General features: G+C 39.5%; 4 protein-coding genes and 1 pseudogene across 24 annotated transcripts in view; 2 read left to right on the forward strand and 3 right to left on the reverse strand.

Annotated features, from left to right (window-relative positions):
* Positions 1–9439: 9439 nt before the first annotated feature.
* Positions 9440–10703, forward strand: Hnrnpa1-ps6 (heterogeneous nuclear ribonucleoprotein A1, pseudogene 6; annotated as a pseudogene).
* A 6824-nt stretch (positions 10704–17527) lies between these two features.
* On the reverse strand, positions 17528–36388 carry Adcyap1 (adenylate cyclase activating polypeptide 1). 5 transcript variants are annotated; one of them, XM_008767418.4, is made up of 6 exons: positions 36218–36388; positions 23471–23532; positions 22966–23073; positions 20785–20916; positions 20260–20358; positions 17528–19192 (listed from the first exon to the last, which is right to left on the reverse strand). In XM_008767418.4, exons 3-6 carry the CDS (start codon positions 23070–23072, stop codon positions 19003–19005), a joined length of 528 nt encoding a protein of 175 aa, XP_008765640.1. In that variant the 5' UTR covers position 23073; positions 23471–23532; positions 36218–36388; the 3' UTR covers positions 17528–19002. The 5 variants fall into 5 exon arrangements, with proteins under 5 accessions (XP_008765640.1, XP_006245734.1, XP_006245736.1 ...); XM_006245672.5 differs by having other exon boundaries at positions 23471–23579; positions 36218–36387; XM_006245674.5 differs by lacking the exon at positions 36218–36388 and adding an exon at positions 23925–29300.
* A 77560-nt stretch (positions 36389–113948) lies between these two features.
* On the forward strand, positions 113949–221172 carry Yes1 (YES proto-oncogene 1, Src family tyrosine kinase). 14 transcript variants are annotated; one of them, XM_063266659.1, is made up of 15 exons: positions 114232–114366; positions 143328–143600; positions 147998–148097; positions 151293–151391; positions 152283–152386; positions 152478–152627; positions 154601–154756; positions 154919–155098; positions 166871–166947; positions 168384–168537; positions 174793–174924; positions 210997–211037; positions 213015–213108; positions 213386–213412; positions 214238–221172. In XM_063266659.1, exons 2-15 carry the CDS (start codon positions 143336–143338, stop codon positions 214264–214266), a joined length of 1608 nt encoding a protein of 535 aa, XP_063122729.1. In that variant the 5' UTR covers positions 114232–114366; positions 143328–143335; the 3' UTR covers positions 214267–221172. The 14 variants fall into 14 exon arrangements, 12 of the variants coding, with proteins under 12 accessions (XP_063122724.1, XP_063122727.1, XP_063122725.1 ...); XR_010054569.1 differs by having other exon boundaries at positions 213015–213412; XR_010054570.1 differs by lacking the exons at positions 213386–213412; positions 214238–221172 and adding an exon at positions 203845–203917 and having other exon boundaries at positions 213015–213083.
* Positions 221173–227348: 6176 nt separating this feature from the next.
* Positions 227349–243441, reverse strand: Tyms (thymidylate synthetase). Of its 4 annotated transcripts, none has more exons than XM_008767421.3 (7): positions 242116–242219; positions 241664–241737; positions 240089–240263; positions 234101–234202; positions 233316–233491; positions 232329–232400; positions 227349–231487 (listed from the first exon to the last, which is right to left on the reverse strand). In XM_008767421.3, exons 1-7 carry the CDS (start codon positions 242174–242176, stop codon positions 231350–231352), a joined length of 798 nt encoding a protein of 265 aa, XP_008765643.1. In that variant the 5' UTR covers positions 242177–242219; the 3' UTR covers positions 227349–231349. The 4 variants fall into 4 exon arrangements, 3 of the variants coding, with proteins under 3 accessions (XP_008765643.1, XP_063122880.1, NP_062052.1); NM_019179.2 differs by lacking the exon at positions 242116–242219 and adding an exon at positions 243189–243375 and having other exon boundaries at positions 230674–231487; XR_005488858.2 differs by lacking the exon at positions 242116–242219 and adding an exon at positions 243189–243441 and having other exon boundaries at positions 231345–231487; positions 232329–232410.
* Positions 243442–258396: 14955 nt separating this feature from the next.
* Positions 258397–277953, reverse strand: part of Clul1 (clusterin like 1) — a 25576-nt gene continuing 6019 nt past the window's right edge. Inside the window, 5 exon segments of the mRNA NM_001033071.1 lie at positions 258397–258591; positions 263135–263349; positions 272971–273108; positions 273898–274324; positions 276545–276712. Of these exon segments, the coding sequence (NP_001028243.1) occupies positions 258400–258591; positions 263135–263349; positions 272971–273108; positions 273898–274324; positions 276545–276712 (1140 nt within the window). The 3' untranslated portion in view covers positions 258397–258399.

The following is a 277953-nucleotide window of genomic DNA, read 5'->3' on the forward strand; positions in this document are numbered from 1 at the left end:
ATTTGCTATCACCTGAGTTTTTGATCTTAGCCATTCTCACTGGTGTGAGGTGAAATCTCAGGGTTGTTTTGATTTGCATTTCCCTTATGACTAAAGATGTTGAACATTTCTTTAGGTGTTTCTCAGCCATTCGACATTCCTCAGCTGTGAATTCTTTGTTTAGCTCTGAACCCCATTTTTAATAGGGTTATTTGTCTCCCTGCAGTCTAACTTCTTGAGTTCTTTGTAAATTTTGGATATTAGCCCTCTATTGGATATAGGGTTGGTAAAGATCTTTTCCCAATCTGTTGGTTGCCGTTTTGTCCTAAACACAGTGTCCTTTGCCTTACAGAAGCTTTGCAGTTTTATGAGATCCCATTTGTCGATTCTTGATCTTAGAGCATAAGCCATTGGTGTTTTGTTCAGGAAATTTTTTCCAGTGCCTATGTGTTCCAGATGCTTCCCTAGTTTTTCTTCTATTAGTTTGAGTGTGTCTGGTTTGATGTGGAGGTCCTTGATCCACTTGCACTTAAGCTTTGTACAGGGTAATAAGCATGGATCGATCTGCATTCTTCTACATGTTGACCTCCAGTTGAACCAGCACCATTTGCTGAAAATACTATCTTTTTTCCATTGGATGGTTTTGGCTCCTTTGTCGAAAATCAAGTGCCCATAGGTGTGTGGGTTCATTTCTGGGTCTTCAATTCTATTCCATTGGTCTATCTGTCTGTCTCTGTACCAATACCATGCAGTTTTTATCACTATTGCTCTGTAATACTGCTTGAGTTCAGGGATACTGATTCCCCCTGAAGTCCTTTTATTGTTGAGGATAGCTTTAGCTATCCTGGGTTTTTTGTTATTCCAGATGAATTTGCAAATTGTTCTGTCTAACTCTTTGAAGAATTGGATTGGTATTTTGATGGGGATTGCATTGAATCTGTAGATTGCTTTTGGTAAAATGGCCATTTTTACTATATTAATCCTGCCAATCCATGAGCATGGGAGATCTTTCCATCTTCTGAGGTCTTCTTCAATTTCTTTCCTCAGTGTCTTGAAGTTCTTATTGTACAGATCTTTTACTTGCTTGGTTAAAGTCACACCGAGGTACTTTATATTATTTGGGTCTATTATGAAGGGTGTCGTTTCCCTAATTTCTTTCTCGGCTTGTTTCTCTTTTGTATAGAGGAAGGCAACTGATTTATTTGAGTTAATTTTATACCCAGCCACTTTGCTGAAGTTGTTTATCAGCTTTAGTAGTTCTCTGGTGGAACTTTTGGGATCACTTAAATATACTATCATGTCGTCTGCAAATAGTGATATTTTGACCTCTTCTTTTCCGATCTGTATCCCCTTGATCTCCTTTTGTTGTCTGATTGCTCTGGCTAGCACTTCAAGAACTATATTGAATAAGTAGGGAGAGAGTGGGCAGCCTTGTCTAGTCCCTGATTTTAGTGGGATTGCTTCAAGTTTCTCTCCATTTAGTTTAATGTTAGCAACTGGTTTGCTGTATATGGCTTTTACTATGTTTAGGTATGGGCCTTGAATTCCTATTCTTTCCAGGACTTTTATCATGAAGGGGTGTTGAATTTTGTCAAATGCTTTCTCAGCATCTAATGAAATGATCATGTGGTTCTGTTCTTTCAGTTTGTTTATATAATGGATCACGTTGATGGTTTTCCGTATATTAAACCATCCCTGCATGCCTGGGATGAAGCCTACTTGATCATGGTGGATGATTGTTTTGATGTGCTCTTGGATTCGGTTTGCCAGAATTTTATTGAGTATTTTTGCGTCGATATTCATAAGGGAAATTGGTCTGAAGTTCTCTTTCTTTGTTGGGTCTTTGTGTGGTTTAGGTATAAGAGTAATTGTGGCTTCATAGAAGGAATTCGGTAGCGCTCCATCTGTTTCAATTTTGTGGAATAGTTTGGATAATATTGGTATGAGGTCTTCTATGAAGGTCTGATAGAATTCTGCATTAAACCCATCTGGACCTGGGCTCTTTTTGGTTGGGAGACCTTTAATGACTGCTTCTATTTCCTTAGGAGTTATGGGGTTGTTTAACTGGTTTATCTGTTCCTGATTTAACTTCGGTACCTGGTATCTGTCTAGGAAATTGTCCATTCAGGATAGGATTCTTAAAGCTAGAATATATGCAACTTTCCCACCCAATAATCCAGATCTTAGGAATGAATGAGAAAACCAGATAATTCCAAGATTATAGACATTTCTGGATCAGGGCAACTACCTCAAAGAAAAGAGTAGGCTATGAAGAAGATCCTTCTGGACCTTGCACAGGACTAATATCAAGCCAAAGTAAATGCTCTGGGTGTCTTAGGCTGAGGAGGGTCAATGCTAATTTGTGCTTCTTCCTTAATAGTAGTCTTTCTTCTATCATCCTGTCTTCTTTTATGCATAAATTTAGTGAAATTTACTAAACCAACTACTAACTTCAAACACTGAGCTAAATGCAGAGAAAATAGCAATGAAAAGAATGAAAGTAGCCTTCCTGATCAGGACTCATGTGACACAGGCACCAGCAAACTAACAGCTTCAGCTCAAGCACCATTTCAAGACCATCACTTTAAAATATTTTTTAAAAAATAATTTTGTGTTCTTGGGGCTAGAAAGGCGGTCCAGAAATTAAGAGGGCACTAGTTCCTCTTGCAAAGAACTCAAGTTCAGTTTCCAGTACTGACTATATAAGGTGACTCACAATTTATAACTCCTGCTCCAGAGGTCCTGATGGATGCCCTCTCTGGCCTCTGCAGGCATCTTTACACAAATGACACATATTCACACATGTTCACATGCACACAAACAAAAGCATCATTTTAAAAAACTAATCTTGTCTCTGGGAGAAGAATAAAGTGTGGGAGATTTGCCAGTGGGACACAGGGGTGGAAAGAACAGATATTGGAACTGAATGAGAGGTAATAGGCCACATGACAGGATGTGGACTGGAATAATGGGTTAATTAAGTTATATGAGCTAGTTGGGAAAGAGCCTAAGATATAGTGCCTAAGCTTTCATAAATATAAGGCCCTGTGTTATTACTGAAAGCTGGCAAATCAAAGACAGTCCAGCAATATTCACCCACCCTGTTCTTTGTATAATAGATTTATATTGCCTTCTCTTGGTGTTTTATTATACACCTTTCTTTATATCTGCTTTGCCCTGAAACCCTGAGTCTCTTCATATTAGAGATGCCTCTAATTAACTTTGTGTCTCTGACATGGGTATATTTACTGTTAAATAAGTAAAGGATGAATGTCAGTTAACATTTAGCTATTGCTATTCTAAATGGTTGATTTGTTTTTGTACTTTTGAACAAACTGTGTCCTTTTTACTTCTCCTCAGTAAAGGTCCTTTTGAAAATTCCAATTGGATCAGGCACAAAAAGGAAACAACTATTGACTCTTACCTAAACTAAAAAGCCATGAAGAAAATAGCCCTTCTATTGCCACATAAGTCCATAGAATAACCAGAATACAACAGTCTGTGCTGCTCGTCACTACAAATCCAAGAAGCAGAGATAAGAACTGAACCTTTAAACTGTGCTTTATTCTAAGACCAGCAGCCTGAAAAGACAGCAAGTGCATCCTGTCTTCTACTTCATCTTTAGCTAGCATTGCATAGGGAGTAGAAACAAAGATAGTCATTTCAAAATCTAGTCTCACCCCTCTGGCTAACTAGTCACCCCTGTCTGTGATTACTGGGTCCTTCCATGCTCCTCTCCTTACCTCCTCCTACATGTTTCCCTCATTATCATCTCTCAATGGATAGCAAGGGCTTTCACATACCACACCACTGAGTCTTGCATTCCTTCTGAGTCACCTTTGAGATGATATCTAGTTTGGGATAGTTAAAATGTACACTTGCAGATTTCTTTCTACAACATTAAGTACTAATGTATCTTGATAGGTGCCCCTATCTGTCTCTCCTGTCCCTGATTATGAGAACCCGTAGTCCTAGGCAGAAAATCTGTGAAACTCAGTTGCTGAGTCATTAGAGGTGAAGTTTCTGAAATAAATAGTACCCTCAAGCTAACAGCTTCATCATCTAGAAAACTTGTTAAAATTTTATTGGTTTAGCCCAACCTCCAGAATTTTTATAATAAGTAAATATCAGATAGAATCCAGCCTGTATGTCTCAGGCTTTAGAGGAAATCTGGTGCTTGTCTGTAGACCACACTTGTCCCATACCATTAATGTTCAATTTTACCTATTAATTTTCTCTTCCTGCCTCATAATCACCTGTTTGCAATTCCATCTTTCTCCCAGAAAAATATGATCTCCTAGAGGATAATCTTTCTCTTCCTGGTAGCCTTAGTCCCTACCTTACTCAGATATTAGATTTATGTTTTCAAAATGGATGATGAACAAGCTAGTTTTCATCTCACTACTCCTTCCTTATAGGCAAAAGAACTTCTTACTCCTCAAAGTTATTTCTTCATCCCCATACATAATTGCTAAAGGCCTTTACCTTAGTGATAAAGGCAAAACTGAACTTAATAAAATCTCAAGCCATGAACCATATAACAACCAAAATAAGCTTCAATTGAATGGAACCCAAAAATAGAACCTAAAACAAACAGCTATTTAAAGTTAGCTAATTAAATAAGGAAAACAAGAATTTTACAATTGCATTACAAGTTTCTTATTTTACCAAAGTGAATGACTAAAAAAAAAATCATAAAACAAAAACAGTGTGGAAGAGCAAAACGACTTAACAGTAAAAACCTGAGCCCCAGAAGACGATAGCATCCCTTGTATTCTAAACTTAGCTCAGCCACTGGGCACCATGTGAATGAGTCACTGCTGCTCCTTGACTTAAATCATCCCTCTTATAAAACTTGTTAAAGAAAGACGTCACTGCAAATTAGATGTTGCAGCTAAGTTTAGCCATCCTTGAGACATAAATATTGTAACTTATGTGACTTCCGCCATTTTGTTTCATGACTTACATTTGGGCATGTGACTAAGTATTTGTTTATGTCTATACTAAAGCTAAAGATATACCTTCTACATAAAGATATATAGAAAGAGATACAAATGTCCACAGAAGTAGCTTACACAGAAACATCTTTGAGCTATTTAAAGAAGAAGCACTATTTTACTAACAAATGTTCAGATTCTGACTTGTCCCTAGCCTAATCTTATAAACTGACTATCCTTAGAGGGGGTGTGTGTGTGTGTGTGTGTGTGTGTGTGTGTGTGTGTGTGTGTGTGTGTGTATCTGTGTATATCTGTGTCTGTGTGTCTGTGTCTATACCTACCTGTGTCTGTGTCTGTGTCTGTGTCTATGTCTATGTCTATGTGTATCTGCGTCTCTGTAGAAAGACAAGAAGACCTGTTTTTCTTCAGTCCCTGGCTTCTCCCTAAACATTGCCTTTCACAGTCAGAAATGCATCAGACACTGCCCAATGGAACCTGGGGAGTAATAGGGTCTGTCCACCAGAAATACTCCACGGTTTCCATCCAAACCTTAGCCTACAGTCATCATCAGCATTACCTTCTCTTTTAGAGTCTTCTTAATGAGCTCATGTTTTTTAGCTGGATCAAGTCACTTAGCCAACAAAAGATGTTCGTTTAAAATCTAAGTGACTGGAAAGGTTGGTTAATCTGATAGCCCACTACTGTCTACTTCACTTCTTTATGATTACTACTCTGAAGGAAGGAGACAAGGGAGTATTACATACAGAGAAATTTAGCCCAGTGGCTGCACAAAGGTTCTGAGTGCCAGGGAACAAATAACAGGTAAGAAACCAGACAAGCGAGCATAAGGTTACTTGTCCAGTGACCAAAATTGACCACTTACCATATAGAAATGTACAGTTTGAGAATATTGCCATCCTATTAGAACTCCAAGGAATCCCAGTGAATTAAGTATTATCATTTAAATTCTCAATTTATAGAGGAAGAATGTGTTGTTTTTGCAAAATTGAGTGACCATGGGTAAAATCTTCAAAATCCAGTAATGTATACTTCTTAGTACACATTTCTGTCTACATTTATCAAGTCAAAAGTAGTTATATCAAATGGCCTTAAGACCTTTTATGCTCAGTGCCTTGGCTTCTTTAATTTTCCCAACCATTCCTCATTCGATCTCCTTATTACAAATTCCATTCTCCACCTCTGAGTTTCCACTAACTGTCCCAAAGCTGACCAAAGAAATATGAGTAGCTAGGTTGCTTATACCGAGGGAGCTGGAATATCCTAAAACATGGGACAAATAAGGAGAAAATAATGGAGAAATATCGACATAGGTAAGGAAGATATCTGTCCTGGTTTGTTTTCTAATCCAAAAGCAACTGTGGAAGAAAAGTCTTACTTAGGCTTATTCTTGCAATCCATCATGAAGGGAGTCAGGGCAGACTCACAGCAGGCTCACTCCATTTTCTTATAGAAATGGGACCACCTATCCAGGGATGGCACAGTCCATACCGGGCTAAGCTGTTCTCCATCAGTTCAATCAGGAAAATGTCCCCACAAACTTGCCTGCAGGCATTTTCTAAGTTGAGGTTTCCCTTCCCTTTTGATTCTATCTTGTATCAAGTTGACACAAAATTAACAAGGACAATATCTTAGTCCTAGGCCCAAGAACCACTGTGACGAGAATGTATAGCTTACATCCTTCTGTGAATAAGGGAAGATATAGACTACATAACAAAGTTCTGGAAAAGGCACTGAGGATGTACCTAGCCTCTGAGCAAGCCCATACCACAGCTACCCCTCCCCATTGAGTCATGAAGTTTATCCACACATAATGAAAAGGAGACTCTTCATTTCCCCAAAGATGTTCATTCCTATACCCAATAAAGTGCTTCTTCTTTTTTTAAGTGTCCTTTTGTGCTTAATTTGATTTTTTTTCGTTTAGCTTTCACAGGGATGTTCAAAAAGGGATCATCTGCACCACTTAAATAATTATTTAATATTTCAAAGCCAAGTAAAACCCTCTTCAAGTTTTCTCTCACTAAAGCATCCCAAGATTTTTTGACATAGACAAAAGCTTTTGTTTCTGTGATTTTCATCAATTCCACTGCTCATCGGTGGTTCCTTTCTAGTTTTACTACATTCACCTGAAGATATGAAGACCAAGACCACACCTTGCATGCAATACCCTGAGGAGCAGAAAAATAAAACACTGGTTTCCTAGCTCCTGGAAGAAGATCACACAATAAAAGCCATGGCCATGGTCATACCGAAATATCACTAGTAGATAACAGCACTATATAACTGACATCCAACAAGTGCATCCTGCCTAGTATGTCTCTGGTGGTTTATGTTAACTACTCACATAACCCTATCCTGACCTTCTCTGAACAATACCATGCCAGAAGAAAGATCCATGGGACTTCATGAGTTTAAAATATGGTAAGAGCAGCCACTTCTCATTATCACAGATGACTAGAGAGTCACAGAAGCTTAAAACAAAAGAAACATCAACCCATACACAAGAAGCAAGGAATTAACAATATATTTACACATTGATGAGGCAGCTATGGGAACAAAAAGCAAAAGACATTTCCAGGCAATTTATATACTGGGTCTGCCATGGCTCCAGCTGCATATGTAGCAGAGGATGGCCTTGCTGGGCATCAATGAGAGGAGAAGCCCTTGGTCCTGCCAAGGCTTGATGGCTCAGGGTAGGGGAATGTCAGGGCGGAGAGGCAGGAAGGGGTGGGTGGATGGGTGCAGGAACACCCTTATAGAAGCAGACCGAGGGGGGGGATGGGATAAGGAGTTTATGGACAGGAAACCAGGAAAGGGGTTTTTTACATTTGAAATGTAAATAAAAATATCCAATATATACTGGGTCTGTTCTTATAAAGGAAAGTACTGTCCTCATTCATCAGCTCATACATTAAGTAAGCAAAACACCCAAACTATGAAAGCCAAAAATACCTGGATCTTAGTGGAAAACTGACCATGGGGTGGGAGCCAAGGCAGAACTTAATTAGGATAGCAGCACCCAGCTTTTCATGGTTGGGAATGCAAACGGACAGCTGTTCTGGTCAAGCTAACTTCTTGTTGAGAAGCAATGGGGAAATATACTGAAGTGCAATGTTGGACACATAAAGACTTGGAGACAATCAGAGACCCCAGTTATCAGAACAAGGGAGAGAAGGACCCAATAAGACCCAAGGCTGTGGCAGCGGGGAGAAAAAACAGAGAGAGGAGGAAAAAGAGACAGAAAGACACAGAAAGAGACAGAGAGATAAAGACAGAAACACAAAAACAGATGCAGAGCAGAAAAGCAAACTTAAATCAGCTAATCAGGGTAGCTGCAGAGTGTGTGTGTTGCATTGGGGAAGCACTCAGTGTTCTTCAACATGAAAGTCTGATACTATAATGAGGACCCAACTTGGGAAAGCTAAGACCAAGCTTGCTACTTTCCATTTTCCTTGAAACTCATAGAAATTATTACCATGCTCTCCTGTCTAGCATCTACTTTGTTACTCAGTGAGACCTAGAAGGAACACCCCTGATGCAAGCTCATGGAAGAATATATGTAGTGGAATGGGGATAAGAGATTTAGAACAGGGTGCAAGTTGTTTTCTTTTAAGACTGAGAGGTTTTCCTTTAAGGCCAGGCAGGTAGTTAAAGAAGGTCTGGAGTCTGAGAAAGTACATGGCATTACATTTAGGATTAAACCTAAAAAAGTCCTAAATGGTTTAAAACAATATCAGGGAACTCTTGCATCCCCTCTACCTAATACAACTTGTTGCCCTATCCTCCATGAGGGCTTCACAGGAATACCTGAGATCCAAAAACATAGTAGAACTCAGTGTCAGCTCAGCCTTAGAGTTCCATGAGAAATTCTGTCCATGATAAAGTCTAGACAAGGGGAATACTATTTCTGAAAGGTTGTATTATTATTATTATTATTATTATTATTATTATTGGTTACTAAAACATGCTCATTGTAGCATCATCCACATCAACTAAGACACAGACACACTCATTCATTGATAAACCTGTCAGGAAATGGATGAATTAAAAAACACTTAGTCAGCTGGGTGGTGGTGGTATACACCTTTAATCCCAGTGCTTGATAGAGCAGAAGCATGTGTGTCTCTGTGAGTTCTAGGCCAGTCTGGTCTACAGAGTAATTCCAGCACAGAAAAATCCTGACTCCAAAAACAACAACAAAAGCAACAAAATGGTCAATATATATATAAGCATTTTTTAAAAGGACATTATTTGCTGCAATATGGATGAACCTTGTAAACATTATGCTTAGTGAAAGAAGGCAGCAGCAGAAGGACAAACAGTACATGATTTCATTTATATAAGGTGTCCAAAGTAGTCAGACTCACCAAAGCAAGATGTAGAATGATGGTTACTAGGAAAATGTTCAAGGGGTATAAACTTTTAGTTATGAAAATGTTTCTAGCCTTTCTGCTCTTTGACGCCGCCGAGGAAGCATGGCTGAAGGCTCTCATCATCCTGCCTTCATGTCTAAGTCAGAGTCCCCCAAGGAGCCGGAACAGCTGCGGAAGCTCTTCATTGGAGGGCTGAACTTCGAAACAACCGAAACAACCGAGGAGACCCTGAGGAGCCATTTTGAGCAATGGGGAACACTCACCGACTGTGTGGTAATGAGAGATCCAAACACCAAAAGATCCAGCAGCTTATATGCCACTGTGGAGGAAGTGGATGCTGCCATGAATGCAAGACCACACAAGGTGGGTGGAAGAGTTGTGGAATCTAAGAGAGCTGTGTCAAGAGAAGATTCTCAGAGACCAGGTGCCCACTTAACTGTGAAGAAGATCTTTGTTGGTGATATTAAAGAAGACACTGAAGACCATCACCTACGAGATTATTTTGAGCAGTATGGGAAAATTGAAGTGGTTGAAATTATGACTGACAGAGGCAGTGGAAAAAAGAGGGGATTTGCTTTTGTCACCTTTGATGACCATGACTCTGTGGATAAGATTGTTATTCAGAAATACCATACTGTGAATGGCCACAACTGTGAAGTAAGAAAGGCTCTGTCGAAACAAGAGATGGCTACTGCTTAGTCCAGCCAGAGAGGTTAAGTGGTTCCGGAAACTTTGGTGGTGGTTGTGGAGGTGGTTTTGGTGGCAATGACAATTTTGGTCGAGGAGGGAACTTCAGTGGTTGTGGTGGCTTTGGTGGCAGCCGTGGTGGTGGTTGATATGGTGGCAGTGGGGATGGCTATAATGGATTTGGCAGTGATGGAAGCAATTTTGGAGGTGGTGGAAGCTACAATGATTTCGGCAATTACAACAACCAGTCTTCAAATTTGGACCGATGAAAGGAGAAAACTTTGGAGGCAAGAGCTCTGGCCCTGATGGTGGCAGAGGCCAGCACTTTGCTAAACCACGAAACCAAGGTGGCTATGGAGGTTCCAGCAGCAGCAGTATAGCTATGGCAGTGGCAGGAGGTTCTAATTACAGCCAGGAAACAAAGCTTAGCAGGAGAGGAGAGCCAGAGAAGTGACAGGGAAGCTACAGGTTACAACAGATTTGTGAACTCAGCCAAGCACAGTGGTGTGAGGGCCTAGCTGCTACAAAGAAGACATGTTTTAGACAATACTCATGTGTGTGGGCAAAAACTCCAGGACTGTATCTGTGACTAATTGTATAACAGGTTATTTTAGTTTCTGTTCTGTGGAGAGTGTAAAGCGTTCCAACGAAGGGTTTTACTGTAGACCTTTTTCACCCATGCTATTGATTGCTAAATGTAAAAGTCTGATCATGACGCTGAATAAATGTCTTTTTTAAAAAAAGAAAAAGAAAAAGAAAAAAGAAAATGTTTCTAGAAATCTGCTGTAAAACAGTATGCACTATTATTAGATAATCTCTGTTCAATAGACCAAAATAGAAAATGTAAAATGTCAGAAAGTTAAACACAAGTAGATTGCTTTTTTAAAAAATGGGTTTTGTAATCCTATATAATGCAAAGTAATTAGGTGTTTAGGACATTGTAGATTGAAATTAAAAATAATTGGAATGCCTTTGGGCTTAGTCTCTACCTGAAGAACTTACCCCTGAGCAGGCATATTAGCATTGCTACACTGCCTAGATTATTGTCCCCAGGGAACAGCCAGGGATCTGGAAAATGATGCTTATCAAAGTTTTTCTACTCTAATGTCTTCTGAAATATCTTGTTAAAAATTGATCCTACACTAATCACAGTAATAGAACTTTCTAGAACATGCAGGTGACCAATGCTCATTTTATCAAGCTTCCAACTCAAGTCTCTGAAGGATTTCTTTAGGGTGATCTAAAAGAGTTTGGAAGAACTTTCAAAGGCTTTGCTTGCTATACAACAATTGGACAATCAAGTTTAGGTCTTATCTATGAAAAGTAAACCTGAGTTGAGCCAACATGATTATGCTGGGTGTGAGGTTATGAAGGAACAGAGATGAAAAAAATCCCTGAGACCTAATGACCTGCTACATGAAGAAACTCAGAAGTGCATAGACTGGATACTATGGGAGGGAATAGTGACAACATCCATGAGGAAGACTAAATGTGTGAGTAATGATTTCATTAAGGACTACACTGCGTAGGGAGTTTCCAATGCCATTAATGAGGCATTTGAACACTCTAACAATGACTGGGGGTTGGGGGGGGGAGTCCTCTCTAATTCCACTATCCTAAATAAGAAAGTATGACTTGTTAGTAGGGAATACAATTATCATCCCAGAAACCCATGTCCTGCCCTGCATGAAGAAGGTGTTGTTAACCAAGCAAAATTCAGAGTATTTAAGCAAAAAGGAATCATGATGCATAAGGAATAACCCTGAGTTAGAGTTCTGAAACACTCAGCAAGGATATAACTTAAACTAGATGGTGTCACCTGCTAGAATTCTAAACTGTTGGTAGAAAAATATGTAATATAATTTCCATCTTCCTGTCTATCAAATCACGTTTTAAATTACATTCCAGTTGGCAGAGAAGTTTCTCTGGCAGTCATAGATAACTATTATGCTAACTATTAATTTGAGAATAGTCCATTTTCCTGTCTGCATCTCAATATATCTCTTTTCCTTTATTTAGTTTTACATAGGAAAGTATTACTATCTTGTGACATCGGATGAATCTGCTTCAGTGTGAAAATGCAATCTTTTTCTTTATCAGAATGATAAAATAAAAGCCTGTGTGCTTCAGCCTTTTGCCTCTAAGTTAATACAAAGATCATTTTATCCTATGGCAGAAACATACCTAATTGATTTGTCGTCTTCTCTATGTAGCTTTTCCTAAAGGTAGATTGAATCAGAATTCTAATGAAAATAAATTTATAAGTTAATTTCACTTCTTAAATCTATGTTTCAGCTCGACTTTTAGAATTAGAAAAAGTCATGGAGAATTCTGCAAATTTTCTGGTTAATTTATTCTTTCAAGAAAAATATTTCTTATGTATGTCCCCAGAAGTTTACCAGATGACCTCTTAAAAGGCAGCAAAGTACAACATGTCAGCCATATACACTCCAAGAGACTGTCTAGCTAGGAACAGGCCATCAACTTACAAAATACTTTTTAAAAGAGTGGGGCAGGCAGAGTACATTGATGAACAGAAGTGCCAAATTAAAAAGAAAAGGCACAAGAAAATCGTGCAGATGTGAACAGTCTCAAGTGCAGATGAAGATAACTCTGGGAGGCTGGTGGAACTTTCTAGAAAAGAGGAACTTGGGGTCTGATGAGGTGCCACATGCTTACTTGGATGTGTAGGCAGGGGACTTTGTGTCTAAGGCCAACAAGAGAGGTAGAGGCAAATGAAGGATGAACAGAGGAAGGAAGGTGTCTTTGTTATGATTTCCACTGCTGTGAAGATGCACTATGACCAAGGTAACTCCTACAAAGGACAACATTTAATTGGGGCTGACTTACAGGTTCAGAGGTTCAGTCCATTAACAACCTGGTAGGAAGCATGGCAGCATCCAGACAGACATGGTGCTGGAGAAGGAGCTGATAATTCTGTTTAATCTGCTTATCTTAATTTGAAGGCCTCTAAGAGAAGGCTGCTAACCTCAGGAGGCTAGGAGGAAGCTCTCTTTGACCACTCCCACAATGACATACTTCCTCCAACAAGGCCATGCCTACTTCAACAAGGCCACACCTCCTAGGAGTGCCACTCCCTGGACCAAGCATATTTAAACCAGCCTGGGAGGGGACTTGAGTCCTTGGGCCTTACAGATTATTGATATTGAACAGACAGAGGAATTATTCCAGTAAAAGAGAGATTGCTGGGATGGAGAACAACACATTCTCATTTCAAAGACTGTTAAACTATCCTGCTAAGATTGGGTCATGTAACTAAATGTTGTCAGGAAAAGATCTGGAAACAGTGAAAGGTTTCCATAAAATAAAATTTTAAAAAAAGCAAAGATGGTAATTCAAACATATGCATATACACAATATGCATAATGAATCATAAGCATTTCACATGACTTCACAGCAACCTTTGATCTGAACACACATTTATTCTTTGTACTACATGTACTGTCAGACCATACAATGCCAATAAATACTACCTGAAAGACTTTATCTCAGACTCAAGACCATTTTATGTTATGAACTCAGTGTCATTACTATACATAAAAAGGGGTTTTGTTTTTTATGAGCATAATAGTTTAATTGTGGAAACAAATAATTTTATTATTTCCTACTTGTGCCTCAACAGGTACCAAATTAATCTTTAGACTGTATTGAGTTTTATGTTAAAACTTACTGGTGAAGTTGTTGACTTGAGTTTTATTTTTTAAAAACTAGTAAGTGTTCAGTAGAAGGCTCAGTAGTTAAGAGCACTGGCTGCCCTTCCAGAGGACTCAAGCTCAATTCCCAGCACCCACATAGCAGCTACAATTGTCTGTAACTCCAGTTCCAGAGAATCTGACATTTTCACCCCAATACACATAAAATAAAATTAAATAAATTATTTTTAAAAATCAATAAATAAATTTTGGCTCAGTAATTTCCAGAAATAGCTGAAATGATCCTAAACATACTTCAGACATTTTATATGTATTTATGCAAACAACATTTCAGTACTAATGACTATAAATTGTCAACTCTGTTAAAGGTCAGAGATACTCTGCAGTATCAAATATTCAGTCAAGATTCAATTCTTTATGTAAAAATAAGCCCACCCAGCTCATTAGTATGCAAATTTTCCTTTCATCTATTATAAATAGTAAGAAATATATATATAACAAAGAATTGTTCTAAAATATTTGTTATGATAAGTATTTGATGTATATAACTATTTTTATACCTGTATGTTATTATAAAAAGAAAAGTCTCATGTGAAAGGAGCTGACAAAGGAAAATGTAACAGAAAAGTAACTCAAAGAACCTTGAATCCTGTGTCAGTGGTGGCCATTCGGTAACAGCTTATTAGAAGGACAGTATACAAAAAAAGCTAAAACTGATCAAAGGGGCAAGGGCAGCTGCAAGGGGAATGGATATGCTTCTTTCATGGGGATGAGAATAAAAGACTGCTAGCTTGGTCCTAGTTTCTGATGCTGTAGAGCTGTGAAGAATGGACTGATGCCATAGTGAAGCTTTCAGGTGAAGTAACTTTGTGAATAGTTCAGAAGATTAAAATCCTTAAAACCAAACTGAGATGTAACACAATTGAAATTTGACTTCTTGGTCCCCATAATTAGTGCCAGCTAGTTACCCAGGCTCTCTAGTGTAGCACTGATCTTCTAACCATGTAATTGAATGTTCTGGGACTCTATTTAGAAAATCATTTTCCTTCTGGAACTACCTGTAACTGGGGATCGGGGGTAAGGGCAACCAGAATACACATGTAATAAAGCTAACTAGTAGTCGTAATGACTTAAAAGAAATAGTATACTTGTCCAAGAACCTAATGCCGACTCTGGGGCAGGGGAATTTTTAATAATTACTGGCTGCAAGGAGCATAACCCGATGCTTGTTTAATATGAAACTAATTTTAATATATATATGTATCTATTTTGTCATCAAATTCTAAATGCAAGTGGTTTCAAATTTAGTGTACATCAATGTAACATTTTTTAAATGTAGACTCACTGTTTCTGGTGTAAAGCTAGAATTTGCATCACTAACAAGACCTCAAACTGATATTGTCACAGAAAAGCACAATCAGATGTCAGTCAAACTCTTTGACCAGCATGCTGGCCCATATCAGGTGTTTAATGTGTGTTCTATTGAATCTCACTGTTCCCAGTAAGCAATTAGCAATAATGCAGATATTTTAGACCCTTGAAAACTCAACTACCTCAAGTCTTTCTAACAAGGCCTGTAACTTAATCTATCCCATATTTAAAAATACACCAAGTGAAATTACATATCAGAACTTCACTTGATGTCAGCCAAGTCTAGGGTTTTTCCTTATTTCTTTAACAAGTCATTGCATTAGTCCTCGACCAAATAAATTTTCTCTTTCCATTTTTTCATTCACTGCACTGTGACATAGCAGGAGTAAAATTACAATGAAGGGGAAAGAAATCTCCTTACCTGATAAAATCTGATATATTCTTTTCTTATTTTCTACATATATTTACTTTCTAGATCTGGGCTCCTCATGTATAATTCTAAAATGCTAGCTATGCTCTACAAATAATTTGAAATTTTACTAGTCTTTAAATACTATTGTGACATTTGTTGACTTATTAATTGAGCCCACTTGTAACATGCTATTTTCCTCCCAGCCCCAAGCTCCTAGAGTAACGACTCAGACTCAAAATATATTTACAAATACTTAGGCCTGACTAGCTAATAACAACCCATTTATACTAATCTACATTCTGCCATGTGGCTGGTTATGATTGTTAGTGATTCTCAAAGCATTTTTTAACCTAGAAATAGACAAGAATAACAAAAGTATACTGGGAAATATATGGAGTTTTCATACAAAAGCTTTCTTTAAATTTTACTAATTTAAACTAATAATGTATATTATCCACAAATAACCTTATGTGTTTCTCTTAGGCTTCAAAGTACATTTTATTTTAAAACTCTTGTTAACTCTTTGATTAATCATGTCGTTGATCCTTCTACTGAAAGCATTTTAGTGATCGATAACTTTGTATATCTCTGAACACATTCTACAATTCCCAAGCTGATTATTTAAGTCATTTTATACAAAATTTTGTCAAGGCCTAGTTAATACACAGGTACTTTTTAAAAATGTAAATAGTTACTTTGTAAGCATACCTAACCCTGCAATATGATGTGCCACCATTGCCTGGTAACTTTCTAAATACTAAGCCATGTATGTACACACCAGCAGACAGATCCTGATCTCACTGTGTAGGTTACAAATGTTCTAACGTTCTTGTCTATTTATGAGTTTAGTGTCTTCTTACTCTTCTCCATCTGAGCAGCTGTTTTAAGCTTTTAGTTGAGTCCAGTACCCCATCAAGCAGATGTTAAGAGTACAGTTATGATGTGCATGAATAATTAGGTTGATATATATTCCAGACATGAAAAAAATCTTATGGTTGTTAATGAAATATAATACTTTAAAAGATTTTAAAATGATTATTTCCTGAATGTGTTTTTTTCTCCAAACATTAGACCAAGGTGGATTGTTTACAAAAATTTATTCATACAAATTTTACACACTTTATATAACAGTTATCAAAGTCCTAGTTATAGATATTATGTGTGTAATAATGCTTGGTTAATATGTTTGTATAATCAGTTGCACACAAAATAAGAGCTTCAAGACTAACATCTACCTATATCATCACTATATCATAAATCTGCTCCAGTTTAGTAAGGCTCTTGGCATTTCTAAAAAGTATACAAAAGATTAAATTGGGTGATCACTGTAAAATGCTTGCCACTAGCCACGTGAACACTAAGTTAGACTTCATAAATAAAAGATTCACTAGAGCCCTGTTTCACCACTAACAGCTGACACAAACAATTATCCAAGAAACAAATAATTAAGACTAAAACGCAAGCCGATGTGTTGCAGCATTGTAGGGCCACTAAATAGCCATCTGTGATTCGTGGCGATTTAAAAGGCAAAGAAAGGCACTAAAGCTGCAAACTGCATCCCAGGTCACATTGCCTGAGGAGACTGCAGGATTAAAAATTGATCCTGTAGCTGGACACAGGCTGAAATCGAATGCCTGCTTACTTTCTCTGTTTGCAATGTGATCTGGGGCAGCATCCATCCACCCGCCTGGGAATGCAAATACAGTTTTTTTCTCTTAGATGCCTGACTTCATACTAATCAAATCTGTACAGGAAAAAGGAAGAGTTCCTTAAACTTTACAAACTAATGGTTTTTTTTCTTGTTTTTTTTTGTTTTGTTTTTTGTTGTTTTTTTTTTGTTTTTGTTTTTGTTTTTTTTTTTAAAAATTGTGCCTAAAATTTGGGAGGCTGGTTGAATTGTTGCTGCTTGATCTGGTTGGTGGGTGACGGTTCTTTTGTTTATAAAGATTACTCCATATATGTTCAAGAAATTGACAAGAAACAGACATGCTTTTTTTTAGCCAAGACAGGATACAAGGGTGGGGTGTGGGACCTCCTTCCACCACAAATATAAGATAGTACTCATACATGTCAAGATGGGGTTTAAATGATTTATCAGTTAGTCAGACTGAGCAGCATTGGAACACTACACATTCTAATATGACAAAGATTGGTTTTATGAAATAAATTTTACTAAGCAATAAGCCATAATATAGAAAAATACATTTTACCTACAAACTCAATAAACAAGAAACAAAAGGTTCATATTTAGTGCATACTCACTCTGTGGTAGCTAAACAGGGGTTCCTAAACTTCACAGTAACTGCTTGCATCAAACAACAACAAAAAATAACTAGCATTCACAAATTTAAGATAAGTGAGTGGAAAATGGCATACGAGATTCTTAAACAGTGCAGGAGGGCAAGGGTAGGAAGGAGGTTCTCCAGAAAAACCACAAAGAATAGGGGTGGCTTCTGCAGAGCAGTGTTCAAAGGGGAGGATCCTGGTCATTTCACGACATGAAAAGCATGGACAGCACTGGAGAAAAACACATTGTACTTTGCATTCATTCATTCCAACACCAGCACCTGATCTGTCAGGCAGTGGAACCTGCAGAGGGACTAGACTTGCCCCCAGATTCTCAGACCTGAGGCAACTCTCAAATCAGTCCCTCTACAGGGTCCTCCTCCACACCCCATGCTCTGCCCCTTCCAGTCCTCTCTTTATCTTTCACTTTGTTCCAATTGCCCTAGCTTTAGGATAGTCAGTTCCCTGAAGAATCAGGAAGTACAAAAAAGAGCGCTTTCTCTCCAAGCTGGTCTCTTCTGTACAGTTCCTCGACTCTTCTCCAAGGAAATGACATGAATTTTGGGGAGAAGCACAATTTGGATCGAGCTGTTCAGTAATTAGAATTTCCTTATGGGCTGGGACTCTGAGGAGAGACAGATACACATAAAAGTATAGTCAAAGAAAATGAAAGTGTTGGAATTGTCCCGCAACCAGTGGGACAATGCCCACTTGAGTTAGTTAGGCTGGGGTTCAAGCAGCCTGCCCCAGAGACTCACAAGGAAAGAAAGCCCTTCAGCAATTTCCCAAGTCATTACCTCAGAATTCTCCTGGAGCAGGGCATCATTTTTTTTTGTACAAATGGCCATTATTGGTATCTTCAAGCCGGTTGTGGATAAAAATACTATCCTTTAATTCCAGTTTACAAAAATAGGAGTAATATTCAAAACAATGGTTGTCTATTTTCTCTATTCATTTTATATAAAAACATAAACAGCTCAGGCGAATTTTCAATCTTTGTGCACGCTTATGAATTGCTCTCTGCTATACCTATATATATTCTTAATATATACTTATAATATATATCAATAATTGGTCCACAAAGTATATCTGTGCATTCTCTAGTGCTTCGTAAAAAGAAAAACAATATTATTATCAAAATAGTCATTTAATGGCTTTACTTGATACATAAATACATGTTTGGAAAGAACACATGAGTGATGACTGGTCAGTCAATTTGGAAAACGACTTTTCATTTTATACACACGGTAGCTGGCAACTCATCGCTACAAGTACGCTATTCGGCGTCCTTTGTTTTTAACCCTCTGTTTATACCTTTTCCCTAGCACGGCCGCCAAGTATTTCTTGACAGCCATTTGTTTTCGGTAGCGGCTATAGCTGTCTGTGAAGATGCCGTCCGAGTGGCGTTTGGTAAGGGGTGCCCGGTCGTCCACCGCGGCGGCGGCGAGGTTCTCGCTGCAAGGAGAAGGGGCGGAGAGAGGGGGCGGGGCGGGAGACACATTGAATTGGTGAAGGAAAACAAGTGGGCCCCACCCCCACGCGAGAGCCCGCAGGGAGAGGGCAGGATTCCTAGCATCCCCCCCGACAGCCCTCCTTGGCCCCACACCAGCTGGCAGGAATATTATGACGGAGATCCCTGAGTCCCTCTTTCCCACTCAGTTTCCTGGCACTAGATCTTTCAGATTTTTCTAGATCTTTCTGAAGCTCCCCGTGGCGTCCGTAGAATCCGCGCTCTTCAAGTTTTTCTCCAAACATTGCTTCTCAAAATTACACTATCCATGACTCTAGCTAAATTGTCCGGACTTGTGCCTTTGCACCACCCGACATACAAAGGTCCCTAAAAGCCTGTGGGCTCCTACCAGGTCATAGATTCTGCAGATCTAGGCAAACATGGGACCGCCTCTCTCTGCGCGTGTTAAGTTGAAAAACGCGATAGTGATATAAGACGACAGACTGTAGACAATATATTTCAACGCATGAATTATTCATGGTTAAAATGTAATCAGCTTCCCCTTGGGCTTTATTAAAATGTTGCCTTCTGCTGACACAGGCTTCACGCAAGACCTTAGCTCTGGGCTTGTCTGGAGTAAGCAAAAAATAGAATAAAATAAAATAAAAATGTTTCTTTAAGTATACAAATTTGGGGACTTCGTTCCTTCGGTTTGCCTTTTAGGTAAACCTAGTGCTCCTTCCCTCAATTATGGCAAACTCTCCCACGAACCTGGAAAGGAGGTTATCTGATTTGACTTAGTTCTCATTCAACAAGGGTCCAACACCCCAATTTTCCTGCCCTCTTTCTCTTTCACCTCTCTGGCTCTCAGGACAAATTTAAACGCCCAGTTTTTAGAACTCCGCCCAAGGCTCCTGGTATCCACCTCGTTGCCAGGACGCAGACACACCCTCAGGCGCAGGGGCGCGCAAAAAAACGTAAAAGCTGCCCCGCCCTCCCCTTGCGCCTTCGACACCGGCACCCGCTATGGCGTGTGCAGCACTCGAAGGTTAACTCTTTCACAAACTCTTACCCCATGCCCCTGGCCACCATGGACTGCAGGTACTTCCTGGCGGACAGCTGGTCCAAGACTTTGCGGTAGGCTTCGTTAAGGATTTCGTGGGCGACATCTCTAATGGGGAAACAAAGAATGCGACGTGGGTCACTCACTCACTGCCTCGGCCTTTCAAATGACAGTCAAGGCTCCCACTGCTGGGCTTTTCAGGAGAATAACCCAACAAGCGCTTGTGAAACGGGACCTGGGAGTAACTTGGGGAAGTTCCCCAGGGGTGAATCTAAGATGGGATTTAGGTGGCACGAAAGCTCCCCATCTACAGTCACACACTCACTGACACCCCTCTGGCCTCAGAGTTTTCACTCCGAGGTGCGGCCTGGGCTCCACAGGGATCTGTCTGCTAATTTTCTGTGGCTCTCGTGGGAAGGGAGGCTCGCTCGAGGACCCTTCTTTTAGTAGAAAGGGCATTACTTTTAGAGCCCCTACCGGGTCCCATCTGTCAGGTTAGGCCCAAGCCACAGGCGAAAGCCGGGCTGGTTGTACCTCCTGTCGGCTGGGTAGTAAAGGGCGTAGGCGTCACGCAGCGCGGAGGCGGGGCTCCCTGCGCCCGGAGGGTCCCAGTCGTAGAAGTCTTGCAGCGGGTTTCCGTCCTGATCGTAAGCCTCTTCTTCTGGTCTGCGGGATAGCCAAAAGGAGGGTTATTAAAAGTCACTTCCCAGTTCTGCCAAGTCCCAAGAAGGTACCACTGATTTTCCTTCTTCGTTATGGTGTCCCACGGAGAATTGTCCTTTCTTCCAGAACGGTGCCAGGGACAAGGTAAGGGAACTACACCCGCAGCAGTTCCTACTGCAAGGACCACAAGGAAATTCGCTCCCATCTCCTCAGGAGAAACAACAATCTCCTCCAGGGCCTCTGGACAACCGTGTAGACCCCAACAACCCGCTAAGGAAAACACCTGCTCTCTCCCCACCTGACTCCCCAAGCTTCCCTAAGTAACATTTAGCTCGCAGGACAAAGATCCTAAGAAATGATATGAGTTGAGCCTGGGAGACCCAGGGCAGAATGGAAGGGATAGGTGGATAGGTAGGATGCGGGAGGACGATTCCAGCAGCAGCCACCCCCATCCGAGCTGCGGAGCCCAGGGGAGCCCTTCCCCGCGCAGATTTAGGTCACGGAGAACCTCCAGCATCTATTTTGGGCTAGAGAGGATCTGCTAGGAACATGAATAATAGATGCCCCTAAACTTAGCTAGTTTGGCTCATTCTGTGGTGTGGCAGAGCGCTCCAGAGCCTATCACCCAGGAAAAGTGCTAGGCACACGGAACTTTGAGAATAGCTGGAGGTGAAAGAAGAGCTTTTGAGTCCATTAAACAAAGAGTTCCTGCTATCTGTTAGCAATGGCGGGGAGGCTGGATACCGTCTCAACCCCAGAGTGCAAGGAAAGGGGTCGACTTGGACTGGCATTCCGTGGGTGTCCAACGACCTCACAGTTTCCTCACAAATCGCCTCTCTGCGGGACAAAGGACCGGCAGAAGAGGACGAAAATGCAAAGTCGGGTGGCTTTGGGCTCCAGGAGTACTCGGAATGCAACCGGGACAAATAACAGTCTCTAGCCAGGGTTCAGTTGTTCTTGGGCCGGCCCCTTGCTTGTCTTTCCGCCCTCCCAGGAGAGGCCAGATGAGCTCCTCTGCACCAGCAGAACCAGCCGCCGCGGGGATGCCCCCAGCCCAGGTGGCAGACTTTCTTGCCACCCCTGCTCTGACCTGCGCCCACATGCTTGAATCCAGTTACAGAATCTAGGATTTCTGTCTGCCAAAACACCAATGGTCAGATACCCCCTAAGGCAGAGATTCTTGGGCGGGGCTCCAAGAGTCAGCTCAAAGCAGCGCAATCCTGGCTTCCCTGAGTGCCACCCCGCACCCACGCTACGCGGCCCCACGCATTTCCACTGTCCCGCATACGGGTGAGGGGTTCTGGAGCTGCGAAAGAGAACCTAGGCAGCGTCTCACGATTAGAATCAGAAACCAAGACAAAAGCCAGGTTTTCTGCATCCTCGAGTGAGCTAGGCTGTCCTCCCAACCCCTCCTGCCTGCTGGCATTCTCTCCCTCCTTCGCATCCGTTTCTTCCCCTCCTCTGCTGTCTCCTTGTGTTATTCTGTCTCTCAAGTCTGACCAATACCCCCACCCCAAGGTGTTTTAGGGCTCAAATTCCAGTTGAAACAGGGTACATTTAAAAGAGAGCTCTTTGACTGGGAGAGAATTCGAATGAGACAACAGGAAGGGCGGAGGAGCTAGAGACCCCGCCCCAATAGTCCAGACTAGGCAGTAACAAAGCAAAGTGGGGAGAGCTTCACTCTCAGCCCCCCTGGTCTTTGATCTGGGAACTGAAGTTTTCCAACTTATTCAAAGAATAGGTAAAAGAAGCTAAGCGGGGAGGGGGGCGCATCCTGTTACCTTGTTTTCTACAAGTTAGCCGAGGGGATATTTCTACAAGGATAGGAAACTCGCTCCGTTTACCCGAGTCGCTGGGCTCCACTGGTGAGTAACGAGGGAGTCTGGCTTTACTAGAGCTTCTCTGAGCTAGGGACCCAAAGGGGTCCACGTAACCAAAGGCTGTAGAAATGCCTGGGCGCCCAGGAAGCGATGCTTAGCAGATCTGCAAGGAGGCGACCAAAGGGGGTGTCTGGGGAAGGAAAGATCTAACTTATATTAAGGTAGCACCTACCTGATCCCAGGGAAGCTGAGTCCGGCGGCAGGTGAACAGGAGACGCTGTTATGCATTATTATCCCGTAGACCAACAGGGCCAACCTTGCTCCGCTACACATGGTCATTCTGCGCAGGAAAGGAAAGAGGGCACGCAGTGAGTGAGAAGTGAGTGAGATTGCTCCTGGCTTTCCACCTTCTAACCCCAAGAAACTCCTGGGAGCTGGGGAGCCAGTGAAACTGTGGCTCGCTGTGTTAAACACCACTTAGCCACTCCGGGGCGTCCAGCCACTTTTCTCTTGGTATAGTTCAGGGGGAAAAAAATAGCTATGTGTTTGCCCAGCACCCAACAACTAACCAGACCTTGAACTAAAGAAGGCTAACTCATACACTGATGCTGCTGACAGCACAGGGAGGAAGCCTGTAGTAAATCAATTGGTTAGTATACTAAAAATCTCAACACACACACACACACACACACACACACACACACACACACACACTCCCCTTACTATTAGACTCTTACCGCGGCTAGGAAAGAGTTGACTAAATAGGACGGCGGGCAAAGGGCTCCTTCGAGTTTCTGCGCTGGAATCACAACCAGAGAGGCATCAGTCACTGTCTGGAGCTGGTGTCTGGAGAGAAGTCGCGGGAATTAGCTGGAGGAGCTGGGGGGACTTGTTTGCCGAAGCTAAAATTCCGCTCAAAACTTTGTAGACGCACAAAACTAGGAGGGAGCGTGACACCGAAGGAAGTGGGCGAGGAGAGAGATGTAGAAGACAGAGTGGGCGAGCAGCCAAAGGGAGGGGGAGCAGAGTGGACTTTAAGTCCACCGGGAGAAAAAGCTAATGGGTAAGAAAAGAGGGAAAGTCAAGGAAGAAAGGGAGGGTGGGAAGGGAGAAGGCCGGAGCTGCCGGCCTCTGGGGGAGACGATCTGGTAGCTTGCAAGTCGGGAGTCGGGAGTCGGGAGTCGGAGGCACCTTCTCTGCTCCGAGGTCTCAGGCTGAGTCTGAAGATGCTGCTTCTGCTGCTGCTGACAGAGGTGACTGGCCTTCTGCTCGTATTTATATATGCAGTTAACAAAAAAAGCTGTCCGAATGTGGTTTCAGGAGACACCTCTTTGTCAACATCTATCTGCAATTGCCTTCAAGTACAGAATATTTTGGTTGCACTGTTGCACTCCGATTTTTATTCATGATATGACTTCCTTTTTTCCCAGTCACGTAATGATCCGGTATCAGTAAAAGACGTCAGCATCCTAGTCCCTCAAGGAACATATTAACTATTCTGTGCTGTCCTCCAGGATGATAAGATCCGGAGTCATCAGCTTCTGATAAACACCTTTCACTCACACAATCCAATTTTTAAGAAGTCCAATTATTTTGATGGTTTTCGATTTCATTCATTTCACAAAGACAAGTAAAGAACTCCTAGAATTTAGAGGATGGTGAAGTCGTGTTTTTACTGTGTTCCTGCTTCTTTTTACATTTTACTCAACCCCCCACCAATGACAACTCTGGTCTCTAGAATTAAGCACCATCAAGCTCTCCTATTAATAATTTTTATTTAGATCTCGTAATTCCTTGCGTATGTTTTTCCGGATAGGCAACTAAATGTGGAAGTCGTTTCGTGTTTTAAAGTAAAGTCTCAGAGGATTTTCAGTAAATATCTAATGAGTCTGGGCTGTGTTGACAGTCTGTCTTCTGAGTAGATTGATGGATGAGACTAGGAGCAGAACCTGTGGTGCTGTCCAGGCTCTTGGTGCTGAACTGTTTGGGCGCAGATGCTATAAACGTTGAAAATTGCCACTGGTTTAATTTTCACCTCTAAATCTGAAGGTTTGGCAGTGGTGCTCTTACTGTTCATATTCATCTTCCCTTGCGTTCTGTGTCCACGGATGTTCCAGTGCTCAGAACCTTCTTAATCCCTGCCTCAGTGCAGAGCGTTTTCTTCTTAGTCCTGGTATTTAGATCTCTACCTTCCTTATCTGCACATTTTCACACTCTGTGGCTCTTACTGATTTTAAAAATTGAAACCATGGCACTATGTTTTCTGCAGGAATTGAAATTTTAAGATTGCAAGGGTGAGACGTGTGTCTCTTAAATTTCTCTTACATATTGAATTTTGTTTGGGGAAATACAGACTGGGAATGCAGGAGGATTCCCAGCACAAGTTTTCTTGGTGAAGGTTGCTACCAGGAACACTTCCCTGGGGCTAGTTAATATTTTTAACTAAAAATAAAATGAGAAGAAGAAAGCAATAAGGAAAGATCACATCCACTGAGAAACTTCTAAGCACCTGAGTAATTCCAGAAGATTCACAAATTTCTGGTTCATTAAGAGATCTTGAGAGCCCTTCTTTTCAAGGAGAAATAGAAGCATCAATAGCTGTTAGTATACATTTTCACTATTTGAATCTTATACACACAAAAAATACAGGAAATTACAATTAAGTGGAAGTGCTTCCTATACTGTGATTTGGGTTTAAATAAATGTTTAAATAAGCTGTTATTTTGGAGTACTTTTTCCAGGGCACAGTATTTCTCACTTTTAATGCTATTTCCACCTTTATCTGAGGTTTAATACTTTCTCCAAGAATCGAAATTCTTCCTTATTTCCTGACTTTGAATGATCCAAAGCTACCTTTCTTCTCTTAATTTCCTCCTAGCTTTAGATTGAGTACTATCAACAAACTACTTCTACACAGGAGGTGTTTCTCTTTGTGTTATAGCTGTCTGATATTTTAGGCTGGGGTGTCTATGTTCCTGAACTACATGCTCAGTGGCCACCTTCCCTGGTCCTCCCAAAGAGCCTGTAGTGAACAGGAAAGATAATCCAGCAGAACTGCTTTTCATAACAAACTTGCCCAGAACTATTGCCTACAGTGGCTTTCCTGACTTCTGCCTCCCTTCCAGTCAAAGGTGAACTCCATTAAAATTCTCACTTTTGCCTCCCACTTGAATTCTGAAATGAGTTCAATCTGGAAAAATATTTTTAAATCTCCAGGACTACTCATTTAAAATTCACCATTCAATGCCCAACTTTAGTCAAGAGAGCCACCGTGTGGGGAGTTTTGTTGACTTCAAGATCCATTAAAAGCAGAACCCACAGGCAAGAAAAATAAACAAGTCTTCAAGAGCACTAGCCTGCTTCCAGCTCAACAGCGGGGGGTGGAGGGTGGGGGATTTGCCTGGGCCTGGGTACCCTCAGAGGTTACTCAGGTCCAACATCCCAAAATCATACAACTTGAAGTCAATCCCATTCAGTAGACTGAAAAACTCAGTAGAGAATTTGAGGTTCTTGGTGACTAAAATCCAGAGACCTTGTCTTTCTGGGCACCTTCTGAAGCCAACTTAGCCCTACCCAGAGGGCTAAAATTCTCAATCCCATAGACTCATTTCACAGATATTTTCATGGCCAATGACCATCTTTAATTAGGCAAGTTTTGCCTCTGGAGATCAGGGAAGCATTCCTATTGAGAGTTTTGGCCTGAGCCTCTAATCAAAAATATTGGGAAGGAATGGAAAGAAGCCTGAACCCTTGGTCGATGAGAATTGAGGAAGGTTGTGGAAGAGAAAAATTAGAAACCTAATGTTAGCTAAGGTTTTGGGAGCTGTGTGAGTTTGGAATGCATCCCACTTGGTCAAAGCCATCCACTGAGCCCTTTCTGCTTTGAATGGAGGGCTATGTCTTTGAAAACCAAAGCTGGCTTCCTAACTATTCCTTACAAGAGTATTTGCCACTAAGCTCAGTGATGCTCCAGTGCAACCTTAAAACTGCTGTGTCTAGGAATTTTTTGAGTTTGGAGTTTTGAATCTAAATGCAGTAAGCAACCATCAGCTAAAAAAAAAAAAAAAAGCAAGAGAGCCTTCCTACCCAATACTATCCACAGCAACTGGCATGCCAGGAAAGGCTGGATAGGAGACCAAAGCCAGTCACATACTTTTTTAATTTAGGAATGCATGTGGCAACTTGCACTAAGACACAGGAAGGAGCCTGGGCACAGATACAAGGGTCAATCAACTAAACATCTGTCCCTGGGAAGACTAGGGAGAAGGGAAGAAGAGGAGAATGTGAAGGGAAAAGCTTTGTGATTTTTTTAAAACACAATTTCTACCCCTAAGTGAATTTTTATGTACTCCTAAAAGTGACTCAGTAAATAAATGAGAAATTTCCAAGTTTCCTATACATTGTTGCAGAAGGGGGAAGGGGCCAGACTTTCTATTTAGATAGCACAGAGGAATCGAAAGCCTTCTATCCGACAACTATACTCCTTTCTCCTCATCCTCATGGTTTGGTAGACTTTCCAAGCTGGCAATTTTTCTCCAGACTATGAAATCCAGAAATGTTTTATTAGCTAGAATCATATTATCATAGAAAATATGAGTAGCCATGACATCTTGGAATGCAAGCTGTCATCACTGTCCTCCAACAGGCAACAACTAAAAGGTATCCAAGGCTAAGACTCAACTGACCTACCCTGAAAAACACTCTTTAGAAATGTTGATTGGAAATATGGAAAAGTCCTTAATTTCAAATTCCCAATATGTTAGCTCCTGTTTGCCCTGTTAGTCCATCAGATCTGAAAACAAGTTTTGATCCAAAACATCGAACAAGCTAAAAATCAAATTAACACATCCCTGAAATGTTTCTTCTGACACGTCTGCATTTCTGATGTGGGAGCCTTGAACACTGAATCAATCACTCAATTCAAAGAACTTTTTAGCCATCAAAGAAGTAGATTTTTGTATTGAGACAGGTTTTGGTCTTTTGAAACATGACTTCTAGTCAGAGTTTGAATTTGCAAGGGGTTTCCCATTAATAAACACAATAGCATTTGCAGGGGCTTGTCTGTCAGTCAGATTCCTGCTCTTTGGGATCATCTCCACCTGGGGAATGGGAATCTTGATCCAGAAAACCTGTGGTGAATTAAAGTCTCTTCTGCCTTTATGCAGGGACTCCGTTCCTCAGCTAAGGTGATTTCCAATACTTCCCTCCTGACCCGGTCTTTCAGAGTACTCATTTCCATGTCCTTTTCCCATTCCTTAACTACTTTTAGCTCTCCACATTGCCTGTTACCACCACTGTCTTTATGCCCTTCTCCATCATATAAAAAGGATGTGTTTGCACAATGCATCTTTACACATTCCTAACATAAATAATATCCAATAAAGACTTCAAAACCCGTGTGTTCTCTTTCTATTCTTTTCTAGTTGGCACTTAGCATAAGAACAATGCTATTGTGAGCCTTTTGGGTGAACAAACTTAATGCAGAACATCATCCTCCCTTGTGCATGACAGAAGTGAATTATAAGCCTGTATTCAATTTCACTAAACTTTTTCTCTTCTGACTTTTCCAGAAAATGTGATGACTAATGACTCACTTCATACTGATTCCACCTGTAGGGAAACCCAAATGTTCTGCCACAGAACATCATGACCAAGGCTTACTTTGCTGCCTGCATCATGCTCTTCTGAAATCACTGTGAAGTAAGGAGATGATGAGCTTACCCATTATGTGTCATGACTTCTCTGACCTTCAGAATGGAATGCCTCCCACTCTGAAAACAACCATGAGAGGAAGCCTTTCCAAACCACATGAGCAAAGAAAGCATCTCTCTCTAATCCAAGAAAAGAATTGCATACTCACGTGGCTAAAGAAAAATTGCCAATTTTTAAGACACAAAATAGATAACACAAGAGTAAAACCCAGGAAGTATTCTTTGTATTGTGGAACTAGGTAATTTCAATAGTTCCGTATACATTTCTCCTAAGAATGAATTAGCTTGAGCACAAATCTACTGGGCACCAAAAACTGTAACCCAGACTTCACTATGGTTCCTGTCAATTCTCCAGAGATTTTTAAAATCTGCCCTTTAAAATCAAGAAGAAAGTCCTCTTAACTTCAGCTGCATACTCTGTTCACATAAGGCTTAACTATAGGAGTAAAAGCTTGACTAATATCCAGAAAACTAAATATCGTAAATGAGTTTCACCAACAGTTTATGAAAACATTAAAGACAGGTCTATGTACAAAGTTTTTGTGTACAAATCAAAAGAGGATATTGCTCTATGGCTTTTTAGCATCCCAAACCTCTACACTCTGAGCTCAGATTCAGTATTATTTGTCAATGAATATTTGTAATGAGATTTAGTTTGTAGCCAGGTGGTAGTGGCACATGCCTTCAATCCCAGCACTTGAGAAGCAGAGGGTAGAGATAAGTGGACCTCTGAGTTCCAGGACAGTCTGGTCTACAGAGTGAGTTCTAGGACAGCCAAGGCTACATAGAGAAACTCTGTCTCAAAAAAACAAACAACAACAAAAAGTTTAGTTCTTTTAAGATTTACTTATATATTTTGTGTATGTGAGTACACTGTAGCCATCTTCAGACACACCGGAAAAGGGCATTGGATACCATTACAGATGGTTGTGAACCACCATGTGGTTGCTGGGAGTTGAACTCAGAACTTCTGGAAGAGCAATCAGTGCTCTTAACCTCTGAGCCATCACTCCAGGTCAACAGTTTAGTTTTTAAATGTGCTTTTCATTTTCCTTACTGCTAACACTGTATAGTAATATGTCTGTAAATACTTTTGTTAATGATGAGGATCAAAATCATGTATGTGTGCTAAGCAAGTGCTCTAACACTGAGCTACTCCAAACCAAGCAAATACTTTTCAAATTATATTTTCTTTCTACCTAACATATTTGCATTTTTAAAAAGCCTACCACTTGTCTGCTTAGATTAAAGCATATTTGTCATGAGTTTATTCTTCGATATTTTATTATTTCTTTAAATCATTTTAAATCCTTCCTTCCAAATGGCTGTCTAATGTTGTCATTCCCCATTAGTAACAGCAATAATTTAGTGAATACTTGCCATGCTAAATGCTTGACTAATATTATTTCCCCTCATGATAGTTTTCTTTATGGATATTAGTGCTACTTACACTTCACACATGAGAGACTGGAACTGAAAGAGGCTAGTGAACTTCCCCAGTTTCAAACTCAAGGCCAAGAAACTCCAGAGTTTTGATGTTAATTGCATATTATACTGACTTACACATTTATTTCTTCTAGAGTTATTGTAAATATAAACTAATAGTTTAACATCAGCTTTGGTCTGTGACTTAAGAAAAAAGTCTACTCCTTATTAATTTTCCAATTAAAAGTCATGTATAAAAATGGCTAAGTTAAACTACAAACATCACATACTGGGGAATTTTGTGTTATAGACCAGGCACTAATAGTGTACCATATATTCCTATTTTTATACACTAAAGGCTAAATATTAAGATGCTTAAAAATATTGCTGCCATGATTGAAAATTATTTTCATTAAGAATGCAGCAAATGTTTTAGTGATGTGCTTAATAAAAAGAAATCAATGTTGTTTAAATTTATTTAATATCCATTGTATCATATCTTATTAAATCATCATATAATTGAATGCCACAGAAGCCATATGATCATCAGTGACTCAAGATTTCTATGAGTCAAATGAGATGATATGTATAGAAATGATACTACTGTGGACCATAAACCAGAACTGAAGGAAACCTGACTTGTTTCTCAGTCCCTCTGCTACTGGTGAAAGTCTCTGAGCTGGTAAACATGTTTTTCTCATCTAATCATTTTCATTGACCTGGGAGACAAGCATGATATTAATTCTATACCTTTACCGGTGGCTGAACTTGATTCTTAAGTGTTAATCATTATGCCAGTAGCTCACAACTAACAAATGTCAAGGTCCAGTTTCAAACTCAGATGCTTTCCCAAGTCAGTGTGCTTTTCTCCTATCATCTAGCCTCCCTGCGGTTGTTTAATGAGTATAGAAGAACCAGAGCATGACTTTTCAACAAGCATGACTATTTAACAAAACACCAATTTTCAGGCTTTAACATGAACAAATCTTTCTTGGGAAGTTTGTCGTTGTTGTTTGTTTGGCTAGTTGAACTGAGTTTTCTGTAACAGGATCTTGGTAGGTAGCCCAGGATGGCCTGGAAGACTCAGTTGGCCTCAATCATGTGCCCTCCTGGTGCTGGGATAAGAAGTGTGAGGCACCAATGCTGACAAGCTCTGGCTTTTTCCCTGGTATTTGAAGATAAATGGAGTTGATATGTATCATTTTCACTCACATTAAATTTATTTAAATTTATTTAATATCCATTGTGTCAAATCTTATTAAATCGTCATATAATTGAATGTATTTTTAGGTGTGATAAGGTTATAGAATTTAAAAACGTATGATGCAAGTGAAATAATAGGTCTTAGGGGTAAGCAAATCAAACATATAGATATAAATAAATAAGTTCTAGTATCTAAGTAGACTGAGCCAACTGGCTATATTAGGTTAAAATTTTATCTTTTTAATAATACATCCAAATAGGTTAAGGATAAAAATGTATGAGAAAAAATCACAAAAAAAATGTTAGAAGCATATGTAAATAATTTTAGAAGCATAAAATTTAAGGCTGGTAATTGAAAAATAATTACCAATAAGAAAAGATTGGCAAATTTGACTAAAATATGTTTAAATTATGTTTGGGAGGGGATTCCTGAGTACTTCGAGGGAAAGGGAAGACTCTCACTAGCAGACTTATTGTTCATTGGAGTGGCCGCCTGGAGCAAGGTCCTGGGTCTGAAGTCTAGCATTCACGTCTTTATAAGGATTATTGCTGTGGACATTGTCTCCTCACAGAGGCTAAACATGTAGGTGCTGTTAACAAACCCCAGACACCTTAGCTTTCATCTTTCAGTTTGGAATCTCTTACTCATAGCCATATATTGGCCAAAGCAAATAAACAGATGTTATCCCTGCTACCTGGAGGGTCATTAGCCATATTTTCAGCCATGAATTGAAAAGAAGTTTTGACTGTTGCTTGCTAAGCCTTAAAATCCTACAACTACACAGTGATAGTTCCTGCAGGGCAGCCTGAACTCTACTTATCAGGTGTGTAAGAAAAGGTTAAGTATTCAGATGAAGCTCTCAGAGTCCTAGTGTTTATTGTACTCATCGTTTTGTTCTAATTTTGCTTTAGGATCTTATTGGTTTTGAGGCAGGGTCTTACTATGTAATTCTAACTTACATGGAACTCACTATGTAGACTATACTGGCCTCCAATTCACAGAGACCCTCATGCCTCTATCTCCCCAAGCGCTGCAGTTTTGTATGTACCACCACTACATTTGGATGAATTCTTCCTTACAGAAACTTGATTTTTTTTTTACTAGAAATGAGATTTTTTGGAAAGAAAAAGACCCTCAAGCCAACCCCAATGTATTTCTATGAGACTTTGGATCCTTGTGTTTGTTCGTTTGTATATTGCACGCGGTCTCACTGGGTGGCTCTGGCTGACTTAGAACTCTCTATGTAAACCAACCTAGGTTTGAACTCAGAGATCTGCCCACCTCTGCTTCCTAGGAACCTTCCTTAAGATAGGACATGTAGCCCAGGCAAGCCTTAAACTTCTTAGGTACTGAAGGATGACCAACCTTGAGTTGTGATTCTCCTGCCTTTATCTTCTAAAATGCTGGGAATACAGGCGCATTTCACCACACTTAACAGGCTTTGGATCCTTCTGACTTTGCTCTGCCCTATCCCAGTTTTTGTCTGTTTGTTTGTTTGCTTGCTTTTCTCTCTCTCTCTCTTTCTCTCTCTCTCTCTCTCTCTCTCTCTCTCTCTCTCTCTCTCTCTCTCTCTCTCTGTGTGTGTGTGCGCGCGCGCGCATGAGCATGTGCATGCACTCTCATGGAGACCACAGAAGGACATTAGAGTCCCCGGAGCTACAGCACAGTTGTGACTGCCTGATATGAGTGCTAAGAAGCTGGTTTCTTTGCAAGACTAACAAATGCTCTCAAACATTAAATTGTTTCTTCAGCCCATCTTACAAATTTTAATAATCTCTTAGTTTCTGGAAATGCAAGACTCTAGACAAGCCCACTTTTTTTTTTTTTAAGAAAACAAAGGCCCTTTGCCACATCTCTCAAAACTGATCAACTGAGCAGCTATGCTTTATGTCTTTACATATTTTGATGGGAGAAAGATTATAGAAACGAGTAGGGAAAATTTTTTGCCTCTTGTTAAGAGTAGAGGAATGGGACACTCCTAGGAGTTCATAGATCGGGGCTGGAGTCATTCATAGTTCTCCTCAACAATTTAGCCTGGCTCCAAGAACCAATCAGAAGTGCACCAAGGACAAAAGCAAGAACTTGTGTGACATTCTGGAGAGTGCTGGAATTAGGACCCAGGGTCTCACATATACTAGGGGAGTGCTTCTACTGCTGAACTATATTATCCCACCCAAAATTTCTGTAAAGGCAGGGTCGAGAATAAAGATAGTCAGTAGATATAAAATAAAAGTTATTTTAAGAGGAATAAATTATCTGTTTGGGCCAGTGAAATGGCACTTTCTACCAGACTTGATGAGCTGAGTTCAATCCCCAGGACCCACCTAGGGGGAAGAAAAGGGAGAACTGGCTCTTACAAATTGCTCTCTGGTCTCCATATGTGTAGCATGGTATAAACACAGCATGTACACTTGTATATACAAGTAAATACACATAATTTTAAATTTTAAGATTTGTTTAATACCTGCGTGTGTACACAAGAATTCAGATGCCCACAGAAGCTAAAGGCATTGACCTGGTCCTGGGAATTGAACTCAGGTCCAATGCAAAAGAAGTCTGTGTTCTTAACCTCTAAGCCACCTCTCCAGCCCCATGAAAAACCATTTATCAACTTTCTGCATTAAAATGAAAATCCACAAGACATGAAAGATAACACACCCTGAAGTCCCAACTACTTGAGAAGCAGGAAGCAGTAGAATCACATGAACATCAGAAGTTAAAGGCCAGCCTGAGCAACACAGAACACTTCTTAAACAAATAAACACATCCATAAATAGATTTAAGTGAAACACAGGCAAACCTGGAGAAAATATTAGCATCATGCATGAAAATATAAGGAATTCAAGATCGCTAGATGAAAATATATTTATTTATAAAGTGCTGTCACATTAAATGTGAAGTTAGCAAAGAACATAAGGAAGCAATTTCAAAACAAGAAGCATGACTGGCCAGATGATGTATAAAAGTACTTCAAGAATTTTTTTTTTCCTTTTTCCAAACACATGGGCAGCTGTGTAAGTTACCTACTCCTCATTGGAAACATAATAGTGCTTATTTTCTTAATAATAGTGTGCTTTATATCTATTCCTTTAGAGGAAGCAATGGTTACACAAATACAAATGACGGTATCTTTTTTTGCAGTTGTAGGAATTGACCCCATTGAACATCCTAGGCAAGCACAGAGATACTGCGTTTTTAATCTGGGAAAATTACATTTTCTTCTACTATATTCTGTTGTCAAACATACTAAGAAACATGCCCCCCAAACACTTCTGAGGAGTAGGTGTTGGTACAGCCTAACCAGAGAGCAGGTTGCCAATTATGCATATATTAAACTCACTAATTTTCTGTTGGGGATTTATGCTGGAAAAATAAGAATTTTCTAACCAGCCCAAAAATTAACTGTGACCCTATTCCTAGCACCATTGATTATAACACAAAACATTTGGAAAAACCCTGAAGTATCTTTTAAGAAGGAATTCATTCAATTCTCAGTGTAGCCCTTCAAAGAAACATTAATTTCCATGAAATTAAATGATACTGTAGAAAAAAACCTTAATGATGCAAAAATCAAAAGAGCGGGTTATTAACCCCAGTATTCAATATAATACTTATGTTGTAAAAAGTTATAGCTGTGCATCTATGAAATGTATAATAAAAAAGTCCATTACTGGTGCTGGGAATTATGAGGGAACCTATATTATATTTATACTCTTTTTATGCTTTGTTCATTTTTTCTGAGTTTTATTTTTAGAAGTTTGATCATGAAGTCACATTGATTTTTATTACAGAGTTTATTTGTGTGTGTGAGTTGTTTTCTTTTTAAACTTCAAACATATTTTTTATTGTTTATTTATTTTATGAGTACACTGTCACTGTCTTCAACACACAAAGAGAGGATTCCATTACAGATGGTTGTGAGCCACCATGTGGTTGCTGGGATTTGAACTCAGGATCTCTGGAAGAGCAGTCAGTGCTCTTAACCACTGAGCCATCTCTCCAGCCCTTTCTGAGTTTTTAAATGAGTGTTTTTGTAAGATTCCTTTCTTCTTTCTTTTTCGTTTGCTTTTATTCTTGTTTTGAGATTCATTTTTAAATAAATGCCTAATGTACAACTTTTCCTTGATACCTGTTCAATAAAGGTATACTTTCTCTTTTATTAAAATTTCCTTCGTTAAGTGGATATTAGCCCAAATGCTCGAATTACCCAAGATGCACAGAACACATGAAACTCAAAAAGGATGACGAAAATGCGGATGCTTCATTCCTTCTTTAAAAGAGGAACAAGAATACCCTTAGGAAGGGATAGGGAGGCAAAGTTCAGAACAGAGACTGAAGAAACACTCATTCAGAGCCTGCCCCACATGTGGCCCATACATATACAGCCACCAAACTAGATAATATGGATGAAGCAAAGAAGTACAGGCTGACAGGAACCAGATGTAGATCTCTCCTGAGAGACACAGCCGGAATACAGCAAATACATAGGCGAATGCCAGCAGCAAACCACTGAACTGAGAACGGGACCCCCGTTGAAGGAATCAGAGAAAGGACTGGAAGAGCTTGAAGGGGCTTGAGACCCCATATGAACAACAATGCCAACCAACCAGAGCTTCCAGGGACTAAGCCACTACCCAAAGACTATACATGGACTGACCCTGGGCTCCAACCTCATAGGTAGCAATGAATAGCCTAGTAAGGGCAGCAGTGGAAGGGGAAGCCCTTGGTCCTGCCAAGACTGAACCCCCAGTGAATGTGATTGTTGGGGGGAGGGCGGTAATTGGGGGAGGATGGGAGAGAAGGGGAGAGGGAGGGATTAGGGGGATGTTGACCTGGAAACCAGGAAAGAGAATAACATTTGAAATGTAAATAAGAAATACCCAATTTAATAAAGATGGAAAAAATTTTTAAAAATTTCCTTTGTTTATATGGAAGTAAAATAGTTGACTTTTGCTTCCATAGTGCCACCCTTTGAGCTCTGACTGGTAGGAAGGCTAAATGTAAACCAGATCAAAAGCAAAAAGGAGATAATCAAACCAGCTTGCTAAGAGATAAAGCTGAGCCACATCAGTTAAAGAAGAAACCAGAGGGGAAGAATCAGGCAGCACAGCGATCAACCATTTCTAATACACAGACTGAATTACCTTGCGTTTAAGTCATTATTGATGAGATTAATTGAATGTGTTGAATCAAATTTATGCTGCATGAAGTTGAGCTGTATCTTGGAAATCTACTTTATCTTGTATTACTCAGAGGTGGATGAGCAGTCTCACAGTTTACTCATAGCTTCATTGTTTTATGACCCAGTTGTGTTCTCCTGTTTTATGGGGTCATAGAGATCCAGGTTCTGATCAGTGGCTTCTGATTCCCTGTGACCACCATAAAGTATATTCTTCTGTGTCAGGGGTTCAGGACTGTTTGCTATCAAAACTGAATAATGACTAACAAACAAACTTAGCCACATGCTGGGTTTGAGACCATGGGTCGAAGATTTCAAGGAATAGTATTGTGAATCGAATTAAGTACTCCTCACCCCCCACCAAAAAAAAACTATGCTTGTATACCCCCATACTTAAAAATGTGGCCTTACTTAGAAGCAAGGTTTTTGCAGATATAATTAAGATGAAGTCTCTAGGGTAGGCCCTAATTTACCATAGCTGATAGCCTTATGAAAATGGGAAATTGGCCACAACACAGACTTATACCAAAGGAAGATTACAGTTAGGGGGATGATTCAATCAGTAAAGTGCTTGCCATACAAACACTTGGAACCAAATTCAGTCCTTCAGAACACACTTAAGAAACTGAGTGTGGCAGCACATTCCTGCAATCTCAGAACTAGGTAGGTAGAGACAGGCAAGTCACTGGCATTTGCTGGCCAGTGTAGCCGAATCAATGAATCCCAACTTCAACCAGCAAGAAACTGTCTCAAACAATAAGGTGGAGAACAATTAAAGAAGACATCCAATGTCAGCTCTGTCCTCCACAAGCACATGCACAAGAAAGACTACCTGAAGATTGAAATTATGCTACCATAAACAAAATTTTAAAACCTGAGGGCTCAGAAACTGGAAAAAGCAAGGGAAGATCACTCCCTCTACTATACAAACCAAGCATGGCCCCAAAACCTTCACTCCAAATTCTTGCCTCCGTACACATGAAACAAGAAGTTTCTGGCTTTCTGAGTCACTTTATTACAACTGACCAAGGAAATTAGCACAGACAATATAGCACCCCTTCCCTTAAAAAAATAAAATGCAAGTAATTCTGAAGGGGTACCAAAAAACCTCAGAACCCTCCAGTCTGTATGGTTTCCATAAAGCTCATCATAGCAGAGTCATCAGCAAACCATCTGGTTTATACATACATACTTAATTTCAATTTTGTGTCGCATTTCATCCTTAAGCAGACTTTTTAAGGTTGTGTTATCTCACAGGGTTATTGCACTAACCGTGTTAGAATATATTGGGGCTGGAGAGATGACTCAGCATTTCAGATCTCTGGTCTTCCAGAGAAGCCAAGTTCAATTCCCAGCATTCACATGGTGGCTCATAACCATCTGCAATGCCAGCCCCAGGGAATTTAATGCCCTCTTCTGGCCTCTGTGAGCTCCAGGTACATTTGTTGTTCATAGATGTACCTGAAGGCAAACACCCATAACAGTTAAATAAATTTTAAAATTTCAAATATATGTGAAAGCACTTTGAAGAAAAGAGAATATAAACATAACAGAAGCAAGAAGATGATAGACAAAGAAAGATGCTGAATAAACTGACAACAGAACAAGATGCATTGGGCCAATTGTTAACTCTTAATATTTTTAAACGGTCTATAATCGCATGATCCTTCTCGCATGCGTTAAACAAGAAACAACTATACTGATGTAGACTGAGTGATCTGTTTAGGGCTGTCTGTGATTTATACACTCCAAAAGAATAAATAGTGTGTGACGACCATTCCCAGGAGGTTCACATAACTGACACCTAGTAAATAATGCTATCCCAGGAAGGCTGATGTTTTCTTACATGTGGAAAATTGCTTTAGAAAAACTGCATGACTCAGAGTAATATGCAAAGAATAGAAAGAGACCACTGTACCTTTCAGATGAAAGCACTCAGAGTCCTTATGATACAGAAACTCTGGATTCAGTGAAAGATGTCCCTCTAAAAACATCAGCCTCATCCTAAAGACTATTCATCTCCCCTTTCAGATACTTCTCTCCCAATGTATGTTTTACAGTTGAAGCTGACTCTTGCTACTCTCTTTTAAAGGAACCAAATACTGAGAAGAGAGAGAGAGAGAGAGAGAGAGAGAGAGAGAGAGAGAGAGAGAGAAGGAGGGGCGGGTAAGGCCATCCCTAAACAATGAAACAAATTGACCATCTCTTGAGCTAAGGAATACATAATTATGTTTTAAAAATCTAAATATATTAATACAATAAAACTTCACCCAAAGCATCCAGAACTTTGAGGTCTATATTCTATCACTGTCCCTGCAACATTCAGCACATCTCTGCTACATCTGAAGCTAAGGCAAAATTAAAGGATCAGCCAGTATTTCTCCTTTAAGCATCATGTAGTTAAAAGACAAGGGTGAAGTGGAAGGGGAAGCCCTTGGTCCTGCTAAGACTGAACCCCCAGTAAACGTGATTGTTGGGAGGAGGGCGGCAATGGGGGGAATATGGGGAGGGGAACACCCATAACGAAGGGGAGGGGGAGGGATTAGGGGGATGTTTGCCCGGAAACCTGGAAAGGGAATAACATTCGAAATGTAAATAAGAATTCAGGGATAGTGATTCCCCCTGAAGTCCTTTTATTGGTGAGGATAGCTTTAGCTATCCTGGGTTTTTTGTTATTCCAGATGAATTTGCAAATTGTTCTGTCTAACTCTTTGAAGAATTGGATTGGTATTTTGATGGGGATTGCATTGAATCTGTAGATTGCTTTTGGTAAAATGGCCATTTTTACTATATTAATCCTGCCAATCCATGAGCATGGGAGATCTTTCCATCTTCTGAGGTCTTCTTCAATTTCTTTCCTCAGTGTCTTGAAGTTCTTATTGTACAGATCTTTTACTTGCTTGGTTAAAGTCACACCGAGGTACTTTATATTATTTGGGTCTATTATGAAGGGTGTCGTTTCCCTAATTTCTTTCTCGGCTTGTTTCTCTTTTGTATAGAGGAAGGCAACTGATTTATTTGAGTTAATTTTATACCCAGCCACTTTGCTGAAGTTGTTTATCAGCTTTAGTAGTTCTCTGGTGGAACTTTTGGGATCACTTAAATATACTATCATGTCATCTGCAAATAGTGATATTTTGACTTCTTCTTTTCCGATCTGTATCCCTTTGATCTCCTTTTGTTGTCTGATTGCTCTGGCTAGAACTTCAAGAACTATATTGAATAAGTAGGGAGAGAGTGGGCAGCCTTGTCTAGTCCCTGATTTTAGTGGGATTGCTTCAAGTTTCTCTCCATTTAGTTTAATGTTAGCAACTGGTTTGCTGTATATGGCTTTTACCATGTTCAGGTATGGGCCTTGAATTCCTATTCTTTCCAGGACTTTTATCATGAAGGGGTGTTGAATTTTGTCAAATGCTTTCTCAGCATCTAATGAAATGATCATGTGGTTCTGTTCTTTCAGTTTGTTTATATAATGGATCACGTTGATGGTTTTCCGTATATTAAACCATCCCTGCATGCCTGGGATGAAGCCTACTTGATCATGGTGGATGATTGTTTTGATGTGCTCTTGAATTCGGTTTGCCAGAATTTTACTGAGTATTTTTGCGTCGATATTCATAAGGGAAATTGGTCTGAAGTTCTCTTTCTTTGTTGCGTCTTTATGTGGTTTAGGTATAAGAGTAATTGTGGCTTCGTAGAAGGAATTCGGTAGGGCTCCATCTGTTTCAATTTTGTGGAATAGTTTGGATAATATTGGTATGAGGTCTTCTATGAAGGTTTGATAGAATTCTGCACTAAACCCGTCTGGACCTGGACTCTTTTTGGTTGGGAGACCTTTAATGACTGCTTCTATTTCCTTAGGAGTTATGGGGTTGTTTAACTGGTTTATCTGTTCCTGATTTAACTTCGATACCTGGTATCTGTCTAGGAAATTGTCCATTTCCTGAAGATTTTCAAATTTTGTTCCTTCATTCAGAAAATATCTGCAGATGTTCACACAGGCCAGGGATGCATGTTCCTTTGTTTTGCTGTTTGCTTGCTTGTGGTAAATATCTGCTAATATCTCTGCACTTTAGATGCAGAGTCAGGCAAATCTCTGAATTCAAGGCCAGTCTAGTCTACATAGTGAGTTTCAGGCCACCCAGGGCTACACAGTGAGACTTTGTCTCAAAAAAAACAAAAGTGAATGAAAGAAGAAAGAAAGAAAGAAAGAAAGAAAGAAAGGAAGGAAGGAAGAAAGAAAGGAAGGAAGAAAGAAAGAAAGGAAGAAAGAAAGGAAGAAAGTAAGTAATAGAAAAGCTGCCACCAGTCACTTAGATAAATACTATGCTGATATACTGAGGCATGAATGGGAAGATGATTTTGGGTGGGTGAGGAGCACCCTCATAGAAGCAGGGTGGGGGGATAGCGGATTTCTGGAGGGGAAACTAGGAAATGAGATAACATTTAAAATGTAAATTAAAAATGCAATTATAAAAGGAGACAAAATTGTTTCTATACATTGCTTACACACCTTCATGGTCCTAACACATTTATCTAGACTATTTTCTTTCCAACCCGCAGTTAAGAATAATGAGACAGTTAAGTCATTCTGCTACAGATAACAACACACACACATACACATACACATACACACACTACATCGCCCTCATCACACCGTAGATTCTGCACAGCAGATGGACAATTAAAATATATGAAAGAGGTCAAAATTTAATTCCAGTCGATTTGAAGTTTTGTTTTTCTTGGATTCAAATGAAGGACTTAAGGAGGATGGACATACATTCTAAAGATTTTTTGACTGTTACCCACTTTATTTAAAAACCACACCACCCTAAAACTTGTGTGTGCAACTAGATACAGAAAAAACAATCTACAGAGCTTAAAACATTGGTTTAAAAATAAACATGGTGTTACTGACCTATAATGACAAGTTAAGCTTAAGGTTTGCCCACTATACTATTAGTTATAGTCAATAAAAACTTTATTGCTGCCGGGCAGTGGTGGCTCACGCTTTTAATCCCAGCTCTCAGGAGGCAGAGGCAGGTAGATCTCTAAGTTTGAGATCAGTCTGGTCTAAAGAGTTCCAGAAAAGCCGTGACTACACAAAGACACCATGTCTCAAACAAACAATCAATACAACACAATACAACACAACACAGCACGGACACACACACACACACACACACACATACACACACACAAACACTCACAAAACCCACCTTTATTTCTGTCTGCTTAGTGTTGTCACATCAAAGCTGAATGGAGTCATTACATATTATAGAGGAATAATATATGGATCAGCAGATTAATAAAAACTAATAAAATGATTGTATTTTTAATGTTATTACATGAAGTGTGTACAACATTTTTTAAAGATTTATTTCATGTATGTGGGTACAACAGTTTTAAATATACTCCATATAGCCATAAATAGTGATTTTACTTAAAACAGGACTGAGTATTCAGTTGAATCAGAAGGAAAAACTGAGTAGAAAAGCTTGGTAAACCTCATTCTTCTCAATTACACAAGAACAAGCAGAGGAGAGCAAGGACAGTCTTTATGCTGTGTCTTTATTTTTTTTTCCTTGACAGGGTTTCTCTGTGTAGCCTTAGCTGTCCTGGAACTTCCTCTATAGACCAGGATAGTCTTTAACTTAAGATATCTACCTGTCTCTGCCTCTTGGATACTGAGATTAAAGGCATGCACCACCACTACCAGGCTACTGTGGTTTTTTTTTTAAATTTAGTATCAGCTTTATTCATCTGAAACTTCCACAGATATGTAAGAATATGAGTATGTAGTAACCACAATAGTATTACTAAGAAAAAAGATAAAAAACAGAATTAAGCCTGAATTTGACATGAAAATATGAATATGAACTGTTTGTCTTAAAGCATGTACTTCCTAACATGTCTACTGAAAGGACCAAGGAACAAGGACAAAAAGGCCAATAGCTCTCCATTTCAAGCACCTAGGTTTTGGTACTCAAATATCTCTCTCTACTAAAAGCAACCAGAACTCATTGAAAACATGATTACTCTAAGATTTGGGAGAGAAATGTACAAAAATATGGTGAATCTAGAATAGTAGAATCTGCCTAATTTGAAATATATAGGAGCGCTCTATCAAAGAATCTATCAAATTCTAAAGAAGTTCTCACTTTCCCAAGATGGGATGACTTACACAATAAAAAGAATACCAGTGACGACAAACTGATACCCCAATTGCTTTAAAACCCATGAGTCCACAGCAATGTCTTACAAAGTAAAGTGAGGACCAAAGAGGTTGGCTGAGCTGCTCTACTAGAGAGAGGGCTTAGTTCAGTTCCCAGCATCCACACCAGGTAGCTCACAACTTCCAATAACTTGAACCAGGGGATCCAGCACCTTCTTCCATCCTCCTTATGTATGTGACACACACAGAATACAAATACAGAAATAAAAATGAAAACTTTTTGAAGTAAAATGAGAAGAATCTCGCGCTGATCACTTTGGTGAATGCTAAAAAAATAAACAAACAAAAAAAACCATTATTCTTTATTAGTGTCTCGCCTCTTTCTTTTCTTTCTTTCTTTTCCTTCTTCCTTTCTTTTCCAGAGCTGGGGATGGAACCCAGGGCTGTACACTTGCTGTTCAAGGACTCTACCCCTTAGCAACATCTCCACCTCCCATTCATTAGTTTTTTAGTGAGCATGCACCATATGGATTTAATTATGATGTTTTCATTCCAACTTTCATCTGACAACACATCCCCAACTCCTTCCTTCCTTTCTTCTAACCCCCTCTTGTTGTTACCCCACTAACAACCCCCACTGCTTCTGCCTTATATATATTCCAGTAAATACCTTCACATACACACACACACACACACACACACACACACACACACACACACACAAGAGCTGTACACACACATACAAATAAAATCTAGGAGCTATACATAAGAAAATGCACAGTACTTCACTTTGTCTCCTTTCAATTAAGAATGATATTCAGCCTGGTTGCTGCCGCTGCAGAGAACCCCTGGGCAGCACCCCACGGGCAAACCTGAGCCTCGGGACCACAGGTAAGACCAAATTTTCTGCTGCAAGAAAGCTGCCTGGTGAGCTTGGGACACACAAGCAGAATTTCTCTAGGACCGGGCACGTTCTGTGTTTACCGGAAGTCCCACACCCGCGGATCCCGGCCCACAGCAGCTCTCTGCTCCCAGACCCGGTGAGAGAGAGACCCAACCGCCTGGTCAGGTGGGCACTCCTGAGGCTGCAGAGCGGAAGAGACCACCAACACTGCTCACCCCTGCCCACATCCCTGGCCCAAGAGGAAACTGTATAAGGCCTCTGGGCTCCCGTGGGGGAGGGCCCAGGAGCGGCAGGACCCCTGCCAGAGACACCGCCGAACCCTGAAGGAAACAGACCGGATAAACAGTTCTCTGCACCCAAATCCCGTGGGAGGGAGAGCTAAACCTTCAGAGAGGCAGACAAGCCTGGGAAACCAGAAGAGACTGCTCCCTGCACACACATCTCGACGCCAGAGGAAAAAGCCAAAGACCATCTGGAACCCTGGTGCACTGAAGCTCCCGGAAGGGGCGGCACAGGTCTTCCTGGTTGCTGCCGCTGCAGAGAGCCCCTGGGCAGCACCCCACGGGCGAACCTGAGCCTCGGGACCACAGGTAAGACCAAATTTTCTGCTGCAAGAAAGCTGCCTGGTGAACTCAAGACACAGGCCCACTGGAACAGCTGAAGACCTGTAGAGAGGAAAAACTACACGCCCGAAAGCAGAACACTCTGTCCCCATAACTGACTGAAAGAGAGGAAAACAGGTCTACAGCACTCCTGACACACAGGCTTATAGGACAGTCTAGCCACTGTCAGAAATAGCAGAACAAAGTAACACTAGAGATAATCTGATGGCGAGAGGCAAGCGCAGGAACCCAAGCAACAGAAACCAAGACTACATGCCATCATCGGAGCCCAATTCTCCCACCAAAACAAACATGGAATATCCAAACACACCAGAAAAGCAAGATCTAGTTTCAAAATCATATTTGATCATGATGCTGGAGGACTTCAAGAAAGACATGAACACACTTAGGGAAGCACAGGAAAACATTAATAAACAAGTAAAAGCCTACAGAGAGGAATCGCAAAAATCCCTGAAAGAATTCCAGGAAAACACAATCAAACAGTTGAAGGAATTAAAAATGGAAATAGAAGCAATCAAGAAAGAACACATGGAAACAACCCTGGATATAGAAAACCAAAAGAAGAGACAAGGAGCTGTAGAGACAAGCTTCACCAACAGAATACAAGAGATGGAAGAGAGAATCTCAGGAGCAGAAGATTCCATAGAAATCATTGACTCAACTGTCAAAGATAATGTAAAGCGGAAAAAGCTACTGGACCAAAAAACATACAGGAAATCCAGGACTCAATGAGAAGATCAAACCTAAGGATAATAGGTATAGAAGAGAGTGAAGACTCCCAGCTCAAAGGACCAGTAAATATCTTCAACAAAATCATAGAAGAAAACTTCCCTAACCTAAAAAAAGAGATACCCATAGACATACAAGAAGCCTACAGAACTCCAAATAGATTGGACCAGAAAAGAAACACCTCCCGTCACATAATTGTCAAAACACCAAACGCACAAAATAAAGAAAGAATATTAAAAGCAGTAAGGGAAAAAGGTCAAGTAACATATAAAGGGAGACCTATCAGAATCACACCAGACTTCTCGCCAGAAACTATGAAGGCCAGAAGATCCTGGACTGATGTTATACAGACCCTAAGAGAACACAAATGCCAGCCCAGATTACTGTATCCAGCAAAACTCTCAATTAACATTGATGGAGAAACCAAGATATTCCATGACAAAACCAAATTTACACAATATCTTTCTACAAATCCAGCACTACAAAGGATAATAAATGGTAAAGCCCAACATAAGGAGGCAAGCTATACCCTAGAAGAAGCAAGAAACTAATCGTCTTGGCAACAAAACAAAGAGAATGAAAGCACACAAACATAACCTCACATCCAAATATGAATATAACGGGAAGCAATAATCACTATTCCTTAATATCTCTCAATATCAATGGCCTCAACTCCCCAATAAAAAGACATAGATTAACAAACTGGATACGCAACGAGGACCCTGCATTCTGCTGCCTACAGGAAACACACCTCAGAGACAAAGACAGACACTACCTCAGAGTGAAAGGCTGGAAAACAATTTTCCAAGCAAATGGTCAGAAGAAGCAAGCTGGAGTAGCCATTCTAATATCAAATAAAATCAATTTCCAACTAAAAGTCATCAAAAAAGATAAGGAAGGACACTTCATATTCATCAAAGGAAAAATCAACCAAGATGAACTCTCAATCCTAAATATCTATGCCCCAAATACAAGGGCACCTACATACGTAAAAGAAACCTTCCTAAAGCTCAAAACACACATTGCACCTCACACAATAATAGTGGGAGATTTCAACACCCCACTCTCATCAATGGACAGATCATGGAAACAGAAATTAAACAGTGATGTCGACAGACTAAGAGAAGTCATGAGCCAAATGGACTTAATGGATATTTATAGAACATTCTATCCTAAAGCAAAAGGATATACCTTCTTCTCAGCTCCTCATGGTACTTTCTCCAAAATTGACCATATAATTGGTCAAAAAACGGGCCTCAACAGGTACAGGAAGATAGAAATAATCCCATGCGTGCTATCGGACCACCACGGCCTAAAACTGGTCTTCAATAACAATAAGGGAAGAATGCCCACATATATGTGGAAATTGAACAATGCTCTACTCAATGATAACCTGGTCAAGGAAGAAATAAAGAAAGAAATTAAAAACTTTTTAGAATTTAATGAAAATGAAGATACAACATACTCAAACTTATGGGACACAATGAAAGCTGTGCTAAGAGGAAAACTCATAGCGCTGAGTGCCTGCAGAAAGAAACAGGAAAGAGCATATGTCAGCAGCTTGACAGCACACCTAAAAGCTCTAGAACAAAAAGAAGCAAATACACCCAGGAGGAGTAGAAGGCAGGAAATAATCAAACTCAGAGCTGAAATCAACCAAGTAGAAACAAAAAGGACCATAGAAAGAATCAACAGAACCAAAAGTTGGTTCTTTGAGAAAATCAACAAGATAGATAAACCCTTAGCCAGACTAACGAGAGGACACAGAGAGTGTGTCCAAATTAACAAAATCAGAAATGAAAAGGGAGACATAACTACAGATTCGGAGGAAATTCAAAAAATCATCAGATCTTACTATAAAAACCTATATTCAACAAAATTTGAAAATCTTCAGGAAATGGACAATTTCCTAGACAGATACCAGGTATCGAAGTTAAATCAGGAACAGATAAACCAGTTAAACAACCCCATAACTCCTAAGGAAATAGAAGCAGTCATTAAAGGTCTCCCAACCAAAAAGAGCCCAGGTCCAGATGGGTTTAGTGCAGAATTCTATCAAACCTTCATAGAAGACCTCATACCAATATTATCCAAACTATTCCACAAAATTGAAACAGATGGAGCCCTACCGAATTCCTTCTACGAAGCCACAATTACTCTTATACCTAAACCACACAAAGACACAACAAAGAAAGAGAACTTCAGACCAATTTCCCTTATGAATATCGACGCAAAAATACTCAATAAAATTCTGGCAAACCCATTTTACCAAAAGCAATCTACAGATTCAATGCAATCCCCATCAAAATACCAATCCAATTCTTCAAAGAGTTAGACAGAACAATTTGCAAATTCATCTGGAATAACAAAAAACCCAGGATAGCTAAAACTATCCTCAACAATAAAAGGACTTCAGGGGGAATCACTATCCCTGAACTCAAGCAGTATTACAGAGCAATAGTGATAAAAACTGCATGGTATTGGTACAGAGACAGACAGATAGACCAATGGAATAGAATTGAAGACCCAGAAATGAACCCACACACCTATGGTCACTTGATTTTTGACAAAGGAGCCAAAACCATCCAATGGAAAAAAGATAGCATTTTCAGCAAATGGTGCTGGTTCAACTGGAGGGCAACATGTAGAAGAATGCAGATCGATCCATGCTTATCACCCTGTACAAAGCTTAAGTCCAAGTGGATCAAGGACCTCCACATCAAACCAGACACACTCAAACTAATAGAAGAAAAACTAGGGAAGCATCTGGAACACATGGGCACTGGAAAAAATTTCCTAAACAAAACACCAATGGCTTATGCTCTAAGATCAAGAATTGACAAATGGGATCTCATAAAACTGCAAAGCTTCTGTAAGGCAAAGGACACTGTGGTTAGGACAAAAGGGCAACCAACAGATTGGGAAAAGATCTTTACCAACCCTACAACAGATAGAGGCCTTATATCCAAAATATACAAAGAACTCAAGAAGTTAGACCGCAGGGAAACAAATAACCCTATTAAAAAATGGGGTTCAGAGCTAAACAAAGAATTCACAGCTGAGGAATGCCGAATGGCTGAGAAACACCTAAAGAAATGTTCAACATCTTTAGTCATAAGGGAAATGCAAATCAAAACAACCCTGAGATTTCACCTCACACCAGTGAGAATGGCTAAGATCAAAAACTCAGGTGACAGCAGATGCTGGCGAGGTTGTGGAGAAAGAGGAACACTCCTCCATTGTTGGTGGGATTGCAGACTGGTAAAACCATTCTGGAAATCAGTCTGGAGGTTCCTCAGAAAATTGGACATTGAACTGCCTGAGGATCCAGCTATACCTCTCTTGGGCATATACCCAAAAGATGCCTCAACATATAAAAGAGACACGTGCTCCACTATGTTCATCGCAGCCTTATTTATAATAGCCAGAAAATGGAAAGAACCCAGATGCCCTTCAACAGAGGAATGGATACAGAAAATGTGGTACATCTACCCAATGGAATACTACTCAGCTATCAAAAACAACGAGTTTATTAAATTCGTAGGCAAATGGTTGGAACTGGAAAATATCATCCTGAGTGAACTAACCCAATCACAGAAAGACATACATGGTATGCACTCATTGATAAGTGGCTATTAGCCCAAATGCTTGAATTACCCTAGATCCCTAGAACAAACGAAACTCAAGACGGATGATCAAAATGTGAATGCTTCACTCCTTCTTTAAATGAGGAAAAAGAATACCCTTGGCAGGGAAGGGAGAGGCAAAGATTAAAACAGAGACTGAAGGAACACCCATTCAGAGCCTGTCCCACATTTGGCCCATACATATACAGCCACCCAATTGGACTAGATGGATGAAGCAAAGAAGTGCAGACCGACAGGAGCCGGATGTAGATCGCTCCTGAGAGACACAGCCAGAATACAGCAAATATAGAGGCGAATGCCAGCAGCAAACCACTGAACTGAGAATAGGTCCCCTATTGAAGGAATCAGAGAAAGAACTGGAAGAGCTTGAAGGGGCTCGAGACCCCAAAAGTACAACAATGCCAAGCAACCAGAGCTTCCAGGGACTAAGCCACTACCTAAAGAATATACATGGACTGACCCTGGACTCTGACCCCATAGGTAGCAATGAATATCCTAGTAAGAGCACCAGTGGAAGGGGAAGCCCGGGGTCCTGCTAAGACTGAACCCCCAGTGAACTAGTCTATGGGGGGAGGGCGGCAATGGTGGGAGGGTTGGGAGGGGAACACCCATAAGGAAGGGGAGGGGGGAGGGGGATGTTTGCCCGGAAACCGGGAAAGGGAATAACACTCGAAATGTATATAAGAAATACTCAAGTTAATAAAAAAAAAAAAAAAATTCTGGCAAACCGAATTCAAGAGCACATCAAAACAATCATCCACCATGATCAAGTAGGCTTCATCCCAGGCATGCAGGGATGGTTTAATATACGGAAAACCATCAACGTGATCCATTATATAAACAAACTGAAAGAACTGAACCACATGATCATTTCATTAGATGCTGAGAAAGCATTTGACAAAATTCAACACCCCTTCATGATAAAAGTCCTGGAAAGAATAGGAATTCAAGGCCCATACCTAAACATAGTAAAAGCCATATACAGCAAACCAGTTGCTAACATTAAACTAAATGGAGAGAAACTTGAAGCAATCCCACTAAAATCAGGGACTAGACAAGGCTGCCCACTCTCTCCCTACTTATTCAATATACTTCTTGAAGTTCTAGCCAGAGCAATCAGACAACAAAAGGAGATCAAAGGGATACAGATCGGAAAAGAAGAGGTCAAAATATCACTATTTGCAGATGACATGATAGTATATTTAAGTGATCCCAAAAGTTCCACCAGAGAACTACTAAAGCTGATAAACAACTTCAGCAAAGTGGCTGGGTATAAAATTAACTCAAATAAATCAGTTGCCTTCCTCTATACAAAAGAGAAACAAGCCGAGAAAGAAATTAGGGAAACGACACCCTTCATAATAGACCCAAATAATATAAAGTACCTCGGTGTGACTTTAACCAAGCAAGTAAAAGATCTGTACAATAAGAACTTCAAGACACTGAGGAAAGAAATTGAAGAAGACCTCAGAAGATGGAAAGATCTCCCATGCTCAAGGATTGGCAGGATTAATATAGTAAAAATGGCCATTTTACCAAAAGCAATCTACAGATTCAATGCAATCCCCATCAAAATACCAATCCAATTCTTCAAAGAGTTAGACAGAACAATTTGCAAATTCATCTGGAATAACAAAAAACCCAGGATAGCTAAAACTATCCTCAACAATAAAAGGACTTCAGGGGGAATCACTATCCCTGAACTCAAGCAGTATTACAGAGCAATAGTGATAAAAACTGCATGGTATTGGTACAGAGACAGACAGATAGACCAATGGAATAGAATTGAAGACCCAGAAATGAACCCACACACCTATGGTCACTTGATTTTTGACAAAGGAGCCAAAACCATCCAATGGAAAAAAGATAGCATTTTCAGCAAATGGTGCTGGTTCAACTGGAGGGCAACATGTAGAAGAATGCAGATCGATCCATGCTTATCACCCTGTACAAAGCTTAAGTCCAAGTGGATCAAGGACCTCCACATCAAACCAGACACACTCAAACTAATAGAAGAAAAACTAGGGAAGCATCTGGAACACATGGGCACTGGAAAAATTTCCTGAACAAAACACCAATGGCTTATGCTCTAAGATCAAGAATCGACAAATGGGATCTCATAAAACTGCAAAGCTTCTGTAAGGCAAAGGACACTGTGGTTAGGACAAAACGGCAACCAACAGATTGGGAAAAGATCTTTACCAATCCTACAACAGATAGAGGCCTTATATCCAAAATATACAAAGAACTCAAGAAGTTAGACCGCAGGGAAACAAATAACCCTATTAAAAAATGGGGTTCAGAGCTAAACAAAGAATTCACAGCTGAGGAATGCCGAATGGCTGAGAAACACCTAAAGAAATGTTCAACATCTTTAGTCATAAGGGAAATGCAAATCAAAACAACCCTGAGATTTCACCTCACACCAGTGAGAATGGCTAAGATCAAAAACTCAGGTGACAGCAGATGCTGGCGAGGATGTGGAGAAAGAGGAACACTCCTCCATTGTTGGTGGGATTGCAGACTGGTAAAACCATTCTGGAAATCAGTCTGGAGGTTCCTCAGAAAATTGGACATTGAACTGCCTGAGGATCCAGCTATACCTCTCTTGGGCATATACCCAAAAGATGCCTCAACATATAAAAGAGACACGTTCTCCACTATGTTCATCGCAGCCTTATTTATAATAGCCAGAAAATGGAAAGAACCCAGATGCCCTTCAACAGAGGAATGGATACAGAAAATGTGGTACATCTACACAATGGAATATTACTCAGCTATCAAAAACAACGAGTTTATGAAATTCGTAGGCAAATGGTTGGAACTGGAAAATATCATCCTGAGTGAGCTAACCCAATCACAGAAAGACATACATGGTATGCACTCATTGATAAGTGGCTATTAGCCCAAATGCTTGAATTACCCTAGATCGCTAGAACAAACGAAACTCAAGACGGATGATCAAAATGTGAATGCTTCACTCCTTCTTTAAATGAGGAAAAAGAATACCCTTGGCAGGGAAGGGAGAGGCAAAGATTAAAACAGAGACTGAAGGAACACCCATTCAGAGCCTGCCCCACATGTGGCCCATACATATACAGCCACCCAATTAGACAAGATGGATGAAGCAAAGAAGTGCAGACCGACAGGAGCCGGATGTAGATCGCTCCTGAGAGACACAGCCAGAATACAGCAAATATAGAGGCGAATGCCAGCAGCAAACCACTGAACTGAGAATAGGTCCCCTATTGAAGGAATCAGAGAAAGAACTGGAAGAGCTTGAAGGGGCTCGAGACCCCAAAAGTACAACAATGCCAAGCAACCAGAGCTTCCAGGGACTAAGCCACTACCTAAAGAATATACATGGACTGACCCTGGACTCTGACCCCATATGTAGCAATGAATATCCTAGTAAGAGCACCAGTGGAAGGGGAAGCCCTGGGTCCTGCTAAGACTGAACTCCCAGTGAACTAGTCTATGGGGGGAGGGCGGCAATGGTGGGAGGGTTGGGAGGGGAACACCCATAAGGAAGGGGAGGGGGGAGGGGGATGTTTGCCCGGAAACCGGGAAAGGGAATAACACTCGAAATGTATATAAGAAATACTCAAGTTAATAAATAAAAAAGAAAATAAAATAAAAAAAGAATGATATTCAGCTGTATCTATTTTTCATGCAAGCATTATGATTTCACTTTTCTTTGTAGCTAAATCCCATGATGTATATGTGCCATGTTTTTCTTATCTACTAATAGACATCTACGCTGGTTATATTTCTTAGCTATTTTGGAAAATGCAACAATAAATAGATGACTAAGGATCTCTGCAGTAAGTCGTACAGTCTTTTAGGTATACATCCAGGAATAATATAATTGGGACATGCTATTTCTATTTTTTTAGTTTTCAAGGAACCTCCATAACAGTTCCTATAGTTGCTTACTAAATTGTGTTTCAACCAGCATTGAATAAGGTTATTCTTTCTCTACATACTAGCCTGCACTACCATGTGTTTTATTAGAGTTTTCTGGAGTGAGATGGAATGTTGAAATTAGAGTTTTCTGGAGTGAGATGGAATGTTGAAATATATATATATATTCTAGACCTGTCTGATATATAGTTGGCAAAGATTTTCTCCCACTTTATAGGTCGTCTGTTCAATCTGGTGATTATTGCCTTTGTTGTGCAAAGGAATTTTATCTTCATACATTTTTATTTGTCAATTCTTGAAGTTACTTTTATGTGCTATTGGAATCCTTTACATAAAATTCTTGTCTATGTCAACACACTCAAGTATTTTATCTGTGTTTATCTCTAGCAGTTTCAAGTTTTATATTAAGATCTTTGATGAGCTTCAATTTATTCTTATGGAGGGTGAGATATATAGGTCTAATTGCATTCTTCTACAAGTAGATGTCTATTTTTCCCAATATTATTTATTGAACAGGCTTTTATCCAAAGTATATTTTGACACCTGTGTCAAAAACTTAGGTGGCTGAAGCTGCATAGGTTTATTTCTGGATATTCTCTTCTAGTTCATTGGTCTACATAACTTCTTTTTGGGGATGCCAGTACAAGTGGTCTTTGTCAGTCCGACTCTGCAGTATAATTTGGAGATCAGATATTATGATGCCTCTAGCATTTTTCTTTCTTCTTGGGATTGCTTTGGCTATTCAGAGTCTTTTTGCTTCTATGTTGGAATTTTTCTATATTTGTGACTATGGGAATTTTGGCAAAGATTATGTTTCTTCTGAAAACCAAAATCTGTAATATAACCATTTTTGAAATTTTAATTCTGCCAATCCATGAACATGGGAGGCCCTTCCATCTTCTAGAATGTTTTTCAGAATCCTTCTAGAATTTTCTTCAGGAAATACTTCACCTTTAGTATTATCTAAAAATGGCTCTTGAGACCTGAGGTCCCATGAGCACTTAGCTACAGCTACTAAAATGAAATTGCTATTTCTCACACTCCTTCAGGGCCTGAATACTAAACTCAGTAGAACCTACTGAAAACACCTACTCAGGGACCAAAAAGAAACATCAGCATGGACCAGAATGCTACTATAACTCTTTCTCCTTTGTATGTGGACACTAGAAAATCATAGGTATCCGACACCAATGAGTTCCAGGCTCCTACCACCCAATCCTTCTACTCCTACCACCAGAAACCTAGAAATACAAATTTTCTTCAATTTGATCTACTGTTGTGCAACAGCAGAGTCAACCTCCCCACATGCTAGCCTTGGCAACGTGCATTTACCATGAAAATAAAATCTGAAAAGTTTGAGTGGGTGAATTTACACTTTACTCACTAAGTCATCAAAATTGAAGTGTATATTTTAGAGCACATCTCAACTCATATTTCAAATGCTTAGCAGCCATGCAAGGCTCAGGCTGCCATATTGACCCAAAAAGAACTAATACTAACATCTCAACTCTGGGATTCCTTCCTGCCCATTGAGTTTCTCTGATTTGCCTAGATGTTAGTTCTTTATTTTTTATTTATTTTCCACACATTGTTTCCATCACCAAAATGTTCTTTTCATTACTCAAAACTCTACTTTGTAATGAAAACTTCCCTGAGCCCTGATTCTTCATAACTTGGGTAAAATCAAGTATTTCCTTTTTACCATTTCTGGGATCAACATATGCATACCACTATTAAAGCACTTATCACAGGATTGCAACACTCATTTTTCTCTCTAATCCTTTAAAAAGTTTACTGAAGTTAATGTTGAAATTTTATTTATATTTATATCTCCCATATTAACTAAGGAGTTTGGAATAATGTAGCCACATACTGACTAATTCTGCAACGATGAGCATGCTAGTAATGCCACAGATTTCAGATTCAAGTATTCTTTATTGAGTACCTTAAAATATATTGGGCACTGTGACTTCATGTATTGGTATGTCAGTTAATCTATATTTATTAAGATGTATAGCCAGCACTAGAAAAGCTTATAAAATATTGGCTCTTGTTAAAATTGCCATATGCAAATCAAAACTAGAAAAATATTCAGTAGAGTCAGTGAAATGGTTTAGCAGGTGGAGACATGAAGACATGTGCTATCACCCCAGACTAACTGAGTTCAGTACCCAGGATCCATGTGGGGGAAGGAGAGAATCAATTCAGGAGAGTTGTGACTGCGATGCACTGGTGTGTGTGTGTGTGTGTGTGTGTGTGTGTGTGTGTGTGTGTGTCTGTGTGTGTGTGTCTGTGCATGTGTGTGTGAAAATATTTGTGAAAAGAAAAATATATTTAGAAAATATTTTTAATATATTGTGACCTAGACATTGTTCCAGGTTCTCACGACAGATCAGATCTATAAGGAGAAGAGTCAGGGGACCAGGAGAGATGATGCATCAGTTAAGAGTGCTCACTATTCTTACAGAGAACCCAAATTTGAAGCTCAGAACTCATGTCGAATGGTTCACAGCTGCCTGTACTCCAGCTTCAGGAGATCTAATGCCTCTGCCCTCCACCAGCACCTACACGCGCGCACACACACACACACACACACACACACACACACACACACACACACACATGAAATCATCTTAGGAAAAACTGAAAAGACAGGGTCCACGTGATCCTGGAGCTTATATCCTGGTAGTAGGGGACAGAAGGTAAATACATCAATAAATAAATTACCAAGAGATTTTCCAACACTAATAAGTCATGACTCATGTATCATACTTCCTCTCACTGCCCTGTGGAAGACAGATATGATTAATCAGCACTCCTCCCTCCTGAGCTGAGCTCAGAGTCAGAACCCTTCTCAGTGTAGTATTGCAAACATATGAAATCCATCCAAGCTGTCACTTCAGTGAAGTTTTGTTATTATCCAAAACCTAGACTCTTCCATAGGATAATTATTTTCAAATTCCAAGAACCAGTTCTGGCAAATAGAATCCCAAAACACCATCAATCTCACTGTTTCCAGAATTTCATAATCTCCCTCCCCCTCCTTCTCTGTGTGTGTGTGTGTGTGTGTGTGTGTGTGTGTGTGTACACAAGCATAGATTTCCTATAGCTCTTCCACTGGGTTATGACGCTGGGAGCCCTTTCCCCTTCCATGCTGAAATGTTGACTGTTCGCCTACGTTTTATTGTCAATATTTTAAAGATAATATTGCACCCTATATTAGTTGTTTTTCTATTGCTGTGATAAAACACCATGACCATGGCAATGTATAAAAGAAAGAATTTATTCAGGCTTAAGTTGTCAGAAAGATAAGAGTCCATGATGGCAAAAGTGTAAGCATAGTGAGCAAAAAACAACAAGGGGGACGGGGAAGCGCATACTAGGAATAGAGCGAGGCTTTCAGTCCTCAACCTCCAACCCCAGTGACATACCAAGACCACAGCTCTTAAACCTTCTCAAACATACCACCAGCTGGATACCAAGGTGTTTACCTAAGCCTATAAAGGACTCTTATAAACCCTCGCACACTCTTTTTTTGGCTCCTTTTGTACAAACTTTTATTACTATGATTACTCAAACATTAACTATAAATCAGTGCACATCTCAGCGAACATACATAAACAGACTCTCACTTTTTCTAACACAATGAAGACTTACTGGACCCACTAAACGGTAGCACAGAGTAGATGACTGCCTCTCACCCTGATGTGTAAATGCAGCAAATTAAAATCAGAACATTCACTTTCAAATATTAAAACTATACTTTACTCCGGGACTGCCGGAGAAAACCTTTTCTTAATCAAGTTGTTTCCTAGCACCCCTCTTCTAGGTCTTCTTTTTGAAAAGTTTATACCCAAAAGATGCTCCAACATATAAAAAAGACACGTGCTCCACTATGTTCATCGCAGCCTTATTTATAATAGCCAGAAGCTGGAAAGAACCCAGCCTGAATGGGCCTAACCCAGACTTTCTGCATAGGTTGGTGTTTTTGTGGAACTCCTAACGGAGTTCAGGGACTGTTTCTGATGCTTTTGCCTGCTTTGGGGACCCTTTTCCTCCTACTGAGTTGCCTCATCCAGCCTTAAAATGAGGGACGGTGCTTTGGTTTATTGCATCTTGATATGCCATGTTTGGTTGATATCCCTGGGAGGCATGCCCTTTTCTGAAGGAAATGGAGGAGTGAATGGGGGGTTAGAAACAGGAAGGGCTCAGAGGAGAGAAGGGTGGGGTGGGGGAAACTATGGTCAGGATGCAATATAGGAGAGAATAAATTAATAATAAAAATTTAAAAAGAAAAAGATAGAGGAAATATAGTCAATATTACATCATAGTAATATCAACAGATGAGACAAAATATGTAATTTGTTAGGTATATTCCTAGGGAAAGAATATTGTACATAAAATATCACATAAATATTTGGTTTTTTTTAAAGATTTCTTTATTTATTATATATAAGTACACTGTAGCTATCTTCAGACACACCAGAAGAGGGCATCAGACCTCATTACAGATGGTTGTGAGCCACCATGTGGTTGCTGGGATTTGAACTCAGGATCTCTGGAAGAGCAGTCAGTGCTCTTAACCACTGAGCCATCTCCCCAGCCCTAAATATTTGTTTTAAAAAACTATTATTGTATACACGTTTGGTGAGTGTTTTAGTATGGCACGGCCACACCATGCTACATGGATGGAAGTTAGTTGGCATTTGGGGAAATTGGTTCTCTTCTACTATAGATTCAATACACCAATACACTTACATCACCATACAGTAAAGCATCCTTACCAGCTGATGACCTAACAAATGCTGGCTGTCACGGTATGGATTGTAATTTTGGATATTTTCTAAAAACTGAACTCTTTATCTGTGGACACTTGGAAATATTCTTGCTTGATTTCCTGAAGGTGTGATTGGTTGTTTTTCAGTATTTCAGTGAGTCATCACAATTTGGAAATTCATGGTTGCTGGTATGGTTGGTTCAGTGGAAGACTTTTTTATTTTCCTCTCTTTGTGGTTTTTTTCTTTTTAATTGTGTGTACATGTGTATGCTTGTGTATAGATATGTTCATACGAGTGCTGGTGTCTAATGAGGCCAGAGATGTTTTTATATCCCTGGAGGAGTCTCAATCAATTGTAATTCAAAGTACAAACGTGGATCTTAGGATCCAAAGTTGGACCCTCCAAAAGGCTCTTAATCACAGAGCCATCCCTTCAGTCCCAACATAGTAGAGTTCTTGCTGAATAAATGAAAGGCTTGTTTGATCCCAACCACCACTAAAAGTCAGAAAACAAAATATCTTTGCAAACTGATGTCAGGTCTATAGATGCTATTTAAATGATTTGTTTGAACTTTTCTTCCACTTGCTCTTTTTCCTATTTTAACATTTTTTATATTTTTATATTTTAATTTCAATCTCCTGTGTAGACATTTATTGTTCTTTTTCAACTATTTTTCAGTTCACACACTTTATTGTTATGTTTTCCTCCTTAAACACTCCCTTCAATTTATCTTCCAAATTTTCTCTTGTACTTTTCATTTCTCTTAGCATACTACAACTTGAATAATCCTTCAATGTCCTCAGAATGCTCTTTTCTTTATATCTCATTGTTTATATTAGATCTCATAGAAAATTTCAGTATACAGAAAGAAAAACCCTGCTTCACAAGCTAAATTCCTTTTCTTTGAACAGTTGTAGTGCTTCTGTCTCTGCTGTGCCAAACAGTGCACTTGAGTACCTGGCAGCATTGACTATTTCTTGTTTTGTTTTTTGTTTTCTTCTTTTTTTTTCCCCATCTTTATTAAATTGGGTATTTCTTATTTACATTTCAAATGTTATTCCCTTTCCCGGTTTCCATGCCAACATCCCCCCAGCCCCTCCCCCTCCCCTTCTATATGGGTGTTCCCCTCCCCATCCTCCCCCCATTACCACCCTTTGGTTTTGGTTCATGGGTGTGATTTTTATTTAGTATTCAGAATTAAATACAAGTGAAAGGGTTCCCCACTCCCCCACCCCTGGAAATGGTCTAGTGGCTAGGAGCACTTTTAGCTCTTACAGAAGACCTAGGTTCGATTCCCAGTACCCATACAGCTACTCACAAATGTCTGTAACTCCAGGTTCCATGAGATCTAACACCTTTTGCCAAAGGTATATTGGTGCACATGGTACATATACATGCATGCACGCAAAACACTCATCTGCATAAAATAAAAATAAATACTTAAAATCCTTTAAAAAACTGGAAAAAATAATTTATTTTTACCGATTAAATTTGTTTGTCAATCTTATACGTGTTTGTATGTATACACACACACATATATAGATATATAGATAGATATATAGATAGATATATATTCAACTGTGTTTATTCAGACTCCTCCTATCCTACTTTATTCCAATTCCACCTCTGTCATACCTCGCATTTCCCACATTTATGTCTTTTTGTTTTGCTTTCTGACCTTCTGATTCTAAACAGGGCCACCTGTGTGTCATAGGTTTGGAACTACTCACTGCTTCACCATTTAGTACACAATTTAAAGTAATGACTGTCCCTTCCCCAGAACCTATCAGTTACCAATAGCTCATCAGGAAAGGGTAGGGCCACATGAGTCCCTTCCTGATCCATGATTGGCTAGTAACAGTCCCAATCTTGTTGAAACCTAGTTTAGGTAACTAAATCTGCTCTGAGATCAAGTTTATAAGGACTACATCATGTCCTGTAGACAGCATTTTTCATCTTTTCTCCCTGTCTTCAAACTCTTACATTCTTACTGCTCTTTCTTCTGCAGTATCCCCTGCACCATGATGGAGTTGATACAAATGTTCTGTTTAGGGCTGATCTCTAAATAGCCATTTATTCTGGGCACCTTTAGGGGGCCCAGAGTCAGCACAGAACATACCCAGACATCAAATTCTCAGTACAAAGGAGATTTGTTACCCCAAAGGGACAAATGGATGGGTGAGATGCCTCTGGATCAGACAAAGAAAAGCAGTAGGTATTTTTGCAAATGTGGTTTTTAAGGTGAAAAGTGGAAGTCTATGGTAAGTTTGTAAGTCCTGATTGTGCACGTTAGTCAGTAGAGCCAAATAATGAACTTGGTGTTTTGATAGCTGGACCTTGGAGTTTTAGTCAGACATAAGGAAGTGGCCAAATAAGGGAATAGACCTTGAAGGCTAGCTTTACGAATGTAATCTAATTGTATGTATACACACACACACAAGGGAGAGGGAAGTAGGAAAGGTAAGCCCTGCTATCACCATGTTTGCAATACTGGGGCCTATGCTTGGGGCTGCTAGAACCCTTCAGTCGTAATTCTCTGTACTTAATAGAGTTCACTACAAAGAGAAGCTTCTCTAAGGAAGGGAGTAGCATTTGTCTGAGTATAAATATAAAATTTTGAACTTCAATTTTTAACTATACAGTAAAGAAATAATTTCCCAAAATATTTTGTCGGCGTCATCTTTTGAGAATTTTATAGATGAGTACATATTTTTATTATTTATATCCCTTCCTCTCCTCCCAACTTCTACAGTACCCATACCTCCACTCCCACTCAAATTCACAATCCCTTCTCTAATTATTATTGTCACATACTGATTTTACACTGCTGATATGAATCGCTTCTTGGTCTTTTGGCTAAGATCAAGTGTAGTATTGCTGATATGAGCATTGTTTAGGGCTGTCCACTTAGGACTGGGAAACTTGACAGAGCCTTGTCTCTTGAGAAAATATATTCCCCTTCCTTGGTAGCCACTGACTTCCGTAGCTCTTCACCTGGGAATGAGACCTTGTGAAATGTTTCCATCCATGTTGGAATGTCAGCTGGTGTGACCTTATATAATCAAGCAACCATATTATATAAATAATTTCAGTTGATTTCTAGATATCAGAAATATAAAGGTAATTTTTTTTACAAGTGGGGTTGCATTTACTAAAAGAAATGGCAAAACTGAAACAATGACTGCTGTGAATCTGTAGGAGTTTATGCTTCAAATCCAGCTAAGAACTTCATTACCCTCTCAGCTTTCTTTTTGGCTGTTCTGAGATCTTCTCATCAGCTGTATGGATGTTGTATGGCCATATGAGACGAGAAACCATTCTCGAACTTTGTAATCAAATATCTACTCACACCCACATAGAAAATAGCTACTTGCTCTTCAGTAGTTGTGGGACAACACTGTCCTGACTCCATCAGCTTGATCAGATGAACACAATTACTCACAAGGAAAAGAACCAAATTGGGAGAAGCAGTAATATCATAACAGTGAACCAGCTCCATCTTCATGGGACCTGCCACCTGATTCATCGCCCTAGTTTGGAAGGCAACTCTGACTGACGGGTCATAATCAAATCAGCATTAATGGCACTTGTCTAGAATGTATGAGGTCCTAGGTTCAATTCCTAGCACTATAAATAAACTTTCTCATACGCTGCAGTATGAAATTAAGAAACTTTGTTCAGTGGGCTTTTATTAACAATTTGTGTTTCTATTCCTTCCAGAAGAGAGTAAAGTGACTGAGGTGGCTCCGTTTTGTCCTAATCTTACCCTGACTTCAATTTGTGTCTGTGCAGGTGCTTTACAGTCTCCAATCACTTAAACAGTCACAACTGCCTTGGCAGTATATTTGGGACTTTCCATGATCCTGACCATGGCCCAAATGTATAGCAAGAACAACTAATGTGTTCTGTCAAAACAAATGCTACAAGGTTCCCCTAACCTATACCCAAAAATAATGGTATTGTGGGGTTTGGGGTTTATCTTTTAAAATGCTGTATCTCTGAGATTTGGTGCTCAGAGTTTTTGGGGGCAAAAGAATGTTAGAGGTGTCTGTAACTGTCTCACCGAGATCAAAAATGAGCAGCTGGTGAAAACACAGTTTAGATGTGGGATTCAGATGTTCCAGCTCAATAACCAAGTAAAGAAGGAGTACATTTTCCCTTCTTCCATGTTTTGTGTAATCAGAACATCAATGATAACCCTTCACATTGAGAAAGATACTTTGCTTTACAAATAACTGGTTCAAATGCTAACCTCATCTAGAAATACCTTTATAGACACACCCAAAATGACATTTGACTAAATATCTGGGCATCTGGAAAACCACTCAAATGGTCACTTAAAAACAATTGCACGCACCCACGGATCCCGGCCCGCAGCAGCTCTCTGCTCCCAAAACCCGTGGGAGAGAGACCTCACCGCCTGATCAGGTGGGCACTCCTGAGGCTGCAGAGCGGAAGAGACCACCAACACTGCCCACCCCTGCCCACATCCCTGGCCCAAGAGGCAACTGTAAAGGCCTCTGGGATCCCGTAGGGGAGGGCCCAGGAGCGGCAGGACCCCTGCGCCTGAGACACCGCCGGAACCTGAAGGAAACAGACCGGATAAACAGTTCTCTGCACCCAAATCCCGTGGGAGGGAGAGCTAAACCTTCAGAGAGGCAGACATGCCTGGGAAACCAGAAGAGACTGCACTCTGTGCACATCCAGACGCCAGAGGAAAACACCAAACATCATCTGGAATCCTGGTGCACGGAGGCTCCCGGAAAGAGCGGCGCAGATCTTCCCGGTTGCTGCCGCTGCGGAGAGGACTTAGGCAGCACCCCACGAGCAAACTTGAGCCTTGGAACCACAGGTAGGACCAACTTTTCCCCTGCAAGAAACCTGCCTGGTGAACTCAAGACACAGGCCCACAGGAACAGCTGAAGACCTGTAGAGAGGAAAAACTACACGCCCGAAAGCAGAACACTCTGTCCCCATAACTGGCTGAAAGAAAACAGGAAAACAGGTCTACAGCACTCCTGACACACAGGATTATAGGACAGTCTAGCCACGGTCAGAAATAGCAGAACAAAGTAACACTAGAGATAATCTGATGGCGAGAGGCAAGCGCAGGAACACAAGCAACAGAAACCAAGACTACATGGCATCATCGGAGCCCAATTCTCCCACCAAAGCAAACACGGAATATCCAAACACACCAGAAAAGCAAGATCTAGTTTCAAAATCATATTTGATCATGATACTGGAGGACTTCAAGAAAGACATAAAGAACTCCCTTAGAGAACAAGTAGAAGCCTACAGAGAGGAATCTCAAAAATCCCTGAAAGAATTCCAGGAAAACACAATCAAACAGTTGAAGGAATTAAAAATGGAAATAGAAGCAATCAAGAAAGAACACATGGAAACAACCCTGGACATAGAAAATCAAAAGAAAAGACAAGGAGCTGTAGATACAAGCTTCACCAACAGAATACAAGAGATGGAAGAGAGAATCTCGGGAGTAGAAGATTCCATAGAAATCATTGACTCAACTGTCAAAGATAATGTAAAGCAGAAAAAGCTACTGGTCCAAAACATACAGGAAATCCAGGACTCAGTGAGAAGATCAAACCTAAGGATAATAGGTATAGAAGAGAGTGAAGACTCCCAGCTCAAAGGACCAGTAAATATCTTCAACAAAATCATAGAAGAAAACTTCCCTAACCTAAAAAAAGAGATGCCCATAGACATACAAGAAGCCTACAGAACTCCAAATAGATTGGACCAGAAAAGAAACACCTCCCGCCACATAATTGTCAAAACACCAAACGCACAAAATAAAGAAAGAATATTAAAAGCAGTAAGGGAAAAAGGTCAAGTAACATATAAAGGCAGACCTATCAGAATCACACCAGACTTTTCGCCAGAAACTATGAAGGCCAGAAGATCCTGGACAGATGTCATTCAGACCCTAAGAGAACACAAATGCCAGCCCAGGTTACTGTATCCTGCAAAACTCTCAATTAACATAGATGGAGAAACCAAGATATTCCATGACAAAACCAAATTTACACAATATCTTTCTACAAATCCAGCACTACAAAGGATAATAAAGGGTAAAGCCCAACATAAGGAGGCAAGCTATACCCTAGAAGAAGCAAGAAACTAATCATCTTGGCAACAAAACAAAGAGAATGAAAGCACACAAACATAACCTCACATCCAAATATGAATATAACAGGAAGCAATAATCACTATTCCTTAATATCTCTCAACATCAATGGCCTCAACTCCCCAATAAAAAGACATAGATTAACAAACTGGATACGCAATGAGGACCCTGCATTCTGCTGCCTACAGGAAACACACCTCAGAGACAAAGACAGACACTACCTCAGAGTGAAAGGCTGGAAAACAACTTTCCAAGCAAATGGTCAGAAGAAGCAAGCTGGAGTAGCCATTCTAATATCAAATAAAATCGATTTTCAATTAAAAGTCATCAAAAAAGATAAGGAAGGACACTTCATATTCATCAAAGGAAAAATCCACCAAGATGAACTCTCAATCCTCATCTTCGGTTGGTTTATATACAAGTGTGCAATTTCTAGGCTTGAAAGTAAAATGATGCTATCTGGTGCTGGATAGAGGAGCCTTATTTTTTATTATGGCAGCTTGCTATTTTTGTAACATGGTGATTTGGTTGAACACAATAAAGTACAGTAGTAACTGAAAAAAAAACAATTGCACAGTCAATCTTATCATTTGTTTGATAAGAATATTCTAAGGTTTCAAATGCATAGTATTTGAAATTCAGGAGCTTTCCTCTCATAACTACTTGGTTATAGGAATATACATTACCAATATTTTTCTTATCTCTGCTGCTATATCAGACCACAGACTGTGTCTGCTTTACCACTGGAATGGATGTTAAAAGTAATCATTTACATAACCAATCCAGGAAACTCTTCCTTAAAATGCATTCTTCTAAAACCATTCTTGCTACCCACATTTCTATCAGTCAAAGCTCTTTATAGTGGAAAAAAGAGTCAGAGAAAGAGAAGGAGAAACAGAGTGGTGGATCTCTCAAGGAATTAACTTATCTCTCAGGCTTATCAGTGGTGGGAGTAAACAAGTCTGAAATCCCAAAAGAGATACAAAAGCTAGAAATACTGAGCCAGAAGATAATGTATACTTTTAAGGACTTTTGGAGGGGGGTCTTGTATTTTGTTTGTTTGTTTGTTTGTTTTTTCCTATTAGATCTTTCAAGTGACTGAAGCCTCCCCACAACACTAAAAATAATCTCCTGTACGTAAAGTAAAGGGTAGAAGAGGGGAATGAGGTAGGAGTAGGGAACACATGTAGAGAGAGGGGGAGAAAGAATGGAAACCGTGGGTGGGCAGGGGCGTATCTAGGATGTGCCAGAGCCCTGAGACAGGGGAGGGTCCAGAGAATCTATGGGGGTAATTCTAGCCGAGATTCCTAGCAGTGAGAGATATAGAGCCTGAAGTGGCCACCTCCTGTGGCCAAGCAGGACTCCCAGTGGAGGGATCAGGACACCAACTGACCCAGAAAATCTTCCACCCAAAATGTGTACTGTACACAAGATGTTCAGGGACAAATAGCAGAGACTGATGGAATGGCCAACCAATGACTGCCCCAACTTGAGACCTACTCTGATCACTGACACTATTAATAATACTGTTTTGCTTGTAGGCAGGAGTCTACCATAACTGTCCTCTGAGAGGTTCCACGAGCAGCCGATGGAAACAGATACAGAGACACACAACCAAACACTAGACAGAGCTCTAGGAGTCTTGTGGAAAAGTCGGGGGAAGGGTTGAGGAGGAAGAAGAGTTGGGGGAAGGATTGAGGTGCCCAAAGGAAATATAGACTCCACAAGAAGATCAATTGAGTCAACTAACCTGGACACTTGAGGGCTCCCAGAGACTAAACCACCTGCCAAAGAACGGGCTGGACCTAAGTGCCCCCCTGCACATATGTAACAGATGTGTAGCTTGGTCTTCATATGAGTCCACCAACAAACTGTAGCAGGAGCTGTCCCTGACTCTGTTGCCTGGCTGTGGATTCCATTACCCTCACTGGGCCCCTTTCAGGCCTCAGTGGAAGAGGATGTACCAAGTTCTGCAGTGACTAGACATGCCAGGGTGGGTTAATACCTGGAGTGGGGCTCCCCCTTCTCAGAGGAGAAGGGAAGGGAGCCTAGGGAGAAGGGGTATAGGGGGACTGAAAGAAGGGGGGATGGGATCAGGTTGCAAAGTGAATAAATTAGTTAATCGAAAAAGTAATTTAATTACATTTGTTAACCACATTTACAAACTATCCTCAAAACAACATTTAAATTGGTTTTTGACTGAAAAACTGGATGTTACAAGCCTAGCCAAGTTGATACATAAAACTAATCACAATTTCCAATTGTGGCTCTTTGCTTCGTTTTGTCTTGTTTTTGAGCTAGAGATTGAACCCAAAAATCCCCAAGCATGCCAGGCAAGCGCTTTACCATGAGCTTCATCCCCAGCCCTCCCGTTGTGATTTCTGCTTTCATTATCACTATGACCTGGTTCTGGAATGCCCCACACCCACCACAAAAGACTCCCAAGATCAAGGTTTGCTTGATATTATGCCAGTGGCAGTACCGGGAGTGGGATGATTTTTTTTTAACTTTTTTTTTTAAACTCCAGTTTTTATTCCACTCCCAGTCCACACCCAAGGGTTCCACATCCCATACCTCCTCCCCTGTCACCTCCCCCTTACCACCCCGCCCTCACTCCACCAGACCTCTAAACTTCCTGGGCCTCCAGTCACTTGAGGGTTAGGTGCATCTTCTCTGACTGAACCCAGAGTCCTCTGCTGTGTATGTGTTGGAGGCCTCATCTCAGCTGGTGTATGCTACCTGGTTGATGATCCAGTGTCTAAGAGATCTCAGGGGTCCAGGCTAATTGAGACTGCTGGTGCTCCTACAGGGTTGCCCTCCTCCTCAGCTTCCTCCAGCTTTTCCCTAATTCAACCAGAGGGGTCAGCGGCTTCTGTTCGTTGGTTGGGTGCACATATCTGCATCTGACTCTTTCAGCTGCCTGTTGGGTCTTTTGGAGAGCAACCATGGTAGGTGCCTTTTTGTAAATGCCCCATAAACAGAACTTAGTGGGCAGTCCTCATGTTGAGGGATTCACAGGGATAGTGGATCTCCATCCTTTCCTCTTTCTGCTATGTCTCAGCCATGAAGCAAGTGGCTTTATCTACCACGTGCTTCTACAACAAAAATAAAGGAGTCAGACATGGACTGAAATCTCCAAAATTGTGAGCCAAAATAAGCATCCATCTCCAGCACCTGTCAGGATGACAGAATGCTTACTAACAAATATAATTAGCAGATAGCATAATTCCTTTGATCATCCAATTTGAAATGAGACAGTTTTGTCTAAACTATGACTTTAGTTCTCAGCCCTCTCCAAATCATGAAGAAACAATCCTTTAAGCTGAATTTACATGAAAACTGTTTATGCTTGGTTAAACCCTACCTAAAATCAGCAGTCATATATATATAACAGCTCTACCACTAGGGGAAAATGTTAGTGGTTTATGGGTAATATTCTGAAAAGTTATTTATAGTTAAGATTTGCCAGAAATAACAGTCAAATTAATAATTAAATAGAAAGATCTTATTGCAAAAGGAACAAAGCTAAAATAAATAGGAGTGGAACTATCTGAAACTTTTTAATATACAAATTCATGGAGCTTTTATTTAACTGAACAGTTATTATAATAATAACTAACAACCTGACATCTTCCAAGCCCCATGGAGCACATGGCCTCTAAATCGGAGAATGCTGACAGAAATAGCCTAGCAATTCAGCCCACATGGGAGGGAATAAGGCAATCAATGAAATAGTGTGGGAGAATATGGGCAGGTAGGAGATACTCTGATTTGTTTTGCATTATTACTTTAGAGGAGAATGGATTTTTTTATAGCCATAGACTTAAATATGCAAAGTGTGTTTTTATTCTTTTATAACTGACTTTAAATGTCTGCCCTGAGCTTCTAATGCCATCTGATTATAGAAAGTTTAATTAAATAATTTCTAGTAACCTCAGTGAAGTTAACAACTCAGTATCCTGTTTTAGCCAGTTAATTGGGATGCCAGAGGGCTTTGAAAGTGCTGACATTTCAGCAGCTGTGGTGTCTAGCTTTTGATGGTTTTCCATTTTTCCAGAAGCATCCATGGAGATGTTAATCGTCTTGTTGGGTCATTAGTAGTGAATATCTGCCTATCCCTCTTTATCCCAGCTAGTGTGTCTCTTTCAAATGGTCTATAGGCTACTTTCCTTTCATCATGACGGGAGGGGGTGCTTCTATTTCATCAGTTACTCTCAGTCAATCTTGCATCTCTCTTGAGAGCAGAGAAACCTCTAACACAGTCCTCTGGGACCATGAGAGTGGGGGAGCCGCAGGCTTTCTGTCTAAACATCCTGTGCCTCAAAGGCATTTGCCTATGGCAAGAGGAAATTCTGTGCGAAATTTAGACCTTACTGGAAAAGAAGGAAGTAATACAGCCATAGCCTTTCAAGAGTGCATGATAGGAGTAAGAATGAGGGAACATCAGGGTGCTATAACTGAGTGCATAGCTCATAAATGTATTTACCAACTGAGAAGCTCACAAGACTTACAGTGTCTAACATTTTTGTTAGAGTCTCGCTATATATTAGGTGTGATTAATTCAATCATTGACCACATGAATGAATCTGATGCCCAGTCCTCTCTTGTCCCTACAGGTTGGAAACAAAACCAGATAATCTGACTCAAAGTTTCAACCTGCTACTCACGTTTAATCTTTCTGAGACAGCCATCCCCATCCCAAAACTACTTAGGGACCCGCCATGGTCACTTTATTAACAAATTTAGGCTTCGTCTGAGTGGATCACCATGAATAATGGATGTGTTTATCACTGAGTAAATTACAAAGGTTTGAGATCTCTATCCCAGGAGCCTGAAGACCAGACAATTTATTTTTTAGCATCTTATCGTGTGATGTAGGCTAATGCATACATTGTAGTGAAACCCATTTTTATATGATAACTAAAAATCAATTAGAAAGATAACTAGCATAAGAATTAGAAACTTTTAAAATCAGCATCATCTAACTCCTATAGACTGTTTTATTGTATCCCCTCTAGGTCTCATTTTACCAGCCAAACTATTTCTAATTCATGGTCTCAGAACTGTTATTGGCCAGCATTAAGGTATTGAATTACCACCCATTAAAATTTTAAGGAAAATATCAAGCAGTATTTTATTATTCCATTATGTAGTTTTTTTATTATTTCTCCTTTGAAGTATCCAAAAACTTTTCAACCACTTAAAGATAAAATCTCTCTTGGTATTTTTTCCATTCTTTTCAGAAGTAAAAAGAGCAAGATTTTCTGATCTTTGGTTGTAAGAAGGACATGAAATTTGTCTTTAGCATCACAGGTTATAGAGACAAGGCATAAGCCCTTAATTAGTAAGTAAACAGTCCTAGGAGCTTGAACCAGCCATCCTCTGTAACCAGTCAAGACCTCAAGTGAAGGGATTGGGACACTAACCCAGCCACAAAACCTTTGGCCTACAGCCTGCAGTGTTCTGGGACCAGAGCCTAGCAGATAGTCATCAAAGAGACCAGAGAGACTTTATCTGGCTACTCATGGGAGCAGATGCAGAGTCCCACAGCATTAGGCAGATCTCAGGGAGTCCTTCAGAGGACAGGGAAGAAAGAGAGGACAAACCAGAGGGGTCAGAGACACCACAAGAACATAGACCACAGATTCAACTGACTAGAACTCAAGGAGACTCACAGAGATCAGGGAGCCTTTAGGGGTCTGTCCTAGGTCCTCTGCCTATATGTTATGGCTAAGTAGATTGATGCTCTTGTGGAAATTTTAGCAGCGGGAACAAGGAATGTCTCTGACACTTTTGCCTACTTGTGGAACTCTTTTCTTCTTACTTTGTTGCTTTGTCCAAACTTGATGCAATGACATGTGCCTGGTCTTATTGTAGCTTGTTATGTGGTTTTTGGTTGATGTTTTCTGGGTATAGGTGGTTGGGAGAGTTAATCTGGGGAAGAGGACAGGTTGGAGAAAAAGACTGGGTGAGGGGAGGGAGGAGAAACTGTGGTCATATTTACTAAATACATTCTATTTACTGAAATTGGATCTGGAACAGGCATATTTGACTGGCAACCATCAAACTGCATGTATACCAAAATAGTTATAATGTGCCCCCTGACTCTGGAATTATTACTCATTTTGACATTGACCTATGATGACAGCATCATGGACCAATGTCAAAACTGTTGGACACCTCTGATTATTCTGGAGCTTAAAAGCAGCCCATACTGTAGAAGTATTATAGAAAATAGTAATCAATCATATCACTCAACTTCCAACATCCTACATGACAAGGGGAAAGGGAAGTTGATTGTCAGAATCTACACATCTCAACAAAGGAATGACATTAAAATCAAATTACTCATAACAATGAGGAGGGCTTTGTAATGTTTTGATTACATCAAAAGTGTCCTTGCTTCTGCTTTCCACTCACAGAAAAGTCTGTGTCATTCTGTGGCCATGCCACTTGCTCAGTGAACTCTTGTCCTCCAGAGATGATTTTTCTACCCCAACAAAAAGTAACGATGAATCACTGGTCCTATGAATATTTTTCTATTGTTTGTTCTCAGTATGTCAGATTTCACTGTACTTATTTCTTACGTAAGTAAAAGTTATCATGAACTTAAAATGGTCAATATTACAAATACAAAGTATTGCTTTTTCAAATTTCAACTGGGAGCTAGCTATGTAGTTCTCATTAAGGACCATAATTCTCCTAAGGAAATTATATTTTCTATGAATAACAGAAATGAAAGACAATCTTCACAAAGAATGAAAAGTCTGTTGATATTTAAAGTGTTTTTAGAAGCAATTGCTTAGATACCTTAACAACTAAAAGAAAATATTACCCCAGTGTTTATTCTTCAACTTCTCTATAGCAACTATGATCAATGTAAAAAAGAAAACAAAAGGCAAACAAACAAAACAGACAAACAAAACAAAACAAAAAATCTCCAAACATTTTAAGTTGTTCAAAGTGGGGGCAGTGTTTAACATGGAAATGCAATGCTTTTCTCTGTGTCTTATCAGACAACTATTTTTGGGCTAGAGATATGGCTCAGAGTACAACAGCACTTCACAAACCTGGGTTTGATTCCCAGCACCTACATGGTAGCTCACAGTCATCTATCTGTAGCCCAGTTCCAGAGGGTCCAACACTCTCTTCTGAGCTCTACTGACAATATACCCATACATATAAAAGGTTGAGAATACATACATTTTGAAAATAGTGATGTCTATAGCCAGGTAATTAATCCCAGTACTTGAACAGGTTGATCTCTGTGATTTGGAGGTCAGCCTGGTTTACAGAGTGAGTTCCAGATCAGCCAAGGTTACATAATGAAAGCCTGTCTCAAAAAGGAAAACCAAGCTGTTGTCCTGTAAACTTGAAAATACAGTTTAACCATCATTCTGGGTTTCTTCAGAAACAGGTCTTGAGTACAGTGATTTTTTTTTTTCAGTCTGTTGCTATTGGCTCACAAACTTGGACTTTCGCAGGCCCATCACTTATCATCTGTCTTTTTGATCACTCACTAATTAACATCAGAAAAGCACAGTGTCCTTGAAGGTAGGGCCCATTGCTAGTTCTCTCCACATGTGAGTAAATTATTTAGAGACAATTTAATCAGAAAGAAAGCAAATGTATACAGACAATATTTATCATGTATCCAGGAGAGATTTTTATGTAACTCTTCAATATTAGATATGTTATCCAAAAATATGAGTGTGCTTTCTTTTTGTTTTTAGACAGGGTTCTCCTACCTAGTAAATCAGGCTGGGTGCAAGTTCTAGGTCTTCTTGCTTTGGCATTTCCAGAGCCACTATACCTGGCTGCAGCTACTAACATAATCAGCAGAGGCAGAGATGAAATAAAGTAACTTGTAGCCCAGAATGGCCTTGAACTCTCTTTGGAGGTATGCACTGTTGCAGGATATTTAATCACACCACGAAGCCCAAGATTATGTGGTTTGCCGAAAAAATCCATTTCTAGTTATGGTATATCTCAGATTTAGATTACACCTCTAATCCCTCTGGCTGGAATACAGACACACCCTTAGTACACACCCTTAGTTCCATAAAGTTTGTTTGTAGAAGCACCCATGTTTGAAAGTGGTGTCTAAAACGACAACCAACAAATTGGGAAAAGATCTTTACCAATCATACAACTGATAGAGGGCTTATATCCAAAATATACAAAGAACTCAAGAAGTTAGACTGCAGGGAGACAAATAACCCTATTAAGAATTGGGGTTCAGAGCTAAACAAAGAATTCACAGCTGAGGAATGCCAAATGGCTGAGACACACCTAAAGAAATGTTCAACATCTTTAGTCATAAGGGAAATGCAAATCAAAACAACCCTGAGATTTCACCTCACACCAGTGAGAATGGCTAAGATCAAAAACTCAGGTGACAGCAAATGCTGGCGAGGATGCGGAGAAAGAGGAACACTCCTCCATTGTTGGTGGGATTGCAGACTGGTACAAACTTTCTGGAAATCAGTTTGGAGGTTCCTCAGAAAATTGGACATTGAACTACCTGAGGACCCAGCTATACCTCTCTTAGGCATATACCCAAAAGATGCCCCAACATATAACAAAAACACATGCTCCACTATGTTTCTAGCAGCATTATTTATAATAGCCAGAAGCTGGAAAGAACCCAGATGCCCTTCAACAGAGGAATGGATACAGAAAATGTGGTACATCTACACAATGGAATATTACTCAGCTATCAAAAACAATGACTTTATGAAATTCATAGGCAAATGGATGGAACTGGAAAATATCATCCTGAGTGAGGTAACCCAATCACAGAAAAACACACATGGTATGTACTCTTTGATAAGTGGCTATTAGCCCAAATGCTTGACTTACCCTAGATGCACAGAACACATGAAACTCAAGAAGAATGACCAAAATGTGAATGCTTCACTCCTTCTTTAAAAGGGGAACAAGAATACAATTGGGAGGGAATAGTGAGGCAAAGTTTAGAACAGAGGCAGAAGAAACACCCATTCAGAGCCTGCCCCACATGTGGCCCATACATATACAGCCACCAAACTAGATAAGATAGATAAAGCCAAGAAGTGCAGGCTGACAGGAACTAAATGTAGATCTCTCCTGAGAGACACAGCCAGAATACAGCAAATACATAGGCGAATGCCATCATTAAACCACTGAACTGAGAGTGGGACCCTCGTTGAAGGAATCTTAGAAAGGACTGAAAGAGCTTGAAGGGGCTTGAGACCCCATATGAACAACAATACCAACCAACCAGAGCTTCCAGGGACTAAGCCACTACCCAAAGACTATACATGGACTGACCCTGGGCTCCAACCTCATAGGTAGCAATGAATATCCTAGTAAGAGCACCAGTGGAAGGGGAAGCCCTTGGTCCTGCCAAGACTGAACCCCCAGTGAACGTGATTGTTGGGGGGAGGACGGTAATGGGGGGAGGATGGGGAGGGGAACATCCATAGAGAAGGGGAGGGGGAGGGGCTAGGGGGATGTTGGCCAGGAACCAGGAAGAGGAATAACCTCTGAAATGTAAATAAGAAATACTCAAGTTAATAAAGATGAAAAAATAAGAAAGTGATGTCTAATTGAGTGGCAGAAAAAGTGATGAATCAGAGAAAGATTTGATAGAATAGGATATGCCCAGCTGTCACAAGAAAAGAGGAAAGGGAAGCTACTTAAGAAACAGCAGCCCATGGGGAGGGGTTAGGGGGATGTTTGCCTGGAAACAGGGAAAGGTAATAACAATTGAAATGTAAATAAGAAATACCCAATTTAATAAAGATGGAGAAAAAATTAAAAAAAAAACAGCCCAGAGAAGAGGAAGAGTTTTACCAGCAGAGTTTTACTGGAAGAGACAGATTGAAGAGAGAACAAGCTAGACACAGGTGAAGATAGGACAAGCCAGAGAATGGAAGGAGCCAGAAGATTAGAACAGATTGTCAGTTAGAAGCCATACAGAGCAATTCAGTCAGAGTCTGAGAGAGAAGCCAAATTGAATCAGTCAGTTTGTAGAGGAGCTTAAGCCATAACAGCTGAGTTGAATCAACCATCCAGAGCTCGGAAAGAACTAGGAAGGGATGAGCTTATTCAGCAGCAAGCCTCAGAGACTGAAAACATTCAGGGCCTAGGTTAGATGATACAGAGGCTAGAAGCTTCTAGGACTTGACCTAGGTTAGCAGACAGAGACCATAAGCCTCCAAGACAACAACTACAACAGGTGAATAAAAGTTACATTTACAAGGCACCATCACCTTTGGCTAGTAATATAAACTTAAAAGTTGCAACTAGAAGGCCACTGATTTCTTTTTATCTTCATTAATGTATACTAATTGTACATATTAATAGATGTCACTATGACAGTTCCACGAATATACAAATTATTGTTTTGGTTGTATCCACTTTCCCAACTACCTTCACCTAGTCTCCTCTTTCTCTAAAGTCCCCCCTAGTCTTCTCTGGCAGTCCATTACTCTCATATAGTCGTTTTCAGATTCCCCATATGAGAGAAAGCATGCAATATATGTCTTCCTGTCTCTGCCTTATTTCACTTAATGTAGTGTTCTCCAAAATTATATTTGTCTCCGTTGTTGTCTATGGCCAATTAACACACTACAGTGTGTGTGTGTGTGTGCGTGTGTGTGTGTGTGTGTGTGTGTGTGTGTGTGTGTACCCATGTGTGTATGTGTACGTTTATGTGTATACACAATGTCTTTCCTTGGTGCTGAGGATGGAATCCAGGACTTGCAAACCACTTTATTTACCACTGAGCTGCATCCCCAGCCCTTTCTAAAAACTACTGAATTTTATCTACTCGACTAAAACTTTAAAGTTTTACCCTTAAAACTGTAGGAATAAAAGTCACTTCTGTCCTCAAACCAGAGCATTATTTTACATACATTCTATAAACACTGCATAATTCTATATACACTACACTGTGTTTTTTTAAAGTGGGTTTCACAATCGTCTACATCTTTTCTATTTTGTTGTTGTTTGAGACAGGGTCTCACTACCTAGTTCTGACTGTTCTGGAACTTTGTAGACCAGGAAGTAGATCTTACTCAACCACTCTCCAGCATCTGAGATCCCTCCAGCCACCAGGAAGTCCTTCCGGGACCTGAGGCCCCTTAGGCCACCAGTTCCTCCTCTCTCCATTCAGCTGTTTGGTGTCTCCAATTTTAGGAAATTTTTCATACAGAGGAAAACATAAATTGGTGTTTAAAAACTAAAATGTAGTAGTAATTTTGACATAGTATGAATTCTTTTCCAAGAGGGTCTTCTCAACTTTTACAAAGGGGAAAAAGTCTTAGACAAAAGCAGTTTGTGGGCTTGACTGATTTCAGCCCCAACAAAAGCTTAACAGGAAATTTTGTTGCCAGGCATCTAGTCTCTAAAGATCATTGCTACTTTCAATCTAGCTGTAAGTGACAATGTTCACTTTGAGATTATTTCCCAGGAAACACGGGAGCGACGGTCTCTTACAGTGCGGCACTGCCATCTTGTGGTCACAGCCAAAACCACAACCTGTGACCTGTGGGGGGTTTTTGTTTTTTGTTGGTTTGTTTTTTTGTTTTTTTTGTTTGTTGTTGTTGTTTGTTGTTGTTGTTGTTGTTGTTGTTGTTGTTGTTTTTGAGTTGGAACTGAAACAATTTCTGATTTATTACAGGAAATTCTCTTACAGATCAGGAGCCATCTATATTAAACCTATCTGAGACCAGTAACGCTTCATGTTAATCAGAAACTCCGTCATATCTTTCGTTTTGAATATTTCTGTTATTCAAGCTACACCGGGACTCTGCCCACCTCATCCCACCCCACCCCACGCCAAAAAGAAGGTGGAGGAGAGAGGAGGAAGGGGAGAGGGGGAAGAGGAGAGGTAAGAGAGAGGGAGAGGGAGAGAGGGAGAGGGAGAGAGGGAGAAGTAGAAGGAGAAGAAGGAGAAGAAGGAGGAGAAGAAATAAACTGTAATTTTGATAATTCAACACCACATTTTACAAAAAAAACCTTATGAGGCAGAAATGAGAACACAAAAATAAAACCGGGAAATAGAGCATTTGTCTGGCACATACCAATTGATACCAAGGAGTCATTTGATTACTCCCAAAAACATACAAGAAGGGAAATTGCACTTAATTTGCGGGTTTATTTTACTGCTTGTAGAATGCTAATCTTGAACGTGACAGCACCTTTTCTTACTGTGTATTTGTGTGGACACCTGAGCTTTCGACGTGTGGCTAAGGACAATGTAAGAAATAAAATCTCACCCTTAAGGGCTGGAGATGTTGCTCAGTGATAGAAGGTTTGTTGAGCATATTGAAGACCCTGGATTCGGTCCTAGGACTGCATGCATGTATAACATGAAAGTATGAGTAAAACCATCTAAGAAAAAGGACAGGTAGGGGTGGGAGAACAGAAGAGGGAATAAGAAGTGTGGGAGATGTACCCAACATATACTTACCAGTTTGTGGGAACTGGTAAGAAGAGAATAGAGTTCTTGCCATGCGAGCTTCATGGAGAAAACCAAGAGCTTAATGGTAACCCCAAGTAAGAAGCCAGAGACGGGCAGGGCCCTAAAGCTCACTGGCCAGCAGCCTAGCCAAATTGGAGAGCTACAGGCTTGGTGGGAGTTCCTGTTTTAAGAAGTAAAGGGGGGTTGGGGATTTAGCTCAGTGGTAGAGCCCTTGCCTAGGAAGCGCAAGGCCCTGGGTTCGGTCCCCAGCTCCGGAAAAAAAAAAAAAAAGAACCAAAAAAAAAAAAAAAAGAAGTAAAGGGGAATGGAGCTGCAGGTCCCCTGCGCTCCAGACATCACTGGGACCTGAAGGGACCAGATCAACAGTTCTCTGCACCCAAATCCTGTGGGAGGGAGAGCTAAACCTTCAGAGACGCAGACACGCCTGGGAAGCCAGAAGAGACTACACTCTGCCCACATTTCTGACTCCAGAGGAAAACACCTAACACCATCTGGGATCCCAATGCACCAGGGCTCCAGGAAAAGGCAGCGCAGATCCTCCTGGTTTCCGCCCTCACCGAGAGCTCAAAAGCAGCCCCCCACGAGCAAACTTGAGCTGTGTGACCACAGGTAGAAACAACTTTTCTGCTCCAAGTGACCTGCCTGGTGGACTCAGGACACAGGCCCACAGAAACAGCTGAAGACCAGTAGACAGGAAAGACTACATGCCTGAAAGCAGAACACTGTGTTCCCATAACTGGCTGAAAGAAAACAGGAAAACAGGTCTACAGCACTCCTGATACACAGACCTATAGGATGTTCTAGCCACTGACAGATAGCAGAACAAGGTAACACCAGAGACAACCTGATGGCAAGAGGCAAACGCAGGAACCCAAGCAACAGAAACCAAGACTACATGGCATCATTGGAGCCCAATTCTAACACCGAAGCAAACACTGAATATCCAAACGCACCAGAAAAGCAAGATCTAGATTTAAAATCATATTTGGTCATGATGATGGAGGACTTCAAGAAAAACATGAAGAACTCCCCTAGAGAAACGCAGGAAAACATAAATAAACAAGTAGAAGCCTATAGAGAGGAATCACAAAAATCCCGGAAAGAATTCCAGGAAAACACAATCAAACAGTTGAAGGAATTAAAAATGGAAATAGAAGCAATAAAGAAAGGACACAGGGAAACAACCCTGGATATAGAAAACCAAAGGAAGAGACAAGGAGCTGTAGATACAAGCATCACCAACAGAATACAAGAGATAGAAGAGAGAATCTAGGAGCAGAAGATTCCATAGAAATCTGGTCAAAGAAAATGTAAAACGGAAAAAGCTACTGGTCCAAAACATACAGGAAATCCAGGACTCAATGAGAAGATCAAACCTAAGGATAACAGGTATAGACGAGAGTAAAGACTCCCAGCTGAAGGAGCAGTAAATATCTTCAACAAAATCATAGAATAAAACTTCCCTACCCTAAAGAAAGATTTGCCCATAAACATACAAGAAGCCTACAGAACTCCAGATAGATTGGACCAGAAAAGAAACTCCGCCCGACACGTAATAATCAAAACACCAAATGCACAAAATAAAGAAAGAATATTAAAAGCAGTAAGGGAAAAAGTTAAAGTAACATATAAAGGCAGACCTATCAGAGTGAGACTATGAAAGCCAGAAGATCCTGGACAGATGTTATACAGACCCTAAGAGAACACAAATGCCAGCCCAGGTTACTGTATCCTGCAAAACTCTCAATTAACACAGATGGAGAAACCAAGATATTCCATGACAAAACCAAATTTACACAATATCTTTCTACAAATCCAGCACTACAAAGGATAATAAATGGTAAAGCCCAACATAAGGAGGCAAGCTATACCCTAGAAGAAGCAAGAAACTAATCGTCTTGGCAACAAAACAAAGAGAAGAAAGGCACACAAACATAACCTCACATCCAAATATGAATATAACAGGAAGCAATAATCACTATTCCTTAATATCTCTCAACATCAATGGCCTCAACTCCCCAATAAAAAGACATAGATTAACAAACTGGATACGCAATGAGGACCCTGCATTCTGCTGCCTACAGGAAACACACCTCAGAGACAAAGACAGACACTACCTCAGAGTGAAAGGCTGGAAAACAACTTTCCAAGCAAATGGTCAGAAGAAGCAAGCTGGAGTAGCCATTCTAATATCAAATAAAATCGATTTCCAACTAAAAGTCATCAAAAAAAAGGAAGGACACTTTATATTCATCAAAGGAAAAATCCACCAAGGACTGAACTCTCAATCCTAAATATCTATGCTCCAAATACAGGGACACCTACATATATAAAAGAAACCTTACTAAAGCTCAAAACACACATTGCACCTCACACAATAATAGTAGGAGATTTCAATACCCCACTCTCATCGATGGACAGATCATGGAAACAGAAATTAAACAGAGACATAGACAGACTAAGAAAAGTCATGAACCAAATGGACTTAACAGATATTTATAGAACATTCTATCCTAAAGCAAAAGGATATACATTCTTCTCAGCACCTCATGGTACTTTCTCCAAAACTGACCATATAATTGGTCAAAAAGCAGGCCTCAACAGATACAGAAAGATAGAAATAATCCCATGCGTCCTATCAGACCACCACGGGCTAAAGCTGGTCTTCAATAACAATAAGGGAAGAACGCCCACATATACATGGAAATTGAACAATGCTCTACTCAACGATAACCTGCTCAAGGAAGAAATAAAGAAAGAAATTAAAGACTTCTTAGAATTTAATGAAAATGAAGGTACAACATACCCAAACTTATGGGACACAATGAAAGCTGTGCTAAGAGGAAAACTCATAGCTCTGAGTGCCTGCAGAAAGAAACAGGAGAGAGCATATGTCACCAGCTTGACAGCACACCTAAAAGCTCTAGAACAAAAAGAAGCAAATACACCCAGGAGTAGTAGAAGGCAGGAAAGAAACAAACTCACAGCTGAAATCAACCAAGTAGAAACAAAAAGGACCATAGAAAGAATCAACAGAACCAAAAGTTGGTTCTTTGAGAAAATCAACAAGATAGATAAACCGTTAGCCAGACTAACGAGAGGACACAGAGAGTGTGTCCAAATTAACAAAATCAGAAATGAAAAGGGAGACATAACTACAGAATCAGAGGAAATTAAAAAAATCATCAGATCCTATTACAAAAGCCTATATTCAACAAAACTTGAAAACCTGCAGGAAATGGACAATTTCCTAGACAGATACCAGGTACCGAAGTTAAATCAGGAACAGATAAACCATTTAAACAACCCCATAACTCCTAAGGAAATAGAAGCAGTCATTAAAGGTCTCCCAACCAAAAAGAGCCCAGGTCCAGACGGGTTTAGTGCAGAATTCTATCAAACCTTCATAGAAGACCTCATACCAATATTATCCAAACTATTCCACAAAATTGAAACAGATGGAGCACTACCAAATTCCTTCTATAAAGCCACAATTACTCTTATACCTAAACCACACAAAGACCCAACAAAGAAAGAGAACTTCAGACCAATTTCCCTTATGAATAATGACACAAAAATACATAATAAAATACTTGCAAACCGAATCCAAGAGCACATCCAAACAATCATCCACCATGACCAAGTAGGCTTCATCTCAGGCATGCAGGGATAGTTTAATATACGGAAAACCATCAACGTGATCCATTATATAAACAAACTGAAAGAACAATACCACATGATCATTTCATTAGATGCTGAGAAAGCATTTGACAAAATTCAACACCCCTTCATGATAAAAGTCCTGGAAAGAATAGGAATTCAAGGCCCATACCTAAATATAGTAAAAGCCATATATATCATAACCAGTAGCTAACATTAAACTAAATGGAGAGAAACTTGAAGCAATCCCACTAAAATCAGGGACTAGACAAGGCTGCCCACTCTCTCCCTACTTATTCAATATAGTTCTTGAAGTTCTAGCCAGAGCAATCAGACAAAGGGAGACCAAGGGGATACAGATTGGAAAAGAAGAAGTCAAAATACCACTATTTGCAGATGATATGATAGTATATTTAAGTGATCCCAAAAGTTCCACCAGAGAACTACTAAACCTGATAAACAACTTCTGCAAAGTGGCTGGGTATAAAATTAACTCAAATAAATCAGTAGCCTTCCTCTACACAAAAGAGAAAGAAGCCGAGAAAGAAATTAGGGAAATGACACCCTTCATAACAGTCCCAAATAATATAAAATACCTCGGTGTGACTTTAAACAAGCAAGTGAAAGATCTGTACAATAAGAACTTTAAGACTCTGAAGAAAGAAATTGAAGAAGACCTCAGAAGATGGAAAAAATCTCCCATGTTCATGGATTGGCAGGATTAATATAGTAAAAATGGCCATTTTACCAAAAGCGATCTACAGATTCAAAGCAATCCCCATCAAAATACCAATCCAATTCTTCAAAGAGTTAGACAGAACAATTTGCAAATTCATCTGGAATAACAAAAAACCCAGGATAGCTAAAACTATCCTCAACAATAAAAGGACTTCTGGGGGAATCATTCTCCCTGAACCCAAGCAGTATTACAGAGCAATAGTGATAAAAACTGCATGGTATTGGTACAGAGACAGACAGATAGACCAATGGAATAGAATTGAAGACCCAGAAATGAATCCACACACTTATGGTCACTTGATTTTTGGCAAAGGAGCCAAAACCATCCAATGGAAAAAAGATAGCATTTTCAGCAAATGGTGCTGGTTCAACTGGACGTCAACATGTAGACGAATGCAGAATGCCCTTGGTCCTGCCAAGACTGAACCCCCAGCGAACATGATTGTTGGGGGAAGGGCGGTAATGGGGGGAAGATGGGGAGGGGAACACCCATATAGAAGGGGAGGAGGAGGAGTTAGGGCGATGTTGGCCTGGAAACCAGGAAAGGGAATAACAATCGAAATGTAAATAAGAAATACTCAAGTTAATAAAGAAAAAAATGAAGAAGAAAAAGAAGAAGAAGAAGAAGAAGAAGAAGAAGAAGAAGAAGAAGAAGAAGAAGAAGAAGAAGAAGAAGAAGAAGAAGAAGAAGAAGAAGAAGAAGTAGTAAAGGGACTGGGACTGGAGAGATGGCTCAGAGGTTAAGAGCACTGACTGCTTGCTCTTCCAGAGGTCCTGAGTTCAATTCCCAGCAACTACATGATGGCTCTTAACCAACTGTAATGTGATCTAATGCCTCCTTCTAGTGTGTCTGAAAACAGATACAGCGTATTCACATACATAAAATAAATAAAATCTTTTAAAATTTTAAAGAATGATTAAGGAAGACACTTGACATGCATACTGACACACATACACAATCATACACACACAGAAACAAGAAACAAAATGTCCTCAGTAACATACTACCATGTACAATGAATATAAACAATAAGATTTTAAAATATATTTTATTGTACGAGTAATATATGTATATCAATTTTTGAGAAATAAACTAATTTCAAAATCTACCAAACAGCCTCAATGTTCAAACACTGTCACTGGGAATTAATTCTCTTTTCTCATTGTCTTTCTCTTTTCCTTAGAACCAATTTGTGTGACATAAATTTTGGTTGCAGGAAGAGACAATTATGACCCTTTTCATTCAGAATATTCTGCATACCCTGTAAGCATTGCTGTTTCCCTGTCTTTTTCTCTTCTGCCATAGTGAAGTGTCAGACTGTCTTATGTTGAGCAGCCTAGTAGGGCTAGGAAGGAGAGGCCACCGAGCATGTGGCCTAAAGCAATCTTTTTTTCTATCTTGTGTCTTTGCTGTCTGGCAATCCGTGTGCTTATCTAGGCAGGGCAATAGCTCTAGATTTGGCTGTTGAACTTTAACTGTTGGGTTGATCTAGGGTCTGTTTTTATGCAGCAGGACCACAGTCCTAGTTGCTAAGGATACTTTTCACTACAAGAATGTGAAATTGAGAGACATGGTGAAATTGAAGGACACCAATCCCATTTGCCCTTGAGGCTGCTTGATTCATATTGGCTTTTCTTACATCTGAGTGTTGTTTGAAAATTATATTGCATCCTTAAACGGCAGCCCGAACCCAGATTGTTTGAAAATAATTTCAAGGTACTAAGAAATCAACTTTAATGGGCAGATTCTGTAGCCTGGCTGCAAGATCAAAATTATCATGGCTCAAACAAGATTTTCTAGATGTCTGTAGAGCTCCACATAGAGTACAAAGTGAGACAGAGATCCTGATAACAGCCTGAAAAGATGATTCATATATTGTTGATGCCTGCAGTTTCATTTCCTACTACTTATTCAAGACCTAAGAGATAATCTTATATAAACTAAAAGGAAAAGCCAGGCATAGTGGTGGATGCTACCATCCCAGCACTAGGAAGACTGAGAAGAGATAATCATGAGTCTAAGGCCACCTGGGCTATGTAGACCCTATTTCAAAAAGCTAACAGCAACACACGCACACACATGCTCACACACGCACACACACGTGCGCACGCACATGCAAAGAAGGAGAAAAATAATTATAATGCTATTCCTCTTTATTATAGCACACAAACTTTATTATTTCCTAGACTATCGACCGAGAACTGCACCTATGAACATCCTAAAGTGTCAAAAGGAAAGAACGAGGAGCTAAGTGTGTGCAGCTCATGCGGCTGCCCTTAGACTGCCAAACCAAAAGACAATGGGCATGAGACAAGGAGATGAGAAACCACACAACTTGATACTTTCTGTTTGAAATTATCAGAATACATGCTAGTACATACATAAGAAAAAAGATTCATCAGAAAAAGTTAATACAAGCATTATTCAAAATATTAAAAATAAACTGACTGCTCTCTGACCCTCAACAAGCCAATCTTATGTGTCATTAGCAGCAAATATGTCTTCCTTTAACTCTGGTCCATATTTGAAGTAATAGCATGTTGCTCAAAGGATAAGAATTGTCTAAAAGTTTCAGCCAAAAGAATAATGAAATTCTTCCCACTACAGATCTCTAAGTCATGACTTATCTTCTTTTCACCAATCATCATGTAAACATTATTTAAAACAACTACCTTAAGGTATAAATCAGAAGCCTAATTGCTGAAGTACATGAAGAGAATGAACATGAGTTCAACTCTGTGCAAGGAAACCTTGTGAGGCATTCTTTTGGAAAGCTAATTGTTAAGTATAATCTGTATCACCAGCTTCAGTTATCAGCCCCAAACTGAAGCTAAGGCTTGGGGACACTTGTAAATGTTATTTTTATTCCCTCAGATGAAGTGATGAGGTGAGAGTGATACCCAAGATATGCAAATGCATGCATTAGCTGAGCCTAGAGGGTTTCCCTTTGTTCTAACTATCCCTAGGGCTGGAAGCTTCTAGCCTCTGAACAATCTAATCTTCCAAGCTAACCAATTCAATCTGGCTTCTCTTGGCTTCCCATTGAATCGCTATGCTTGCACTTACTACCTATGGCTATATGTTCTAATCTTCTGGATCCTTCTAATAAACTGGTTCATTCTGTCTTTACCTGTTTCCAGCTTTTTTTCTCTGCTAAAAATGCCACACACATACACATACCTTTCTCTCCCTGCACTATACAAAAGTAGCCTCTCCTTCCTGCCTGTTCTTGTGAGAGCTGGGTGTATCCTATCTCTGACTCATTCTGTCAAACCTTTCTCTGATTCATCGTTTTTGTCTGCCCTCAATTAGGCATCACTTTCAAACATGGCTGCTTCTTTCTACAGACTAACCTTACCTTCCTTGTTAGGGATTAAAGGTGTGTACTAAGGGCACATCTGCATTCCAGCAGATTCACAGAGACCTAGAAGGTCTATGGATGTGATCTCTTGCCAGAGCAGCAATGTTGCTGGATTAAAATTCCTCTATAGCCTCTAGTTTATCCTGATGCTTTGTGGTGGAAAATATGTTAAGAGAAGTGGGGAAAAGAAAAGGAAACTAAATTCCTTGGGTGAAGAACTTGTAGAGGTGCCCTGTTTTTTAACTAACATTTTTAATATTATCTTGCTGTTTGAGCTAAGAATGGTCATATACACTTGAAAAAGAAAATGAGGAACATAATACATTTTAATGAATGTTTTTAACTTGCTCTATTTACTTAAAACCTAAATAAGAAAATAATATTATCAGTTTATTTCAAAAAGCTAGGCCATTAGTTATTTCCATGTGTTAATAGGGCAGTGTCATTAGCTCACAACAGAAGAGTTGCACAGCCAAACAGTTTCCACCTGAACCAAGTTAAATATTTCAGGAAAAAAAATGGCTGATAGGCAGTCAGTCTTTCTGTACCAGTTTTCCTGTGATTGAAGCTCCAAGAGTTCTAGATTTGGCAAGCAGTGTTCTACCATTATTACTGACACTTACTCAGGAGACTGAACACAGAAGTATCTGGAATCTTGAATAAGGTTCAGTGAAACAAAACTATGGTTGTGTAGGTCCCCAGGCATCAATAGGGAAGTGGGTCAGAGAGCTGATTGTTAGAGTTGGATTGCCACGAGATGTTAGTTTGATGTGGTTTGGTTTAAAAGTGTTCCTTTACAATTATATATTAAAACCTAAGAGTTTGCAGAGTCGAGACCCGGTGAGAGAGAGACCCAACCGCCTGGTCAGGTGGGCACTCCTGAGGCTGCAGAGCGGAAGAGACCACCAACACTGCTCACCCCTGCCCACATCCCTGGCCCAAGAGGAAACTGTATAAGGCCTCTGGGCTCCCGTGGGGGAGGGCCCAGGAGCGGCAGGACCCCTGCCTGAGACACCGCCGCCGGAACCTGAAAGAAACAGACCGGATAAACAGTTCTCTGCACCCAAATCCCGTGGGAGGGAGAGCTAAACCTTCAGAGAGGCAGACAAGCCTGGGAAACCAGAAGAGACTGCTCCCTGCACACACATCTCGGACGCCAGAGGAAAAAGCCAAAGACCATCTGGAACCCTGGTGCACTGAAGCTCCCGGAAGGGGCGGCACAGGTCTTCCTGGTTGCTGCCGCTGCAGAGAGCCCGTGGGCAGCACGCCACGAGCAAACCTGAGCCTCGGGACCACAGGTAAGACCAAATTTTCTGCTGCAAGAAAGCTGCCTGGTAAGCTTGGGACACACGGAAGCAGAATTTCTCTAGGACCGGGCACGTTCTGTGTTTACCGGAAGTCCCACACCCGCGGATCCCGGCCCACAGCAGCTCTCTGCTCCCAGACCCGGTGAGAGAGAGACCCAACCGCCTGGTCAGGTGGGCACTCCTGAGGCTGCAGAGCGGAAGAGACCACCAACTCTGCTCACCCCTGCCCACATCCCTGGCCCAAGAGGAAACTGTATAAGGCCTCTGGGCTCCCGTGGGGGAGGGCCCAGGAGCGGCAGGACCCCTGCCTGAGACACCGCCGCCGGAACCTGAAAGAAACAGACCGGATGAACAGTTCTCTGCACCCAAATCCCGTGGGAGGGAGAGCTAAACCTTCAGAGAGGCAGACAAGCCTGGGAAACCAGAAGAGACTGCTCCCTGCACACACATCTCGGAAGCCAGAGGAAAAAGCCAAAGACCATCTGGAACCCTGGTGCACTGAAGCTCCCGGAAGGGGCGGCACAGGTCTTCCTGGTTGCTGCCGCTGCAGAGAGCCCCTGGGCAGCACCCCACGGGCGAACCTGAGCCTCGGGACCACAGGTAAGACCAAATTTTCTGCTGCAAGAAAGCTGCCTGGTGAACTCAAGACACAGGCCCACAGGAACAGCTGAAGACCTGTAGAGAGGAAAAACTACACGCCCGAAAGCAGAACACTCTGTCCCCATAACTGACTGAAAGAGAGGAAAACAGGTCTACAGCACTCCTGACACACAGGCTTATAGGACAGTCTAGCCACTGTCAGAAATAGCAGAACAAAGTAACACTAGAGATAATCTGATGGCGAGAGGCAAGCGCAGGAACCCAAGCAACAGAAACCAAGACTACATGCCATCATCGGAGCCCAATTCTCCCACCAAAACAAACATGGAATATCCAAACACACCAGAAAAGCAAGATCTAGTTACAAAATCATATTTGATCATGATGCTGGAGGACTTCAAGAAAGACATGAACACACTTAGGGAAGCACAGGAAAACATTAATAAACAAGTAAAAGCCTACAGAGAGGAATCGCAAAAATCCCTGAAAGAATTCCAGGAAAACACAATCAAACAGTTGAAGGAATTAAAAATGGAAATAGAAGCAATCAAGAAAGAACACATGGAAACAACCCTGGATATAGAAAACCAAAAGAAGAGACAAGGAGCTGTAGATACAAGCTTCACCAACAGAATACAAGAGATGGAAGAGAGAATCTCAGGAGCAGAAGATTCCATAGAAATCATTGACTCAACTGTCAAAGATAATGTAAAGCGGAAAAAGCTACTGGTCCAAAACATACAGGAAATCCAGGACTCAATGAGAAGATCAAACCTAAGGATAATAGGTATAGAAGAGAGTGAAGACTCCCAGCTCAAAGGACCAGTAAATATCTTCAACAAAATCATAGAAGAAAACTTCCCTAACCTAAAAAAAGAGATACCCATAGACATACAAGAAGCCTACAGAACTCCAAATAGATTGGACCAGAAAAGAAACACCTCCCGTCACATAATTGTCAAAACACCAAACGCACAAAATAAAGAAAGAATATTAAAAGCAGTAAGGGAAAAAGGTCAAGTAACATATAAAGGGAGACCTATCAGAATCACACCAGACTTCTCGCCAGAAACTATGAAGGCCAGAAGATCCTGGACTGATGTCATACAGACCCTAAGAGAACACAAATGCCAGCCCAGGTTACTGTATCCAGCAAAACTCTCAATTAACATTGATGGAGAAACCAAGATATTCCATGACAAAACCAAATTTACACAATATCTTTCTACAAATCCAGCACTACAAAGGATAATAAATGGTAAAGCCCAACATAAGGAGGCAAGCTATACCCTAGAAGAAGCAAGAAACTAATCGTCTTGGCAACAAAACAAAGAGAATGAAAGCACACAAACATAACCTCACATCCAAATATGAATATAACGGGAAGCAATAATCACTATTCCTTAATATCTCTCAATATCAATGGCCTCAACTCCCCAATAAAAAGACATAGATTAACAAACTGGATACGCAATGAGGACCCTGCATTCTGCTGCCTACAGGAAACACACCTCAGAGACAAAGACAGACACTACCTCAGAGTGAAAGGCTGGAAAACAACTTTCCAAGCAAATGGTCAGAAGAAGCAAGCTGGAGTAGCCATTCTAATATCAAATAAAATCAATTTCCAACTAAAAGTCATCAAAAAAGATAAGGAAGGACACTTCATATTCATCAAAGGAAAAATCCACCAAGATGAACTCTCAATCCTAAATATCTATGCCCCAAATACAAGGGCACCTACATACGTAAAAGAAACCTTCCTAAAGCTCAAAACACACATTGCACCTCACACAATAATAGTGGGAGATTTCAACACCCCACTCTCATCAATGGACAGATCATGGAAACAGAAATTAAACAGTGATGTCGACAGACTAAGAGAAGTCATGAGCCAAATGGACTTAACGGATATTTATAGAACATTCTATCCTAAAGCAAAAGGATATACCTTCTTCTCAGCTCCTCATGGTACTTTCTCCAAAATTGACCATATAATTGGTCAAAAAACGGGCCTCAACAGGTACAGAAAGATAGAAATAATCCCATGCGTGCTATCGGACCACCACGGCCTAAAACTGGTCTTCAATAACAATAAGGGAAGAATGCCCACATATACGTGGAAATTGAACAATGCTCTACTCAATGATAACCTGGTCAAGGAAGAAATAAAGAAAGAAATTAAAAACTTTTTAGAATTTAATGAAAATGAAGATACAACATACTCAAACTTATGGGACACAATGAAAGCTGTGCTAAGAGGAAAACTCATAGCGCTGAGTGCCTGCAGAAAGCAACAGGAAAGAGCATATGTCAGCAGCTTGACAGCACACCTAAAAGCTCTAGAACAAAAAGAAGCAAATACACCCAGGAGGAGTAGAAGGCAGGAAATAATCAAACTCAGAGCTGAAATCAACCAAGTAGAAACAAAAAGGACCATAGAAAGAATCAACAGAACCAAAAGTTGGTTCTTTGAGAAAATCAACAAGATAGATAAACCCTTAGCCAGACTAACGAGAGGACACAGAGAGTGCGTCCAAATTAACAAAATCAGAAATGAAAAGGGAGACATAACTACAGATTCAGAGGAAATTCAAAAAATCATCAGATCTTACTATAAAAACCTATATTCAACAAAATTTGAAAATCTTCAGGAAATGGACAATTTCCTAGACAGATACCAGGTATCGAAGTTAAATCAGGAACAGATAAACCAGTTAAACAACCCCATAACTCCTAAGGAAATAGAAGCAGTCATTAAAGGTCTCCCAACCAAAAAGAGCCCAGGTCCAGACGGGTTTAGTGCAGAATTCTATCAAACCTTCATAGAAGACCTCATACCAATATTATCCAAACTATTCCACAAAATTGAAACAGATGGAGCCCTACCGAATTCCTTCCACGAAGCCACAATTACTCTTATACCTAAACCACACAAAGACACAACAAAGAAAGAGAACTTCAGACCAATTTCCCTTATGAATATCGACGCAAAAATACTCAATAAAATTCTGGCAAACCGAATTCAAGAGCACATCAAAACAATCATCCACCATGATCAAGTAGGCTTCATCCCAGGCATGCAGGGATGGTTTAATATACAGAAAACCATCAACGTGATCCATTATATAAACAAACTGAAAGAACAGAACCACATGATCATTTCATTAGATGCTGAGAAAGCATTTGACAAAATTCAACACCCCTTCATGATAAAAGTCCTGGAAAGAATAGGAATTCAAGGCCCATACCTAAACATAGTAAAAGCCATATACAGCAAACCAGTTGCTAACATTAAACTAAATGGAGAGAAACTTGAAGCAATCCCACTAAAATCAGGGACTAGACAAGGCTGCCCACTCTCTCCCTACTTATTCAATATAGTTCTTGAAGTTCTAGCCAGAGCAATCAGACAACAAAAGGAGATCAAAGGGATACAGATCGGAAAAGAAGAAGTCAAAATATCACTATTTGCAGATGACATGATAGTATATTTAAGTGATCCCAAAAGTTCCACCAGAGAACTACTAAAGCTGATAAACAACTTCAGCAAAGTGGCTGGGTATAAAATTAACTCAAATAAATCAGTTGCCTTCCTCTATACAAAAGAGAAACAAGCCGAGAAAGAAATTAGGGAAACGACACCCTTCATAATAGACCCAAATAATATAAAGTACCTCGGTGTGACTTTAACCAAGCAAGTAAAATATCTGTACAATAAGAACTTCAAGACACTGAGGAAAGAAATTGAAGAAGACCTCAGAAGATGGAAAGATCTCCCATGCTCATGGATTGGCAGGATTAATATAGTAAAAAGGCCATTTTACCAAAAGCAATCTACAGATTCAATGCAATCCCCATCAAAATACCAATCCAATTCTTCAAAGAGTTAGACAGAACAATTTGCAAATTCATCTGGAATAACAAAAAACCCAGGATAGCTAAAGCTATCCTCAACAATAAAAGGACTTCAGGGGGAATCACTATCCCTGAACTCAAGCAGTATTACAGAGCAATAGTGATAAAAACTGCATGGTATTGGTACAGAGACAGACAGATAGACCAATGGAATAGAATTGAAGACCCAGAAATGAACCCACACACCTATGGTCACTTGATTTTTGACAAAGGAGCCAAAACCATCCAATGGAAAAAAGATAGCATTTTCAGCAAATGGTGCTGGTTCAACTGGAGGGCAACATGTAGAAGAATGCAGATCGATCCATCCTTATCACCCTGTACAAAGCTTAAGTCCAAGTGGATCAAGGACCTCCACATCAAACCAGACACACTCAAACTAATAGAAGAAAAACTAGGGAAGCATCTGGAACACATGGGCACTGGAAAAAATTTCCTGAACAAAACACCAATGGCTTACGCTCTAAGATCAAGAATCGACAAATGGGATCTCATAAAACTGCAAAGCTTCTGTAAGGCAAAGGACACTGTGGTTAGGACAAAACGGCAACCAACAGATTGGGAAAAGATCTTTACCAATCCTACAACAGATAGAGGCCTTATATCCAAAATATACAAAGAACTCAAGAAGTTAGACCGCAGGGAAACAAATAACCCTATTAAAAAATGGGGTTCAGAGCTAAACAAAGAATTCACAGCTGAGGAATGCCGAATGGCTGAGAAACACCTAAAGAAATGTTCAACATCTTTAGTCATAAGGGAAATGCAAATCAAAACAACCCTGAGATTTCACCTCACACCAGTGAGAATGGCTAAGATCAAAAACTCAGGGGACAGCAGATGCTGGCGAGGATGTGGAGAAAGAGGAACACTCCTCCATTGTTGGTGGGATTGCAGACTGGTAAAACCATTCTGGAAATCAGTCTGGAGGTTCCTCAGAAAATTGGACATTGAACTGCCTGAGGATCCAGCTATACCTCTCTTGGGCATATACCCAAAAGATGCCTCAACATATAAAAGAGACACGTGCTCCACTATGTTCATCGCAGCCTTATTTATAATAGCCAGAAAATGGAAAGAACCCAGATGCCCTTCAACAGAGGAATGGATACAGAAAATGTGGTACATCTACACAATGGAATATTACTCAGCTATCAAAAACAACGAGTTTATGAAATTCGTAGGCAAATGTTTGGAACTGGAAAATATCATCCTGAGTGAGCTAACCCAATCACAGAAAGACATACATGGTATGCACTCATTGATAAGTGGCTATTAGCCCAAATGCTTGAATTACCCTAGATCCCTAGAACAAACGAAACTCAAGACGGATGATCAAAATGTGAATGCTTCACTCCTTCTTTAAATGAGGAAAAAGAATGCCCTTGGCAGGGAAGGGAGAGGCAAAGATGAAAACAGAGACTGAAGGAACACCCATTCAGAGCCTGCCCCACATGTGGCCCATACATATACAGCCACCCAATTAGACAAGATGGATGAAGCAAAGAAGTGCAGACCGACAGGAGCCGGATGTAGATCGCTCCTGAGAGACACAGCCAGAATACAGCAAATACAGAGGCGAATGCCAGCAGCAAACCACTGAACTGAGAATAGGTCCCCTATTGAAGGAATCAGAGAAAGAACTGGAAGAGCTTGAAGGGGCTCGAGACCCCAAAAGTACAACAATGCCAAGCAACCAGAGCTTCCAGGGACTAAGCCACTACCTAAAGAATATACATGGACTGACCCTGGACTCTGACCCCATAGGTAGCAATGAATATCCTAGTAAGAGCACCAGTGGAAGGGGAAGCCCTGGGTCCTGCTAAGACTGAACCCCCAGTGAACTAGTCTATGGGGGGAGGGCGGCAATGGGGGGAGGGTTGGGAGGGGAACACCCATAAGGAAGGGGAGGGGGGAGGGGGATGTTTGCCCGGAAACCAGGAAAGGGAATAACACTCGAAATGTATATAAGAAATACTCAAGTTAATAAAAAAAAAAAAAAAAGAGTTTGCAGAGTCAAGATAATTACATTTGCTTCCCTTTAATAAGCAAATTTTCAACAACCTACAGTACTGGAGAAGAGAGGAAACAGGATATTAGCCCAGAAAACAGAAAGGGATATACATTTATAGTAACTGTACTATTGTTTGTTTTCATGACTAGGACTGGAGTCCTTGGTCTCACTGGGACTAACAGGCTATATTTGTATAAATAGAAATGAGGATGATACCATAAGGAATCAGTCAAGAGGAAGCAATGGGGCTGGTAAAGAGGAAGATCTTGGGGAGGGTTGATGTCTTAGGGTTTCTATCGCTGTGAGGAGTCACAGTGACCACAGCAACTCTTATAAAGAAAGACATTTAATTGGGGTTTGCTTACAAGTTCAGAGGCTTAGTCCATTGTTACCCTGGTAGGAAGCATGGTAACATGCAGGCAAACATGTACAAATAATCTCTTGTGCACTGTGATTTTTTTACTCGTTAGTAAAAAAAAAAGCCTATGGCCAATGAGCTATGTTGTCTGTTATTACTCCAGCACCATTCTGCCTGCCTGCTTCCATGTGCCCCTCCATCACGGACATGCACTCTGAGGCCCCAGTTTCTTCTATAAGTTGTCTTTGCCATGTTTTCTTACTGGGGAAGTGAAGAGAAGGGAACTGTGGGCAGCGTCTTTGGGAAGGTTTAACTCTAAGAAGCATCCGAGAACGAGAGCTGCCCTCCAAATACTCAGATCCCTAGGACGGAATCTGTCCCTTGCTGCTCACTGAGCAACGTGTTTAACCTCTCTGAGGTTGCAGTTCTTTTGTCAAATGGCAGTGCAAATTACCTACCTCATCAGGTTGTCGAGAGTGTTCCATGAGAAAATCAATGCAAACGTGTAATATCTGGCATTTCTTTGGAGCGTATCACATATGGCTCCCAGTTTCCTGAAATGTAAACTGATGAGGACTAGATGAGAGTCCGGAGAGTCATGTCAGAATTGAAGAAACAGCTGAAGGATGAAGATGGCCAATGACAGCAAATTCCCAAGAGGGGTCAAGGAGGAGGAACTAGAAAACCATTGACGTTGTCAATGCTTACTCTGTCAAGAATAGTTTCAGCATGTGGCCGAAACATTGCCACTAGCCTTCGAGGGAACAGAGAACTGGCCACTCTGGGATGAGGTTCGGCTAGATGAGGAAAAGAGACCTCCACTGAACTGGAAAACAGAATCTGCTTCTTGTTCCAGGGTTAGATCACTTAAGCGTGGTCACTTTTCCACTAGGAAAAGTTTGAAGAGAAAAGATACATACTCATTGGTTTACAAAATGGGAGGGTAGAGCTCATAGGACCTAGAACTCAGATGAAGGAAACAAACCTTTTGTTGTAAGACAATGTGGTGACTTGAGTAAAGAATGGCCCCACAGCTCATAGGGAGTGGCATTATTGCAGGTATGCCCTTGTTGGAGGAAGTGGGAGAGGAGCAAGCTGTGCCCTGAGGTTCAGATGCCCAAGCTGGGCCCAGTGTCGCACTCTCTTTCTGCTACCTGCTCATCCTAATGTAGAACTCTCTCAGCTACCACTCTGTACCACATCTACCCACATGCCACCATGCTTCCCACAATGACAATAATAGACTAAATCTAGGAACTGTAAACCAATACCAATTAAATGTTTCCTTATAAGAGATGCCCTGGTCATGGTGTCTCTTCGTGGTGTAAGGGTCTGAAATCGCTGAAGACCTCAAACTCTGATACTATATGCAAAGACGAGTGTTTATTCTGCAGAAGCAATCAACATGTGGAGTCAACCAATCTCTGAAAAGGCAACCCCAGACAAAAGGTGCACAGGTCTTCTTATAGGGAAACTGGGGTGACTCCCTAGAAGGATAAGGTAATCTAAAATTTCATTGGTGGGTCCTAGGGTGTCACAGACGGTCAGTGGTCTGCATTCCTATGTCATGAATGTTTAACTGTAGGATGAGGTAGGACTGACTGCCTAGCACAAATGGCTCATTCTGAGATATTTCCCCATGTCTGTGGTTATCCTCAGGCTGGTTTTGTGGGAGGGGATTTCATGACCTTGTTTCTGGATTTTGTGGTCTGTTGCTGGAGCTGGTGCTTTATGATTTTCTTTTTGAAATCAGGCCTGGTCCTTAAATGGAGACAAATGAGGTTTACGCTATCCTTTCAATAGCAACAGAGACCTTGAATAAGATAGCTTTGAAAATATGAATGAAGATTTGTGATGATTAATCTTCACTGGCAACTTCACTGGATTTTAAAAACAACTAGAAAACATAATTCTGGATATAGTTCTAACAGGTTTCTGAGGAGTCTAACTGCAGAGGGAAGATTTATTCTGAATGCAGGCAGCGCTATGCCATGGACAGGATCCTAGATTGTGTATAAAAAGAAGAAAGAAAGCTGAGCCCCAGCATTCATTTCTCTCTGCTTCTAGATTGAAGATGCATGTGATCAGCGCCCTCAAGCTCCTTCTGTCAGGCCGTCTCACCAGGATGACCTGGACCCTCAAACTGTGAGCCAGAATGGCCTTTCCTTTCTTAAATTATTCTTGTTGAGTGTTGCTGCCATTGGTAGAGTGGCTAATGCAAAGGTAAACCTGATAAACTCTTAAAAATACAAGTAGGTGGTTTAAATTCTCATGATCTACCATATGTTATCAGGTGTAAGTCTGAGAGGCAAGAATATTTAGAATTGGTAGAATTACAAGGCTAGCTTGTAGAAATGCAAGACTGGGTGATAGCTTAGTATCAGATTATAATAAATTGTGGACAATATAACTTATTTTTAAAGATTTATTGTTCTTTTTTCTTTTTTTTTTTTTCGGAGCTGGGGACCGAACCCAGGGCCTTGTGCTTGCTAGGCAAGCGCTCTACCACTGAGCTAAATCCCCAACCCCGATTTATTGTTATTTTATGTATTTATTTCTTATCTACATTTATATCTGTGAACCAACTGTGTACAGTGCTTGTAGGGGTCAGAAAAAAGAGCATCAACCCTGGAACTAGAATTATTAATGGTTAACTGCCATGTAGGCACTGAGAACCAAACTCAAGACCTCTCTCTACAAGAGCATCCAGTGCTCCTAATTGCTAAGCCATCCCTTTAGCTGAACAGTATAATTTCTTTTTTCTTTTGTTTTTTTTTTGTTTTGTTGTTTTGTTTGTGTTTGTTTTCTTTTTCTTTTTCTTTTTTTTTTTTTTTTGACACAGGGTTTTTCTGTGTAGCTCGGGCTATCTAAGAACTTGCTCTGTAGACCAGGCTGGCCTGGATCCATCTGTCTGCCTCTGCCTCCCAAGTGCTGGGATTAAAGGCGAATGCCACGCCCCCATGCCTCGCCCCACATCCCCAGCTTAAAATTTGAAGCTCTGGCTAAAAAACTGTATTTCTAAGTATAAAGGAAGCAGAACTTTTCCAAAGACTTCTAAAGCTAACTTTTTAGAGGGTAAAATTTTAAACTCGTTTTTCTAAAACATAAACAGAACAAAAAAACCAACAACTAGTGAATGCTAAACTCGAAAAGAATGCTGTTCCTGGCCAAAAGCCTTGCATCTCTGTTCAAGGTTTAACTAAAAGAAAACCTGCCTCTGACTTCTGCTTTAATCAGTTTGTTTTGTGTCCACCTTTATTGCAGATGCCCCTCTGCCCTTGGGTAGAAAATTCATAATCCAAGGCCATTTCCAGAAAATTGTTCTGAGAACCCTTCAGAATCAGACATTTGACTCTTCAATATCGATAATCAGCCATCTTAAAGGTCATTTTAAATTAAGAGTCTGTCATGGCTTATTGTAAAGTGACCCTGACCTCATCTCTGCTCCGCAAGGGCTATTAAGTAGCGTACATGCATCAGAGCATTTTATAACCGCATTGGGAGACGCGTGAGCTGGGTCTAAATATGAATATAGAGTCATTTTCAAGGTCATTGTTTCAATAAAGAAGAGGTCTAATTGAAGTAAGCTGATTCCAAGAAAGTTTTGGCCACTGTTATAGGACTTCTCTCCAACGGGCTGGGCAGACCATAAATTATTTATGTGAGTTATTCCGATTTTCCTGATGAGATTCTGGCTACTATACCATATCCAGTTCATCCACAATCTATTCTAACAAGAAAACACTCTTATCCTGGATAGGGCTTCATGTCCTTGAAGACCCAACTTCCAAAAACCTGTCAGAACTTCATGACAATACTATTTCTTTAGGCCACAAGGTGGCACCCACGAATTTCCTCAGCGCTGAACAGCTTGGTGGCTAAATTCCAACCCTTGGGGACTTTAAAGGGATATCAGAGAAAGATCATCTAATCCAATTTACCAATGTGCAAATGAGCACGCTGAAACCTAAAAAACGTAAATGACCTAATCTAAGTCATACCTGTAGTTCGGAGGAGGCACGATCCAAGTTCAGATTCTCACACCCACATTCATCAGGAGGCAGTGCTTTCCGAAGCAAAACAATACACTATTTTTCTAAGTCTCACAAATAAAATCTACCTCCACTTTTCCTACAATCACCCTCCATCAGGGGCTGATCTGATAGAATTGGCCTTGGAACATTGCTAAAGAACCACTGAAGCTCCTCAAACAAGTTTGAATTGATAGATGGAATAGCTGAAGTAGGTGTCCTAACACATGTTTGTCATCCTGACTGCCCCCTCCCCCAGGGCCCCATTGCATGTCCATCTAAACCTATCTATGGAATTTCACAAGAACCCTTAGTTCAGATACCTGGAACCTTTCATGACCCCTGAGTCTGCCAACCCTGCTCTGGGCCAAAATTAAACTAGTTAGCCTCCATCATGGGTGCACTTGGCCCTCTCTGGCCACTTTCCGCCTAATGGCCTTCCTCTGCTGCTTCTGCTGGTGAATTATGCCAAGGAAATTGAACAGAAACTGCTTGCTTCTGCTATAAAACTGCCCAGTTTTCACTGACCCTGACCCTTGTCAACAGCTCCTTTGCAGTTCTGGTGGCCCACACCCTACAGAGGATGCTCTGACATCAAGCCCTGTCCTTGTTTCTATCAAAACAGACCTCTTAGCTACCAGGGGTTGTTCTGGAAAAGTCCATATGCTAATTCATTGTCGTCTTTACAATGATACTACAAAGCCTGGGAGGAAAAGCAAGTCCCCATTTTGAAAATAAGAATCTTAGGCACAGAGGTCAAGGGCTGGGGATAGCAGAAGAAATGTTATTTTAGCCTAGGTGACCTGACTCCAAAGCCATATTCTTTGTCGAAAATGTGTGTGTGGCCTCCAATAGCTATGCTGGAAGCTTTACTTAGAAAGCAGAAGCCAGGCCATCAAGACTCTCATTCCTAATGATTTATTTTTATTCCCATTGTACTTGTTACTTTCTCAAGCCCTTCCATCTCCACCCATCTACCTAATGATTTGTTTGTAGTCCTACCATATTTATTACTTTCTCAAGTCCTTCCACTCCCCTTGATGACTTATCAACATTCCCAATGTATGTTTTTGTTGCTGTGACAAAATAGCAAACACAACTCAAGAGTTTAATTTGGCTCAGGGTTTAAGAGGAGATACGATCATAGTAAGGTAGCTGGCTGCTCACGCTGAGTTAGGAAACAGAATCCAAACAGGAAATGAGAGCTGGCTTCAAAACTCCCAAGGTACACCCCCTTCCTCAAGTAAAACTACTTCCTAAAGGTTCCATGACCTGTCAAAACCATTCCACCAGCTGGGGGCTGAGCATAAAATATTTTACATTCAAACCACACCACTAGCTGTCCTTCAGACATTTTCCTTACCCAATATGTTTGTTTGGGATCTTTGTTTTGAATTGTAGAATTCAAAATAAAGCCTGGAGAATCATGGAACGTCCCTGGCCCCTCCGCCAATGGTTTTGATCCTAATTTCTTGGGCATCCCAGAGGACTTACTCTGCCAGTGATTCCTCCATTATTCTTGTGTGGGAAATGCTCTGTAAAGGTTTCTGCTAAAACCCCACTTGCAGACCCCAATGCCTGTCCCTTGGTCCTTGTCCTTTCTCAATGGAAGCTTCTCTCTCTTATCTTCCAGTGCACATTTCTCTATCTTTTCTGTGCTTTCACAACAGAGTTCCTCACTTGCTACTTTTTAAAAACGTATTGATCTATTTTGCAAATGACAGGTAATTGTACATATTTATAAAAAATAATCTGATTATTTTGATGTATGTGTACGTTATATAATGATCAATTTGGGCTAGTCAGGTTGTCCATTATCTCAAACATCTATCACTTCCTTAGGATGAGAACATTGAAAACCCTCTCACCTAATGCTGATAACTGTAACTACATTCTGTAATAGAACACAAGAAATATCTAAGCATTCACTTTGGATTCACCCTCCCAACTCAATTTTTTTTTCAGTGTAGGTGTTTGAACTCATCCTCAGAACAATAAGTAAAAATCTCCAAATGAACTGAAGGGTTTGCAGTTTTTCAAATATCTGCAGGTGATTTACCTGTATTCCGGGATTAAAAATATAAAACAGGCCTGGTAGTGGCGGTGCATACCTTTGAGTAGGCAGAGGCAGAAGGATCTTTGTGAGTTTGAAGCCAGCCTGGTCTACAGAGCAAGTTCCAGGACAGACAAGGCAATACAGTGAAACCTTGTCTCAAAAAAACAAAACAAACAAAAAGAACATAAAACAGACACAAAAGGCAAATGGAATGACTCTACTTTAATGAGGTACTCAGAGCACTGAAACTCAGAAACAGAAGGCAAAGCAAATGGCTACTGGGGCCAGTCCTGACCTTGGTGCTGTGGTTGTTTTCTCACCTGAAGTGGCTTTCCCTGCCTTCTTGCCTGGCTCATTCCCATTGGTGTCTAAGGCTCAGCTCCTGGAGCTGAATGAAGTAAATTCTTGCTTTTTTGTTCGTCCTCTCTTCCTCTTCCTCCTCTTCCTCCTCTCCCTCCTCCTCTCCCTCCTCCTCCTCCTCATCTTCTCTCCTTCTCCCTGCACCCCTCTCATTAAGACTCCTGAAGTAGAAATCAAGATGTGAGGAACATCGGTCAACACATGCTAGGTATCAAGACCTTGTCTTTCTCATCAAAAAATAAATCATAAAATTGTTTGTTGTACTGTCTTTGATTCCTAAGTCCATCTCTATCTCCAGTGGCACTCCTAAACTGCCTTAAGTTCAGACATCCCATGGCTATCATCCATTAAACACTTACTTTCTCTCAGACATTTCAGACCCAACATGACCAAAAATAATTTTCCCCTTGCTTACCCTGATTTTCCTCCTGATTTTTGTTTCAAAAAAACCTATCATCATCCTCCTCAAGTGCTCAGAACACCTCAAAACCATTGTGACTCTATAAAGGTTAGTAATATTATTAATGTGGTGCACAGCTACAACTTTATAACTTAGAAGGCTGAGGCAGAACTTGAATTTTCAGACCATCGTGGACAGCTTAACAAGACCCTGTTTTTAAAGCCAAATAACTGTGGCTGGGGAGATGGCTCGGTGGTAAGGAGAACTTTGTGCTCTTCCTGAGGACTACAGTTCTGAGTGCCTATATGGGGCAGCTTACAACCACTTGGAGCTCCAGCTTTGGGGGATCCAATCTGGATCTAGCCTCTAGGGGCACCTGTATACACATAGCACCCAAACACATATGGCACACACACACACACACACACACACACACACACACACACACACAAATAAAATAAAAAGTTTAAAGAGCAAATAATAATAACTAGAAAAGTGATTATAATAATAGAATTGTAATAAGGACTTTCAGAAATATGGTGAATCTGTGATGGAAAGACTGATACTCATATTATACCTCCATATTTAGAATAAATTTTAAAAACTAGCACCTGAGAATATGGAAAAGGCAAATGTTAATGGTGTGAATTACCTGTACTGGAGGCCAAATACCATCACTTCCTCTCTCCGGAGCACTGTTAAATAAGGTATAGGATACACTTTCTTTTGAAAGCAGAGCCATACAAGAGATACAAAAGGTACAGACAACGAGACAATCAGAAATATGGGTTCAAAAGAGGTAGGCAAGTCCTTGTTGAACAACTTTCTGTCTCTGTAATCAAGATTTGTTATAGTTTATCCAAGGTGTTTGAAGTATGTATTTACTAACTAAACAAATGTGTGTGGTATTGTCAAAGAAGATCTATTAGGAATAAGGTACAGTGTGTATAAAGGAATATTATTCAACTTTGAAGGGGAAGACAATTCTGACAAAAGGTAGACCTTAAAGATGCTATTACAAATGAAACAAGCAGGACACAAAGGGATAAACATTTAATAACTCCACTTACCTGAGGTACAGAAAGTGATTCAACTCATAAAGACACCAAGAAAACATGGCTTCTAGGACTGAGGAGGATAGAGAATGAATATCCAATGAGAATGGAATTGTTGGGTAGAGGATATGGAAGATTGGACCCAGAGCCTTGTAACTACTCAAGTGCTCTACCTACTGAGCTACATGTTTAGCCAAAGGATTATGGAGTTGAAAAAAAAATGAAAGATTGACCCTGTAAATGGATAATGGTCATGACTGCACAACAGTATAGATGTTCTAATGATACTGAACTGTATGCATAAAATGAGTAAAAATCATAATTTTACATCACATTTACCACAGTAAAAAATACATAAAATGAGCCGGGCAGTAGTGGTGCACACCTTTGACCCCAGTACTTGGGAGACAAAGGCAGGCAGATCTCGAAGTTCGAGGCCAGCCTGGCCTACAGAGTGAGCTCCAGGACAGCCAGGGTTACTCAGAGAAACCTGTCTTAAAAAAAAAAACAGTCAACAAAACAAACAAAAATAAACACTATAAAACTGGCCATGGTGGGCCATGCTCTAGTGTTAGCTAGTTGGAAGACTGGGATAAAGTATTTAGTCCAGGTGTTCAAGGTCAGCATGGGCAATACCAAAAGACTCTGGAGAGAAGATGGAGGACAGAAAGGGCAGAGGATCAAAAGAGAGAAGCTGAGGAAGAGGAGGGGAGAGAGGAAAGAAGGGAAGTTCTAGGTTGTCATAGTGACAACATGAAAAGCCAATTGGTGTAACAGAATTCAGGAAGTCCTTGGATGCTGCATGCACACTAATACAGCCTATCTGTATTTAGTTATTTTTCTGAGTAATGAACATTTAATTTTTTAAGCCACTGAATTTAAGAGGCTTGCTGTATCAACATAACCATATTTATCCTAACACAGGGATTATTAGTCAAAAGGCAGTGATGTGAGAATCATTAGTTCTACCCATGACCACTTCTTAAAACTCCCGAAGTTAAAACAAAATAGCTCAGCTAGTATAGGTGCTTGCTGCCAAGTCTGAGGATTTAGTTTCAATTCTTCTTGGCCCCGCATGGTAGAAAGAACCAACTCCAAGTTTTCCTCTGACTTCCACACGTGTGTTGTGCTGCCCATGCTTACATGGATATGTGCATGAGTGGACACACGTCACATACGTACAAGGTGAATAGATGAAATTTAAAATCATAAGTTGTTTAAAAACGTCCAAAGTGGCCTTAGACACTAGACCTTAGACAAGAACCACTAGAGGGCACAACTGAGTTTCAGAGACTTTTGTCAGCGGTGAATTTGAAGAAATGAAACCTTAAGGTAATTAAATAATGCAACAGAAAATTATTAACTTTGAAACAATTTCTAATTTCGTTCTGTGTAAATTCGCCAGCTTACTTTTTACCCTTTGAAATAATTAAATTAAAATGTATTTGATGCTTCAGTTTTAATATTAAATCAATATTCTAAAACATATAAAGTACATTTACAGATAGGGTTTGTTGCATAGACAAAAAGTGAAATTGCTCTCACTATAAAAAAATGTTCTCAGTATAAAAGGATTTTCCACCTATAATTTTGCTTTCTTTAGATAACCCAGTATAGGAACAATGGCTTTTTGGTTGTGGAATACTTACTGTGTCTAATTTGGTCAGTTGAGAAAACTGAGATTTCTGAAGATTTGGACCTAGGGGAAGAGACCAGATGTTCCACACATCAAGCTGTTACAGGAAGTGTCCCACCCACTCCCAATGTCATGCTGAGTTCTTGACAGACTTCCCTTTCCTGTTTCCTTTTTCCCCTCTTTCTAATTTTTTTCTTCAAAAGTTTATTCAAAGGCTACTGCCAAAATCATCTTCCTCTATTGTCCTGATGATGACGTCATTCCGTTGCCTTCTTCCCGTGAACTTTGATTGCCTCGTTGTCCTGTTACTTCTTGCTGCTTCTCACCAATTGTTACATAGGATTGTGTTGTTTGCTTGGTTTGGAGGGTTTTGGGGAGGGAGGCAGGAGAGGGGGCTCTTTATTTGTTGAAACCAAATCTCCCTGTATAGATCAGACTGGTATAATCCTAATTTTTAAAATGTTTGAGTCTTAAACTGATGCTAGAGACTGAAATTGCAAAACTTTTTCATTTCCATTGTATTCTGTGGTGCTATTTTAAACTGTTATCTTTTCAGTGTGCTTCAGATTACACAGTGAATGGCATCACACCAACAGAGAACCTGTTCCAGTCAGAACAGTGAGAACACAAACCAGGTTCTCTTGCCCAGGAACATCCAGAGGTTCCGCTTCCCAGCTTCCAACTTCTACTGAAGCACTAGGATTACAAATACTACTACTCTGCTGGCCTTTACATGGTTTCTGAGGACCTGAACTCTAGTCTTCACACTTGTGCAGCAAATGCTTTGCCTCTGGGCCATCTCCCCCAACCGACTTCAAAGCCTCCAAGTTATCTTTAGAATCCAACTGGAACTGTGCTGTGTGTCCTTTCGCTTTGCTCTCTGGTTTGGCGACTCATGCTGCAGAACTTCCCAGATGTGGCAACTTTATGAATCAATTCCTTATGATATGTGCCTATGTGCACAGGCATTGTGTTGGATCTGTTTCTCTGGAGAACCTTAATGGAAGCTTCTTAAGATCCATCCATGAAAATTTTCCAAAGGTCAAGAAGAAAGGAGAAATAATGACCACAACACTCTGTGATTCCTTATCTGAATGGGACAGAAACAAATGATAACTTCATCATCCACTAAATGTTTGCCCTTGAGTAATTTACTCAATCTACCTGTCCTATTCATTCATTCATTCATTCATTCATTCATCCATCCACTTGTTCAACAAATACTGGCAGAATTCTTTTTACCAGGAACTGAAGGTATTAGGATAGGTACACAAGTCATAAAAGTTGATAAGCAGAGCCTCATTCTTTCAAAGCTTAATGCAGAGAAAACAGGAGGATATCTTACAGAAAATTTCATTTTCAGTGTGAAAGCTGTAATGATGAGTTGTTGAACACCACTCCTTCCTACTCTTCCCTATTCAAACACTGGCATTCTAAACACTCTATTTTAGGCACATTTGGGAGTTGCACTATGCCTATGCCCATACCTTCCCTTTCTAGAATTACCTTTCCAGATCATATCCCACTACTTTTTGAAGGTATCTGCTTCTCTGTCTAAGATCTAACCCAATTCTAAATTCCTGTTGCTTTTATTTTCTAGTCTTTTCACTTTCATAAAATACAACATATACATATACATTTATGTTTGAATATGATATTCTATTATTAAATGTCTAAAAGTAGGATATGTTCTTACATTTCATCCACTTTAGTAAGCATTTCTTAATTAATAAAATATTTGTTGTTGTTGCCTTAGCAAGATAAACTGGAAAGATCACTTTATTTCAATGTTCTTCTTTCCATAAGCTAGACAATATTTTGTAGTAGAGATATTTAAGACACGGTTTCTAAGTAGAAAACCACTTAGTTAAATCCCCAGCAAAGATCTGATTTATAGTTAAGAATTAAATTTTAACTTTAGCAAAACTCCTAGGCCTCTTATTACTTAAGGTTACTATTTACTAGTATATGATTAAGGAAGTAGGTGCTGGAAGAAAAACTGCATGCCTGGGAACAATTTAGCAGTTCACAGAGGCAACGGTGCAACATGAAGGACACCAGACTACAGCTTTACAATCTGGCCAATTTAGTCTTTCTTCCCACCTTAAAGATTTATAAATTAGAATGTTATCCCCCTTGTAGTTGACCCATTTCAAAAAATGGTGTTTGTCAGACAGGACATTTCTGACTCCCCAGGCTTTCACCTTCCATTGCTACCTGGAAGTACAGAATTGATATAAGGGATTAAAGACACTAGGAACTTGTATGGTGCTTGTCAGTTGTGAAATGAATGAAACATCAATGGCCAGGAATCCTGTATTTGGCGGGTCACACAGGTTCTGCACATTTTCTACTGGCTAACATCCCTGTTAAATGTGCTCTCCTTTACTTTGGAGAAATCTGTAATCTGGTTTTCCCCAAAGAAGGTTTTACAAACCAGAAATTCAGGTCTCATTTTATGCTTTGTATGAGTGCTGTTTTTCTACATCACTTACACTCTTTGTGGTATCTTTATGTTGAACATGATTCCTAGGAAAGGATTATGGCAAGGGTGTAGGTGTTGGGGAGATCCATCTCAGCCAAGAGTCTCCATTCCTCTTTAAACTCCACAAAGATGATGCAAATTTGCAAAGCTCTTTCTGAATACCTACATTATTCCAGGCTTCTTAGGCATTAGTAGCCAGATTTAAATTTAGCAATGTGTAGTGCAGCACTACGAAAAAAATGATAGGGGGATGGAAATGTAGTTTAGAGGTAGAGTTCATCCATAGACCCTCAGTTCAATCCCCAGCAAAGGAGAAAAAAATGAAATACTGTAAAACATTTGTGATGTGAAATTTAAATAGTCAAAGTTGAGCTGAACTAAAAAGGTAAAGAATAAAGTATGGTAGAGTTCATCTTCTAAAAGTATAATAGCAAAATCTAGAGTGCAGAATGGAATGTCTAGGTAAATATCTTACATGTCCTCAAGTAATGTCAACAATCTAAGTACATTAAATACATGCAAACGACGTATGATGGTTGTGGGGTTTGCTTGCCCCTAATGTGGCATCATTAGGAGGTATGGCCTTGTTGTGTAGGTATGGCTTTGTTGGAGGAAATGTGTCACTGTGGGTGGGCTTCAAGACCCTTCTCTTAGCTGCCTGGAAGACAGTCTTCTCCTGACTGCCTTCAGATCAAAACGTACAACTCTTGGCTTCTCCAGCACAGTGCCTGCCTGGATGCTGCCATGCTTCCTGCCATGATGATAATGGACTGAACCTCTGAGCCTGTGAGCCAGCCCCTAATAAATATTGTCCTTTATAAGAATTGCCTTGGTCATGGTGTCTCTTCACAGCAATGGAAAACCTAAGACAGGACTCAAAGAGAGGCTTCAGAGTCCTGAAACAAAGGGAACTGCCATGCGTTTGTCAGAGAAATCATCTAACTGAAGCTAGATCTTCTATCAATAATTTAACTGAGGTTCAGTATGCTTGCAATGAAATAAGCAAACAAAACCACGTAGTGGGGTCTATTTACTTTTAAAAAAGACTCAAGTAAGCTTATACACACACACACACTTACACACACACACACACACACACCACACACACCACACACACACATATATATATATTCTTATATATATATAGATGCATATATATATACATATATATATGTATACATATATATATTCTTGCCAAGACTCTGGGAACTCCTTGACAAAGAGGTCTCACAAAAAAGAAGCGTGTTATTGAATCATTACAAGAGGAGGAACATGTGTGTACATGGAATAGAGACATCATTAAAAGAAAAGGAGGAAGACAGAGAAATAGAAATTTATACTTTAAGAAGAAACATTTCAGCCATTCATCTAATTTTCAATTCTCAGGCATGCTATCATCATTTGCCCTTTTAAACAGCTAATTAAAATAATTCTGATCTCAGTATACGCAGTGGACGTGTTTGTGCCCAAATTCAGCTGAACTAAGGCTAAAGGGAAAGAAACATTTTTGAAACTATATAGCCAAAGTTAGCTTTAAACATCGCCTTAGTCTCTGAGGTTCTGAGGTTAGAGGAATGTAGCATAGTGTCCAGATCCTTTAACTGTCCTGGGGACTGAAGTCAAGGCCTTTTTCCTGTTGCATATACTGAGCACACATTCAAACCTTCAGTTGTACACCAACCTCAAAGGAGTCTTCATATTAAGAGAAATAGAATTACACAAGTTTTCTTCTTAAGGAAGGATTCTTAATATAGAGACACCTGTTAATTTATTTGTATTTTACAGTTTCTGATACTCAGTGGAAACCTTTAACACAACAAAGGACTGATGGGCTAAACTAACTTGAAGGGCTATTCTTCTCCCATCCCCTATAGTGGGGTCTCCAACAAATTTATTCCCTATCAGCAAAATATTTATTTTTTAATAATATTTACCACCAAAAATATGTATTTTGAAAATGAAGGATTAAAAGAGTTTATGTCAGTTTTAAACTTAAAAAATATCGTGAGAATTCTAGATAGTTCATAATAGTCAAATGGTAGTTTTAAAAATAAACCATTTCTACTCAATTTCCAGCACTCTTCCTTTTGGTGAATGATTTTTTTTGTCTTAATGATTAATTTTCCTTTTTCTCATTTATCTGCCTCTTGAATGAAATTTAAAAATAATTTTCTAGCCAGGAATAGTTGCACACACCTTTAATCCCAGCACTTGGGAGGCAGAGGCAAGTAGATCTCTTGAGTTGGAGGCCAGCCTAGTTTACTGAGTGAGTTGCAAGACAGCCAAGGCTACACAGAGAAATTGTCCTAAAAAAACAAAAGATAAAATTAAATTAAATTAAAAAAATCTGCTTCCTAGGCGATTGTGAAGATTGACTTAATACATAGAAACTTGAGAACAATGTATGGCACATTGCCAAATATTAAAAATACTACCTGTGAGTTTTAAAAAAATTCATGGAGAATCTAGTACTTACAAATCATATAGTTTAGGATGACTAAATTATATAAGAAGCACATTATGAACCAGTGATATAGTTTTTAACGTTTTTATTGCGTGGTGGAAATGTATTGACATAACTTACACGTATACAAAGCAAATGTTTTACAAAGCATGGTGTACATAGTGCTTGGATAGTTCTTTGCTTCAATTTTTAAAGGATTTTGATTGCCACTCACGAATTGGTTTTTATTATTCAATAAGGAATTGTTAATGTGAAGTTCAAAAAGTATTTGTTTCAATTCTTTCATTTTAGAGCAGAAAAACTGACATTCTAAGAACTGGGAAATTTACTCGCTCATATTTAATTTATTCAGAATCCAATGGTTTTTAGACTATCATAGCCTTATATGGATATTCACACTGATTATCTTAAAGGTAAATAAGCATGTCTAAAGAATCAAATTTATCAAATAGCTCATAGGATTTTGAATAACTGTGTGCTAAAAACAACCTTAAAGTTTCATATAGATTTCTGTATTTTTCTTCCCACAACCCCATCCCTTCCAGCCTCTGGAGAAGACATGGCCAGCACTCAGGGATGAGTACTATGTGCTTGAAACAGACTCAGGAAATGCTTTGTTCTTTGGACATACATCATCTTAAAGGAATGAGACTGGTGCTTTTACAGAGAATGTGTGAGGCTTTAAAAAACCTTAAAGAAGCTGTTTTTTCTGGAGCCTTTTATAAAAGAATTTTTCTAATTCAAGGTTTTAAAATAAAATCTATTCAACAATATAATCCTAAAAGATTTAAGAAGAACCAAAAGAATTTCCTGGACACAAGTTCAGATAAATTTTACATCATTCCCCATAACATAAACTGACTTTCTAATCTATTTTTTTTGTTTTGTTTTTCCTAAAATGTCCATTTCTTAGTCTTTTCCTTTCCTTCAGTTTTAACTTACTAGAATAATTTTTACATAAAGCAAGCACCAATACCAATATTAATGTGCTTTTTATTCCAAAATTATATGGTTTTCATATGGAAAATCTCTGTGAGATGATCATGTTTATGTTATTCAAATAGCATCCTCTAAACTGTGAGAGTCATCATATATGATTTGAATCATCAGTACAGTTGCTAATTCTTTAGAATGCAGTTTTGAGACTTCATAAGAATATCTGGCCAGGTAAACTCATCACAACACAGAGTTCAGATAATGTGAAGTGGTTGAGGATTAGCTCATGCTGAAGATACAAAAATGGGTGGTGATAAAACTATATAAGGCAGTTGAATAATAGTGTCTAGGGTTTTTATTTTAAGACATTTAAACCATAATGACTTTCATGAGTATTTCTAAAAGGGTTTGTTTTTCAAGACAGGATTTCAATGTGTAGCCTTGAGTGTTCAGGAACTTGCACTATAGACCAGGCTGGTGTTAAATTAAGGGATCTACCTCACCTCTGCCTAACCTTACCCCTGAGTGCTGGGATTAAAGGTGTGTGCTGCCATCAATTAGCACTAAAAGAATGCTTTTAATATATAAAACTGTAGAGTATCATTTTTCTCTAGAAACATAGGCCCCAATACTCTTTGGAAGTTTCCTCTATGTTGTATTTTGGATTTCAGTATATGTCTCACTATCATGTTTCTCTAAGTTAATAAAAATCATAAAATGTTTAATATAGACTAAAATATAATCTGCTAGGTAGTGCTTTGTAAATGTTTTATGAATAAATCTACTTAAGACATTAAAATATTACCTCACATTATGTTATTAACTGTTACTGGGTCTTATTGTTAAGGCCTGGGTAGAATGTGAAGGCCTAGGTAACTATTACTTGTCTAGCCTGCCATTTTGTGCTGTTACTAATGTCACAAGGAAACTTTCTTATACGCTGTTTCTTGTGCTAATAGGATGTTCTGTGCTTTGGTGTTCTTGGAAACCAGTCACAACAGAAGTCATTTAGAACTGATTTGTATAGTTAGCCACAATAAGCTTGGACCCAAACCAACTACCCAGCAGCACTTCCTGCACCTGTGTATGAATTTCTGTGGTATTTACTTTCATAAACTGCCCCTGGGATGGACTCCAACATGAGAGAGACACCTGTACCAATATAAGAAACCTTTGGAATAAGACTTCCACTTTTGTAAGGATTGAGTAAAGTTTAAGTTCCTAAGACCACCCTGGGAACTGATATCCTACTTGGCAGAAAGACATGTATGTGAGTAACTGACAACCTGGTTGGCAAGTTAAGACATGAATGTTAGACAAGGCAAGTCCCCTGCCACAGTTAAGTACTCCAAACAATGGGAGCAGGATAAGTGCACAACAAAGACATTCCTTAGGAAACCCCTATCCCTAAATTCTGATTGGTAGAACCACTTGAAACAGATGTCTGAAGATCTCAGGCTTAAAAAGCCCATAGCATCTTGACCTAGTGTTGCAGTCATCTCCTGAGTTTGATCTGTGGGCCTAATTGAACAGTTTTGGGGCGTGGCATTCAATAAACCATCCCCCATTTGACTGTGGTCAGTGTTTGAGAGGTTTGTGTGGTGATTTCCTGACCCCAACACTTACCACTATGGTTATCAAGCAAAGCTTAACTGTGGTCAGCTCAGCTTGGCAGATTAAAATGGAAATATTAGCAGGTACTTTTCATTTGGTAAGATGATTGTTTTATATACAATTATTTTTTAGGTATTTGGTTTTGCTTGAAAACCATGGTGTATACAGGTTTTAGTGGAAGTTCGAGTGAATAACTGCACAAAATTAGTCATCAGAAAGCCTTATCTGATTCTTCTTTTTAGTTAAATGAGTTCTTTTAAGACTAGAATCATACATTTTTCCCCCAACCTTCCTTATGGATAAAGGATTGAAATAGAATTTTCTATGAGTTTATAGAACCCCACACTTCTTTGTTGTGTATTTTTAAATTATTTATTTTTGAGAGAAGATTTCACTATTATCCCAAGGTCCCAGGTGCTGGAATTACAGATGTGTGTACCATACTCAGCTTCAAATATGTATTTTCCTATGAGCAATTTATCTGGTATTCTAGAATTGGGGAGAAATAACTGTGGTTTTACATGGTCATTGAAATAAAATTTAAAAATAATTCTTGTTGTTAGAGAGGGTAAATTTTTTTTGAATCATAAAGATTTTGGAGTGGCTTCTCTCATTGTGTTTAACTTCTCTCTCAAAGCCTGAGAACTCCAATCTGAAAACAAGGCTGCTAACCTCCAAGGATAGTCTGGGGATTCAAGGAATGCTGTAGACAAGCCCTGTGCATTGCCTGGAGCTCAATAAAAGGCAGCTACTACTTTGGTGATTGTTGGTAATATTTTTATCAATTTTACTATCTGCATTGCTGATTTGATTAATACATTCATTCACATACTTAAAGCACATTTCCCCAAAGTATGGGTTTGCTTTAAAAAATTAATGTATATGTGTCTCTTTTGCTTTTCAAGATAGGGTTTGTCTGTGTTGACTTCTGCCTCCCGAGTGCTGGGATTAAAGGCAAGCATCACTATGTGTTTCTTTTTAGTAAGGAAAAAGTGAACATTTTCAACTCATCAGAAGCTCTACTCACATACAAGTCAAAGAAAAGTGAATACATTTTGTTAAAGCATTAAAGACATTGTAGCTAAGGTATGATGAGTCAAAGTTTAAAATTTGGTCATATATATTGGACATATATATACATATATACATATGTATATATATATATATATATATATATGAGACATATTTGGTCTTTGTAGCTAAAGTTGCAACAAAATCTATCCAGCTTTAGAAATGAGATTTTAAAGAAAGTTTGAAAAGTATACATTCTAGACACATTGTTTAAAGCCCAAGCTAGCACCACCTTGAAAAACATCTAATTATAAAAAGTTCCCTTTTATGCTTTATGGTCCCATTCAATGAACTTTAAAGATAGAGGAGCCTGATTTAGTTTCCTTTCTTTTTTTTTTTTTTTTTTTTTTTTAGTTTCTTTTCCAAACTCTCAGTTCTGATAAACATTCTAACTTCAATTTCTTGCCTTCAAGAAGATTCTACTTGTCCTAATCTATGTGTAAATATCTTCAGAAGTAACAAACTGGTAGCAATTTAGTGGAATTTAAACTCATGGCCAGAAACACTGACAATATTATTACACATCAGCTGCAGATACCAGAAAACACAGGCCAAACATTCAAGAAAAACTATACAAACCACAAACACAGTTTGTGGGAGGAAAGTAGCTGCTGTCAAAATTGTGCTGAGCAGGAGTCTGAGGTTTGAGTTAGTGCTCAGGGCGAAAGTGATGCCATGATCTGAGAGCCTTGACTGCCTCATGTAGGTAAGAGGACTGATCTGTCAGCTTTATGCCTGGCAAGAATTACATTAATCTGTGTTACAATTCCTTAAGCTCCTATCTCCACTCTGGCTGTGCTGCTACTTTATCCGTCTCTGTGAAAATTGGTTCCCCTTTAAGTGTCCCACCCCTAGTCTGTACAGAAAGCAGGAAATCCTGCCCTCAGAGCTGAGGTGACAGTCAGCAATACAAAGTAGAAGACACTAAATTGTATTTTGTTTTGCTTTAGTTTTGTTTTCTGGGACTTCTTGTTGAGACAGGTTGAGTCTAGAATGGCTTGAAACTCAGTGTGTAACGGTAGATAGCTTGATTCTTTACCTCCACCTGCTAAGAGCTGGGGTCTAATTTGAGTTTCTTACTTGCAAAGAACGGACTTTCTACTTATTTTAACCTGAAAAGGAATTTATTGAAGGAAGTTCAGAGAATCAACAGGAAGGCTGGAGAAGCAGGCTCAGTAGGAAACCAGGAAGATATGGGGAGTCCAGGTCTGATACAGGGATGGTCTGAGATTCAAGACACTCATTGGCTATTGCTGGTAGTTATTCATACTTCTGCCATTAGACTCTAAAATATACCATAGCTGCTAAGAATAACCTGAGTTACTTTCAAAACTCCAAATTCTAGAGGGCTAGAGAGATGTGTCAGCTAGTAAAGGTACTTGCTTCAAAACCTGAGGACCCACATTCAGTCTCTGGGACCCACATGGTAATAGGAGGAACCAACTTTCATAAGCTGTTGCTTACCTTCCCAAGCACCATAGCACATTCCTTTCCCCAAATTAAATATAAATACCCCAAATTCCATGTTGAAGCCTAATATTAGTAGTACAGATATTCAAAGAGCAGGCTTAACTTCCAACTACCGGTAGAAGACTAATTCTCACAATCTACACAGGAACTCACAAAAGGTATCAAGTACAAGTTTCCAAGTTACTGTTACACGAGAGCAGAATGAAGTGTCAACTTGAAGTATGAGCTCAAAAAGTAGGCAAGCCTTCCTAGTGGAGCACGCAGAGTGAATAGCAAGAGCTAGAGTTGAAAGTAGGTATTTTGTTGTAAGACTGGGTCCAAGCTGAAAAAGAACTTGGAAGGGTTGAAGTCAGAATGTCAATGGACCCCAGAGTAGATACCAAAGCAAAAACTAGACTGTCACAAAACATCCCTGGATCTGAAGACGGACAGAAAGCAGGAGTAAAACTGTAAGAATGTAGACCAGGTAGCTACATAATTAAAAGCTAGAGAAAGCAATAAAAAGCAGCAAGAAGACTGGGTTAATTTGCTTAATTTTGTATAAAAATATTCATTTGTAGGGTATGTGTATCTGCTATTCTGGCTTTCTTAGACAACCCTTGCCCAGTTGAGAGGAAGGGAAAACAAATCCACCATATTTACTACAAGGTCATGAAAACACAAAGTTTGAGTAACTAATGAACTGTACTGCTTCAGAGTGCTTGGTATAATGAGCCTCACACTCAAGAAGAAATGCCTGAACATATGAATCTTAGCTTAGGGAGGCTCTTGTGCTTCTAGTTGGAGACCTGGAGTAGGCATGGCCCCCTGGAAAAAAGCAAAGCCAAGACAGTACAGACAGGTGCCATGTAGTTACAAGGATATCCTGCTCCTAAGGGGTAAAAGGTATCTTGAAAAGTTTGTCTGGTGGTAGAGATGGTTGAGATCATACAGTGCATGTACCCTGTATAGAGCAGCTGGCTTTCCACTGTTACAGGAAGAGAAACTCATTACCAGAAGGGGGCAGATCTCTCCCTGATAGCACTTTGTCCTTAAAAAAAAAAAAGCATTTCCAGCCAGAATCACAGGTTCCATTGCTCATCAGTTCAACTTCTAATAATTCAAGCTTCCAGCAAACTTTAATGAGTAAGAACACCTTAGTTTTAGAAAATACCTAATATTGTTCAAACTTTCCGCTGACCTTCTCCTTCCTGCCCAGTGCTGATTTTCTCAGAGGTTTCAAGATAGCTCCTTATCTCACTATAACACTGTGAAGAGGGAAATATGAGCGGACACTCACTTGTCCATTTCACAAACAGGTTTTTTAGCTACAACTAATTTGTATAACACCAAAACTTCCCAGCAAAGTTTCCCAGATTCTGTCACCATCTTTAAGAACATTTCTAAAATTAATAGCCATTAACTGTAACCTGTAAGTTGTAGGTGTATTTTTGATACCCTCTCCCTACCTTAAAATACAGAAATTGTGTGTGCTAGAACCTAAACATAACCCGAGAAACTGGGAGGTAGAGGCAGAAGGAGGGGCTCAAGGTCATCCTCAGCTACACAGCAAATTCAAAGCTAGCCTGGGCTATACAAGACCCTGTCTCAAAAAAGAGAGCAAAGTAAAACAAAATAAGATACAAACAAATTCAAACATTGAGAGGATTTGTGTATGTTGTTTTTGAAATTGGGAGAGTTTAGGGACACAAATATATTTCTATTTTATCTGAAGGTTTAGAAAGGCAACAGCTCAAGTAATTAATGTTCTAGTTTAAAGAAAAATGGAGTATGTTTATATATAAAACGTAATGTCTCAGTCAATGGCAAAATAAATCACCATTCTACATCACACGTAGGTGCTCATGTGGATTCCCATCCCTTTCTTTGAAGAAACTTTTTAAAACTGTGTGCATTTAAGTTCCTAGAATACCAGAATACTGACAGAGTCGATGGTGCTATTTAGAATATGCCAAAGATGATGCTGAACTTCGCTGAAAACCACAAAGGAAACCAAGAGTCCCACATTAATACTTCGAATAACCCCATCAAAGAGGAAATACAAAAGGGAAATTAAGAGTGTGATAAGGCAGATGTGCCTTTAGCAGAAATACATCTAGATTTAGTCTCTTGACCTTGACTTTCATCTTTACCCCAGTTCCTCCTGAACCCTTACTTTTTCTACAAGGCAAGTAGAAAAAGATGCAAGGCCTCCTGAGGAAGAGAAAACCCTTTCATTGTGACTTCTTCACTTTGGGGGGCCCTAACCTCAGTTTCCATTGCCCTCAAGCAGAGTCACAGTGCCTGTTCGGGTTCCCTATTACTAGGATCAAATAAAATGCTGTCCCACGCTAAGTGAAAGCCACCATTCCTGGGAGAGTTGCCAACACAACTCAGCTTCGGTTCCACTCCCGGCAAGGCTGGTTCGACCTACAGTCAACAGGAAGCTTCTGGGGCAGGGACAGGATCCCAGCTAAGGAAAGGCCAAACGAGAACGTTTTTGGACCGCGACCAAGGTGTCAGCACCGCCCCGGTGGCTCTCGCGGTTGGACTGAGATTTTACTATTAGTGACAAAGGGTGCGGAGACACAACGTTGAGAAACGAACAGTCAACCTCTCTCCAAAGAGCCCCAACCCCGACCACCCTCCCAAAACAAAGCCCCACACTCTTCGGTGTTTCCGTGAGCCAGGCGGAGCCCTGCTTCGCTCGTAGAGGTAGTCCGCGCGCGGGCAGGCAGGGAACCACAGACTGCTTTCTCCTCACGCCCCCTCAGGAGCCCGCCCAGCCCCCGCCGCCATGTTGGGCCGGCAGGCGTGACACTGACAGGCCTCCCAGCCGCCCGCGGACCCCGCGCAGAGCTCCCGCGCCGGAAGGCGCTCCAAGCAAGCAGCAGGGCGCGAGTTCCGGTGAGCGGGCGCGCGCAGGTAGCCGCAACCCCTGCCCGGCGCGCGGCCGCCCCAGTCGGGAGCGGAGGGGCGGGGCCGGCGGCGAGAGGAGGAGAGAGGGAGGCCGTGGGGTGCGGGCGCCCGGGAATTCCCTCCTCCTCAAGTAACGCGTCCCGGGCCGGCTGTGCGGCCGTCGCTGCCTCCCGGCGCCCCGCAAGCAGGAGGTGGAGAAGGGAGAGGGCCCCGCGGGCGTCCGCCTCGGCCGGCCGCCTTCTCCCCGAGGCGACCCGTGCGAGTGCGGCCGGACCCAGGTAAGCTCGCGGCGTGGCCTCGCAACGTAGGCGACTGACCCTGGCCGGGCTGCTCTAGGCCTCGGCATCCGCCCTCCTGCTCCCCGGCTTTTCGAGGCGCCGCCGCTCCCGGCTCTGTCCGCCTGCCGGGCGGGGAGTCTGGAAGTTGAGGAGAAACTTCTCCCCTCCCCCGGTCCGGCCGGCGGGCGGGCGTGTCTCCTGGGCTCACTACCTGCTTGCCCAGTGCCTCGGTCCCCGCCCTTGTCCAGTACTTCCCGATCCTGCGGGAGTCCGTGCAGTGATCCAGCCTCTGTGGTGCCGCCGCTGCACCCTGAGTCCTGAAGGGCGTGGAGTCACTCGCGACCCTGAGGTAGGGGAGCGGCCCCTTATCGTCCTAGCGGCTGGAGGTCTGTGTCGCCGGACGCCCGCAGCAACTGTCCGGAGCGAGGAGTGGAACGCGGGAGGCGAGAGAGTGAGCGGCGAGTTGTGCTTGGTTTGATTGAAAACCACGACGTGTTTATAAAGTTTTCCTTTGTTTGGTTTTGAGGGTGTTGGGACATGTTACAATCAGTGGCCACTTTTAAGGTGTCAAGCCACTCCGCCTTCCCTTGGGTTCGGCTCTCTGTCCTCCTCTGTTAACGAAAATTTTGTTTGAGCGTTTTTTGCTTCCTGATAATTGCTTCCAGCTTTTGCTCTATTGGGCTTGGGAAAGAGTTGTTTTAAGAAAGTGGGAATATCGTTTCTAGCATAGGGATTGCTGTAGTGAATGGGGGTACAGCGTAGTTTTGATGTGGTTATTCTTTGCATAAGTGATTGAAACAGCAGTGGAATGACTAATGACAGTTATCGAAATAAATAAAGGAAAAGTCTGCAGTTGAAACATAACGTAGTACCTCTCTCGTGTGTTCCACAGCTGTGTTTTTTACATTAGTGATTTCACAGGATATTGTGGTTTAGTATATTCGTGCATTATGTAAAATTACTATACTAAAAGTATCTTGACAATTGAAAGTGTTTAAACATCCTGTGTTTAAATTTAATCTAAATTTAAATTACATACTAATGAAAATGTCACTAAGTGTGCATATGTGACTCCATTTAAGGCTGAATGCATGCTACCTCTATTAACCAGCACAATGGTTGTGGACTGGAAACATTTTGAGTGGGAGGATAGGGGATGTTAAATTAAAAGCCAAAGTTCTTAAATGCATCACGTATGAGAGAGAACACAACTGTAGGAAAGTTGTTCCTCAGGAATTTTTTTCTCTTCTTCTTGCTATGTCAGCATTTAGCTATATCTTATTTTTGAATACCAGCAAAACCTCAGTGAAAATGTAAATGCTGGTTGACATTTCAGTGGGTCCTAAATTTGGTGAGGGAGAGAGAGTTTGCTTTTGATTGAAACTTAAATACAAGACTATTTATATTCCATGTTTCTAGGATAAAAGATAGAACTCTTAAAATGTGTACTTTACCATAAAACTATGGTAATGTTATCATACCTTTAATTTTGTAGCTAGGTTTTGCTGACTTCACAAACCACAAAATTGACTCCTTTCTGTTCAACTGAAAGTGAAATTACAGCCTTGACCTGTCTTCTTGGGATAGGTGTGAAATTTGTCTTATGACCAAAGAATAATATTAATATATAGTCAGACATTGTTTTTAGTTCAGGAAATTCTCAAAAAAGCACTGTCTCTGCAAATAAAATTTTATTTCATTGCATATGTAAATAAAAGAATATGCTAAAAGAGCAGGGACCCAGTACAAGGGAAATACTACTAATCCCTGTTTATTTGAAGTTCAAATTTGCATAATTCTAACAGTAAATAGCATTTACTGTGGGTAATTTTTTAAAAAATGTATTTAGCTTCCAATTCAGTGAGGCACTTCAATGTGGGCATCATTTATTAGTCTTAGTACTATTGTTTAGGAAAGAAACTGTACTAATTTTTTTTTTTTGAAGCACAGTGCTAGGCTCTGATGTCTAGGAATGCAAATTTAAATGATCAAATTATTATTGTAAAAAAAAACCTACAAGGAAGTGATTTGCATAAAAACAAAGATAGGGAGGGAAGGAAGCAGCTGTGATAAGGCCAGACTTCTACAGCAGTAGGAAAGTTCTCTGTCCTTGGGTCTTGGAGGAGCTGGTCTTAATTTATCAAGTCATACATTTGTATGTTTGTCTCTTAACCTGGGTTTTATATTTTACATAAAAATACTTTTAAGAAGCCTAAATATAATGTAATGTAAAATGTGCTTAGGTTAAATTAGTAATTTAATTTTTAGGATAATCTGGTTTCCTGTCACAACCTTTAGTCATTGATGTCTGGCTTAAGGGCTCTTCTTTGCTAACAGGTTTAGATTTCCTGCATCATAAGTGTCATATACTAGTTCGTGTGTGTAATTTACTCGAAAATACCATACACTTCCAAATGTACAGTAATGAGAGAATTTTTTAAGAAATGTTTCTTATTGAGTTCTTGATTTTTATTGTTATTTTAATGTTTTGAGAGAAAATGTTGTGTGTTATTAATTTTAAATATAAGTACTAAATAGTAAGTAACATGTTTATTGAATAAATAGGTGTTGTTCTTTTATCAGGTACCTACCTTTCAGAAAATCAGGTACCATGACAAAATTGATATAGCAAGGGTCATTCAGTTTTCCCCCCAAAGCAGTAATGCTTCAAATAAAAATTTCAGTTTTAACATGATATCTTCATTGTGTAGTGATTTTCCTTTAATTACACTTTATGAGGTATGTAGAGTCTGAAGAAATAATACCCTTTTGTCATAGAAGGAAACAATGACAATGGTGTGTTCAGAGAGGCAGAGTGGCTGCCTGATGCTGCTTTATTTATTCTGTGTAGTTGCTTGCTGTTTTAGCTGTTGATTTTGTTACTTTATGTTGTCATAAAGGAACACTGAAGAAGAGATTGCATCTGCGCCAAGTTCATATGTCACAGGAACTTTGCCATGTTGTAAAGGCGATGTTTGTGATTCTGTCCTTGTGTGAATATTTACAGGAAGTTTTAGTAAGATCTTCCATTGTTCAGAGGGCTACATGGCTAGGTCACCTTTGGTTCACATTTAAACTTATTTATACTATAAATACAAGTCCTCTAGCAAGACCTAACTGCTTCTCTTCAAAGGAAATAATCTGTTCCTATTAAAGTGTGTTGGTGTCTTACCAACACTGTGTACAGCCATTTGTATATGACTACAATAGGGTATATATTTTCTTTTTTCTTCTCTCAGCTGCTCCAGTGCCACAATTAGCTGAGTATTGCTCAGCTGCAGCTGCTGGATGATTATGAGCCATCCAGCTCCGGTCTAAACTCAGAGGCAGATTTAGCAAAAGGAGCTATAGTAACAGTCGAGATAGAAAGAGAAGAGCCAGTGCCGCTGCCAGTATCGTTTGGGCAAATCTGTGCCAAGGATTGAATCCTTGGCTGCTGCAGCACTGCTGTTGTCTTGGAAGAAGCCGACTTGATGGCAGCATGTCTCGATCTGGATTGAGCTTTGTAACCTTAAGATTCAGAAACATACTCCAAGAAAGATGGAGAATCCTATGATTACAGAGTATAGTGTGATGTACTGATGGCATGAATTATAAGCTTCAGTGCCTCATCTCCTTGCCTACAGGTTTTGAGAAGCATGTAACATATTTCATTCTGCTTTAACTACTGTTACTAGTTGGGGGATGGCCGGATTGCTGATGTACACTAATTTTGGACTCTCCTACAAAAAGTGGAAGATCCTTGAGAGGGGTTAGTTATAGAACTAGCTACCCATAATTTATCCTCTGTTGTCTGAATTTTGAAAATAGAAACCCCAAATTCTTTTTTCTTACTGTTGGTATTTGAGAAAATAAGCCTCAACAAGTACAAGTACTAGCAATGCATGGAAGTCTTTATGAGGAGGTAGGATGGGAGGATTGGGAATACAAGCCAGCCTAGACCATATTTACCTTGTTTCAAAAGTAAAGGGAAAAATGCAAATACAGTATCAGCTATGTATGGCAAACCAGACTGGAAGATACTATGAGCAAATTTTGCTGCCTGTGAAATGATAATGCAGCATCTTATACTGCCTTTTTACAGCTATCTACTAAAAATGTAGGAACATTTCTTTCACTAATCCTGGAAATACTGGGTGGCTCAGGGTTGTGGCTAATTTGAGGTAGGGATTAGAAATAGTTCAAATTAGTACAGCCCTAAGGAAGAAATACAGAAGACTGGACGTGGTCAAGAATACATTGTCATTAGGCCTCTTAACTAATAAGAGACTGATAAAATATTTTCTTCCTTTGTGTCTTACAAAGTTCACATGACAGCACATTTCTCATAAAATTGTAACTATTTCTGTGACTCTTATAGTTGATATAGTATTCCTGAGTCGAGGACTATTTTATAGTAATCCATAGTAAAGATTTTTTGAAAAGACTTTCACACTTTCTATCTATCTATCTATCTATCTATCTATCTATCTATCTATCTATCTGGGAGGGAGGGAAGGAGGGAGGGAGGGAGGGGGGAGAGAGAGGGAGAGAGAGAGAGAGAGAGTGAGTGTGTGTGTGTGTGTGTGTGTGTGTGTGTGTGTGTGTGTGTATAAGAGTACAGTCTTCAGGAGGCCATTTTCTCCTTTCACCATGTATGTGGGTATGTGGGTTCTGGGCTTGGACTCATCTGGGTTTGGGCTACCCATCAGCCCAAGAAGTAATCTTTGAATTGTATCAAAGGTGAGGTTTGGTTATAACTATATGACTATAACTATGGGCTTTTTTTTAATTCACAACATTTTATGTGTTTCATTATGTTTCAACTCTTTTTTTTTAAAGATTTGTTCATTTATTATATATAAGTACACTGTAGCTGTCTTCAGACACACCAGATGAGGGTGTCGGATCTCTTTACAGATGGTTGTGAGCCACCATGTGGTTGCTGGGAATTGAACTCAGGACCTCTGAAAGAGCAGTCGGGTGCTCTTAACCGCAGAGCCATCTCTCCAGCCCATTTTATGTGTTTCATAAAACAGGCATTTTACATGTATTTTTACCAAAATTAATAAAATTAGCTTAGTACTTTTTTATAGATTAAAGTTAAATAATGGCAGTTTTTTTTACTCTCAAAGTTTTCTAAAATAATTTAAAACAGTCTTACAAATGTGAATTTTAAAGATTGTTTAAAGTTTGTAAACTAAAAAAAAGGGCTCTTTAGTTGAAGTTAAACTAGTCTTAGGAAAGTTTATTTTAAAGGAATACTTCTTACACTTTTGACATTTTGGTTTTTAAGCCTAGCTTTTAATGACAGAACTTTTTTTTTCTTTCAAGTTAATGAATATAGAAAGTCTTGGGGTTATGAAAAGAATCTTGGTTTTTATCTGAAATGCATTTGGTAATTTATCATGCTAAAACTGACAATATTATAATTTAGGTTTGCTTCTCCCTAAGATGAAAGGAAAGAGATGTGTTTGTTTGCTGTGATATATGTAAAGGGATGCGTAGTTCTTGGGACACGTCTGGTGCTTTTTTTGGGGGGTGGGGGAGGTGCAGGAAGGAAAGTACTGATCACTGAAACTTCAATTGTCTGTTTTTCAGCCTGTGTTCCTAACAGTGTAGAGAGTCTTAGGCTACTTCAGCGCTCTCTCTCTCTCTCTCTCTCTCTCTCTCTCTCTCTCTTTTAAATAAATTTCAGTTTCTTAGCATTCAGGAGCAGTTAGAGTGAGGTGGAGTTGATGGCTTACATATATAAGTTAATATGAGTTCTGAGGCATATTTATTGAAATCTAACCTTTGTTCTCTCATGATTAGTCTTTTACAGATAAGGACCCTTAAAGTAATGGCATTCAGAGATTTGGAAAGGAACAGAGAAGGAAATGTGGTATAATGAGGAAAGAAGTAAAAAATGGTGACCTTTTGTAAACATAATATTTTTTTATTTGGTGTATCTGATTCCACTTGGCAATAACCAGGTCCATAGTTTTGTCAGTTTAGTAAACTTCTTAGGTAAGAGACTGTTGAACCAGATTGTTTCCAATAACATTTAGCATTGTATAAATGTGTAAAATATTATTTTTTGCTACTGTTGAGGTTTTGTGATTTTTGACAAAATTTTATTAAAATGTGGTAGTCTGTGGTAAATAAAATATGAGCTATGGACTTTGCAGTGAATTTTCTTAACCAAATACAATGTTATTCCATTCATTAAATGGACACTTAGCCTATGGTGTGACAAAACTATGCTAATTTGGATTAGAAAAATGCTGCAACCTTATTGAAGCTTTCTAGGGATTCACAGTTGGTAAAATTGGCTATGATTGTGTGGCTGTTGTAAATTATATAAATTGGTAGACAGTGTTAGTGTGGTAATCCACTACAGTATTTTCAGATTTTTGATGCTGTTAAGTGTGTAATACTTCTCAACCTTTCAATAAGTCCCTTTATACCAGATAGATTTAGCCTCAAGCAAATCGATTGAACTGTTTAGTCAAAAACCTGGATTTAATGTTGTCTATTCATTTCAGAAACATAACTGGTATAGTCAGGGTGCATATATAGCACTTATATAGACACAGTTAAGTACAAAGCTTTTCAAAGCTTCATATTTGTGTGACAGTATTAGGAAATTGATTTCTTACCTTTTCTTTGAAGTAGTTAGCTGAGATAATCAGTTATCACATAGTCATGTCCATTTGGATGAGGACTTTGCCACCCTGTTAACAGGAAAATAGCTGTCAATAAAATCCAGATTTACTTTTTAAAAAGATTTTGGTTACTGTGTGTATGTGAATTCAATGATATACCTGCCACAGCATGTATCAGGAGGTCAGAGGACAACTTGCGGAAGGTTCTCTCCTTCCACCTCTCTCCTAGTTCACCTAGGATGAACTCAGGTCACCAGGTTTACATAAGCATCTTTACCCACTGAACAATCTTACTGGCCCAAATATAGTATTTTTGTTTGTTTCTTGTTTTTTTGATTTTTAATTGACAACAGGTAAACAAATGTTAAGGGTATTTTTTTAAACATAAAGTAAATATTTTAAATACAACAACCATGGGTATCAGAAGTTTTTACCTTTTAATGTCTTCAAAATAGATTCCCTAAGAAAAACTAAAACTGTAAGTAGATTAAGCATGAGGCAGATGAACCTATTCTCTATCTGCCACCCCCTTCCTACCTTTGCAGCCCCTTCACTTGTTAGGAATCATAGGAATCACTTAAACTCCTAGTGAACCTTGAGTAAAGAAGTTTCCCAAGTCTCTCCCACATGCTCAGTAAAGTTTTTGATACTTTCCTCCTACTCTAACCCTACAGGAAAGAGTGAAACTTCAAAAAATAAGATGACGGGGACTTTGGAAAAGGATGACTGATGTGATATAGAGTTTATAATTTTCCTCTTTATTTTGTCCTTTTCTGTTTCCTACCCATTCCTAGTCTTGGACAGTGAGTAATAAAAAAGCATTTTCTGTGACAGGTTTATTAGGATACTAATACTTAACAGGGATTACCATATTAAATATGAATGTTTTTAATGTGTTTCCACATATGCAGAAAAATCATGGAGGACATAGCTGGAGCAACTGAGGATAGACTCACAAAAGAAGCATACTTGTGATTTAGCATAAACTGATTTGAATCAAAACCTTTATTCCCTGGCAATAAGAAACAGATAAAGTAGAAAAGGAGGGCCTTTTCCTTTTCTGTCTATTTTTAATCATATATTTGAATTGGGAGCAAAGGAAAGTATTCACTTACAATTTTTGTTGTCGTTTGTTTGTATGCACCATTTTACAATGTAACCAAACTGGCCTTGAACTGTCTCTGTAACCCAGGCCGGCCTCAGATTTTTAGTTTTCTGGCCTTTGCTTTCTGTTTCCTTGAGGTAGAGTTAGAGACATCAGCCACTATCCAACTCTTACTTATACTTTCCTTTTTAATGGAAGAAGCTTTTTGCTGTAGATGCTATTGTTTGTGTGTTTATCATATGGAATGATACAAGGATTCTTTACAAATGCCTAGCTCAGATTAACAGAGACAGTTATTAGAATGTTTTCTCAGTATTTTTTCCTGTCTAAATTTAACAATCACACAAAAAATGATTTATTTACTCATCCTGCCTTCCATAGTTTTAGACCCATATACTCTGTATATAATCTGTCTGTTTATGATCAAGCTCCCCATCCTGTGTAATTGTGTATACATATTTGTATGAACACAAATTGAGTCTGATTCATATTGCTAATATGAAATATTGCTTTGGTATCTAAGTTGTATTATGTATTCTTAAATGAATTAGTAGCAACAAACTATACAGGCCTCATCTCTGCCACATTTTAGATGATGCTGCACAAAGGTGCTTTCTAGTTTACCCAATTTTCGAATGGTGATTTCCTGTTAGAAATTTACCAAGTAATCAAGCTACATTTGGAAGAAACCGTGGGGTTCTTTCATGCTGGTTCATCATTTTTAATTCTTACTGTCTTCCATATGGTTTGTTCCTGTAAACCATATTGCTATACAAATTCTTCACTGTCTGAAAATAAAGTTTCCATCTAAACTCTTAAGTGGAATTTTTGTTTACTAGTTTGGCCATGTATTTTTATGTTGACGTTTCCTTCACTACCTTAGATGTCTTCTTTGGCTCCCTTTTATGCCTCAAATTGACTATACAGTTTGTCCTCCCTCAGAAGCTAGAACATTGTTTTCTAATGGGAACACCAGCTTGACTTTGTAACATTATGCCATAGAGATTGTATACAGTACAAGTCCTTTATAGATATATTCAGTAAGTCAACATGTTTAGTAAGTTTTCACATGAAAATTGACAGGTTTTACTCTGTTATTGTGTCAGCTCTAGACTAGAATGTCAGCTGCCTGGGGTGGGGAGTTTTGTTTTAATCCTAAAGATTTCCATGAATCTAAGACAGTGACCCTTGTGAAGTGTTTTTGAATCTAAGGTGTGCAGCTGGCAGTGTCTACTTATCACAGACCCATCAACAAATATCTCACTAAACTCATGCAGCAATCACAGATTTTTGTTTATACTCGAATTTTTGGTGTGGCAGATCTAATGTAACTCAGTGATAGTAGTTTTTTCAAGTACATTCAAATAAGCATTTAACTTGACTAATCTTTGAACTGTCAAGGAGAGGTAAATGTTAAAGAGTAGTACTAAATTATCCCTGGGCACAATTACCATTTTCAATGAGAGCATTCGGTTTATGTCTAGGGACTGTGCTTCTTAAAAACTATAGTATCTATCAGTTCCTGTTATATTACATTAATGTAAACCAGTCATGTGGATTTACCAGATGGCTATAAGGAGAGCTGTGTTGTTGTAAAAATATAAAAAATAAAATGCTGTCTTGTATCTCCCACTAGGTCCGTCACCACCGTGCCCCAAGATGTCTGGTAGATATCTTGCCAGAAGCACATCCCAACTCTGCGGCTGCCTGGTGTCTCTAGCCGCCACCCACTTTCTTACACTTAAATTGCTACATGAAAGAACACACAACACAATAACCTCTGATCCAATTGATAAGATATAATTGCCCACCTAAACATACAAAGCCTTGTACACATCCATCCCTCAAGAACATTAATAACGACCTGTAAAGGTGCAGCGTGGGATCTTAACGTCAGCCTCCATGTTGTCATGTGGCTACTCTGCCGTCTCCTCCTCTTCCCTCAAACTTTTCTCCTGCCCATCTTTCCTTCTCATCCAATGACAGGCCTCCTTCTATCCTGTACCTGCCCCTCACCTGTATTTTACAAATTAAATGGGGAGAAGGTTCTGATGAAGTCACCTGAGTCCTGAGTACATGACTAGTCAGCCGTCCTTGGGGAAGCAGAAATAAGCATCAAAATACAGATAACTACAGGGCAAACCACAACAGAGCTGGGAAAAATGGTCTCTGTCAGGCACCCCGGCTTCTCATAACAACTTCACACATAGGAGGAAAGAATTAATTTTGGTAGATAGATAGATATCTCTGCCACAGAAATGACCCAGTAACTAAACAATAGTGATAGTGTCAGATCACAGAAACCTAGGACATGTCTCTCTCAGTACCTGTGGCTCCTCCCAGCACTTCTCACACTGCCCCTACCCTAAACCTCTCTTTCCCAGAGGATTCCACTTCCCTTCCCCCATCTTCAGATTCCTCAGCCATTTTAATTATATACCTGCCTGGTCCCCTGGCTAGCTCTTGGGTGGTTGGTCCATGACTTCCCTCTTGGTCTGCTTGCCATTCCCCTTCTCTTCCTCTCTTGCTTCCTTCCCCTATCCCTTTGATTCTCTAATGGCCCCTTTCAGGTCTGCTGGCTATATTCAGTCTAGACCGTTCTAGATGCCTCTGGCTGGCTGTCCCTCCCCATCAAATCTACAATAAACTTTCTCCTCAATCATACCTTGGAATATATCCTCGTTTATTCAGATATATGTATACAAACATATTATTTGGTTATAAAAGCTTATTTAGGGGTTGGGAATTTAGCTCAGTGGTAGAGCGCTTGCCTAGCAAGCGCAAGGCCCTGGGTTCACTCCCCAGCTCCGAAAAAAAAAAAAAGCTTGTTTAGCATATTTATCAAAAGGTGTCTAAGTGATATTTTCTTAAATATTGCTATAGAGGCAAGCTAGTTATGAGACTTCACATATCTCAGCACTTTCTGAAAGTTTGTTATCTAAGCTAGAGGATCTGTTAAATTTAATTTGGCATTTGATCTTTGAACTTAATTTAGGACCACTAAGAAGGAAAAATGCTAGGCATCTGCAGATTCTTGACAAAATCTTTGGTGGTAAGGGCTGTATCATCCTGGGTTTTATATTAAAAGCACTAAGGAAAGCAGTTTTGGATTTTAAGAAGTACCCTGAGTTTAGGAAACATTAAAATCTAGTAAATGTATAGCTTAAGATTCTAATGGGCAGCATTTAATTTGTTTATATTTAAGTTTTATCTTATGCATATACTTCAGTGTATGTATGTGCCCCTTTGTGAGTGCATGCACCCTTGGACATCAGAAGAGGACATCAGATTCTCTGGAATTGGAGTTACAGTTTTGAACCACTATACATGCTTGGTCCTCTCACAAGAGCAGCAAGTTCTTTCAACCACTGAACCATCTTCTCCTGCGTCACCCAACTTTTCATAGGAAAAATTTATGAAACATTCTGGTTATGGTGGTAAAGGAGAGTTCAGACTAAACCTAGTATTATATTCTATCCACACAGTCCTTCTAGTATTGAAAAAAGAGCTTAAATAACGATGTCAACAAATTTGATGGGGTTAGCAGCTGGTGGAAATTATAGTGGAATTCCTCACCCTCTTCATTGTCTCAGAAATGTCTTAGTCACTTCTATTGGAGTTAGGTGGTAGTTTTGTTGCTGTTCTAATAATAGTAGAGGAGGGGGCTTTGAACCTCTTAGGATATTACCAGAGAACAAATAAGACTTTTCGAATGTTGTAGGAACATGAAATAATACTAATAAATAGCAAGACACTGTTTTAACTTTTTGTGTTTTACCTTCTGTAACAAGAAGTTACTCTTTAAGTTAGAAAAGCTGGAACAAACTAAAAAGGTAACAGAAGAACCTAAGCCAAAGTGACCTTTGTAGAGCCTGAGGATGGAGTTTTGGTTTATTTATCTATGTAGATGCTGGGATTAACCATCCCAGCACTGGGAGATAGAGTCAGGCAGATCTCTTGCATTTGGTGCCATTCTGGTATATGTAGAGTGTTCCAGGCCAGCAAGGACTGTTTCAAAGCCAAACAAGGCCAAAGCATGTGGTTTGAGATATTTCCTGACCTGCTTGCTCATCAAAAGTGACCACTGTGTACATCTGTCCGTTCATTAAGGCAGAGGAAAAAGAATTGTCAGACATCATGTTAGTGAGCTTTGATGAAATGGAATAGGTATGATGTAGTGTATTTTATAGTGTTTAATATGTGATGTAATACTTAATAAAAAATGAAAAAAGCTTAAAAAAGGAAAAGAGGGTATCAGGTCTTTAGTTCCAGAAGAATTCCATCTCTTAAGTTTTGAAAGACACTATTTTAATATTCCCAGGACACCACTGGTAGTAGAGAAGTCATGAAAACAGACACAAAAAAGTTAAATGACCTTAAAAAGTGAATTTTAATGAATATAGACGCTGATCATTGTCTTTGGTTCCTGATAGTACTTTAGGCTATTTTTTAAACAGATATAGGCAGTTGGGTGGTTGATTATAAAGTAGCTTTTTACAACTGGCTGTCAGCTGTGGTGTGAACCTCTATGTCTGTGGTTGAGTATATGATGCATAAAAATCATATGTTAATGGCACATTCTTATGTCATAAACGACCTGTGTCTTTAAGATTCAGTAATTTCTTTTCTACCTTTAAAAAAATTGTTTTTACACTTACTTAGGAGGGGAGCACATGTGCATAGTGTGCTTGTGGAGGTCGGAAGACTTTTGGAGGCTGATTCTCTTCCCACTGTGTGAATCCTAACATTGAATTCTGGTGGTAGACATGGCGGCAAGCACTTTTACTCACTAAACCATTGTTTTATTTTTGTTTTGCTTTGTTTTTCGAGACCAGTTTCTCTGTGTAGCCTTGGTTGTGCTGGAACTCATTCTGCAGACTGGTCTAGCCTTGAACTCAGAGATCCAGTGCTTGCTGCTTGCTGCCCTCTGTCTCTGCCTCTGCCCTTTGCCCTCTGCCTCCCGAGTGCTGGGATTAAAGGTATGCAACACCACCAGGCTTATTTTCTCTTTTCTGTAATTATCTCTTAATGAAATGACAGATATTCCTTTATCTTTTAAAAATGCTAAAGCCAGAGGTGTTGATAGACTTAAAATTATTTTTATGTCTTTCCACGTATGTGTTTAAACTGAACTGAAATACATAAGCATATTTATTTATAATAGCTGTGAACGTAAACACTTGTTATTTTTGCTAATATATATGAGCAAAGATACTTTTAAGTTATTTTTTGAGTTTTTTATTTGTTTTATTTTGGAGGTCTTTTGGGTTTTGTTTTGTTTTTGTTCTTTATTTGTTTGCTTGTTTTTTATGATCTAGCTGTGTTGCCCAGTCATAGACCTAAGTGATCCCCTTGCCTCAGTCTTCCCAGTTGTTGGGATTACAGGTGTGTACCACTTCATCTGGCCTTCTAAAGTTACTTTAAATGTGTCCTCAGTTGAAAGCTCTTGTACATTTTGTTTGTTTGTTTGTTCAGTTGGTTGGTTGATTTTTGTCTTTTTGCTTGTTTTTGAGATGAGATCTTTTTATGTAGTTTTGGCTAGCATGAAACTTTCAACGATGCTGGCCTTGAACTCACAGAGATCCAACTGCCTCTACTCTTGTTTTTCAGTTAATTCCCTTAGCTTTTGCTGTTTACTTAGATTATGCAGAAAGAATAACTACAGTCTAGATTCATTTCCATCTTGTTTTATTTTGTTCTTTGTTGTCCTAGTTTGCTTTCTTTTTTTTTTTTTTTTTAATTAACTTGAGTATTTCTTATATACATTTCGAGTGTTATTCCCTTTCCCGGTTTCCGGACAAACATCCCCCTCCCCCCTCCCCTTCCTTATGGGTGTTCCCCTCCCAACCCTCCCCCCATTGCCACCCTCCCCCCATAGTCTAGTTCACTGGGGGTTCAGTCTTAGCAGGACCCAGGGCTTCCCCTTCCACTGGTGCTCTTACTAGGATATTCATTGCTACCTATGGGGTCAGAGTCCAGGGTCAGTCCATGTATACTCTTTAGGTAGTGGCTTAGTCCCTGGAAGCTCTGGTTGCTTGACATTGTTGTACTTTTGGGGTCTCGAGCACCTTCAAGCTCTTCCAGTTCTTTCTCTGATTCCTTCAACGGGGGGCCTATTCTCAGTTCAGTGGTTTGCTGCTGGCATACGCCGCTGTATTTGCTGTATTCTGGCTGTGTCTCTCAGGAGCGATCTACATCCGGCTCCTGTCGGTCTGCACTTCTTTGCTTCATCCATCTTGTCTAATTGGGTGGCTGTATATGTATGGGCCACATGTGGGGCAGGCTCTGAATGGGTGTTCCTTCAGTCTCTGTTTTAATCTTTGCCTCTCCCTTCCCTGCCAAGGGTATTCTATTTCCTCATTTAAAGAAGGAGTGAAGCATTCACATTTTGATCATCCGTCTTGAGTTTCGTTTGTTCTAGGGATCTAGGGTAATTCAAGCATTTGGGCTAATAGCCACTTATCAATGAGTGCATACCATGTATGTCTTTCTGTGATTGGGTTAGCTCACTCAGGATGATATTTTCCAGTTCCAACCATTTGCCGACGAATTTCATAAACTCGTTGTTTTTGATAGCTGAGTAATATTCCATTGTGTAGATGTACCACATTTTCTGTATCCATTCCTCTGTTGAAGGGGATCTGGGTTCTTTCCAGTTTCTGGCTATTATAGATAAGGCTGCGATGAACATAGTGGAGCACGTGTCTCTTTTATATGTTGAGGCATCTTTTGGGTATATGCCCAAGAGAGGTATAGCTGGATCCTCAGGCAGTTCAATGTCCAATTTTCTGAGGAACCTCCAGACTGATTTCCAGAATGGTTTTACCAGTCTGTAATCCCACCAACAATGGAGGAGTGTTCCTCTTTCTCCACATCCTCGCCAGCATCTGCTGTCACCTGAGTTTTTGATCTTAGCCATTCTCACTGGTGTGAGGTAAAATCTCAGGGTTGTTTTGATTTGCATTTCCCTTATGACTAAAGATGTTGAACATTTCTTTAGGTGTTTCTCAGCCATTCGGCATTCCTCAGCTGTGAATTCTTTGTTTAGCTCTGAACCCCATTTTTTAATAGGGTTATTTGTTTCCCTGCGGTCTAACTTCTTGAGTTCTCTGTATATTTTGGATATAAGGCCTCTATCTGTTGAAGGATTGGTAAAGATCTTTTCCCAATCTGTTGGTTGCCGTTTTGTCCTAACCACAGTGTCCTTTGCCTTACAGAAGCTTTGCAGTTTTATGAGATCCCATTTGTCGATTCTTGATCTTAGAGCATAAGCCATTGGTGTTTTGTTCAGGAAATTTTTTCCAGTGCCCATGTGTTCCAGATGCTTCCCTAGTTTTTCTTCTATTAGTTTGAGTGTGTCTGGTTTGATGTGGAGGTCCTTGATCCACTTGGACTTAAGCTTTGTACAGGGTGATAAGGATGGATCGATCTGCATTCTTCTACATGTTGCCCTCCAGTTGAACCAGCACCATTTGCTGAAAATGCTATCTTTTTTCCATTGGATGGTTTTGGCTCCTTTGTCAAAAATCAAGTGACCATAGGTGTGTGGGTTCATTTCTGGGTCTTCAATTCTATTCCATTGGTCTATCTGTCTGTCTCTGTACCAATACCATGCAGTTTTTATCACTATTGCTCTGTAATACTGCTTGAGTTCAGGGATAGTGATTCCCCCTGAAGTCCTTTTATTGTTGAGGATAGCTTTAGCTATCCTGGGTTTTTTGTTATTCCAGATGAATTTGCAAATTGTTCTGTCTAACTCTTTGAAGAATTGGATTGGTATTTTGATGGGGATTGCATTGAATCTGTAGATTGCTTTTGGTAAAATGGCCATTTTTACTATATTAATCCTGCCAATCCATGAGCATGGGAGATCTTTCCATCTTCTGAGGTCTTCTTCAATTTCTTTCCTCAGTGTCTTGAAGTTCTTATTGTACAGATCTTTTACTTGCTTGGTTAAAGTCACACCGAGGTACTTTATATTATTTGGGTCTATTATGAAGGGTGTCGTTTCCCTAATTTCTTTCTCGGCTTGTTTCTCTTTTGTATAGAGGAAGGCAACTGATTTATTTGAGTTAATTTTATACCCAGCCACTTTGCTGAAGTTGTTTATCAGCTTTAGTAGTTCTCTGGTGGAACTTTTGGGATCACTTAAATATACTATCATGTCATCTGTAAATAGTGATATTTTGACCTCTTCTTTTCCGATCTGTATCCCCTTGACCTCCTTTTGTTGTCTGATTGCTCTGGCTAGCACTTCAAGAACTATATTGAATAAGTAGGGAGAGAGTGGGCAGCCTTGTCTAGTCCCTGATTTTAGTGGGATTGCTTCAAGTTTCTCTCCATTTAGTTTAATGTTAGCAACTGGTTTGCTGTATATGGCTTTTACTATGTTTAGGTATGGGCCTTGAATTCCTATTCTTTCTAGGACTTTTATCATGAAGGGGTGTTGAATTTTGTCAAATGCTTTCTCAGCATCTAATGAAATGATCATGTGGTTCTGTTCTTTCAGTTTGTTTATATGATGGATCACGTTGATGGTTTTCCGTATATTAAACCATCCTTGCATGCCTGGGATGAAGCCTACTTGATCATGGTGGATGATTGTTTTGATGTGCTCTTGAATTCGGTTTGCCAAAATTTTATTGAGTATTTTTGCGTCGATATTCATAAGGGAAATTGGTCTGAAGTTCTTTCTTTGTTGGGTCTTTGTGTGGTTTAGGTATAAGAGTAATTGTGGCTTCGTCGAAGGAATTCGGTAGGGCTCCATCTGTTTCAATTTTGTGGAATAGTTTGGATAATATTGGTATGAGGTCTTCTATGACCTAGTTTGCTTTCTATTGCTGTGAGAAAGCACCATAACCAATAACAACTTGGGGAGGAAAGGGTTTATTTCAACTTAAATGTATATCACAATCTATCACTGAGGGAAGTCATAGTAGGAAGCCGGAGGCAGGAACTGAAGCAGAAGCCATGTCTGCTTACTGGTTTGCTTTCCATGGCTCCCACAGCTTGCTTTCATGTGTAGTCCAGGACCACCTATCTAGAGGTGTCACTGTCCATTGTGGACTGGGCCCTCCCACATCAATCATTAATTAAGGAAATACATCCCAGGCTTGCCTTCAGGCCAATCTGATAGAGGCAACCCCTCAAGGTTCCTTTTTCCCATATGACTTTAATTTTTGTTAAATTAACAAAATATTAACTAGCACAGTTGCTAAGTAGCTTTGTTATTATTTTCATATTGTGTTAAAGAATTATTATAAGTTTTAATGAAAGCATTTCTAATATTTATCACTTAAGTAGTGATTCCAAAATTGCTTTGAGCTTTAGATGAAGAGATAATATTATGGAAGGATTCTTCCATTCCTATTCCATGAAATTTCGTATTCTATAAATGTAGGTGCTTAATTTCTTTTTTTGGCTTTTAAAAAATAATCTCTTCCCTCTCTCCTGTGTGTGTGTGTGTGTGTGTGTGTGTGTGTGTGTGTGTGTGTGTGTGTTCACATATACCCAAATAAATATGTGTGGTAATGAGAGGACAGCTTTCAGAAGTTGGTTCTTTCTTTCTACTACATGGACACATGGATCCCAGGGAATCAAACAAACTTAGCCATTAGATTTGTTGTCAAGTGTCTTTACCTGTGAAGTGATTTCATTTGTTATGCTGATTTTCAGATTTGATTCCTAGTTCTGCAAAAATAAATTAAAACAATAACATTTAGATTTTTCCTTTACATAAATGTTTATTAGAAGGAAAATTGATATATATCACACTTTAAAAAAACATTTGGGGGGTTGGGGATTTAGCTCGGTGGTAGAGCGCTTGCCTAGCAAGCGCAAGGCCCTGGGTTTGGTCTCCAGCACCAAAAAAAGAAAAAGAAAAAGAAAAAAAAAAACCAAACATTTGGAGCTAGGGGTATAACTTGGTGGTAACATTGTATGCTTATCGTGTGAGGCTACAGATTCATTCCTCAGCATCAAGCAAAAGAAGACATTTAACCTACTTATAACAATATTTTCTATCAAAATAAATTATATATACAAAATGTCCCAGTTAGTTTTCACTGTTAACTTGTTAACAGCATATGGTGTCTCCAAAAGAGAGCCTCTGTCCATTGAACTATTGCACAGATCAGATTAACTTGTAACCATGTATGTTAGATATTGTCTTGATTTTGGTTGATGTGTGAGGGCCTAGTCCACTGTGGGTGTCACCATTCCTTTGGCAAGTGTCCTGGACTATATATGAAAGCTAACTAACCAGGAGCCAGTAAGTGAATGAGCCAGCCAAGAAGCAGTGCTCCTCAGTGGTTTCTGCTTCAGGTTCTTGTTTGAGTTCCTGCCCTCACTTTCTAGTAATGAACAATGAATGACCTATGAGCTGAAATGTGCCCTTTCATCCCTTAAGTTGCTTTTGGTCAGAGTGTTTATCACAGCAGCGGAACTTTAACTAGAGCACAAAATAATTATTTCTGGTTATGTTCTATAAAATCACTATTAATATGTTATCAGCTTCTTCCTTAGGAGAAGCCCAGAGTTAGGATCATAGGAGCTTTAGTAAATAAACTGTAACTATTATTTCTGTTTCAGTTTAAAGATACCTTAAATTATATTATTGATTTGGTAACATCATCGAACTCAAGTAACATTTTAATTCATGCCTAAGTGCAGCTTTTTAATGCTTCTGTTTTCTCTATAAGACACAGCTTAAACTTTTACGTTTGTGTGTGTGTGTGTGTGTGTGTGTGTGTGTGTGTGTGTGTATTTTATTGGATATTTTCTTTCTTTATTTATTTCTTTATTTCAAATGTTATCCCCTTTCCCAGTTTCCCCTCCAGAAATCTCCATACCATCTCCCCCTGTCCTGCTTCTATGAGGGTGCTCACCCATCCACCCCCTTCCCTTTCCTGCCCTAGCATTCCCCTACACTGAGGCATCAAGTCTTTACAGGACCAAGGGCCTCTCCTACCATTGATGCCCTACAAGGCCATCCTCTGCTACATATGTGGCTAGAGCCGTGGGTCGCTCCATTGTGTACTCTTTGGTTGGTGGTTTAGTCCCTGGGAGCTCTGGGGTATCTGGTTGGTTGATATTGTTGTTCTTCCTATGTGGTTACAAACCCCTTCAGCTCCTTCAGTTCACTTTTTAGACAGGGTCTCTTTCACAATTCAGTGATTGACTAGACTGGTCAGCAAGTTCTAAGGATCCTCCTGTCTCTTGTTCCATATTGTACAGCAGTTTCCTGAGATTAAAACCTCCCATTTTGGAGGGAACCTTAAGATACAGGATGTGATGTAAAAAGGAAAATGGAACAACAGGATATTCTAAGAGGAGGGGAAACACTGCAGTCTACATGCAAGTTCCTTAGATATGAAATAAATCAAAATAGCTTTTGGAAGTCCTGAAACTGATCAGATTCCCCTGTATAAGCAGTAAAGACTGAGAATTATTCTCAAGATAATCCAATACCTGAAAGATCTCAGAGCAGCTGGACTGTCTGGAGACTCAGACCAGAACAGCTGCCTGAAAGAAGCATAGATCAACACAGCTGTTTATAAAAGGCTCAGGCCAATGGGCTACCAGGAGAGGACACTCTCCTATAGGCTGTGCAATGTGCTCCTGGTTTCCAGCTTTCATGCTTGTATGGGCTTTTGGTGATATAGTTGTCTTTAAGTCATTTATGGTCTTAATACAAGTAAGCCCTCACCCATATTCCTATAAGTAAACTCAGTAGAACTCGTTAGTTCATCAAGTTGAACTTTGGTAGTATCTGAACTTGGTCTATCATTGGTTCCCTGTCTGGGGTGAGTAGATATTTGTTCTCATCTTTCCAGGAATAGTGTCATACAGTATTTCCCAGCTCTGAGATTGTAAACATGTTCTGCCACTCTAGTTTTTATATGGATGATGGAGATCAGAACTCAGATTTTCATGTTTAGGCAGCAAATAGTTTACCAAGTTATTTCCCTAGCCTCTTCTTCCACTTAGGCATGATCCTTCCTCGATCCCAGTAGGGACATTTAAACAGCAAAATCAATAAAATGTACAAAAATGAAAAAAAAGACAGCAAAGACCATATAAAGGGCACTCAAGGGCATATAAGAAAGCAGTGGGTCGCCTTGTTTTGCCTATGCTAGTCATATATGCATCTATCAACTCAATTTTTGTAGAACTTCTGAAATGCCTTGAGTATTCACTGAGTCAAGTAATTTTATTAAGAGAATGAATGACCATATGTATTTTAATAATGACATTTCTAGTAGTGAATGTTACAGAACACTTTCTGGGCTAACCATAACAAGAGACAAAAATCCTGTTCCAACTTTGCTTAGTTCTTTGCATGCATTGCTCAAACTTAGCACTCGTCTTGTAGCTCCTCTCCAGTGTGGGACAAAAAGAGAAGAAGAAAAAAATGCTTCAGTATTTGATAGTATGGCAGAGAAGGAAATCACTCCCACCCCTCAAATCTCCCATCATTAAACCCTAGTGGTTTTGGTTATTGCTCTGTAGAGGGCGGCTTCCTGTCAGTACTAGTAGTATTCCAAATTTCAAAGGAGGAAGATGAAGAGACACCATGTCTTTTATTGGCTTATTTTCTTCTATGACCTAGTAAGAAAAGTTATAATCCTGTTGACAAATACTCATTGCTTTACTTTTAGAGTTAAATTAATAAATGAAAATATCCAAATTGCCTAGTGTCATTGTATACACCTTTAATCTCAGCACTCTAGAGGAAGAAGTGGATGTCTGTGAGTTTGAGGCCAACCTGGTCTACAAAGTGAGTACCAGAACATCCAGGACTGTTATACAGAGAAGCCCTTGTCGCTAAAAAACCAAAAAGAAAAAAAAAAAAAGAGAGAAGGGGGGGGTTGTATTGCTTAATACAGAGTTCACCTTATTTTATTCAAAACATAGTGCCTGGACTTCAACAATAGCTTTGTGTTGCTTTCTTTGTGCTCTACAACCTCATATATAGCCAACAATATATCATATAGGGCTTAGGGATATAGCTCGATATATTGCTAACATTACCTAAGACTCTGGGTCCAACCTCTAGTACCACAGGGTGGGAGAGTGTTGAAATAAGCTCCATCTGTACTGAGCATGAACACTTTTCTTGTCATTATTATCTAAACAATATAGTTTAAAATTAATTATATAGCACTTGCATATTACTAGCTTAGTGAGGTAAAGATAATTTAAAAAATAAAGTTATATGTGAAAAAGTATATAGGTTACATGTACACAATTCACCCTTTTTATTAGAGACTTGAGAGCCCATGGATTTTGGTTATGTGTGGGGGGGTGTTGTTTGTTTTGTTAGAGGGGTGTTTTGGTTTTTTGCATATAATAATAGTTCTTACAACTTCAAGATAGGTACTATTCTTGCAGGTTCATACTCAGTCAGGGTTGGGAGTGGGGAAGAAGTTGGGTTTAGAAAAAATTAAATAAAGATCATAATAAATGGCCAAACCAGAACTGGACTGTAGATCTAAACCCAAAGTTATTTCTTATCTATGTACTTTATACCAACATTCATTGGGTACATGCTGTGGAAACAGATAGTAGGCCAAGCTACAATAAAGACACCCCATAGCAATGAGCTTTTCCCCTTGGCCTCTTTGTTCTGAGTATAACTACTTTGAGATTTAATTATTTATTACTAAATGCTTAGGCCATAAGTTTTGGCTCCTTCCCTGACTAGCTTGTAACTTATTTTTTTTATTAGATTTTTTTTATTTACATTTTAGATTTTATTTCCTTTCCTGGTTTCTCGGACATAAGCTCCCTATCCCTTCCCCCTCCCCTTCTTTTGTAAGGGTGTTCCCTTCCCCATCCACTCCACCCCCCACACATTACCCTACACTGAGGGTCCAACCTTGGCAGGACCAAGGGCTTCTCCTTCCATTGGTGCCCCAACAAGGCCATCCTCTGCTACATATGCAGCTGGAGCCATGGGTCAGTCCATGTATAGTCTTTGGGTAGGGGTTTAGTCCCTTGGAGCTCTGGTTGGTTGGCATTGTTGTTGGCATTTATGAGGTTGCAAGCCCCTTCAGATCTTTCAATCCTTTCTCTAATTCCTCCAACAGGGGTCTGATTCTCAGTTCAGTGGTTTGCTGCTAGCATTCTCCTCTGTATTTGACATGCTCTGGCTGTGTCTCTCAGGAGACATCTGTATCCGGTTCATGTCAACAGCCCTTCTTAGCTTCGTCGATCGTATCTAGTCTTGGTGGCTGAATATAAATGAGGCACATGTGGGGCAGGCTCTGAATGGCTGTTCCTTCAGTCTCTCCTCCAGACTTTGCCTCCAAATCCCCTCCTATGAATATTTTTGTTCCCCCTTTTAAGAAGGAGTGAAGTGGTCACTCAGCTAGGAAATTCCAGGGAGTGGTCCTGATCAAAGCCCAACTGTTGGTCAGTATTTAATATTTAATAAAACTTGTTTCAGATTTGGCTCCAAAAAAAAAGGAATGAAGTATCCGCATTTTCGTCATCCTTCTTGAGCTTCATGTGATCTGTGGATTATATCTTGGGTAATTTGAGCTTTGGAGCTAATATCCACTAATTAGTGCATATCATGTGTGTTTTTCTGTGATTAGGTTACATCACTCAGGATGATAAATTTTAGTACAGTCCATTTGCCTATGAATTTCATGAAGTCATTGTTTTTGATAGCTGAGTAGTACTCCATTGTATAGATGTACCACATTTTCTGTATCCATTCCTCTATTGAAGGGCATCTGGGTTCTTTCCAGCTTCTGGCTATAATAAATAAGGCTGCTATGAACATAGTGGAGCACATGTCTTTGTTATATGTTGGAGCATCTTTTGGGTTTATGCCCAGGAGAGGTATAGCTGGGTTCTTAGGTAGTAGAATGTCTGAGAAACCTCCAGACTGATTTCCAGAGTGGTTGTACCAGTCTGCAATCCCACCAACAATGGAGGAGTGTTCCTCTTTCTCCACATCCTCCCCAGCATCTCAGGGTTGTTATGATTGGTATTTCCCTGATGACTAAAGATGTTAAGCATTTCTTTAGGTACTTCTCAGCCATTCGATACTCCTCAGCTGAGAATTCTTTGTTTAGCTCTGTACCCCATTTCTTAATAGGGTTATTTGGCTCTCTGGAGTCTAACTTCTTGAGTTCTTTGTATATTTTGGATATTAGCCCTCTATTGGATATAGGATTGGTAAAGATCTTTTCCCAATCTGTTAGTTGCCGTTTTGTTCTAATGACAGGGTCCTTTGCCTTACAGAAGCTTTGTATTTTATGAGGTACCATTTGTTGATTCCTGATCTTAGAGCATAAGCCATTGGTGTTTTGCTCAGGAAATTTTCCCCAGTGCCCATGTGTTCGAGATTCTTCCTCACTTTTTCTTCTATTAGTTTGAGTGTATCTGATTTGAGGTGGAGGTCCTTGATCCACTTGGATTTAAGCTTTGTATAGGGCAATAAAAATGGATCGATTTGCATTCTTCCACATGCTGACCTCCAGTTGAACCAGCACCATTTGTTGAAAGTGCTATCTTTTTTTTTTTTTTTCCATTGCATGGTTTTAGCTACTTTGTCAAGGATCAAGTGTCCATAGGTGTTGTGTGGGTTCATTTCTGGGTCTTCAATTCTATCCCACTGATCTACCTGCCATACAGTTTTTGTCACTATTGCTCTGTAATATTGCTTAAGGTCAGGGATAGTGATTCCCCCAGAAGTTCTTTTATTGTTCTGTATAGTTTTCGCTATCCTGGGTTTTTTGTTATTCCAAATGTATTTGCAAATTGCTTTTTCTAATTCTATAAAGAATTGAGTTAGAATTTTGATGGGGATTGCATTGAATCTGTAGATTGCTTTTGGCAAAATGGCCATTTTTACTATATTAATTCTGCCAATCCATGAGCATGGGAGGTCTTTTCATCTTCTGAGATCTTCAATATCTTTTTTGAGAGACATGAAGTTCTTCTTCTTTTTTTTAATCTTTATTAACTTGAGTATTTCTTATTTACATTTCGATTGTTATTCCCCTTCCCGGTTTCCGGGCCAACATCCCCCTAACCTCTCCCCCTCCCCTTCTATATGGGTGTTCCCCTCCCTATCCTCCCCCCATTACCGCCCTACCCCCAACAATCACGTTCACTCGGGGTTCAGTCTTGGCAGGACCAAGGGCTTCCCCTTCCACTGGTGATCTTACTAGGCTATTCATTGCTACCTATGAGGTTGGAGCCCAGGGTCAGTCCATGTACAGTCTTTGGGTAGTGGCTTAGTCCGTGGAAGCTCTGGTTGGTTGGCATTGTTGTTCATATGGGGTCTCGAGCCCCTTCAAGCTCTTCCAGTCCTTTCTCTGATTCCTTCAACGGGGTTCCCGTTCTCAGTTCAGTGGTTTGCTGCTGGCATTCACCTATGTATTTGCTGTATTCTGGCTGTGTCTCTCAGGAGAGATCTACATCTGGTTCCTGTCGGCCTGCACTTCTTTGCTTCATTCATCTTATCTAGTTTGGTGTCTGTATATGTATGGGCCACATGTGGGGCAGGCTCTGAATGGGTGTTCCTTCTGCCTCTGTTCTACACTTTGCCTCCCTATTCCCTCCCAAGGGTATTCTTGTTCCCCTTTTAAAGAAGGAGTGAAGCATTCACAATTTGATCATCCTTCTTGAGTTTCATTTGTTCTAGGCATGTAGGGTAATTTGAGCATTTGGGCTGATAGCCACTTATCAATGAGTGCATACCATGTGTGTTTTTCTGTGATTGAGTTACCTCACTCAGGATGATATTTTCCAGTTCCAACAATTTGCCTATGAATTTCATAAAGTCATTGTTTTTGATAGCTGAGTAATATTCCATTGTGTAGATGTACCACATTTTCTGTATCCATTCCTCTCTTGAAGGGCATCTGGATTCTTTCCAGCTTCTAGCTAGTATAAATAATGCTGCTAGGAACATAGTGGAGCACGTGTCTTTGTTATATGTTGAGGCATCTTTTGGGTATATGCCCAAGAGAGGTATAGCTGGGTCCTCAGGTAGTTCAATGTCCAATTTTCTGAGGAACCTCCAGACTGATTTCCAGAATGGTTGTACCAGTCTGCAATCTAGGGCATTTTTTTAATTAGTGATTAATGGGGTTCAACCTGCTGTGAGTGGTACCATCCCAGGACTGGTGGCCTTGGTTCTATAAGAACTCTTGCCACTCACAGTGGCTAGGTCTTTCTACCTCTCTTAAGATAATCCTCTCTTAAGCCTCACTTCCACCCCCATCCCCCATTCCCAACTTGCTTTAAACATTCTTTCATTGAGACTCATTTCCCAGATGATTCTAGATTGGGTCAAACTTAAAACAACAACAACAAACCCATAACAACATCTAATAGGTTTTGATATTTTAGATGATCTTGGACTTTGCCCATTAATTTAAAAAGTAAACATGTTCTTTTCCAATAAATCTTTGGAAATTCATCGCTTGCCTGTGCTATACTATAAATTTTTAGGAGTAAACAAACTTATTTAAAAAGCAAAGCTAGAATCTGCTGTGTCTTTGTTGTTGTTTGGTTTTTCGAGACATGGTTTCTCTAGGTACAGAGAAGGGTAGGTGATACAGATAACCCAATTTGGAATTAAACATTCCATGGCCATTTATTCTCTGCACTTTGACTAGTTGTGAGCCTCTATATTAACTGTTATCTACTGGAGTAAGAAACCTCTTTAAAGAGGCAGATTAGATAGGTCATGACCACTATTTCTCCCACTAAATGACTTGGTGGTTAACTTGTTAGGATTTAACAGTTTTGTAGTATGTTTTAACATCTACTTGGCCAAATGCATTTTGTGTTGTTGGCTTCCTTTTGATATCAGTAGATGTCAATTGTAAAACTTTCTAAGTTGAGTGAATGGTAGCTATATTAATGTGTAGATGTATCTAGATCCATGTATCTGTATCATGGCTTTTTGAGAAAGAAGTGGTAATGTTAAATTTGTAAAGCAACTGGAATTTACATGAATGTGAGGCTTAGAGTAGATTATATAAAGGGATAAACAGCTTCATAGATCTCATGACCTGCCAGTTCCATTCCTAGCTGTTGCTGAGGGTGGAGAGACTAGTAACAAAAGATTTGACAGAATGTTTATAGCTCAAAGCTGGACAATGCCAATAAAAATTAATGAGCTAATTATATCTGTAGAGCTATCTCATACACAGTATTTAATTTTTAAAAGACTGCTTTTGTGATTTCCTCTATGTGAAACACTAGAAGAGATGGGTCGTTAATTAGAAGCAACTGGTTAGTGGTTACCTAGGGCTATAGTTGGGAATTGTCTAAGGGAGGGATGATCAAAACATTATGTCGTGATTATAGTATTGGGTGTAAGGTTTTACACACTTGACAACACAAGTGAAACTCAAAAAAATGGATTCACTTGAATGCACTTAAATTATACCTTGGTTAAGTGGGGGGAGCAAAACATTTTATGTAAAAATTTTGATGTAAGAGAAAGGATTTCCATAATTTTCGTTTTAAAATATGTTCATATTCTACTAGAATCTTAAAATTGTAGTAACATCCACCTCTTTGCCATGCTTCCTTTCCTCAATGTTCAGAACTTCACTTAAACTATTCTTTTGTTCTCTGATATTTTGTAGTTCCCTCCCCTTTATTACTTTTCAGATTTCATAGTATTTTCTTATACTTTGTGTGAGACTTTTTTTTAAAAAAGAGACCAGCTTCTCCTGTGCTCTAATGATTTTTGTTAATGCATGCCTCTTAAGTCATTAGAACTTGGAGCCCAAAGCAATCCATTTTTAAAAATGGTCTTTTGAAAAATCTGCATTTATTGTGTGTGCACACATGCACCATGGTATGCATGTAAAGATCAGAGACAATTTTCAAGAGTGTTCTTTAAGACAAAAAGAAAAAGTTCTGTTATATGTGTCCGTGGTAAAGAGCACTCTTCTAAAAGATCTGTGTTTGATTCCCAGCATCAACATGGCAGCTCACAATTCCTGTAACTTCAGTTCCAGGGCATCTGACATACTCTTCTGGCTTCTGTTGGCACCAAGCACACACATGGTGCACAGGGATACATGCAGACAAAATACCCTTATACATGAAATGAGTGGTTTAAAACATACCCTTTTTAATCGAAAACAATCAATTCATGCCTCTTTGCCTGTCTTGTTTCTCTTGTGTTGATTATTTCATGCTAGCTGGCTCAGAAGGTTTCAACCTGTTGTCCTGCCTCTGCGTCCCATTTTATAGTACAGTGCTGGGATTACAGGCACATGCCATTATATTTGGCTTTTTATGCGAGTTCCTTGAATAGAAGTCAGGTCATCTAGTTTGGCAAGTTCTTTGTTTCCTTTTGTTTTTGTTTTTCAAGACAGGGTTTTTCTGTGTAATAGCCCTGGCTAGCCTGGAACTCCTCCACCTGCCTCTGCCTCCCTGAGTGCTAGGATTATAAAAGTGTGTGCCACTGTACCCAGCTTGAGTGGCAAGGTCTTTTACCCACTAAACCAGTGATTCTTTTTTTTTCATTTATTATTATTATTATTATTATTATTATTATTATTATTAACTTGAGTATTTCTTATATACATTTCGAGTGTTATTCCCTTTCCCGGTTTCCGGGCAAACATCCCCCTCCCCCCTCCCCTTCCTTATGGGTGTTCCCCTCCCAACCCTCCCCCCATTGCCGCCCTCCCCCCCCCATAGTCTAGTTCACTGGGGGTTCAGTCTTAGCAGGACCCAGGGCTTCCCCTTCCACTGGTGCTCTTACTAGGATATTCATTGCTACCTATGGGGTCAGAGTCCAGGGTCAGTCCATGTATAGTCTTTAGGTAGTGGCTTAGTCCCTGGAAGCTCTGGTTGCTTGACATTGTTGTACATATGGGGTCTCGAGCCCCTTCAAGCTCTTCCAGTTCTTTCTCTGATTCCTTCAACAGGAGACCTATTCTCAGTTCAGTGTAAACCAGTGATTCTTAACCCCCAACCATAAAATTATTTTTGTTGCTACTTTATAACTGTAATTTTACCACTGTTATTAATCATAATGAAATATTTTGGAGATAGAGTTTGCCAAGGTCACAACTCACAGGTTGAGAACCATTGCACTAAACCATCCCATTCCCCCACACCACCACTAATGTCTTTTAACTCTTGTTTACACCTGGTGGTTACTTTAAAATAAACCACACCTTATATTTATAATGTGTGAAATGAAATGGACATCAGTACTAGCTTCTATGTGTTGATGCAGGGTTGCTGATGGAACTAGACTGACAATGGTGATCTGTCTTGTGCTATTGAAAAGGATAAGTGGGTAGGTAAAAAGAGGAGGAAAATAAGAGGTATGTAAGAGTTAGAATGATGAGGTTTCAATGAATAATTTGACTAAGGAAAAGGGGACAAGAAGAAAATTAAATTCACTATAAGGACCAAGAGCATATTAAGAGAAAGAGGAAGAGAACAGGTCAGGAATAATAGTAATAGAAGACTTTGTAGGGGGGCAAAGGAAAGTATATGTGGCTCTTGAAGGGAGAGGATGTATAGACAGAAGAGTGTTTTAGGAGCTAATTACCACCTAGCTGAAGCCATACTGCATAAAGAAAGTGGGAAAGCAATTAAGGAAACTGCCAGAGGAAATGGGTGGTCAGTAATTACAGTATCCTTTTTTGAACTGAAAGGATATTTCACCATTAGCATGCTATCAGATTTAAAATAATTAGTGTTTTCTTTCAAATCTTTAACTCTTTGATATGACTTATTCTTTTGCATTTTAATTGAGTTGTTAATATTTTCTTAATACTTAGACTTTGTATTTAGATAATTTTATAAATTTACTATACTAATATATTTTTGAAATTTAACATATTTTGTGAATATTAATAATTTTTTGGATAAAATTCAGTCTTAAGTATTGTTTTAGAACTTTCCAAAGTGATAATCAAAAAGGATAATTTAAATTTTGTGTTGGCTAGGAGATTGAACATGTTTCTGTTATTTTGTGCTGTTTTGTTAAAACATCTTTTTGCAGAGGAAGATGGAGGATGCCTTGTTCACAGTCATTCGTCATACTGGTCTGTAACTTGCTGTGTAGACCAGGTTGACTTCAAACTCACAGAGATAGCCTGCCTCTGCCTTCTAATTACTGGAATTAAGAGCATGTACCACCACATTGGACTCAATTGTATCTTTCTAAAGTTCCCTGCACATTAACTAATTCTCAAAATCTTGCCTTATTGCCTCTGCAGATTTGATAATGGGCTGCATTAAAAGTAAAGAAAACAAAAGTCCAGCCATTAAATATACACCGGAAAATCCTACAGAGCCTGTAAACACAAGTGCCGGTCATTATGGAGTGGAACATGCTACAGCTGCCACGACCTCTTCCACAAAGGGAGCATCAGCTAATTTTAACAGTCTTTCCATGACACCCTTTGGAGGGTCCTCTGGGGTGACTCCTTTTGGAGGAGCATCTTCCTCATTCTCAGTGGTGCCAAGTTCATATCCTACAAGTTTAACAGGTGAGATTTAAATGGATAGTTGCAGGAAATATAACCTTGGGCTTTACATACTTCAGATCTGGCCAATGCTAGGGGAAAAAAAAAAAACTTATAAGCAAAATGTTGTATGAACAAATAAAATCTCTAAAAAGGGCAGACTTTAATTTTTGAGGTAGGATCTCACTGTGAACCCACCCCATTCTCCTTTTTTTTTTTTTTTCTTTTTTCTTTTTTTTTTTCTGGAGCTGGGGACTGAACCCAGGGCCTTGCACTTGCTAGGCAAGCGCTCTACCACTGAGCTAAATCCCCAACCCCAACCCACCCCATTCTCAAATTCTTAGTTGTTTTCTTTTTTTGTAGAGCGAGGAATCAAAAGCAAGGCCTCCAACGTAACATGCTAGTTAAGTGTTTCGCCGTGAAGCTGTATTTCTAGCCCTGAAGTCTTAACATATACATGATAGGATTCTGAGACATTTGGTGTTAATAATGACTGTTTACTGAATTCTATCTATAATAAAGTATTTCATTATCCAAATAATAACTGAGCAGCTACTATGTGGCAGATACTGGGAATGCGGAGATTTAAAAGAATCCTTTTTCTACCCCAGCAATTTCTTAACTCTTTATAGCTGTAAAGTGCTATCAAGTGCTATATTACTTACTTAATAAGTGTTAATTATACGTCAGTTTAGTAACATTAACACAGTTTTTTTCAGATAGTGACTTTATTACTTTTATTTATTTTGTGTGTGTGCTTTTACATGCCCCATAGTGTACATGTGGAAGTCAGAGGACAGATTGCATGAGTCCTCTTCTTCTACTATATTGGTTCTGGGATCAAACCAAGGTCATCAGTGTTGGCAGCAAGCACCTTTATTAGTTTAGCCATTTCACTGGTCCAGGTAGTGATTTTAAAAAGGAAGATCCTGCAGTTCAGAGTTATGATAGTTTTCCTCTAGAGTCACACAGTTGATAAGCAACAGATTTGGTACTCTAATCCAGAACTCCATTAATAACGTTGTCATCTTCTTTCAAACGATAGTAAGAAATGATAGTTGCCATGGAATCAAGAAGTCCTAAAAGCGGGGCTGGGGATTTAGCTCAGTGGTAGAGCGCTTACCTAGGAAGCGCAAGGCCCTGGGTTCGGTCCCCAGCTCCGAAAAAAAGAACCAAAAAAAAAAAAAAAAAAAAAAAAAAAAAAGAAGTCCTAAAAGCATAGATTTTGAAAGGAAAGAAAATAAACTCTTTTGCCCAGCAACTCTTTTCTCTTGAAATAACAAAACACAGCTGGCTCAAAAAAGAACGAGCTTTGGGATGGATTCCCTGATGTAAGGGTCCATGATATCAGGAAGGCATGGAGTTACTGTCCTTCTTCACTCTTGAGTGCCTGCCTTAGCCTTGGGTGTAAAAAGCTACCAAAAAATAGAATGGCTCATGTCGTCGTTAATAGTCAGCGGGGCAAAAGAGATGTTTCTTCACAAGCATGAACTATATAAACATTTATCTTCCCCAGTCTGTACCTCTGGACCAGCAGCAGTACCAGAGGACTGCCATACACTGAATCTATTTAGATACATTTGGAAAATGATAGACATCACAGTTGGTCACAGTCCTAATTTCAGCCTCCCGCCTATAAATACTCAAGTAATCAATGGCCATGGTTCTGTTTCTGATAGTTATTAACACAAGCCTTGGAATTACTTGGGAAAAGTGGTAATTCAAAATGACTAGAGTAAATAAATGTTGATATAAAAAGACTTTTTTTTTTTTTTTTGGTTCTTTTTTTTCGGAGCTGGGGACCGAACCCAGGGCCTTGCGCTTCCTAGGCAAACGCTCTACCACTGAGCTAAATCCCCAACCCCATAAAAAGACTTTTTTTTAACCTACTTAAAGCAGTTTCTAAAAATACAGCATTTTTATTAACTGTAAATTTCATGCATGTATACAATGTATTTTGATCATTTTCAAAATCCTCTGCACAACTCTTCCCAGATTCACTCCCAATACTTAAAGCAATTTACTTATGTAAAATACTTTATTCATAGATGTCTATTTAATAGCTGAAAAAAAGAAAAGAACAATGTCTTATACAAGGTATAGAGAGGTGAGTAACAAAGCTTCTGAACCTGGTAGAGTTTACATTATAATAGTTGAATAATAATTAGTGAATAAACAGCTAAACAGTAGTGCTTAAGTATTGTGATGGCAAAAACAAGATGATTGGTGAAGGGTCTGTAGTTGGCACAGAAATCTACCTTAGGAAGAAGTCTCTTGAACTGATACTTGATTGATAGATATAACCTATTTGTAGAGCTAGGGGAAGAAAGAACAAAATAACAAAAATAACAAACACCAAGTTCAAGAAGTAAATAGACTTGGAACTTTTGAAGACCAATGTACACTGATGGGAGAATTATATAAGACTAGACAGGACACTATAGTTAGTACTAAGGACCATAGCCTGTAGGAATGAGTTGGAGTGTTATTCAAAGCTAAACAGAAGCTTTGAGTTTTGAAGAAAGGATTTTACTCTAAAAACAATATACAGACTGTAGAGATGGGCTCAGCTATTAAGAACACATAATGCTCTTCCAGAGGACCCTAGTTTGGTTCTAAGTATCCACATCAGACAGCTCAAAACTACATGTAACTCCAGCTTAAAGAGATCAAACACCCTCCTGTGGCCTCCTCAGTCACCTGCATACACATGGCTTATACTCATATACACATACACCTAAAAGTAAGTCTTGAGAAAGAATTAACACTCATTCTAGGAGAATGGATGACAGTAAAGCAGCATAGAACCAGTTAGAAGGGAGTGTCTGATGCCAGCATTCCTAGTGATAGATGGCCACAGTAGACGTGGGAAGTAGATAGTCATCCATTTTAGAGCTAGAAGTAACTGTCCCAACTATAACTTTGCTTAGAGGGAAACGAGTTGGGCAAATACAGATTATAGAAGAAAAGCCAAGCGCTTCACTTGTTTTTTAATAAATTTTAAATGTTCTCTAGACATTGAAATAGACATGTCAAATAAGCAAGTTGATTGATGACTAAATTTGAGGGGAGAAGCCAGCCAAGTGAGCTGGTGCTGTGTATGAATGTGTCCTTACACCTGTGCTTTTCTGTCTACTACTTTATATTTAAAGGTAGCAAGTTTTACAATGCATTTTCATGTCACAGTATTTGTACTTAACATTCATTTGTAGTTTTACTCCCTGCCTTTTCCCTTTCCCATTCTTTAAAGGTACTGATGAATATAAACTAATAATGGATGCAGCAAGTCAACATTGAATTATGCTAGATAGGGTTAATACATAGTTGAGTTATGACTATTTTGTTCAAAACTGGATGTAGTGGAAACGCATTTTTAATCCCAGTACTTAGAGAGGCAGAGACAGGCAGATCTCTATAAGCTGGATTCAAACCTGGACCATACAGTGAGGCTTTGTCTCACAAAGGATATATTCATTGGTGGTCAGGCCTAGAGTATAGCTCAGGAATAGGCTGACCTTGCACATAGGACGTTAAGGATTTGAACCTTTCCTACCCTCCTCAGGAAAGAGTTGGTAAAAAGATACAAATTTTGAGAAAAAATCAGTTGATGAATTCTATTGTACAACCTTGTGACTCTGCTTAGTAACAACAAATTGTATTGAAAGTTGGTAAAAGTAGATTTTAAGTTTCCTGAACCCCACAAAAGATTAATATTATGATGTAGGTTGATTTAACCATTCTGTAATTTATGTTTCAAAACATTATATTATAATTGATAATATATATACATTAAAATTGCCATAAACTAATTTTTAAAACTAGAATACCTCCTTTGAAGTATTTTAAACACTGCAGTGTCATCTACTCTATTATTCTAATTATAAATAATATATTAAATGTTAAGTATGTTCATCTTTTATATTCACACATTGCTAGATCTGACAGCTATTTTTTTTTGCGCTTGTACCATACAATTCATACTAACCATACCGCTAACATTTGAGACAAATATGACATTGTCATTTTTAAGTATAAAGTGAACCTTAAGAAAGCCTTAATGATCGCTGTTAATGGTTATAGATCTTCCTGTTATGGATAAGGCATTGAAAACAAGTGCCAGGAGTCTGTGTACTTTCCTTTCCAAAGAACTGATCTGCAACATGGCTGCCCTCTCAAGCCAGAAATGTTGCATCATAAGTGAAATTACATTTATTTCAGAGTTTATAAAAATTTTAGAATTTATGCAGTACAGTGACTTCACTGGAAGCCTTAGGAAAACATCTTACTCATAATACAACTTCTAAAAATGAATACTAGAGCAAGGAAGAAACTGAACTTAAGCTTTTACTAGCAATAGTTGTTGATTTCTTCTATGAATTCAGGTGTATCACTTACCTTGGTCTTTTTTTTTCCTGTGCCAGGTGGTGTCACTATATTTGTGGCCTTATATGATTATGAAGCTAGAACTACAGAAGACCTTTCCTTTAAGAAGGGTGAAAGATTTCAAATAATTAACAATACGTAAGTTTTGTGTATATTTTGTAAGAGAGAGACCTGGTCTCTACATGAGACCCCTGATAGAGTTGATGATACAGAGATGCGAATGGTGGGCTATGAATCTTTGTCCCTGGGTTGGATAATGCATTTGCCTTGAGATACATTGCTATAGGCAGGTTACTACTTTGCAAATCATACTCATGGAGTTGTCTGTAAAAAATAGAGATTTTAGAACAAAGAGTTCTGGGTGTGATGGTATGTACCTATAGCCCATCATTGGAGAGGCTAAGACAAGATCTTCAGTTTGAGGTTAGTCTGGGTTGCATAGTGAGTTCCAGGTCATCATGAGCTACACATATCAAGTTCCTGTCTCCAAAATGATGCTCCTTGTTAAAAAGATTTTTAGGAAGAGAAATCTGTAGTTACATAAATATGAGATGACTTAAAATACCTTGTAGGGAGTGCTAGATATGGAACCTTTGTACTCTGAAACTTACCAAATTGTTTATCCTATGTTACCCTTAGACTTTGTCATTTATTGGTCTGCCATAGAAAACTTGATGCTTGTTACTCAGCAGATTTTGTAATTTCACTAGCAAGCATAACTATAACTTCTCAAAGCACACACTTTTGGTCTCTTTGCTTCTAGTTTTTGCTTCCTTCCATTCTTGTTTTACCACGTTACCACTTACCTACTGCTCTAGAATATAAACATGAACTGCGATTGTGTCTCTTTGCCTTAAGAGCCTTCAGTAGCTAACGATGGCCATGAAGATTTAAAAAGAGCAACAACAATAATCATTGAGACTTTGCCCTGTGTTTTTATCCTTTCTCATTCTACCATCCAGCTATAATGAAGTATTGCAAATCGCAGTATTTTCTCACCCTCTTCATACCTTTACATACACCAATTATTTTTCTGGAATGACTTTCCTTTTTCTTTTTTGGTGGAAGAGTTGCTTGTTGGATGTAATCCAGAGCTGTGCTGTGTCACTGCACTGTATTGAGCCCTTGTTTCTTTCCCTGTTGAGTTAGCCCTCCTCATCCTTAAAAAAATAGTTCTTTGCTCTTTTCTGTTTGCCTTTTTCCTCTCCTGCCTAGCTCAGTCCCGCACCCTGCTTTATGCAGTGTTTCTTGGGTGGTTTACATACTCTACAAACCTGTTATGGCTGTCATCACATTGTAAATCACAATTCTTAACTTACTTGTCATTCTTTTAGACCGCTGGTTCTCAGCTTGAGGCAGAATGACACAGAAGGTATTTAGCAGTGTCTAGAGATATTTTTGATTATCATAGTCAGGGTGGGAATGTGGTTACTGTCACCTGGGTACATGCCAGAGATATTGGTAAAATTCTGCTTATGCACATAACAAAGATTCATCAACTCCAGGTTACAGTGTTAATACCATCAAAATTGCCAACTATGTCCCAGAGTCAGTTCTTGAGCTTAAGAGCTGCTGTTTGTCTTACATTTAGTAACATTCAGTGAATGATTCAGAGAATGCTTACAAGGGTCAAATACAAAGTTTTAGTCTAAGACTGGATAGCTACAGGTTCTAAGCGATCCAGGGCTAGCTACAGAGTAAGACTTTGAAATAATAGTTTTCTGTTTATATAGATGAAAGGGCTTAATATATTCTAGGATACTAGTAATCTGTTTGCAAATAGTTTATCAAAAGCTTTCTTAATTCATTTTTAAGAGAATAAATTCACTTAGAACATTTATAAAAATTTTAGTTTGGACAATGTATGTAATCTTAAGGAGTAAATCACATATATCATCTTATTAGAAATACTTTTTTAGATATTTTGGAAGAGCCAAGGTCAATATATTATAAACGATATATAGTTCTCATGTTTTGAATCATAATATTAAGCTGATTCCAGTTTTTGAATAACATTTTAGAAGCATACATGTTTGTTTTATTTGAATCAGGGTCTTGCTATATGGTCCAGTCTAACTTTAAACTTGCTATTCTCCTGCTTCCATCTCCTGGGTGCCTGCCGGATCATAGGCTTATGTCACCACTAGGAAATAATCTTTTAAAAAGAAATAGTTGTTTTACTTATTGTGAGAGAAAGAGGGAGACAAATATTTTTACTTATTTTGAGAGAAAACAAACATACTGAGGCATGTACATGTACCATGGTGTATACATGGAGGTCAGAGGACAACTTGTGGAAGTAGGTATAGCCCATGTAGGCCTGGGCCTTTATCCACTAAACCATCTCTCCAGCTCTCAAAATTCAACTTTGGATTGTTATCATTCACTGTTTTTTGCTTTAAGAATGCTAAGACCTTTGATTTTATTCCTAATGTGACTTAAAAAGTTTTATTTTTATGTGCTATTAAGAAGGAAGCATTTAGTAGCAACAACAACAAAAAAATGATACAGGCTAAAATATGGATGAACCTTACTAATATTCTAAGAAGTCAGTCACAAAAATCTTCATAAATGGCCCCATCTTCCATGATAATCATATTCATAAAGGTTACTTAGAATGTGGGGTAGGGGAGGCTATAAATGACTTATAAGCATGGGCTGGCTTTTTTTCAACATACAAATATACATACATACATTTATTTATTGTGTGTATGGGCACATAGGTGGAGGCTAGAGGGACAGCTTGGTGTAGTTGGGTCTCACCTCTCTCCTTTACATTGTCTCGGGATTAAATTTAGGTCATTGGTTTGCATAGCAAGTGAATTCTCCTGCTGAGCTATCTTGCCAGCCCAGGGTTTTTAAGATGGTGAAATGTTCTAAAGTGAATTATTTTGATGACCATACAACTCTGAATATAAAATGTTATCCTTTAAATGGGGGAGGTATATATGACATAGAAATAAAATCTCAAACTGTTAAATTTTATTTAAAATTTAATCAGTGTATCTATTCAATATAGTTTTACTAGCTTTAGTTGAAAGAACATAAAAAAGGTAAGTAGAATTCAAGGTGCAGTATTTAGGGGTGTTTTGTTACTACTGTTGGTTTAGAACAGTTGTGCTTTTGTGTGGACTTAATTCCCTTAATTCATGTAATTACCTTTTAAAAATATTGTTCATTTGAATTCAACTCTTAGTCTGATTAATCCATAAAATAATCCATTAAAAAATCCAGATAAAAAATGGAAGTAGTTTCTGCTCTTTGCTTGAGATAAGAAATTACACCTTGGATAGGACTCTACATTATGGTGATTGTTGTTTTTTTGTGTTGCAGGGAAGGAGACTGGTGGGAAGCAAGATCAATTGCTACCGGAAAGAATGGTTATATCCCTAGCAATTATGTAGCGCCTGCAGATTCCATTCAGGCAGAAGAGTATGTTGCTACTTCATATTTTATTAATTATTTTGACTTTTAAAATGTTTTAATGCACATTCTATGTAACCACAACTTTACACATAGTTATATTCAAGTCTTAAACAGCTAATGTATCATATTAATAAGTGCTGTTTGAGAATTAATAATTAATATCTTGTCTTCTCAGAGATACACAGTAAGTAAATCTGCATTAATCATTCCACATTGTATTTAATATCTTTTATTTTCCAATTCATTTTTAAAACTTTTATTTTTTTTTGTACTCCAAAGACTGTCTTTTCAGCTCCTTGCACAGAGTGTACAGTTGTGCTGTTTGTTTTTAATGATAACAAGTCATAAAAGTGCCCTTTTTCTACTATTACTTTGTTACTCTTTGTTTGTTTTTTTTATCTTCTTCAGTATTCTGTGAACTTTCCCACAACAGTGACTGTCATTTTTGTCACTAAATTTTATTAAATCAAACCAACATAAATTTGGAATTACCTATAATTTTGATATTATATACTTGCATCTTATTGAATACAAGTGATCACATTGTTTCTAGAGAATTATTTCCCTGTCACCAGCAGATTTTCTATCTGTGTTTTCTTTAGTTTTTATATTTATTGTTAAGTTTATATTTAAGTCATAGCTATTCCTTGTCATCTTTTCTGTCACACTCCATGCTTTGGTTTTTGGTTTTTGGTTTTTGGTTTTTGGTTTTTATTTTAAGACAGGGTTTCTTTGTGTAGCCCTGGCTGGCCTCTAACCTAGAGATCTACCTGCCTCTGCCTCCCAAGTGCTAGAATTAAGTTGTGCACCTCCACTGCCCAGCTATCATATACCATTCTTATTGATACAAGTATATAATTTTTCTTACCCTCAAATCTTTCCAAATCTTTTTTTTAGATGGTATTTTGGCAAAATGGGGAGAAAAGATGCTGAAAGATTACTTCTGAATCCTGGGAATCAGCGAGGTATATTCTTAGTAAGAGAAAGTGAAACTACTAAAGGTATGAGTATCATATTAATATGTGCATGGAATTCATTAACCGTAGTTCAAGGAAACTGGAATGAATGTGTTCATTCCCACTTTCTCCGCAGGTGCTTATTCCCTCTCAATTCGTGATTGGGATGAGGTAAGGGGTGACAATGTGAAGCATTACAAAATCAGAAAACTTGACAACGGTGGATACTACATCACGACCAGAGCTCAGTTTGATACTCTACAGAAACTGGTGAAGCATTACACAGGTTAGTGAACACTTCAGAGGTAGGAATTAATCCTTTATGTTCTATTTTATGAAGACAAGTTTATCAAACTTTAATCTCATTTATATCTACACACAGTAAATGCCCAATAAATGTTGGTATTCTGGGTTGGGTTTTTGTTTTGTTTTGTTTTTGAAAATTATTTGTGTATAATGTGACTGTGTGTACGTACGCACACATGCTATGGTACATATGTGAAGGTTAGGTGACAATGAGTCAGTTCTCTCCTCATCCTATGTGGGTTCTGTGGATGAAACTTAAGTTGTCAGGCTTGACCACAGGTACTAGCTGAGCCATCTTGCTGGTGCTGTGCTCTAGTTTCAAAATGAGGAACAAGACTTGCATCTTGCCCAGGTGGTAGAGCAGGACCCTGACTCAGAGAAATAAATAATGATGATACCTGGAAACTGAATTGGGTTATAGGATAGCATGCGCAAATCAAACTGTTATTGAAATTGTTATGTCTTCCTGGCATGGTATTTACATTGGAGTTCTAGATCATAATATATAAATGCTAAGATAGATTGTGACAATAAATTAAAAAACATGACAACAGACACTTTATTTTTGTACACTAAGTAGCTAAAATTAAACCTTAAACTTGTAGTATAAAAAAGCTTTCTCAGACCTGAAATTGTAGCTCAGTGGTAAAGCACTTAATTATGTGTGCAGAAGTTTCTTCTCCAGCACTGCTAAAAGGAAAAGAAAGAATAGAGTCATAAGCCCTCAAATGCCTTCTTTGATTTCCTTCTGTAGAAGCTGAATCTATTAATACCTTCTAAAATATAAACCCTACCAAATCCAATTTGAAGATGCTATTTCTTACCAAAGAAAAAATGAACTTATAGCAACTATAGACATTCTTATCTATAGAATGTCTTTTGAATTCTATTCTGGAGTCCTGGGTCTTAAAATTTTTCATTGTCAATTAGATATGTAAGTGCATCTGAAAATTTTTAAATAATTAGAGGGGAGGTTTCCATGGCAATTCTTCTGTGACAGCTAGCAGCAAACAAACTATCAAGTCAATCAACAAGTTTGCCATTGATTGAAAGTGTTGTTAAGCTAGCATTACTTGTAATTGCCTTTGTTATAAAGGATTTAAGTGGTTACTTGATGAGAATGGGAGGAAATGTGTCTCATTTACAATGAGAGGTTTTATATAAGCAGGATACACAAACCAAGCCATTTTGAATCTGGACTGGCTGCCTTCAGGTCTCCTTTATTTAAAATTCAAACTCTTATATCAACTTCTTCCTTGATTTTCAGAGTTTTACGAATTAGTGGTTATTATAAATAACAACTAATAATGCATCTCCCTGGGGGAATACATGAATCTTAATGGTCAAAAGCATTTTAAGCTGTGGTGCAGGCCTGTAATTCCCTCACTTAGAAGGCTAAGGCAGGAAGAATCTGAATTCAACTCTCAGATACCCTACTACCTGCCAAAAAGCAGAGTGGAGTTTTGGAAGCAGACAGACTTGTGTTTGAATGTTCTTATTTACTAGCAGGGACCTTGAGACAGTTCTCTTAGCTTTTCCAATCTCAATTTATATGAAAGATTTATGTAGTGCTGACTGACATAATAACATAAGCATACATACTCAATAAATATTAGCATAAAATATATTTCTAAAGTTTCATTTATATATACTCCATCTTCTATTGAAAGCTTCCCATGTTATATATCTTTTTAGAATAATACTGATAGGAGACTGATTTAAATTTAATGACGAGCTTTTAAAGAAAAACAAATAATAAGCCAAATATGGTGGCATATACCTTTAATCCTAGAAGCAGGTAAATCTCTGAGTTCAATCCAGGCCAGCCAAGGCTACATAGTGAGATCTATCTCAAAGATTGATCAAATAAAAATCATCATATGATTACAGACACTAATGTTCTATTTGTCTTAGAAAGTGATTCATTTGCAGTGTACCCTTTTATCTATCTAGAACATGCTGATGGATTATGCCACAAATTAACAACCGTCTGTCCAACTGTGAAACCGCAGACTCAAGGTCTCGCAAAAGACGCTTGGGAAATCCCTCGAGAGTCTTTGCGACTCGAGGTTAAACTAGGTCAAGGATGCTTTGGTGAAGTGTGGATGGGTAAGAAGCCCAAGCTTTGTTGTTACTTCATTTTGTTATATGGCCATAAGTTAAAATAGCAAAATATTTTATTATATAATACAACTTTTATTGTTGATTACATTTTGATCTAAAATTCCTTAAAATACAGATTGAAAGAGTAAAATAAATTGTTCTTTCTAGGAACATGGAATGGAACCACAAAAGTAGCAATCAAAACACTAAAGCCAGGTACAATGATGCCAGAAGCATTCCTTCAAGAAGCTCAGATAATGAAAAAATTAAGACACGATAAACTTGTTCCGCTCTATGCAGTTGTTTCTGAAGAGCCAATTTATATTGTCACTGAGTTTATGTCAAAAGGTATGTACATATGAATCGTTTTTTAAAGGATTGTGTTACAATGAAACAATTTTAATCTTAGATAAAAAAACATACAATATATCTTAGTCATATCATATTTTTTCTCAGATCCCCATTCAACCCACCCACCCACCAAACTTTATATTCCTTCTCTTAGAAAGACAGACAAAAAAGTATGAAGACAAACCCAACACAAAATTAAAAACAAAAACATGGAGTTCATTTTGTGTTGCCCAACTGTTCCTGAGCATGCAACCTTCTCTGGGGTGTTTTTGATATACCCAGTGTCTCTCCATTGGAAAAACTGATTTTCCCCTTTCTCAGCAGTTGTCAATTGCAAATAGGCTCTTGGTTAGGAGTTGAACCATGTGCTTTGCCTTTTCTGTGCTAGGATTTATCGGTGTGAACTCTGCAGGTATTGTGCATGCTATATATGTGTGTGTGTTTGTGAGTTCCTATATGTATCAGACTTGCTGTGTCTAGAAAATGCTGTTATCCTGGAGTCATCTACCACTTCTGGCACTTGAATAGAGCCCTGAGCCTTGATGGAGAGGTACGATCCGTTTAAGGTGTCTAACCCTGATCCCATTTAGAGTCAAGTGTTCCAAAATCTCTTACCTTGCATGTTGTCCAGTTGTGCTTCTTTGTGTTAATTACTGTCTTCTGCAGTAAGTCTCTCTGAAAGTGGTTCAGTGATACACGTGTCTATGGGATAGCTTTATGTTGTGAGGAGTCCTTATTGCTTTGTCATTCAACGGAATAATTGTAGATATTCCCTAGGGCCCATGATCTCAGAGGTTCTTGGACTCGTTAACACTGTCATATGGATTCTGTCTTTTGAAATGGGCCTTTTAAGTCCAACCAAAAAATGGTTGGTTGCTTCCATAATATTCCTGACCTAGCTGTACCAATGAGATACCTGCAGGCAGATTGCTACTGTAGCTCACAGGATTCATAGTTCAAAGAGCTTGATGATTACTTTTCTCCTTTAAAATTGCATTTGGGTATCGTGCATGTATGTATGTACAGTTGTATGTGTGCTGTGACACATGTGGAAGACACAGTTTGGAAGAGTTGGCTTTTTTTCTATCATTTAGTCTTGGGATCCAAGTCAGGTTACTAGTCTTGGCAGCAGGTACCTTTACCCACTGAGCCCTCTTGCCTCCGTTTTCATATCCTCTATTTTTTTTCTTTTTCTTTTTTTCTTTATTAACTTGAGTATTTCTTATTTACATTTCGATTGTTATTCCCTTTCCCGGTTTCTGGGCCAACATCCCCCTAACTCCTCCCCCTCCTCTTCGATATGGGTGTTCCCCTCCCCATCCTCCCCGCAACAATCACGTTCACTGGGGGTTCAGTCTTAGCAGACCAAGGGCTTCCCCTTCCACTGGTGCTCTTGCTAGGCTATTAACGGGGGTCCCGTTCTCAGTTTAGTAGTTTGCTGCTGGCATTCGCCTATGTATTTGCTGTATTCTGGCTATGTCTCTCAGGAGAGATCTACATCCGGTTCCTGTCGGCCTGTACTTCTTTGTTCATCCATCTTGTCTAATTGGGTGGCTGTATATGTATGGGCCACATGTGGGACAGGCTCTATTTTTATACATACAGATTTTTGTCATATAGTACTTTTTTTTAATTGAATCTTCCTTTTTTTCCTACTAATTATTTTTATTGGATATTTTTATTTACATCTCAAATGTTATCCCATTTCCCCCACCCAACCACCCACCCCTTCCCACCTCCTTGCCCTGACATTCCCCTACATTGGGGGGGTCTAGTTGGCAGGACCAAGGACTTCGCCTCCGATTTGTCTCCAACAAGGCCATCCTCTGCTACATATGCAGCTGGAGCCATGGGTCTGTCCACGTGTACTCTTTGGGTGGTGCTTTGGTCCGTGAGAACTCTGGTTGGTTGGTATTGTTGTTCTTATGGGATTGCAAACCCCTTCAGGTCCTTTAATCCTTTCTCTAACACCTCCAATGGGGACCCCCTTCTCAGTTGAATGGTTGACTGCAAGCATTTGCCTCTGTATTTGTCAGTCTCTTGTAGAGCCTCTCAAGAGAAAACTATATCAGGCTCCTGTCAGCATACACTTCTGAGCATCAGCAATATTGTCTGGGTTTGGTGGCTGTATGTATATGGACTGGATCTCCAGGTGGGGCAGGCTCTGAATGACCATTCCTTCAGTCTCTGCTCCAAACTTTGTCTCTATATCTCTTCCTATAAATATTTTTGTTCCGTCTTCTAAGAAAGACTACTGAAGCATCTGCACTTTGGTCATCCTTCTTGAGCTTCATGTGGTCTGTGGATTGTACCTTGGGTTATTTGAGCTTTTGGGCTAATATCCACTTATCCGTTAGTGCATACCATGTGGGTTTTTCTGTGATTGGGTTACTTCACTCAGGATATTTTCTAGTTCCATCCATTTGCCTATGAATTTCATGAAGTCCTTGTTTTTAACAGCTGAGTAGTGCTCCATTGTGTAGATGTATCACACTTTCTCTATCAATTCCTCTGTTGAAGGGCATCTGGGTTCTTTCCAGCTTCTAGTTATTATAAATAAGGCTGCTATGACCATAGTGGATCATGTGTCCTTGTTATATGTTGGAGCATCTTTTGGGTATATGCCCAAGAGAGGTATAGCTGGATCCTCAGGTAGTTGAATGTCCAATTTTCTGAGGAACCTCCAGACTGATTTCCAGAATGGTTGTACCAGTCTGCAATCCCACCAACAATGGAGGAGTGTTCCTCTTTCTCTACATCCTCGTCACCATCTGTTGTCACCTGAGTTTTTGATCTTAGCTATCCTCACTGGTGTAAGGTAGAATCTCAGACATTTTCCTGATGACGAAGGATGTTGAACATTTGTGTAGATGCTTTTCAGCTATTCGATATTCCTCACCTGTACCCCATTTTTGATAGGGTTATTTGGCTCTCTGGAGTCTAATTTTTTGAGTTCTTTGTATATGTTAGATATTATACTATCTATGAGATGTAGGACTGGTAAAGATCTTTTCCCAATCTGCTGGTTGCCGTTTTGTCCTAATGACAGTGTCTTTCACCTTATAGAAGCTTTGCAATTTTATGAGGTCCCATTTGTTGATTCTTGATCTTAGAGCATAAGCCATTGGTGTTCTGTTCAGGAAATTTTCCCCAGGGCCCATGTGTTGAGGCTCTTTCCCATTTTTTTTTTCTATTTGAGTGTATCTACTTTTTTTTTTTTTTATCTTTATTAACTTGAGTATTTCTTATTTACATTTCGATTGTTATTCCTCTTCCCGGCTTCACGGTTTCTGGGCCAACATCCCCCTAACTCCTCCCCTTTTAGATGGGCTTCCCCTCCCCATCCTCCCCCCTAACCACCCTCCCCCACAACAATCATGTTCACTGGGGGTTCAGTCTTGGCAGGACCAAGGGCTTCCCCTTCCACTGGGATATTCACTGCTACCTATGAGGTTGGAGCCCAGGGTCAGTCCATGTACAGTCTTTGGGTAGTGGCCTAGTCCCTGGAAGCTCTGGTTGGTTGGCATTGTTGTTCATATGGGGTCTCGAGCCCCTTCAAGCTCTTCCAGTCCTTTCTCTGATTCCTTCAACAGGGGTCCCGTTCTTACTTCAGTGGTTTGCTGCTGGCATTCGTCTATGTATTTGCTGTATTCTGGCTGTGTCTCTCAGGGGAGATCTACATCCGGTTCCTGTCGGCCTGCACTTCTTTGCTTCATCCATCTTATCTAGATTGGGGGCTTGTATATGTATGGGCCACACGTGGGGCAGTCTCTGAATGGGTGTTCCTTCTGCCTCTGTTCTACACTTTGCCTCCCTATTCCCTCCCAAGGGTATTCTTGTTCCCCTTTTAAAGAAGGAGTGAAGCATTTGCATTTTGGTCATTCTTCTTGAGTTTCATGTGTTCTGTGCATCTAGGGTAAGTCAAGCATTTGGGCTAATAGCCACTTATCAATGAGTGCATACCATGTGTGTTTTTCTGTGATTGGGTTACCACACTCAGGATGATATTTTCCAGTTCCACCCATTTGCCTGTGAATTTCATAAAGTCATTGTTTTTGATAGCTGAGTAATATTCCATTGTGTAGATGTACCACATTTTCTGTATCCATTCCTCTCTTGAAGGGCATCTGGGATCTTTCCAGCTTCTGGCTATTCTAAATAAGGCTGCGATGAACATAGTGGAGCACGTGTCTTTTTTTATATGTTGGGGCATCTTTTGGGTATAAGCCCAAGAGAGGTATAGCTGGGTCCTCAGGCAGTTCAATGTCCAATTTTCTGAGGAACCTCCAGACTGATTTCCAGAATGGTTTTACCAGTCTGCAATCCCACCAAGAATGGAGGAGTGTTCCTCTTTCTCCACATCCTTGCCAGCATTTGCTGTCACCTGAGTTTTTGATCTTAGCCATTCTCACTGGTGTGAGGTGAAATCTCAGGGTTGTTTTGATTTGCATTTCCCTTATGACTAAAGATGTTGAACGTTTCTTTAAGTGTGTCTCAGCCATTCGGCATTCGTCAGATGTGAATTCTTTGTTTAGCTCTGAACCCCGTTTCTTAATAGGGTTATTTGTCTCCCTGCGGTCTAACTTCTTGAGTTCTTTGTATATTTTGGATATAAGGCCTCTATCTGTTGTAGGGTTGGTAAAGATCTTTTCCCAATCTGTTGGTTGCCGTTTTGTCCTAACAACAGTGTCCTTTGCGTTACAGAAGCTTTGCAGTTTTATGAGATCCCATTTGTCCATTCATGATCTTACAGCATAAGCCATTGGTGTTTTGTTCAGGTAATTTTCTCCAGTGCCCATGTGTTCGAGATGCTTCCCCACTTTCTCTTCTATTAGTTTGAGTGTATCTGGTTTGATGTGGAGGTTCTTGATCCACTTGGACTTAACCTTTGTACAGGGTGATAAGCATGGATCAATCTGCATTCTTCTACATGCTGACCTCCAGTTGAACCAGCACCATTTGCTGAAAATGCTATCTTTTTTCCATTGGATGGTTTTGGCTCCTTTGTCAAAAATCAAGTGACCATAGGTGTGTGGGTTCATTTCTGGGGCTTCAATTCTATTCCACTGGTCTACCTGTCTGTCTCTGTACCAATACTGTGCAGTTTTTATCACTATTACTATGTAATACTGCTTGAGTTCAGGGATAGGGATTTGCCCAGAAGTCCTTTTACTGTTGAGGATAGTTTTAGCTATCCTAGGTTTTTTGTTATTCCAGATGAATTTGCAAATTGTTCTGTCTAACTCTCTGAAGAATTGGATTGGTATTTTGATGTGAATTGCATTGAATCGGTGGATTGCTTTTGGTAAAATGGCCATTTTTACTATGTTAATCCTGCCAGTCCATGAGCATTGACATCTTCCCATCTTCTGAGGTCTTCTTCAATTTCTTTCTTCAGAGACTTGAAGTTCTTATCATACAGATTTTTTTTTTTAATCCGGAGCTGGGGACCGAACCCAGGGCCTTGCGCTTCCTAGGCAAGCGCTCTACCACTGAGCTAAATCCCCAACCCCTCATACAGATCTTTTACTTGCTTGGTTAAAGTCACACCGAGGTATTTTATATTATTTGGGACTATTATGAAGGGTGTCGTTTCCCTAATTTCTTTCTTGGCTTGTTTCTCTTTTGTGTAGAGGAAGGCTACTGATTTATTTGAGTTAATTGTATACCCAGCCACTTTGCTGAAGGTGTTTATCAGGTTTAGTAGTTCTCTGATGGAACCTTTGCGATCGCTTAAATATACTATCATATCATCTGCAAATAGTGATATTTTGACTTCTTCTTTTCCGATCTGTATCCCCTTGACCTCCTTTTGTTGTCTGATTGCTCTGGCTAGAACTTCAAGAACTATATTGAATAAGTAGGGAGAGAGTGGGCAGCCTTGTCTAGTCCCTGATTTTAGTGGGATTGCTTCAAGTTTCTCTCCATTTAGTTTAATGTTAGCTACTGGTTTGCTGTATATGGCTTTTACTATGTTTCGGTATGGGCCTTGAATACCTATTCTTTCCAGGACTTTTATCATGAAGGGGTGTTGAATTTTGTCAAATGCTTTCTCAGCATCTAATGAAATGATCATGTGGTTTTGTTCTTTCAGTTCGTTTATATAATGGATCACATTGATGGTTTTCCATATATTAAACCATTCCTGCATGCCTGGGATGAAGCCTACTTGATCATGGTGGATGATTGTTTTGATGTGTTCTTGGATTCGGTCTACCATAATTTTATTCAGTATTTTTGCGTCGATATTCATAAGGGAATTGGTCTGAAGTTCTCTTTCTTTGTTGGGTCTTTGTGTGGTTTAGGTATAAGAGTAATTGTGGCTTCATAGAAGTAATTCGGTAGCGCTCCATCTGTTTCAATTTTGTGGAATAGTTTGGATAATATTGGTATGAGGTCTTCTATGAAGGTTTGATAGAATTCTACACTAAACCCGTCTGGACCTGGGCTCTTTTTGGTTGGGAGACCTTTAATGACTGCTTCTATTTCCTTAGGAGTTATGGGGTTGTTTAACTGGTTTATCTGTTCCTGATTTAACTTCGATACCTGGTATCTGTCTAGGAAATTGTCCATTTCCTGAAGATTTTCAAATTTTGTTGAATATAGGTTTTTATAGTAAGATCTGATGATTTTTTGAATTTCCTCTGAATCTGTAGTTATGTCTCCCTTTTCATTTCTGATTTTGTTAATTTGGACGCACTCTCTGTGTCCTCTCGTTAGTCTGGCTAAGGGTTTATCTATCTTGTTGATTTTCTCAAAGAACCAACTTTTGGTTCTGTTGATTCTTTCTATGGTCCTTTTTGTTTCTACTTGGTTGATTTCAGCTCTGAGTTTGATTATTTCCTGCCTTCTGCTCCTCCTGGGTGTATTTACTTCTTTTTGTTCTAGAGGTTTTAGGTGTGCTGTCAAGCTGCTGATATATGTTCTCTCTTGTTTCTTTCTGCAGGCACTCAGAGCTATGAGTTTTCCTCCTAGCACAGCTTTCATTGTGTCCCATAAGTTTAAGTATGTTGTACCTTCATTTTCATTAAATTCTAAGAAGTCTTTAATTTCTTTCTTTATTTCTTCCTTGACGAGGTTATCGTTAAGTAGAGCATTGTTCAACTTCCATGTATACGTGGGTGTTCTTCCCTTATTGTTATTGAAGACCAGCTTTAGTCCGCGGTGGTCTGATAGGACACATGGAATTGTTTCTATCTTTCTGTATCTGTTGAGGCCTGTTTTATGACCAATTATATGGTCAATTTTGGAGAAAGTACCATGAGGAGCTGAGAAGAAGGTATATCCTTTTGCTTTAGGATAGAATGTTCTATAAATATCTGTTAAGTCATTTGGTTCATGACTTCTCTTAGTCTGTCTACGTCTCTGCTTAATTTCTCTTTCCATGATCTGTCCATTGATGAGAGTGGGGTATTGAAATCTCCTACTATTATTGTGTGAGGTGCAATGTGTGCTTTGAGCCTTAGTAAGGTTTCTTTTACGTATGTACGTGCCCTTGTATTTGGGGCATAGATATTTAGGATTGAGAGTTCATCTTGGTGGATTTTTCCTTTGATGAATATAAAGTGTCCTTCCTTATCTTTTTTGATGACTTTTAGTTGAAAATCGATTTTATTTGATATTAGAATGGCTCTTCCAACTTGCTTCTTCCGACCATTTGCTTGGAAAGTTGTTTTCCAGCCTTTCGCTCTGAGGTAGTGTCTGTCTTTGTCTCTGAGGTGTGTTTCCTGTAGGCAGCAGAATGCAGGGCCCTCGTTGCGTATCCAGTTTGTTAATCTATGTCTTTTTATTGGGGAGTTGAAACCATTGATGTTGAGAGATATTAAGGAATAGTGATTATTGCTTCCTGTTATATTCATATTTGGATGTGAGGTTATGTTTGTGTGCTTTTCTTCTCTTTGTTTGGTTGCCAAGATGATTAGTTTCTTGCTTTATCTAGGGTGTTGCTTGCCTCCTTATTATGGGCTTTACCATTTATTATTTTTTGTAGGGCTGGATTTTTAGAAAGATATTGTGTAAATTTGGTTTTGTCATGGAATACCTTGGTTTCTCCATTTATGTTAATTGAGAGTTTTACAGGATACAGCAACCTGGGCTGGCATTTGTGTTTCTTAGGGTCTGTATGACATCTGTACAGGATCTTCTGGCCTTCATAGTCTCACTCTGATAGGTCTGCCTTTATATGTTACTTGACCTTTTTCCCCTTACTGCTTTTAATATTCTTTCTTTGTTTTGTGCATTTGGTGTTTTGACTATTATGTGACGGGAGGAGTTTCTTTTCTGGTCCAATCTATCTGGAGTTCTGTAGGCTTCTTGTATGTTTATGGGCAAATCTTTCTTTAGGGTAGGGAAGTTTTCTTCTATGATTTTGTTGAAGATATTTACTGGTTCTTGAGCTGGGAGTCTTTACTCTCGTCTATACCTGTTATCCTTAGGTTTGATCTTCTCATTGAGTCCTGGATTTCCTGTATGTTTTGGACCAGTAGCTTTTTCCGTTTTACATTTTCTTTGACCAAATTTCTATGGAATCTTCTGCTCCTAGATTCTCTCTTCTATCTCTTGTATTCTCTTTGTGATGCTTGTATCTACGGCTCCTTGTCTCTTCCTTTGGTTTTCTATATCCAGGGTTGTTTCCCTGTATCCTTTATTTATTGCTTCTATTTCCATTTTTAATTCCTTCAACTGTTTGATTGTGTTTTCCTGGAATTCTTTCAGGGATTTTTGTGATTCCTCTCTATAGGCTTCTACTTGTTTACTTGTGTTTTCCTGCATTTCTCTAGGGGAGTTCTTTATGTCTTTCTTGAAGTCCTCCATCATCATGACCAAATATGATTTTAAATCTAGATCTTGCTTTTCTGGTGTGTTTGGATATTCAGTGTTTGCTTCGGTGTTAGAACTGGGCTCCAATGATGCCATGTAGTCTTGGTTTCTGTTGCTTGGGTTCCTGCATTTGCCTCTCGCCATCAGGTTGTCTCTGGTGTTACCTTGTTCTGCTATCTGCCAGTGGCTAGAACGTCCTATAGGTCTGTGTATCAGGAGTGCTGTAGACCTGTTTTCCTGTTTTCTTTCAGCCAGTTATGGGAACAGAGTGTTCTGCTTTCGGGCGTGTAGTCTTTCCTGTCTACTGGTCTTTAGCTGTTTCTGTGGGCCTGTGTCCTGAGTCCACCAGGCAGGTCACTTGGAGCAGAAAAGTTGTTTCTACCTGTGGTCACGAAGCTCAAGTTTGCTCGTGGGGGGCTGCTTTTGAGCTCTCGGTGAGGGCGGCAACCAGGAGGATCTGCACTGCCTTTTCCTGGAGCCCTGGTGCACTGGGGTCCCAGATGGTGTTAGGTGTTTTCCTCTGGAGTCAGAAATGTGGACAGAGTATAGTCTCTTCTGGTTCCCAGGCATATCTACCCCTCTGAAGGTTTGGCTCTCCCTCCCATGGGATTTGGGTGCAGAGAACTGTTGACCCGTTCCCTTCAGGTCCTGGCGGTGTCTGGACTGGGGGGGATCTGCTGTTCGAGTGCCCAGAGGCCATTTACAGTTTCCTCTTGGGCCAGGGATGGGGATGTGGGCAGGGGTGGGCAGTATTAGTGGTCTGTCCTGCTCTGCAGTCTCAGGTGTGCCCACCTGTCCAGGTCGGTGAGCTCGCGCTCGCTCGCGCGCTCTCTCTCTCTCTCTCTCTCTCTCTCTCTCTCTCTCCCCCCCCCCCAAGGGGTTTGGGAGCCGTATCTAGTTTTCTAACATGATTTTTCTGTAGACTTTTGAAAGGAGGAAATGTGATACTTTTTTAATGGAATAGTGTTTATTCCTAGTTATCCCACAGGATCTTATGAGACTTTAAAGGAAAATTAGGCAGCTTGAGTCTTTCGAAAGTAGATTTAACTAAAGGAAATAGATTGCTAGGACAGTAGAAAAGTATAGAAAAGTTGAATTAAAGTGATAAACCTGTATCTGTAGCACTAAGGGAAAGATATTCGAGAGAATCATTTTTGCCTCATTTTATATAAATACATTTTCTTACACACAGGATTTCTAGAAACTGTTTTCCCTGCTGTCATTTAAAACTTCTCATCCTCCCCAACCCAGGCACACATGGGCTCTTACATAACAGCCAGTTAGAGCCAGGGGCAAAGCCAGGCAAGGTTGATCCTATTTCTAGGCCATTGATGCTTTAGAATAGGAACCAGCAAGTGACGAATTGGTGCTGATTAACCTGAATCTACCCTTTTTGAATTGAATCTATTTTTAAATTTTCATGCTTTACTTTTTTGAATTAAACTAGTTAAGTTACTACTTTGTCAGGTTTCTAGTAATCCACCTTAGCTGATGATATAGTTCCCTCTAGTGGTGGTGATGGGGGCATCTACCCACTACAAATTTGCAACGGGGGTGGGGGAGGATCCCTCTAAAAGGACTAAAAACAATTGCCTATTAATTGATAGCCAACATATACCTAATGTCCCAAAGTATATGGCTCTTTTGGAATATGTTTGGACTGCAAACAACTGCCACCTGTGACATTTGAATGAGTATATTAAATAAAATAGAACTGGAAGGGATAAAAGGACAAGAAAGAAATTTTAAACCAACGTATTACTAGTATAAGAAGTCAAATGGAGGTAAGTCTAATGGACCATCTATATAGCTTAATTATTGATTTTTTTTAAATTGGGAGAAAATGCTAGAGTTCTGTTCTATAATTTCATTAACTGTTTCTAGGTTGGAAATATAGAATATAACAAAAGTCCTCTTTGTTTTTAAAATGCAGTGATTCCTCATTTTACTATTTAGTTACTTAACAGTAGACCCTTACAACCCATCAAAGCTTATTGCCTCCCTTGCTTTGTCATTCTATTGCTTCGTGTACAGACAGGTTTTCTTGTTGTTCTTGATTTCTTTGTTGTGTTTTCTCCTGCTGTTGTGCTGACAATCAAACCCGGGACCTTGTATATGCTAAGAGCATGCTGTACCACTGAGCTTTGCTGGCGCCAGCCCTGCCCATAAGTTCTGTTCATGTTACTCTCATTCCTTAGAATTTGTCTCCCTGCTTTGACCAGTTCTACCAATTATACTGCCCTGATCTAGTGTGGAATCCATTGTCAAACCCAATATTCAATTGTCATTTTTCTTTTGAGTCTTTTAATCTGAAATCTTTCTTATGAAAATGATTTTTTATGTTTTTGTTGGTTTTTCTTTTAATAAAAATGTGACTTGATTTGGGTTTATATGATGTTGTATGATCTTAATTCACAGTAGAGAGAAAACAACCAGAGCTTTGCTAAATTTGTCATACTTTGCTATCCCCATAGTGACATCTCCTAACACTAAGAGCTGCATATCAGACCAGCATGAGCTGCCTGTTCATAATTATAACTATCTCAGGATCTTCCCTGTTAGCTGAATACTAGTATCAAACCGACTTTAAAATCTGTAGTTCTAACACTGCTTGTTATCACAGAAGCTTGATCAAAGCAAGTGGGGTGGGAATAGCTAATCTGGTGATGTTTCCTCTCAGGAGAGGGATGTGATACTGGTACTTTTTCCTTTTAAAATATGTGATCAAAAGAGGTTTCAAATTTTCAGTTTGAGCCTCCTCTGGGATTTTTCAAAGTTTAAATGGTGATATATGAGTGTGTGTGTGTGTGTGTGTGTGTGTGTGTGTGTGTGTGTGTGTGTGTGTGTGTGTGAGATTTGATGGTAAATTGTTTAAGGTTTTGAAGAGCATTTATGTCCATTTTAATGTAATGTTTGAATTTTTCTAGAATATCTTTCTATCTCTTACAGGAAGCTTGTTAGATTTCCTTAAAGAAGGAGATGGAAAGTATTTGAAGCTTCCACAGCTGGTTGATATGGCTGCTCAGGTAGTTGGATATATATGTATCAATTTGAATTGAAAGTGTACATTTAAAATGCAGAAGAGTCTTAGCATAATGTTAAATTTTTGTGTAATAAAATACTAGCATTTTAGGCGAGGAAGGAACATTGAAGATAGTTCAGTGTGAGCTCCTTAGTAGCAGAGCCAGTATTTGAATGCACTAGCTCTCCCAGTTAGGTACTGCCCTGTGTCATGTGGCCTTTGACACAGTTCATCCGGAAATACAAAGTGTATTTTCATTTCAACAGATAAATGTAAGAAAATTAAGATGGGCTGGGTGGAAGTGGCAGCACACACTTTTAATCCTAGCACTCAGAAGGTAGAGGCAGGCCAATCTCTGAGTCCAAGGCCAGCATGGTCTGCAGAATGAGTTTTAGGACAGCCAGCGCTACACAGAGAAACCTTGTCTTGAAAAACCAAACAAAAAGAAAAAAGAAGAAAGAGAGAGAAAGACAAGAAAATTAAGAAGGATGAAGGTTATTCAGAAAGAAAAGGAAGGAAGGTAGACTAAGGTGGATGAAGGTTATCCCAAATATTAAAACCTGAAAGTGTGCTGAATTTTTTTATTTATTCTAGTCTAAAACAAGAATTCAGATAATATACAGCTAAGAGTTAGTTTTTTATACTTCTGAATTTTGGTTGCGAAGTTTCTACTAAGATAGATGGCAAGTATTGCAGGGACTATTTATTGGTTACAGTGGATGAGGTTGCTTCTGCAGCTCTTTCCTATCAATAAGAATCCACATATCTATAGCATCTGATAATGTAGAGTAACTTCAGAGGAGACAGGCATATGGTAGGCTCTTCATATTAGGCTATTAGGCACTTTCTCTTGGAAGAATGGCAGACCTTTTCTTCTAATAAAAAAAAAAAAACAAAACCTTAGGTAAATGACCTGGGCTTTATAAGCCACATACAAACTCTGTTGGGCCTCATTAGTTTTCACAGCCCTTTAAAAAAAATGTTAAAGCCTTTCTTTTTTAACTTTCTCATATGAAATGGGCTGTGGCCATATCTGAGCAACAAGCTATATAATTTGTTGGTACTTCAGCACCTTGGGTTGTATGGGTTTTTGTTTTGTTTTATGATGCACCTTCTTCCAACCATTGACAAAAAAAATAGGACATTGTGCTGGTCATAGTGGCAGGGTATACTCTAGACTTAAAATCTTGCTCTCCAAAATCTGTGTTGATTTTTTTTCTTGCCATCTTGGGGTATAAAGATTAATTTAGCTTTTTAATTTTTTTGTTGTTGTAGTTGCAGGGTTTTTTGATGTTGTTTTTGTTGTTGTGATCTAGACTATGTCTGTTACTGTCGTTGTCTTTGAGCTACCTAGTTTTTCAACAGCCCCTTTTGTTTAACCAGAAGTCTCTTCTTCCCTTTGCATCATATATTTTGCATCTTTTTTTTTCCTCCCTTAAGATTGCTGATGGCATGGCATATATTGAAAGAATGAACTATATTCACCGAGATCTCCGAGCTGCTAATATTCTTGTGGGAGAAAATCTTGTATGCAAAATAGCAGATTTTGGCTTAGCAAGACTAATTGAAGACAATGAATACACAGCAAGACAAGGTAAAGTAACATACATAGATGCTTATGATATAATGCTCTGTGCTTGTCTTAATACTGTTTTGAATATCTAGAGCCTTATGGAATACAAATAGTTCTAGTGGATAGCCAGGTCCCTGCCTGGCTGTCAGCACACTTGTAGTTATGAGGCTGCCAGCACACATGTAGTTATGAGGCTGCCATTTTGCCCACCATGTAACATGCATGTTCACGTGGACCTGACCCAAAATTGTCTGTAGACTAAATGCCTCTGGGTGGGTATTTCCCATGCAGCAAAGCAACTCTATCTATGAGATGTTAGAAGTCAATAGAATTTGGGGGGATGGGGGATAAGGAGAGGGCCCAGTAAAGCACTTTGAATGCAAAGCCTGATGGTCTTTGTTTATCCTAGAAACCCTGTCGTCTGTAACCCCAACATCCCATAGGGAAGATGGAAGGTGAAGGCAAGAGCATCATTGAAAAGCTGGCAGGACAGCTAACCTGCAGTAGGTAGATTAGTATCAGAAATGAGAGACTCTGTCTTGACAAGGTAGAAAAAAGGAAACAACTCCCTCCAATTGTCCTGTCTGCCGTACCATGCTATGGCATGAATAGCCTGCCCTCAAATACATGTACACATGCATACACACAAAAAAATTTTTTGAAGCTTAAAAATAAAAAATTTTTAAAAAGTTAATGAAATAGTTCTAGATTTTTTGCAGAGGACTCAGAAACATTGGTATTATTCAAAAAATTATATCTAATAAACAATACTTCAGCTTTCTAATAGTTAATTCCTGCAAAGAAATACAAGATACTTTTGTATTATAAATATAGAAGATAAAATATCCTTGTTACTTTCTTTAGGATGTTAGCAGTATATTTTATTTATTCTTTGTGTGTGCATGTGTTTGTGTGTATGAGTACAGCTACACACATCATACAGTAAGCATGCAAAGATCAGAAGACAAGTTATAGCTTTACATGGGTTCTAGGAATCCATACTCAAGTCCTCAAGAACAGCAAGCACTCGACCCATTGAGCTCTCTCCTCTGTCTCATATAAATGTTTTGTTACTCTTTTTAAACAAACTTGGCAAGCTGTTATTTAAACTGTTGTCTTAAATTGGAGGTGATTCCCAATCAAGCATTATTTCTTCCTACCCCAAGGAGACCTCAGCAATGTCTAGAAACATTGTCAACATCAGGTAGACAGAGGCTAAACATGCTGTAACATACAGGCCAGTAATCAAACACAGAAAATAATCACCATACCCAGAATAGTCAGCATTGCCAAGGTAGAAAAACCATGATTTAGCTCCAGGCTTTTGTTTTTCTTTTTTAAGACAGGCTTTCTCTCTGTAACGTTGGCTGTCCAGGAACTCACTCTGGACCCAGACAGCTTTCAACTCTGAGCTTGGATTAAAGGTGTCTACCACCATCACCCATTTAACTCCTGTTTTTAAAAAGGATTTATTTTTATTTTATTTGCGTGGGTGTTTCGCTTGCATGTTATGTCTGTGCACTGCATGCATGCAGTACCTGTGGAAGCCAGAAGAGGGAGGGTATCAGGTTCCCTGGAGCTGGAATGACAAATGGAAGTTAGCTGCCAGGTGCTGAGGATCAAACCATGTCCTCTAGAAAAGCAGCCAGTGCTCTTAACTCACTGTCTTCTCTACTCCTTTCTGTCTCTACCCCTATCCTAAGTATACTTACCTCCAACTAATCATAGGTTCCTATAATCTTGACTTAGAAAATCCTAACCATTTGTTTAAGGCTAAGTTTAACTGCCACTCACTAATGAAACCTCTTGTTACTGTGACAAGTGAAAATTGAATGATTTTTTCCTAATATCTAAGAACTCTTATATATATTAATATATGCTATAAATATATATGATCACTTTTAAACATATATATTACCAATACTTTTATTAGCATAAATATACATTTTATGAAAGTTTTGTTGTTTGTGTGCCCATAATAATCATAGTGCTTATATATTAAAATCATACATTAAATATTTGTGTAAATTAACATGGTGTTTTAAAAATGATAACACAAGGACTGGTGAGATGGTTCAGCTGGCAAATGTTCTTGCTTCTCAAGCCTATTGACCTGAGTTTGATCCTTGGAACCCATGTAAAGGTAGAAAGATAGAGCCAACTCCACAAAGTTGTCTTCTGACCTTCATACAAGTTCCATGGCATATGCACACACCCAGACACACAATAAACACTTTTGCAAAGACACCACAAAATACAGAAAAGATTATGAGCAAAAGCCAGTAGCTATTACACAGACTATGCCTTCAGTCATAATTAGGTATAGCCACTGGATGACAAATGACCTTGAAGTTGTTGATTTTTATAATGATATAGTATTTCATGTCTCTAAACCAAGTACTTTTGAGTTATAGACAGAAGTATCGGTAGTCACAGTCATTCGCTAATAGATAGCAAGTTAGAGACCACCTGATCCTTTCTCAAAAAGCACAACAAGGGGAGATACAAGCATGAGGTTTTAATCTCCATTCACCTTGAATTACACACACACACACACACACACACACACACATACACACACACACACACATACACACACACAAATACACAAGCAAAAACAGCTACAGATTTAGTTTGATTTAGCAAATGATTGTAATCCCAGCTTTCAGGAAGTTCAGACAGGATTGTGAAAATTTACGGTCAGCCTAAGGGGGGTGTGTGCGTGTGCGTGTGCGTGTGGGTGTGTGTGTGTGTGAGTGTGTATTGCAAGATTACAATACCCTTGTACCCTCAAAAGTTGCAGATTTTATAATCTACATTTTTGTCTTATTAAAACCTCTACTACTTGTGAGCAGTCCTGAGACTGCAGGGCAGGAGAGAATGCCACTTCTGCCCACCTTTGCCCACATCCCTGGCCCAAGAGGAAACTGTTTACAGCCTCTGGGAACAGGAAGATAGGGGCACTGAAGCTGCAGGAACCCTGCGGTCCAGACTGTGCCCAGATCTGAAGGGACCCGGTCAAACAGCTCCCTGCACCCAAATTCCATGGAAGGGAGAACTAGACCTTCACAGGAGCAGACACACCTGGGAAACCAGAGGAGAATTCTCTCTGCCCACATTTCAGATTCTAGAGGAAAACACCTAGTGCCATCAGGGACCCCTGCGCACAGGAACCCAGAAGTCGGGGCAGGCCCTTCTGGTTGCTGCCCTCACAGACAGTTGAAAGCCAGCCCTCAAGAGCGACTTCAGGCCCGAGACCAGAGTTAAGACCAACTTTTCTGCTCCAAGTGACCTGCTTGGTGAATTCAGGACACAAGCCCACAGGAACAGCTGAAAGCCAGTAGACAGGAAAGACTACACGCCCGAAAGCAGAACACTCTCTTCCCATAACTGGCTGAAAAAAAACAGGAAAACAGGTCTACAGCACTCCTGATACACAGACCTATAGGACGGTCAAGCCACTGCCAGAAATAGCAGAACAAGGTAACACCAGAGACAACCTGATGGCAAGAGGCAAGCACAGGAACCCAACCAACAAAAACCAAGACTACATGGCATCATTGGAGCCCAGTTCTCCCACCAAAGCAAACAGGGAATATCCAAACACACCAGAAAAGCAAGATCTAGATTTAAAATCACATTTGATCATGATGATGGAGGACTTTAAGAAAGACATAAAGAACTCCCTTAGAGAAATGCAGGAAAACACAAGTAAACAAGTACAAGCCCTTAGAGAGGAAACACAAAAATCCCTGAAAGAATTGCAGGAAAACACAATCAAACAGGTGAAGGAATTGAAAATGGAAATAGGAACAATGAAGAAAGCACAAAGGGAGACAACCCTGGATATAGAAAACCAAAGGAAGACACAAGGAGCCATAGATACAAGCATCACAAAGTGAATACAAGAGATAGAGAGAGAATCTCATGAGCAGAAGATTCCATAGAAATCATCGACACAAGTGTCAAAGATAATGTAAAACATAAAAAGCTACTGGCCCAAAACATACAGGAAATCTAGGACACAATGAGAAGATCAAACCTAAGGATAATAGGTATAGAAGAGAGTGAAGACTCCCAACTCAAAGGACCAGAAAATATCTTCAACAAAATCATAGAAGAAAACTTTCCCTAACCTAAAAAAAGAGATGCCCATAAATATGCAAGAAGCCTACAGGGGGTTGGGGATTTAGCTCAGTGGTAGAGCGCTTGCCTAGGAAGCGCAAGGCCCTGGGTTCGGTCCCCAGCTCCGAAAAAAAGAACAAAAAAAAAAAAAAAAAGAAGCCTACAGAACTCCAAATGTATTGAACCAGAAAAGAAACTCCTCCCATCACATAATAGTCAAAATACCAAATGCACAAAACAAAGAAAGAATATTAAAAGCAGTAAGGGAAAAAGGTCAAGTAACATATAAAGGCAGACCTATCTGAATTACACCAGACTTCTCACCAGAGACTATGAAAGCCAGAAGATCCTGGACAGATGACATACAGACCCTAAGAGAACACAAATGCCAGCCCAGGTTGCTGTATCCTGCAAAACTCTCAATTAACATAGATGGAGAAACCAAGGTATTCCATGACAAAACCAAATTTACACGATATCTTTCTACAAATCCAGCCCTACTAAGGATAATAAATGGTAAATCCAATACAAGGAAGCAAGCTACACCCTAGAAAAATCAAGAAACTAATCATTTTGCAACAAAAGAGAAGACAAGCACACAAAATCTCACCTCCAAATACGAACATGACGAGAAGCAACAATCACTATTCCATAATATCTCTCAACATCAGTTGACTCAATTTCCCAATTAAAAAGACACAGATAACAAACTGGACACATAATGAGGACCCAGCATTTCTCTGCCTACAGGAAACACACCTCAGAGACAAAGACAGACACTACCTCAGAGTGAAAGGCTGGAAAACAACTTTCCAAGCAAATGGTCGGAAGAAGCAAGCCAGAGTAGCCATTCTAATATCGAATAAAATCAATTGTCATCCAAAAGTCATCAAAAAAGATAAGGAAGGACACTTCATATTCATCAAAGGAAAAAACCCACCAAGATGAACTCTCAATCCTAACTATCTATGCTCCAAATACAAGGGCACCTACATACATAAAAGAAACCTTACTAAAGCTCAAAGCACACATTGCACCTCACACAATAATAGTAGGAGATTTCGATACCCGACTCTCATCAATGGACAGATCATGGAAACAGAAATTAAGCAGAGACATAGACAGACTAACAGAAGTTATAAACCAAATGGACTTAACAGATATTTATAGAACATTCTATCCTAAAACAAAAGGATATACCTTCTTCTCAGCTCCACACGGTACTTTCTCCAAAATTGACCATATAATTGGTCATAAAACAGGCCTCAACAGGTACAGAAAGATAGACATAATCCCATGCGTCCTATCAGACCACCACGGGCTAAAACTGGTCTTCAATAACAATAAGGGAAGAACACCCACGTATACATGGAAGTTGAACAATGCTCTACTTAACGATAACCCCAATCTAGATAAGATGGATGAAGCAAAGAAGTGCAGGCCGACAGGAACCGGATGTAGATCTCCCCTGAGAGACACAGCCAGAATACAGCAAATACATAGACGAATGCCAGCAGCAAACCACTGAAGTAAGAACGGGACCCCTGTTGAAGGAATCAGAGAAAGAACTGGAAGAGCTTGAAGGGGCTCGAGACCCCATATGAACAACAATGCCAACCAACCAGAGCTTCCAGGGACTAAGCCACTACCTAAAGACTATACATGGACTGACCCTGGGCTCCAACCTCATAGGTAGCAGTGAATATCCCAGTGGAAGGGGAAGCCCTTGGTCCTGCCAAGACTGAACCCCCAGTGAACATGATTGTTGTGGGGGAGGGTGGTTAGGGGGGAGGATGGGGAGGGGAAGCCCGTCTAGAAGGGGAGGGGTGAGGAGTTAAGGGGATGTTTGCCTTGAAACCGGTGAAGGGAATAACAATCGAAATGTAAATAAGAAATACCCAATTTAATAAAGATGGAGAAAAGAAAAATCTCTACTAGTGTTTACTGAATTACATTCTGATTCTACCAGCAATTTTTATATCATTAAATAAAAGAAACAGATTTAATAGAAAAATTGAATTGCTATTTTCCATATTTTCTGTGTTTAAAGATGTAAATGCATACAATAGAGATAGTGACAAAGCTTAGACCTGTGTGCCTTACATTTATACAGTTCTTTAAAAACACTTAAATTGTCAATATTATCTGTAGGTGCAAAATTTCCAATCAAGTGGACAGCTCCTGAGGCTGCGCTTTATGGTCGATTTACGATAAAGTCAGATGTGTGGTCATTTGGAATTCTACAGACAGAGCTGGTAACAAAAGGAAGAGTGCCGTATCCAGGTGAGCTTGCGTTTCTCTAGCTCTTTAGTATCTCAGCATAGATTTTAATCAGGGATACACTCATCAAAAATATGAGGGAGAAAGACTATCTCTTTTTTCCCACCCCCTTTAATTGGGTGTGTAGCAGTTCATGAGAGCTAGAATCCTTGAACACACTCAGGAAGTATGCCCTGTATTCTGTAAGGTGTTTTCAAAAAAGCCTTTCATATGTTGTGTTGTTCAGATCAGAAGCATATCTTAAATATTGAGGTTACTTTTGCTCCCCCTCCCCCAAGTAATTATTCTCTTCTAGAAGTGTGACATTCTATACTCAAAAGTTTGTCTTGAAAAGAAATGTTTCCTCTTTATTAAGAAGGAAAAAACTACTCTAAAAATTTCTTCTTTTTTATGTCTATTTATATAGGTTTGAGAGAGCAAGAAGAAATTTTAGCTTAATTGAAATTCAGCTATAATTGATTATTTCATCAACCTCTTACCTCTCAAACTTTGTCAGTAAAGGTATCCTAGTAGTTGAGTAGTGTGAAAATGTAGAAAATGCAGCTTTCAAGAATTGCTATGCTGATCTGTTTCATGCCATTCCTTAATGCTTGAGCTGTAGTTGTAGTGGGGCTATATTCTGTGGTTCACATCCTTTCATTGTGCGCTGACACATACAACGCTCCTCACTTAATGGTCACTCCTCATCACCCTGTCCCGTAAGATTCTGCTTTTGTCTGAATCCGAGATCAACTTTCTTTTTTTAATTAAATTTGTTTTCATACAATATATTTTTTACATTTTTTTCTTCCCATTATCCTCACCCCTCTACCCACCCATCTTTGGTTTTTTTTTTTCTCCCTCTGTTTCAAAATACAGAAACTCACAAAATAAAAATCAAAACAAATACTTAAAAGACCAATAAGACCAAAGAAATAAAAAAGTGCCACACCAGGCATGGTGCATACCTTTAATCCCAGCACTCAGTAAGCATAGAAGTGGGCGAATCTCTTTTTAAGTTCAAGGCTAGCCCAGTGTACAGAGCTAGTTCCAGGACAGCCAGAGCTGCACAGAGAACCCTGTCTTGAAAAACAACAAGAACAACCATGAAAGTCCACAGAAATATTAAGTTCTTTTTGTGTTGACCAGCTACTCCTAGACATATGGTTATACGCCGTATAGGAATGTGGTTAATATACCAAGTGACACTCCATTAGGGAAACCTAATGTTTCTCTTTGTCAGTAGGTTATACGTTGCAAATACCTCAGTGACTAGGGATAGAGCATTATGCCTAATTTCCCCTTTCAGTGCTAGTTACCCATTGAGCTTGAACCTTTACAGATCTTGTGTATTACCAAAGTCTGTGTGTGTGTATGTGCATCAGTCCTGTTGTATCTAGAAGACAATGTTTCCTTGGAGTCAACTATCACCTCTACCTTTTACAATCTCTTTATGTGTAGACATGGATCCCTTAACCTTGAGGAGGACTTTGATGAAGACATCCTGTCTTTGTTAGGGTTTATATTGCAGCAACGAAATACCATAACCAAAAAGCAAGCTAGGGAGGAGAGGATTTATTCAATTTAACTTCCACATTGCTGTTCATCACTGGAAGTTAGGACAGGAACTCAAACAGGGCAAGGACCTGGAGGCAGAAGCTAATGCAGAGGCCATAGAAGGGTGCTGCTTACTGGCTTGTTTCACATGGCTTGTTCAGTTTGCTTTTTTTATAGATCCCAGGCCTACTAATCCAGGAATGGCGTCACCTACCTTGCCTGGAGTCTCCCCGATTAGTCACTAATTGAGAAAATTCCTTAAAGCTGGGTCTCACAGAGGCATTTCCTCAACTGAGGCTTCTTCCTCTCTGATAACTTCAGCTTGTATCAAATTAACACACAAAACCAGCCAGTACACATCCCATTTAGGACTGAGTTTTTCAGAATCTCTCAGTCTCTTCACGTTTTCTAATTGTGGGACTCTGTGTTAATTCTCATCTTTTACAAGAAGAATTTTCTCTGATGGCCTAAGAGGGTTCTCTACAACAGTGTACTCATATAAATAATAATAATAAAAAAACCCACAAAACAAAACAAAGAAAAAAAAAAAGAGGGTTCTCTAATATGACTTAAACACTGATCTATGAGTGTAGCAGTATGTCGTTAAGATTTTTTTACTGTGTTCCTTTAGCCAAATAATAATAGTTTTTCCTGAAAGTCCATTGTTCATCCATTCTTAGTTTCTTGGCTACTTTAGCAGTGTCAGGTATATGTTCCATCTCTTAGAGTATGCCTGAAATCCTTTCAGAACGTGTTTGGTTGTCCTCATAACACTTGTGGCACTATTGCACCAGTCTTTCTTGCTGGCAGATTGCTGTTTAGGTAGCTGGGTGATACTGATGATTTCTCTTCCGGTGCATGCAGCATTCCAGCACCATGAATGCTAATCAGTAGCCATAAAGTTTCGTAACAGGCACAGCTCACCTTCTCCATGATCTATGTCATTAGTAAATGTTGCCTTCAGCAATAGACCCTTACCATCAGGTTGTAGAGAACAACCAATAACCTTGGCAGTAGCCTGTAATGTTTGACAGTGGGGTTTCCATGGGACCCCTTTTGTAAACAACAAGATGTTACCCATTTTTGGCACTGGTAGTTTTATTTGTGTGGTATATCATGTCTAGTTGATGTCTCCCCTAATATTTGGTGACTATTTAAATTCTTATCATATATGAAGACTTCAATTCCACATATGTACAGACACCTGATTTTTTTTTAAAAAAATCCAAAAATATAAACAGCATCTTCAGGTTAACGGTGTTAGTCATACTGGATGGCTCCATGTAGAAGAATCCAAATAGATCCATATATACCCTGTACAAAATTTCTCATGGGTCAAGGACCTCAACAGAGCAGATATCTGTAGAAGTTATATCTAATTCTTCCTCCCAGCCCCATGCTCCCAGAAGCAAGACTCAAATTCAAAATATATTTACAAAATGCCTTGGCATAAGGCCATTTATTCTAATATACATTCTGCTACATGGCTGTTTACCTGTACCATATATCTGTCTCGTTACATCTTCCCAGGCAAATCTCCCGTGCCTGGCACTGTCCCAGAATCCTTTCTGCCTCTCAGATGTTCTACCACCTGTTTCCTACCTAAGCCATAGGCCATCAGATTCTTATTGACAGGTGCCACATCCATACAAACACAAGGTATTCTCTCTACAGATACCCTGAATCTGGTAGAATAGTAAGTAGGGAAAAGGCTTGAACTCATTGGCACAGGAAAAGACTTTCTGAGCAGGGCACCAATAGCGTAGGCCCTAAGAACAACTATTAATACGTGGGAACTTCTGAATCTGAAAACCTTCTGTACAGTAAGGACACAGTAGTGATTTTAATACATATATCAATGGTTCTTCTGATTGCTCATGGCTTGAGCACTTTGTCTGTGATCCTGTCATTTCTTGTACCTTCAACCTTAACAATACCAATACCTCTCACTAACACAGTTTGATGTGCCCCTTATTCTGACTCCTACCTTGAATCTTTTCAGCCTTCTCTACTCCAGCTTTATCAATTTAGATACTTCTAAGATCTTTAATGCATTGGTATCAACTTTGCCAGACCCTCATCTTCTTCAAAAAACCCCTCTGTTCCTTAAACTGCACAGTCAAGCAGTATGATCACTCCCTTGAGTTTATTTTGTCCTTTTGTCTTTCTTTACTTTATTGCTACTTAACAAAATTATAATGCTGAATAAAATCTAGTTTGCCCTCAGTATATTTTAACGAGTCCTATATTTATATCACATTTCTTCCTAACCTTTTCTCAGTGGACATACTGATGGAAGTCAAAATGAAGACATCAGTTTTTGTTTGTTTGTTTTAACTGAACAAAGGAGAAAGAAGTGTAATGAAGAACCTGTAAGAATGGAGCTGATTAATGAGGTGGACTAAAGTCTCATTAAATAGCCAACTTTATTCAGCACCTCAGACAGTTTGTACTCTGAGGGTTAAGAAACGCCACATGAGTAAATTCTCATGAGTTCAAGCTGTATAAGATTTCTATAGAGGCATAAAGAGGATAGTTTAAACATCTTACTGAATTACAGCAGCAAACTGAAGAACTATCTGAAGTAAACTCAAGTCCTATGCTATACCTAGGAGGAGCGCAAAACCACATTCCAATAATTAGTTCATGTTTTTCAAGAAACTGAGCACACAAGACTTGTTTTCTTGGAATGTTCTCACAAGCACTCAGAATTCTTCTCACATGACACTATTCCTGGACTGTGATTCTGCAACAGTGCTCACATAGAAAAGGCAAAATTAAAAGCTGAAGTCTGATCTTGCCAAGTAAGAGCCAGGTGATTTGACAGTACATTTACTGTTAAAATCTAATATTTTTGAGAAAAAGAAATCCACCATGTGTAATTCAGAATGTCAACATTGTAAGACATAGTATCTGCCTAGGAACCCCAAGATCAAGTTCTCAGCACAAAGGACATTTATTTGCCTCAGTGGAACAGAGGGCAGGGAATAAGAGACAGGCAAGAGATTGAAGAGAAGGAGAAAGGGGTATTTGTCCTGGAGGACAAAGGACTGCCTCTGAATAGAAAGACAGATGTGGCCCATAGGCAAATGGAGACTTATAAAGGTAAAGGAGGAAACTCCAGGTTAGGATAAGGTGTTTAATTTTAATTGGGTGTGTTCATTAGGTGAGCCAAAGGAGACTTTTGATTGCTAGACTTCAATACTTTGAAAGCTGTACCTTGGAAGTCAGCTTTAGGACAAGGAAGTGGCTAAATAAGGGAATAGACCTTAGTGGCTAGCTTTTGGTATATAATCTAAGGGTTTTTAAGAGAAGGACAAGGCCTGCCAGAGCCATGCCCACCATGCACAAGCTGGCCAGAGTCCCTTCAAACATAAAATAAGTCTATTGGTACAAAATTTTGCATTTTGTGAAAGAAAAATAAAGCCACAGTTACTTATCGCAGTGATTCTCAACTTTCTTTCCTTTTCTTTCCTAATGCTGTGACCCATTAATACAGAATTCTCATGTTGAGGTGACCCTAAACCATAAAATTATTTTTGTTGCTACTTCATAACTCTAATTTTGATGTTGTTATTAAGTGTAATATAAGTATTTGATATCAAGGATCTCTGGTATATGACCCTTGTGAAAGGGTTGTTCAACTTCCAAAGAGGTCGTAGTCCACAGATTAAAAATCCACTGATTTAGTGGGAGGGGGAAAGAGCCAACTCAGTTACTGTGAAATGACAGCGTGACCGAGACCAAGGCAATTCTTACAAAAAAAAAAAAAAAACACTTAATTAGGGACTTGCTTACAGTCTTAGAGGGTTAGTCCACAGTCCTCAGGGCAGGGAGCATACAGACCTAGCCCTGAAGTCATAGCTTAACATCCTGATGAGCAAGCATCAAGCAGAGAAAGAAAGAGGAACATTAGGCCTGGCATTGCCTTTAAAACCTCAAAGCCCATTCCTAGTGACATACCTCCTCCAACAAGGACTAATCCTTTCCAAACAATTCATTTAACTGGTGACTAAGCATAGTTGAGCCTATCTCATTGAGGCCATTCTCATTCAAATGCCCACAAACCAGCTGTAGTTGTGTGTGCTTTAATCTCATTGAAAATCATTGTTGTAAGACAACCAGTATTGTCTTATCACATTTAAAAATAAATTGGGAAGGAAAATCAGATGGATCTTTGTGAGTTCCAGCCAGCAGAGAACAAAGTAAGACCATGTCTCCAAAAGATAGATAGATAGAAAGATGGATGGATAGATGGGTAGGTGGTGGATGACTGATTCAAGAATTGAACATTATTGGACCCTAAAAAGAATACCAATTATAAACTTAGTAAACAACCTCATATTAGTCCATGGGTGTGGTGGTGTGTGTGTGTGTGTGTGTGTGTGTGTGTGTGTGTGTGTGTGTGTGTGTGTGTGTGTGTGTGTGGTTTGAGGCAGAGTATTCTTGTATAACCCAGGCTTTCCTTGATCTTGCTATTTAAAATTGTCAGGCTTGCCAGAACTTGAAGTGCTCTTCCTGCTTTGGCCTCCAAAGTTTTAATGTGGTGTTGCACACCTGTAATCCCAGCAATCAGAAGTCAAAAGCAGAAGGATCAGAGGTTCAAGGCCACCTTAGGTTACTCAACAAGACCCTGTCTCTAAAAAATAAATATCATGTAAGAAGTGTAAAACAGTATGTGAAATTAGCACATTATATGGTTGTGGAAAATTAATATATTAATAGGTTCATTCCAAGGCAGTGTGTAGATTAAATACATGGAGAGAAAATGGACTGTGTATGAAATAAGTGGAACACGGTGAGAAGGTCTAATTTCTCTCTACGTAGAGTTCCAGGAGATGGGAAAGTGGAACATTAGCAAGCATTGGTGGAAAAGGAATAGCCAGTTTCCTTAAAACTAGTTTTTGTTAGCTCACTGAACTTGAAACAAGATAAAGAGAATCCAGTGTACTTCAATCAGGTATATCATGACCACATGATAACAATTAAAGCCAAATAGCCATAACAAGGTAGTATATACTTGCCTTTTCCTCAGTGTATATAGAAGCCAGAGACAAGTGACGTATCTTTATTATTTTTAGTTTTTTTTATTTATATGTATGTATGTGGACATACAAGCCACAACACATGTGTGGAAAGATCAGAGGACAACTGCTAGGAGTTAGATCTCTCTACTATGTAGAGTCTGGAGCTCCAACTTAAGTCAGATGTGGTAGCAAGGCATCTTTACCTATTAAGCTACCTTACCCAAAATTATGTCTTCAAAGCAATTGGGAGAAAATCATTGTTGTAAGACAACCAGAATTGTCTTATAACATTTAAAAATAAATTCAATGAGACTGGAGATACGGCTCCATAATTAAGGCACTGGATTCCATTCCCAGCATCTACATGGCAACTCCATGGAACAATTCCAATTTCAGGAGATGCAGTGTCCTATTCTGAGCTCTATGCACATTGTGTGCATGTGATACACAGATATATGCAGGCAAAAATGCCCATTCACATAAAAGTAAATCTTTAAAATATAAAAAGTAAAATAAAATAAATTCCATGGCAGTAACACAAAGGTCACAGAGCATAAAATAATAGTAGGTAGATAGTTCTGAGTTTCTGTTACTATTTAGAGATTATAAAAATACTTGTTTACAGTTAAGCATAAGTCCCAAAGAATTATACTGCAATTCTAGTAGACTATGGCTAAACTGGTAGAAGACTAGGTACAGAGTAGATTACTCACTTGGCATGCAGTAGACCATGGATTTGATCCCTAGCACAAAAACAAAACCCACTAGAATGTAATGATGAACAGGGCCTGCTTAATCAGAATAAAAGGAGAACAAACGAATACAGGGGACAAACATAAATAAGTGGGATGATAACCTGGAGTGGTGCCGAATGCCTTTAACTACTAGCACTCACTCCAGAGGCAGAGGCAGGTGGATCTTTTGAGTTTGAGACCAGCCTGGTCTACAGTGTGAGATATAGAATAGCTGGAGCTACACAGAGAAACTGTCTTTTTTTTTTTTAAGGATGATAATTAAACTGTTAAACCTGTGTCCATAATTACATTGTGTGTAACTATACTAAACATTCCAAATACAATACAACCAGATTTTAAATGTATATATAAATGCTATATTCTTATTATACCCCTGTTATTCCTCTTATTACTTCTGAGGCAGTGCCTCTCCTTGTATCTGGGGCTCATGTTTTGTTGTTATTTCTTGACCAGGCTAGCAAACCCCAGAAATCCTTCTATCTCTGCAACAACCCTCATCCCTGCCCTTGGAGCTGGGATTAGAGGCATGCATTGGTTAGCCAGTTTGTTACAGGATGCTGGAATCCCAACTATGGTCCTCATGACTACGTGGAGATTTAACCATTAAGCTATCTTTCTAGCCTCTATAGTACTATTTTAAGGGATATACTTTAAATATATAAGCTATACAAAACCAAAATGATTAAAATTCAGAAGGTGAAAAGACATACTGTGCAAAATGCTAACAAAGAAAAAAAGGAAAAAAGCCTGCAGCTATGGATGTCACAGCAAGAACTATTACTAGAGACATAAGATCATTAAATAATGATAAAAGGGTCAGATGAACTAGGAAAACAAAACTTCAAACATGAATATGATTAATTGCATATCTGCAAATATAATACATAAATAAATGTTCAAATAAGAAGCAGACTATAAACAATTCATAGATTTTCTTTTTATTTTGGCAGGGAAGTGCTAGGGATTGAATCTAGGGCCATGTGTGTGCTAAGCCAGCAGCATTTTTACCACAGAACTATGATTCCAGTCCCAGTTTCCCAGGCTTCAAAACAGGATTACTGAAGAGGATCCACTTGTAGCACCAACAGTTTCTATTTGCTACTATTATTTTTTACATAACCTCAACAAATTTAAACAATAATGAAATACTTAAATGTAAATGTAATATTTATGTAAAGCCATTACTGTTGACTTTGAGTATTAAGAGTCTTCATCTGAGGGGTTGGGGATTTAGCTCAGTGGTAGAGCGCTTGCCTAGCAAGCGCAAGGCCCTGGGTTCGGTCCCCAGCTCCGAAAAAAAGAAAAAAGAAAAAAAAAAAAAAAAGAGTCTTCATCTGGGGGTTGGGGATTTAGCTCAGTGGTAGAGCGCTTGCCTAGCAAACACAAGGCCCTGGGTTCGGTCCCCAGCTCCGAAAAAAAGAAAAAAAAAAAAAAAGAGAGTCTTCGTCTGTTTATTTTAGAACAGGTATGAAAGAATTGAGTTCCTCCCATGATTGGAAGTTACATCTTACTGAGAATCTTAGAAACACTTTTGTAGGAAATGGTTATCTTTCTGAAGATTGACTGGAGGCCACTTCTACCATGTTTTACTTTTAAATCTTTTGGCATAAAAACTTATCAATAGTTCTGATTATCAGAAAATACTGAAGGGTTGAATCTTGTACAAAAGAGTTGTTAGGAATTAGGACTGAAGTATATAACAGTAGTGAAGCATGTGATCAGTATGCGTAAGGTTCTGGGTTCAGAGACTGAAAGGATGGCTTAATGGTGAGCAGCGTGCTCGCTCTCGCTCTCTCTCTCTCTCTCTGTTTTCTGAGACAGGGTTTCTCTATGTAACAGCCCTATCCTGGACTCACTTTGTAGACCAGGCTGGCCTCAAACTTAAATAGATCTTCCTGCCTCTGCCTCCTGAGTCCTGGGATTTTTATTCAGTCCAGTTTATGGAATGGTGTTGACCACAATTAGATGGGTCTTTCCCCCTCAAATAACCTACCCTAAATAATCATATGTGTGTGTGTGTGTGTGTGTGTGTGTATGTGTGTGTGTGTGTGTGTGTGTGTGTGTGTGTGTGTGTGTGTGTGTATGTATATATATGCATGCCTAGGGGCTATACTTATCTAAATAATCCTTCACAGGTATGTCCAGGGGTTTTTCTCCTGCATGATTCTACCATCACAGTGAAACAGTGTCTAGAAGAGAAATTTAGGAAGAGCCCACGTGCTAACTTGAAACAGTGTACAATAAGTCATCAGTCATTGGGGGGAGCTTACAAAGGAATAAAAGAAATTAAATCCAAACAGGTGATAATAGATGAAGAAACTCAGGTTAATGATTTGACATACTTACATACACAAAAAATAGAACTAGTATTCTCTCCTAGTTCAGTTATCATTCATCATTACTCAAATTGGGGTTATTAAATGGTAATAGAAAATACCAATACCTTAAATAGACCCTAAATTTTCAGTCGTATTTCATTGGCATTTGAAGGTACTGTGTTATAAGTAAAAGTTTAGATGGAATGAAAAATTGGTCATTGTCTTAGGGTTTTATTGCTATGAAGAGATACCATGACTGAGGCAACTCTTATAAAGGCAAATATTTAATTGGGCTGGCTTCAGTCCATTATTAGCATCATGACAAGAAGCATGGCAGACATGTGCAGGCAGACATGGTGGTGGAGGAGCTGAGAGTTCTACATCTTGATCTGAAGGTAGTAGGAGATTATCTTCCATAGGCAACCAGGAGGAGGGTCTGCTCCACACTGGGTGGAGCTTGAGCACTAGGAGACCTCAAAGCCTGCCTCCATGATGACAAACTTCCTCCAACAAGACCAAAGCTCCTAAAGTGTCACTTCCCCTGGGCCAAGCATATTGAAACCACCAGTCATATTAAAATACATATTATTATTTCTTAACTTTTCTTTATTGATATTAAATTTTAATCTATTATCTTTTGAAAAGATGCCTTTTTATAAGATAAACTTGATATGTCTTCCGTTAGTGAGTAGGATATTTACTCTCTCTGGGTATTTGTGGCCAGGACTGAGGACTGTTGTTTTTAATGCTTGAGTCTTGACCTTAGGTATGGTAAACCGAGAAGTGTTGGAACAAGTAGAGCGAGGGTACAGAATGCCCTGCCCTCAGGGCTGCCCAGAATCCCTCCATGAACTGATGAATCTTTGCTGGAAGAAGGATCCTGATGAGAGACCAACATTTGAATATATTCAGTCATTCTTAGAAGACTACTTCACTGCTACAGAGCCGCAGTACCAACCAGGAGAAAATTTATAATCCAAGTAGCCTGTATGCACAGATCTGCCAAAACGTAAAGACCTTGTGTGAGTTCTTCCTGCACAGGAATGAGAAGATACTCTTCACTCTGCATGTTTCTTATGGTAAACTGGAATTTCAGATACGGTTACACAAAACCACTTCTTATTTCCTCCAAGTGTTAAACTCTAAAATACCAATGATGCATCTTACGACTTACTTCAGGGTCCAGAGAAGTAGAGCTAGACATTGTGACTGTGGGCGATGGCATGGTAAGAAAGAGCAGCAGGACTAACTGCTTGCTAGTCATTGCCTTTTCTTCCCCAAACTCAGAATTGCTAAGAGAAAACTATTTATTGTGATGTACAAAACTTGGCTGTTAGACCACAGTAAAATCTACAATCAAAGAACTTCATGGGACCAAATAATTCCATTCCAGTTTTTAAATTTTTCTAGAATTGTTTTCTCAAAAGTTTTTTCTGTTTTGTTTGTTTTGTTTTGTTTTTTCCCTGTTTAATAATCAGCATGCAGTCTTATCAGAGGCTTCCTTTTGTGTGAAAATAGGCCAAGTCTTCCAAATGCAAAGAAATCAATTATAAATAACATCAAAAACTTAATTAAATGTTAGACCACAGCCATAGAATTTAGAAGCATAATACAGTATGTTCACACTTTGTCCATAGAACTGGAAAGCAAAAAACAAAACAAAACAAAAACCAAACAAACATGTTTCACATCAGTCATGTCTTGAATTGTTCAGCTTTGAATAATGAAGGTAACCAGGAAGTGGATTAATCTTTTACAAAGATGTATTGATTTTTTTAAAGGTTATATACACTTGAAATTATACTATAAGTCCAAAGGAAAATCTTATTTGCATAGCATAAAAATAAAAACCTAACATTTAAGCAATCAATTTTTAAAAAATAAATGGAGTACTATGAGATGTTGCTGGTATGTTTTTATGGTTATGGGCTCTACAAATAGAAAACATCGCTAGATCAGGGACTTGAATGCACTTTGCTTGTATTGAGTATAGAATAGGAGAGAAGACAGTGTATTTTAAGAAATATGAGAGAAAATAATGTGAAGGTTCTGCAGGCATTGGGATGGGATGGGCGTTTGATGTTGGTGTTACGGAATTACAACATGGCTCTCTGGCACTCAGAGCTCCTCATTAGCTGTTTTCTTAGACTTTCAAAGTTATAAAGTATGATTGCAAAACTAATTTTCTTATCATATATACTAAATAAGTTTTACTTCCTTAAAATAGTGAAGATAAGGCTTTACCCTAATTTCAGTGGCCCAGCTTTTATACAGAACCTTTTAGAACACCAAGTTTCAAATCCCTGTTTGAAACTTTATTTACATTTCAAGTATACTTGGAAGGTTATCATATTTTCCTTTTATAATATAATTAATTTGAGGAAGAATACTTATTCTGAGTAACCATAATTTAAAGGGGGGAATTTTTGCCCACTTAAAGTGCAGAAGTAAAACATTTAAAATGAGTTTTTCTAACTCAGAAATTATGAAATATTAATTTGAACTGAGTACTATTAATGGTGTAAGGGTCTAGCAAGAGAAAAATGGAGTGTGCTCAATGAAATAAAAGTCTAATATTTATGTTTTTAAATGCTGTATTTTATAGTTACACTTTAAGGCATTGTATCAAGCTCTCTTTATTTTCAGAATATAATTTTAAACTACCATCAGTAAATGTAAAAGAATGTGTGCCATGGTAAGCATGTTCAGATTTAAACCTTTTTACATGTGACATGTGAATGTCATGCAAACTGGCAAAAGTTCTGGTACTAAAAGTTGTATTTGTTTTTCTTCTACTTAACCTATTCAGTACTGAATCCTCTGCCAAGAGGGTCTCCTGGAAAAACTGGGTCCTTATTGCCCTGATGTCTACAGTCTATGACATGAATGTTTTAAAGGGCTTCATGTGAACTATGGTATTATAGTTTATCTAAGCATTCTTTAAAGGGTCATAAAATTGTGTTTACTATTGCTGATCAGAAAAATAAGGCAGGAAAAAATTGATGGCATTCTTTAGATTTTAACTAAATGGAAGGCAGTCCCTTATAATAAAAATTGTATAGTAAGTATGCAACACTAACTTAATGTGTTTTCAGTTTAAATTGTTATGTATTTTTTAATTATCAAGAAAAAAAACAGTTTTGTACATTTGAAGATTTTTTTTCAACAGCTTTCATCTGTATTGTCTTAACATGGAACTTTAACACCCTTACCAAAAAAGAAAGTTGGCAAAAGCAGCCTTCTAGCACAAACACTTTTTTAAATAAATAATGGTAGCCTAAAACTTAATATTTTTATAAAATATTGTAATATTGTTTTGTGAATAATTAAAATAAAATTCTTTGTTGAATGCATCTATGTATCTTTTCTGTTGCTGTTTATATTTCGTTAATTTTGTAAATATTGACATATTCTGAATTTATTTTTCCATCAGGGAGATAATGTTCAGTTAGAACTTGAAAATCCTAAACAGAGTTAAAATCAGCTCTTCTTAAATTTAGAACACCATTGAATTTATTTCACATGATCAAGTCCTTGTGTCTAGTAAATAACATTTTCTAAAATTGTATCAGCAAATACTGTGACTGTATCACAGGGAAACCAATGTGATTTCAGTGAAGCTATTTAGGATATTTAGGCAATATGAAGGATGTAAAATAGAGCAGCCACTCTAGGCCATTAGGAACTTACACACATCTCTATGTTTTCTATAATTCTCTTTTCAAAGGTTTAATGAAAATAAAAATTTAAATGTCTAGCCAAAAGCCCTTGTAATTTTCGGTACTTTAATTCTGTTAAATCCCTTTTACTAGTACTACTACTACTTCATGTAAAATTGTTTCCCCTTTTCATAATTTCTTAAAAAACATTTCCAAATAACAGTAAATCAGTACAATGCTTTCTTCCATGCATTACGTGTGTAGTATATTAACAATCCTGTGGCATACATACTTCTAACGCCAACACTTGAAAGGAAGAGGCAGGCAAGTCTAATTTCAGAACATCCTGGTCTACACAGAGAGTTCCAGTCCAGTTAGGACTACACAGTGAGCCCCTGTCTTAAAAAAACAATTTTTTTCTAGTTTCCTGATTAGCTTTTAATGCTATATATACTTGATTGACATTTAAGTGGTACATTTGTATTGTGCCAAGTATATTCCTTTTTATTCTTAGAAAATATCTGCCACAATATTAAAAGTTCATATCTCCTATTTTATAGTTTATACTCTTTGTTTTTAACATTTTGATTCATTTAGAAACTACTGGACTATAAAACATGGCTTTACTGTTTGTTGTCTCTTATTTTCCTGGGGTTTCCCAACACAGTGTAAAACCAAGTCAGTTCTTGTCTTGTCTGTGCAAATCTTAACTTGGATCTTAGTGGTATAGGAAGATGCCTGTTATCACACATCTGTGATTCCGCTGTTATCAGAATATCATTGCAGAGCTCCAGTGTTCTCTGGAGTAACAAAACTTACAGAATGGATCTATATATAGGAAGAGGATTTATTAGTTGACTTACAGGCTGTAGTCCAGCTAATCCAACAATAGCTGGTAATTTCTGGATTCCTGAAGAAGTAGGCTTAAATGCCAGTGAAAGAATGGACTTGCTCGCAAGGTGAGTGCAAGCAGACCAAAAGCAAAAGCTCCTTCTTCCATGTCCTTATATAGGTTTCTAGTAGAAATTGGCCCAGATTAGATCTAGATTAAAGATATGGATTAAAGATATTTTTCCTATCTCAAGATCCAGATTAAAGGCATATCTCTCTCTTTCCAGCTCAAAGGTTAAAGGACTTGTTTTCCTACCTCAAAAATCCGGAGATTATATGTAGTCAAATTGACAGCCAAAAATAGCACTGGCTATTAATTAACACAACTAAAAAAAAAAAAAAAAGCTAGTGTGTAAATAGACTAAGACTGCACCCAGCCCTTGTCTCAATAATGGGTTTTGTTTTGTTTTTGCCTTTTTACTGTTGCTTAAACCAGGGCTGCTTAAACTTTTTCCATTTGTGACTCCATTTTGTCTAAAAAAATTCTACAGAACTGTGGGTAAAACTGATAAGGTCATAAATTTGTTTTGAAATAAGTATTGAGGGCTGGAGAGATGGCTCAGTGGTTAAAACACTGACTTTTCTTCCAGAGGTCCTGAGTTCAATTCCCAGCAACCACATCGTGGCTCACAACCATCTGTAATGAGATCTGATGCCCTCTCCAGGTGTGTCTAAGGATAGCAACAGTGTACTCACATAAAGTAAATAAATAAATCTTAAAAAAAAAGAAGTGTTGAGTATAATTTTACCATTTATTACAGATAAAAAATCAAATTTACATACTAATGAGATAGAGGTACTCTCTGTGTATATGTGTGTTTGAATACAGGATCTCACGTAGCCCAGGTGGTCCTAAACTTACTTTCTTGTAACTGAAACTGTCTTGGAACTGCTACTTCCACATGCCAAGTGCTGGGATTACAGGCATGAGCCAACACAGCCTGCTGTTTTTTTATTTTTACCCATAGAATTTAATGATTAAATATTTGATACTGTACAGTGTAAGACATCTCTGGGTTTTTTGAGTTGGTCAGTATTTGATTTTATAATTGTCAGTGTTTAGAACGTCACTCTACATAAATGCATTGTATGAAATGGCAAAAGTTTGTTTAAGGCCATTTTAGGACTATGGAAACTCCAAATCTAAGGTTAGAAGTCTTTGAACAATACTTTCCTTATGAAATTCAAGTCAGCAACACAAACAGTGATTCATAAAATTAAACATTAATACAATCTAAATATCTAAAGATAAGTTTTATATTTACATACTGAAGAATGGTAGCAAAATACTAAAGATATTTGTTTTCCATATTTCTATATTTAAGTCATATTTCTATAAGAGCATAAAACTATGTACAATAGAAAGATTGTGTAATATAAAATAATCTCTAATTGCCTGAGGCATTTTAAGCCTATGTCTAGCGTTTCATAAGGTAACAACATGGGCTGTGCAAAATGCATGTGTGTTTAGAACCAAGACGGCAGTAAAGTCATGCCAGAAATGCCTCCAAACTGGTGTGTGTGTGTGTAGTGATAGATGGATGGATGTGCCATACATAGTATTATTTGACTAGCTATCAAACTCCGGTAAAGAATGGAGTATTCATGGAAAATAAGTAGGAATTGGGAAATGCTAAGGAGAAATGAAACAAAAAGTCTAGAAACTATATGTTATTTAGGGTAGGGGTTGTTGTATTTTCACCTTTCAAAAACGAAAAAAAGGTTGGGATCTGGAATTGGTACCAAGAGCCCTCAGACAAACAACCTGCCTGCAGACAGCTGATCTACCAGGAGCACTCTCCTTTCTAAGCCCAAAGGTTCACAGGCCCACAGGAGGGACAAGCTCCAGTCAGAGACAGCAAGACCAACTAACATCAGAGATAACCAGGTGGCCAGAGGCAAGCACAAGAACCTAAGCAACAGAAACCAAGACTACTTGGCCTCACCATAAGCCAGTTTCCCCAACAAGCAAGGCCTGGATACTCCAACACACTGGAAAAGCAAGATTTGGATTTAAAATCACTTCTCATGATGACGATAGAGGACTTCAAGGACATAATTCCCTTGAAGAAATACAGGAGAACACAGGTAAACAAGTAGAAAGCCCTTAAGGAAGAAACACAAAAATCCCTTAAAGAATTGGAGGAAAACACAACCAAACAGGTGAAGGAATTGAACAAAACCATCCAGGATCTAAAAATGGAAATAGAAACAATAAAGAAAGCACAAAGGGAGACAACACTGGAGATAGAAACATAGGAAAGAAATCAGGAGTCAAAGAGGCAAAGATCACCAACAGAATACAAGAGATCAAAGAGAGAATCTCAGGAGCAGAAGATACCATAGAAAACATTGACACAATAGTCAAAGGAAAAGCAAAAAGCTCCTAAACCCAAAACATCCAGGAAATTTAAGACACAATGAAAAGACCAAATCTCAGAATAATATGTATACAAGAGAATGAAGATTCCCAACTTAAAGGGCCAATAAATATCATCAACAAAATTATAGAAAAAAAAAAAAACTTCCCTAACCTAAAGGAAGAGATGCCCATAAACATACAAGAAGCCTACAGAACTCCAGACAGTCAAAACACCAAATACACACACAAACACACACACACACACACACACACACACACACACACACACAAGAGAATATTAAAAGCAGTGAAGGGAAAGGGCCAAGTAAAATATAAGAGCAGACCTATCAGAATTGTACCAGACTTGTCTCTAGAGACTATGAAAGCTAGATGATCCTGGACAGATAGTATACAGACCCTAAGAGAACACAAATGCCAGCCCAGGCTACTATTGAGAGTAAAACTCTCAATAACCATAGATGAAGAAAACTAAGATATTTCATGGCAAAACTCAACATTTTTCCACAAATCCAGCCCTACAAAGGATAATAGATGGAAAACTCACAACACGAAGGAAACTACACCCTAGAAAAAACAAGAAAGTAATCTTCCTGCAACAAACCCAAAAGAAGATAGCCACACAAACATAATTCGACCTCTAACAACAAAAATAACAAGAAACAATCACTATTCCTTAATATCTCAACGTCAATGAATTCAATTCCCCAATTAAAAAAAAAAAAACAGACTAACAGACTGGATATGTAAAGAGAATCCAGCATTTTGCTGCACACAGGAAACACCCCTCAGTATCAAACACAGATACTACCTAAGGGTATAAGGCTGGGAAAATTTTCTTCAAAGAAAATGGTCCCGAAAAACAAGTTGGAGTAGCCACTCTAATATAAAAATCAACTTTCAATCAAAAGTTATCAAAAAAGAAAAGGAAGGACACTTCATACTCATCAAACGAAAAAAATTACCAAAATGAACTCTCAATTCTGAACATCTATGCTCCAAATGCAAGTGCATCCACATTCATAAAAGAAACTTTACTAAAGCTCAAAGCATACATTGCACCACCCACAATAATAGTAGGACACTTAAACACCACTCTCTTCAATTGACAGATTGGAAACAGAAACTAAACAGACACAGTGAAACTAACAAGTTATGAACCAACTGGATTTAACAGACATCTATAGAACATTTCATTCTAAAACAAAAGAATACACCTTCTCAGCATCTTATGGTACCTTCTCAAAAATTGACCATATAATTGGTCACAAAACAGGCCTCAATAGATACAAGGAAACTGAAATAATCCCATACATCCTATCAAATTACCATGGACTAAGGCTGCTTCAATAACCAAAAAAAAAAAAAAAAACCAGAAAGCCCACATGCCCACATACACATAGAAGGTGAACAATGATCTACTCAGTGACAAGTTGGCCAAGGAGGAAATAAATTCAAGACTTTTTAGCATTTAATGAAAATGAAGGCACAGCATACCCAAACTTAAGGGATACAATGAAAGCAGTGCTAAGAGGAAAACTCATAGCTCTGAGTGCCTCCAAAAAGAAACTGGAGAGAACATACACTAAGAGCTTGACAGCACACCTGAAAGCTCTAGAACAAAAAGAAGCAAATTCACCCAAGAGGAGTAGAAGGCAGGAAATAATCAAGCCCAGAGCTGAAATCAACCAAGTAGAAACTATACAAAGAACTATACAAAGAATCAACAGAACCAAAAGCTGGTTCTTTGAGAAAATCAACAAGATACATAAACCCTTATCCAGACTAACCAGAGGACACAGACAGTGTGTCCAAATTAACAACCGGAAATGAAAAGGGAGACATAACAACAGAATCCGAGGAAATTCAAAAAAATGATCAGATCCTACTACAAAAGCCTATATTCAACAGAACTGGAAAATCTGGAGGAAATGGACAATTTTCTAGACTGGTACCAGGTAACAAAGGTAAGTCAGGATCAGATAAACCATCTAAACAGTCCCATAACTTCTAAAGAAATAGAAGCAGTTATTAAAAGTCTTCCAACCAAAAAAACCCAGGACCAGATGGATTTAGTGGAGAATTCTATCAGACCTTCACAGAAGACCTCATACCAACGTTGTCCAAACTATTCCACAAAATAGAAACAGAAGGAACACTAACCAATTCATTCTGTGAAACCACAATTACCTTTATACTTAAACCACACAAAGACCCAACAAAAAAAGAAAACTTCAGACCAATTTCCCTAATGAATATAGATGCAAAAATAATAAAATTCTCGAAAAGGGAATCCAAGAACACATCAAAATGATCATCCATCATGATCAAGAAGGCTTCATCCGCGGGATGCAGGAATAGTTAAATATATGGAAATCCACCAATGTAATCCATTATATATACAAACTAAAAGAAAAAAAAACACATGATCATCTCATTAGATGCTGAGAAAGCACTTGACAAAATTTAACACCCCTTCATGTGAAAAATCTTGCAAAGATCAGGAATTCAAGGCCCATACCTAAACATAGTAAAATCAATGTACAGCAAACCAGTAGCCAACATCAAACTAAATGGAGAGAAACTTGAAGCAACCCCACTAAAATCAGGGACTAGACAAGGCTGCCCACTCTCTCCCTACTTATTCAATATAGTACTCAAAGTCCTAGCCAGAACAATGAAACAACAAAAGGAGGTAAAAGGAATACAAATTGGAAAGGAAGAAGTCAAAATATCACTATTTGCAGATGATAGGATAGTATACTTAAGTGACCCCAAAAGTTCCACCTGAGAACTACTAAGCCTGGTAAACAACTTCAGCAAAGTGACTGGGTATAAAATTAACTCAAACAAATCAGTAGCCTTCCTCTACACAAAAGAGAAACAAGCCGAGAAAGAATTAGGGAAACGACACCCTTCACAATAGTCTCAAATAATATAAAATACCTCGGTGTGACTCTAACCAAACAAGTGAAAGATCTGTATGACAAGACCTTCAAATTTCTGAAGAAAGAAATTGAACATTTCAGAAGATGGAAAGACCTCCCATGCTCATGGATTGGTGGGATTAATATAGTAAAAATGGCCATTTTGCGAAAAGCAATCTACAGATTCAATGCAATCCCCATCAAAATTCCAACTCAATTCTCCATAGAGTTAGAAAGAGCAATTTGCAAATTCATTTGGAATAACAAAAAACCCAGGACAGTGAAAACTATACTCAACAATAAAAGAACTTCTGGGGGAATCACCATCCCTGACCTCAAGCAGTATTACAGAGCAATAGTGAAAAAACCTGTATGGTGTTGGTACAGAGACAGGCAGGTAGATCAGTAGAATAGGATTGAAGACCCAGAAATGAACCCCCACACCTATAGTCACTTGATTTTTTTTTTGACAAAGTACCTAAAATCATGCAATGGAAAAAAGCATTTTCAACATATGGTGCTGGTTCAACTGGAGGTCAGCATGTAGAAGAATACAAATTGACCCATTGACACAGTGCTGCTTGTCACATCCCCACAACAGCTCTTTTGAATGATACCTAAGGATTAATATAGACCATATCCATTTCCTTTGCTCTTTGTTTCTACTTTTGTTTCCTGTGTGTTTTCTGCCCTTTTGATTTTTTTAAATGTAACTGTATTTTCACTCCTTTCTGAGCTTTCCAGTTACATTTTCAATATTGCCCTACAATTGAATTATATATTAGTCTCAATGTCTTACTAGTTGAACTCATCCTAGAACTTCTCTTTTTTAGCTTTAACAGGAGTAGATAATTCCTGCTTGCCTCATTAGGGGTTGTTGGGAGTTTTACAAATGATACAGCCATTCTTTACACTGTGTTACCAAAATTATCTATTCTGAGACAGCCTTTAGGTTTTCACTTGGGTCATCAATTACAGCTGGACCTTAGCAGTTAACTTTCAGATCTTGAGGCAAATAGTAAAAACAATTAATAGGCTGGTTTTCCAAGAGAAAGACAAAGGAAACATAGAAAAGTTTTCCTGGCCTACACACCATTTTAGGAGAAAGAAGTTAAGTAGTTGGTAATGTTTAAAAAAACAGTAGTTACATTAACATTTTCATTTCAGACTTTTGGAAATTTTTCTGGAAAAAGAATGGCAACCTGGTGCTTAAATTTCCACAGGACTAAATCAGTTGGAGGATGTTACTTGCTTGTTTAAAAAAAAAAAAAAAAAAAAAAAAAGCAGGTGCCCTCAGTTGTGCTCATACCATTTGGGACTTCATTTTGCTTCAAGGCAAAACAAAACAAAACAATTAATCAATTGAATTAATTAAAAGAATTAATCAATGTGGATTATGCTCATGCTTCCAGTCTCCCTGCGGGACCCATGCTACCGCCCCTAACTTTATATGGGCTCGGGTCTTCACATTCGTTTGGCAAGTGCTTTAGCTACTGAACCATCTCCCCATTATCAGTGAGTCTCTAAATAATATGAAAATACATGTATGTGTAAACTTTGAGTCAGGGAACGTGGAATATGTCCTCAGCGCTCTGTTCTCAGATGGACCCTGTGTAGTCTCCCCAAATAAGCCTCCACATTTGCAGGAAGGTCCCAGCTTTGATGCTAAGGCATTACCACTTGACTGACTTTGTGGCCTTGGGTAAGACACTTAACATCTCTGAATTCACAGTCACACTGCGCCACACACAACGTAAATATCTTTCCTCCCACCAATCTTTCACAGCTGGGCAGATGAGAGATAATTTAAAGCAATTTGCATCGCAGGAATGTGATCGATTTATCATATGGTGAAGAATAGGATCACCTTTAAAATTTCTTTTTGTGTCTATCTGAGGGCAGTCCCTCAGTTGTGACTCATGTGACATGCTTGGTTGCAGGTGTCTGTACTAACTCACAAGCAAGGAAGGGTAAATGAAGTCCCAAGTGGTTATGAGCACAATTGTGGGCATCTGCACTTGCTTTTTTTTTTTTTTAAATAACAAGCAAATAACATCCTCCAGCTGATTTGGTCCTGTGTGATGAAGTTCGTACCCATAAACAAACTTTAACAAGTTTGTGCGGGGCAGCAATCACAACTCTGCGCTGCCACACGCGGGCCATACCTGGCTTCCCACTGCTGTCCTCCTTGGAAAAGCCAAGCTGGTTCATTGGGGGCCGCACTCCTGCCTAGAGGCTGGCGATCCCATGTGTCATTTTCTGAGATTCTGGGATCCAGGCGCCTGGCTCCGGCAGGCTTGAAATCAAAGAACAGGTGTGCGACCACGCCCCCAGAGAACCGACCAATCATCACCAGAACCCCACCCCTACTCCGGCCTCCCACAGAGCGGCTGAAGACACCGGGCCAGGTCCGGGGCTCGCGAGGCCACCCACGGCTCCAGCCGCAGGCTCCCCAGTGCGTTCGAAAAGGAGCGCGGCAGGATCTGCGGGCTCTCGGTCCATAACCTGCGCTTTTCTACATCGCTAGGTGGTCACGGCTCCGGCGCCACGGTAAGCGCGCGGGCCACAGGGTTCACAGGAGCGAGGCGAACGGCCACAGTGAAGTGAAGAAGGACTAGAGGCAGAGCAGAAGCCTCCCTTAGGAGCTGGAGTAGCCAGCACTTGCTACCCACTCGGGGAGGGGAGGGGAATTCCTTTTCCTTTTGTTTCTCTTTTTTTTCGCCTTAGTGTTTTTTGTTTTTTTTTTTTAATAAGAATAGAGTTTATTTAGGACATGAGAAAGGGGATTGAGAACGAAGTAGAGGCAGGGAAAGACAGACAGACAGACAGACAGACAGAGAGCGAGCGCGGGCGAGCAGTCAGGAATACATGTGGAGAGAAGGGGGAGGGGAAGGGGGGAGAGGGAAAATGGGGTCAGGGATTGAGAAAGAAAAAGGCAGAGAGAGTAAGAGTTTCGCCTTAGTTTTACAACTCAGGTTTTCCTAGAAAGGGTAGAATGCAGAGGACCAAGACCAAGGTTTGGTTGAGTCCCCACCAGCGAGGCAGGAGAATGCAGTGCTAGCTATGTCCTTGTGGGGCAAGTGATGGGGACCAGGAACTCCCAGGCTGGGAATGTGGGGTGATGATCCTGCCTCTGCCACAGCTCACTGAGTGACTTTGTGAAGACTCCGCCTTTCTGCTACCCTTTGCTCATCAGTGGAATGAAAGTGTCACAGTCAGGCTATGAATCCAAGTGTCTAGCGACGGTGGGTCACTTGAGAGGGCATTCCTGTGAAGTCAGTGTACCTAAAACTTAACATAAAGAGTCCTATCTATGTCTTAAGAGAGGAAATAAAGGAAGGGCGTAGATTTGGGCTCCCTCCTCAGTGCTGACGGCCTTTCTTGCTAGCTGAGACTGTTAGAGTCATCTGGCTGATGCCTAACTTAAATGATGTGTTGAAGTCTAGTCTTGTCAGCCGTGAGTGTCTCCTGGCTCTTCCCGATCCACCCATGAGATGTCACACTAAATTACCAAGAGTTGCATCCGTGCAGAGTGAATGTATGGAAGCCCAGGATCAAGGAGCATCAGTGTTAAGAGTCATGGTTACCTGTCCCCAAGGAAGAGAAATATGGTCAGGGAGTCATCCCCAGGAACTATAATTTACAGTGTAACATTTTACCTGCAATTTTCATTTAAAAACGGGCTCTCAAAACTAAATGAATATTTTAATGCAGAAGAATGATCTCTATTCTGGGACCTTTAAAACTCCCTGTGCCATTATATATAATACATAATGTTATAAAATATTATAGTTAATGCCTTAAAAATCCAGTCACAGTCCTTTGTGGACTTACATGTAAATGTTCATCATTTTAGCAATTTGTAAAATCCATACGCCTCATTAAATTTGACTGTCTTCACCTCTGTGAGGCTTAGCAGTTGAGAACAAATCATATAATCTCTTAAAGCCTAGATTTTCTCATCTGTAAAATAGATCCAACAGTATTTACTTTGTGTTAGTGCCTGAAAAGAGCCTTATATAGAGAAGGCTCCCAACAGGAGTTGACTTTATCACTTATTGATGGGGAAACTAAAGCAGAAAGGATTGGAATAAACCCGACTTGTAGTGTTAAAACAACAAGGTTTGTATAGGAACATTTAAGAAACAGAATATACTTCTGGGCCTTGGCTGGGTAAGAACTCGGGATGAGGAGAAATGATCTGTGTTAGAAGCTCTTGGGGAGATAAGGTGGATATAGTATGTGGAACATTTCTTACAGAATATGCAGCTTGCAGTTCTTGATGGTGATGACTTTGTTAGTCTTGGACTAACTAGACTTCGCAGTCCAGCTGCTTTCCAGCACTCAGTAGCAATGAACCTTTCATGGGAAAGATCCTCACTGTCCTCAGTGTCTGTGAAAGCAAGTATTTGGAACACTCAAGCCATGTGTATGAATTCTTTGCTTACATCAGGTGCTCACCAAGTGAGCGCCACAGCTGTGAGCTCATAGCCCAGTTGCTACTTGACCATCTCTTGGCAATAGTTTTGCTTTTCCCTCCCCTCACTGTGAGCTACCTAGTTCTTTCTCCTCTGGGATCTAGTTCTTAACCCTCAGCAGTTAGAGATGTCCATGCATTGCTGCCATCATTCACACGGAAGACAGGGTACCCTTGGTCTTTTCCTGTCCATCTCCAAACTGATCCTCTCGTATTTGTCCCCTGCCACGTCATGCTCCAAAACTAAGAGTCCCTTATGTCCACAATCTTCCCCTTCTGAACTCCCAAGGCTCCCTTCCCATACCTTCACCCCTGAGTCTTTCCATCTCACTCTCATTAATTTTGTTAGAAATATATTTTTTAAGTTTGTAAAAGTATCTTTTATTCTCCTGTTTGTAACTGTTATCCCTGGGGCTTCTTGTCTCCACCTGCTAACCTAGGCCTAAGTCCTGGAAGCTTCTAGCCTCTGAACTCTGGCAATCTGTTCTAATCTTCTGGATCCTTCTTGTTCTCTAGCTTCATTTGTCTTCACCTGTGTCTAGCCTGTCTCTGTACAGCTGTCCTGGTAAAAACTGCCTCCTCCTGTCTCCCTAAGTACCTTCCCTTTCCTCTCTCTTCTCATGAGAGTTGGCATATCCCATTCTGTCAGACCTCTGATTCGTCACTTTGTCTGCCACTCAATTACAAATCACTTTCAAGCATGGATGCTTCCTTCTCTAACCTTATCTTCATTGTGTGGGACTAAAAGTGTGTACTCCAGCCAGAAGGATTAAAGGTGTGCTCTAAAGCTACCTTTTTTTTTCCAGCAAATAACAGTCTTTAGGTTCACAGTGTGATCAAATATCCTGCAATGTAAGATTTAGACTTATTTATTTATGTGTATGACTGTTCTGTATGTATGTATGTATGTATGTATGCATGCATGCGTGCATGCGTGCGTGCATGCCTTGGGCATGCCTGGTGCCCATGGAGGCCAGCAGAGGGCATTGGATCCCAATGGGAATGGAATTATAAATGGATGTGAGCCAACATGTGGATGCTAGGAATTGAACCTAGGTCCCCTGGAAGAACATCCAGTGCTCTTGACCTCTGAGCCATCTCTCCAGACTCTTTAACTGTCTCCTTTTCCAATGGTTATTCCCCTTTCTTAGAACATTCTGAACTTGACTGAATTTATATTTGGTTCCCTTTGCTTTCTTCACCTGGTCACTTTTATGCCTTTTGTCTGTTTCCTTGTTTATATCTATTTACTTCCTTTCTAATCTGAAATTCATTGTTTCCCTGCTCCTGGAATTGGCGTTTTTATTTCTTCTTCCATTCCCCTGGTCTCTCTGCCACTTCTCAGGCTATCTGCTATTTCATCTGAATCTGATCCCATTTCTGTGCTGTCCCCTTCTTTCCTCTTCAAGGCTTTCCCATCTCACTCTGTAGCCCCACTATGATGACACTCAATCTTTTCAACTTCTGGGCCCTTCTTTTTATTTTTTTTTTTTACAGAGTCTTTCTGATTCCATTTCCAAATGTGCCTTTTCACCTCAGATCTAGCTGCTCTCTAGACATTTTCTGTTCTGTTCAAAAATATTTTTTTGCCTTCATGTTCAACACCATCTAAATCAGAGACCTTTGCCTTCTATTTCCCACTCCCTAGATATTCACTTCCTTCTGATCCTCTATGATCTTGCTTTCAGTCACAAAGACTCAGAAGCTTCAAGTTATATTTGGCTCATCTTGTCCTATTAATAACTCTCTCCTACAACTTTAATGGGGGATTTCTTTTTCTTATTACTTTAAAAAGCAATGTAATCCTGTAATCCAGAAACAACCTAGGAGAGTTTAATCCTTGGAATTTTGCTTTTAGTATCATCTCTTTAATTTCCACTTCAAGAACCTAATTGTTGTTCTAAACCAGGATAGGTACTATTTTGGTTACTGTTCTATTGCTATAAAGATACACCATGATCAAGTGGCTTTCTTAAGCATTTAGTTGGGGGATTGCTTATGGTTTCAGAGGGTTAGTCCATGACCATCATAGCATGACCATGGAAGCAGGCAGGCATGGCACTGAAACAGTAGCTGAGAGATCACACCTGATCCAAATTTGCAAGTGTAGGGAGGGAGAAAGGGCAGGGATAGGAGACTTGGGTTGGCATGGGCTTTTGAAACCTAAAAGCTCACCCCAGTGACCCAGTAACATACCTCCTCCAGTAATACCACACTCAGTCCTAAACAGTTTGCCAACTGGTAACCAGTCAATTATATAAGCCTATGGGGCCATTCTTATTCAAACTACCACAGATACAAACTTTTGAATACATTATTGCCTTCACCACCACTGTTACAATCTTACTCTGTTTTATGTTACTGTAACAAGATCCTCAAGGCTATTATTTATGAAAAAAAAAAACAGGTTTCTATAGGTGATAGGTATGGAGGAGGAAGAACATGGTGTCACCCTCTGCTCAACTTCCAGTGAGCACCTGGTGCAGAATTGTATAATGATAAAGAAGAAAAAGGAAGCAGACACACATGCAAAGAGCATGAGTGTAAGAGAAACCAAGAGAGATAACCAGTTTTCTGACAATCTGGTCTTATGAAACTAATCAAGGCTTATTTTTCTTTGGGGTTTTTTTTTGTTTTGTTTTGTTTTTTGTTTTTTGTTTTTGTTGTTGTTGTTTTTTTAGAAAGTGCCTCATGTATTCCTTTGCTATAAATCTGAGGATTACCTTAAACACCTGTGATCTTCCTGCCTTTACCTTCCAAATGGTGGGATTTCAGGTACTCACCACCATACCCAGCCATTATCCAATCTTAAAAGACCTAGTGTAGTCTTCAGAAAGGCATTTCCCCATCGGGGTACAAATAACTTACTGTCCTTCAATAGTCAACAGTTCAGGATTGACTTTAACACCTCAATGGTGTAGCTTCCCTGACATTTCTAAGAGATGCAACATCACAGCAGAATCCTGTTCTTCTGGCTCTTATAATATTTCCATTATCTTCTGAGATGTTCACTGAGCCTTAAATGGAGGAGTTATATTGTGGGTCGATCGGTTGGGCTGAGCATCACACCATCACCTGTTTTCTGCATTTTGACCAGGTATAGTTTTCTATGATGGTCTTTATATGTTACAAAGAGAATTTTCTTTGTAGAGGTCATAAACTGACTAGATTATATATTTAGGAAATTATATTTAATATAACAACAATTTTTAAAAAGAGGCCAAAGACTGTGAATTTGAGAGAAAGAAAGTGAGGTTAGGTACACAGAATGGTCTAAAGGAAGGAAAGGGAATAGAGGCAGTGACATGATTATATTTTAACTTCAAAAAATTAAAAACTTACTATTAAAAGTTTGAATAAATTAAAAACTTCCAAACACACCTCTATTAGGGATCAAGCTTCAGTAAAAGTTATTGTGTATACAAACTATATTCAAACTATTGCACTTATCTCTCCTGTGGTCCTGTTCCTTCACAGGTCCTTCTCCTGTGTTGGGAAACGTCAATCCTCCACAAATTGCCTTAGAGTCCAACCTCTTATGACCTGCTCCACCTCTGAGTATATTCATCTGACAATACCCTCTGCCAGTCTTTCATAGTATTCATCTTTTTGGGACTAACTGTGATATTATTAGAGTTTTGGTAACTATATCTTCCTGATTGTAACTCCTTCAAGAACAGACATTTGTGTCCCCTGAAGCAATCTGCAGTGTGACACACAGGCTGTACTCAGCATCTCATCATCCTGCACTGGACTCTGATGTCAACTCAGACCTCCCATCTGTCATTCACACCTACCTTACCTCCCACTCCTGCACTGAATGGCCTCCATCAGGTACTCACATTATGACCTCGGACAGATTACTAAACCTCTTTAAAATTCACATTGCTCATCTCTGAAACAAGAACAATAGCACCTACTTCACATCACTGTGAAGATCAAATGAGTAATATAAAGTTTTTAGAATGTGCTTGACACAATAATTATTATACAACATGAATAATGACAGTAATAAATTTTCTTAGCCTTATGCAAAACACGTCTTCAATCGTTGTGGCCTACATTCCTTACTAACATATTTAGACCTTCTGCCTGGCTTTTTCAGTGTCCATGCCATCTATAAACCTTTATTCACTTTCACACCAATGCTGTTGTGGACCTTTTACTTCTCTGTTGAAAACAAAAATGCCTCTGGGGTTTGTATTGCTTTCTATGCTCTTTTGCATATCTCTGTGGTCTTTGCTCCTTCAAGAAAATTTCCCCAAGATCTAGTTCTTCTTCTTGAACTAACTACTGTGCTAGTATAATTGACCACATGTCATCACTTAAACATCTTCCCCTCTGGTCCTAGGTTTTTCCCCCACCCAGCCACACTATATGAAAATTTTCTAGTGATGATACCTTAGAATTAAAAAAAAAAAAACTACTTCTTCCATATCAACAAGCCACATTGAGTTTCATAGTAATTGGACAGTAAAAATTTATCAAAATTGCTGTTTGAAGACTTGCTATATTCGGTATTCAGTCATGTGTGGGGGAGGGACTCGGGGTTGTGGCCCCTCCACAGGGAGCTATTGGCAGTGGATGGCTGCTGTAGGGGCAGGGAGTCACTGTCTTCAGTGTTAATAGCCATCAGTAAGTTACCCATACTCTCATGGGTAGCTCTGGATCCATGCCCACTCATGGATGACTCTAGTTAAACTCAAAGGTTCACAAAACAAGAATAAATGATAGTGTGAAGAAGATATGGTGGGAGAAGTTGGGAGTTTATAGGGACTGGAGGAAGATGGGGAGCAGTGTGAGTATGTCTAGAGCGTATTGTATATATGTATGAAAATTGTCAAAGGATGAGTTAATAAAATATTGTTCAGGAGTAGAAAATCAAATGCAACATGTAGCAACATGAATCAACAAGTTAATTTGTCTTAAAGTTTTATTTCTATTTTCTCCCAGTGGTTTCTGAATATGAACTGTTGCATTGTCAGTCTCCATTGCTGCTACAATGAAGAGCTGTCCAATTTTATATGTGAGTTTTCTAAAATCTTGTATTCATTCTATTTGAAATTACTTATGAAGGTAAATCTTTTTAGGGAGATTTGATCCAAAACTCTTGGGTTTAAAAATAAACTCAAAACCAAAAACTGACATTGCAAACTGGTTTAAGAATATAATCACTTGGGGCCCAGGAAGGAGCTTAGCAGGAAAGTATATGCTAAGCATGTACAAGTCTTGGATTCCATCTCACTGATCCCCTAAAACTGGGTACATTATATTTCTGTACTAGTGTGAATCCTTAGGAATACTTTTCTTCAGTTCATTCAGATCTCTGCTCTGCTCTCTGGGGTACATCAAGTGTTTTTATCAGATTGGAGCTCTGTATATCCCTCATAGCATTTCTATTTTCTTTTCTAGACAGGGTTTCTCTGTGTAGCCTTGGCTGTCTTGGAACTTGCTCTGTAGACCAGGCTGGCCTTTAACTCTCAGAGATCCACCATCTCTGCTTTCCAAGTGCTGGGATTAAAAATGTGTTTGCATTTTGGGACTCTTTTTCCTACAGCACACAGATCCTCACTGCTCAGCTGCCTATGTCATCAGAGATAAATTCAGAAGATGGACTCAAAGGCTCTGGCATTATGCGCACTCTAGGGAAGGACCCAGAAGTTGGTGTTTGAGAACTCTCTCAAGTTCCCAGAATGTTTCCTTTCCATGTAGAGTTCATTTTTACTTTATCTTTCTCTGTAGTTGTCCTGCTCATGGAATAAAAACAAGACTTTGTAATTTGTTGCTTTGCTGGGAGAAACTGAAAACTAACAGTATTTGGTCTTTCCCCATAATTATCTCTAGTTTGCTGGAAAATTCTTAAATCTATATCAATTTCCCTATGTCAGCGTATAACTAGCAGAATATTAACAACTGCTTTTTAACTTGATGCTATTGTAGAGCTTTGAGGACTAAAAAAGGCAAGTGGCTGAGGGTGAGAGGAGAACAGATATGTCCTAATATGTAGGATCATTTATTGTCGTATGTGCTGTGAGTCTACTCAGCTCACAGTATTTCATACCAAGCTGCTTTTCAGAAATATTATTTGATGGCTCACACTGATCCATGGATAAGCTTCCTTCTTGTTTTTCTAAACTGAAAACACTGAGTATGTTGTAACCTTTCTCAAAGCTGGATGAGATCTTAGTGATGATACTGAACTCCCTCTTATTTTAGAGACAGAAAACTAAATCCAAACTGGTACTTAACAATCGAAGAACTGGATGTCCCAAAGCACTTTATCTAGAACATGTTGATGGATGGATGGATGGATGGATGGATGGATGGATGGATGGATTGGATTGGATTGATTCTGTGTATGTACAGGTAGCTTGCACATGTCAGCATACATGTGGAATCCAGAGATCAACTTCAGATGTTGTTTCTCAGGTGCCATCCACCTTGGGGTTTTTTTTGTTTTTTTTTTTTAAAGATTTATTCATTTATTATATATAAGTACACTGTAGCTGTCTTCAGACACACCAGAAGAGGGCATCGGATCTCTTTACAGATGGTTGTGAGCCACCATGTGGTTGCAGGGAATTGAACTCAGGACCTCTGGAAGAGCAGTCCAGTGCTCTTAACCACTGAGCCATCTCTCCAGCCCCCCCCCACCTTGTTTTTTGAGACAGTGTTTCTCATTTGCCTGAAATCAACAATGCCAAGATCAACCTATCTTCACCTCCCCAGTATGTATGTATGTATGTATGTATGTATGTATGTATGTATGTATGTATGAATTACAAGTGCACTTTATCACACTCAGCTTTTGTTTTTTTTAACATGGGTTTTAGGGCTTGAACTCAAGTCCTCATTCTTGCAAGACAAGTACTTAATCAACTGAGCCATCTCCCCAGTCCCTCTCTAGAACATTTAAATATATCCTTTTGTCTACTTTCACAACATATATGCATAGTACAGTGTTCAAGAAGTTCAAGAAGGTCTCTTTCACAAGATTAGTTTCAACAGATATTTTCAAACAAGTAAAAAACAAATAAGTTTACATGTGTGTGCAAATAACAAGAGAAAAATTTTCAGATTTTCAGTGGATACCACCTAATTTGCTCCATTGCAGTTTTTCCCAGATCACCCCACAGGGCATTTATTAGTCATCTTGCAAGTCAGTCTAATCTGCACTTGACTGGAGACACATTCTTTTTTTTTTTTAACCTTTATTAACTTCAGTATTTCTTATTTACATTTCAATTGTTATTGTTATTCCCCTTCAACATGCCCCTCCCCTTCTCTCTGGATTTCCCCTCCCCATCCTTCCCCTATTACCACCCTCCCCCCAACAATCACGTTCACTGGGGGTTCAGTCTTGGCAGGGCCAAGGGCTTCCCCTTCCACTGGTGCTCTTACTAGGCTATTCATTGCTACCTATGAGGTTGGAGCCCAGGGTCAGTCCATGTATAGTCTTTGGGTAGTGGCTTTGTCCCTGGAAGCTCTGGTTGCTTGGCATTGTTGTTCATATGGGGTCTCAAGCCCCTTCAAGCTCTTCCAGTCCTTTCTCTGATTCCTTCAACGGTGGTCCCATTCTCAGTTCAGTGGTTTGCTGCTGGCATTCACCTCTATATTTGTTGTATTCTGGCTGTGTCTCTCGGGAGCGATCTACATCCGGCTCCTGTCGGTCTGCACTTCTTTGCTTCATCCATCTTGTCTAATTGGGTGGCTGTATATGTATGGGCCACATGTGGGGCAGGCTCTGAATGGGTGTTCCTTCAGTCTCTGTTTTAATCTTTGCCTCTCTCTTCCCTGCCAAGGGTATTCTTGTTCCCCTTTTAAAGAAGGAGTGAAGCATTCCCATTTTGATCATCCTTCTTGAGTTTCATGTGTTCTGTGCATCTAGGGTAATACAAGCATTTGGGCTAATAGCCACTTATCAATGAGTGCATACCATGTGTGTTTTTCTGTGATTGGGTTACCTCACTCAGGATGATATTTTCCAGTTCCCTCCATTTGCCTATGAATTTCATAAAGTCATTGTTTTTGATTTGATAGCTGAGTAATATTCCATTGTGTAGATGTACCACATTTTCTGTATCCATTCCTCTGTTGAAAGGCATCTGGGTTCTTTCCAGCTTCTGGCTATTATAAATAAGGCTGCTATGAACATAGTGGAGCATGTGGAGACACATTCTTTTTTTTTTTTTTTCGGAGCTGGGGACCGAACCCAGGGCCTAGCGCTTGCCTAAATCCCCAACCCCTGAGACACATTCTTAAAGATTTATTTATTTATTTCATGTATGTGGGTACACTGTCACTACCTTCAGAAACACCAGAAGAGGGCATCAGATCCCCATTACATATGGTTTTGAGCCACCATGTGGTTGTTAGGAATTGAACTCAGAGCCTCTGGAAGAGCAGTCAGTGCTCTTAACTGGTGAGCCATCTCTCCAGCCCTAGAAATGTAATTTTTAAAAGATTTATTATTATATATAAGTACACCGTAGCTGTCTTTAGACACATCAGAAGAGGGCATCAGATCTTGTTACAGATGGTTGTGAGCCACCATATGGTTGCTAGGATTTGAACTCAAGAGTTTGTGGAAGATCAGTCAGTGCTCTTAACCACTGAACCATCTGTCTAGCACAGAAACATAATTTTTAAAAGGAAAATAAAAAACAGCTGGTGAGATGACTCAGTGGATAAAGTTGTTTGCCGCCAATTCTGACAACTTGAGCTCAATTCCCATAACTTACATGACAGAAGTAAAGCAACTTCTTGTGGCAGGTTGTCCTCTGAACTCCACAAGCATACCTTGGCATGCCTGATAGCCCAGCTGTTAAAAGCACTTGTTCTGGCAGAGGACCTGGGTAATTATGAGTACCACAGGGCAGTTTACAAACATCTTTAAATCTGGTGTCACCTCCTGGCCTCCACAGGTACCAGGCATGTGTATGGTGCCCATGCAAAAATGCAAGGAAACACTAACAACTCAAACATATACATACATACATACATACATACATACATACATACATACATACATACATACATACATACGCAGAGAAAGAATAACAAAGTAGAGTCCCATATAAGAAGAATGATGAATTTACTTGGAATCAGATATAAAAAGTAAATTAATAATACATTGTGAAAATTAATATTTTTTAAAAATGTACCTAAAATGCACAGAGAAAATTTCTATCCTTCACTCAAGGCTTGGGGAAGGTTTAGAACAGAGGTGAGTCCCAAGAGTTAATAACCTATCTGCTGAGACCAGAGAAGGATTCAGCAACTCATCCCCACATCCTACTTTCCCCTTAAGTCAAGGGTCTCCTCTTAAAAATTTCCCACAATGGGGTTGGGGATTTAGCTCAGTGGTAGAGCGCTTGCCTAGCAAGCGCAAGGCCCTGGGTTCGGTCCCCAGCTCTGAAAAAAGAAAAAAGAAAAAAAAATTTTTCCCACAAGGTCAGGACTGCTGACCAAGGTAAATTGGTTTCATGAGCTGTTTCTGTATTTCTGCAACTTGAATTGTGCCTGAGTGCTGAGCATTTTATGAAGTTGTTGTCTTTGTCCATACTTATACTATATATCAACAATCCTAGCACAGTCCATAATCCACACAGTGAGTTTATAAAACCTGGTGCAGGCCACTGAGATTACTCTGTTGAAAGGCAAGTCTTTGAACCTCACTGTCTTTAGCCCTCAGTGGAGGGACCTCGATAATTTAAGACAGATGAAATGTTGTTCTTCTGTGTCCTAAGATGGCATTACCTGCCCTAGCCACAGTCCTGATGGAGTCTCAGGGCAGGGATCTCCTTGTGATTTTGATATATGCTCCTTTTGTACTAATGTTATTGGTGTCCACATTTTCCAGAGCACATCCAGATAGAATCCGTTTAAAAAATTTGATCTTCTTATGTATTTCATGGGACTCATTGTGAACTTGAATCAAAGAAAAATGTTATTAATTCAGCATGATTCTTCCTGCAACCTTTATCAACCTATTTATAAAGTTAATATTTTAAGTTAACTATCACCTCCCAAAATAAGAAAAAAATAGTGTGTTCCTCATTACTAAGGAGTATGAATAGGTATGTGTGACAAGAAACAGGTTAAGCAGGTTGTATATATTAATGTAGAGAATATACCAAAGACGACTTTTCGTTGATTTTTTTTCCCCTTCCCAGCTCATCTTGCAGGAGAAAACTCCTGGGTTAGTGAACAAGAATCTGCCTTTAAGGCAATTTTTTTTATTTTTTTTATTAACTTGAGTATTTCTTATTTACATTTCGAATGTTATTCCCTTTCCCGGTTTCCGGGCAAACATCCCCCTAATCCCTGCCCCTCCCCTTCTTTATGGGTGTTCCCCTCCCCATCCTTCCCCCATTGCCGCCCTCCCCCCAACAATCACGTTCACTGGGGGTTCAGTCTTAGCAGGACCCAGGGCTTCCCCTTCCACTGGTGCTCTTACTAGGATATTCATTGCTACCTATGAGGTCAGAGTCCAGGGTCAGTCCATATATAGACTTTGGGTAGTGGCTTAGTCCCTGGAAGCTCTGGTTGCTTGGCATTGTTGTTCATAAGGGGTCTCAAGACCCTTCAAGCTCTTCCAGTTCTTTCTCTGATTCCTTCAACAGGGGTCCTATTCTCATTTCAGTGGTTTAAGGCTAATTTTTGACATATGAACTTCCCCATGCGACAGCCAAAGTACCACAGCCTAAATATATAATGAATACAGAAAATTTTAGTTAATTTTTGCAGCACCCCCATATCAAGCAAGGAAAAATCCACATACTATAGATGAATTTTTTACTATGCTTTGCTCCATGCACTTTTTAAAGTCATAGATACTGAGATCATTCTTAGCTTTTGTTAAATGCATTTGCTATTGTAGTACAACCATAGGCTGCTTTACCCAGTGATTTATAGCAGCAATCAAAGCCTTGAGGCCAGAGTTTAATGTAGATAATAAAATACCTCACTGTTAGTCACTAACTTACTTTAGATTTTTGTTTTAATACAAAAATATCAACCATCAAGGAATGGGAGAATACTGTGTTCTAATAGTTTTATGGCATAAATATCCTAACTAGAATGACTGTATATTCCATTAACAATAGCCCCTAAGGGAACTCAGAAAGTGTAATCACTGGAAAGCTCTATTAGTCAGAGGCCAGGCACACCTGATATGATGCTGCATTCAAAATGTCTTCCTCTTAAATATTATTGACAGTAAAACTGTACCCCTATATCTATTCTATTAAATGACCTAAAGATTTACTGTGGAAACAATACAACACCAAATGAAATTATCAAAGTGTTTTGTAATGAATTATTTGTTTGGGGGAAAATTAATGACATGATTACTTTGGTCTTTGGCACATGGACTAAAGTGTCCTACCATGAGTTCCCTCCTAGTACCTCTTCAAATAACACAACGAAGCCTTTTAAAGCACCAAAAATAAATAATTGATAGTGATGTTAACCCAAATCATGTTTAGCCTTCAAACTGCATATGAAAACTGCAGTATAAGTCATGGGAGAAAGTTTAATGCTATGATGGGATTTTCACGTACTTTAACGTTTTGTGTAAGTATTCTGTAGTATGCAAATACTTTTATCTTCAGTGGTGTATGTTATTGTGGAGTGAGTATCTTTACTTGCCAGGATTTAAAAATCAATTTAAATGCTATGTCAGTCAAAGTGTTATCTTTTCAGAACAATGCATTAACAAGGTCTAGCTTTGAATCTCACTGCCCAGCACATTACCCAGTAAATAGGAAAATAATTTGGGAATATTTAAACTTGCAGGTCTCTGATTTTGCTCATCAAAATATTTTTGCTCAAAATATGTAAACTCCCAGCTGTAGTAGTTGTGTTTAGTTCTTAGTTATAGTAGGCACAGATATATTTTGGAATTTTACAAAGTATATATGGATTTTTTGTATTTTTAGTCCATACTAATTTGCTCATGGTATATTAGTGCCTCAGTTTCCCGACTGCATATTAAAGCATGAACAAGAATGAAATCCTATTTTGATATTTGTCTGTGTCGTGAATGCCCTTACCACTACATGGTTCACAAGGGTCTCAGGGATGTCGTTGGTGACTTTACAGGCTTCTGCAGACAGCTCACACATGATGGTCAACTCAGACTGGTAAGAGATGTGTTTTGTTCTAAAAGATGTGTCTGTCTGTCTGTCTGTGTGCCTGTCTATGTCTGTGAGTGTCTCTGCATGTGCACCTATGTAGACCAGAAGAGGGTGTCAGATGTTATGGAGTTTGTGAGTCACCTGATGTGAGTACTAAGAAACTCCAGTTCTGTGAAAGATCACCAAGTGCCCTTATCCTCTGAGCTATTTCTCCAGCTCAGGGATATGTTTTATAAAACATTTATATTTATAAATAATGTTTCTACAGTCTATGATGTCCTTTGATTGTAACAAATATAAAAGTAGAGAAGGATTTTCAATTTTTTCATAAATTTCATTCGTTAAATTAAGGCTTGAGCCATTTAGATCATCAATGTTTTGAAATAGGCAGTTCTTTCCTATGAGACTTGAATCTGAATGCATCTGGATCTCAAGATGTTTAGCTATTGTACTTCACAGTGCCCAGTATCTAGAAAAAGTGCAGCCAGGTCTGTGGTGGTGGTTTATGCCTATAAATCTCAGCACTTAGGTTGTGATCAACATGGGTTTGAGACCAACTTGGGATACAGAGTAAGAATCTGTTTCAAAAAGACAAAATAAAGAGGTCTGAAAGATAAAAGTCCAAATGGGCAACCCTCTTGGGGAAGGATATGAGTAGTACTGCCATGGTAGAAATAGCGAGTAGGGTAGAAAATATATGAGGAAAACTAAAAGCATAGAAGAGCATCATGTTTTCAGAGAGAGAGAGAGAGAGAGAGAGAGAGAGAGAGAGAGAGAGAGAGATCAATTGATCAGTATCTGAGCCATAAGGTCAAAGCATGAAAAAATAAAGTACTAATGAAAGGACTCTAACTCCAGTAATGTAGACTTTTCCTGTCTCACGATACCAAGTTTCTCTTTTTTAGCTCTATTCAATTTCCCTTCCATGAAGAGAAAGGCACAAGAGAATGTACTTGTGATTTTAACTTTATGTAGAGTAAGTTAAATATGCTTTGAAAAATATCACCTTGAAGAAGCTCCCATTAGCTGAATATGTAACAATTTGAACATGAGAATAGATATAATAGTAATGTCTTATAACCCTTGTAATATAAAAACCCGTGAGCCCATTCAGGTAAGGGGAAGATCATTATCAACAGAATGTAACCTAATTAGTCTGAGGACACCATACTATAGTTGTCATAGCTGAAGTTAAGTGAGCCGAGTCATAAACAATCCTAAAATCTGGAGCAATAGTATACTTACTTGGAAAATAAAAATGGTAACTCTATAGTAAAGAAAACAAATAAACACTAACTTACTAAAGTAGTGTAATTTAATAACCCTGATTATAAGGCAAGATATCATCATCACTTATATAATTTGTGATAATCAGCCCATATTGAGGGATACTGGACAATTCAAGGCCCAAATTCCACAAATGTCAGTGTCTCTCAAAGAAATAAAAGTGATTTTAGATGAAAGAGACTAAGACATATGACAGCTAAATGCAAGTGGTCCCATATTGGATGAGTCAGGGCCAAAAGAAGCACATTGTGAAAATTGGTGGGATTTGACTACAAGCCATCTTTTAGATAATATTTTATCAATATGATCACTGTATTATGAGGACATATGTAGGAGAATAAATGCATCCATAGGTATTTATGATTACAAAAAATGCCTCCAGCTTTGTTTTTAAATAGTTGAAAAAATTCTATGTATGCAGAGAGAGAGGAGAGAGGGAGTTTGGGTTTTTTATTTCTACTTTTGCAACTTTTCTGTGGGTCAGAAACTGAGTTTCCACTGCTGCCAGTTTTTGTTTGAGACAGGGTCTTTATTGTGTAAGGCAGGTCTGCCTTGAACTCAGGGCCCTCCACCCCAGTGTTGGTGTCTGCTACCACACCTGGGTTGTCTTTAAACTCTCAAAGCATGTCCCTAGAGAAAACCCATATGTCTTTTCTCATCTAACACAAGAACTATTGTGCTTTGTTTCCCAACCAGATTGGTCCAGAGAAAGGAAAGGTGTGTAGAACGTCTGGCCAGAGCAGCCATTCTCAATGCTGTGCGGGACCTCTGGGCAAAGCAAAAAGGAAAGGTAATGATTTTATAATGTGGCTACAACTCAAGATACATGACTGTAGTCAGAAACTTGTTGGAGCAGGGTCAAAGAAAAGAGGGAAGGGACAACAATGGTAAGGAAGCAGTTAGGGATAGCAGGACTCATAGAGGGTGTTAGGGATGGGGTGGGAATGTTAGGGATCAGGTGGGAAATGAGCCAGATGTCTGGTGTCACCAGTCACCATTAGTGTATTCATATCAGACAAAAATGACTGCCTTATGTATATTTTATAACTCTTTTCTTTATAATCAAGCCTTTATGGAAGCTACGTGTGGACATGGTAAGTAGAGTCTTTAATATTATAGTTATTTCTAGAGGTAATATTTTATAGATTACCTGGTTGTTTTGATAATCAGTAAGAATATTTAGGACTAGTCTGTTGATCATTGATTATAAAATAAAAACAGAAAAAAAAGTATTTTTTCCACAAGGGGCATGAACCCAAGACCTTGCATGCTAGACAAGCACTCTACCACTAACCTATGTTCCCAGACCATAATGTTCTCTTTCTGATAATTTGAAATATCAGATACCTGTGCTGTGCAGGCAAGCAGGTAAGGATGGATGGGAGGCAATAAGTTCAAGTCCTGCTTTCTTCTAAAGGGTGCTTACAACATCATATAAACTCTGAACTCTTATTGCTTGAGACAACTATCGGAACCATTAGGAGCCTCAGTATCAGTTTAAATATCAAATGACAATAGAATGTCATAAATTTTGAAAAGCCACATACTTTTACTAGGACATCTCTTTTAGTAAATCTAAAAGCACGATCTGATCAAGTCATTGCAGTTTCCACCATGTAGTTCCTTCAGGTCAGGAGCTTGATACTGAATTCCAAAGGTATACAGTTGGCTGTTTTCTTTCCCAGTGACCAATATTTGTAGCAGGAATGAGCACCTGATTGTTAAGGAGGATTTTAAAAAAATTATTAGTGCTAGTTTATGCTGCTAGTCTATACTTGGGACCTTCAGAATGACAGGACCAGACAGACACATAGACCCCAAAGATCCCTTCCTGGAAAGGATAAGCCCGTGAGATTAGTGTAAGCATCAATAAATAATCTGCCTGTGGATTGATATGGTCCTTTCTCCTATGCCACCAGGATCCAGAGATGCTGTTGTCCTGTGTTGATTTCTTGATCTGATGTCTTGACAAAACAGGGTGCTTACGGTGAGTTATGTGTATGCCATGGGTCTGCTGATATCCTGGTGCTTATCAAGGAGTGCATACAGCAGATGCAGACTCATTATCTAAATGAGGGATTTATGATCTCCCCCCCACACACAGAAATACTGTAGAATGGTCAACTTGGTAAAAAAGAAAGAGGTACATTATGGGGAAATGTCTTCTCTGTGCTATCAATGCCTACTTTTGAACGTCCATGTCTTCTGGGGTGCACATAGTGCTCCCACATACTCTGTACTAAGTATTAGATCCTCAGTCATACATGTAAATCTGGATGAAGAGGCCATCTAATGTAATGTGGCTGGAGGGCTCAGTTCAGCAACCATTCAAGGAGGCTTTGCTTTGTGTTGCACTGTGGGATAGGGAATTTTGAGAAGCAGTACCTTCAGCAAATACCCTCATTGTCCCAGCTTGACACACTGGGAGGTGGACTTATGGCAGCAGGTATGTAAAGGGCAGTGAGGAGAACAACTAGATATCCCTTGGGGAACAACTTAGTCCCAGAAAATTCTAATTCTGAAGTTCTCTGGAAAGTCTCAAATGTTATAGGCTGTGTTTTTCAGAAAAACAAATGCTGAGACATGGCTACCCTGCCTACACTGTATCATGTGCCTGGCTGGGGTATTCAGACAGCACGCTGAAATAGATAAGCTTTTAAGCCTGGCTTTACCTACAGGCCCAAGCAGTAGAAACGAGCTAGTTGATGTATATTTCACACCACTATCATCATACTTGACTCTGACACCAAATAAATAGACACACACACCAATTTCCTTGGACAACAATTTAGTCTTCATGGCCTAATCTTTTTCACTCTCCAATTGTGCAATTCCAGATTATCATGAGTCTCTGACCTACGTAGCTAGAACACAGATTTCTACAGTCCAAACCCCTGAGTTTTATTATTCCCTAGTACAGCTCACAGAACTCTTGATTTACATTCACCAGTTTATTACAAAAGATGTAATTTAGGATGGCCAGGTAAAGTGGATCCACAAAACAAAGCATGGAGGAGTAGCAGTATGGAGCGTCCCCTCTCAGTGTACTTCCAGATACTCTAACACGTTCACTAACCCTGAAGTTTCCTGGACTCTGTCCTTCTGGACTTCTATAGAGGAGTCCTTGGCTTTTGGTAAGCAATTCAACCATCCACCTTTCTCTAGAAGTTTCAGGGTAGGACTAAAATTTCTAACCCTTTGGTCATAGCTTAGTCTAATTGTGACCAATAAAGAAGGGACTGAATTTTAGGGTCAATTTATTGGTATACAAAAGACGCTATCACTAAGGAGATCTGTGCTTTAGGTGCTGTGTGCTAGGAAATAATATGGGAAGGCAGAGTGCAGAAGGGAGCAAATGCCAGAATGTGTGTTCTTAAAGCACACTGGCTTTCTGGGAGAGTTTTGCTGTTTCCTATTAGCCTTTCTACATAATTCTGTATCCAAGGCTAATAGTTGCCATTTTTGATGAGAATTATTACAAGGTAAATTTGGAGCAGATGTTCCGCGAGGACTAGCCTCTATCTGACCAAGAAGAGGCTGGCTGATGAGTCGATTCCAAGAGATCATGATTTCAGGACTTCAGCAAAAGGAATGTGTAGGATGTGTTGTGCCTTGTAGATAACTACCTCCAGGATTCTCCAGAACTACAAATCATGTAGTTGAAACTTCCACTTAGAGTAAAAGAATCTCTGGGTGTTTGTTATGAGTAAGAGAAAACAAGATAGTAGGTACCTGTGTATGTTCAGTGTTAAAAAAAACTGTTTCTGACTGAAATCTTTCCTTCCCTCTTTCCTCCAGCTACTCTCCTTCAAAACTCCCCCATGCCCTACCCCAATTCTCAAGTTGATAGTCTTTTTCTTTATCACTCTTACATACATAATGTATGTGTATGTATACTATTATACCTATATATACTATTATATACTGCTGAGTTCATTTTTGATAGTAGTGTGTATATGACTTCAGGGCTGACCACTCTGCATTGGATAATCAATAAGGAAAGAGTTTGCTTCTCATCCTAGTAGTAATTTGTGGCCCATAGTTCTTTGTCTAGGGGTGGGACCCTACAAAAATTTCTTCCTTCCATGTTATTGCCTTTCTTCTGGTCTTGTTTGTGTAGTCATTTCTAGGAGAGACTTTCTGGCATTCTGCCCCTTACAATCTTTGTTCCTTCTTCCAAGATGTTCCCTGAGCTATTGATGCAGGAGCTTTGATATACACTATCCTTTGGGGTTGGTTTCCCATGATCTGTTGATCTCTGCATTGTATCAATTTGTGATTGTCTATGATTACTGTAAAAACAGTCTCCTTTGATGGGTGTTAGTAACTACAATTATCCAATATAAGATGATTTCTTTACCTGTGTGAACCTTTTACGAGCCAAATGATCTTCTTAGTATACAGAGAGATTGGGCACTTTAAGGAGTAGAAGACCTAGGCTCTGTCTGCAGTGACACAAACACAGCCTTGGTACTCACTAAACAGATGCTTGTGAAGAAGAAATTGGATAATAGTCCTTTGGGATGATATTCTCTTTTCCACTAACAGTGCTCAGGCTGGGCCAACCACACTCCAGCAGTCACAAGGAACAGATATAGATGCCTAGGTCTCAAGATATAATTGGACATCAAGGCAGATTAGGGTTTTTTTTGGTGGTGGCGGGGTCCTTGTGAGTGGCCAAATATGCCATCAGAGAGAACTCTATAGGACATACAGACCATATTCTGTTGCTCCTCTTTGTGTGACCAAGTCCCTTTCCATTTCTGGAGCCCTTCACCATAAGGAACAGATTTTTCCAACTGTGCTCACTGGAGACCAAACTTTCTGTGCAAATAACTAGCAAATGTATGGGCCTTGTGAACTCTACTTGCCTCTTCTATTTGGACCAGGGCCTATTTGTTCTTACCTCTTTGGCATAACAGAATTTCAGGGAGCTGTATTAGAAATGTAACTGCTCTTTCTGGTTCCTTAACTGTGGGTCAGCACATAATTCAGAGCCATTGCCCTGATACTGAATAAAGAGATGCAGTTTGCAGTTATTATCACAAACTTGTCTAAAGTTTGGGAAGGACAGAGGTTACTGGAAAACATGGTCTATGAATGATTCACACAGACTCACTTCTATAGAAAATCCAGGTGTTCTTGCCAAGTTAGAGACTTATTTAATCTAAGTGTATTTGTAGGTTTAAAGTAAAAGTTGGGGCTGAATTTAGGATGACATACAGAGATGCTGCCTCATCAGGGACATGAATGGACCAGAAAAGACTTTGGGAAACACAGAAACACACACACACACACACACACACACACACACACACACACACACACACACATATATATATATATATATTATATATATATGTATCAAGATATTATGATATGGAAGCTTGATGAATGTTTTCTGTGACTCTAACTCAGGGATGTGTCCATGTTAGATAAGCACTATACCATTGAGTTGTAACATTCACCCCCAGCCTGAAGTCTTTTGTTTCAACCGAGGATTAAGAACATGGACATTTTTATAATTTATGGTGATCTTGTAAAGGCGAACTCTTTGTAAAAGCTGTAGGATCTGTTTAGTTTTAGTTTTGTAATTATACAGAGCCAATTAAGTCTGATCGAGCAAGAGACCATCTTTTTGCTAATACAGGTGAGCCTGAACAAGCAGTCTTCTATTGACACCACCCTAGTGTGTAAATCATTAACCTCTCTTAAGCAGCTTATTAGGAGATAGGTTCTAAGCAGCCATTCTTTGATGAATCATTGTATTTTAGCTGAGGTAAATAAAAGTATTCATCATTCCTATGTATTAGAATTTTTATTGTATGTAAAACATTTTTGTTAAGAGTCACAACCAGATTCTTTATGTTTTAAAAAATAAGGCTTGTTTTCTGAGTTAAAATTTTGGAGTACTTAATGTACGATCAGAAGTCTCATTATTTATACATGAAATAGCAATGCTTTTATTTCATGAGGTCATCCTCATTCAAATAATTTATGACAAAATTTGATCTTGAGACTGCTATACTGTGGTTCTCAGAGTATCCTGTAAGGGAACTCTTACCACTTAGACTATTTATAGAATCTCATTCCTTGTCCATCTTCTGGAAGTGTAATGAGGGTGATGGCAGAGGGGTGGGCCTTGTCTCAAGCTCTGCACAGCAATTCTCTGGCTTCGGGTAATATGATAATGAGGAGAAAGCCAAAGCCGAAAAGGCAGGGCCTGGGCTTAAACTCACCAACAGCTTGGCCTACTGTTCTTGAGTAACTTACTTAAGTTTCTTTATAAGCCAGTTTTTATTTGTAAAACAGTGCAATGTAAGCTGCCTGAACAAAAACCTATTAAGTGCCAAGTAGAATGGGTATTTCACTAATGAGTATTTATTATGTCAGATTCCTGTGGGCAATAGTCAGTGTGAACAAACTCAGTGTTGACTATTCATATGGTTCAAAAGATAACAAAGGGGAATTGGTGAGATGGCTCAGTAGTTAAAGTATCTGCTGTCCAGTTTAAGAACCTGAATTCAATCTCCAGGATCATTATTGTAGAAGGAAAGAACTGACCACCACAGTTGTCCTGTAACTTCCACACATATGTGTGCATACACATATACATGGGAGGAAACACATGCTACATAAGTAAAATAAGGAGCTAGGGAGATGGCTCTGTGATTAAGAGCATTTTCTGTTCTTGCAGAGGATCCAGGTTCTGTTCCAGTCTTCATAATCAGCTATAATTCTAGTTCCAGTAGATTGGATGCCCTCTCCTGGTTTCTGCTGGCATCAGATGCACATTATGGCAAAACACTCATATGCTTAAAACAAAAATAAAGCACTCAGTGGATCCAACTGAAAGGTTGGCAAAAAGGTTAGCAAAAAGTCTCTTGCTCTGAGCAGATTTTAATTGGCCTTGTAGAATTATAAAACTAAAACTGATCAGATCCCATAGCTTTTAAAAAGAATTCACCTATCACAAGATCAGCATAAGTTATTAAAATGTCCATGTTCTTAATCCTTGGTTGGAACAAAAGACTTCAGGCTGGGGGTGAATTTTTATAGCTCAATGGTAAAGTGCTTATATAGCATGAACACTTCACTGAGTAAGCACATCTCATAACCCAGCCCAGGGCACTTGTAGACATCACAGCCGTTCTATAAACAATTCACATCTCTTCCCTCACATATGGCTCAGATCTGAAGCCAGATTTCTAATCCTAGTGTCTGCACTTCTCTTTTTTGAGAACTCTGGGCTAGACTCTCACAAAAGAAATGCCAGAGAAGTCTTCCTAATCAGTAGGTTGCATTAAATTAAGGCATCTTCTCTCTGTAGCCACAGCACTATAGAGCGTTGGGATGTGCCTAAGGATGTCAATACTGGCTGAATTTAAGCCATTGTGGATTGAGAAGCCCACATCCCAGAATGACATCATAGGTCATGCAACTATTTCTGAGGTAATAAAGCTGCTGCTTCTGCTATCTCAGTCATTTACTGTTTGTTTAGTGTTCTTGAGAGATCAGGACAATTCCTAAAATCCTCAAAAATTCTCACGGCACAAGTCCCTCATACAAATAAAAGTTGATGTTTGCACCAAAAATAGAACCCCTATTGTAAATGAAATGTTAATCACAGGCCTTCTTGGGCCATAAAGGAACTGTTCCCATTCTATCTTGAGTGAAAATGGCTTCAGGGCCATCTAGTTTTATCCCTTTTAGAGTGTTGCCTTCTAAGACTGATACAGTCTGTATGGAATATATCTTCAATCATTCATACAGTGATCCTATCAAGTTGCTAGTGTGTCCTCAAAATGATTTTCCACAACACCCAGTTAGCTTTTATGCTAGCTAGGGTACCAGGGAAGTGTTTCTGTCAGTCAGATTGCCTTACCCCCAACAGTTTAGCCTATTTAAAGGAAAAATAAAGATTCAAAGAGAGATATGTACAATAAAGGTTTATCATTAACAGTATTTTAATAATGTTTAACTCCTGTTCCAGTTCTCCAGGGACAGGTTGGTCTCTCTAATCTGCCTTAATATTTGGTAGACTAGGTAGGTTAAATATATTTTCTGCTTATGCTCTTTCCACTTTACAGTATGTTTATCAAGATCTTATCAAGATAAAGAGCACCTGTACTTTATTTGCCCAGAATAAAACAAAAAGTATGGATTCCCCCAGAGGACTCAAATCAGGCTTTTTTTTTTTTTTTTTTTTTTTTTTTTGGTTCTTTTTTTTCGGAGCTGGGGACCGAACCCAGGGCCTTGCGCTTCCTAGGCAAGCGCTCTACCACTGAGCTAAATCCCCAACCCCAAATCAGCCTTTCAAACAAGAGATTGCCTGGCTATTTTCTGAGAGCCTTGAAACAATTTCACAGTCATCTGGGGCCATCTGCATTGCCTTAAGGGTTCAGCTAGATTCTAATATATGAGAGCATCTCAGAAACTGTGTCAGGGTGAGTGGCTGCTGCTGCTTAGTCCTTCACACTCATCTTCATAACCAGAGCACCAGTTGGCTCATTTGTAAACTGAAATTCCATCCTCAGACCCAAGCATGGTCTGTAAGAAACTAAAGGCTGTGGAATTGATGGAGAAATAAGGCAAAACTGGTTATGAAATTTGAGTCATTAGACCACAAGAACTCATCATCTCAAAAACCTGGCACCAAGGCCTGGAGACTTAAGCCTATCACTCCCCCGGGCATGGGTTTGGCCAGCATCCGCCTCTAATCTCTCTCTTGTTTATACATTGTACTGGCAATAGGCAGCTGACACAGCAGCTAGAGCAGAAGCTGAGGGCTCACATCTCACATATGAAGGGTATGTGCTCAAAGCTCGCCCCAGTGACATATTTCTTCCAGCAAGGCCACACATACTCCTAAACCTACCCAAACAGTGCTACCCACTTGGAACAACTAGTCAAGCATCTAAACTTACGAGGGGTATTGAAACAACCACATGTTGGTAGCTGTATTTTCTCATTTTGTGATTTTATCTTTAAAGTGTACCCCTGAGCTAGAGAGATGACTCAGCAGGAGGTAGTTACCACTGCTAAATCTTAAAACATGAGTTCAGTTACCAGGACCCACATGATACAAGTTGTCCTCTGATCTTCACATGTACTCTGAGATACGTATACCCACACACATGCACATACAAACACAAAATAACAATTAATTGAATTAAGCTTTAAAATAACTTTAGAGAAAAAAACATTTAAAATGAATTAAAATATAACTGATGGAAAGGAATTTTTTCCTTCCTCCTTCCCCCACTCCAGAGTTTCATTGTGTAGCCCCACCTGGTCTGGAACTCCTCTTGTAAAACTAATTCTGCCTCCTTCTGCCTTCTGAGTGCTGGATTGAAAGCATACACCACTATACCCTGCCCTGGGAAGAAACTTGTTTTAAGTTCTAGAAGCGACCTTGATGCTTCTGGCTCCTATTAGGATATGAGATTGGAGACTCAGAGCCATTCTTCAGTTCTCTCAGTAAATTACTGTAGTCTACTTAGACTAGGCACCCTCTAGAAGCCTGTGTTTAGGGCATATTCTCCTTTAAAGAAAAATAAAACACCTTAAGCCTTACTCAAGAGGAAATAATGGAGATACATAAAACAAAAGTGGCAAAGCGTTAGGTCTGAACGCTAAGTGACTAGTATAGTAGAAAAAAAGCTCATGAAAGGAATAATGGGGAAAGACTAAGACAGAGATGGGGGTGGCTTCACAAAGGGTAGTGCAGAATTAATGCTAAGGAGTGTCACAATACAAACCAGTTGAGAGATCCTTGCAGTGACCATAGCCTTCTTTTGTGTATATTTGTGCATGCATGTATGTGGAGGCCAGAAGCCAACCTTGAGTACATTTCTCAAGAGCCATCTGCCTTATTTTGAGGCAGGGTCTCTCACTAGGACCCAGAGATTGCCAATTAGACTGAGTGGCTAGCCACTGAGCTACAAGGATCCACCTATTGCTGCTTTCTAGTACTGGATACAAGCTAGATTGTATTTAGGAATTCCTAAATACAAAATTACAAGCTGTCTAGACCACATGTTTTACACACGCACACCCCTATCTCAGTGCTGACCACTTGGTATTGAGTAACATATTTGGAGGGCTTTCCCTTGGGAAGACTGCTCTAGGCTTTCCTCAGTTGCCCATAGTTCTCTATTAGGCCCTGAGGGCTTCCCCCTTTTCTATTAATGTCATTGTTGACGTCTTGTTGGGGCAGCTATATTGATAAGCCTTTCTGACATTCCTAGGAGACACGGTCTCACAGAAAACTTTCTGTTCCTCTAGCCAGAATCTTTCTTCCCTAAATGTGAATCCTGAAACTGGAAAGGGAAGGAGATAATAGACTTATCTTCCCTAAAGTCTCCTTTATCCATTTAAATCATCTGTACCTTGCTATTCCATTCTCTATTACTCCTCTTCCCAACCTCATCACCCTCTTTACGTTCCTAATTTCTGCAGTCACTCTAGCTTATATACTCTCATCTGAAAATTTGGAGCTAGGAACCACAGATAAGAGAGTTTGTGTGACCTTTGTCATCTGGGTCTTGGTTTCCTTACTCAGTATGTTCCTTTCTAGTTCCATCTATTTACCTGCAGATCAGGATTTTATCTTTCTTTATAGCTGTATAGCATTCCACAGTGTGTATCATTACATTGTTATCCATTCATCAGCTGAAGTACATTTACGTTGTTTCCCTCTCCTGGTTATTGTAATTAGAGCAGCAATGAACGTGGATGAGCAAGTGACTGTAGAGTAGGATATTAGGGTCTTTGGGAACATGCTGAAGAATGCTACAGCTGGGTTATATAGTAGATTTTTTTTTAGTGTTTTGACAGTTATCCACACTGACTGGACCAGTTTGCAATTCTACCAACAGTGAACGAGGGTTCCCTTTTCCTCCATAGTCTCTCCAGCACTTGTCAGGTGTTTCATTGAGCTTTACCATTCTGACTGGAAAAGATGAAATCTCAAAGTTGTTTTGATTTACACATCCCAGATTGCTAGGAACAATGAATACTTTTTTGAGAATTTTTAAAAGCCATTATTTTGAGAGCTCTTCTGTTCAATTTCCCATCTTTTTTTAATGAGTTATTTAGCTTTTTTTGTTTTTGTTTTTTTGTTTTTTTGTTTTTGTTTTTGTTTTTTTTGTTTTTTTTGTTTTTTTTTTTGGTTCTTCATCTATTCTAGATATCAAGCCTGTCAGATAACTGTATACCTAGCAGAGTCTCTCCCATTCTGTGTATTTCCTCTTCACTAGACTGATTCCTTAGCCATGCAGAAGATTTTTTTGTTTTATGAAGTACCACTTGTCAATCATGGTCTCAATTCCTGGGCAAATGGGGTCCTATTTGTACCTATACCCTGAGGCTATTGTTTGTTTTCTTCTAGCAATTCCAGTTTCAGGTTTCACATTTAGGCCTTTAACTCATCTGGAGTTACATTTTTGTGTGTGGTTTAACTTCTTTCTTGTATATGTGGACATCCAGTTTTCCCAGGACCATTTGCTATCTTTATTCTATGTTTTTGACACTTTTATTGACTATTAAATGGTTGTAGTTAAAAGTTTTTATAAGTTCAGGTCTTCGGTTCCATTGCTCACTCTGTATGCCTGTTTTTGTATCAGAACAACATTCTATTAGGGCTCTGGAGTGTATCTTGAAGGATGGATTGGTGGTCCTTCCAACATTGTTCTCTTTACTTGGAACTGTTAGGCTCTCCGAGGGTCTTTTGTGATTCCATATGAACTTAAGGATTTTTCTTTTCCTTAAAAGAATGAAATGAGGGTTTTGATCAGGATTGAAGTTCTTAGTTTAGAGACAGAGTCTCACTTTATAGCCAGTCTCATCTCAAACTTTTGATCCTCCCACTGCAGTCTCCATAGTGCTGGGCTTACAGTTGCGTACAGTTGTCTGGCTTCTCAAGTCTCAATGACAGGGGTTCACCAGCTAAGCAGTGGTCTTAGCCTTATCTATAAAGGCAGGCTATCCACAGAGCTGGATGGGGAGGACTTTGGATTTAACAAAGGCAAGAGAAACTTCACAGGGTTATTAGGGATATAATAAGAAAATAAATGGAGCAGTGACCCACAGAAAGCAGAGGCAAGAACTCCATGAGTCCACAAGAACGCATTACCTAGTAGCCCTGCCCTGTTTGGAACACCATTCAGGCGCCGGAGCATGGAGAAACAATGCTGCAGAAGGAAGTCTGCTGACACATCCAAGAAGGGGGAGTAGTGACAGTATGTGAGCAGCCCTGTTTCCCCCACTGTGGGTATCTAACGCTCCCACGCACACACATTGCTATAGACATCCTTCTGCCAGGCTTTAAACTTTCCGTGGCTCAACAGCAGAGATGTTTCCTTCGATTCTAAAAATATTTTTAAAGACTGAGTTACAGTTCAAACATTGGAAAATAACACCAGGCTGTTGCAGGCACTGGCCCCACTAGGAATTGGCATTGCTACAGGAGAACAGGTGAGTGATAATACCCTTGGTATCACCTCACTGACCACTGAGAGCAGTCATGTTGCATTAGAAATTGGGCAAGTTTTAACATCTTTAAAATTGGTGATTCACTATAGTCTAAAGTTTTGTGGCTTTTTTTAATTCACAGGACTCGGATCACTGGTTTTTGTTTTTCTCTAAGCAATTACTCAGAATTAACAAGGCAACAACTTATTACTGTCAGGGCATGTGGACCTTAAGAAAGGCAGCTTCCAAATAGAGTGTGATATCACTCTTTTGAAGTGCTAGTACCTGCCTATCCCTGCTACAGTGAGCCCAAAGGCGGAGCAGGCTGAGGAACAGATTTTCAGTCTTCCAGCAAAGTGAACAGTACTATCCTACCACTGCCCCATTTTGTTATTGTGCCATCTGCTTGTAGCTGTCACTGCATTCAATCCTGATAGAATTCTACTTCCCACTTGCCAGGTGATACAATAGTAATCTCTTTATATATGAAGAGGTAGTGTGATTTATACTTGACTCATGTTACATCTTTAGATTTGTCCTTCTGCACTGTCTGTGTCACCTCAAGCTAAGTAAAAAGAAAGAAAGAAGGGGGGTGGGGTGGATATGAGAGTGTCAGTCCAGGCTTCCTGAAGTATAGTACTGAGTAAGAGCTGGTGTGGAGTCATGGTACTGCCAAGCTTAGGGATCGTGAAAACAAAACCCAATTCTGTTGGTGTTATGTTGAAATGTTTGAGTCTATTTCCAGTGCCACAATAGAGTGATGATTAAGCAACTCCTACACAAGGCCCTGCAATTACTCCAGATTGACAGCTGTAGACTGGGGAGTGTCAAAGAAAACCTCTCAGTATCACTGATGCCCAAAAAGTTTGGAAGTGAAGATGATGCAGAAGCTGTGGACCAAGCCTCCACTCTGCTCCCACTGGCCTTTAGAACTCATGGGTCTGTAGTTTGCTTTTTCTCTAAATATTTATCTCTAGTCAGGGAAACTTAGGTGATTTCCAACCTGATATTTTATCCCTAAATATTAAAATACGATCAAGTCACCTATAGACACTAACAAAACCCAGGTCTCTCTGCATTACTTTTGCCTTAAACTGAATACCTTCCTTGCAGTCCATCTACCCCCTTGCTGGTGGAGCTGGACTCTGAACTGGTTGGTACAGCACTTGATTATATTTGACTGTCAATCTCTGCCAGCCTTCAAAACAGGTAGGTCAGTAACATTAACTCCTCTCTCACTGCAGTAATAGCCCTTGATCCTGGAGAGCTCCTTGAAAACTCTCAGGGCCAGAGACACTCAGAACCCTGAGCACTGTTAAGAGCACCTCGAGTAGATTTTTAAATACCAGTTCCAAACTGAATAAACATGATATACGGGTGCTTTGCCTGCATGTATGTGTGTACATGTGCTCAGTACCTGAAGTCAGAAGGTGGTGCTGGATCCCTTGGAATTTTAATTATAGTTGTAAGCAGCCATGTGAGTGCTGGAAATCAAACCTGAGTCCTCTAGAAGAGCAGCTAGTGCTTGTAATGGCTAAACCATCTCTCTAGCCCCAACGGGATTTTAAATTGGGGGAAGTCATTTGTACATTTACAGATTGCTTATTGTATTTTGTCTGCTGAAGCTAAACAGATCATACACACAAAAAACTCACTAAAGTTAACTCTTGAGACCCAATATGAGAACCTACATGGGTAGAGCAAACACCAAATTTAGGACTGTGAGATAGAAATGGATGGGTCAGGGCATACCAATGCAGGAGTGGGGGTGTCAGGATTGTAATGGTTTCTTTGGTTGGGGATTTAGCTCAGTGGTAGAGCACTTGCCTAGCAAGCACAAGGCCCTGGGTTCAGTCTCCAGTTCCGAAAAAAAAGAAAAGAAAAAAAATGTAATGGTTTCTTTATGGAACTTGTCTAGTGCGTAAATAGCACTTAATTTTGAATCTGCCAAAACTAGTTTATGCTCTAAAGAACAATCAGTTCAAAGGGAGGAATCCTGCACCTCCTCACCCTAGAACTGCTACATATTCCTAATCTTAACAATGGAAGTCTAGATTATTCTCTTCTCTTAGTTACTACTGTCCAAACTGATTCTAGTATGAAAAGTGGCCTTCCTAAGTTGTTTTATTTTCTCATTTCAGTCCTTGTTTTAACAGTCCTGCCAGTCCCAGGGTTTGAGTCATCTAACATCTCAGTGCAGCATCCCTGGTGAGATACAGCAAACCAGAGCTGGTGCTTCATACCGGCTTTACAACTCTGAAATGTCTGTATAAAACAAACCCCACCAGATACCAGCACCAGGTGTTGATATCCTAACCTTTCTGCTGTGTCATTTTCTGCAGTTTTTTTTTGAGACCCAACTGTCTTCCCCCATGTAGCTGGATATTTATCTGCAACCTGTTCCCAACACAGGAGCCATCATCTTCTCTCGCCATTTTATTTGTGTGTTCCTGGTCGTGTGTAACATTATTCCTGGGGAGTTGCAAACAAACTTCTACTCACCCTATATAGGGAACTAATGACAGATCCAAGTGCAGATATCATCAAAGGTCCAACTTGATGAACAAATAAGTTTTATTGATGTTACTTATAAGAATATGGGTAAGGGGCTACTTATAGGAGCAGAAATAACACAAAGACAGCCGCATCATCAAAGCCAACCCAGCATGGGTGACAGCTCACAAAGCTGGAACTTGCAACACACTGCACAGCCTGCAGGCATCACCACAAATTGAAGAGTGTCCCTTTCAGGTGACTCAGCTGGTCTGAGCTGCTTCCAGGCAGCTCATCTGGTCTTTGTTTTCTCTAAGTAGTTCAGCTGTGGCTATCTGTTTCTTCTAGGCAGCAGTCTATTTCCTTTGGGAAGGAGGGGCCTAGTGCATATGGTCAGTTTCAGGGGCTTCGAGAAGCTATTTTGAGTGTACTGCATCTCTTAGTGAGCATCATCACAGCATTTTCCTCCCTGTGTTGGTTCATTTCCCTAAAACATTCTGTCTTAAGAAATTTCACACAAAAATGGGAGGTTGTAATCTTAAGAACTGCCACACACTGGTACAGGCTGGCACACACCCTATTGTGTGCCATCATGATATCAGGTGACTAAGGAGACAGATTAGGTTACCTAACCTTTTATGTACATACGGCACCTAACCACAAAACTGGACATGCATGCAGAATTTTAATAGATTGACACAATTCCAAACCTGTGCTTTTCATTCAATCATCTGAACAGATAGATAGAAGGAACCTCATTTGGCAGTTTAACCTAGTTAACATTTGGCATTAGGAACCATAATTCCGGTTTTCTGTAATTTGAATTGATGTGGGGTTACTACAAAACTTTCAAGGTAACTTTACAGTGTCTCAGACCCTACCTTTGCATATAACAGCTAAGACCTGGGGATCAAACCTAGGATTTCATCCAAGCCAAGAATTCTGCTAACATTTAGCTACAACCACAGATTGTCACTGCAAGAGTTGTGTGTTTGTGTCATGTTGAGTACAGGCACATTTATGGAGAGGACAACCTCAGATGTTGGTCTTCACCTCCCTATCTAGTCTGAGATAGGGTCTCTGTTGCTTACCAGCTGGCCCACCTGAGCCTTCAGGGTTTCTTCTCTCACCACCTCCCATCTCAGTGCATACATGCCCTACCATACACAGCTTTTACGGGTTCCTGAGATCAAATCCAGATCCTCATGCTTGCAAGGCAAATGCTTTACCCACTGAGCCATTTGCTCAGCTCACCATTTAAGGATACTTTCCTGCTTTCATAGTTGCTAGCTTATAAATTATCTAATTTCAAGCACTAATGCTCCCAATTTCCTAGGATGTGTGAATATGTGGACCATCTGCATGAACATTTCAAATATCCCATGGTGATCAAACATGCTTCATATCTGCCTCCCAAGGTAAGCTGAAGCCTAGGACATGTTGGAGATGTGCTGTCAGAAGCCATTGTGTCTCTGAAAGAATTGATTTTCAATAACAAATGGTTGATGAATAATGAGTATCAACGAAGGTCAGAGTACAGCTAGCTTTATGTCAACTTGGCACAAGCTAGATTCATTATGGAAGAGGGAACCTCAATTGAGAAAATGTCAAGACTGGCCTGTGGGCAAGACTATGATGCATTTTAATTGACGTTGATATGGGTGTGCCCAGCTTACTGGGGGACAGTGTATAGAGTCCTAGATGATATAAGGTGGACCCACCCCTGGACAGGTATAGTCCACAATGTAAGATAAACTAAGGAAGCCACGAAGAACAAGGCAGTAAGTAACATTGTTCAGTGGCCTCTGCCTAAGTTCCTGCTCTGATTTCCCTTGGTGTGGAGTTGACCTGAGATGTAAGCTGACATAAATCATCTCCTCGAGGTGCTTTTTGGTCATCTTTATCACAATAGAAATCTTAAGACAGAGCTATTGTCATATTCCCAGTTGCTGAGCCCTTAAAACACACATTCCTTCTTCCCAAAGGCCAACAGCATCTACACATCAATGACCTGGGCCTTTTATCCAGATTATGGCTCATTTGCACCAAACAGATATTAAGCTACTAAAGTTTTAGTTTCACTTACAATCCAGGTAAGTAGCCAATAAAGTATGACCTTCCATCTTCTTTCAAACAAAAACCTTTGCATATTAAAATTTAAAAATATTTTTATGTATGTGAGTACACTGTAGCTGTCCTCAGACACACCAGAAGAGGGCATCGGATCCCATTACAGATGGTTGTGAGCCACCATGTGGTTGCTGGGAATTGAACTCAGGACCTCTGGAAGAGCAGTCAGTGCTCTTAACCGCTGAGCCGCTCCTAAAGTTTTATTTTTAATTACATGTATGTCGGTAGGCGCCCATGATGGACAAATGAGGGAATCTCCTGGAACTGGAATTACAAAAGGTTGCTTGACATAGGTGCTGGGAACCACCCCGGTGTTTTACAAGAGCAGCAAGTGCTCTCAACTGCTGAACCATCTCTCCAGCCCCCAAACTTAATTTCTTAAATACTGAATTACCTCTTGATTAGAGGTAGAAGAAACCAGTGTTAACACGTGTCAATCTGTCTCTGCTAGGATGCAGGCTTCTCAACAAAAATGAAGAATCTGTGAAACTTCTTGCTGCTCAAGAATTATGTGTTCAGCCCTAACACTTTTTTTCTGAAGTGAAATGCTTCATGCTTTTAGTGTTCTTTAAAAATCTTTGTCAAGTGCTATACTTTTGAAAACTATGCAACATTTCATAATTCCTCATTCGAATACTTGTTATAAATCAGAAAAAACTGGTTCTGCAGTACTGTGAGCAATAAAAAGGATCCACTGATTTGTCCTGAAATGGTTTAGAATCCTGTTATCAGTCATGCCCCACTGAAATTAATGGGAACAAATTGTATTTCTTCACACTGCAAAACTCTTACAAAACTGTCTTAGCTAGGCATTGGAGCTCCCAGTTATAATCCCAGCATGCAGAAGCTGGAGTTTTGCAACAAGTTTGAGGCTAGCATACTGAGTGCCAGGACTAAAGTTTGAGACACATCCTCCATACCACCTCCCTCAAACAAAACTTAAAACGTGATTTAAACAATATCTGGTGATGGTTAACATATTTACATGCCTCTAGCATGTAAACTCTTAGCTTATACAGACTGTACTCTGACTACTTTCCTTTTTTTAACCAGATGTTTAGTCTATTAAGCTGACTGATCTTATAAAATTTGCTGTTCTAGCAAGATAAAAAGGTCAGGCTAACTGCCATTTTTGCTTTGTAATCCACTTGCTTGCTCTGCTCAAAAAGATGACTAAGACAGCTGCAAGACATACATGTTAAAATGAGACCCTGTCTACACCTAGGCAGAATAAATGTAATCTTGTGGGTTTTATATTTTCCTTTTTCATACATATGACAAACATTTTATTAAGTTTCTTCTATATAAGACAAGGTCAAGCCAAAGGGATCCAAGGAAGATAAAAAGTAAATCAAAAGGCACTACACCACCTAAAACCGACCACCTCAGAGGTAGCGGGCTAAGGAAGCTCGTGCTATATAGCAAGTCACCTAATGTGAATAGGGCTTTGTTTTTATAAGCCCAATTTACCCTCAGCTTCCGAGTGTTTTGAGGCCAGCCTGAGATATATATGAGCTAATGAAGGCTTAGGGTTTTTAGGTCAGTCAATTTTCTAGGCAGAAATTGAGCCTGTCACTAACCTCAAACTGAGCTCTCTGACTTATAATGCCCACACAAAAACTAAAAGTCTTTAAGAAACCGACAAATGCAAAACTATTACTATATAGCATATAAAATGTTTAGAAATGAACAATAACATATTTCAAGTTTATATACAATATACTCTGAATTTCACCACCTTTTAGATATACATAAATGCCTGGGGTTTTGCCAAGTATATAGTCTCAGCTTTATACATACCTTCAGTAAATACTAAAGGAAAGGCAGTTTCTCAGTGTCTGGGACACTTTAGATGCTGGTGATCATTACAGACAGATCACTGTCAATTTTTCCTTCAGTAAAAACTGATGATATTCACAGCATCACTGAAAGCACTAAACAGCCATTTCCATTTTAATCGTTGGATGTGGATTATACCCTTCAATCTGAAAGTCTTCAACTTTGAAATCATCGATTGTCTCAACTTTTCGGAGGATTCTGAGCTTTGGGAAAGGTCTTGGTTCTCGCTGTAGCTAAAAACAAAATCATAGCATTATTTTACATCCATTCCTGTGTCTCTTCATGAAACCAACACAGTATTTTATCACAAGGTACTATTTTCCAGGAGTGTCTTTTCTTTCTGCAACACTGGGGATTGCACCGAGCCTCACGAGAGCTACACAAGTAATCTACGATTTAGCCGTGGCTCAGCTCTTAGTTTACCTCCTTATTGTGACACAGGGTCTGGGTCAGTTATCTAAACTTAGGTCGAACCCATTCTATAGCTCAGGCGAGCCTTGAACTTGGAATGTTCCTGCTCCGGCTCCAGGAATCTCTTAACTAGCTGTGATTATAGCTGAAGCCACCAGATAATTCCTGATAAGTAGACTACACGTACAGGGACACAGTTGTTTACTCTTGCCAGTCTAGTTTTGTTCCTTAAGGTTCATAAAAGATGGATATGATATTTATTCTTTACTGCCGTCTCAATTCATTTGTTGCCTACTGTGCTATAAGGATTTGAACAGACAGGCTCTTTAAAATTCAGCCCTAACTACTTACTGGACTTAAACATAAAACCCCAAAGTCAAACATTTATATTTTAATTCTTCAAGTAAAATTATGAGTTAGAATGCCTTATCTCTGGTACTGGAACTTAACACCTTAATGTTTTTAGTGCTTGCGGTTGCTAAAGCTGACTATGGCCTCATCCCTGCTCAACCTCCATTATTAAAAGCCCTATAGGTAGAGCACTTCAATATAAGACAGCATCAAACAGAGTGACTGTGATACAAAGGACACCCTGCCACCCATCCAATCTGTTAAGGCACCAAGCTCAAAAACAGAACTAACAGGTATAGGTATATTTCTTACCTGAATTTTCAGTGGCTCAATATGATTCAGATAAATGTGTGCATCTCCCAAAGTATGGACAAAATCACCCGGCTAAAAATGTCTCACAGGAGGAAACACAACAGTTAATATTTTAGTTTAAATTCTTTTAAAAACACATCATTTTAAAACAGACTAAGGGCAGGTAAGATGGCTCAAGTGAGTAAAGGCATCTGTCACTAAGCCTGACAACCTGGGACGTACACGGAGGAAGAGGACTCATGTGAATTGTCCTCTGATCCCCACACACAGAATAAAATATAAGCTTCCCAAAACAGTAATTTTATCAGAATGGTTTTTGAGAAAAGCTAATTTACAAACGTTTTTAAAGTTGTAAGTGAGGGCTCACAGTAATCCCAGCACTTGGAAGGCTGAGATGTTTACTGCTCTAGTTGGCATAGTGAACCTAGAAGAACAGGGAGGGCATAAAACTGAAGTGGACTTAAAGTCTCGTGCAATAGTCAAGCTCTATTCAGAGCATTAGACAATTTATACTCTGAGGGTTAAGATTATACACTTAACTAAAGTGTATAATCACAAAGACAAGCTGCATGTGGCAAAAACATGTTTTTCTATTGAGGTATATAAATAACAGCTGAAGTAAACTCTCTCCTATCTGCTACACCTGAGAGGAGCATGAAAACACATTCCAAGAACAATTCTGCGTTGTACTCAGAATTCTTAGGACTTCATTCTTGGACTATGTGCCAACAGTGAGACAGTAGGTGAGGGCTAATGTGGATTATGGAATAAGGCCATATCTCCAACCTCCCCTGACCCCTTACACACACACACACCCCCCATATGAATGTTAGTTTTCATAGGCAACAAGGGGCCAGAAAGCTCCAAGGAGGGTTATAAGGTAAGCCAATTCATGTCTTATTCACATGCATATATAATTCTAATACTATGGCTGAATTCCCTGCTATGAGTTCAGTGTATTGCACTGGCCTTCTGAAAGAAGCTCACCTGCAGGCCCGTGATATGTGCAATCATGTAGGTCAGCAGAGCATAGCTGGCAATGTTGAAGGGCACACCCAGACCCATATCTCCTGACCGCTGGTAAAGCTGGCAAGACAGCTCCCCATTCACCACATAAAATTGACAGAGGGCATGGCAAGGAGGCAGTGCCATCAGGGGAAGATCTGAGGAGTCAATGGGGAAATAAGGACAGGTTTTAGAGAATATAGCTATGAAAAAGGTAAAACAGCAACCAAGCCAACCATGAAAAAAAGCCAGCAGGTTACAGACACCCACAACTCATACCTTCCCATTATCTCAAAGTCAGACCATTTTCCCAACCCTGCAGCGGAGGTCACGGAAGCTTGTCCATTAGCTATCTGCAAGTATACGTTTATACTGAAGCAGTACTCTTCCATTTGAGCCGCTGCTGACGGCACCAATAAAAGGGAAATTACCTCATTTGCAAAGGCCTAGGAGACTGTTATTATAAATACAAATGACCTTTCCTAGGTACTCACTAGACCCTTGTACAGTTTAGTTTTATAATCTAGTTAAGCGTTAATACTTGAAACTTCATCTGCTCCAAATTAAAAAGTTAAAATCATGGGTGTTTTAACAGGCCTCTGTAATATAAAAGCATGAAGAGGATCACATGAGCCTAACCCCAAAGCATGAAGGTAAAAATAAGAGCGAAGTGTGAGTGAGTTGCTCAAGGGCACACAACCAATCACATGACCAGAGGCAGTTCCACCGGCACATGGAACGAGCCAGTTTATCCGGATGCTGTGTACCTTTTGGGTTCCAGGCACACATGATGATTCTTCTGTCATCGGGGTTGGTTTTGATGGTGTCAATCACTTTTTGCAGCTGGTCTACTCCTTGACCCGAGTAATCTGTAGAATTGTCAGAATACATGCACACTAAGTCACAACAGACACAGCCTCTCATGTGATGACGCTGGCAGCCTTACTTCCTGAACCATGGTTCTAAGATACACAGCACCTTCTTGTCCTTCCTTAAGTTCTTTTCTGGTTAAGACTTTCAAATATTTAGTCTGTACAATGTTACCCCCTCCACTTAAAACTGTTCCTATTTCTGACTATTGTTGGAATAAGGTTTAAATGTGTCATGCAAGGGTTCATGAATTGAAATGCAATTTTCATTTTTAGGTAAAAATTTCATCTAATTCTGCGGCCTTTAAAAGGAGATTAGGATTAGAAAGTCATTTGGGTGAAGTTTCCTTGAGTGACTTCTGAGTGGTTCTGGTGACTTCTAAGAAGAAACAACACTCTTCTCATCTCTTATCACCGGATACTGTGTCACCTTGGAGTTGTGAAGACTATCATCAAAATGCAGACATCAGGACCACCAGCACTGAGATTTTGCCACAGCTTCCTAAACTATGGGTTTAGGGTGAAAACACACACACCCCATATGTGACTGGGTAAATGAATGTGGGAGCCGTGAAAAACTAAACATCCCAAAACTAATTCACAATCAAATGCATAGAGAACCAGAAGTGAGTGACTCTGGAAGAGCTCTCTGCATTGTGTGTTGGCTTCACCGCAGCTATGGCTCTAAAAACATGTACACATGGTGCACTGTACCTGTGGTATATAACACAGAGCACCAACAAATATCGCCTGAAATACTTGAGCTTGGATTCCAGACAATTAAATATTATAAACTGACATGCTACGGTACAGTATACTGCTTTTCTAGAATAACAAAGATCTAGTTATAAAAAAAACAAGGCTCTCATTATTTCCTGACTTTCTGTCATATATTCAAATGTCTTTGGTTTTGTGGGAGGGGAAAAGATGTTCTTAATTTTTAAATTTATTTAATATTATGTGTATGCATCTGATGTGTGTATGTGGAGTGGTGCACGTGTCAGTGCACATGGTGAGGTCAGAGAACAACTTTCAGGAATTACTTTTCTTGTTCCACCCTCTAGTGATCAAGCTTAAGTTGTTACGGCCTGTATAACAGAAGCTTTATCCAGAGTCATCTCACTAGCCCAAATTAGTGTATCTTTGGATTGTATTATGTTAAGAATTTTTGGTTTTATACCTAAACATAGTAACAGCCATATACAGCAAACCGGTCACTAACATTAAACTAAATGGAGAGAAACTTGAAGCAATCCCACTAAAATCAGGGACTAGACAAGGCTGCCCACTCTCTCCCTACTTATTCAATATAGTTCTTGAAGTTCTAGCCAGAGCAATCAGACAACAAAAGATCCAAGGGGATACAGATTGGAAAAGAAGAAGTCAAAATATCACTATTTGCAGATGATATGATAGTATATTTAAGTGATCCCAAAAGTTCCACCAGAGAACTACTAAAGATCATAAACAACTTCAGCAAAGTGGCCAGGTATAAAATTAAATAAATCAGTAGCCTTCCTCTACACAAAAGAGAAACAAGCCGAGAAAGGAATTAGGGAAACGACACCCTTCATAATAGTCCCAAATAATATAAAATACCTCGGTGTGACTTTAAACAAGCAAGTGAAAGATCTGTACAATAAGAACTTCAAGCCTCTGAAGAAAGAAATTGAAGAAGACTTCAAAAGATGGAAAGATCTCCCATGCTCATGGATTGGCAGGATTAATATAGTAAAAATGGCCATTTTACCAAAAGCAATCTACAGATTCAGTGCAATCCCCATCAAAATACCAATCCAATTCTTCAAAGAGTTAGACAGAACAATTTGCAAATTCATCTGGAATAACAAAAAACTCAGGATAGCTAAAACTATCCTCAACAATAAAAGGACTTCAGGGGGAATCACTATCCCTGAACTCAAGCAGTATTACAGAGCAATAGTGATAAAAACTGCATGGTATTGGTACAGAGACAGACTGATAGACCAATGGAATAAATAGAATTGAAGACCCAGAAATGAATTCACACACCTATGGTCACTTGATTTTTGAAAAAGGAGCCAAAACCATCCAATGGAAAAAAGATAGCATTTTCAGCAAATGGTGCTGGTTCAACTGGAGGTCAGCATGTAGAAGAATGCAGATCGATCCATGCTTATCACCCTGTACAAAGCTTAAGTCCAAGTGGATCAAGAACCTCCACATCAAACCAGATACACTCAAACTAATAGAAGAAAAAGTGGGGAAGCATCTGGAACACATGGGAACTGGAAAAAATTTCCTGAACAAAACACCAATGGCTTATGCTCTAAGATCAAGAATCGACAAATGGGATCTCATAAAACTGCAAAGCTTCTGTAAGGCAAAGGACACTGTGGTTAGGACAAAACGGCAAACAACAGATTGGGAAAAGATCTTTACCAATCCTACAACAGATAGAGGCCTTATATCCAAAATATACAAAGAACTCAAGAAGTTAGACCGCAGGGAGACAAATAACCCTATTAAACAATGGGGTTCAGAGCTAAACAAAGAATTCACATCTGACGAATGCCGAATGGCTGAGAAACACCTAAAGAAATGTTTAACATCTTTAGTCATAAGGGAAATGCAAATCAAAACAACCCTGAGATTTCACCTCACACCAGTGAGAATGGCTAAGATCAAAAACTCAGGTGACAGCAAATGCTGGCGAGGATGTGGAGAAAGAGGAACACTCCTCCATTGTTGGTGGGATTGCAGACTGGTACAACCATTCTGGAAATCAGTCTGGAGGTTCCTCAGAAAATTGGACATTGAACTGCCTGAGGATCCAGCTATACCTCTCTTGGGCATATACCCAAAAGATGCCCCAACATATAACAAAGACACGTGCTCCACTATGTTCATCGCAGCCTTATTTATAATAGCCAGAAGCTGGAAAGAACCCAGCTGCCCTTCAACAGAGGAATGGATACAGAAAATGTGATACATCTACACAATGGAATATTACTCAACTATCAAAAACAATGACTTTATGAAATTCACAGGCAAATGGAGGGAACTGGAAAATATCATCCTGAGTGAGGTAACCCAATCACAGAAACACACACATGGTATGCACTCATTGATAAGTGGCTATTAGCCCAAATGCTTGAATTGCCCTAGATGCACAGAACACATGAAACTCAAGAAGGATGATCAAAATGGGAATGCTTGCAGGGTTGGGGATTTAGCTCAGTGGTAGAGCGCTTGCCTAGCAAGCGCAAGGCCCTGGGTTCGGTCCCCAGCTCCGGAAAAAAAAAAAAAAAAAAAAAAAAAAAAAAAAAAGAAAGAAAAAGAAATGGGAATGCTTCACTCCTTCTTTAAAAGGGGAACAAGAATACCCTTGGCAGGGAATAGTGAGGCAAAGTTTAGAACAGAGGCAGAAGGAACACCCATTCAGAGCCTGCCCCACATGTGGCCCATACATATACAGCCACCCAATTAGACAAGATGGATGAAGCAAAGAAGTGCAGGCCGACAGGAGCCGGATGTAGATCGCTCCTGAGAGACACAGCCAGAATACAGCAAATACAGAGGCGAATGCCAGCAGCAAACCACTGAATTGAGAATAGGACCCCCATTGAAGGAATCAGAGAAAGAACTGGAAGAGCTTGAAGGGGCTCGAGACCCCATAGGTACAGCAATGCCAAGCAACCAGAGCTTCCAGGGACTAAGCCACTACCTAAAGACTATACATGGACTGACCCTGGACTCTGACCTCATAGGTAGCAATGAATATCCTAGTAAGAGCACCAGTGGAAGGGGAAGCCCTTGGGCCTGCCAGTGAACATGATTGTTGGGGGGAGGGCGGTAATGGGGGGAGGATGGAGAGGGGAACACCCATAGAGAAGCGGAGGGGGAGGAGTTGGGCAAGCCAGGAAGGGGAATAATTTTTTTTTTTTTTTTCCGGAGCTGGGGACGGAACCCAGGGCATTGCGCTTGCTAGGTAAGCACTCTACCACTGAGCTAAATCCCCAACCCTGGGAAGGGGAATAATAATCGAAATGTAAATAAGAAATACTCAAGTTAATAAAGATGGGAAAAAAAAAAGAATTTTTGGTTTTAAAAATTGACTTGCATTTCACAAAAACATCATTCAGTGAATTCTGACTTGGGATTCGAAGAGATATGCCAACAATATCTAAAATGGCAAACATACTTCTGCCATTTTGTACTACATGTTTCTGTGGTGTAGAGTTCTCATCCTTGACACGTATAAAATCAAAGTATCAATAGACTCTGAAAATGCCCTACAACCTGTATTAGGCCAAGATTTAATTTTTTGTGAGAATTAACAAACACACCCATCTCACTAGTGTGTAACTAGTGTAGAGAGGAAACTAGTGTAGAGTAAATATCGGAACCATAGAATAGTTTCTAAGGCTTCGGCACTCACTGTGTTACACATACTTCCACCTAAAACAACATTACAACTTAGTCGCTAAACACATCACTGACTTACAACTACCAGGAAAACTGTAATGAGTTTAATGATCTGGTACATGTTTTCCAGTTGTCGTCTGTGGACTTTAATTCCCTGCTTCCTGCTGAAACGTGTAGGCTGAGAAGTGATCTGTTAATGAAGACCACGGCTACTTCATCCACTCTCCCCTGTATACACTTCTAAGACAAGCCCTAGTCAATGTTCAATGAGGGAGGGAATTCTCAAAAATCACAGCTCCAAGAAGGCAACATAAAAGACTCCAGGAAATTGCTGGATTGTGGTGGTGATTATATATAGTAAATAAGTCTTTTAAAAAAATCTCAATTGCAGACAAATACAACTTTAGGCTTTACTGAAGAATCTGGAGACTAGGCCTGTTTGATTGTTCTGTTGCTTGTGAAGAGTCACCGTGACTGTGGCAACTCGTGTTAAAAAAAAAAACACACCAAAAACATTTAATTGCGGCCTTGCTTATGGTTTTAGAGGTTCAGTCTATTATCAGCATGGTGGGGAGCTTGGTAGCTTGGTAGGTGTGGTGCCGGAGAAGCAGCTAAGGGTTCTACAACCAGATCTGCAGGCAGCAGGATAAGAGACTCTGGGCTTGGCATGGGCTTTGAAACCCCAAAGTGACGCCTCCATCAATAAGGTCACACCTCTTAATCCTTTCAAATCCACTCCCTGGTGACTAAGCATTTATACATATGAACCCACGGAGGAGATTCTCATTCAACGCCCCCCACAAGGCCCAAATTCTTCCAATTTGCTAGGAGCTGTGACTGTCCCCTTGAGAGGAAAAGCGTACAGTCCAGGTTGCTGGTGTCTGCCCAGCCAGTAATTTATTACTTCCTGCACACACAAGCACACACACACAAACTCTAGTGAGACACTGACTTTGGAACCTGTTCTAGGGAGAAATGACAAAAGCTGAAGGCAGGTCTCTGACACACAAGCAGTACTGAGAGAGAGGAAGATGCCAGTCATAAACTGAGATGTTTTCTTCACCCTCTGTTCCCACAGAGTAGGAAGAAGAGGGTAAGTCCAGCGGCACTGCACAGAAACACTACACTGACTACAAATTTGCTAGTGCCTCAGCCCTGCAGAGAAATGATCATCAAAGGCAACTCCTACACCCAGTCCCAGATGAACCTCCATCTATCATAAACCCTTATGAACCAAACCTACCACTATTTGCCAGTGACAAGGTTCAGAAAGTTTCAATCATGCCCAACATATGTTAGCCACCAAGAGTACATTGGGATTTTATGTGATTTAGTTGTAGCTTCTCCACCATAACCCAGCATCGTTTCTCACAAAGTCAGTTCGTATCAGCTCCCACGATGTGAACTTGGCCATCATACTCTACAATGGATTTTTGAGCAAGAACACTCAGGAGACCTGAAGCATTGTTCTCTCCTTACCTGAATCCATATCTTTGTAGTCTGCTCCAAAATGTCTCCACTGGAATCCATAAACTGGGCCCAGGTCTCCTTCCTGTCGGGCAGAGAATCCCAAGCTGTCCAAAAAGTCTCGGGACCCATTGGCATCCCAAATTCTCACTCCCTTGGAGGACAGTTCTTTAGCATTTGTGGAGCCCTAGAAAAAAATGAGTTAGAACACGCATAAAAGGGGATTCTGAGCTACTCATCTCCTACCCACGGCATACTGTCCATGTACAGCCTATCTTTAAGCAGGCTGGTCCTGGCCAGACTCCCTTCTCTTGCCTCCTTACCAAGGTGGGAGTCCTCTCTTGTTTCTGTTGCTGCACCCAAGCTAGCTAGCTTATGAGTTTCCAACAGATTTTCCTATCTCCATGGCCTATCTCTCCCCTAGCAGTTCTGGGATTAGATGGCACCACCAAATAGGGCTTTTTATAAGAACTCCAGGGATCCAAACTCAATCTGATTTATATGGCAAGTGCTTTTAGCCACTGACCCATTTCCTCATTGTTCCCTTTTAATTCTTCTTCCCCCCCAACCCAAGATATCGTAGGTTATCAGGTGAGGAAATTCCAGGTGTACCCCTGGATATCCTAGAACTCACTGTGTAGACCAGGCTAGCCTCAAACTCACAGACCCACCCGCCTCTGCTTCCTGAGTGCTGGAATCAAAGGTGAGAACCATCACTGCTGATTTTATGTTCTAAAACCTCCAAGTCCCTAATCTATTCCTACCTCATCTCACAGTTTTGAACTGCTAAACCAACCATGTTCCGTGTCTACACATAATCCCCCAAATGGACTTGTTTAATAACACTCCAAGTACAGTTTGTTCACGTATCATGTATCTGGCTAAAGAATTTGTAGTGATAATCATTAGTTAGCTTTTCTGGAAATGCTTCAGCCATCCTGTGGGGACTGGGAACGAAATCTGGGTCCTCTGAAAGAACAAGTGCTCTCAACCATCGAGTCAGATTTCCAGCCCCTCTTTCTTTTAAACTTTTCACTCCCAATAAATAACTTGTCAATCGCTTTGTTTTGTTTTTGTTTTCAAGACAGGGTTTCTGTGTAACCACAGACCACATGGCTGGCTACATTCTGGACCTAGGAATACAATACCAAACAGGACAAATAGATTCTCTAACCTTGGGAAACTCAGGGGACATTGTACTTATTTATCTCCCATCCAGAAAAATCATGAAAAGCTGGTTTATAGGCCAGCTGATGATGTTTCCCTATAAGGAAAGAGAAAGAAGTGAGAAGGGAGAAGAATCTATCTTGATTAGGTCAAGGCTATCTGAGTGGGACTGGAAGAAAGGGAGAGAATCATACTCCATACGGAAGGAAAAGATAGTAGGCACTGGGAATGGCCAGAGCCCTAGGCAGGAATATCCCCATGTTTTCAGATTAGTGAGGAGAGCAGGATAGGTGGGGAGAGAGAAAACAGAACTGGAAAATGAACCAAAGAAGTGGAGATGGCTAACAACTGCAAGTTACTAAGACTTCTAAGCCTGGTGTTGTGAAGACTAACGGCTTCTAATAGCAGCACCACCCGTACCTTAATAAACCACAACAACTCCTCCAAAACACCCTTCCAGAATACTCGTTTGGTTGTGAGCAGAGGAAATTCATCTGAAAAACAGTTTGTCATACAGTTAAAACATGGTAAAAATAAAGCAAGCCACCATCCAGCTTTCTCTATGGAAGGAAAGTTCCTGGGACCCAAAACCCTGGAGCAGCTGCAGGAGAACAGAGCTCCTATCCAGCTACTGGACAAGTCAGGGACACCACAGTTCTCCAGGGGATACCCATATGGGAAAGAGAAAAGGTCCCCACCCACTAATCAGCCACTGTGAACGCAGTCACTGGGCTGTATTGACAACACACAAAATGTGACCTCAGACACAATGTAAAGCCCTCCCATACCCAAGTCCATATGCCATGGGCAGAGAGGTGATATCCCTCGTGTAAAAACTGAACAGTTTTCAGATACTGGGAAAGCAAACTGACCTAGTATAGGGAAACAGAATTGTTTACTCCTCAGAATGGCCATCAGGGAACTTGGTGACATCCACTTCAAAGGTACCCAAAGAAAACGCCCAAGCGTCCACAGCTTAAGAGGCAAAGGGGTGGGGGCAGGTCAAGCAATCCACAAGGCAAAGTGAAAATACTAAGGTCAGGGGTGCAGCCTGAGTAACTGTTTTGCAACCAGGACACTACTTCCATCTTTAACATTATCAAAAAGCTGAATAAAGACTGGAGAGCTAAAGGACAAAAAAGCAGTCTACGAAGAGGAAGCGAATTAAAAACCGGGTCTGTGGTTCGTCGAGGTCCACAGTTCTCGGAGGCCCTTTAGGCTGGATCAATCTATGCAGCAGAGGCTGTAGTTTCCAGCTCCAGAAAATGTTTGAGACTTAAGTGAATTCCCTAAGAGTGTGCATATCCCCACTCAAAGCTACTCTCCACGCCAGGGTCAGGTTCCTCTTCAGTTATCCTAAATACCACCATTAGCACCCCCATCCCCAGCCAACACCTAGAAGGTCCTGTGTTTGATTACATTCTTTTCTCCCAGACATCCTCTGGTTCCTCTTTAAAAGCCAAGGCTGTTGGAGGAAACCCCACAGCTCCCGCCTCGGCCTGGGTTCTCCCCTTTTCCCGCGCATCTGTAGCACCGCCCAAGCCATTTTCGCTCCAATTTTTTAAAAAAAAACAGTAACAAAGGGGAACACCAGATAAGGGGAGGAAGAGGAGGAGCAAACTCAGGACAGACCTCTGGGCAAGGTCAGAACAAGCCCAGACAGGTTTCTCCCACTCCCTCCCCTCGGGGCCGCACATCTGGTTAAAACTGGATTCAGGAGAAAAGGTTTAACCGGGATTAAGGTCAAAGGGAGACCTTCAGGACCTAATTTACTTGCAGCAGCTGCCACCTAGCGGCCCTGGGGCGGACACGCTGAGTTTAGGGCTCCTAGAACCTCAGAAGCTGGGTTAGGGCTAACCGTGGCCGGCCGCCCCGCGTCTCCGCGCGCCCAGCCCGCCGGATCCTCCCACAGTCCATCCCGCTAGCGGGGACCAGCCTCCGTTACCTCTCAGGCTGTACCGTGCCTGCATGCCGAACACCGACAGGGTGCCAGTGCCCGTGCGGTCCTCCTTCTTGAAGCCGCAGCGCATAATGTGCTCCACCTGCCTCAGGTACTGGAGTTCTCCATGCTGCGGGGCTTCCGTGCGTGGCTGTTGAGCACCGGACTGCAGCTCAGAGCCTTCAACCAGCATCGCGGAGCAGTCTGGTGGCAGTGTAGTCGGCGCCAAAACCCGCACCTTCCGGTTGCTCTTTTCCTCCTACTCGAGCCCGCCTCTTCCTGCTGGGAAGCTTCTGGCCGCCGAAATTGACAGACCCCCTCCCACATAGCTGAAGTGGTTACAGCTTGCAAGGCAAACACCTGCCAGCTTTCTCGAATCTCAATTTGCCCTATTTTGACATTAAGAGCCTATAGGGTCAGGGTGTGGGGACAAACGCCAGTAATCCCAGCTCTCGGGAGATTGAGGCTAGAGGATCTGGAGTTTAAGGCAATCCTTTGCTTCACAGCAAATTCAAGGCCAACTTGGGTACTTGAGACCCTATCTCAAAAAGAGCCTTTGGCTTATTTATACTAGAGCACACCAGAGCCTGCCTTTTGATGCACTGGCCCTAAGGATCTCATTTTCCAAGCCAGGAAAGGGGTTGATTTCTTGTTCTTGAAAATTTGAAAACAAACCCTGTTATTTTGTTGCGGGGTCGGCTTAAATCCGACATAAATCCAACATAATTCAAACACCAGGTCAATTCAGATGACAAATTTTTATTGTAATTAAACCGCTATTGATCGATCGGGGCCACAGAACAGACTCAGAGCTGGACGGACCATGAAGGGACATTGTACAGCATATTTAAAGAATAAAACCATAAAGAATGGAGAGGCTGGGTGAGCTGTAGCATTGTCCAATCGTGTTTTGACATAAGGGCTTGCGCAAGGGAGTTTCCATCAATTAGGATAGGAGTTGGTTCCTGGGCTTAGGATCTTAGTTTGACTCTGCCAGCAAGCTAGTGAAATTGTCCCTGAGATGTCTGGACTCAAGACAATTTCCTTACAACAGCTGTTCAGCTATTGGGAAGTCCCCAGCTCCCCTGGGCCCTGGGACCTTGATTTTAGTCTCTTACTATGATTAAATGGAGTCTGAAAACAAAATGATAGTACTTAGAATAAGTTTCTTTTGCTCATTCCCAACTATTTGAGTTTCGTTCCCTACAATCTAAAAGACAGCGTAACGAGTGATTTGCATTCTCATGACTCCATTTGCCCAGCCTTGTTGAAGACTGTCAGCTGGGACTAGTAGAAGATGTACATTGTTAAAACTGATGGTGGCCTTTAAAGCATTCTTTAAAATGTATGTGCCTTGTAGGTTTCTGGTTACACATTGGGGTTGGGGTAGGGATGAAGATGACTCAAGACATCAAGCTTGGTGGCAAGCCCTTTACCAGCTAAGCCATCTCTGTCACTCAGCTCAAAATTTCAAAATTTCATGCCACATTTTTCAGTTTAACCATTGGTGAACAGAGCCATCTGATGAGTTCAAAATGTATTAATATACATACAAGAGATCTGTATCTCTTATTTAATACATTGTAGGTGCCCAACAAGCTTTTAAATTTTTGGTTATGTCTGAGGATATAAAGAACAGAATTTTGGCTCTACTGAAATGTTCTAAACACTTCCAACTTTTTTCTTCCCCTGCGATTCAACTCCAAACTTCTCACATGTTCATACCACCACTGAGCAATAAACCCAGCCCATCTATAGTTGTTGGGTTTTTTTTTTCCTGTATCTCACATTTGTCATTTTTGCATATGGTATGAGTTGGGTAAGTATCTCCTAAAAGGACCATGTGTTAAAAGGCTTTCTGGCTAGCCTGTGGTATTATTGGAAGCTGATATAGCCTTTAGCAAGTGGGGTCTAGTTACCAGAGGTAGTCATTCTTAAAGGTGACATTGGGATCCTGGATGCTTCCTGTTTCTCTTTGCTTCCAGCCGAGGTAAACAGGATCTAACTTTACAATAAGGAATCATGATAATGATCTGTGTATGATAAAGTAAGGTGTTGTTCCCCACAGACAAGAAAGCAACTAAAACAACCATGTTCTGAAACCTTCAGCCAAAAGTAAACCCTGGTAAGTTGATGGCCACAGGTATCGTGTCAAAGTGAAAAGAAACTAACACAGCAAGATGCTCCTGTCTTCCTGCTAAAGTTCAGCCTCAAAATATTTATGTTGTCAGGCTGGAGAGAGGGCTCAGCAGTTGAGAGCACAGGTTCAATTTCTAGCACCCACATGACAGCTCACAAACATCTATGTAACTCCAGTCCCAAGAGATCTGTTGGCCTCTGTGGGCACTAGACACACGAGTGGTACACAGACATACATGCAAGCAAAATATCCATATGCATAAAATAAAATAATTTTCAGTGTAAATAAAAATTTTATGATGGAATGGGTTCTAAAAGAGATTAGATAATCATCTTTTATCTGTACCCCTGAATATTTAGTCAGCTAAGATAATGTTGACTGTTTCTATGTGGTTATATTTCATAAAACAATCCAAACTTCAAAGGAAATTTGTAAAAATGGTTGGCCATTTCGGTATAATTAGAAGTATTACAGGAAACATTTCACAAGCTTGGCATTCGTGCTACATAATCGTGTGCATGTTCACTGAAGCCATACTAGGCTAAAGTGCATTGAATGACAGGGTTGCAATAAGTTGAAAAATCTATTTTGTTTGATGTTAGTCTGGCATTTCCTAGATCAACCTAGACCCTTTTCCCCATGGCTTTTCCACCCAAACTCTGACTAGTGTAATGGCAGTTCTTCCAAATTATCAGTTCTTCCTTTGGGAAATTAGATCCTCCCTTATGGAGGAGAATAAAGGTAATATCCTTTCTTTGCCTATCACAAGGTCATGGCTAATGTTGAATAAAAGAACAGGTTACTATGATAAGTTTATTAATATGTTTACATAACATGGGAGGCCAGAAATAAAGACCCAAAGACCAAAGTGTGAACTGAAGTTTCTAGAATAGAGCCTCACTTTATTCTGAACATTTTAAAGGGTTGGAGGGGCAGCTATGCAGAGAATAATTAAGGATAAGAGTTGCTCTTTATAAAGTATGGCCTTCTAGAATATCCTATTTTCAGGAACAGTAGGTCCAAGAATTTTTGTACAGCCTTCTTTGTAGGAGAAAGGTAGGACATGATGAGAGCAATCTCTTCACTTCCTTCAGCTTAAAATACACATTATGTCAAGGTGATATATTTGGAATAGTGCATGCTGAGTCCTTCTGTCTGTTGAGCTGTTAGATTTCTGGTGGTTGTTTGGGAAGTAACAGGTGCACTGTAAGAAATCTGAGTTCAGAAAATAGTAAATGGCCAGGACTCATTTGAGAACACACCTGGGTGTACAGAGATGATTGCCTAAGCGAGCTGGGGTTCTGGGTGTCAGGGAGCTGCAGGACTTCTAAGGGGAACTTTCTCTGGTGCTTCCTATGGGGTTGAGTGTGATTGTCCAACATACTGCAGAGGGCTGGCATGCCTTCAGAAAACCAGTCAAATGTTTATATTCCCTCTAGCTCTGCACCAACCAAAAAGAGCCCTCATACCTCTTTAGCCATCAGCAGAATCCTAACAGAAAAGATCTATCCAGTTGCATATTACTTTTATGCTAACTTTCTTTATGTAGAGTCTAATATTTTTTCTACCCAAAATCATCTAATTAAGGTGAACAAAAACTCAAGAGTGGAGTTTCCTACTCTCATGGAAAATCCTATACTGTGGCCTTCTTTGGGAACCTTGTTTTGATGGGAAGGGTCCTTTTAAGCTGGCTGATGAATAATGTTACCCAGAACAAATGATCCTTAAGCAAACATATATTAATTCATTTAATAAACATTTCTATCACAATACCTTGCTTGTATCAACAAGAAGCAAGACAGGCAAGGATCTGGTCTTCATGGTATTGATTTTCCAGTAGAGATAAATGATTGAAAGTGTGTTTTCTTAGTTTGTTTTCAGACAGTTTTTTTAGTTGGGTCAGGATGTGACAAATAACAGAACTTAAGTTCATTCCCTAGTGTTGAGGGCTAGACCGACTTGAGGCTTTCCCTGAAGCTCTGATATATACAGAAGGAACATCGTTCTTCTCTGAGACCAGAACATGCTTGGCAGAGCTGATATTGGCCTGAGTCTAGAGCTTTGGGAAGCTTCAGCTCCAGATCCTAAGAACCAAATTCTTCCCACCCTTGGGGACTACAGATATCAGTCACAAGGCTGCTGTGTGCTTGGTCTGTAATGTTCTTGAGATACTCTGTGTGCCTCATGTGCAACATTGCCTGATAAACTTCCTGTTGACTTCATCTCATTTATCCCCTAGAAATAGTACACAATACGCTTGTCATAAGACATAGCTTATGTAAGACCTCCTAATTCTCAACAAATCTATCTCCTTATCTTCTCATCTGTTCCTCTCAAGATCTGTCACTGAAGAATAACCAGCTGGTCTAGGTCACTGTAGTGCCACAAAGAACATTCAGTTCATAGTCATAATAATTTGTAATATATGTGATTTGATCAATGGTGTATAAATAATAATTACAATAGTAGCAATCCAGAATGAATATTGACACCTATTGATTGGTGTTACAGAATTTTTAAAATTTTTGAATTTTAGTTTTTAGACATTTAATATTATTAATCATCAAAAGATATTTAGACTTAAAGCATAGCCAGCAGAGGTGAGTTGTACACACACAGTCCTATGGCCTCAATTGTCTAGCTCTGGGCTCACCCTTCCATCTTAAGGAGATTTGCAGGACCCCAATAGTGCCCTGCTTCCCTGTGAAGGCCCATGGGAATCCCAAGAACCAGATTGAAACACTACCCCACCAATCCCTTCCCAGTTGGGTCCCCTAGAGCCACAGCCAGGAGAGGTGAATTGCCTGTGGTACCCTAACCTCCATTGTAGGACCAACTGCCCTCTCTACCTTCTTGAGTAGTTCTGCTGGCATCAGGATCAACCAGACAACACCAGAGAAAACCAGATGACTGAAGGACAGTGTAAGAACACAATCAACAAGAGGTAGGGCAATAGGGCACCACTAGAGCCCAGCAATCCTACTACAGCTAGCTCAGGATGGATATCCTAACAAAACTGAAGCACAAGAAGATGATCTAAAATCCTACATTATAAAGTCAATAGAGAGGCCTTTAAAGAGAACATAAATAAATCCCTTAAAGAAATATAGGAAAAATTCAACCAAACAGGTGACAGACAAGAATAAAACTGTCCAAGAACTGAAAATGGAAATAGAAGCAATAAAGAAAACACAAACTAAGGCAATCCTGGAGATGGAAAACCTAGGAAAGAACAGAAACTACAGCCACAAGCATCACCTAAAGAATTCAAAAGATGAAAGAGAAAATTTCAGGCATAAAAGATATAACAGAGAAAATTGATACATTGGACAAAGAAAATGCAAAGTCTAAACAAGTTTAGACACAAAACATCCCGGAAATTTGGGACACTATGAAAAAAAAAAAAACTAAGAATAATAGGAATAGAAAGAGAAAATTGCCAGATCAAAGGCCCAGAAAATATCTTCAACAAAATCATACAAGAAAATTTCCCTAATCTAAAGAAAGAGATAACTACAATCTACAGGTTCAATGCAATTCCCATCAACATTCCAACACAATTCATTACAGACTCTGAAAGAACAATTCTCAATTTCATATGGAAAAATCAAAAAACCCAGGATAACTAAAACAATCCTGTTCAATAAAAGAACTTCTGGAGGCATCACCATCCCTGATCTCAAGTTGTACTACAGAGCAGTGGTTATAAACACTGGATGGTATTGGCATAGAAACAGACATGTTGATTAATGGAATTGAATTGAAGACCCAAAAATAAACCCACATACCTATCGATATTGATTTTTGATAAAACCATACATTGGAAATGGGAAAGCATCTTCAACAAAAGGTGCTTGTATAACTGGATGTATGTAGAAGAATGCAAATAGATCCATATTCATCACCCCACACAAAACTCAAGTCTAAGTAGATCAAAGATCTCAACATAAACAAGATATACTAAATCTAATAGAACAGAAAATAGGGATTAACCTTGAACTCATTGGTACAACAGACAACTTCCTGAATAGTACACCAATGGCTCAGGCTGTAAGATCAATAATTGATAAATGGGACCTCATGAAATTGATAGTTTTTCGTAACTCAAATGACACTGTGGATGGGACAAAATAACAGCCTACAGATGGGGAAAAGATCTTCATCATCCCTGCACCTGACAGAGGGCTAATACCCACAACATATATAGAACTCACAAAGTTAGACATCAACAACTCAAATAACCCAATTTAAAAAGTGAGATACAGAGCTAAACAGAGAATTCTCAATAGAAGAATCTCTAATGACTGAGAAACACTTAAAGAAGTGTTTTTTTAATACAATTTTTATAAAGAAATGTTTAATGTCCTTAGTCTTCAGGGAAATGCAAATCAAAATGACTCTAAGATTTTACCTCACACCCGTCAGAGTGGCTAAGATTGAAAACTCAAGGACAGCACATGCTGGCAAGGCTGTGGAACCAGGGGAACACTTCTCCATCACTGGTGGGAGTGCAAACTTGTTCAACCATTCTGGAAATCAATTAGGCTGTTTCTCAGAGAAATGAGATAATTTCTACCTGAAGAACCAGCTGTACCACTCCTGGGCATATATTCAAAAGACGCTCCTCAATACCACAAGGACACTTGCATAACTATGTTCATGGCAGCTTTATTCACAATAGCCAGAAGCTGGAAACAACCTAGATGTCCCTCAACTGAAGAACGGATAAAGAAAATGTGTACTCAGAATACTACTCAACCATTAAAAACAAGGACATCATGAAATTTGCAGCCAAATGGATAGAACTAGAAAATATCATTCTGAGTGACATAACCTAGGCTCAAAAGGACATGCATGATATGTACTCATAAGTGGATACTAGCCATAAAGTACAGGATAACCACACTACAATCCACAGATCCTAAGAAACAAAATAGTAAGGAGGGTCCAAGGGAGGATGGTTGAATCCTTCTCAGAAGGGGAAATAAAATAGATACTGAAGTTAGATGGAGAACGGGAACTGGGTAGGAAAGGGGAGTAGGAGGGAAGCAGGTGGGGAATCCGGTGTAGGGAGAGCAGAGGAGAGAGAACAGAATTCTGTGGTAGGTGGGTGGGGGCTGAGCGAGGGTGCTATTGGAGGGACAATAGCAGAGACTCTTAACAGTGGTGAATATGGGGGATCCTGAAGTAGCCACTTCTTTTAGCCAGGCAGGACTCCCAGAAGATGGATAAGGAGAGCACCCCACTTGCAAAACCTTCAATTCCATATGTATCCTGCCTACAAGATGTGCAGGGACAAAGGCAGAGCAGAGACAGAGGAATGACTAACCAATGACTGTCCAAAATTGAGAGCCACACCATGAGCAAGAGCCAATCCCAGACACTATTTAATGATACTGTTATGCTTGGAGACAGCCTAGCATAAGTGTCCTCTGAGAGACTTCACCCAGCAGCCAATGGAAACAGATGCAGAGACCCACAGCCAGACATTAAATAGATCTTGGAGAGTCTTGTGGAAGAGTTGGAGGGAAGGACTCAGACCCGAAGAGAACATAGACTCCACAAAAAGACCAACAGAGTCAAATTAACCTGAACGCTTGGGGGCTCCCAGAGACTGAACCACTAACCAAATAGTGAGCGTGGGCTAGATCTAGGTCCCCTGCACTTATGTAGCAGAAGTACAATTGATCTTCGTGCAGCATGCAGGTCCCCAGTGACGGAAGCAGGGGCTGTCCCTGAATCTGTTGCCTGCCTGTGGCCCCTAGCTGAGCCACTTTGTCTGGCCTCAGTGGGAGAGATTGCGCCTCGTACCGCAGTGACTTGATGTGCTGGGGGGAGGGGTCGAGGATGGACACAACACAAGATGACGCACGGTGGGGTTCCCTTCTCCTCGGAGAAGGGAAGGGGAGGATGGGGGAAGGATCTGTGTGAAGGGGTACTGGGAAGAGTAGGGGGCCTAATATTGGGAAGTAAAGCAAATAAATTAATTAATAAGAAATATCTAGGCATAAAAATACATTATAGGGGGTTGGGGATTTAGCTCTGCGGTAGAGCACTTGCCTAGCGAGCGCAAGGCCCTGGGTTCGGTCCCCAGCTCCGGAAAAAAAAAAAGAAAAAAAATACATTATAGATTAATATTTCAGCAGAATGTAGAGTGAAAATAAAAGTTTGAGGAGAAATGTAAGAAAATTAAAATGCCTTTGTATGCAAGAAAGGACGTGGCAATTCAGTATTCTAAAATTATCTCTTAAATTCTAAAAGACTAGAGCTTTTGGTGAACCTCCCAGCCAGAGTTAATAATACATCTTGAGGTCACTTAAGATTCAAGCAACCAGAGCTTCCAGGGACTAAGCCACTACCCAAAGACTATACATGGACTGACCCTGGGCTCCAACCTCATAGGTAGCAATGAATATCCTAGTAAGAGCACCAGTGGAAGGGGAAGCCCTTGGCCCTGCCAAGACTGAACCCCCAGTGAATGTAATTGTTGGGGGGAGGGTGGTAATAGGGGGAGGATGGGGAGGGGAACACCCATATAGAAGGGGAGGGATAGGGGCTAGGGGGATATTGGCCGGGAAACCAGGAAAGGGAATAACAATCGAAGTGTAAATAAGAAATACTTAAGTTGGGGTTGGGGATTTAGCTCAGCGGTAGAGCACTTGCCTAGCAAGCGCAAGGCCCTGGGTTTGGTCCCCAGCTCCGAAAAAAAAAAGAAATACTTAAGTTAATAAAGGTGGAAAAAAAATAAAATCACCTCATTCTCTTAAAAAAAAAAAAAGATTCAAGGCTGCTAGCCTACCTGTTTAACTACTCAGCCTGCTTATTTAACCTACTTTTAAGAGAACAATGTAATCTTATGTATATATTCAAAGCAGCATTTTGCACTCCTGTTGAAAGAGAAATGAGTTCATCCACCTTTGACCCATCTAGTGGATGAATAGCTTTTAAAGCAAAATTTGATCTTTACATATGATGAAATATCAGGCTCAAGTACCAACCAGTGATACAATATGGATGAGCCTTGAAGATATTAAGCTAAATGATACTTGTCAGTCACAAAAAGACAGATAATTAATGACTCCACTTAACAAGGTACTAACAGTGGTTAGATTTATGGACACAGAAATTAGAAGAGTGTTTCAAGGGCTGGAAGATAATTGGAGGGGGAACCTACTGTTGAATGTGCACAGAGTTTAATTTGAGAAGATGAAATTGTCTGGAGATAGATAGAAGAGCTGGTTGTACAGTATAAATGTACTCACTGCCTCAGAAATCTACACTTAAAATGGCAATTTTCTTGCTCTGTATATTTTATCATAGCAAAAATAACTACACAGAAGCTATTTCTCTTGCTAAATAAAGGACTGAATAATACTTAAAAAGAGTGATGGGGCAAGATACTTTTTTTTAGTATAGGTAGGATGATTTATTGACTTTGAAGCCAACCTGATTTACAGAGCAAATTCCAGGACAGTCAGGACTTCACAGAAAAACCTTGGCCCCAAAATTGCCTAGCTGGTGGCTTTCTCTCCCTCCAAAGCATGGTTTGGGAAATCCAATTGGGAAACAGGAACTAAGTTCTATGTTCACAAACAGATTCATGAACAAAGCATCAGAACCACTTCCTACAGAGAAGAGAGATGTGCATGGGTTGAACCATATCCCCATACCCACAACCTGTGTGTCCAAGGTCTAAACACCACAGCACATAGCTGTATCTGGAGGCAAAACATTTAGGAAGGTAAGAAGGTAATGCTTTTGGGCTACACCAGTAACATTGTTCTTCTGTCAAACAGGGAACTTCAGCAAGGTACAAGCACAAAAAGATTGTGTGGGAAACTGGGAGGGTGGCTATCTAGAAACAAAGAGAGAGACGTTCAGAAGCCAGATCACCAGTACCTGACACTGGACTTCAGCCTCTAGACCTAGGAGCAGTTAGATTTCACTTAGGAACATATCAGACTCTGGTGTTGTGCCATATAACCTAGGCAGACCAATGGAAGCTACTCCAGGCCCACTGTCCCTGGTCTACTTTAAAGGAGACTAGGTCTACTTTAGTGTTCAGGATTTTAAATATTTACACACAATGAGACTCTTGGGCATGAGGAACAAATTCAAATACATGATTCTTTTGTGCTTTGTACACATGAATCTATGGACAAAAGAGTCTACCACATGGTTTAATAAGATGGCTCTTCAGGTAAAAGTGTTTGCTCCAGGGGTTGGGGATTTAGCTCAGTGGTAGAGCACTTGCCTAGGAAGCGCAAGGCCCTGGGTTCGGTCCCCAGATCCGGAAAAAAAGAACCAAAAAAAAAAAAAAAAAAAAGTGTTTGCTCCACAATCCTGATGATCTGAGTTCCACCCCATGGACCCTCTCAGTGGAAGCAGATAGCCAAGGTAGAGACAAGGCAGGTCACAGTGAGTTCAAGGCCAGGCTGATTAAAGGTGTATGTTCCAGGACAGCCAGGGCTACACAGAGAAACCCTGTCTCAAAAAAACCAATTAAAAAAAAAAAAAAAACTGAAGTGAGAACCCTTTGTTTAATTAGAAAGTGACACATAGGGGGGTTGGGGATTTAGCTCAGTGGTAGAGCGCTTGCCTAGGAAGCGCAAGGCCCTGGGTTCGGTCCCCAGCTCCGGAAAAAAAAAGAACCAAAAAAAAAAAAAAAAAAAAAAAAAAAAGAAAGTGACACATTAGAGCTGGAGAAATGGCTCAGTGGTTAAGAAAGCATACTACCCTTGCAGAAGAACTGAGTTCAGTTCCCAGAACCTTCTGTGTGGGGCTAACAACAGCCTGGAACTCAAACTCCAGGGCATTCAGTGCTCTCTTCTGGCCTCCACCAGCTCCTGCACTTACGTGAGCATGAGCACACACACACACACACACACACACACACACACACACACACACACACACAAAATACACTTTTAAAAAAGGAAAGAAGGCTGGTTATGGTACTGCCCACTTTTAATCCCAGCATTTGGGTGGCAGAGGCAGGAGTTTTGAGGCCAGCCAGCTTGGTCTACGTACAGAGTTCCAGGACAGCCAGGGCTAACATAACAGATAGACCTTGTCAAAATCAAAAAAGAAAGAAGGAAGGAAGGAAAGGAAGGAAGAAATGGAGGAAGGAAGGCAACATATTTGTAGAAATAACAGAACATAAACACCTAAGTGATTAAATGTTTATTTTAATATACAGAGCTTCTGATCTATCCTTCAATATAGTACATGTTTACACTTTAAGAAAGAACTTTCATTTTTAACTCAGTACAAATAGTTATTAGTCTGCCATTCAACATAAGTACATTAAAAGTTCTTACTAACACAGGGCTAACATACCTTCCTTTAATTATGCTCATTGTAATTAGTCTGCATTGTATCTTAGGATTCACCCAAAGAGGTAATTCTTGTTGGATGCAAGATGTTTTATAGCTTACCTTTTAAAGTAGTTACAGTCAAAATAACTTAAAGAACTATAATCTTATTGTATTTTTTACCATAGTAATTAAAAGTTCAGAGTAGGTAATTTGATAAATGTTTATAGCTTTCTGAAAATTTAATATATACAAAGTAATGAAAAACCCGCATCTGTGGACATTGTTAGTAGATATTAATTAATTGTATAAACCAATAGGTTTCATTTTCATACACATATTCAACATATTTTTATTATATCCACTCACTTTTCTTTCCTCTTTGCCCTGACCCCCTTCATCTCTTCTAATTGTCCCCCTACAACTTTCATGTCTCTTCCATGCTCCATTTTCTAGACTGAAGTGTAAATATTTTCCCTCTAATATATCTTTTGAGTCTTTTGAGATGGAATCATATATCCAAAGCTGTCTGAAATTCTCTATGTAGTTGCAGATAACCTTTGATTCCTGAGCTTCTTGCTCATGACCAACTCTCACAAATGGATATTCTTAACTTCATCATTTGAAGAAATTATCACAGTTCCCATGGTTTGTCAAACCTGAATTTTTATGGTGTGGCTCACTGGCAGAGTATGTATTGAGCATGCTCAATACTGGGTATTCCAACCCTGGCACCAAACAAATAAAAAGTTGGTCCTCTGATGTGAATCTTAACTCTACATATACTCAGGTATTGTTCAATACACTTCTGTTACTCATGACCCATTATCCTATGTATTTTTTACAACAATGGTAAGAATGCATCAACAAATGCTTATCAAATGCTCAAGATTTATAAAACATTGTTGTGTTCCAGCCTGTGGAGCATATGGTACATTGAAATAAACACATAACAAACAGATAAAAAACATCAAGGACCTGGCATGGTGGTGAGCATTCCAGAAGAGGATTCTAAATATATATATATTTCACTCAATAAGAATCTAATGTATGTCCTAGTGAGTTATACACCTGTATTTAGAACACCTAACAAACATTCATGTGATTGAAAAATTCCAGGGGGATATCATCTTTCCTCTTTGTTTCTTTAGTTTCTTTCTTGAACTTTAGACAAGCATGTGACCCAGGTGGATTTATTTAGTCAGAACACTGACAAATGTACTCACCATGCTCACAGGATGGACAAAAACAGAAATTCAGTCAGTAAGCAAGCTCAGGATAGTGTTCACTTTTATTGATAATTTAAAGTGTAAAGATTATAAAGGGAGATTAAACACAAATTTCTTGTTTAGGATTTCCCCTGTACCAGTCCTTGGTACTGAGGATTGAACTTATTGCTAAGACCTGCTAAGCAAGTATTGTATCTTTGAATTGTCTCCCCAGCCCTTGAGACGTGTAGATTGAAATGTTAGCTGCCACGCGAGAACTTGTACTTTACATATTGTTTGAGTTGTACAATAACAAGCTGTCAATGAACTTTAAACTAGTAGTTCTATTTCTTAGAATCCATCCTAAAAAAACAATTGGAAAATGTAAAATAGAAAAAAACTAGATGATAGCAGTAGTTTTATTGAACTGGTGGGATTATCACTAAATTTTGTCTTTGAAAGGTGTAGAGATTGTGATTTTGTTACTTTTAGAATTAAGAGCTGTAATTTAAAAAGAAAAGAACGCTGGGATGACATTCTGTAGTTGGATGCTCATCTAGCAGGAATGAAGAATGAGTTTAATATCCCAGCACTGCAAAATAAATAAATGAACCGATATGCTCAAGTCTCAAAGGTATTACCTCAGAAATAGGCTTACAGAGTTTGGAGTGGTGGCCCATATCTGTAATACCAGCACTTGGGAGGCAGAGGCAGGGTAATTTTATCATAAACATTTTGATGATGTGGCTATAAATGTGCAGTTAATACCCACGTGTTGTTTCTTTTTCTCAAAATCTCGAAGCTTTACTGGTGCCTCTGGAGGAAATCTCAAACTCTGTAACTTGGTGTTCAAAATTCCTCCTGCCCTTTTTCTGACTCTGCTTTTTGATATCCAACTCCTGTCATTCTTGTTGAACGTCATTCACCATACTTACAACTCAGATCTGCTGATGTTTCAGTTCCTAATCAGAGGTAGTACATTGAGCCTATATTCTTAGCTCCTTCCTCATGAACACCCCTCTGCAGGATCATTATATATACATATTAGAACAATCAGGTAATTTTTTCAATAAGAAGAAAAGCTAGAAAGGGAGAAAGGAGAAGGAGAGAAGGAGAGAAGGAAATATATATAGGTAAAAACTCCCTCTTGGAAAGGGAAGAGCTTTCCCCTCAAATTCGCAGAGTTCACTTGTGTGGAATCAGTAATTCTAGCTCTGAGTTACTGCTCTGTGTGTGTGTGTGTGTGTGTGTGTGTGTGTGTTCTTTACATGGAAAAAAGCTATTCCAGAACATGATCTTGTTGAAGTCTTCATTTTCTTCTCCCCAGTACCTGGATTATGGGTTATAACCTAATAGATGTTTAGTTCATATCCTAAAAGATGTTGACTGACAAAAAGGGTCTCCAAAACTCAAAAGGCCCAAGTTTGACCTCTCATTAACTCACTTGATAGAAGGAGAAAATCAGCTCCTACAAAATTTCCTTTGATCTCCACACTCACACATATACACACAAAATATAATTAATAATTTAGAAAAACTTATTAGTAAACATGTTTGAGGCAATTTATCTAGTGTTATTGACCTTAATTGCATATTGATAGTGACTTACTAAAAATGTACCTTATGAATGATAATTTAGAGTTGAAATTTGATAATTATTTACGCTTAGTCATGCTATCAAGATTTCTGTGTCTTGTTTATTTGGACCAAATGCCATAACAGTCACTGTGTGTATGGAGTAATAAGGTCCACTTCTCTTTCTTCTAACAACTGATTTGAGATCATTTAGCTTTCTACTGTGTCTTGGAATCCTTTACCCAAAAATTATGGAAAAAAATACTTCAAAAAATAAAAAAGAGGTTCATAATAATGACCTGGCCACAGTAGATGGCAGGTTCTTATTCAAATTCTGTAAGTAATTTTAAGGTTTCATCAAGTGTATTGAGTGGATTTGGTCAATATCTGCTTAAACATGCTCTTATTTTTAGATACTGATTGGTCTCGATATTTTAGTTTTAAGCAATTTTTCAAATATAAATCTTAAAGGGAAGACTTTTCATCAAATTTATATTGATTCCTTACATTGATTCCAAAAGTAGAATAATGCAAGAAAGAAATTGTATGACTCTGGATACATGATTAAATAGCTTTCCAATAGGCAAAGCCAGGCTGGACGTGGTGGATCACACCTGGAGGTCAGTCAGCCGGATATACAACAAGGCTCTGTCTCAATAAAAACAGGGGAAAATAAATAAAAGGCAAAACACACTGATAACCTAAGAGTTTCTGAGTCATTACATTCCTTTGGGTCTTACTGTGTAGCCCTGGCTAGCTGGCCTGGAACTGGCTATGTAGGTCAAGCTAGCCTTGAACTCACACAGATCTCCTAACTTCTACCAAGTGCTAGGATTAAAGATGTATGTGAGTCACCTTCTAGTAACATTTTACACAGACATTTAACATTGGCAAATTTGATAGCTCCTCCACAATTCTTGTATTTCTATTTCTTTTTATGTTACCTACCCTCTCAACAAAGCTTTCCTAATCAGCTATTCTTACCAAGTTTCAAAACATCCCTTTAGATGCTGCAGAACTTTAGCTGCCATGTAGTAAATAACATTTGAGCTCTCAGCACCTTCTTCAGGAGGATTCTGGACGGTGAAGTTAGAGGAAGGCAGAATGCTGCTTGAGTCTACCATAATTTCATCCTGCTTGGAAGAATCTCCTCCATGAATCTTTGGAACTGCCTGAAGAAGAACATAAGCCAGCAAAATGGATCAGTGTGGGAAGGGTGCTTGCTGCCAAGCCTGATAATCTAAGTTAGGTCTCTGAGATCCACATGATAGAAGGAAAGACCTCACTCCCATAAGTTGCCCTTTGACCTCCATTCACACAAGGGGATCACTTATCTCCAATAGGAATCAGCTGGTGAAATGTTTAATGAATACTATTGTTTACTTTGTAGACATTAATGTGGAATGCCAAATTTTGTAATTTTCCTAGAAAATTTGCAGTTTATGATTTTATGTGTGAATTTGGCAAAAAACAATCAAGTGGCATGCACATTATATTCTCTCTCTCTCTCTCTCTCTCTCTCTCTCTCTCTCTCTCTCAATCTTTCTCTCCCCCTCCTTTTGTTTTCTTTGGTTTGGTTTGGTTTTAAGAAAAGGTATCACTACATATTCACAGTGACTGACTTCAAATTCATAGTCCTGCCTCAGCCTCTGAGTGCTGTTGTACCTGGCTTAGTTACTCTCTTAATAAGTCCCAAGTACATATAATATACTTTTTAATCATTTTAATGGAACTAACCTTTAAATACAATTTGATGTAACCTTAACAAAACTATTTCAAAAATGCTTTCCAATAAATTCCTCTATCAAAAACATAAAGGGCACTCCAAGCAATGGTGGTGCACACCTTTGATCCCAGCACTTGGGAGGCAGAAGCAGGTGGATCTCTGAATTTGAGGCCAGCCAGGTGTACAGAGTGAGTTCCAGGACAGCCAAGGCTACACAGAGAAACCCTGTCTAGAGAAACAAAACAAAACAAACAAACAAAAAAAAAAACGAATGAATTAACAAAAATCCATAAAGGGCAAATCTAAATAAGTTTAGTAATTCTAGGTTGGTTTTGTTTGTTTGTTTGTTTGCTTGTTGTTGTTTGAAATAGTGTCTCATATAGTTTAAGCTGGACTTGGTACACAGATGAGAATTACCCTGAACTCCTTATCCTCCTATTTCCATCTCCCAAAGTGCTCTTGGATTTATAGGCGAATAATTTGTGAAGTTCATACATAAGGTTCCTTTCCAACCCTTGCAGGTCTATGATTTGCACTTTGCTTTATATGATAGATTAAGAGCTGCTTCGAGAAGAATGGGTTTTACAGGTCACCCTTTTGTTTAGCAAAGTAGCAGAGTCCACTAATTCTAGAGAAACCCACTCTACTTCCCATCAAGCTTCTTTCTAGCTCACTCTGTGTGAGCTCCTGCAGTCTTCTGTTCTTCATCTGAAAACTGGGGAACATAATACTATTACCTGATATGGTTTAGATATGGTTTATCTCTTCCAAAACTCATGTTAGAATTTGATTCTCAATGTAATGAGAGATGCGGGGGCCTTCGTGAGGCAACAAGATCTCACTGCAGAGAGCTACATCTAGAAGCATCAGTTACTGTAAGCACAGGCTTTAAGTTGTTATGAGACAAGCCTGGCACCTCCCCTCTCATGGACTCCTCAGTCTCTCTCACACAAGTTCTACTTCCACACTGCTGACTTTTCATTCCTGGCATGCACAGAACAACACATGACCCACTCCAGAAGCTAAGAAGATGATATTGGACTTTCCAGCCTCCAGAATTGTGCAGTAAATAATCCTTTTTTTTTTCTTTAAAAATGTATTAGTCTTCTATTTCCTCCTTCTCTTCCTTTTTATCCCATCTGCTGCATGGACTGTGATGCTCAGACCCTAATATGTGAGGATGGGGTAAGACAGTCTTGTTATGTAGCCCTAGGTTTTCTGGCATCTGTTACATAGCCCAGACTAGTCTTGAACCCTCTGAGATCCTCTTGCCTCAACTTCTAGATTGCTGAGATTACAGATGTTCATCACCACATTTGTTTTGATTTCTTGAGACAGTCTTCCATAGCCAAGGCCACCCTTGAATTCCTGATCCTCTTGCCTCTACCTCTTAAGTGCTGAGAAGATTGAAAGTATTTGCCACAACGCTCAACTTTTTTTTTTTTACCCTGTTTGTTGTGAGTAGCTAAACTTAGTTTTCAAACTTTGCATGGGCTGCAATTTGCAGGTTGACAAAGAGCAAAATAGGCTGAAGTTCCAACATGAGTTGATTGCTAAAGGGATGCTCTCAGGTGAAACTTTTAAGGGCATTAGCAAAGCAACCTGGAAAAGAATGGAATGCTGAAGAAGACATTGCTGCAAGACACCTCTAGCTGCACCTAGATCCACAAGAAAAGTCTGAAACACAGTGACTAGAACAGGAATTGGTAATAGGAACCCAACTATGGCACTGGGTTGCTTAACCTTGATGTCAACTTGATTGGAGCTGGAATCAACTGAGATACATGCCTGTGGATGAGTCTGTGATAGTATTTCCTGGATAGATTTATTGTAGGGAGAATACCCTCCCTTTGAGGGGGTGGCATTTTCCTGCAGCTTCCCTCATATAAAGAGATCAGAGGAAAAAGTTGTTGCTTTTTGCCTACCTACATTTACTCCTTTCTGGTGAGTGCACCTGCTCTACTGTTGCTGCCGCCACTGCACCTCCTATCCTCTGTTGCTATCAAAACCCAGCTTCTTTAGCTTCCAATATGGACTGAAGACCAATGACTCTCCAGGAATCCTCAGTGCCTTCAATACTACAGAGGGTTGCTGATGCTTCAAGCCTAGTGAACTGAGTAACTACTGTTTCTTAGCCTCTTAAATATGTAGACCACCATTGTTAAACTACCCAGTGCATATCATGTAAGACAGTATAATAAATCCCCTTTGTAATATTTATTTACTCTATTGGTTCTGTTTCTGTACAGAACATCACGTAGTATAGACTGTTGTATCTTTAGTTGCTATGCCTAATGTTTTTTTGTACCCAGGTCTTTTTAGGACCCTTGCATGCTAATGCTAACCCCACAAGAATCAATGTGGAGTTATATAATGTTTTGTATCTTATTATATTATATACTTGATATATTTATATTAGATATATTATGAACACAAATATATATTTGTATAATTAAGGCAGTTCGTGTGTAGTTACAGGCATGCATGGCTCAGGACAGAGTCGGCCACTGTTTTATGAAGCTAAGAGTTAGTGCTTTTGCAGTTAGCTCCTTGCAGAGGGCCTACATATGATTCCCAGAATCATATGGGGTTTTACAGCCTTTCTTAACTACAGCTCCAGGAGATCTGATGCTCTCTAGCCTCCTTAGGAGCCAGGCATACGTGCGATATACAGATATAAATTTGGGCAAAACATACATAAAGTAAAAAAAAAATTTAAATTATACTCTAAACTTTAAAAGCTGAGAAATATTGGAAATGGTCTTTAACCTTTCTAGGCCTCTCTTTTTACACTAATATGGGAATAATGGAGGCTATCTTACAATGCTTTCCTATAAAGAGAGTGAGGTTCTTTAGTTTTTAAAAAGGTAAATTATAGCAGTAATACTTCTTGGTACAATAAACTAAGTCACTGCCTTAGTTAAGATTTTACTGCTGTGAAGAGACACCATGACTAAGGCCAACTCTCATAAAGGAAAACATTTAATTGGGGCTGGATTATAGTTTCAGAGGTTTAATCCATTATCATCATGGTGGGAAGCATGGCGGTGTCAGGACAGACCTGGTGCTGAAGAAGGAGCTGAGATTTCTACATCTTGATCTGTGGGCAGCAAAAGGAGACTGTGTGTATCATTATGGGCATAGCTTGAGCCTATATGACCTAAGCCTGCCTTCACAGTGACACACTTCCTCCAACAAGACAATGCCTACTCCAACAAAGCCACACCTCCTAGGAGTGCCACTACCTATGGCCAGGCATTCAAACAAATGAGTCTTTGGGGGCCATACTTACTCAAACTACTACAGCCATCTTAAGAATTAAATGTCAGGGCTGGAGAATTAAGTATTAGTGGCTCGGAGGTTAAGAAGAGCACTTGTTCCTGCAGAAGATCTAGATTTGATTTTTCTGGAAGTACTTGGTGGTTCACAACTATCCATAACTCCAATTCCAGGAAGTCTGACACCCTCTTATGACCACATGCACCAGGCATGCACATTCACTTGTTACACAGCTAAAATGTGAGCAAAACACCCTTTTGTATAACATAAAATAGATCTAAAAATGTGTTTAAGTTAAATATCATCTAAAAATATACTGTCATCTTAAATTGCACCTATGCTGACTTTACTTACAGGATCAAGAAATGCTAGGCAAATCTACCATTAAGCTACATTTCTAATCCTTTTAAGTTTTTCTTTTGTTTTGGTTTGAGACAGGGTCTCTCTAAGTGGTGTAGGCTGGCACAGAACTCACTGTGTAGAATTGAAGACTTTGAACAAAAGATCTTCCTAACTTAGTCTTAAGGGTAGCTGATGTAAAAGAGATGAGCCATTATACCCAGCTTTCTAGACCATGAACTACACTAACTTGAGTGGGATTAGATACAACCACAATAGAGTTAGGTGTATTCTTCCCCAGCTTGTTTACAAATTTAGCTGTAATAGCAGAATACAGGTAGCACATGTCATTTCTGCTCTGAGGTCCCTACCTTTGTTGAATTAAAGATGTCCTCAGTCACTGGGTTATGGCTTGCCAGTTGAGACACCCATCCAAACTGCTCTTGCATTTTCTCCATCAGGTATATGGTATCTTCCAAATGATACTGGGTCATCTGGACAATCTGATCATATTGCTGATTGGATACATTGACTAATTTCAGGGCCTCAAGGAATTCTATGTGAAGTTCAGGTACATCAGGGCATTCTAGCAAAGAAGTAAAGAAATAGTAAAGGAAAGTTCCAGAAAACTAGGACGTGGATGGCACAAGCTTAAGACACAGAGTTCTTAGTTAATGCTTGTTGTTTGTAGTAAGCAAAATTGCTGATATCACTTTCAAGTGAGACCTGGTTTAACTAATTGCTAATTATATGGTTTTATAGAGCAGAAGTGGGTAGATAAAGAAAAGAACTTCTAAATTTGTCCTGCCTACAAGAAGTGCAGGGAAAAAGATGGAGCAGAGACTGAGGGAACGACCAACCAGTAACCAGCCCAACTAGAGACCCATCTCATGGGCAAGAACCAATCCCTGACACTATTAATGGTTCTATTATGCCTGTAGACAGGAGCCTAGCATAAACTGCTCCCTACGAGGCTCCACTCAGCAGCTGACCAAAATAGATGCAGAGACCCACAACCAAATATTAAATGGAACTCAGGGAGTCTTGTGGATGGGTTGGGGGAAAGACTGAGATACCTGGAGGGGTTAGGGACTCCACTGGAAGAGCAACAGAGCCAACTCACCTGGACCCTTGGGGACTCCCAGAGATTGAACCACCAACCAAAGAGCACACATAGGCTGGACCTAGCCCCACCCCCTGCACATATGTGGCAGATGTGCAGCTTGGGGTCCCCCAACAATGGGAGTAGGGGCTGTCCCTGACTCTGTTGCCTGCCTGTGGACCCTGTTCCCCTAACTGAAGCACCTTGTCTGGTCTCAGTGGGAGAGGACCTAGACCTGCAGTAACTTGATGTGCCAAGGTGGGTTGGTACCCAGGGAGAGGGGCCTTCCCCTTCTCAGAGAAGAAGAGAAAAGGGGGATGGGGGAGGGACTTTGTGAGGACACTGGGAAGAGACAGAGACTGTGATCTGGATGTAAAGTGAATAAATAAATTAATTAATGGAAAAGAAAAGAGGAAGAATTACAAAAATGTGAACTCATATGATGTGAGATTATTAAATCAGAGTACAAATTGCCTAATTAAAATTTTATTATAAAGAAATTCTTGTTAAAAGTCTCATATGCCTACTACCTATATTTTAAGGGGGGACAGTACATGGAGTGTAACTCAGGACTAGACCGCCTACTGGACAGTGCAAGTCCTGTTGACCATTAGTCCTTACACCCAAAAACTTGACTAAAGCAGAAGTGCCTCCTTTACCCCTTCCATGGCACATTCTCTCTATCCCATCAAATGAGGAAATTTAAATGTATAAGCCCAATGGAGGTGTAAGAAAAAAGAATCTACTTAAGACTGGATAAAAAAAAATGCATAGTGAGACAGTGAAAATCATGACCAGTGACATTTGAAGAAAATATTTTTCTATTACATGTTTCAAATATGATATAATTATAGCTATGGAATTGCCCATAGAATAATTACTTGATAAAATATATGACAGTTGCCCTTGTTTTGTTTTTGGTAAGGGAGACGGGTTCTCACTTGTTAGGCCAGGTTGGCCCAGAACTTGGCTATGCCAATCAGGTTGGTCTTAAACTTTCTCTCCTCTTAGCTCTATCTCTCAAGTGCTGAGATTCCAGGCATATAGGCTACCATGTTCTTCTCAAGTAGTTTTCTGTTTGTGTGTTTTGTAATAGCAACATTTAAAAAAAAAACTTAAGGCAGTATCTTAAGTTTTTATTGTGGTGATGAAACACCATGACCAAAAGCAACTTAGGGAGGAAAGGACTTATTTGGTTTACACCAAATACATTGCACATCAGTGCTCATCATTAACGTCAAAACAGGAATCCAAACTGGATAGGAACCCAGAGGAAGGAGCTGATGCAGAGGCCAAGGAGGAGTGCCACTTACTGGTGTGCTCTTTATAGCTTGCTCAACTTGCTTTATTATAGAACCTGGGGCCACCAACCCAGAGGTGGTCACATCCACAGTGGGCTGGGCATTCCCAAATCATTAAGTGATTAACTAATTAATTGAGATGCCTACAGACTATTCATATAGAGGCATTTTCTCAGTTGATACCACCTCCTCATTGTGCCAAGTTGACATAAAACTAATCAGTATAGGCATTTAGTTAGAGAATGGATTATAACATTCCAACGCAGACCGACATAAATAATGAATTAATGATTGTGAGATATTTTTCACTTAGATGAATCTTACAAACTAGACTGGATGAAGATAAAAATAAACAATAAATAACATTAAGACAAATTTTACAGGGTTGTGGTAATAATCCCTATAAGGCACACACCTTTAATCCCAGCACTTAGGAGGCAAAGGCTCCAGATCTTTGAGTTTGAGGCCAATTTGGTCTACATCGTGAATTCTAAGCCAGTCAGGACCACAGAGTGAGACCCTGTCACAAAGTAAGAGAGAATATTCAGAATTTGGAAATATGGTAAAGTAATTCTACATGTTCCCCCAGTATAGTAGTCTCTTCTCTCTGTTTATCATTCTCTCTGGTCTGGTGACTCTGGGTTCTATAAACAAACAGGCTGAGCAAGCCGTAAGGAGCAAGCCAGGAAGCAGCACTCCTCCTTGACCTCTGTATCAACTCTTTCCTCCAGAATACTATCCAGCTTGAGTTCCTGTCCTGACTCACAAACAGACTTCTTCTTCCTGATTTCTCTAGACAAATGATCCTTTGTAGGGTTTACAGTATACTGTTGGATAATACCCGATAATATGACACTAGATAGATGAAAATTATGGACCGAAGAGTTTTAAATTATTGTTTCAATTATTGTTTCTAGCAGAGATGTGAGTTATTTTTCTAATAATAGTTATAAGGATTATACTGTTACTGTCCTCTTATATACAAACTAGTAATATGCCTATTACTAGTTTGGGGTTTGTTTGTTTGTTTGTTTTTCAAGACAGGCTTTCTCTATGTATCCCTGGCTCTCCTTGAACTCACAGAGATCCACCTGCCTCTGCCTCCCAAGTGCTGGGATTAAAGGTGTGTGCCACCACTACCGCCCATCATAATTTTGTAATCTTATTTCAGCATTTTATCCTTGATAAATATGGAGTTCTTTGGTTTGGTGGGGTTTGGGAAGTTGTTGGTTTGTTCATTTGTTTTGAGGCAGGCAGGGTTTCACTCTGTAGTCCAGGCTTGCCTGAAACTCACACATAGCCCTGACTGGCCTAGAAGTAATGGACTCAGAATACATTTGTTTTATATATATATATATATATATATATATATATATATATATATGTATGTATGTATGTATGTATGTATGTATGTATGTATATAACAATTTGATTTGATTTGGCTGAGACAGGATCTTTATATAGCTCAGCTTGGGTTCAAACTCTTGAGCTTTAGCCTCCTCAGTGCTGAAAGAGCCAGAGTTGGGGTCAATCTAGGGCCAGTGGGAAAGTTCAACGGCAAACCTCCAAGCACAAAGACCCCTGCCTTCCAGGGAGTAGTTAGTTCCCAGAGCAACTACAAACCAAGCTGTCAAACAAAGCTACCTGTTACTCCCGACTGACCTCCCCTTGACTCCCAACCGTTCCCCCCTAGAAAGTCCAGAATGGTCCACTGATCACAAGTCAGCTTGGAGATCACTTTACCCCATTAATAATACACTGCTTAGCTACCAATTGTTTGAATTCTGCACCAATTGTTTGCAATGCATTTAACTCCCTGCCAGAGTCTACTTGAGGTCGTCTCCCCTTGAAGTGGGAGGATCCCAGCGTGCCGGAATTAAACTCCTCTTGCTATTACACTGATTACCGTCTCCATGAGTCTCATTCAAGAAGTCCTGGAAGAGGTTCAATTTGGACTTCACAGTGCTGGGATTATATGTCTGTGCTACTGCACCTAGTTCTTCAGCAATATTTTAAGTTTAAAATTAGAATTTGTGGATGTAAACATTTTAAACATAAAACACTGTTAAGTATAGTATATATATATATGTATATGTGTGTGTGTATGTATGTATGTATACATGATATAGTATATGAGTAAAATGTAAAAGTAAAGACATAAATACTAATTAGTCATTTGCATCTATTTTTTTGAGACAGTGTTTCACTATGTAGACCAGACTGGGCTTGAACTCACAGGAATCCACCAGCCTGTGCCTTGAGAGTGGCTGGATTAAAGGCCTGAGTTACCACACCTGGATGCTGTCCTCTTGCTATTCCTGTGTTGGTGGGATTTCAGGTGTGTACCAGCATACCTAGTTATGTAATTCTGGAAATGAGTCCTAAGATTTTGTGCATACAAGTCAAGTGCTCTACTGAGTTACATCCACATCCCCTCTGTTTCCTAAATTTACTTATTTATTGTCTTGGAGCAGGATTTTATTATATATTTTTACAGAGCAATCCAGCCTTCACATGCAGCTGCTGGGACTCTGTTTTGCCTGTAGGCACAAGCTCTAGCTCCCTCCATTTCCTTTCGAGAAGATGAAAGGAATGTGATCTAGAGGAGTGACAGTTGTGTTTCATCTAATTTAATAATGTTTAATACTTGATGTAAGTACAAAACGTGGGGTTTTCTTATGTCCTTTACAGTTTTAAAATAAGTTGCTTTTTAAAAATAAGTTTTAACGGTATGGGATTATATTGAGACACATGTTTCCTTATATTTTACCTTTGTGACAATAAACCTACATTGCACTTACACTGTATAACCTGATATATGCCATATCTATTAAGTAATTGCTATAGTTTAGATATTTACTAAAGACCTATATGTCTTAATCCAGTCTTACCCTAGTCTGAAGTAATGGAAACTGTATGAGATAGGGCCTAGTATAAGGTCTTTAGTCCATTGAGCCTAAAGGGCTCTTTCTTTCTCTTTTCTGTTCTCATACATGAGGTAAGTGGCTTTGTTTTTCCAGGATATTGGACCACCACATCACAAGCCCAAAACAATGGGCCCAGCCAATCACAGATGGAAATACCCAATTATGTGAACCAAAATAACCCTTTTCTCTCTGTAAGCTAATTTATCTATTTTAATGATAATTAAAATAATCATTATAATTACTAATGTTAATAATTATAATCATCACATTATATCTGTGACAAACAGAAAAATTACTTATCAGTCCTTTAAATAGGTGGAAGGAAATAGATGTAAAAATTATATAAATGGAGTGCTTGAATGGGATGGCTTTTGAAAGTTATCAATTCATTAGCTCATTGTGTGTTTGTGTTTGTGTGTGTGTGTGTGCGTGTGTGTGTGTGTATGTGTGTTGTGGGGGTTTCATTCATATGTGTGTGCATCATAAAGTCAATCAAGTGTCCATCTACTCCCTTTTGTTCTTATTTTGTTTTGAGACAGGGTCTCCCACTGGAATGAAGGGCTTGTCAATCATGGTAGGCTGGCTGGCTAGTGAGCCCCAGAGATCTACCTCTCTACATTTCACCAGTGCTAGGATTATTAGCACTCAGCCCAGCCTTCTACACGGGTTCTGGAGAATAATCTCGGTTATACTTGCATAGCAAGCACTCTGTCAATAGAGCTATCGTTTCTTCTGTACGCAACTCTTCAAATGACTTAAAATGCATGAATAATGAAAGTCACTGATACTTCAGGCCATATTTACTTAATGCTCAAAAGACCTGTTAATGAAATTGATCTGTTATTCCCAATTTCAAATGATAAAACAGCTCGTTCACCCAGTCAAACAATTCAGGAGGAATAAAACTCAGCAGCTTTAGATAAAGTTCCAGGAACATGGGGCACAATAGTTTATAATCAAAGCCTGGAAAGTACTATCTTTCAAAGATAGTCCTATCAAGACAGATTCTAGGTGTCAAATTTTTCTGACACACATTCTAAGGTGGGATAGACATATGCTTGAAGGGAGATATGGAGAAATAGGCAAACCCATTTAGTTAATGGATATATTTTGTTCTAAAGGAAGGGCTGAGAAAACACCTGTGGAGTTGGCTGAAGAGAAAAGGGAATAAAGCAGAGGAGAGAAAGAAAAACAAAAACAAAAATCATCCTCATTCTTGTTCAGGCCCAGGGGACCTGCTCTTTGCAACCTCAGTACATGTGAAAACTGAGAAGAGCTCAAGCTAGTAATATTAAGCAAAAGAGGAAAGGAAACATCTTGATACTTAAGAGGCTTAGTAACTACCCAAACACTGCATTGGTCCAGTTCGGCAAACTATAAAAACCATCTTTTGCTAATTGGTTGAGCACAGTATTAGAATAAAAGCCTTACCCTTCTTAAATCACAGAGCTTAGAACATCTGCAATGCATTAAGTTTCAGGGTGCAAAGATCTGTTCCATTAACAGAGAACATTAATCTGTAGTTTTGGTGTTCAAATTTGCTTTTGATTGGTGTGGTGTGGTGTGTGTGTGTGTGTGTGTGTGTGTGTGTGTGTGTGTGTGTGTGTTGTGTGTAGGAAGGATTTTTCGTTTGTTGAGACAGTTTTATCCTAACAGGGGAAGAGATCCAAGATATCCAGGACTACATTGAGAGCCACTGTCTCCAAAAAAGGGGGGAAAGGGGGGAATGAGGCTGCAAGCAAACTAACAATTGGCCATAGTGTCTACTTCACTGGTAGTACTTTCCTACTGTGGTGATAAGACGACTCCTCACCAAGGCAACTTATAGAAGAGTTTACTAGAGGGTTTTGCAGTTTCAGAGGGTTGAGAGTGAGTCCATGACCATCATGACGGGAAGCATGGCAGCACGTGGCATATCGCTGGAGTAGTAGCTGAGACCTTATACCTTTGTCTACAAGCATGAGGCAGGGAGGAAACTAACTGAGAATGAGCTTTGAGTTACTAGAGTAAATTACTTTGATTTACTAGAACTCATTGAGTAAAATTGTCTGTTACACTGGGACAATAAAAGAAATATTTCTTCAGAGTTGACCCAAGAGGAGTAGGCTATATTTTGAGTTGCCCAGGTGGTATTGGTTTTGAAGCTATGAAGTGGTCACAGAGAGGAGTGGAGGCTTGGCACCATTTCAAAATATCAGAGTGTCTCTAGAGGCCAGAATAAATCACTGGTGAAGATTCAGCATCATTTACAGTGTAAGTTCCCAGGTATTGGAGATGCCAGGACCATGAGACATTTCCCAAGACAACAGTATATATGGAGTGGAGCCCACCTAAGGCTACAATGTAAACCAAGTATGCTGCAGACAGGCCTTTTGGAACCAGAAAGTAAGTGAGTCTCAGATATTGGACATTGAGCCCCAGAATTTGGAATCATGCTGCTGGACTCTCATCTTGCATTGACCTGATTATACTTATTCCCCCTTTTTACCTTTTGGAAAAAGAAAGAATTTGTAGAATTAAGCCCGCAGTTAAGAGACTTTAAAATTTTAAAGGGCATGGAATTTTTAAAGACTACAGAACTTTTAAAACCTAGGTTGTATTTTATATTAGGATATTGACATGACATCTTGGGGATAAGAAAGAAAAGGTTAGAGTTAAAAAGAGATGTGTTTGTGTGTCAAGTTGATGAGGGATAGAGTATCCTAGTTAAGTTTTGCTTATCAATTTGACTCAAACTAGAATTATCTGAGAAAGGATTTTTCTAGATCATATTGACCTATGAGAATGTTTGTAGGAGGCTAACTTGATTATTAATTGACTTAGGAGACTCAGCTCACTGGGTGGCACCATTTCCTTGGCAGATAGTCCTAGGCTGTATAAAAATGCTAGCTATACTTGAGGCTGTGAGCAAGCCAGCAAGCAGTGCTTTTTCATAGGTTTCTGTTTGATGCACTGAAAGCTAAATCAGCTCTTTAATTGGAGATTATTCCCACTGAGTTCTTATGTTAGTTATTTTTCTCAGTTTTGACAGTTACTTAGCAAAAACATTTTAAGGATTTACCTGGTCTCACAGTAGAGGGTTTAACTCATGATAGTGGAGTTGGCCAGAGCACAATGAGGCAGTTAGTTACAGTGTTCTCACCCAGGAAGCAGAGGTAAATGGTGCTGTTAGCTTTCTTTATTCCTTTCAGTCCAAACTCCTATCTCATAAGGATGATGCTGTCCACATTCAGGGTTGGTCTTTCCCGTTCTCTTAAACATTATTAGAAACACTACATCCATACATAGATGTATGTGTCCATAATGATTCTAAGTTCAGTCAAGGTGACAAAAAATTATAACCATCACAGTCCTAGACAGTGAAACTGACTTGCCTTCTGCTAATATTGTGGGATAATTTATTAAGACATTAATTCACATTGTACTTAGTGTGTCTTCTAGCCTCTTTCTTTCAAGTCATTAGCCATGCTTTTAAGTGTTCCTTCCCAGGGGCATAGGAATAAAAACTGCTCTTGTTTTTGTTAAAGGACAGCTGACTCTATTTTTCCTTTAGTTAAACAATTTTAGACTTTAATCATGTCCTTAGCTAGAGCTCAATTTTTGTTGTTGTTCTTCTTCTTCCCCAATAATCTTGTGAACTACACATTGTAAATTGTTTCCATTGTTCTGAGAATTGACTAACCATAAAATGTTTCCTGGTATGTAACTGACTATAAACCCATAACACTTCTGACCATAAACCCATAACATATACCTTTCTCGTGGTCATAAAAATAACTGCAAAAATCTGTTGTTTTTTTTTTAAATCACTTTCTCATTTGCCATAAAAAGCCCTTTCTGTTTCTGATCTGGGTCACTTTCATTCTCCTACTTCTAAGGAGAGTGTAAGCCTTGCACAGCCATAAAAATATATTATTTGACCTTGCAACATCTCAGTGTTTGCTCCTGGTTTTTGATACCATAACAGTTTTATAAAGTCCCTGAAAGGAACACTTAAAAGTGTGGTTAATGATTTAAAGGAGGAGGCTAGACATTTACACCCTGTCTATGGAGCTTGGGAGGAAGTTAAGGAAAAGACAGAAATGAGGGGAGGGTGAAAGGCTAGAAAGCCTTGAGAAGATCACTCTTAGCCAGAACCCCCCCCCCAAAAAAAAGCTTTCTGGGACTTCTGAGAAAGAGCCACTTTCCCTATTTAAGTATTAGTGGGGTAATTGACCTAATGGGAAAGAACTATACTTTCCTAAAATTATGTCATTATCTAAACATTACCTTCCACTTCCATGAGAAGGCTTCCTTCATCAGTGCATTTTCCTTTTCTTTGTAGTAAAAGGAATTTAAACTAATTTGGTTGTTATTTTTCTCTTCTATATATATATTTGTGTTTCTTTAGTCTTTAATCATACATACAAAAAATCCACAGTAATGGAATTGAGGAAAATAAAAGAATTAGTTATATACAGTGGATGAGTAATTATTTGTAAACCTTTATAAAGAACATCTTTGATAGAATCAAGAGTGCAAAAACAGGGCCAGGAGCTAGCTCATTTGCTAAAGTGCTTGCTAGGCAAGCACGATGACCTAGGTCCAATCTCCAGAACTCAATTTTAAAAAGCCAGACATGGTGGTGCTTAAAATTCCTAGAATGGAGAAGGTAAGACTTGCAGCTCAGTCACTGGCTGGCCAACTAATACTACTTGGTGATTTCCAAGCTAGTAAAAAACCATGTCTCAAATAAACAAAACAGTAGATATCACCCGAGAAAACACCAAAGGTCCTCTGATCTTTACATGCACAGGCTTATGTGTACACAGGTACCCACACACATGAACACAGCAATACACACACATGAAAGACATGATAAAGCAATAATTATTTACCTTCAGATAGGTAATTGTGACATTTTTGGCATCTTTTACGAAATTTTAAACATCCAGATAAATTCTTGACAAATTCCTCACACATTTCTCCATTTTGCTCAGGTAACATCTCTGAAGTCATACCTCTCTGGTCTAACTCTGTAGAGAAAACAACATTCACACATAAACATTCCTGGAATTTCACTATACAGAGCAGGGCAGATGGCTAATTTGGTGTCATGCTTATTACACAAGCATGAGGATCAAAGTTTGATTCCTAGAACTCCTGAAAAAAGCCCAGTGTGGTAGCATGTACTTTTAATGTCAGTGCTTGGGAAGTGGAAATGGATGTAGTGACGAACGTTTTTAATCACAGCAGAGTTGGGCAGATCTCTGAGTTTGAAGCCAGCCTGGTCTATAAAGAAAGCTCCAGGACAACCATGGATACAGAAAAATTCTGTCTTGAAAAAACAAGAAAAATTGGCAAAGGTAGTGGGAGAAAAAGGGTCTTGAGAGATACTTTAGTCAGTAAATGCCTATCATTCAAGCAGAAAGTCCCGTGTTCCCAGCACCCCATACGAAGCTGGGCATGATGGTGTGTGCTTACTTGTAATACCAGTGTTGGGGAGGCAGAGACAGGGTGATCCCTGAGACTTGTTGGTCAGGCAGTCTAACCAAATCAGTGAGCCCCAGGTCTTAGTAAGAGATCCTATCTCAAAACAAGATAGACTACTCCTAAGGAATAATGATCTTTGGCTTCTACATGCATATATGTACATACATATAGGGCCATATATCACATGTTTACCAGCACATATGTGAATATGTGGACACTATCATACACAAAAAAAATCAAAAGAAAAAAAAGAAAAGAAAGAGCAAGAGAGAAAAGGGGAGAAAAAAGTGAATAAAAAGTGAAAGAGAAAAGAGAGGTCATTAGTTACTGGCCTTTGTGTGGTTCCCATGAATCTTCAATTGCATTGAGTGTCTTCATTATTATTTGTTGGACTCTCCCATAAACAGAGAGACTGAAATTATGAAACAGCTGGAAGACATTGGGAATGCCCCACCTTTGCCCAAGTTCTTCTTTTTTGATTATCTCTTTAGATAAAGCTGGGGGGTATGGCTCCATTAAGTCCACATCGGACATGAAGTATAATTGAAAAGCCTGATCAAATTCTTGCTGCATCTGCTTAAAAATGTAAAAGCTCATGTTGAAGAGAGATTTTGCATCCACGGCCAGCTGGCTAAACAGGTTCTCTATGTGTACCACTTGTAAATCTTCCTTAGTCAGCTGTTCTATGGCAGGGGGATCCTTTACATCTTCACTCTGGGAAGACAGAAATCGGTATATCTTCTTGAGAAATTGCTTCATCTGTGGGGTAGAGTGAGACAAGGAATAAAAATAAAGATGTTTTTCTTCCTCTGTCACCTATTGCTGAAAAAATTAAAGTCAGTTTATGGTAGTCATTCTAAATTAAATTCTGTATAAACTAGGAGAAGGATATTGATTTTGATACGATATACACCAGTCTTATAGCTGGTCCTAACTTTAACTGTGAAAATGGGACCTGAAATTCCTCCTGATTTAGATTTGCTCACAGAAGGCTAAAAAGGTCAAAATATACTAGAGAAGCTATAACCCGATATTTTTATATCAGCTGGCAGGTCATTGATTACAGGATACTGTAAAACTTGCCTTAGAACTATAAAGAGTGCTACCATCTTCCTAGTTATTATAATCATTTATGGTTATTTAGACATAATTTACTGTCTTCATATTCTCCCTCTTACCACTAAATTAATTAATGAAAAGGAAAAGATGAATACATCTACACTGAGCCATAGAGGCCAGATATAGCTTTGGGATTATTATATAGTAGGTTGCTTAGTAACAAATGTAAATTAACAATGATAATGCCCAGTTTGTTATATTCAAAGGAATGAAGCCCTAGTCACAGAATTTTGAGTACTGTCCAGCGGAAGAAGATTGTCCAGCAGTTACACTATGTGACACCAAGTCTAGGCAGATCAGAGTTGTCTTTATCTCACAGTGCTAGAATGTGTCGCGTGCTATTAGCTATGGGGTATTAGCTCTAGAGCATCAGCCTCCTGCTGTTCAAACAGTTATCCAGGAGTCTGTATAGGATCTATGCCTTTTACAGAAAGAAATCTGGATGGATTGCCTGGCTTTCCTCTGCCAATTTTTGTTTACTGAGTCGGTCCATAGAAATAAAACTTTGAAGTTGCACAAAGAGGCACATGTCTATAGCTCTAACTCCTGCAGAGGCTGAAGTGGGGGAGACATTACTCAATCCAAGAAGTTGAGGCAGCCTGGGCAACATAGCAAGACCCAGTCTCAGAAAACAACAAAACAAAAACAAGTCCCAAGGAATGTTCATAAAGTTACATATCAGTCCCAAATGAAAAAGACCTCCAAATCTCCTGTCTCCAGCACTGATGTCATCATATTCCCGGCATATCAGAGAATGACCATAGCTGTAAAAGTAGAGCAGATAGAATCAACAGTGTCACCAAATTAACTTGGTGTATTCCTTATCCTAGTGGCTGCTCTTTTGTAATTGAATATGGCACTGCCAAGTCAGAAGTATTCTCTAATTAGTGCATACATAAAAATTTAGAGTAAAATTCCACCCCATTTAATATAAAGCTCTCTTCTTGAGAGGGGGAAGAAAATCCAGGCCAATCAGAGATTTTACTGGGGCAGAGCTCCTCCTATGTGGGTCACCACCCTCTGTGAATCCTTCTGCCTAGAAGATCACCAAAGGACATAAAAAAGAAAACATGCCAGTCTTACAGAACACAAAAGGAGACCTGAAAATATGCACATTTGCACACAAATATGCAAGAGGAAAGGCTCATTGAAATAAAGATGGTGTGGTATTGCACATTTGTAATACTAGCACTTGGGAGACTAAGGTGGGAGGGTCATAGACTCAAGATCAACCTAGGATATATCTCCATAGGAGACCTTGTACCATAAATCCAAGGAGGGAGGGAGCAATGAACCTAAGTGTAAGACACATATCTGTAACTCAACACTTATGGAGTGGAGTCAGGAAGATCAGTCACCAGTGGCTGCATACTAAATTTGAGGACAACCTGGGCTATTGTGGAATTGAAAAGGGGAGGGAGTGATGGAGAGAGAAGAGAGAGAAAGAGAGAGAGAGAGAGTCAAATAAATGGTTTCTAGGATAAAAATATTAAAGAAGATTGAAATCAAATACTGTAATACTATGACTGAAAGTAAAGTCATTTATTGGATACCCCCTCAAAAAAAGATATGTCCCTTGTTGTCAAAGAGCTTACAATCTACTGGGAACCTGCCCTCAAACAGTGATTACAATGCAAATCTGGGCACTTCTACAAGAGTTACTGAGTGTAACTAACAAGGGGACAAACATTGACTGTTATTCTAAACTGTAAATTGTGCACACAGATAGTGATATATAACATTGGTATTAGATTATACACAAATATCAATCATCTCTATTTTTAAAATTAATATAATTTAAAAATTAAGATGGCCTTGATGCCTTAAGAACCCTGAAGTGGTGAGCTCTTTTCCTCTTACCATGCTTTTCACAGAGGACCAACCAGGTTGGCAAGCTGTATAAAATCGTATGCAGTTACTTTCCAAACATGGCCTGCATCCATCCCAAGAACCTATAGAAGATGCCTGACATAGCTTTTCTTCTTCCTCCAGACGTTCTTGCACTTCGTTCATGAGTTTCTGGGCCTCCTAGTTAAAAAGTACAAGCAAAGGTCTCATTCCTGTTTTCTGAGTCTATGTATACCTTAGTTGGGTTCCTAAATTAGCCCAATTGGTAAAGCACAGAGCCCAGGTACCACCTAAACAGACACGGTAGCACACACCTGTAATCCCAGCTCTCAGAAGTTGGAAGAGAGAGGATCAGAAATTCAAGGCTATCCTTGGCTACTTAGTGAATTCAAGGCAATTCTTCTCCACAAGACCTGGTTTCAACAGAAATTAACTTTAAGACCCTCTAAATGGCTCGAGTCTTTTCTTCTTCACCCTCCTTTCTGCTGATCTACCACAGTGATTTCTGTTTGATAGTCTTCTGCATGAGTCTTTACTGAAGACCATGAAAATCTCATTGTCCATTGTTCACCAATATTTAGTAAATACTTGCTGTGTGAGGGACATTGCACTAAATGTGGATGAGCAAATAACAAAGACATCATCATCCTTATGGGGGAACCTCCGTGATTACCATTTGACTTCTCTATCTGCATGGTTAGCCTGTGAGGGATACAGAAGGTGGGATCTAAGTCTTAGAAAACTGATATTTTTAATTCTTTAATTTAAGCCTCCTTAAACCATTGTATTTAGACACTGCAAGAAAGCAAAATCTTGTATATAACCAATGAGTTACAGTGGTTTCTTTCTTCTTGTCTGTATTCCAAGCACGCCCCCTTGTGGTGATGGCTGTACTTGGCGAGGGCCTCTTACTGTTGATAAGGAGCCAACTGCAATGACAGCTGTCCGAGTTCTACCCCAGAGCTCTATAGCAAAAGCACCCCCCCCCCCGCCTTTTCTTTTATTCCTGATTAGACTCCTGGCTTCATTGCTCAAGTGGACGTCTTGTCTGAGATGGAGTTTAGGGAAATGAGGGCTGTACCAGGCCCCAGAGCTAAGGCACCTCTCAAGTGAAAAACACATGGGAGAAGTTTTTGTTCTTAAAACCAACTTATTGTAGGCTTGTGTTTGCTTGTTTTATGAAACAGAGTCTCACTATATAGTCCAAGATGACCCTAATCTTTCCGTCTCACCCTCCCAAGTGCTGGCATTAGAGATATGATCATAGATTAGATTACATGCATGTGTGTGTGTATGTGTGTGTATGTGTGTGCATGTGTGTGTATGTGTGTGTATGTGTGTGTGTCTGTGTGGGTGTGTGTGTATGTGTGTGTGTGTCTGTGTGTGTGTCTGTGTGTGTGTGTGTATGTGTGTGTGTGTCT

Source organism: Rattus norvegicus, chromosome 9 (genome assembly GCF_036323735.1).
Source record: "Rattus norvegicus strain BN/NHsdMcwi chromosome 9, GRCr8, whole genome shotgun sequence".
Taxonomy (NCBI): Eukaryota; Metazoa; Chordata; class Mammalia; order Rodentia; family Muridae; genus Rattus; species Rattus norvegicus.

Bases quoted from the DNA above. Each gene is read 5' to 3' on its own strand.
- Adcyap1 (XM_008767418.4), bottom strand. From the start codon at position 23,072: ATGACCATGTGTAGCGGAGCAAGGTTGGCCCTGTTGGTCTACGGGATA. The intron at 20,917-22,965 runs GTAGGTGCTACC...GCTATCCCGCAG, and splicing joins CTCAGCTTCCCTGGGATCAG to ACCAGAAGAAGAGGCTTACG. The intron at 19,193-20,259 runs GTAAGAGTTTGT...TTCTCCTTGCAG, and splicing joins ATGGTGGCCAGGGGCATGGG to CGAGAACCTCGCCGCCGCCG.
- Yes1 (XM_063266654.1), top strand. From the start codon at position 143,336: ATGGGCTGCATTAAAAGTAAAGAAAACAAAAGTCCAGCCATTAAATAT. The intron at 148,098-151,292 runs GTAAGTTTTGTG...TTTGTGTTGCAG, and splicing joins TTTCAAATAATTAACAATAC to GGAAGGAGACTGGTGGGAAG. The intron at 174,925-210,996 runs GTGAGCTTGCGT...GTGACTTTACAG, and splicing joins AGGAAGAGTGCCGTATCCAG to GCTTCTGCAGACAGCTCACA.
- Tyms (NM_019179.2), bottom strand. From the start codon at position 243,375: ATGCTGGTTGAAGGCTCTGAGCTGCAGTCCGGTGCTCAACAGCCACGC. The intron at 241,738-243,188 runs GTAACGGAGGCT...ACTGTTTTTCAG, and splicing joins GGCACGGTACAGCCTGAGAG to ATGAATTTCCTCTGCTCACA. The intron at 231,488-232,328 runs GTAAGAAATATA...TTTTGTTTTTAG, and splicing joins TTGAGCCACTGAAAATTCAG to CTACAGCGAGAACCAAGACC.